The 288,358-nt window shown below is 37.1% G+C and overlaps 1 protein-coding gene, 1 long non-coding RNA gene, 1 other non-coding gene and 1 pseudogene across 13 annotated transcripts in view; all 4 read left to right on the forward strand.

Annotated features, from left to right (window-relative positions):
- Positions 1-2,005: 2,005 nt before the first annotated feature.
- Positions 2,006-4,458, forward strand: LOC116567832 (annotated as a pseudogene).
- Positions 4,459-23,816: 19,358 nt separating this feature from the next.
- LOC116568325 lies at positions 23,817-23,923 on the forward strand. The gene has a single exon (XR_004276549.1). It is a non-coding gene; the product is annotated as a U6 spliceosomal RNA (small nuclear RNA).
- A 30,646-nt stretch (positions 23,924-54,569) lies between these two features.
- Positions 54,570-202,136, forward strand: TTLL7 (tubulin tyrosine ligase like 7). Of its 11 annotated transcripts, XM_032361723.1 has the most exons (23): positions 54,579-54,673; positions 66,945-67,028; positions 69,532-69,625; positions 105,296-105,491; positions 105,698-105,829; positions 110,354-110,475; positions 111,309-111,376; positions 115,805-115,963; positions 120,303-120,519; positions 125,393-125,557; positions 130,019-130,177; positions 135,300-135,394; positions 137,888-138,035; positions 138,121-138,194; positions 139,211-139,346; positions 146,436-146,522; positions 151,051-151,249; positions 154,766-154,971; positions 155,968-156,102; positions 158,076-158,156; positions 171,863-172,023; positions 186,762-186,935; positions 197,386-202,136. In XM_032361723.1, the coding sequence occupies exons 4-23, from the start codon at positions 105,467-105,469 to the stop codon at positions 197,504-197,506; spliced, it is 2,664 nt and encodes an 887-aa protein (XP_032217614.1). In that variant the 5' UTR covers positions 54,579-54,673; positions 66,945-67,028; positions 69,532-69,625; positions 105,296-105,466; the 3' UTR covers positions 197,507-202,136. The 11 variants fall into 11 exon arrangements, 10 of the variants coding, with proteins under 10 accessions (XP_032217613.1, XP_032217617.1, XP_032217619.1 ...); XR_004289915.1 differs by lacking the exons at positions 66,945-67,028; positions 69,532-69,625; positions 197,386-202,136 and adding exons at positions 187,027-187,144; positions 187,552-188,130 and having other exon boundaries at positions 54,570-54,673; XM_032361724.1 differs by lacking the exon at positions 66,945-67,028.
- Positions 202,137-285,595: 83,459 nt separating this feature from the next.
- The window catches only part of LOC116567358, a 7,473-nt gene continuing 4,710 nt past the window's right edge, over positions 285,596-288,358 (forward strand). Inside the window, exons 1-2 of the long non-coding RNA XR_004276199.1 lie at positions 285,596-285,846; positions 287,141-287,215. This is a non-coding gene — a long non-coding RNA (uncharacterized LOC116567358). The remainder of the gene's footprint in view (positions 285,847-287,140; positions 287,216-288,358) is intronic.

Below are 288,358 nucleotides of genomic sequence, written 5' to 3' on the forward strand. Positions count from 1 at the left end.
ATCTCTTGCTGTGCCTGTTTATAAATTAAACTATATCATAGGTAGTGTGCATGCATAAGAAAAAACATTGTATATATGAGATTTGGAACTATCTGTGGTTTTAGGCATTGACTGGGGTTCTTGGAATATATCCCCCACAGATAAGTGGGGAGGGACTACTGTATTGTTTTGAGGGTTTCCATTAAATCCAGCTAATATAAAAATAACAGAGAAAAAAAGGGTTTGGACTAGATAGGTTTTGTGTCAGCATGTACCAATGTTGCAACAATGTCACATCTTTCCAGTCATGTTTTATGCTATAGATGTGACATTTGCCCTACATACATGGAAAATTCACTAAATAGCATTAAGCCACATATATACCAAATTAAAGACAACTTTTTGGTATATTTTATTCTGGAGGGAATATTTCTAGAATCCTGGACTATTCATACTGTCCTCATTGGGGTGAGTTTTTATTTTTATTTATTTATTTTTTTAAAGATTTTATTTATTTATTTGACAGATAGAGATCACAAGTAGGCAGAGAGGCAGGCAGAGAGAGAGAAGGAAGCAGGCTCCCTGCTGAGCAGAGAGCCCGATGCGGGGCTCGATCCCAGGACCCCGAGATCATGACCTGAGCCGAAGGCAGCGGCTTAACCACTGAGCCACCCAGGCGCCCCTGGGGTGAGTTTTTAAATGTATGCCTTTTTATAGACCAGTTTTAATAATACAAGAGTGGTTATAGGCATAATTTGTCCCTTTTCTTGACATGATTTTGAGTTCTAGGCCTCTAATAGGGCAGCTGAATAAATCATTAATTTGCAAAGGATACTGTTGACAACTATTACAGAGTTACATACATCATAACTACATTCTGGAAAATCAATAAGTAAAATATTCAACTTTACAAAATTTGTCCCTTTCTCAATTTAACTTTATCATTGGTTAAGAAAGTACATTAGTTATTAATTTAAAAATTATCAACAATTAGAAATATCTTCTTATTCTTTTTTCCTTGTACTATTTGTTATATTAGCTTACACTGCTTCTCTGATTCAAGGAAGATTATACTTTAGGAATATAGTTTCATAATTTTCAGTTAGTTAACATTCACAGTCATTTAGTTGTCATTATATACAAGTTGCCTTTTCATTATTAGAGAAGAGTTCTCTATAGGAAACCATTGTTTATGTAACACATAGTTTCAAGAATTTGAAACATATGTTTCAAGAATTTTTTTTTTTTACATTCCAGAAGGGACAGAAATGTCATTAACTGTTCAGTTATTCTTGAAATGATTAGCAGTAACATGGGGCAATTGCTGTCCTTTGCCACAAATGACTTTGCTATAACCTAGACAAGTACAAAGATAGAACTATTTCTATAGGAAAGCAGACACAGTAAGAAGTGGGTCATTACAGAGAAAAAACTTTGAGTCCTTTTCCATATGATATTTTATCTGAGAATCTGCAGCACTTTGTAGCAGGGAAAATTATATTTCATTTTGGAAATAATTAGTCTTACATTTTCTTAGGCTTGGTAAAAATATTTTCACATTTTTTATCAGATCCTCAAAACACACCTACATAAGCTAGACATATTAGCCCCATTTGACAAATCAGTGATGTAAAAACATTTTCACATTTTTTTTATCTGATCCTCAAAACAAACCTACATAAACTAGACATATTAGCCCCATTTGACAAATGAGTAAAACAAAAGTTCAAAGTAGTAAAGTAACTTGGGCAAGATCAGTCAAATGGTAAGTGGAAGAATGCTAGGTTTTGTGTCCTTTTCTGAGAGACAAATGTAATCTCAATCCACATTAAGATCTAGATTTTACAATTTACAGATGAGAAAATTTACAGATCCCCAATTTACAGATGAGAAAAATAAGGCCCTAGATTTAGGAGCCTTAGCCCTTTTCTTCTTAGAGATATCTCTTTACCTGGGAATGAGAAAATGGGGAAAAACTAGAAAATTGTTATTTCAGTTTATTTTTTAGTTTTTAAGTATATTATTAACTTGATTTCCAAGACTTTTTAAAGCAAAACACCCTCAAAAATAATGTATATCAGATATATTTGTTTTTCCTTTATAATCACGAGGACGGATAAGGTAAAGTTGGTAATTGTTGAAGAATATAACCAGATCATTTGTTTTTATACTGTATTTTATACCACATAAGTGCAAGTAAAAACTTACTTAACCATCATAAGATTATAATTTTTTGAATAATATTAGTAACCCACATAGTCTGATATTTCATTATTGTACAGTATTGTATGTCCTAAACCAAATGATACCACACTAAATATCAGGCAAAGGGCAGAATAATACTTCCGAAATGAGGAAGTAATTTTATAGTTAATAAGTTACAAATATGTTGTGATAATTGTTCACGTCGTTGTAGTACAGTACGAAGTTTTCTTCTTGAGCTGAATTCTAATCCCTTTGAGAACAAATTTATTACCTAAATTTCGATATTTCTCTCTGCGTTTTTTTTTTTTTTTTTACAGACGAGGAGACTAAAATAGTTGATAACCTGCTCAAAGTCAACAAAAATGAGCTAGTAACAGTAGAATTGTAGCTTATCTCTTGTGTAAGGACTAGAATACAAACTAAAAGTGGTTTAAGAAGAAAATACTTGGAGAGGAGAACAAAACCAGCTTTTTTTGCTTTCTTAATATGTAATACACTATTTCAGAAAAGGTATGATTATTTTGCATATTCTGGTTATACTAGTGTGTTTCAACAAAACTATGGCTCAATTTCTGCTATTTCAGTTTTGTGTTATGCATTTTGGGACTATACCTATAGATAAAAAATAATGCCTAAATTACAAAACATTTGTTTCTTTATGAAATCACGAACTGGTGGGGCAAGAGCTTTCAGGAAATCTCAGCTTTTACAATTTAAGCCCATCTTTGACTAAGGTGAATCTGGCCCACTGAAATAAAACTGTATTCATAGTATTGGCAGTAACAAACTAGAGTGGTGTATGATGAAGTAGAAAGGGTTTGAGTTTTGTAGTCAGAAAAATCTGGATTCATGTTCTGTTATAGTCACCATCTTTCACCTTCACACGCTATCCTTACTTCCCTTGTTCTTTGTTTCCCAAAGTATGAAGTTACATGGATTAAATTAATCTATTAGAAAGTACTAGGATAATTTTTGTCATAAAATAAAGTCACTGTAATCCTGTGCTCACCCTGCAATAACAATGTTTTCTTGTACTTATGTTTCAACAGTAATGTTTAAATGTTTAAACAGTATATGGAAAGCATGATAAGAATATACAGATGAATAAAATCAAGTATTTGTGTAAGGCAAAATGGACATGTAAATAATTATTTAAAATAAGATAAGTTAACTTTGGAGTAATCAGAACTTCTTCCAGATGTGCATCTCTCCTGGTTTTATGGAGTTTCCTCATAGCATGGCCCCCAAATGGCAGTCTTCAGTCCTACCTCAAAGGAAGAAACCAAGATTGCCTCCTGCCCCCTAGCCAGAGGCGATGTCAACCTCTCAGCACTTGCCAGGGGAGAAAAAGAAACAGCAAGAAGCAACTGAACATATTAATGAAATGCAAAATGAAATAAACAGACTTAATGAACAAGCCACTGAGGTGATTTTGAAAGTAGAAAAGAAATGTAACAACTCTGCCAGCCATTTTCCAGAAGAGGTTGGAATTTATTGCCAAAATCCTGAATCTTTGGGTAATAACATATGTCAGCCATCCACAAGTGTCTGCACTGCTTGGAGTATTAAATCAGGTTACAGAATAGATCTTAATTTTGATGAAAACCCTTACTTTGAAAATAAAGTTCTCCCCCAAAGAATTTCATCTGAATAAGAGTAGTGATCCATCATCAAAGTCCACTGAAATCAAATGGAAATCTGGAAAGGATCTGACAAAACATTCAAGTCAAACGCAGAATAAAATCAGCAGGAAGAGACAGCATGAGGAACCAGAGAGCTCCACCTGATTTACTGACCATTCTGAGGCAGGTGCAGATGAGATAGGAGTGGTCATCAAAGATGGTATTTGGCCATTTCATTATAGTACTACTTGGTTCTTCATATGGTTGATGAAAAGGGGGAAGGAAGAAATAAAATGATTGGAAGATATTGAAGAAGGAGATGAGGATAAAGATGAGGAAGATGATGATGAGGGGATAAAAGGAGGAGGATGCAGGAGAAGATGACTTAATGGAACACTGTTGGATTCCAACCTTCCTTTGTTAATTTTCTCCAATCCCTGGGATCAAGTTGCAGTGTTTTTCCCCTCCCTCTGGTGCTCATTCACCCTGCTTTCTGAAGTCTCTTTTCTCTCCTTTTATACCATGGTTCTCAACTTATTCAGGGGGAATATAATGGGAGAAGAATCTCTACCCCCTTCTGTTCCAAATTCATTTTTATTTCTCCTTGTCTCAACAAAAACTTTATGGAATCAACACCACTGTGCTCTGTGGGGAAAAAAGAAAAACCTTCTGCTCCCTTAGCTATGCTGAAAGCTGGAAGGTACTAGGCCCCTGTGTAGTAGTGCATAGAATTCTAGCCTTTTCCCTATATTGTGCTCAGAGATTACACTGTCTCTTTATGTGGATTTGTGCAATTAACATTTACCAACATGTACCTGTCTACTTTCTCTTGTTTAAAAAAAGGAAAAGAAACTTTAAAAAATGAGGTTATCAAAGGTCAGCAAAGCGTGGGTTTGAGATGTTTGGGTGGGTTAAATGGATATTTTGACAACATGGCTTCTCCTTTGTCATGTTTAATTGTGATGTTTAATGGATATCCTTGCAGTTTAAGATGACACTTTTTTTTTTGAAAGATTTTATTTATTTATTTGACAGAGATCACAACCAGGCAGAGAGAGGGAGAAGCAGGCTCCCCGCTGAGCAGGGAGCCCGACGTGGGGCTCAATCCCAGGACCCTGAGACCATGACCTGAGCTGAAGGCAGAGCCCCAACCCACTGAGCCACCCAGGTGCCCCAGGATGACACTTTTAAAATAAAACTCTCCTAATAATGAGCTAGACAGGCTCGCTGTACATGACAGATTTATATCCTTCCAGCTTAGCTACTTAAAGAACAATGACTTCTCTTTTCCAACCTCATATTTATAAATGTTATAATTATTATGTTGTGTATTACATATGATTATACTAATATAACAATGGGGCACCTGGGTGGCTCAGTCTGTTAAGCATCCAACTCTTAATTTCAGCCCAGGTCATGATCTCAGGTTTGTAGATCAAGTCCCACATTGGACTCCACGTTTAGTGTGGAGTCAGCTTGAGAATCTTTCTCTTCCTCTCAACTCCCTCCCTCTGCTCACTTGTTATCTCTGTCTCTCTCTAAAATTAATAAAAAGTGTAACAGTATAATCATAATAAATATTGCATTATAAATGATTATACATATTGGTTCTGTATAATCACATAACCATTTCTGTGAAGGGCGGAGGCAGAGTACCATGACTGACATGGAATGAGAGAAGTGTAGTTTTCTCGAAGAAATTGTCATATAGGATAGGTAAAAGCAACAGATATCTAATATAGTAAAAATTAGAAAGACTGCTCCTAATCAATTTTCCATCCTGGGGGACTGGATAACAGAATCAGGAATGAAGAACATAAACCAGCTTTTAAATTAATGAGAGGTATATGACTTGGGTCCTACTGAGTTTGAGTTAGTAGTGTGATATCTAAATGCGGATGATGAATAGCAGGCAAATGTAGAGTTAGATCAATACAGGAGTTGTGAATTCAGTATAAAGATAAGAGTCAAAGCCACAGCTTTGACTGAAATCTCATTGAAAATGTAAAGAATAAAAAGCATCTAAGAATGGACAATTACGGAACAGAAAAGAGAGGAGAGTTCTAAAAGGAACCTCAGGTGGTAGGAGCCTGGAATGGTCAGACAAGCTGAGAGAAACAGGAAATGTAGTCATAGAGGTCAAAGAATGAGAGAGTATCAATTTGATTGCATGCTAGAAGTTATCTAATATAAGCAAAATACTGGGAGAATATATAGATGCTTGTAGGAAGGAAAAGAAAGCTGAAGAACTGGGCTTGGCATCCTCAGGAGCCAGGCAGCTCCAATGATTTGAAATATTTGTTGCTGATTGACACTTTTGCCGTAATAGCCAATGGAACAACAAGATATGTATTGTCGTCAATCTTGTTCTTTTCCCACAATTCAGTTTCCAACGAGAGAATTCAGTTGGCCTATCTTAGGTTAAGTTTTTGCTTCTTACCCAGGATAAGGCATATGATTAGCAATCCTGGGATTCATCAGTGGGGAAGCAGGAATTTCCCAGTACCAAAAAAGGATGGACTAGAAGTTGACCCCTCAGTAAAACAACAATGTTCATTACAGAGGTTTTATTTAGTGGTGTTAGTAAAACGTAAGTATTTCTCCTCAGTGGTACTATAAAGGACTACTACTCCCCCACCCAAAATGTGATGGATTTTACATAAAATCATAGAAGTTTTCAGTTAAATAAATGAGTAATACTCTCTTACCTGATGTGGTAGGCAGGATAAGCCCCTCCCAAAGATATCCAAGTCTTAAATTACCAGATTCTGTGAATATGTTACCTTGGTTGATAAAAGGAAATTAAGATTGCAGATTGAGTTGTTTGCTAATTCTCTGACCTTAAAATAGGGAGATTCTCCTGCACTATCCTGTGGGCCCAGTGTTGTCACAAGGGTCCTTAAAAGTGGAAGAGGGAAACAAAAGAGTTTAGAGTGATGTGATGTGAGATCTCTACATCATTGCTGACATTAAAGATGGAAGAAGGGAGCCATGAGCCAAGCAATGTAGGCAGCCTCAAGAAGTTAGAAAGGTCAAAGAAACAGATTCTCTCTGAGGGTCTTCAGAAAGGAACACAACAGTGCTGATACCTTGGTTTTAACCCAATGAGATCCTGGTCTGATTTCTGATGTACTGAAGTGTAAAGATAATTTTAAAAACCACCAAGATAATGGTAATTTGTGTCAGCAGCAGTAAAAAAACTAATATACCTCACCCTATTTTAAAAAGTAAAGAGAGGTTAAGTGAATTGCTAAATTGTCCGAGGCAAAACCAGGACTGAAACCCAAACTCTAGACTCTCAAGAAGTTCTCTACACTTCACACAGGTGTGTTAGAAATTCTTTACATAGGGTGCCTGGGTGGCTTAGTTGTCAAGCGTCTGTCTTCGGCTCAGGTCATGACCCCAGGGTCCTAGGATCCAGCCCCATATCAGGCTCCCTGCTCAGCAGGAAGCCTGCTTCTCTCTCCCACTCCCCCTGCTCATGTTCCTGCTCTTGCTGTTTCTCTCTCTGTCAAATAAAGAAAGAAAAAAGAAAGAAAGAAATTCTCTACATTTAAAGTCATTATTTGGAAACACTGATTTCCTAGAAGTAGGATAAAGAAGGAAAAGGCACTTTAATTTTCTTCTAAACTATTCTGTTAAATAACTATTGAGTATCCAATTAAATAGAAAAGTTAAATATGAACTTTTAGTTTTTGTGATCTGGAGATTGAAGGGGTTATTTGAATATATGTGGAATATGGCAGAACCTGGTAGAAAATATTTAAGGTGATTTTTCAACTTCTTTGTTTCTTTTCCATCTGGCAAGTACTTTTTTCTCAATATTAATTTCCAAATGTCTTGGTTTATGTTATATACTACTTATAATCATAATTATTTTTTAAGAAGCTATGAATCTTGCTGCATAAAAGGTACAGAGTTTTTATATGGTAACTTCAGGGTTAGGAGTGGCTAGAGAGAGCTGAATTGCTCAGTCTGGAATTCAAAATTCCAGAGTAATCCAAGGAAGAGAGATGGGAAGGGAACAGTTAGCACGAAGTCTGGGGACTGGGGTTTTTTATATGGAGTGGTAAAGATAATGGCAGCTAAAGGTCTAACATGTGATTCCAAGTTGTGTCCTACATAGCACTTGAGGTAGCGCCCAGATCTTCAACTACATTTTTGCTACATGCAACAGCTTTATATTTGTGATTGCTCTAAAGGAAATGATGAAGTATAAAGGACCATTTTTGTCTTTGCCTTGAAATTATGACAAAGAAGTAAATAACCATAGATGATATAGAACAGGGAACAAAAATTGCTCAGGAACAGATAATCAGAACCAGAGGAGTCTGTGAAAATATAAGCGCATCAGAAATGTGTATAGAATCAGAAGGAGGACTACATGCTAAAATGCATGTAGGGGCACCTGGGTGGCTCAGTTTGTTGAGCATCCTACTCTTGATTTCAGCTCAGGCCATGACCTCAGAGTTATGGGACTGAACCAAGCCAGGCCCCACACTTGGTGGGGAGTCTTCTTGACTCCCCCTGCACTCACTCATATTCTCTCTCTCTCTCTCTCTCTCTCAAATAAATAAATAAATCTAGGAAATAAAATAAAATGCATGTAATAGGGATTTGAATCAACTTTTTGTATGGAGTTAAGAAGCTGGATGTACTACAAAATCACCACTACCACCATTACCAAGAGTTGTAATTGTAAATAAAAGTTCACTATGTATATACCAGACTCTGCATTTAACCTTTTAAATATACCACTTCATGTAACTCACATAGCAGTCCTATAAAGTGGGAACTGTTACAGTCCCATTTCACAAGATGATTTTGAGTCATAAAGAGGTTAAATAACTGGCCCAAGATGTTACCCCTAGGAAATAAAGAACTAGATATACTTCATTTGAACCCAGATCAGTCTCATTGCAGAACTTTTAATCAGTAAAACCAGCATTTCCAAAAGTCTAGAGTAGACCATCTGTGTGAATATGATTGGGGAGTGCTTGTTTTTAAAATGCAGGTTTCTGGGTCCCATTCAAATCTGTTATATCAGAATTTTTTTGTGTGTAAGTTCTAATTAATCACCTCTTAACAAAATAGGAACCTTAGTGTGTGTAATCCTTATGTTTAAGTGTGATCCTTGGGCACACGTAAGTTTGAGAACCACTACCTTGTTGTGTTTCATTCAAAACCAAATCAACAGTCTCAACACAAGTTTGGTCAGGCAACTCTTAAGAATACTTAGGTTAGCACTAGACTTCCAGGATTGGCACTGAAAACTTATCTAGTATATTCACTCTTTGCTATCTATGTATATACACGTACAGTATAGGAATCAGTAAGGAAAGAGAGGTGGAAAACGAGTAATTATTGAGTCTTGCTTTGGGGATATAGTATTCAAAGCACTTAGGTTAACTCGTTTAATTTCAAATAATTATTCAAGCTAACTACCCTGACTTACAGATAATATAGAGCTCCAAGTCTTTAGATTTCTTTTTTTTGTAAATAATTGCATTAGCCTTTTAACCAGTCTCCTCCCTGTCATCTCTCTCCTATACTTTCTATTAAACATTCAAAAAATGTGAAATAGAGCATACCTAACAAAGACTGTGCAAAATATAAATGTACAAATTCAATGGTAGTAATAAACCAAAATCCATGTACCCATATCAAGCCCAGAAACAGAATACTACCATATCTCAGATACATCCTATGAGACCTTCTCATTCATTGTCCCTATCCAAAGATAAACAGTACTTGAATTGATCATTCTCTTGCTTTCCTGTATGTTTAGTGTGGGACTTTTGTTTTTGTTTTTATTTTGCTACCTAAGCATATAGCTCTTAAAATACACTCTTCAGTTTTCCCTGCTTTTGAAATTTATAAGAATTTGTAAGAATTCTTCTGTAACTTGCTTCTTTCACTCAACATTGTTTTTAAGTTATAATCATGTGGATATACTATAGTTCATTCATTTTACATGTTTATGAGTATACTGTTGCATGAATACACCATAAATTATATACCCTTTATACTGTTAATGGATATTGAGACTTTTTATATAATTTTTAAACAATGTTGCAATAAGTATTATTGTTTATAAATACACATTCAACAGTTTATTTAGGCATATAGCCAAGAGTGGAATTATGGGGAGGTAGAATTTAAGTGTGTTCAATTTTCCTGGAAATAGCAAACTGTTTTCAAAAGTGGTTATACCAATTTATATCCAATTCCTATTACTCCACATCCTCACATACATTTAATTTTAACTTTTCCATTTTAACCCATCTGGAAAGTACTTTTACCTTCCATACTGAAGAAATTAAATATAATTTCATGTATTTGAGAGTCATGTATGCATCCTCATCTGTGAAATTTCTATTCATTACTTTAACCTGCTTTTCTTTTGAGTTGTCCCCTATTTTCTTACTGATTTTTAGGGGATTTACTGAATCCCAATCATTTGTAATCCATACTGTGGCAAATTATCTTGTCTCCATTCATGGTTTGTGTTTTTATTTTCTTTATGATATTTTTAATGTATTTAAATTTTTCTAAGCTTTACTGAAGAAAATTTAACATAATAAACTGCACACATTTAAATGTACAAGCGTTTTTCAAAATAAAATGCACATAAACACATACCCATGAGGCCATCACTACAATCATATCCATATCCATCATCTTTAAAAGTTTCACCATGCCCCTATATAATCTTTCCTTTATACCTCTCCTTGCCCATCTATTTCCAGGAAATGACTTATCTGCTTTCTGTCATTATAGATTAATTTGCATGTTATAACATTTTATGTCATGTCCTCATGCAATGTGTACAATTTTTTGTTGTGACTTCTTTCACTTAGTGTAATAATTTTTAGATTAATTCGTGTTATTTCATGTATCAACAGTTGATTTTTATTGCTGGGTAGTATTCTATTTACGGCTGTGCTTTTACCTATTGATCAATCTCTAGGTTTCCAATTTTTTACTAATTCAATAAGGCTCATATGAATATTTGCTTACAAGTCCTCATATAGACATATATTTTGATTTCTCTTGGGCAAATACATAGGAGTACAATGGCTGGATTATATGGGACATACATGTTTAACTTTTAAAGAAACTGCCAAATTATTTCCTTAAGATATTTTACCATTTTACATTCCCAACAGCATTGTACAAAGGTTTCAGTTCCTCCACATTAGCACTTTAGTAAAGCAGTCTTTTAAATTTCAGACATTCTAACAAAGTACATCATCTTGCTGTGGTTGTAATTTACATTTACCTAATGACTGCTGATTCTGACTACTTCTTCCTGCGCTTATTTTTCATCCATGAATCTTTTTTGGCAAAACATCTGTTCAAATTTTATACCTATTTGTTACTGGGTTTTTTTTCTCTTTGTTTTTTTTTGTTTGTTTGTTTGTTTGTTTGTTTTGCATTTCTGGGAGTTCTTTATATATTTTGAATACAAGTCTTTAATCAGATATGTTTTTATAAATATATTCCTTCAGCTTGTAGTTTGTCTTTTCATTCTATTAAGTGTCTTTCAAATAAAAGTTATTAATAAGTTTATTAATCCTTTTTTTATCATGCTTTTGTGTCATATCTAAAATTTGCCTAAACCTGAGTCACAAATTCCAAGCTCTGCTGAATTCTCCAAACATTTAAGAAAGAAAGAATGCCAGTTCTGCAGAAAATTGAAGAGGAGAGCAAACTTCTCAACTCACTCTGATACCAAAACCACACAAAGATACTTCAAGAAAAGAAAACTACAGAACAGTATCAATCATGAACACATATGTAAAAATTATAAGTGAGATTTTAACAAACCAAATCCAACAATATATAGAAGGGATAATGTATCATGGCCAAGTAGGGCTTACCCTAAAAATGTAAAATTGTCTTAACATTTGAAAATCAATGTAATACACATTAGCAGAGGAAAAAAAAAAAAACCCACAATCATCTCAGTAGATGCAGAAAATCATTTGACAAAATCCAGCTTCCATTCCTAATTTGGAAAAAACAACAATAGCAACAATAACAACAAAAAAGAAACCACCCCCAAACCTCTCAGCAAACTAGGACAGGGAATTTCTTCAAATGGATAAAATGACCTCTACAAAAATCCTACAGCTAATATTCTCAGTGGTGAAAGAGCAAATGTTTTTTTTCTAAGGTTGTTAGAAACATGATGTGGATGGCTGCTCTCACCACTTCTATTTAGCATTTTACTAGGCTCCTATCCAGTGCAATTAGGCAAGAAAAATAATAAAATCTCTCCAGATTGGAAAGAAAGAAATAATATTTTATTTGCAGAAGACTGTCCATGTAGAAAATATGGTGGAATTTATTAAAAACCTTTTAGAACCAATAAATGAGTTTAGCAAGGTTGCTTGATACCAGGTCACTATTTTAAAATCAATTGTATTTTTATATTTTAGTAATAAGCAATTAGAAATTTGAAATTTTAAAAATCAAGTTTAAATATCATCAACAAATATGGAATAAATAGGAATAAGTCTGACAAAAGATGTGCAAGACCTATAAACTGAAACCTATAAAGCTTTGCTGCAAGAGGTTAAAGAAGAACTAAATAAATGGAGAGAAACACCTTGTTCATGAATCAGAAGACTCTATTTAAGACGTTAGTTCCCCCAATACTCATCTGTCGATTCAGTCCAATCCCAAGCAAAATTACAGCAGTCTTTTTTTACAAAATTGGCAAGCTGATTATGAAATTCATATGGACTGCAAAATACTTAGAATAGTTAAAACAACTTTGTAAAAGAACCAAGTTGGGAAACTTACACTACCTGACTTAAAGATTTATTATAAAATTATAGAGTAGTAGGGTTCTCCAGAAAAGCAAAACTATTAGGACATGTAGAGTTAAATATAAGAGATTTAATATAGAAATTGATTCACACAGTGCTAGAGGCTGAGAAGTCTCACAATAACTAACTGTAAGCTGGAGAACAAGGAAAGATGGTGGTATAATTCAGTCTGAGTGACAACCTGCGCAGTGAGGGAGCTGATGGTATAACTTCAGTTTGAGACTGAAGGCCTGGGGGAGCAGGCTGCACAGCTGATATAAGTCCCAGAATACAAAGCCCCAGAACAGGAGCTCTTGTCATCTGTGGGCAGGATAAAATGGATGTCCCAGCTCAAGAAAAGAGAATTCAACCTTCTTCTGTCTTTTTGTTCAATCTGGGCCATTAACAGATTGGATAATGCCCACCCACATTGGTGAGGGTGGATATTCTTTACTTGGCGTACCGATTATATGCAAATCTGTTCTAGCAACACTCTCACAAATACTCAGAAATTGTCTTTCCAGCTAGCTAGGCATCCCTTAGCTCAGTAAAGTTGAAACATGAAATTAAGCATAGGTACAGTAATCAACAGAATGTGCTGTTGGCATAAAGACAGACAAGAGATCAATGGAACAGAATAGAGAATCTGGAAATAGACTAATACATATATTTTCAATTGATTCTTGACAAAGGTGTAATAAGGTTAAGTTACACTTTCAGTGCAGAAAGATAGTCTTTAAACAAATGGTTCCACAACAATTAGATATCCATATTTTAAAAACTTTAATCCATATGTCACACAATAAAGAAAAATTAACTCTTTCTATATATAAATGTAAAACCTAAAACTTTAAGAGAGTTTCTAGTTAGATTTTGCTATTAATTTCTAATAGCTGTTGCATAGTTGTTAAAGTAAATTCTTTGCATTATCTCACTCTTTGAATTTGTGTATACTTACTTTATGGGCAGATATGTGGTCAAATTCTGTACATGCTTCAAGCCTGCATGAAAAGAAATCTTCCAGTAATAAGTAAGACAGTCTGCTCCATGGCAGTATGTCCTACTGTCAACCCTGAGCTATTGAGCTCTCTCATTTTTAGATTCCTCATTGCTTTAGTGAAGAATGTGTCCTCTGGGTTCATCCATGAAATGAAGGCAGGTGGTGGGTTCTCCAGTCTCACTTTAAATATCTATTCAAAATTTTAATATCTGGATCTTTCTAAGTTTCTCTTTAATACTGTTCCAAAGCATTTCTATTATCTCCACCTCATTTATGTAGACATCATCATGTTCAAGTTTCCAATGCTGTCTAAAACCATATTGGGACTGGCTCCAGGCACCCTTGCCAGAATGTTGAATCACAAGGCAGGGGAGGATGTTCCCTATGTCACTAGAACTTTCCCTATCCAGTCTTATATTTCCTTACCTTCACTACCCACCAGTCTACTCCCACAGGTATTCCTTTAGTTCCTGCCAAGTACTTCTTAGGTGGAACTTGAAATTCCTTTCATGTATAAGGTGCAGTCAACTCTTGTTATTTGAGGTAGTTATTTTCTATAAAGTCACTGAGCCATTACTTGTAGGATAAATACATGGTTATATTTCTACTAGTTTGGAGTCACAACACTTCCCTACACTGGTCAACACACGCCTTGCTTTATATATGTTTCTGTTTTTAAAACCTTATTGAATATGTAATATCTGTTGTGGCACCTGGGTGGCTCAGTTGGTTAAGCATCTGCCTTAAGCTCAAGAAATGATCCTGAGCTTAAGGCAGGGATGGAGCCCTGGATCAGGATCCCGGCTCAGTGGGGAGACTGTTCTCCCTATCTTTCTGCCTGCCTCTCTGCCTACTTCTGCTTTCTCTCTCTCTCTCTCTCTCTCCCTCTCTCTGTCAAATACATAAAATCTTTTAAAAATACATAATGTCAATTAATTATCATTGAACTCACAACCAGTAGCACTATAAATCACAACTAAATGAAGATAATCTAACATATATATTTACTCTATAAGACATCATAGCTTTCTTGCACTTGGAAACACTAGGCAGCATTTCAGAACTACTCCGGGGAAACATTTTAAACAGAAAAATCACCAACAAGAAACACAAAAATGTGGAAAACACAGTACTAAATAGGCTGGAAAAAGAATACTTGTTTACAGTATAAGCCCTGAAACAAGAAGGTAGAACACGGTCTTGTCTGACTTCAGCTGGGTGTGTGTGCAGCAAGCAGCTCGGATTTTTTGCATCTATGCATATGGTGTCAAATGACCATGAAACTGTTGTGAGTATTGATTTTGGACTACAAATAAATTTTAGTGAGTAGGCAAATTCACAAATATGGAGTTCAAGAATAGTCACAATCAACTGTATTTTCTCCTCAAGGAGAGACAACATCTTTCTGTTCAAGAAGGTAGATCTTGATGCTGACACACATTATCTTTGAGGCACATGTGTCAGATGAGGTTCTTGCAAGATTTTTAGCTAAGAGGGACTGTTCTCTTCTAACACACAGTGGGCGTCTGCTCTGCCATTCGGAGTATTCTGGTGGTATTAGTTTCAGCTTGCCAATGAGTTTTAGGATCCCATCCTTTTCCTATTAGGGCCTTGTTGACATCGGAGACCTGGAAAGCCTGGGAATTCCGTATTTATCATAGCACTGATACTCTTATAAACAAACGGATCTTGAGTCTAATTTTCATAGAGCTTGGAGAAGGTAAGGATCACTTTAAACAATATTATTAAGTCACAAATGTAGTAGTTGGATGGCCTGAGTTTGTCTTTTTCTTCTACAGGCTTCTAAAAGAGTTAACAAGAGCTTAGAACAGCTCCACAGTTCTTATGACTACCATTGTTCCCGTACTTTTCAAATGCCATATCCATCCTTTAATCCAATGCTCTATTTTTTTACCTTGACCCATCCCAGTCCTAATCCACCACCACAAAAAAATGGGAGAATAGCCAGCAAAATTCTAAAAGCAAAAAGTAAAGAGAGAGCTAACTTTATTTATCAGGTGTTAAAATATATTTTAAAGCCAAGGTGAAATGACATCAGCATTATAGTGACATAAGACCACTACAGTTGTTTCTGTCCTCTCCCTTACAATGAAGGGAACAACATTAATTTCCTTTGACCTGCATCATGGCCAATTGTTGGGTTATTTAATTTGTCAATTTTATGGCAGTGGCATAATTTGACCTTTAGAAAATGTTGATACCACTTAAAATCATTTTCTCCTTTATCTCTCTTAGTGAGGTTTCTAGATATCTATCCTCCTGTTCCTGTATGTGGAAGGTGTGTTGGACTGGAGAGTGGAATTAGTAGAAGATTTGAAGTCCTTATTATTTTGAAGTGCAGAGATGGTGACAGCTTCTGAGGCTCTGCTTGGGTCTTGCTTGACCCTGTGGGGCTGGGGGTACAATGGGGACAGCAAAATCTGAGAGCCTGGTAGCTCTCCCCCTGTTAAGAAGGTGGTGAGAGGGATTCTCTTTAGTTGTCAGTGTGGGGTGGGGGTGGGGGGAGAATGTGTTATTAAGTGCGAGGAAACTGTAATATACCTTACAGAAAAATATGTGTGTTAGATAAGCTTCATTCAGGCATGAGTTATAATGCTATTGGCTGTGGGTTTAATGTGTTATTCCCCCATCCCCAAAAACAAATATTCAGCACCCATCTATGAATAAGAGTGACTGTGTGGGAGCTGTGTGATCCAGCACCACAGCTCTGGGCCAAGGACACCAGGAGGAGTCTCATCCACCCATGAATCAGGTAATACAGGCAGATGGACCTTGATTCTGGCTAGGGATAGTGAAGTGGTGCATTAAATAGCTCCAGCCCTTCTTTTTTTTTATTATGAAAATACAAAGTATTATTTGTTTTAGGGGTACAAGTCTGTGAATCATCAGCCTTAAACAATTCACAGCACTCACCATAGCACATACCGTCCTCAACATCCATCACCCAGTCACCCTATCCATCCCACCCTCCTTCCCTCCAGCAACCCTGGAGGGTTTGTTTCCTGAGATTAAGAGTCTCTTATGGCTTATCTCCCTCTCTGGTCCCATCTTTTTTCCATTTTTCCCCTCTTCTCCCCATGACCCCCCACCCTGCCTCTCAAATTCCTCATATCAGAGAGATCATACGCTAGTTGTCTTTCTCTGATTGACTTATTTCGCTTAGCATAATTCCCTCTAGTTCCATCCACATTATCGAAATGACAAGATTTTGGTTTTTGACGGCTGTATAGTATTTCATTGTATATACATACACACCACATCTTTATCCATTCATCTGTTGATGAACATCTAGGCTCTTTCATAGTTTGGCTATTGTGGATATTGCTGCTATAAACATTCAGGTGCACATGTCCCTTCAGATCACTACATTTGTATCCTTAGGGTAAATACCCAGTAGTGTGATTGTTGGGTCATAGGGTAGCTCTATTTTCAACTTTCTGAGGAACCTCCATTCTGTTTTCCAGAGTGGCTGCACCAGTTCCATCCCTTCTTGACCCCAAACCTGGAGACCCTGGAGAACACAGTCTTAGAAAATCACCTTTGGATGAGAGACCCTTTGCTGAAGTCTAGGTTTCCAAAAGAGAAATTCTAGCACTCTGTTAGAGAAGAGGAATGTGAGTTTTGAGTTTGGGTGCATTGGCGTGAATAAGAAGAATAGTTTGATTTTACCCAAATAACTCCTCCCTCAAAGCGGCACAGTTTAGGGCTAGGAGAGCTTTTCCTAGGCCCACGATGAGTGAGTAAGCACCCAGCTTTCCCAGCTGTGTGGACGCTGCCAAAGATAGTCATTTTTCTCTCACCCCATTTAGAGAACTAAATGCTAGAGGGTGGGAAAAGTCTGGGGAAGAGATACACATGACTCAGAGGGCATTAAAGGGACCCTGGGTCCTATTAACTGCATTATGAACTCTATCAAGAAGCCTACTCACTCTATCAAGAAGCCTACTCATACAGTGCTGAGAAAACCCCATCTGTGGATACCCCTAATTGGCCCATGGGCAGGGCACCCCCAGCATCTTATGTGACTCACCCACACAGCCTCTCTAATCTGGCCAAAACCCTGTGCATGGTTCTGAAGACAGTAGGAAAGGTAGAGGATGGGTAGTAAACATACAGAGAAAGCAGGCCCAAATCTGCAGGCCAGTGAGAGACCACAAATTTGAGATGTGTCACCACCTTTGGGAAAACAAGAGGTGATGGGCACTGGACCTGGTGTGTTGCAGAATTGAAAGAAGGCATACAAGCTTAAGAATTCTACCCCAAGAAGGAGCAAGATGCATGGAGCAGATGTATTAGCAGGTTTGAGAGAACCTCAGAATCTCTAGCAAGGCTAAAGGACAGTACTTCTCACCCAAAGGCATTTATTAAAGACTGGAGGAGTTGACACTACTTCAAATGAGAAAATAGCAACACAAAACTCTAAAGAACATTAAAAAAAAATCAAGAAAACTTGATTTCTTGATTGAATGACTGAAGGATCACAATATCTTCCAGTAAATAGACCCAAAGACATGCAGATCCATAATTTACCCAATAAAGAATTCAAATTAACTTTTTAAAAGGAACTCAATGAGCCACAAGAAAACACAGAAAAATACTTCAATGAAGTCAGGAAAACAACACCTGAACAAAACTAGAAGTTTAATGACTAGATATAAATTATTTTAAAAAAACAAACAAATTCTGGAGCTGAAGAATTCAATGAAGGAAGGAAAAAAATGCAATAGAGAGCACCAATAGCAGATTTGATCAAACAGAAGAATCATTGAAATTGAAAACAAGAACGTTGAAATTATCCAGAGGAAGACAAAGAAAAAAGAATGAGGAGGAATGAAGAAAGCCTACTTGAACTACAGGGTACCATTGAAAAGACCAGTTTGCAAGTCATTGGAGTTCCAGAAGGAGAAGAGAAAAAGGGGGGAAGAAAGTTTATTTAAACAAATGATGGCTAAGAACTTCCCAAATCTGTAGAGAAATTTGGGTAGCCAAGCTCATGAAGGTCATTCAACAACAACATTATAGGTCATTCAACAATATCAACTTAAAGAAACTCTCTCCAAGACACATTATTAAAAAATATCAAAAATCAAGGACAAAAAGAGAATCTTAAAAGCAGCTGCAGGGAAAAAGGCTTATAACTTACAAAGGAGTCCCCACAAGCCTACCAGTGAATGTCTCAGCAGAAAAATTACAGGCCAGGAGAGAGTGGGATAATATATTCAAAGTGCTGAAAGGAAAAAAAAAAAAAAGAAAAAGAAAAAGAAAAGAAAAATAAACCCTGTCAACCAAGAATATTTTACTTGGCAAAGCTAGCCTTCAGAAATAAAGGCAAGATAAAGATTTTCCCAGGCAGACAAAACCTGTGGGAATTCACTACCACTAAACCTATCTTATGAGAAATGCTGAAAGCAGGTCTTCAAGCTGAAAAGAAAGGATGCTAGTTAGTACATGTGAAAATATACAAAACAGTGATAAAAGTAAGAACATATATATGGTCAAATTCAGGGTACTCAAACACTATAATATGATGGTATATTAACTTCCCCAGTATAGGATAAAAGGACAAAAGTACTAAAAAATTATGGATATAATAATTCTTTAATGATTACATAATATAAAGAGGTAATTTCTGACATCAGAAACAGAAAAGAGGGAGTAGAGTTTTTGTATGTAATCAAGGTTAAGTTGTTATTAGTGTAAAATAGACATACCTATAAGATGTTTTATGTAAGCCTCATGCTAACTGCAAAACAAAAACCTAGAGTAGATTCACAAAAGATAAAGAGAAGAGAATCAGAACATACTATTATGGAAAAACCATCAAATCACAAAGGAAAGCAGCAAGAGAAGAAGAAAGCAATAAAGGAACTACAAAAGGGCCAATAAGTTCTTACCTATCAATAATTATTTCATATGTAGATGGGTTGAATTCTCCAATGAAAAGGTGTACAGTGACTGAATGGAAAAGCAAAACAAAACAAGATCCAACTCTATGCTTCCTACAAGATTCATTCCAGTTTTAAGGGCAAACAAAAGCTCAAAGCAAAAGGACTGTAAAAGATAGAACATGCAAATGGAAAAAAAAAAACCCACAGGAAAACTATATTTTTATTAGAAAAACATAGACTTTAAGCTAAAAATGATAACTAGAGATAAAGGTTATTATATAATGATAAAGGGGTTAATTTATTTTAAAAAATCCTAAATATATGTGTACCCAAAGAATAAATGGAACAAGATGGGATCGGGAGGGAGACAAATCAGAAGAGACTCTTAATCTCACAAAACAAACTGAGGGTTGTTGGGGGGAGGGGGGAGGGAGACAGTGGCAGGGTTATGGACATTGGGGAAGGTATGTGCTAAGTGAGTGCTGTGAAGTATGTAAATCTGGCTATTCACAGACCTGTACCCCTGGGGCTAATAATACATTATATGTTAATTAAAAATTTAAAAAAATACGTGTACCCAACATGAGGACACCTAAATATATTAAGCAAATACTAACAGACCTGAAGGGAGAAATAAACAACAATATTATAAAGTTAGGGTATTTCAATACCCCATTTTTAACAATAGATAGATCATTTAGACAGAAAATCAACAAGGAAATATTGGAGTTGAACCATACATTAGAACAAAGGGGCCTAACAGACATTTACAGAACAACACTCCATCCAACAGCAGCAGAATACACATTCTTCTCAAGCACATATGGAACAGTATCCAGGATAGATGATTCATCTAAGAAGAGTGATCCGTACTAAGTACCTTTTCTGGTTATAATAGTATAAAACTAGAAGTCAATAATAGGATTTGCTGATGTAGTGATTGTGTCATGTTGGAGGAGGAATGGGATCAAGTAAGATACATAATTTTTTAGCCAGAACAAAGAATTTAGTAAGAATTCAAAGAATAAAATTTGACATTAATTAAGGTAAGAGAAGTGAGGAAGCACGTTTGGTGAGGGTTGAGAGTGGAAATCAAGAGTTTGGGTTTGAACCCATTCAGATTTAGAGATGACCATTAGACATTCAAGTATCAGTGTCAAAGAGACAACCAGATATATGAACCTCCAGCCTAGGTGAGAAGTTAGAGATATAATTGCCCCTTGTGTACAAGTATCTTAGCATTACACCTCTAAGAACCTGGCATAAGTTCTCTGAAACACTTGTCCAGAGACATTTAAAGTGACATTTCAGGGCATGCTGTCTCCAAAATTAGCATCTCACTCTCAAACTCTATCACCAGACCCAAGTCAATTCCTTCTCCCTCCGTCTCTCTCCTCATCCCTGTCCTTCCATCGCTCCTCCCTTGCCCTTCCCTCTCTTCCCCTCCTCTCCCCCCTCCCCTCCCCTCCCCGTCCTCTCCTCTCCTCTCTCTTTTCTTTTCTTTTCTCTCATTTTCTGTTCTCTTTTACTTTCTTCCTTCACCATCTGCTATACTGCTTAGAAAATTAAAAGAAGTTTTGGGTCCTGTTTTCTGATTGCTCAGGAAGAGGCAACCATTGGCCCTAATGGCTGCAGTCCTGCCTTTCGCATTGACCAGTACTTCCTCAAGGGGCCAGGATCAGAGTTAGCATGACATTAACAAGCAGAATAGGGACAAGAAAAGGCAAAGAGTAAATTTTTTAGAGCCATATAAATCCATCAGAGACCTACACCTAACCTCTGATAATATTTGTCCAGTGAAACTACTAAAAATAAATTCTCATGCCAGTAGTATTCCACTGATTTCTCTTTTAATACTTTTATTGTGATTCAGTTAAAACTTTCTTTTGATACATAACAGAATGTTTATAGATATTACTAATAAGAAATAAGGTGTCATAAGAAAATTGATATTATAGTTAACTACAAGTTTGCTTCACATTTCCAATAAGATTGTTTAAGCAGTCTTTCCTTATGGTCTGAATCATTGGCTAGATCAAATTCTTATTTATCACTTTAGTTAAGAATTTAAATCACTTTTTTCCCAAAAATGTCTACTTCTACTTAAGCCAGGCCACTGCAGTAAAAACAAGACATTTATAAGCGTATTATATCACTCCCTTGTGTAATTACCTCTAGTCTTCTCTCACTGATGATAAAACAAACTCCAAACTCTATAGCTTCATTTCAGCTGCACAAGAATGTTAAAGAGTCTTTGTTGTGCCACAGAAAAGATTCAGGAATGATATTCTGAAATGGCTGGAGATATGATTAGATAAGAGGGTTTTGGAGGGTACCTTCCTTGGGTGAACAACATGAAGGAACATTCATAAGCAGACCTATCTGGGACTGGAGTGCAGAACATGGGCTAGAATACAAAAGAAAATAAGTTGGGTGGGTTTAAATTCTAGAGAGCCTATAAGGCTTTTATTCAAAATTTTAATTGGATTGGACTAGTATTTGGAGACCATTTTATAGCATCTGTAAAACAGGAGTAGATGATAAACTTTTTCCTTTAAGAATATGATTCATACTAAAATTTGCAAGTTAGTTTTGTCTGGACAGTGTACTGTCTTTAAGGCCTCTAATTTAGTAAAGTAAATCAGAAGGAAATATTTGTAGTTGATTTAATTGCATTTACCTTTTTCTTTTGATCAACATTGCAGTTATGATGAAAATAAGAAACCTCATAGTCTCAGTGAAGGAGCACACGTATTACAATAGTGGACAATCAGTATAATGTCTTTCCTGGACCCATGCCCTGGTGTCCTTTTAAAACAACATTTTCTTTGAAACTTAAAAATAAGAATAAAAATCAATTTCTCACCCTCAGGGTACATATGTGTGTGTTAGGAGATTTTGAGGACAATTACGAGGTTAAGAAAGTGTTTGGGATTTTTTGGCTTTAGTTAACCAAGATACTAGGTAAAGGTAACTAAGACAAGATGCATTTTAAGCTCTCATTGTGGTATTACATTGACTAACTTACAACAAATGCATACTCTTAAAGTCTTTGATATAATGATGAAAAATAGTTTCTGAATGGAAATAAATTTTTATGTACCTTGGGCTTAAAAACGTCAAGAATTCTCTTCAATTAAAAACATGCAATATTTATAAGGAAGAAGATCCTGAGGGGAAGTTTTGTGATCTGCTTGGGATTCTAGGTCTAATTTATTAATTCTAAATTAATTTTTTTCTAGTTTCAGAAAAAAATAAATTGACCAAGCCAATAAGTAACTTATGTCATTTATCTTGTTCTTCTAAAAATATCAAAATATTCAATTTATATCCTTAGAAAATAGAAGTGACACACATAATTGGGGAAAAGTAGGAAAATAATTTCTAAGCTTTAAGTAAGAAGATTTGAATAAATCTAAAATTCTTGATTTTTCTTTTGAAATATCAAAGCAAAGAAAAGTGCAACTATGCCAATGTATCTGGAATATTCTAATTCAGTTAAAGGAAAGCATTCTGTCTTTAGAAAGGGGACCTTTAAAAAAGGCATTATGTATAATTTTCTGAATACAGAATCAGTGACTGTACAAAACAGTTTACGAAATAAATAGAATGAAGGCTGATTCATGTATTTTTAATTCAGATATCCTCTTAAGATGATATTTTAGTACAACTGCATTTCTGGGGTTATAGACCAATGACAATGGGGTAGCACAAGGCCTATGTCCTGAAGAGACTTAATATTACCTGGAAGTCTAGATTAAGTATTCCATAAAAGTAAGTCTTTAAAAGCACACTGTCATGGGCTATGTCTAGTTTTGGAAGTTTCAGAAGTAATTCCAGTTTACTAAAAGGAGGACAGAAGAGAAAAATGTATAAAAGGTAGGACATAAGTATAGAGCTAGAACTTTGGAGACAAAGATATAAGCACTGCTTTCAAGGCCACTCCTTGTGCAGTTTTAGATGCTCTATATCTCTATTCCATCAACTTTTTAACCCTCATTTACCTCATCAGCAAAATGAAAGAAACTAGTGTCTATCTTATGGTATTGCTATGAACATTAAAATGGGTTAAATCATGTAAAGTCCTTAGCATGTCATATGATGCAAAGTAAATGCTAAATAAAAATGTTGGTTACCTTTTGCCAGCATTGTTAACACAGCTTCTGTATCATCAGAGTTCATTCAGAGAAGAAACACAACTCACGAGCCATGCAGGATAAGGGATTTATTATATGGGATGGACTTTACACAGATGTAGAAGAAACTAGTCAAGAAGTCTGTGTCAGTGCTCGCTTCGGCAGCACATATACTAAAATTGGAACGATACAGAGAAGATTAGCATGGCCCCTGTGCAAGGATGACACGCAAATTCGTGAAGCGTTCCATATTTAAAAAAAAAAAAAAAAAAGAAGAAGTCTGTGTCAGACTGTATGGCCTTTGCACCTGGTTGAGGGGCCTAATGCCACTGGTTAACTCAACTGGTTAACTCTGGTGGTAGCTCAAGAGAGCCAGAAGAGGACTGGGGGAGAGCAAGGACAGACTAGATCTTGCAATGATGAATGGAACCCATGAGAACAAACTGGATTCCATGAGGACAACTTGAACCTCAATGGTGTGAGTGACCTGCTGGAGAAGCTGATATTCTTTACCCTGGAGTTTCACATATACCTGGCCTAGGACACTAGAAGACATCTGAAGAGAGTGGGAAAAGCTGTATACCCTGATGGTATCCCACAGCATCAAGGTTAACTACAAGATTAACAAGTGTGAGCTGCTACACTGATGGCACCCTGCATCAAATTTTAGAACACAAAGATGGAAGCTTTAAAGATTTTCCACCATATAGATTTTGAGGAAATTTCTGTTGTGGCCAATCTTAACCTGAGACCACACAAAGAGAGGGCATTACAGGAGACATAGATCTACCATGGCTCAGCTAAAACAGTGAAAAGCCACTACAGTTTACCTCCTGTCAACTTAACATTTGTATATAATTCTTTAAACTACTAAGTTTATACTAAGTTGCCAAATAAAGATGATAAAATGAAACTTCCATCTAACATGTTGCAAATATTTCTTAAAGAATCCAAAATCATGCACACTCTTTCTCCGAAAAGGATAAAAATTTCCTGTTACATTTTGGATCATATATATATATTTTTTTTTCTAAATGATGGAACATATACAGTTTTGATGCCTATAACTTAAATTCTGAGATGCTAGGCTAACTATTTTTAATACATCTTACATTAGATAATCTGTTCAACTGGTCAGATAGTTGTAGCTGGTACCTAGAATTTCCTCCTTCTGCTACCTGTTTGCCCTCAGCACTAACTTGGTAGGTCATGGTTCCTTCTCTGGTGGGTGACTCAAACTTTCATTTCTGAAGGGTCTGGGTCATTAACAGTCCTGCCTATGTTGGGTTGTTGTGGTTTTCCATTGGCTTATTTTAAACAGCTTTGTTGACGTATAATTTACATACTAGTTTTTGTGTACAACTCAATGATTTTTAGTAAATGTACTGAGTTTTTGGGCCATCATCACAATTCAGTTTTAGAGCATTGTCATCATCCCAACAAGATCTCTCATGTCTCTTTGTAAACACTTCCCATTCCTACCCTCAGCCAGGAAACAATGAACCTACTTTCTGACTGCAGATTTGCCCTTTATGGACATTTCATATAAAGGAAATCAAACAATACGTGAACTTTTGCATTTGGATTCTTTTAAGTAGCATAATGTTTCTGAGGGTCATCTGTGTTGTAGTATGTATTGGTAGTTTTTTCTTTTGAGTTATATCAAAGAACATGGAAGTATTATGAGATGTTTCCAGTGATCTTTTATGTTCCAGACATATTCTTCTTTACCTCATTGTATAGTAGCAATGCAATGTTCTCTTGATAGAATCAATTATCCCAATAATACATTTAACTTTCTTTCTTACTTATTAATTCACAGGCATAACAAACTCCAAACAGGCAAGTAGCAATCTTAACTTCTAATTTAATCGAACTGCTGCTGTGTCTCCTGATGGAAATATGCTACCTTTGGGAACGAAGAACTCTAGACCAGCAGAGCCCAAACTCTAGATCAGCCTCCCAAAGTCATATAGGACACAGGAAGCAAAACTTTTCATAGAGTATCACAAAGGGAAGCACCTATGTATAAAGGGAAAATATTCAACAACAACAACGAAGAAACATGACTATATAGGTAGCCCACATTTGCCTTATCTGTTTGCATGCCATTGTAATCCGTGGTGGTGTGATGTTCACATGTCTGTATGGGCCTGAGAACTCTGAGCCTATGGAAAATGACTGTTCCCTCTACACAATAACATAGAGTCACAAGGCAAACAAAGATGTTATTTAAAATGTTGCGTATTTTTGGCATAAATTTTGATTTTTAAAATATTGCATTAAATATTATTAATCTTGATTACTAAGGTTTTTGACACTCATTTAAACTTTGTAACCTATATTAGTTCTTCACTCAATTCATCCTAATTCTGGCCCTGATTAGAGGTGATATGAATGTTCCCATTTCGGTCAATTTATTCCCAGACCTGTAAACTCTTGGAAATGGGAGAGCATCATACCGAGTTTGAACAAACACTGCATCCTAGGATACATAATGCCAGCCTTGTAAGGTGTTGTCATCTAGCTACTACTTTTAACTGAGTCTTCAAAAGGCTATTCTACCATCCTATCAAGCCAGCATGTACTTCAGGGTGATGGAGTACATGATGGGACCAGTGAATTCGTGTGTTTTGTTGTCATACTTCATTTTGCTATAAATTGAACTTCTTGGTGAGAAATGAGGTGTGGAATATAAGGATGATGAATAAGGCATTCTCTAAGTTCATAGATGGTGCACTGTAACACCATCTATGAACTTAGTAGGAGCAATGTAGTAGAAGCATTGTAAGCAAGGAAGACAAATCAAGCATCTTGAGTAAGTGTCTATTATAGTGAGAACAAAGTGCTCTTTCATAACCTAAATAAGCAATATAATCAGTCAGGAGGCTCTCTGATTTCCCTGGGGAATAGCCCAATATGGTTGGTAGGTTACTTAGCCAGCTCAGCCTTGGTAATTAGAAGTATGTGTTGCTAAGCAAATATATAACCTTTATTCCTGCTGCCTTGGACAGTTTGTCATGATTGTACTAGACATAGATGAGGTGGCTAGGGAAAGAGTTTGACTGATGCCTACAAAATTGGTCATCATGTCCACCTGCTTATTGAAAGCCTTTTCTATTGAGCCTGTTCTTTGATAAACATTTACTTGGGACACAAATATCTTCATTTCCAAAGACATCTATCCACATATCTCTTTTCCACACATCCTGTCACCAGTTTTCCAATTGTGTTCCTACCAATTTTCTCACCATCCAGTTAAATCATTAGCCCCTGCCCAAGGCTTATAGTAGATTTCCACCTCTGGTATTCCAGAAAAATTAACAACCAGATATACTGGTTAAAGTTCTGCCCACTGGCAGGACTTCCCTTCAAGGTCTCTCCAGAGTGGGGCTATAGTGTGTTGTATTAGCTCACAGTCCATTTTTGTGTAGTGTCAGCTTATCATGCAGAACCATATGTAAAATTAAACACTCCCCCCGTCCCCAAATCAACTGGCCATAGAGAACATCCCATAAGAAGGAGAAATTATAGGAATAGAAGCTAGGGCTCTCTGGGCTATTTGCTCCTCCAACTTACTTTATCTTCAGGGCCTTCTCAAGACCAATCTCGTATACATAACTTTTATTTTGACAGAGTTCTATTGTATACACCCAGCATTTATGATTTGGTGGGTTAGACAACACACAGTTCATGAAGACAGCTCTGGTTGCGTGTTACTTTATGGCCCATGGTAACTCAGAATTCCCTTTCTACTAGGGTCCAATAGAATTCAGGTGCTGTTTCTTGGAAGAAATGTAGTTATATTTTGAGAATGGCATAACTTTGCTCCAAAATCTGTAATGTCTGCACTGTAATTCATTTATAGATACCTGTCAAAGGTCTCATGCAACATCCTGTTTACTATGTATACTTTCAGCACCACCATGTAGCTGGGTTACATGACCCAAGTGGAAAAGCAGCTTGCATAACAGCCTGGCCTATTCCAGAACCTCCATTTCTTCTGCATCCCACTCAAAATTGACAACTTTTCTTTTTTATTTATTTATTTATTTATTTATTTATTTGACAGAGAGAGAACACAAGTAGGCCGAGAGGCAGGCAGAGAGAGAGGAGGAAGCAGGCTCCCTGCTGAGCAGAGAGCCCGATGCGGGACTCGATCCCAGGACTCTGGGATCATGACCTGAGCCGAAGGCAGCGGCTTAACCCACTGAGCCACCCAGGTGCCCTGACAACTTTTCTAATTACACAACAAATAGGTCAGAATAGCACACCGAAATGAGTATATGTTACCTCCAAAATCCAAAGAAGCCCACTAGTTGTTATGGTTTTTTTCTTTGTAGTAAGGGAGATGGATACAACAACTTGTCTTTCACCTTGGTTGAGGTGATTTAACATGTCCCTAGAAATTAGAAATTGGAACCCTAGAGATTCATTTAGTTGTCAGGCCTCTGAATTTTTGTGAATTTATTTACTACCACCTTTCATACATCTTACCAAAATGTCTAGAAGAGTTTCTCCCTTCTGCATACCAGGTCAACCATCATGATATCATCCATGAAATATAGCATAGTAATGTCCTACTCCAAGCAGAAGCCATTAAGGTCCCTAAAGACTTGATGTTGGCATGGGATAAAGAATTGCTATAATGAGGTAGGAACATGAAGGTATATTGCTGGCCCTCATAGCTGAAAATGAACTGTTTCTGGTAATTTTACTAATTGGTTTAGAGAATAAAAATATATGCTGTATCAATACTTTGCATTCAAGGTTCAGGGATATGTTGATTTGCACTAGCAACAGAACTTCATATGAAACAGGCAACTGCAATTGACATTAACCTCTGATTGCGTTGTTGACAGCCTTTGACTGCCATTCTTCAGGGTTCATCTATCTTCTGCATGGGTCCAATATTTTCCTCAGCCTATACGACAAATCTAAAATCCCTAGCCTTACATATAAGAAACACCTTGTGGTATTTTTCTCATTATCTTTTAAGAGTTTTAGGGTTTTTTTCTTTATTTAGTGAATTTACTCCATTTTGAATACATTTTTGCACTTGGGGTAGGTAAGCATATAATTTTTTCATGTGAGTAGCAATTTTTAGCAACATCTATTGAATAGTTCATCTCTTCACCAATAATTTCTCATTCTACCCTTGCCACATACCAAGATTCCACATATTCACGTATTTGTTTCTGAGTATTTCATTAAGTTCTACATGTCTGTTTCATATGTACGTATGTTTTATTGTTCCTGGAACCATTGGGAAGTCCATGGAGAAGGAATCATAAAGTTTTCCCCAGCTTTATTCTTTTTTTAAAAAAGATTTTATTTTTATTGTTTTAAAAGATTATTTATTTGACAGACAGGGATCACAAGTAGGCAGAGACACAGGCAGAGAGGAGGAAGCAGGCCCCCTGCCGAGCAGAGAGCCTGATGCGGGGCTAGATCCCAGGACCCTGAGATCATGACCTGAGCTGAAGGCATAGGATCAACCCACTGAGCCACCCAGGCGCCCCAAAAAGATTTTATTTTTAAGTAATCTCTATACCCAGTGTGGGAACTGAACTTACAACCCCAAAGTCAAGAGTCTCATTCTCTATCAACTGAGCCAGCCAGGCAACCCCTTCCCCAGCTTTATGTAGCTGTTTCAACTCTATTGTCAACCCTGCATGGTGCCTATGCCATGGATTTGCCTACCTATACAAACATTAAAATTCTAGGTCTCTGCTTTTAAGGACTATCTTCAGTCCTGATAAGCTATTATTTACCATTGCAACTTGAATTTCTGCTCATTTCTGGCACTTTGGATTTTCCTTTTCTTAAATTTGAGTTCACCAATAAGTTGAAAAAATGTTTTGTATTTTATGCAATGTTTCTATGTGTTTAAAGCAGGTACATAATATATCTTCCATGTCAGATCAATCCATCATATCTGCCACATTTCTATTATTTGGGAATTCTTTCTTTCCTTGAAATTATTTTCTTTGCCCCTAAATTCTCCACCTATTGGCTTTAATAGTCATTGCTTCAGGACAAAGTAGATAAAGTTCTACAACAAAGAAGTCTGTAGAAATATTAAGTAGCATTTTTAAAACACTCAACAGGCATCACAGTCTGAAACCAAGGAGATTTTGATTCTCAAGGGCTAGGACTTCAGAGGAAATTTGTTTGTTTTGATTTCTGAAAAGATCTAGTTTGGACCATCAAAACCAAAGACTCTAGGACTAGAGTGTAGATACGATAACAGATAAATTCTGAGTAAAGCAAAATGCAGAATATGACATCAGCTCCTCAGAAGCATAGAAAATAACTGTCAGACAAGTCAATATAGGGAGTCACTATAGCAGGAGGCCAGGAAACCCTGTAAGCAAAAGCTACAGATAGACCACCCAAAATGGGGAGGCCAGATGAAGATTCTCAAGGAACCATCAAGCATATGAGAGCCAGTGATGCCTGGGTTACTTATCCAGTCCTACTCACTCCCAGACATCAGATGACAAGCTACACCATCAACAGGTGAGGCAAGTAAGAATAAAAGGGCATCAAAAGAACCAAAAGTCCCGGGGGGTTAAAAATATATTATATGTTTATAAAAAATAAAAAATTAAAAAAAAAAAGAGAACCAAAAGTCCCCTCTTCCACTACAATGATAATAGCTAACATTTACTGAGCACTTATTAGGCTGTAGAACCTGTTCTAAGCGTTCACATGCTTTCTTTATTTTAATTCTAATAACCTATGAGACTGGTGGTGTGATTGTTACTACTGTAAAGATGAGGCAATGAAATTCAGAAAATTAAGGTTGCTAGAATTGATAGATTCAAGGTTTTATTTCCTTTGTATCCAGAACTACTGAAGGAAAAAAAAGTGAGAAGATAATAGTTGAAAAGGATGAAAAGCCAGATGGATGTTTGAGTTTGAAAATAACTCCATTTACATCCTGAAGAAAACTGACCTCAATAGTTAAGTTTTTCCAGAGAAACAGTACATGTATGTGCATGTCAGACTAATTAATTAATTAAGATATTTATTATAGGGAATTGGCTCACACAATTATGGAAAAGTGCCACGATCCTCATCTGCAAACTGGAAACACAGGGAAATTGGTGTTGTAGTTCCAAAAGTCTGAAAACCAGGAAAGCCATAATGTAAAACCCAGTTCGAAAGCAGAATACCAAGGTCCCAGCTCATACAGTCAGGTACAGAGAGTAATGTCTCTCATACTTTGCCTTTGTTCTGCTGAGGCCACCAACACATTATATGAACCTTGCCCACATTGGGGAGGGCAATCTGCTTTCCTCAGTCTACCAATTTAACTGTCAATATCATCTAGAAACACCCCTTCCTGCCTACCCAGAAATAACATTTTAACAACCAACTGACAGTCCCTTGGTCTAGTCAAGTTGATACATTAAATTAACAGAAGTTTATCCATAAAATTATCCATCATAAGTCCACCCCTTGTCAACATGGCAGGCATACACATCTCCTTAAATCATATTTAATTTCCCAATAAAGACAGCACAAGGTCATAATTTTACCTAACATGGTACAGCTATTCTGCATACAAGTGAAATGCACTAACCCTTTCCCCAGTAAAGAAGATAATGTCCTTAAGTAATGGTTACTCCTTTCCTTGATATCCCATAACGTAAATACAATGATACAAGATTAATAATACTTCATAATAAGTCAATACATCATATGTCACATAATAAAAGAATGAGAGAGGGAAGAAATCGAGACATTGGATATTATATGTATACACAAACATATTTATAACAAAATAAGGAGGAATACTCTTAACAAATCCACATTTTTTTAAAGCTGGTCACATGGTCATGGCTGGTATTTATAACTACCTTCTTCTATTAGCATTCTGTAGTCCCTTTGTCTTTAGAAAGCACCTCAGCTGATCTTGGTCCTCTACCTGATGGAGTGACCCAAATCTTCATTCTTAAAGTGTCTGAGCCATTAGTAGTCCTACCTGGATGGGATTATTATAGTTTTCTATTGACCATAAATCACAGAACATAGTAATACTAAAAGATATCCTAAGGGATCTCTTGTATTTCAGGCATACTTGTTCTTACCTCCACTGTGGAGTAGTAGTCCAATTTCTCCTTGGTAGTCAGGATCAATAACTCAGCCAACACAGTAACTCCCTTCTTTATTTGTTAATTTGAAGGCATGAAGGAGTCCAAAGTGGTTGCAAAACCATCATGATTTTCAGTTTAATAAAATTATTGTGTTTCCTGGTAGAAGAATTCTTCCCTTTGGAATTAAGACCTCTAAACATAAGGTTCTGGGAAAAAGAAGCAAAAATTTTGTCTAGTGGGGCATGAGGGGTCATATGAAGGTTCCTCTCCACTTCTATCCCTTGATTCCGGGATCCATAAATCCTCACTTTTGAAGAAATAGCACCATATACTGGACACTAATTCAGAGAATATACACCTTTTGGAGAGTCCTGATCCAGCCCTCCAAGTTATTGCCACCTAGCTAGTGTCATAACCAAGTTTTCAAAAGGCCCTTTCAGTGTCTGTCAAAGCTGCTGCTTCCAGATGGTGGGGATCATGATAAAACAAGCGAATTCCTTGAGCATGGGTCCATAGTCACACTTCTTTTGCTATGGAGTTCCTTAACCAGAAACAACACTGTGTGGAAAACCTTAACAGTAGACAAGGCATTCCATACAGATGGTACTTTTAGCAGAAGTGTTGAATGCAGGGAAGGTAAATCTGTATCCACACTAAGTGTCTATGTCAGTAAGAACAAAATGATAGAAGCAGTCCAGTGTAATCAACCTGCTACTAGATAGCTGAACGATCGCCCTGGGGAATGGTGTCTTATTGAGGGCCCCAGGTTAGTTTCTGATGCCAGTAGATTGGATACTCAGCCATGGTCATAGCCATGTAAGCCTTAGTGAGTGGAAGTCAGTGTTGTTGAACCCATGCATAACCTTCATCTCTGTCATCATGGCTACTTGATTCTTGAGCCCACTGGGTGACACAAGGGTTACTGGGGAAAGAGGCTGACTGAGAGCCACAGACATTTAGGTCTATGATCCATTTCGAGTTAACTTTCATGAAAGGTGTAAGTTCTGCCCAGATTTTTTTTTTTTTTTTTTTTTTTGCTTGTGGATATCCTGTCATACCAGTAGAATTAATATTTTTTAAAAAGGCAATATATTTAAGCTTTAAGAAGCAGAGCCAACAAGATTTGAAACGGGCAATGATGATGTTAGAGGCATCTAACCAAGTAGTAGAGCAGAGATGGACAGAAGCCTAGAGGAAAGCCAAATGAGCAACAAACAACAGGACCCTGCTGAGGAATGGGAAGGATCTGGGGCAAGACTTTTACTTGTTTTAGAGCAGTGATTGCTAAGGGATGTTGTCTTTGGCCATCTATTTTGTAATGTTTTATTTGAAACAGTACTTTTGTTATATTTATAACATCAGAGTTTTGAAAAATTAACATATAACACAAACCATACATTTTTATTGAATTTGCTATAAACTCTGGAGGCAGACAGACATGAATTTGAATACCAACTCTTCGCCCTTATTAGATGTGCCACTTTGGACAAGTTATTTAACCCTTTCTAGCCTCTTCTTACTCACATATAATATGTGGATAATAATAGTACCTAGTTCATAGAGTTGTGATAAGCATTAAATTAGATAATATATGTACAATGGTTAACACAACATCTGGTATATAATAAGTATGTTTGTGTACAACCATAAACACACAGTTATGAAGTTCAAGGGAGAAAAATTTAAATTTGACAATATCTCTTAGGAGAATTCTTACAGAAATATCAACATAACTATGATGCAGTGTGGTAAGTGGCTTAATAGAGATATCTAAGAGTGCTATAGGAAAAGAAAGGGAGAAAGTAATGTATAAGGAAATTGGGGAATGTTATAAAAACAAGATGATTTTTTAGTTCGAATTGAGGGAGAAATGCTTTTCTCTAAGGAGGACATGTTGAGGAAGATTATTTAGATAGAGAAACCAAAGGCAAAAATTCCTGAGGTTTAGCGCAAGCCATTGAAATGGTTTTGAGATATAATGCAAGTATTCTCAGCCATATCCAGTATTATGATTTTGTTCATATTTACAATTTGTTTTTTTCTGTTTTTTTTTCTAAACATCAATTTTACTTAAAATACTCTCTTCCCCCATTATATGATGCAATTGTCAAAAAAATTACAATGCAGAATCCAGAAAAAGAGAGATGCTCAGTTCTTTCTACACTGCATAAAGTATCAAAATCTATTCTCATTACTATAATTAGTTCTGAGTACACAACATTAAAAGGGACAATGCAAGGGTGCCTGGGTAGTGTAGTTAGTTAAGCATGTGACTCTTGGTTTTGGCTCAAATCCTAATCTCAGTGTCCTGAGATTGAGCCTTGCATCGGGCTCTGTGCTCAGCACAGAGTCTGTTTGAGATTCTCCCTCTGCCTCTTCTACTTGTGCTCTCTCTCAAATAAATAAATCCTAAAAAAAAAAAAAAGAGGAACAGTGCAAACTATAGTGCTTTCAGATGAAAGCAACCACTATAGTAATGAGAACGTTGAATTGTGATCTATGACAAACATTGGAATGATCCAGAAATAATTTGCCTAGAGGAGAGTAGGCAAAGAAAAGAGAGAGAAGCATATGATCACAGAGAGTAGAATTAGAACTACTGGCTATAGGAAGTTAAGGTCAAACTAAGTTCCACTAAATGTGAGGAAGAATTTTCTAACATGTAATACTCTATCAAATGATGTGAGCTTCTTTGGGAAGGAGTGAATTTCTCATCACTAGAATTGTTTAAGTAGAAGTCTGTCAGAGATACCAAATAGAATACTGGGAATTGTAGGGAATTGGGCCAAATGACAATAAGGTCCCTTTTTAAACCCAAGACTTTTGAGAGTAAATGTCTGCTCCCTTTTGAATTTTGAAGATCCATGCTAAGAGCCCTCTATGGTACATATGGAAGCCAGGTGAAGATGCTTAAATGATTATGAATGAGGATGTGTAAATAATCCACATAATCCACATGGTGGAGCAATGAAACAGGAAAATATAGAAGCTCCCACTGCAGTAGTCCACTTTTACTAGATATGGTAGAGCTACAAATAATCCCAAAATGTTGATGGCTTGCTACACAATGGTTTCTTTCTTACTCTCAGTACGTGTAAGCTGAAGACTGACTAAACTCTGGACCACATCTTCTACTCTCTTTAAAGTCCAGACTGAAAAAGAAGCCTGTATATAGACATTGCTGGAATTACAGAACCACAAGAAGGCCCTTACAACTTCTGCTTAAAGTTGGTGTCGCCATTTCTGCTCCATTTCATTGGTCACAGCAAGATATATGACTAAACTTGCCATTAAAAGGACGGGAAAGATGGCCCTGAAAGAGAGAAAATATTTTGACTACACTTAAACATACTATATAAAGTCCTATAGTCATGATTTGACATTTCACAATTCCACACAGTAAAATAAATATATTCTAGGGAGTAAGAAATGCATTTTTTTTATATAACATTTATTTTGAAGGTAACTTCTCCCACCAAAAAATAGAGTAACCTAAAAACTACTACCTACTTCAATGCAGAAAGACAAAATGAAACTCCCAGACATTTGTAGCAGGGATATTTGCAGAGTTGCAGGAAAAAAAGCATCTTCTTATATTTCATCATTTTCTACAAAGAAACTTATAGAAACATAAATATCTATGTTGACCTAATATAATTGATTAGACTTTGTCCTTTAAAAATAAAATTTGGGGGGCACCTGGGTGCCTCGGTCAATTAAGAAGCCAACTCTTGATTGATCTCGAGCTCCCAGTCATGGGATGGAGCACCATTTCAGGCTCTGTGCTTAGCATGGAGTCTACCTGAGGATTCTCTCTCTCTCTGCCTGCCCCCTCCTCACACACTCTCTCTCCCTTTCTAAAATAAATAAATAAATAAATAAATAAATAAATAAATCTTTAAAATATTTTTTGATAATTACTCATATAGATAGAGAATTATTCTCTATAATTCCATCACGTGAATTGCTTGGATGATAGGCATATGACCCTGTTTTATGTACGGACTGCTAGGCTGGGTAGAGAAGCTGGTGATGAAATTGGATCAAAATAAAAGAGATAAGAAGAGGGAAGATTTCTAAGGTTCTTATATCAAACTAAGTGTCTGGACTTCCTTTGGAGGCTATTGAGAGCTAATAAAGAGGCTTTATAAGCATGCAAGAGACAAGATCAGAACCACTCAGGCAATAATATGGAGGATGGATTGGAAATGGGACACAATTCAAGGCAGACTAAGTAATTATTAGAATTAGAGTAATGTTGGCTAGAAGTGAAAGGCCCTAAAACTAGGCCAGGGCCAGTAGTAATAGAAAAGTTGAAAGAAGTGGAAAAGTATCAGAGTTAAAAGACTAGGACTTGGTGACTGATTGGATGAGAAGGCTGAATGAGAAGGAGGACTGTGATGGTTGCCAAATTTGGGTCTTGGCACAGCTGGGCCAGTATAGTTAAATGATTTACAAATGCAGGCGTAAGTCCTAGTCTCTACTTCCTAAATTTGTGACCTCCTACAAGTTATTTTATTTTTGTTTAATCTTGTTGAGCCTCCATTTCCTCATCTGAGGATTGAGCTGATAGTAATACTCCCATCATAGGACTATTATGAGAAGTTATGCTCTGTTACTAATGCTAGCTTTCAGGATACTCCAAGGTACTTTAGAGATTTGTGGATGCATTAAGATAGACAAATATGTCATCCAGACTGCATTTTATTAATATTGTATTACCAGAATGGATAGGCAACATCGAGAATAGAGAATGAATGTGTCTAGTCTTGCTTTAAAATGGATATTCTGGGAAAAATGCTTATATAAGAAAGTTAAAAAACTCTTTCTTTTATCTCATCACTGTGTCTGTTCTGGTTTGGCTTATATATGTTTATCTTGGATGACTTTTATTCTCTCTTTTGTTCCTTTGTAGATGTCTTAGAGCTTGAGCCTTCACCCAGCTCCAGGTTCAGTAGATCAAGTACTCAGAATTAGTATCGATCTCCACACCCACAAGGGAGGAATGATAACAATTTGGGAATTAAGTGTTTTAATAAGAAAGGAAATTACATAAGAAGTAGGAGTAAAATTTTAAAATTCTGTATTAACTATGACTTTAAAACCCAATAATTTCATGGAGAATTGCAGAATACTTAAATACCCTTCATACCACCCTAATGCCTATTGCCCATCCCCCTGTTAAGCAGTAAGTGTGGCTATCAGTTTTGTTGTGATGATGATGATGATGATATGATGATGGATAGATGGCCAACCAAAGAATTGTCAAAGACTATTAAGATTTCTTGAGATACATTAAAAAATCGAAGAGGAAAAGTCTAACTGGAAAAATATGTTTGTATCCATTTACTCTAGAAACATAAAATGAGTGATATCTCTGATTAATATTTGTCCTTCAATATTCATTCTCCTCTTCCCTTCTTTAGTAATAGAACTTTTAGACTCAGCCAAAGACTGTACATCCCAATCTACTTTGCAACTGTGTTTGACCACATGACCATCTGGCTAACGACATATGCGTATAAGCGGCAAGTGCAACTTCCAGGTCACATTCTTAAAAAGAAGTTGCTGGTCCCTCACGTCTTTGTTCCTTTTCTCACAGGAATTGAGTGTTTCAGTTTTCTGAACTAGGACAAAAAAGATAGAAGAACCCCCAAGGACCTGAATGACCTTGAGCAAAGCCACTTATAGCCTACCTACTACCAGAATGATAAATACATGGGAGATCACTAATTTCTATTTTGTTTTAGCCATTATATTTTTTGTCTCTTCATTATTTATAGCAAATAAGCTTAATACATGAAATAAAATACATGGTACAATGCCAATCAACTGTAAAACAAAACAAAACAACAAAACCTCCCACATCTTTTAAAGACATACAAATGATAAAAATGTTTCATTTAAAGATGGTGTCGGTACTGGAAAATATTTCTTTATCCAAAAAAAAAAAAAAACCCAGAAAAACAAATAAAGATGGTGTTTAAAAATATTATTGTAATTAAGCATTCATTCCTTTGGTGCAGGAATCATCACACCTCTATAACATGCCTGCCTATTATTTGAATTATCAAATTTATTTGACTTTTGGAGGAATATATTATGAGTGAAAGTAGGGGGATTCTCAAGCGTGTTTTTAAGGGTGCATAGGTTTTATGAGTATTATGGCTCTCTTGACCCTCAGAAATCATATCGTGGAGCATTTGTTTTGGTATCTGCACCAACAGGACTTCATTTATTTGCCAGACAAGGCGGGGAGTCTTCTCCCATATTATGTATGCTGGATGTGTATGAAAGGCATAAAGCTATGTAACATAATGTGACGATGACCACAATGCTAAAGAAGCAGAGGAAAAAAATGTAAATCTAAAAAGAGAAAAGCATTTTTATGTTCACAAAGAAGTCCAAGTTTTTTTTTTTTTTAAAGATTATTTATTTATTTATTTGACAGAGAGAGACCACAAGTAGGCAGAGAGGCAGGCAGAGAGAGAGGAGGAGGCAGGCTCCCCACAGAGCAGAAAGCCCGATATGGGGCTCGATCCCAGGACCCTGAGATCATGACCTGAGCTGAAGGCAGAGGCTTTAACCCACTGAGCCACCCAGGCACCCAAGAAGTCCAAGTTTCTTTTGCTGCCTTACTGCCAACACTCCATCCCCGTTCCTGGTCTTCTCTGCACTCTCTTTGACAATGAATGTATTGAATACACCTGAGGATTCTGTCAGTATTATTCTGGTACATTTTTAATCTCCCAGGTTCTGTACATGGACACATGGTACTAAACCCCCTGAAACTCCACTGATCAGATTGCTTTTCCCTACAATTACAAAACCCCTGAATTTTTATTTCCATAAATGAAAAGCTGCCAGCTGAATTAAATGATACGTGGACTTCAAAAGATCACTAAACTAGAAGGCAGGCTCCTGGTTCCAGCTGTTATACATAACTAAGTGACTTTGGTCTAGTCATGTAATTGTTCTGGGTCCTAATTTTTAAATAACACAATTGATCATTTTCTAATGGCCATAATCTGTATTCTATATATATGGCTACTATAAGAGGGATTTTATTCATAGGGAGTCAAATTCTTTGTTTTAGCATATTCATCTCATGAGGAATACATATAGAAAAGAATTTGTTGCAAAGGGTGTGTGTATCATATGCTTCAATGTATTTTAAAGTGAAAACTCCAAGATTATGAGACTTTAAAAATATTCAGAATCTCTTATTGAGTGACTACTAAGTGCTTGGCCTGGAAGATAGAGTGAGGAGTAATACAGACTCGGTTCTACCCATACAGAGCTCAGAAGGCAGATAGCAAAAAAAAAAAAAAAAAAAAAAAAAAAAGTACTAAAATGCATGATGAGAAGTAGAGTAGGCTTTGGTTACCTACAATTAGGGGATTTAGGGTAGTCTGTGTAGAAGACAGTTTGGCACAAAGAAAGAGATGTCAATTTTGAGGGTGATTTTTAGGGAATAAATTACCATTTCTTTTGTGCAGAAGAAGAGTATAGAGGTTATGTAGTCCTAGGTTTGAATTCCAAACCTGCTATGTACTGTGTCATTTTGGGTAACCTCTTTAAACCAGTTTTCTTAACTGTAAGCTGGGGATGATAATTGTACCTCCCTCATAAGACTTTTAGCATGATTAGAGGAAATAATGCTGTGTCTAACACAATAATTATAGCAGCTATCATTATAATTGTTGTTTATGAATAGTATTGTGTCTTTGGAACTAGTCTAGCATTGATATGTCTTTCAGCTGTCTCCAGGAATCCTATAATTGGTAATATAGTCCTGAGTTGCACCAGAAATTTTCTTTTTTTTAGAAATTTTTAATTTGCAAATTGGCAAGCACTCTGTAGTGTATCTGAGACAGGGCTACGTAAAACTTTCCTGGGCTCTTATCCCACCCTTATCCCAAGGTGGGGGGTGGAGAGGGGAAGCAGGAAAGGAATGAGGAAAGAGCAAGGAGCAAGACCACTCAGGGATCTGCAGTATATGTCCCAGAGCCCAGTACAGTGAACCAATCATTGTTCCAGTGAGATGTGGACTTGAATTTGGCATGCAAGATATAAACCTGTGGTAGGTCATGACCTATTTAATTTCAGATAGTGATCAAAAACAGAGTTGGCAAAACAGCACAAACAAACAAAAAAAATGACAAGAACAACCCCATGTAACAAGAGAAAGCTCTATTTTTGAGCTCAATTTTAGCTATATAAGAGAAGGCTGTATTCCATACAAGTCAACCAGCAGCATACTCTCCTGAATGCTCTCATGCCAGACAATAAGCGTCTGCATATTTTCATCCCTTCTACATGACCCTTCTAGCTTCCTTGACAGCCTCCTCTTCATTACTCCAAACTGGGTTCAGTTGCCTGAAACTTCTATCTTTCTATCAGCCTCAGTTCATACAGCATAATATGACACAATATAAGATGATATGATATTATATGATATGACAATAACATACAGAAGAATACACTTAGTTTGGGAAGAGCTGTGATCTACTCCAAAATTAGTGTGTTGACATTTAAAATGATAAGGAGGTTGACAAGTTAGCACCTAACTCAGCATCTAAATGATTAAAAATTGACAATAGTTATTATTTACGCACATCAGTCCCTTCATTGGAAAAAGAATTAGGTAATTGCAATCTAAATTTTCTCAGTGTTTTAAGAATTCCTTTGGTAGCATCCTCCCCACAGAAGACCCCAAACACTTGACAGAGAACTCTTTAAATTAAAATAATAACAATAAATTTGAACTTATTGTAAAAATCAACAATAAAGTAACAACTAATGTGGTGATGAATTTTATTTTGCATTCAAACCAATATGAATAATAGCATCCTCCACTTGGGTACTTTCAGCTAATTTCTTTGTGAACTGCTAAGTAATACTGACACTTATATTATTAACATCTATCACTTTATAAATCTTTATAAAGCTTTCATCCAAAACCACCCTGGAGACCAGCACAATTTAATGATTCAGATTCCTGGCACTTCTTTGAACTTAAGTCAGAGCATGGGGTGGCATGGCCAGAACACTCAGAGGAACCTCCGTCTACAAGCACCACATTGCTTCAGTGACTTGTGAATGCAAGACAGAGAGAGGCCCTGGAAGGATGCACAGGAGTGCTTTTTAGACACAGCAGTCAAATCTTTTGGGGATTTAGGGCATCTCCTCTCACAAAAGATAAACATTCAATCTCACTTTAGATGTCTTACGGGCAAAAACTTTCCACATTCTTTTTCCCATATTAAAATATCATTAATTTCCCCATTAATAACTTCAATAAAAGGATGTCAAAGAGCAATTCATTAAGACTCAACTTGCATTAATTTGAGATATACATAGGAAAGGCAAAAATTAAAGTGGCTGCACAGAATTAGCAGAAAAGAAAACTGGAAAATATGGTAGAATTGGAGTAAGATTATCATTTCAAAGATGAATTTTTAAAAAATAACCCAAAGGGGGTGCCTGGGTGGCTCGGTGGGTTAGGGTCTCTGCCTTTGGCTTGGGTGGTGATCCCGGGGTCATGGGATCAAGCCCCACATCGGGCTTTCTGCTTGGCAGGGAGCCTGCTTCCTCCTCTCTCTCTGCCTGCCTCTCTGCCTGCTGTGATCTCTTTCTCTCTGTCAAATAAATAAATAAAAAATCTTAAGAAAAAAAAAAACGAAGAAAAAGAGAAACATGACAAAAGCTTCTAAAACTGAAAACCTTTCACCTTGAGATCTTCAATTATGCTACATGATGAAGATGGAAAGCTTTATTCTCCTAGTTAACACTTCCTGCAGCAAATGACAGCTAGCCTATTGTTTGTTTCTCAAAGTAAGAAGCCAGCCAGACATTAAGAAAAGCTAGGATTGGGAGGATTTTTGCCTTTTCTGAGCTAGTTTTTGTGTTTTGGTATTGTTACAGTAAAGCTCCTACTGTGGGGTGAAATGTAGACTGTTTTAATCAGTTATCTGGGATTTATCTTAATCACACGATGTAAGATGCAAACAAAGATGTTGTTATGAAGAAAGTTTATTTCCTTACACCACATACGAAAATAGACTCAAAATGGATGAAGGACCTCAATGTGAGACAGGAATCCATCAAAATCCTTGAGGAGAACATAAGCAGCAACCTCTTCGACCTCAGCCGCAGCAACTTCTTCCTAGGAACATCGCCAAAGGCAAGGGAAGCAAGGGCAAAAATGAACATTTGGGATTTCATCAAGATCAAAAGCTTTTGCACAGCAAAGGAAACAGTTAACAAAACCAAAAGACAACTGACAGAATGGGAGAAGATATTTGCAAACGACATATCAGATAAAGGGCTAGTATCCAAAATCTATAAAGAGCTTATCAAACTCAACACCCAAAGAACAAATAATCCCATCAAGAAATGGGCAGAGGACATGAACAGACATTTCTGCAAAGAAGACATCCAGATGGCCAACAGACACATGAAAAAGTGTTCCACATCACTCGGCATCAGGGAAATACAAATCAAAACCACAATGAGATACCACCTCATACCAGTCACAATGCTAAAATCAACAAGTCAGGAAATGACAGATGCTGGCGAGGATGCAGAGAAAGGGGAACCCTTTTACACTGTTGGTGGGAATGCAAGCTGATGCAGCCACTCTGAAAGCATGGAGGTTCCTCAAAAAGTTGAAAATAAAGATACTCTACAACCCAGCAATTGCACTACTGGGTATTTACCCTAAAGATACAAATGTAGTGATATGAAGGGGCACGTACACCCAAATGTTTATAGCAACAATGTCCATAATAGCCAAACTATGGAAAGAATCTAGATGTCCATCAACAGATGAATTGATAAAGAAGATGTGGTATATATATATATATATATGTATGTATACATATATATATATATATATATATATATATATATATATATATATGATGGAATACTATTCAGCCATCAAAAGAAATGAAATCTTGCCATTTGTGATGATGTGGATGGAACTAGAGGGTATTATGCTTGGCAAAATAAGTCAATCAGAGAAAGACAATTATCATATGTTCTCCCTGATTTGAGGAAGTAGAGAGGTAACATGAGGGGTTTGGGGGTAGGAAAAGAATAAATGCAACAAGATGGGATCGGGAGGGAGACAAACCATAAGAGACTCTTAATCTCACAAAACAAACTACGGGTTGCGGGGGGAGGGGTGTAGGGAGAGGGAGGTGGGGTTATGGACATTGGGGAAGGTATGTGTTATGGTGAGTGCTGTGAAGAGTGTAAACCTGGCGATTCACAGACCTGTACCCCTGGGGCTAATAATACATTATATGTTAATAAAAAATAATAAATAATAAAAAAGAAAGTTTATACCCACAGATCCTTGGAGGGAGAAGGCCAAGAACATCTTGCAAGACCACACAGGAATATCACAACAAGCCCAGAGGCAAAGGGAGAGAGGAAAATGTGGGCAAGAACCTTACTGTGGTTTCTGAGGGAAGGAACAGGGGAGGTGGGTAAGCAGGTTTATGATTTGCTAGTTTGAATAATTTCATTGGTCTTTGGGAGATAGGGGCTAGTCGTGTGGTACCCGGCCCTGGGGTTATTAGTAAAAGTGGCCCAGAGTTTGAGAGTTCATTGAGGAAGTGGTTGGGTATGTGGGCTCTGAATTGGTAGCTTCTACACGAAAGACATGCTAGCATCTTTCTAGTAATCTCTAGGAATTAGCTTTCCCTGGGAGGAATAGTCCTTCTGGGTTCAGCAAAGCCCCAGATGGCAAAGCATCAAAATAAGAAGCTAGACCACATGATTATTGCACAGAAATATGTCATACTTCATAACTGAGTCTGAAAAATATTCAGCCACAATTCATAATGAAAACAGAAAACTCTGAAAAACTTTAAAGTTTTCTCGTCAATACATAAAAGCCATAGTTCAATTTTAACTTCAAATTTACTTTCTTTACTGCCATTTGGAATAGCTCATGTTTAAGTGTAAATTTTGCAAAACATGGGGCGCCTGGGTGTTTCAATCAGTAAAGCATCTGCCTTCAGCTCAGGTCGCAGTCCTGGAGACCTGGGATAGAACCCCACGTGGGTCCCCCTGCTCAGCTCCCTGCTCTCACTCTCCCTCTGCCCCCTCCCAACCTGTGCACGCTCTCTCTCTCTCTCTCTCACTCAAATAAATAAACAAAATCTTTAAAATAATAAATTTTGTGATATTTTTTATTTCTTCTTTTCATATCTCATTTGCTACATTGACAGATTGTATAAATGGTATGACATTTGGCTAAATGCAAATTGTTTCAAAATTAACTACACTGTACCTTTTAAAAAAATACTGTAGGAACAGCAAGTGACATCTTTTCATACTAAATTATTTCACTTTGGCAAAAAAAAATTTAAATAGCTCAAAAATCTAATACAGGAGAAACAATATTATGACTTTTTATTTAAATAAAGCATATTTCCAGATCTTTAAAGTGACCAATCAAATATGGCTCAGTGATAACTGTCAGTCTGTCAGGATTATACAGTCCCTCATACAATAAGGTGTATCTAGGGATAATGGATCAGCCTCCTTTGTTGGGTCCTCCTCCTCTTCTTGACCTTTTAAGATCAGAATGCTGTTTGGGGGCCCTTTCTGTTCTTATGAATATCCATTCTCTTAATACTTTAGTCTAGACTCATGATTTTAAATCCCATCTATATGTTTTTAGCTCCCAATTTTATTTCTCAAGCCTAGATATCTTTCCCAAATTCCAAACTCATACATCCAACTTTCTATTTGACTGCTTCACGTGAATCTTTGATAAGTATCTCAAGCTTAACGTGTCTAAAATGGAACCCTTATTTCTCCCCCCAACCCCTGCCCTATGCCTCCAACAAACCTTCTTCTCCCATATGTTTCTACAGATCAGTTAATGTATGTCCATATTTCCAATTAGTTAGAATGAATAGGGCCTTCTTGACTCCTCTCTTTGTCTCATAACATATGTCCAACCCACAAGCAAATCCTTCTGGACAGCCCTGTCCAGCTTTCACAGCTCATTTCACAGCTCACTTTTTTCTGGTACAAGTTTGGGAACCTAAGTTTGTTTTAAATCTCACAGAGTTAAGTGGCATTTTAGTCTGTATTCATAGCTTCTCTGATAATATTTCTTCAGACATTTAGGAAGCTCTTTATTTCTCTGCTGAAATTCCTCATTGATTTTTGTGTTCTCTTTTACATTTGATCCTTTAATATAGTAATCATAATTATTTCAAAGATTGATAGTTCAACATCTGTGTTATTTCTGAGTCTTTCTGTTTTTTTTTTTTTTCTATCTCAGTAGGTTGTTTTCTCTTGCTTTTTAAAAATCTTGTAATTTTTTTATTGACTGCTGGACAGTAGAGACTAAAGTAAATGATATTTACTCCTGGATAGAGAAATACCTCTTCTTCTGTCAGACTTTTAGTGTGGGTCAATATAGTGAAAGGTCGAACTAGGTTTGGGTATTCTTTTTGCTTTTGTTTCCTTCAGTGTACCACAAGGTGCAAGTTCTTCTAACAGTTGAGCTACTACTCCTTGTGGCTTGGATGGGAGAGAGAGTGCTAAAGGATTTCTCTCACTGCTTCTGCTCCACTTTCAGGGTTTGATCTATACTCCCACACTTGCCCCTCCCCCAATGGTAGAATGCTGTTGCAGGAGAGATTCTCTGTTGTCCTGTTCCAAACTCATTTTCTGGTCAGTCTTATACAGCTAGGCCTTGGAGGCTGAGCTTTCTCAGTATGTCTACACGTCCTGCCCGTGGCAACCAAACTCTGCCTTATGTCTGGGGTTGGTCCAGTGGCAGCAGAACTTTGGTAAGATTCAAGATCCAAGATTGGTTTTTGGCCTCTCTTCCAGAAGCAGGTGATTTTCATTTCTATTCTTTCCTTAGATGCATTGACTTTTTGCCTATAACCCGTAAGCAAGAGGATTTTCTGCCTCTCCTCCCAGTGATTTAAACTTTTTGCTTCATGTAAGAGAAAACGGAAGAAAACAAGGCCTTGCGCTCATTTCTGAAGTCACTTATTATTTCTTTATACCTGCCTTAGTGATGTGGCTGTCTCAAATCTCCTTCCCTGCCACCAATCTTTTTGTGAATACCTTACAGAGGCCTATGGGAAAACTTGAGGGTGAGTGCAATCTCCAGTTTTCCCCTACACTGCTATAGGTCAAAAGGTTCATGTGTTCTAGCTCTCCCTGAAGGAGCTTGTGCCTCATTGGAACTCAGATTACTCAGTTGCTTTGTGATCTCAACATTCTGAACCTCAAGGAAAGTTATGTTCTTATTGATTAACTACTCTTCTTCTTTTCAGTTTTTAGTTTCAGTGTGATAATCTTTACAATTTCGTACATCCTAAGTGGAAGCTGTTTTTCATTTTTAATTATAGAAATTAATTCTGGATAATTTAAGCAGAAAATCTTGATATACTGACATATTGATACTGGAGAATCCAAAGCCACAAGTAAGGTAAAGAACCAAGCACAAATTAGATAAGAACTAGGGTAATCTAGTAGGGTAATCTACTGAAAGGAGGTAGAACAAGGACTTCTTAATTATCTTGTCAAGTTATCTTTATGGAAGAAATGAATTCCAACTATCCTAGGTATTTGTTATATGCAAGAAAATGTTCTTATTAGAATTATGGACAAATGACCACAAAATAAATGTTTGATGAATTAAATTATTCATTTTTGTTATGTATTCTGTTTTTGCTTGCTTCCATGTTCTTGGTCTTATTTATGAATATTTAGATAATAATGAGCATGTGAAATGCAAATCCACTTTGTTTTGGCAGTGAGTTATAAGGGAATAATAGGCAATAATATTAGGGAACCTATTTTTACTCACTGAAAATGCAAAATGATCATGAGGATTATTATAGGTTACTTTAAGAAAAAGAGAATAATAGACTTGGGAAGATAAATGTTACCTCTAGTATCAAAAATACTTTTTAAATTTGCATCATTAGATGAATTTCATTAATTATTCTCTATATCCTGAAAGCATTATGGGATCTATTAGTCTTGGCAGTGATTTAAGCCAAAAGGCAAGGTCAAAGGCAGTACAGAAATATATTTGATAGAATTATTTCTTGTGAGTCAGATTTTCATTCCTTGTACTTCTAAGGAAATTACTCTTCTTGGAATGTGAGAGTGAGCCAAAAGTTTTGCAAGTTTAATTTTGTATTATCTGCCTGGCAATAAGGAATTGGCCTGGTGATAAAATGTCAAATGTCTGGAATACTTGGGCCCACAAATGGATGGGATATATCAGCTTCTCTTAGTAAAGCAATAGAGCAGAACAATAAGGATGTGAGTTTAGGAATCAGAGAGCTAGATTTAGAATAACTGAACTTAAGTCCCACTTTGGCAATTTCTAGCTGTGTAACACTGAGGAACGTACTTAATACACTTAAAATATCAGTTTTTAAACCTATAAGATGGGAGTGATACGGTTTCCTCATGGGCTTTAAGTGAGGATTGTATGCAGTAAATGAAGTACTTAGTATAGTGTATTTTACTTATTTAACTAAAAATAACTCTCATTATAAAAAATCCATTATTATTAGTTCTCTTACCATAATAATCCACCAGGCTCATATCTTTTCCAGATGATTTAGGTTAAATTATTTACAATTTTTTCTGGAGATGAACTTGATGATCTGAAACTCTGTTATTAACAAATTGTCTTATTATAATTATCAACCAGAAATGTTATAGTCTCACCCTTAAAATAACCAGACATACAAATTACAATTATAAGAAAAAAGGTGTCTGTCATTGGATTATCAAACAGCCTTAAACCACATCCTTGATGGAATGAAGAAGTGGTGTTGCCCTGCGGAGGAAGGACCACTTTTCTTCTTCAAGACCTATCAGTCTTATATGGAAATCTTCCACAAGACTGAAGATCACTCTCTTTGCTTGGTAAGGTAAGGTAACTTTGTAGTCCTTCATATCCAATCATAAAATCATAGAGTCAATGTCAGTAGGGCAAATATTTGAAAGTTTTTATTTCTTATATGCCTCGTTGGTGATTTATTTTGAATCATTCCTTCCTAAGTGAAAGAGAGGTAACATTATGGGTTACAAGCTAGAGAAGCTAGACTGCACTCCTTGGACTGGTCTTCGACTTCTCCTTTGACTCTGGAAATGGTCCTGTGACTCAGTGTTTTTCTCCATCAAACTTTAATTACAAAATTGTTTCCTTAAACTTCAGTAGCTATGGGTAAAGTAGAGGCACCGTAACTATAACAATTAGTATTCTTGTTTGCTTTCTTTTTCCATCTTTTCCAGGTTCTTTCTTTCTTCATCTTCTCCTGAAGTACCTTTAATTCTACTCAGTGTGTTCCTCAGTTATTTCAGGGAGGGAAATGAGTCTGGACATAGTTGCCTCAGAACTTAGGACATCCAGTTACCATGAAGCATTTGCCATTTTCCTTCCCCTCTGCTTGAACTTGTAAGACATCAGACTCTCTTGCTGTCTTTGGTGGTGTTCCTCTCTAATTTGCTGGTATTGCTGATCCCTGTGATAAGTTAGTGTCCTCAAAATGGGCCCAGATGAAATTAGGAAAACAAACAAGTAGCAATAGCCCCCAAATTAAACAAAAAGATTCCCACCCCTCTCTGTCAGGGCGGTCCCAGATATTAATGTTTTGTGCCGTCGATGTCTTACTGGGTTTCCAATAAAACAGGCTTTAGTTTTTCTTGAGCCCTCCTCTTCTCAGAACTCGAACTTGACAACTGGGCAAGATTAACAATGTGAAAGTAGGAAAGAGATGAAAAGAATTTTAAGTAAATACTAAAGGTGACTCTGGAAGAGTACATCAAAAAAATAAAAACCTAGAAGAAAAGAATATTTTCTTAGGAAAATATACATTATCACAAATGACCCAGAAACACTGAAAATTTAAGTAGACCAATTATTACAGAAGAGATGGAAAAGGTGATTAATGGTTTCCTATTGAAAAAAGCAGCAGGCAGATGGATTCACAGCTGAATTTTTAATCTGACCATTAAGGGATAGATAATTCCAATATTATTTAAACTATTGTGGGACTTAGGAAAAGATTGAAATTCTCCAATTCATTTTATGAACCCAGAATATCTCAATACCTAAACTAAAAAGGACTACAACAACAACAATGACAAAGTATGGGCCAATTTCATCTCTGACTATAAAAGCCACATGTTTAAATAATATATTAAAGAATATAATAGAGGAATGAAACAAGAGACTAATCCACTTGTGGCAAAACAGCCTCATAGGAGTGAAAAGGCAGTTCAATTCCAGGAAGTCTATCTACATATTGATTACATTAAAAATTAAAGAGGAAAAACACAACCATTATCAATAGGTGGTGAAATGCCATTAGATAAAGGTCAAGCAACCAGCGCCAAGAGAAATTTGGAGCAAAACGGGAACAGAAGGAAATTATTTATATAATAAATAAAAGCCCAACAACAACTCTTAAATGGTAAAAATTAAATATTTCACTTAAAATCAGGAATAAGGCAACACTATAATCACTTGTATTGATGATTCTAGCAAATGTAAATAACATAACAGGTATAAATAACAGAAAAAGAGATGAATTTCCAGATGCTATGTTACACCTGTTTTCTTAGGAGCCCAAGAGATTTTCATGAAAAAACAGTGAGAGAATTTGCTGTGTTGGATTAACAAAAAATAAATTACAGAAATAACCCATCTCTAGTTAAGCAAAATCTCATAGAAAAGTAAGTGGGAAGAATATTTCATTTGGAAGACAAATGTCAAAAAATAATTTGGTAAGAGAAGTGCAGAACATACATGAAAAGGTTATAAGAATATTCTTGGGAAATGCTAGATCTAATTACTCTTTTTTTCCTCTAAAGTAAAATACCATGTAATAATTGGAAAGAGCCCTGAGTCCCAAGTGTCCACATACAATAGTAATTGTGAATGAGTATAATCTTTAACTTGAAGATTTCTGAAGACTTTTCAGAATGATCAAAAGAATACTGAAAAAGGCAGTAAAAATTTAACAAATACATTTCTGTATAATAAAGGTGAATACTAGCCTTCCATTTCCTTTTCAACAAGTAATGGGGTTAGAGGGTTAAGTCTAGGAGACTGGAGGTTTGTGAGCCCCATGCTGCTGTGCTGTATGGTGTGGTCAAACTGGTCAAATAGTTGTACATTAGGATCACTTATGATGATTAATAAGAATATAGATTCCAACGTCTCATCCAAGAGTTCCTGGAATTAGAATCTGTAGCAAGAATTTAGAAATCATGGGCCAACTCTACCCTACAATGATCACTTCTTGTTTCAGGTTTTTTTTTCTGAGCACAGAAACCTGGAAAAGAGTACTCAATGTTTCCATTGGGAGGACTCTCATTTAAATCCTCTTTGGAATTGACTCATTTCCTTTTAAGGGAGAGTTGAAAATAGATTTTAAAAAACAGATTCAAAATAGATTTTCTATTGTAACAAAAATTGCAATGTACAACCTGCTTTCTGCCTAGCAGGAGGCAGTAAAGGTATGTGGAAAGTAATGTAATGTGTTGGTTTGGGTTTGAAACCCAGCTTGGCCACTTTCTAGCTGTGTTACCTTTGAGAAGTTAATTGTTGTAATTCTCAGTTTCTTCACCTATAAAATGAGGATAAGAATAGTACTTCACATAATAATAGTACTTGCCTCAGAAATATTATGAACTTTCTTACACTGATGGTGGGAATGCAAGTTGTTGCAGCCACTTTGAAGAACACTGTGGAGATTCCTCAAGAAATTAAAAATAGAGCTACCCTATGACCCTGCAATTTCACTACTGTGTATTTACCCCAAAGATACAGTTATAGTGAAAAGAAGGGCCATCTGTACCCCCATGTTCATAGCAGCAATGGCCACAGTAGCCAAACTGTGGAAAGAGCCAAGATGCCCTTCAACAGACAAGTGGATAAAGAAAATATGGTCCATATATACAATGGAGTATTATGCCTCCATCAGAAAGGATGAATACCCAACTTTTGTATCAACATGAACAGGACTGGAGGAGATTATGCCAAGTGAAATAAGTCAAGCAGAGAGTCAATTATCATGTTTTCATTTACTTGTGGTGCATAAGGAGTAACACGGAGGACATTGGGAGATGGAGAGAAGTGAGTTGGGGGAAATCAGAGGGGGAGACAAACCATGAGAGACTGTGGACTCTGAGAAACAACCTGAGGGTTTTGGAGGGGTGGGGATTGGGTGATTGGGTGAGCCTGGCGGTGGGTATTAAGGAGGGCACAGATTGCATGGAGCACTGGGTGTGGCGCATAAACAATGAATCTTGGAACATTGAAAAAAAAATTAAATTCAATTAAAAAAAGAAATACTATGGTTAAAAAAGTAATAGTTAAAAACAAACAGAAATAATGCTACTAAATATTCTCAACAAGAGTACCTTGGGATGTTAATGTCATACCTTGGCCTTAGTATGTGGCCAATACATAGTATTGTATTGTATTAATAGTATTGTATTAATATTCTTTATTTTTTTTAACAGCAATCCACAGTGAGAGGTACATTTTATTGATATCAGTACATATGTGTACTGAACGTAGGGCTTGAACTCATGATGCTGAGATCATGACCTGAGCTGAAATCAAGAGTCGAATGCTTAACTGACTGAGCCATCCAGACACCCCAGGTATTTAATACTCTTGAAGTTCACCATGGTGTGGCTCATACTGTAGTTTTATCAAAGGGATTACCTATTTTCTTTGTCTCTAGTTCTCTTATTCATTTCATTTAAAAAGTAATATTTGAGTGTCCCCAGGCCATGCTGGTTTTGTGAATACAAATAAATTCACCTTAATACTGTAGCCTAAATAAGGTTTAATAATCATCTAAGTTTAACAATCACCTTCCCCCACTAAACTCCCTCATTTGTGACAGGAAACCCTCATAGGGGTTTCCCGGGTGCTCTGGAACAATTCTACTAATGCTCTGGGCTCCTAGTCAAGTTATCTTGACTGTGTATTGGCTGCCAATGCCCTTTATAAAAATATACCTTCCCTGGCAGAGCCCTTCCTTATTGGTGGCAAGGCTGCACGGGGGTCATGGCAGACTGGGTGAGAGAATGGCCCTCTCCCCTAGCTCTGTGTCACTAGGGTCCAAAACAGTACTTCTTATACCTGAAATTGCACGAAGTCATTTGTGAAAATAATTCCTTAGTTTCTGACCCTAACTTCTTTCCCCAATGGGCTCAAAAGCATTTGAAGACTCTGTGGGAGAGGAGGGAATGCAGGCATCACATATCCCTTCATTCCTTTTGACAGTTTCTCAAGGCCACCAACACAAAATGTCCCCTTCCTTCTTCATTCAGAAACATACCCTCCAAGAAGTTCAACTTATACAGACAGATGGCGGGAAATGTCATGGGTAACCAGCTTCTAAATCACAGTTTGGTCTTAGGTAAACCACCTGAGACCTTTTCCTTCCTTCACATATCCCTATCAGTCAGAGAGAGAATACTAATTCAAAATGCATCTTGTCTACTGCAATTCTGTTCCTTTTTTTGTCTCCTTTGAAAGTGAAACTGCATATGGGGAGAAAAATCACATATTTCTGAGTCTGAGGGCATCCCAGCCCTGAGTCACAGATGCCTAGCCTCACTAGGGATCTAGAACTCTAGCTCCTCAGCAACATGGCACTCTGGGGATTTCTGTTTTGCTGGTACTGATGTGTGAACAATTACAATAACAGTTAACATAGTAACAATGGCACAATATGGGGTAACCATTAAATTTTATTCCTTATTTCTCAAAAAGTTTCCTTAACATGATGTGAGGGTTATTAATGGCCTATTTCTTTAAATCCTGGTAAAGTATATGAGGACCCATGACATTAAGTCCATTTAAAAACTCTTGCTCCTTTTTGGGAAGAATAATAGCACAAAGCTTAATGTAGAATAATAGTTTAAGGGTAGTATAATGCACAATATAGTATAAATGATGATGTAAAAATGATTGATAAAAAGGTAGTGAATTCCTCTTAACCCTCATGTGATGCTAACCATGAGGTTTTTTTTTTTTAATTAAAAAAAATTAACCTCATGTTTCCAGGTTAATTCTGGGTGCAATACAGCCCCCTTTTTCAGATCCCTACTTCTAACCTCAGGGTGACATGCACCTTAGATATTTAAATGTCCTTTTCTCCACCATGAAACCTAGTTTTCATAAAGGGAGGATAAATAAACTCACATTCAAGGGCCAATCTTGGATATGGTAAGGGTTAGTGTATGTTTCCCGGAGCATTCTAGCAGAAAGACACTAGTTAAAAACTCCAGATTGCAATGTTTGTTCTGCCACTCATTAACTATGAGACGTGAACCCAGCACAACAAACTTTCTGACCCAAGTCTATTTTAAAAATAGCAATGATGTCACCAGTTTTACAGGAGTTTTTAGAATAAATGAAGGATTAAAACTGGAAACACTCAGTGTGGTCCATAGCAGTGCTCAATTATGTTAAAAAAAATTATGTTAACTCAAAAAAGGACAAAACCTTAATTCAGAGTAAATGGTTTTTAATTAAAAAGAAATCCTTAATTCAGAGTAAATGGTTTTTAACAGTGGAAGGGCTTTTAACAGGTATTTGGAGGGTCTTTACCCCCGCACCTTTAAATTATATTTTAAAGGTAGTTGTCTTCTTTTTTTTTCTTTCTATAAGGAAAACTATCCACTTGTCTCCACCTTCATCATGGTCTGAAATGAACCTGCTTGAGCCTGGGTGTGAAAGGGGCAGGGACCACGTGAGTGCTTTCACAAAAGTGTAAGGGATGTCGTGGCAGGAACTTCTCTTTCCAGTTCTATAAAAGTTCATTTCATATAAGGGTATGATTTCCTCCTCACTCCCAAGACACTAATCTTTAAAATGGTGGAAAGTGAACCTGAAGTATTTTTGAATTTGTTGAATCTTTTATAGAACTGTTAAAAGGGTTTCCTAAATGTACATTTTCCAACTGTAGTGGTTCAACATTTGTGGAGCAGTAACTCTGTGATTCAAGACTGCCCCTTACTTTCCTGTATCTACCAAGCACCTATTGGATGGGGGGGGGCTCATTTAATTTTATTTTCTACCTCTCAGGCTGGGCTTAGATACCTTTTAATTCTTTGGTCCACAAAGATGCTTAAGTAAAAGATCCAAGGAGCCCCTTCAAGGACCCAGATGTCCCTCTCTGTTTTGTGGCCAGACGTCTAGAGTAAGATATGCCCCAGAAACCTGCGCCATAGGGCCCCACTCTGGAGCAGGAGGTGGCACGAAGGCAGGGCTGGGCCAGCGCCCTTTCGCATCTCCCCAGTTGGGGACACCGCCCAGGCGCACCCGTTGCTAGGTCCTCTGTTGGCCGCGGTCTAAAGGAGTCCTGAGCGGAACCAAGGCGGGCCCGGAGGGGGGTGCCCGGAAAAGAGAAGGGGTTGTTGTGTTCAGTCAACAGTCAGGGAGAACGGCTGCTCCTCTGTTGGTCGCTTCTGCCCCCAAGCCCTCCCGGCGCTGCTGGGAGGCGGAGGATGCCCCTCGTTCTTGGTTCCTCCCAACCGTCGCCGGTCCCCGGCGCCCTCCACGTCCGCCCCGCTCCGCACGTCGCGCACCCCCGGTCGCAGCCCGCGAATGGTCTGGCCCGTCGGTAGCCGCCACCCCCTTCGGCAGCGACAGCTGCTCCAGCTGCTCCGGGTGGAGCGCCGGAGCCCCGAGCCGTGGCTGCTTCGGGCGGCGGGCGGGCGGAGCGGAGCACCGGACCACCAGCGCAGGCTGCGGGGCCCGGGGGGCAACCGCCCGCGGGAAACCGGGAAGCGGAGGGGCCGCGGAGGGACCGCCTGCAGCGGGGGGTGACGACCGGGGCTGGGCTTTCCTCACCCCGGTGAGTACCTGCTGCCCCGATCCTCCCCGACCCCCTTTCACTGCCCCCACCGCCCGGAGGTCTTGGCCCCCACCAGGGACGGGCACAGCCCTAGGGACACTGGCTCTCGCGGGAGCGGCGGAACCGGGAACTGCTACTGTTAGGACTAATGATTCAGCACCATTCGCGCCCTGAGAGGGATTTGGGCAGAATGGGGGAGGGTGTGTATGAGGGGGAGGGAGGGGGGGCGAGGTCAGTCGCTGTGCTGTCACCTCAGTGTCTAGGCTTCTGAGGTACCACCCGGGCGGGTGGGGTCGGGTCGGGTGAACAAGGAGGCTCCCTGCTGGCTTGTTCCGTAATTCCGTCTTTTTCCCAGAGCGTGGTACCAACCTCTGTGAGTGTGCCGTGCAATCTTTAAAGTGTGTCAGATTAGTGTCTTTTTCCCACAGGCGAGTGAAGTATGGGGCCCTTGTCTATACCTGTCAGTTTCTTTACTTCTTGCTCCCTTGGGTACCTAATTGAAGCCATCGTCCGCTCCGTTTTTGATTGCATAGCATTCCCCTGCTGATGTGTGAAACAGATGCGGCGTCCAAGTTGTCTTGTTCAGAGTGGGTTTGCTTGGTCTTGGCAGAGGAGGAGAAGATGTAAGGGAGGTAGGAAATAATACTTTCAGAGTCTGGACACTTACTTTTAGATGTATTATTTTATTAAATCATCACAACTACCCAGAACCAAAGGTGGAAAGTGAGGAGCCTGGAAGTTAAATTACATGCTCAAGGTCACAGAACAGGAATTTGAATACAAGTCTCCCTAACCCCAAAGCCCATGGATCTTCCTCTGTATTACAGAGCTGTGTGTCCCAAATGTAAGCGAACATATAGATATTAAACAAAATTAGATATTAAACAAAATTAGATATTAAACAAAATTAATTTTCCATAAGAGTGATCTCAAACAATTAGCAACAACCTGTAAACTTACTATATATGGAATTATTGTTCTTTTAGTAAGAAAGGGCTTTGAATTATGTGGGAAAAAAACCATTTTCTTAGAGAACATATGCCAAAAAATATCCAGACAACATTGCAAAGGAGAGCTAGGTCTAGCAGATGTTTAACGCGTTTTTGGCAGTGATATGTGATGAATGCTCAAATGTTGGAAAAATCAATTAGGAAAGTAAAATAAAACAAAACACCTGGAAGTGTTTTTCTTTTTTAAAACTTAATGGAAACATTTGCAAAAGAACAGTTATCTAGTTCATGAGGTGTGTGACTGAACTGTTTTTGTGGGGTGTGTCATCCCCTGATAGGGTGACTGATAAACTCAGACTGATAATGTTATTTGATTCATTTCTACTGTGATTTTGCATAGTAGGTGATAACTCTATTTTACAGACTAAGTAACTGAAATAAAAGGTTCAAGATCACATGGCTAGTAAGTGGTGGAATCTGGACATTTACTTACAAAAATATGTGATTTGTAGCAAAACGTAGTTCTGATACAGGGAAACTGCATTGATTTGTTTTTGCTCTGCCCTTCAGAGTCTATAATTGTATTGACCTGTATACTCCTTCTGAAAAAATAATGGAGGCTGGGTTTTTCTTTGTCTGTTGTTTGGCCATTGGATTTGCTTTCATTTATGATTTATATATTCTCCCTTAAGATGTGAAACTCTTCTTGATGTCTCCGGAGGCAGGTTGCTATAGTACAAATGCTCATTATCTCCAAGTACTGGAAGAGTACTTGATGGCAGATAGGAACGTAATCATCTTAGTCTGTCATTTCTAAAGTATTGAACTATTTACATTGAAGAATTATTAATGAGGATATCGAGAGACTAAAGCCCATTGCCTAAATAAGGCCATAAAACGGAGGTAGAAATTTATATATGTTGTTCACACAAGGCTGTAAGAGTAGTAGTATCATGTGATGACTCAAATTTGATTTCTTGGAGGTCATTTCTTTTTGTTGATTATGTGGTTGTTGACTATATCCTGAACCTCAGTGAGGCATCTTGCAGTCCAATCTGTTTAACTATAAGGAGGATGGCAGACTTGGTATGAGTAAATAAGCAAAACTACGATCTCACTGCTATTTAAAAAAAAAAAAGAAAGAAAGAAAGAAAGTGCATGTCCTAGTGATGGTCAGCAGGAACATTTTTCTTTTTTTAAATTTTCTCAGGGTCCTGGGATCAAGTCCCGCATCGGGCTCTCTGCTCAGCAGGGAGCCTGCTTCCCTTCCTCTCTCTCTGCCTGCCTCTCCATCTGCTTGTGATTTCTCTCTGTCAAATAAATAAATAAATAAAATCTTAAAAAATTTATTTATTTATTTATTTGACAGAGAGAGAGAGATCACAAGTAAGGAGAGAGGCAGGCATAGAAAAAAGAGAAAGCAGGCTCCCTGCTGAGCAGAGAGCTGGATGTGAGCCTTGATCCCAGGACCCTGAGACCATGACCTGATCTGAAGGCAGAGGCTTAACCCACTGAGCCACCCAGGCACCCCAGTAGGAACATTTTAAAGCAGAGGCAACACATTTTATTTAGAAGACATTACCAAGTCTGAATATAATACCAACCTGACTTTAGCACTGCATCTTTTCTCACTCTTCTCTCTCTCTTTCTATATAATGTGTGTATTTGTTGAGTGATTACTGTCTGCAGACCTTTCAAACTCTTGACTTCGAGGAACTTAAAGTCTAGCTGGGGAGGTATTTACTTACACATGAATAAATAACAAAATAATTAGAATTGGCCTAATACCAGGGAAAGGTGGTGCTATAAGTGCTATATGAACCCCCAAAGAAGGAGAAATCATAGAGGCTGATTTCATAAGAGAATCAGAAACTCTTCATGGATGGAAGTGAATTAAATTACTCTGCCAGATGGGAAGGATTTGCACAGGAAAGACAAAGCCAGACAAGGAAATTCAGCTAAGTGCTCATATACTGTTTGAATGCACAGTGACAAATCGTGAAGAACCTTGCATATCAGGCACTGAACTCTGCTCCGCTCTGGTAGTCATAGATAGGGAACTAGCAGTGTAGGTTACTTAGCAGGCCAAGTTTCTCTTTGGCTGGTCTTGCTCACATTCTCCATATTCCTTGTTCCAACTGCCCTTCCAGAAAATGCTTTAGTTCCTGGGTGCTAATATGAAGAGGATTCATTGTCAACTGAACCCAGAAAGAGTTTTCTACACAAGTAACATTTTTCCTTTTTCAAAGAAACTTGCCCTTTTAAAAGTGTTCCCTTTCCATTTTAGAATTATGAACAATTTACAAACTATAAGAATATAAAAAGGAAAAAAGATCACCATACTTGTACTAAAGATAGGCACTATTAATATTTTGATATGGTTTTGATATTTTCTTCCACTCTTTTCTGTGCATGGTTTTAATCATGATATTTATATATAACTTTTACAAATATTTTTACTTTAAATTTTATAACATTAAATTTTACTTACTTACAACTGGAAAGTAAACTTTTAAAATATCTACGTATTTTTCCATTAGGTAGATGTACGATATTTCTTAACCATTTCTCAGCGTTGCTACATTTTTGATGATAATAACTAACACTGTGGTGAACGTCTTTGTTCATAAACTTTTTTCTATATTTTAGAAGTTGGTTTCTTACTACAGAGCCTCAGAAATGAAATTTCTGGGTTAAAATATGAAATCTTAGTTCAATTTTTTTTTAAAAATTGAGGTATAATTGACATATAACATCAGTTTCAGGTGTAACATAATGATTTGATACTTACATGTATTGCAGACGATCACCACACTAAGTCTAATAAATATCCATCACACAGTTACAGTTATTTTTTTCTTACGATGTGTAGTTTGACCATTTTATGCAACTTTTGAAACTCCACTAGATTCTGTATGTTCTTTGGATATCACAAATTATAAGATACTGGCATATTGTTAATTAACTAACACTCCTATTTGTGGGTCCTCAGATTATACTTTTTCAGGCACTCTCCTCTTTTGATTAGAAAAACTATTTTAGTCATGGCTACTGGGCAAAACAGATGAAAGGGATTAAGAGGTACAGACTTCCAGTTATAAAATAAATAAGCCATGCAGATGAAAAGGACAACATAGAGAATATAGTCCGTAATATTATAATGACTTTGTATGGTGACAGATGATATCTCTACTTATTTGGTGCAGTGGTGAGCATTGCATAATGTATAGCATTGTCAAATCACTTTGTTTTATACCCGAAACTAATGTAATATTGTCTGTCAACTGTACTTCAATTACAAAAAAAAATTCAGGAGCAGTGGGAGAAAGGCAGGCAGTTGGGGCCTGAGGAGAGAAGATACAAATGAAGTGGGAGAGCATGTTTGGTGAGTTGGCAAGAGTTTATAGTCAGTGAAGGGAATATATGATGGACTACCTTCTGGTTTTAGCATTGTCTTTGTGGGCCTCAATTTCCTTCCCTCCATCCTCCCTTCAAGTATCTACCCCCACCCTTATGTCTTTCAAACTTCAACTTCTTCTGTCCTCCTGTATCGGTATCCTGGCAATGTAAAGCACGTGAACTTACTCTTGCACTCTAAGTTTAGAGAATCCACGTAGGTGAGGGTGGGAATTTCAAACCTCCTTTCAGTTCTCAGCAGAAGCCCTGGTTACAAAGTACAAGAGAGTGTGGTGGACTTCGACGACTTCTGCCCGCTCTGCCTTGTACATTGCTAGAGACAGCCTCTGAGAACAGTGGCGTTTGGGAGACACAGAACATTCCCAGCATTTCCCCTGAGCATTCAGATGCTTCCTTCCCCTTGTTTCCAGTAACCCTCTACCTTCCCCTTGTTTCCAGTAATCCTCCACTAAAGGAAATTCCTTAGAAGGAGGAGAGAGATTATGCCTCCCTTACTCCCACAGTTGTGATCAGTGACACTACCTCCTTTGCTTTAGCTGGGTCTCTTATTCCTCTGAACAGTCTCTCACCTGTGCTTCCCCTGGTCCTACCCCCATCCTACTTGGAATATCAGAAGCCATTGAGGCAGGGAGGCCATTAAGAGTCACTGGGGACCATTGGAAGTAGAATCACTGGGATATGAACGCGCCTTGAGGGCACAAGTATGGAGCATATGCAGGTTTTTATAATGCACTGTTAGTTTTGGGAGACCTGAAAGGAAATGAAAACTGAAGCATCAACTTTACAAATCCAAAATAGTACCCCCCTTCTTCGGACCTGACAGATGATTTCTGGTGGAAGTTGGATATTGAGGGAGAATTTGTCCTGTGCGTAGTTGAGACTTGTTATTTAAAATAATTTCCTTAAGCTCTTAGAAAGTGGCAAATTTATTTCCATTCCTCTTAGGTATTATCTGTCAAAGTTGAACTGGGCTTAGCCAACAGTTTCCCTAGGGTTAACGTAAAGTAAAACAACTTAAATTTAAATATGCTTGCCTGTTTTTCTCCACTACCCTTATTTCTGTTAATTCCCATTTAACATTATTTGTTTACACACTCCCACCATAGTATACATAGTCGTTGACAAAGACAAAGTGTTGGGATTGTTTGGGCTCTGGGGTGGTGAGTGATAAAACAGTTTTACTCTTTTTTCCTTCACTTTTTGTTGCAAGTGGCTGATTGACCTATGTTCCTTTGACTCCTTTGAAGGTTTGGAATTAGGTGGTTAGGTGATCACTGGGTATTCTCTGAGGCTGACCCAGGTCTGAGAACTCCTTCCCTTTGAAATTGATGGTATTCTTGGTTCACTGGGTACATTGAACCATCCATGTTGTTGGATTTTTAAAAATTGTGTTGTGGCTCCTGAGTTTCCAAACTTCTATGTTATTTTGTTCTTCTGCTTAGCCATGTAAAATGGAACATTATGTTTGACAAAGGATTATTTCAAACATTTCTATCTCTTTTACCCACTACTTTGCAATGTCTGGCCTATGTCACATCTAATTCAGTAAGATGGCATTAGCTTATTTTTACACAAATTCTCCTTTCTTCTCCATTAGTGTATTTTTGTGAAATGGACTTTTTAAAGTAAATTGAACATTTGTAGATTTGGAAGATGGATCAGCAGTAATCCAGGCAACAGCTTCAAGATTATTTTGAGGCTTTTTGTTAGATTAGAATTTTAGAGTGCTTAAGTATACCTCTCTTTTAAGGTAGTACCATGTTTCTTTTGTAAGAGAAGTGATCTTACTTAAAACTTTTTGGTGTAAAATCTACTTTAATTGATGTGGTCCTAATACTCAGTTTGATGGGTTTTATGATATGGATGACCATATGTGTGGAGTATTAGAAGTTAGCAACTATGGATTTAATTTGAATCATTATGTTTAATGGGAAAATTTTCATGTGTAGTTTTGTCATTATTATTTAAACTATTTTTTCAAGGTACTTAATAAAATCTGTAACCATGTGTGATACTCATAGTGATTGCTTAAAAAATCAGGACAATAATTTTAGCACACAACTCAGTTTATATTTAGAATCAGTCAGTCTGCAGTTACCCAACAAATATATGCTAGCAAGCTACTTTATGGAGAGGAATGATAGAAATTGGACACTTTCTATAATCAGCTCAATTTACATGAAACCAGATGGGGGCATTTTTGTTTAGCTTTAGGTTTGATCACATGCAAGATGATAACATTTAGTTACTTAGTATGTCTCAATTTAGAATACTAAATATTGTTTCTTAATTTCAACAATAAAAAAATCAAGTGAGAAAGAGAGAAAAAGAGGTATGATTTGTATGTCCATAGTACAATTAAAAATTGATCTACGGGGCGCCTCGGTGGCTCAGTTGGTTAAAGCCTCTGCCTTTGGCTCAGCTCATGATCTCAGGGCCCTGGAGTCGAGCCCCGCATCGGGTTCTCTGCTCTGCAGGGAGCCTGCTTCCTCCTCTCTGCCTGCCTCTCTGCCAACCTGTGATCTCTTGTCTGTCAAATAAATAAATAAAATCTTAAAAAAAAATTGATTTACAGCTGCCCCTTTAGATACTAATTTTGATAATAGATGCTCATATTTACTATTATATATTAACAAAAGAATGACTTTTATTCATTTAATTAATAGTTTTAATAGTTTTACTTCTTTTAGGATATTTGAGGTAAAAATAATTTGTCAAATTCATTGAACATTCATTCATTCATTCATTTTTTCACCCCCTTATATTTTTTAAGTAGGCTCCATATTCTGTGTGGAGCCCAATGCAGGGTTTGAACTCATGACACTGAGATCCAGACCTGAGCTGAGATCAAGAGTTGGCAGCTTAACCGACTAAGCCACCCAGGTGTCCCCACTGAATACTTTTTAAAATCTCTGACATCTACATTTAGTCCACATCAGCATACCCCTAGGTCAACACACACATTTCAACCCATTATTTTTTGAAAATCAAAACAAGTTATTTCTGCAACTTGTTATAAGAATTAAAGGAAAGTAGACATCTTAAATATTAAGGAAAGTTTGAAAGAGGGGTGATCATGGGGCACCTGGGTGGCTCAGTGGGTTAAGCCTCTGCCTTCAGCTTAGGTCATGATCTCAGGGTCCTGGGATCGAGCCCCTCATTGGGCTCTCTGCTCAGCAGGGAGCCTGCTTCCTCCTCCCTCTTTGCCTGCCTCTCTGCCTACTTGTGATCTCTGTCTGTCAAATAAATAAATAAAATCTTTAAAAAAAAAAAAAGAGGGGTGATCAGTGCTTCTTAAAAATAAGGTGGACTGTAAGTGTGTGGAAAAGCTTTTTCACTTGTCGAAAATCAGTGCCAAATGAGTATTTCAGGAAGAAAGAAAAGTTTACTGCTCCATATGTGAGGGGGTTGTCATTTCAGAATAGGAGGCATTTTCTCTTTTTTAAAAATTTATCTTGGGCATAGAATATGTGATAGCTATTTTCATCCTCAACTAAGGAATTAAACGTTAAATGTGTACCTCATTGGTTATAGTATAGCATATTTATTTCAATAATGTACTTAAGAGTATATCTGTGAATTTTGTTTTTAGAATCTATAAGGAACCAGAATAAATATAAATATGAAGTAAGATCCTAAAGTGTAGCTCCTTTTATTTTTTTTTAAAGATTTTATTTATTTGTCAGAGAGAGAGAGAGAGAGAGCGCAAGCACAAGCAGAGGAAACAGGGCGAGTGGCAGACAGAAGGAGAAACAGGCTCCTGACTGAGCAAGGAGCCTGATGAAGGACTGGATACCAGGACCCTGGGATTAGGACTGGAGCCGAAGGCAGCAGCTTAACTGACTGAGCCACACAGGCATCCCTAAAGTGTAGCTTCTATTGGGAATAAAATTAAGCAAATAGACTTAGCAATATCCATGTTTATATATATATTTAGATCTCTAGATAAAATTACCTAATGATCCAGTAGTTTTCCTCCCTTTGATATAACCGAGCATATTATGGTATTATGAAATTGATTATCATGCTTTCCAGAAGAAAAAGGTAATAATTTTTTCTTTCAGAGTAAAATGAAAATATTGTGACTTATGTATTTTTCTGGGTGATTTCTGACATTTTTTAGGGATTCCACAAATGCAGCTTTTTCTTCCACTTAATATTTAGTATTTTTTTTTAAAGATTTTATTTATTTATTTGACAGACAGAGATCACAAGTAGGCAGAGAGGCAGGCTGAAAGAGAGAGAGGAAGAAGCAGGCTCCCTGCTGAGCAGAGAGCCCAATGTGGGACTCGATCCCAGGACCCTGGGATCATGACCTGAGCCGAAGGCAGAGGCCCAACCCACTGAGCCACCCAGGCACCCTATTTAGTATTATTTTTATATAGTTTTTATGGTTATAAAAAACACATGACATAAAATTTACCGTGTTAACCATTTTTAAGTACAGTTGGTAGTGCTAAATATAATTACATTGTTGTGAAACAGATCTTCAGAACTTTCTCATCTTAAAAATCTAAAATTTTATACTCATTTAACAACCTTCATTTCCTCTCCCCAAGTCCCTGGTTTTTATGAATTTTTTTTCTTTTTTTTATGAATTTTAGTACTTCTAGGTACATCATATAAATGAAATCATACAGTATTTGTCTTTTTGTGATTGATTTATTTCGCTTAATGTAATGCCTTAAGGTTCATCCATTTTGTAGTATATGTGAGGATCGCCCTCTTTTATTTTATTTTATTTTTTTATTTTTTATTTTTTTAAAAGATTTTATTTATTTATTCGACAGAGATCACAGGTAGGCAGAGAGGCAGGCAGAGAGAGAGAGAGGGGAAGCAGGCTCCCTGCTGAACAGAGATTGCTGATGCGGGGCTCTATCCCAGGACTCTGAGACTATGACCTGAGCCGAAGGCAGAGGCTTAACCCACTGAGCCACCCAGGTGCCCCTCCCCTCTCTTTTAAAGCTTAATAATGTTCCATTGTATATGTAGACCACATTTTGTTTATACATTCATCTGTCAGTGGACAGTTGGGGTTGCTTTCACCTTTTTGTCACTGAAGATAGTGCTGCTATGAACATAATTGTGCAAATATCTCCCTGAGGCCCTGCTTTCAATTCTTTTAGATGTATACCCAGAAGTAGATTACTGGATCACAGGGTTGTTCTATTTTTAAATTTTTGGAAAACTTTCATACTGTTTTCCATAGCAGTTGCACTATTTTACATTCCCAACAGTGTGTAAGGATTCTAATTTTTCCACACACACACCAGCACTGGTTATTGATTAATTAATTGATTAATTGTTCTATTGCAGTCATCCTAATGGGTATGAGGTGGATATCTCATTGTGATTTTGATTTGCTTTGCTCTAATGATTAGTGCTATTGATCATCTTTTCATGTGCCTGTCAGCTGTTTGTATATCATCTTTGGAGAAATGTCTACTTAGGTTCTTTCTCCATTTTTTAAAAATTTGGTTATTGGATTTTTGTTTATTTGTTTTTGAGTTGTTGGAGTTCTTTCTATATTCTGGATATTAACTCCTTATCAGATATATGATTTTCTCCTACTCCATAGTTTGCCTTTGAACACTATTGATTGTGTCCTTTGATGTACAAAAATATTTGTTTACTATAGTCCCATTTTTCTTTTTTTGCTTTTGTTGCCTATGTAGCATTGATTACTTTTAGCATTTTAAAATTGTATTCACAGAATTGTTCCAAGTTGCTGTTTACTAATTCTTTCCTACCTTATTCTTTAAAGCAAACATGATTATTTTTGAGATTATGGAATTATGATGACTAGTGTAATTATTCAACAAATTAAACTGAATTTTTAAAGAATTTTTTTTTTGAGGAGTCACTTTTTAAAATGTCCAATGTGAGAATTTAGTTGCTTTAATTTAAGCATATGTTAATAGGAATTGTGTTAAACCTGTACAACAATTTAGAGAGACTTGACTTATTTACTATGTTCATTCTTCCAATCTGTAAACATGGAATGTCTTCAGGATTTAGGTCTTCTTTGATTTTTTTAATTAGCAATTTATAATTTTCATTATACAGATATTACCCATGTTTTGTTAGAATTTTTTTTTTTAAAGATCTTACCCATTTATTTGTCAGGAGAAAGAGAGTAAGAGAGAACATGGGTGAGCACAAGTAGGGGACCAGCAGGCAGAGGGAAAAGCAGTCTTCCTGCTGAGCAAGAAGCCTAGATGCCTAACTCTGTTCCAGGCCCCTGGGATCAGGACCTGAGCCAAAGACAGATGCTTAATCAACTGAGCCACCCAGGAGTCCCTTTGTTAGAATAGCCTAATTATTTCATTTTGTTTGAAGTAACTGTAAATGACATTCATTTTAACTTGTTTCCATTTGTTTGTTGTCAATACATAAAAATGCAGTTGGTTTCCATGTATTGATTTTGTATCCTGAAACCTTACTGAAGGCACATTCTGGATCTAGGATTGTAGATCATTTGAGAATTTTTTTTTTTTCTTTATCACCTGCAAACCAAGACTCTTTCTTTCTTTTCAGTCTGTTAAAATTAAAGTACATCTTTAATTGTTTTTCTTGCCTTATTGCATGTGCTAGAAAATCTAGTATTGCCAAATAAGAATGGTGAGAGTGGACATCCCCGCCTTGTTCCTGATCTTAAAGGAAAATTATTTGGTATTTTACTGTTGAGCATGATGTTGACTGTAGGATTTTTGTAGATGTTCTTTATTAGGTTGAGAAGATTCCCCTTCTGATTCTCGTGTACTGATACTTTTTATCCTGAATGAAAGTTGAATTACATCAGATTTATTTTTGCATTAATTGATGTGAACGTATGACTTTTTCCTTATCCTCTTGATATGGTGGAGTACACGGATTAATTTTTGAATATTGAATTAACCTTGCACACATGGATTAAATCCTTTTTGGTCATATAAACACATCACACACACACACACACACACACACAGTGTTGCATTTGATTTGCTAAAATTTTATTAAAGGTTTTTGCATTTAAGTTCATGAGGGATAATAGTTGTAGTTTCCTTTCTGTTGTGCTTTCTTTATTTGGGTCTGCTTATTAGAATACTACCAGCCTCATGTGCTACTAAGAAACTACAATTCATTGAATTTGGGTGTTGTTTTAAATCCAAATATCCACAATTACCTGAGCAGGCTATTAAAATACTTCTTTTTCCACTACATATCTCTGTGCAGCCAAATTTTTCATGTACTTCCAACAAAAACAACTTCTCAGAATATATGCAGAAGTGGATATGAGAATCTGCTCTATGAAGCAAGATGTTAAAGAGATTTTAAAAAGTACAAAGCACTTGGGGCACCTGGGTGGCTCAGTCTTTGAGTGTCTGCCTTTAGCTCAGGTCATGATCCTCGGATTGAGCCCCACATTGGGCTCCCTGCTCAACTGGAAGCCTGCTTCTCCCACTCTCTCTGCCTCTGCTTGTGTTCTCTCTCTCTCTTGCTGTGTCTGTCTCTGTCAAATAAAAAAAATAAAATCTTAAAAAAAATAAAAGTACAAAGCACCACTTCTTTCTTTCTTTCTTTCTTTTTTTTTTTTAAACATATAGTTATTTAAAAATAAAATGTTTCTTGGGGCTCCTGGGTGGCTCAGTGAGGTAAGCCTCTGCCTTCGGCTCCTGTCATGGTTTCAGGGTCTTGGAATTGAGCCCTGCATTGGGTTCTCTGCTCAGCAGGGAGCCTGCTTCCTCCTCTCTCTCTGCCTGCCTCTCTGCCTGCTTGTGATCTCTGTCAAATAAATAAATAAAATCTTTTAAAAAATGTTTTTATTGATACACAAATGGTTTTCAACATATATCAATTTTAGTTTCTAGTAGGGTAAATATTAGTAGATATAACCTACAAAAACTAAAAGTCAAAATTTACAGAGTGTGAAGAGTTCCAGTACCAACAGAATTAGACTCACTACCAAGACAACCAAGACAAGGAGAAAAGTAAAGCCAAAGGCATGGGTATGTGCCTCTCCCACTGGCATTGGTTTTACCAAGTTGTTCCATGTGTTTGTTTTCCTTTTTCTCTACTAAGACTTATAACTAAAGATGCTTTTTCCTCCACAATGACTCACCAGTATGTATTCCTTTCCCCAAGGGTAAATATGATAAAAAGACCAATAGAACCTTACAATGTAATCTTTATGAAACGAAATCCCTCAAAATTATCTGCATTCTAACTTTAATAAATCCACATATAGAATTATAATGTTAATTCTGTGATTGCTTATGCAAGGAAGAAGTAATTTAAAGTGTTTTGTCAAGAATTGACTCAAAGATAGTATAGGAGATATTTGAATTATTGTCTTTGATTTTGATTATTATAAATGGTTTTTCATTTGTACTTTTCCCCTAGTACTTTATTGAATATAATTTATTTATTGTATAATGTATAATTTGGAGAGTTTTTGCAAAATAGCATTTGAAGATACATAGTTCATAATAGGATGAACGTATGAGATTTTTGAATCTGAGAATATCAATGAAGAATAAAATAAGATGAAAGGAACTAGGAGAAACATTAGCTCATAAAATCCATGTTTGAAATCCTGTATGTGTATTAGAGCTGGGCACACACTTAATTTTGAGTTTTCTAATTTCCAGGCAAAGAGGAAAACATGAAAAATGTGATGATTGAAAAGCTCATCCATGAGAAAAACAAACCAGTTGCCCAAGAGGAACAAAGCTGTTCCTGTCTTGAATCCAGAATGAATTTTTTCCTATAGTTTCCTTAAAAGTGGATTCAGTATAGTGTAATACAGTTTCCTCAACACTCTTACACCTAAAGTTAGCAGGATTCATTGGGCCATTTTTCATAATGTCCTTCATCTAGGCCCATGATGTGGCTTTGTGTCTTTGGGGGGAAATAACCTCTTGAGATCTGATTATTTTCTTCTTTAACCTGATAATAACATCTATCTTGGTAAAGATTGTATGTGCTCAATAAATAACTATTCTTTTTCTTAAAGCAGTTCTGTTAGGGTGGCTGTGGTGTGGGCCCGGCACGTAGTCTCTGATAAGCTGGCTTCATTCAGGAATGGACATTATAGTGTCTCAAAGAATGAAAGTTCTGCATATCTTTTAGGAATTCCTTCACGCATATTATTTTGAGGGGCAATGCATTTGAGGCTTTATTCCCTCAAATTAATTTGTTTTCAGTCAAGTAAAGAATCCCATGATTTGAGAGTCTGCTGTGTTGAATGACGGGGTCTTATCAAATTTCTGTTACCTAACTAGAAGGCTGTTGCAGATCTGCACTAAAGGAATTACCCTAGGCTAGTTTTAAAACTTCCTCCAAAGTCAGTTTTGCACCACAGAAGTGGGTGATGGAAGTCCCAAACTTATGATGCAGAATGTGGCTTCAAATGCTTATTTAAGGTGGCACTGTCTTCTTTACAATTAAAAGACATGGAACTACCACTTCCACCTTTCTTGTAGAGAAACATAATTTTTTTTTCTTCAGACCAAATTATTTTTTCTACAGTGTTTTTAAAACCATCAGTCAAGTCTCTATAGAGGGAGGCTATCTGGGAGGCCCCAGATTGTTGGGGTCTGGTAAATTCTCACTTAGTAAAAGTTGAATTAGGCCCTAGATTTTTTTGAACAGAGCAATAAAATTAATTTGTAGTAATTTTGCAAACATTCCGGAAGGTTCATTTTCTTCCTTAGTAGTCTTTTAAAGTCAACTATCAAAACAACGTAAATCAGTGTTTGATTTTTTAAAATCTTTTGAGTCCTTATTAGAGTAGAATTTTCTTTCAGTAGTAATCCCTTGAGAATGCCTTAAGCAAGTCCTACAGTTCCTATCCATTTTCCACATCATTAAAAGCCATCTGGGGTGACTCATGAGGACTAACTCAGATTTCACTGGTTGTCTGCAGTGGCTAGAGCACACTCCCTTCTCTCTGCTTCAGTGAAAAGCCCAGATCTTTCTTGTCCAAACTAATTTAGTAGGTTCAGAGTCAAGGTCAGTTAGGTACTTTTAATATGTGTTGAACTAATGAATGAATTAGGATCAAGTTTATATCCTAGCCCCCTTAACTATTTTGAAATTATAGGCAACTAATTTGATAATAATATAGCCAAATGTCTTTCACATGAGAAATTTCCATTTTTATCACTGCCAGATTAGAATGTCCAGGTTTTAATAAAGGCTCATTTGTTTATAATATATACATAATATAATTCTACTAATTATATAATTATTAGATATTAATAATTACTAATACATAGTATTATATGTTAAATAAAATAAATTTTAGTTCTCATTTACTTCGCCTTCTACAAATATGAAAACACCTCTTGCTTTATTGGAATGCTTTCTGGTATACTTTTGATTTAAACCGATCCTTAAAAAATGAGTTATAAAATGAATTAGAAAAGCTAATTATAAAAATATTGAAAGATTAAAGATTAGATTTATACCACCTACTTATTAATATTGCTTTCATGATTGGATTTGTAGTTTCTCATAGGAAAGCTGTTTGATTTTTGGCAAAGAGCATTTCTTCTCTATGATCTATAAGATCTCCAGTATACCATTTTAAAGAGTGATTAAGGTGAGCAACCTTTCCTTTCTTTTCTTTTTTCTCATTTCTTTTCTTCTTTTCCTTTCGCTTTCTTTTCCTCTTTTCTCCTTCCTTCCTTCCTTCCTTCCTTCACTTACCTGTCTCATTTGAGTTTCGGATATGGTTCTGGTTTAGGGTCCCTTGGTTGGGTTGCATTCTTTAATTTGTAGATTCTTAGCTGAGGAGTCAGCTAAATGGAATGGAAAGCTGAGAAAGGAGAGCTGCTTTGGTTCATATAGGCCTCCTGGGCACATTTGTAACTCAATCTCCCTTTCTGACTGGTGTCTGCATCATTTTTTATCCTGATGGCCCACTTAAGCAGTTGCCTCAGACTTCGTAATAGATAAAGGGTTATTTTAACTCTATGATGTTTAGATATGTAGTTGGTAGGTGAGATAAATAGTATATAAAATCTAATGCACTGAAATGAAGAAAATAAATTCATTGTTTTGTTATAGGCTACCTAGAGCGAGTTACATTTAAAGTTAGAACTTGAATATTTAGTGTAGTATAGGTGAAATAGTCACATATAGGTGAAAATAGTCACACCTTGTTTCACACTACGGAAAACAAGCTTTCCTTGTTAAGGAAAACAAACAATTCATTGTTTTGTTATAGGCTATCTAGAGGGAGTTATGTTTAAAGTGTGAACTTAAGTATTTATCATAGTATAGGTGAAATAGTCACATAACTCTTTTTATTGGAATTAGATGACTGAGGAAAACATTGTTGTATCGTAAAAACATGCCTAAGTTGTCCAGTCTTGGGACCATGGTATGGCTTTGGAAATTATTAATTGTACCTTCCCCTACCTCTTTTTCTGGTCCCAAAGTACCACATTTGAGTTAAGATTCAAATGTAGCAAGTTTTTAGTAATGTCTACATAGAGTCCTTCTGTCTGTGCTCCAAGAGGAAATACTTGGCTTGTTACCAGTTCTTTACCCTCTTTGGGCATCACCAGAGCTGTGGATGCTGCAGCCTGTTTCTTCCTAAGATGAATCAGCGATGCTGCCTACCAGTCAGCTCCAACCATGGCTGGCTGTTGACTCTAATAGATGGGCCCATAATGTTATGTGAAGCTGCATGATGTAGAAGGTCATAGAACCATTTAATTGGGGCCAAAAATTTGAAACAAAGAAATGGTATGTGGTTTTCTTTTTCACATTTTAAGATTGCATAAATTTGTAACTATAAAATTTAAAGGTTAACTTTTCAGAAAGACTGGCAGTTTTCAGACTTTGCAGAAAGACTGAATTTTTCACGTAGATTACTGAAATAGATTTTATGGAGCATGCTCTCTGGCTTTCTTCCAATTTTAATTTTCATTTCTGTCCTATTATAACTTTAACTTTCTTCTAATGTTAAATAAATTTTAGTTCTAGTTTATATAAATTTATATGGTTTTTTTCTGTAGCTACTTGGAACTTACTAGATATAGTGGATGATATCTGTTAAGTCTTAATTATTCAGATTATTATGATAATATTTGACTTTTGGCTGGCCAGGAATATAAGATAGTAAACTCATATGTTTTTATATTTGTATATTTATACTTATATATGTGTATATATAATATTTATTTTAAAGTAGCTTCTTGAATGATTAAATAGTCCCAACATTTCAAAGACTTAAAATACCTTTATTTAAATGAATATAGATGATGAAAACTTTGATGGGATTAAGAATTTAAGATCAAGAGAATAGATTTTTTTTTGGTTCTTTTGGATTTGCATTTTAGCAAATTTTTTTTCCAGTTATCATTCATAAAATGGAAACATATCACAACTTATTTAGCACATTTTATTTGGTAAGTACTCAATAAATTTATTTAATTTAATAGCGAGTGTAGCAATAGGAATCGGAGAAGGTGATTTAATATTAGAATAAGATAAGAGAGTAGGTTGGTAAAAAAAAAAAAAAAAGAGTAGGCTGGTAAAAGCAATGTAAACCAAACCAATAGCCCTAATTTTAAAGTTTGTCTTCTTTCTTGTTTGATATAGGCTTTGGCAGAGAAAACTATCATCTAGACTAGGTGTGGATAAGCCAGATGTTAAAGTAACTCTAGTGCTAATTTGTGATTATTCAGGAAGATAGAAGATGTGATTCATTCTTAATTTATATTTTGTATCATCAGAATTTCATGAATAAAATAATAGAGACTTGCTGTCCCTAATTGTTAAAAAAACAAAACAAAACCCAAAACTAAGCTGTGCGATGTATCAGGCTCTTGTTTTTTCATATTTCTGAGAATGAGAGACACCGCTCTTTTTTTTTTTATTTTTATTTTTTTAAACTTTTTATTTTTTATTTTTTATTTGACAGAGAGACAGCACAAGTAGGCAGAGAGGCAGGCAGAGAGAAAGAGAGGAGGAAGCAGTCTCCCTGCTGAGCAGAGAACCCGATGCGGGACTCGATCCCAGGACCCTGAGATCATGACCCGAGCCAAAGGCAGCGGCTTAACCCACTGAGCCACCAGGCACCCGACACTGCTCTTTTTAAATCAAATACTTTAAAAATATAATACAGTGTGGTTGATATTGTTAACAGTAGTTAACAACAGTTAATTCTGCCTAGGAGATAGAAGAAAAGGAGGGGACAACTAAGCTGTGGTTTGAATGCTGGGTAACAAATGAAGACATTCTAGAATTAAACATAAGTGTACAAAATTCACAAGATGAATAACAAGGGTACCTGGCTGGTTCAGTCATGGAGCATGTGGCTCTTGATCTAGGGCTTATGAGTTTGAGCCCCACATTGGGTGAGAGATTACTTAAAAATAAAAAAAAAAAATGAATAGTGTTTTCAGGATTGTCTTTTTATCCTATGATTTTATCCCAACTAGAATAACTTTTAAACATTTGGCTGCAACTCATGGTGAGAAATATGATTTACTACTTGCCATATTACACATTACACACACACACACAAACACACACACACACACATACATACACACACTCATATACACACACAGAAATAAAAGTTTCAAGACTCAGTACTTACAGTTAATACTTTTTCTATTACATGCAATATAGTTTGGCACTGTTTCATTTTTATCTATTCTATTATTTAATTAAAAAATGCTATTGAATCTCACTGAATTGATTTCATGACCTTCTGTGGGTCAAGGTTTGTTTTTGAAAGCAAAACAAAAACAAAATCCTGTACCAGAGTTCAGAATTCATAAGGAGACCCCTTTAATACCACTGTGCAGATTTGCAAAACAACTAGTTGATTTTTTTTCTCAGCAGAATTTGAAGATTGTAAGAAACAGACTGATGGCCTTAGGATATTTACAACTCAGAAGGCAACATAGTATAGTGCGAAGGTTTTGAGAGTTGAACAGATCTAGGTCTTTGGCAAGTTACTGTATCTCTCTGAGTCTCAGTTTCCTGTTTTGTAAAATAGAAGTAATAATACAGTCTCTGAGGACCATGGAGACCAAGAAAAATCAAGGGAATCCCACCTCAGGTTTAGCCTTAGCATAGGTACAGCCATCTTAGCTCCGGCAGCCATCTCAGACCCGTGTGCCCAAGGGCTGAACTTTCCACTACTTTACTTTAGTTCCAGGAAGCCCCATCCTACTTTAGTTCTAAGGACCCCCACCCTATTTTAGTTCCAGGAAGCCCCACCCTGCTTTGGTTCTGGAGCCCCCCACCCTGCTTTAGTAACAGGAACCCATAAATACCCATGCCTTAACTAAGCTCAGGGTCCAAGTCCCTACTCACTGTGTAGGGTATACTTGGACCCAAGCTTAAGCTTGTCGAATAAACCCTCCTGTGACTGCATCGGTGTTGGCTCCTTGGTGGTCTCTCGGACGCGAAAACTCGGGCACAACAAGGACTAAATAAAATAACATATCTATTTAAACAGCAGTTCTCACACTTGGCTGTATATTTAAATCACATGCAAGCATTAACAAGTTTTTGTGCCCAGGCTGCATTCCAAACCAATTAAATTGGACTGTTTGGGGCTGGGACCCATCCATCAGTATTTTTTTTTTTTTTCTTTTGAGACTTAATGTTTCCTGAATAGCAACTCTCCATATGCCCTTTCCTTCATGTCTTAGCAGCTACCATTTCACCTGTGTTTCCATTTGTTTGGCTTTTTTAAATACCTCATAAAGATGGTATGATGCAATGTTTGTCCTTAGGTGACTGGTTTATTTCACCTAACATAATGTTCTCAGAGTTCATTTGTATTGTCATATATGAGCAAGACTTCTTTCTTTTTTAAAGCTGAATAATATTCCATCTATATGTATACACCACATTCTTTTATCCACTCATTCATCCACTGATGGACCTTTAGGTTGTTTCCACATCTTGGCTTTTGTGAATCATGCTGCAGTGAACATGGGAGTGCAAATACCTCTTTGTTGTAACCCTGATTTATTATATAACTTGGATTTAACTTATTTTAGATATATACTCAGAAGTGGGACTGCTGGGTCATAGGGTAGTTCTCTTTAACTTTCTGAGGATTCTCCATACTGTTTTTCACAGTGGTTGTACCATTGTATATACCAATGACATCATGCAAGAATTCCAACTTTTCTTCATCCTCACCAACAGCGGCTGTCTTTTGTTTCTGTTTTTTATAATAGCCATTTCAGTAGGTATGAGGTGATAATCTCTTTGTGGCTTTCATTTTCATGTCCTAATAATTAGTGATGTAGAACATCTTTTCATACACCTGTTAGCCATTTGCTTGTCTTCCTTGGAGAAATGTCTATTCAAGTCCTTTGCTTGCTTGCTTATTTATTTATTTATATTTAAATTTTAGTGTACCTACACTGTATTGGTTTCTGAAGTAGAATTCAGTGATTCATCACACCACCCAGTGCTCATGACAACAAGTGCCCTTTTTATTTATTTTTGCTATTGAGTTGAAGGAGTTTCTTATATATTTGGATATTAGCCCATTTTAGATACGTGGTTTGCAAATATTTTCTCTCATTCTGTAGGTTGTCTTTCCACTTTCTTAAAATTAATTTTAATTTTAATAAATTTTTAAATTTAAATTTTAAATTTAAATTAATTGTTCCATTCTATAAACATGAGATGTCTTTCCATTTATTTGTCTATTTTAACTTCTTTCATCAATGTTTTGTAGTTTGCAGTCTTTCACATCCTTACTTAAGTTTATTCCTAAGTATTTTATAGGCATTGATATTTTTTAAAGCTCCTCTGGTACAGTCTATGTTGAAATGCCTAATCATAAAGGCTGTAGTGCAATGTGTGGATCTTGTAGTGCAAGGTGTTTGGATCATGTCTGGTTTCCTTGGTTAATAATATCAACATTTATGATTTCTTTATAAAGATTTTATTCATTTATTTGACAGAGAGAGAGAGACAGCAAGAGAGGAAACACAAGCAGGGGAAGTGGGAGAGGGAGAAGCAGGCTTCCCACTGAGCATGGAGCCTGATGCAGGACTTGATCCCAGGACCCTGATGTTTAATGACTGAGCCACCCAGGAACCCCAACAATTATGATTTTAAATCACTAACTTTTTTGTGGCGCTTACTGTGTTTTAGGCAATGTGATCAACACTTTTCATATCATACAGAAAACACTGTGCTTTGTTTTTGTTACTATTCTGTCAAATAATAAAATACCATATGGCTAACATAAAAAGGGAGAGCACTTGCTTATTAGGGAGGAAATGGCTACTTTTATCATCAGGAGCTCAGTTACCCAGGTAATTATTTCAATGAGTTATGGAGTTAGCTTTCATTGAACTGCCTCAATAATATAGACTGAATACTTTAAAGTCATTTTAAATTACAGTATAAACTTTACATAATGACTTGCAGGGCAGGTATAATAGATTAATTTGTTACAGATAAATACCTCCAATATGTAACAATCCTAATTTTAGCAGAAGTATATTGATACTATGTAGTAGATGATATCTGATATATATTTTCTAGATTTCCCAAAGGAGTGAGTGTTAACCTATAAATGCTTCTTCCATGTTATCATTCACTTGACACCAAAATCCGTTAGGCTTAATGTCATGATGACAAGAACATTTTTCATGTTTGTTAACAAGGTCTCTATTTTCCATTTTATGAAGTAGGTATATTTAGGAATCTGCTGGTATGTTTCTTGTTATTGTTTTGATTTTGGTCTTAGAAAGTATACTTATTATATTTATTTTACAATGTAATTTTCTATAGTAACTGGTTTAAAAAGAACATCTAAATTACTGATTTATTTCAAATATATAATTTACTCGTCTTCTTTGCATTTAAATAAATTTCCTCATTCTTTTTTTTTTTTTAAAGATTTTCTTTATTTATTTGACAGAGATCAGAAGTAGGCAGAGAGGTATGCAGAGACTTTAACCCACTGAGCCACCCAGGCGCCCCTAAAATTTACTCATTCTTGTTTGCTTCTTGTTTTTCAATAAGCCTTTATAATGGTGACTAAGAAAGCATTTTTTTAAAAACTGTACTTGTAAACCACCTCCCCCAAAAAGGAAGCATTCTTTTTTCATGGGTGTATGTGTTTTTTATGTTTTGCACATCTTCAAATAACAACAAACCATGTCTTCTGTCCAGTAAATAGATTTATTTATTTATTTAAAAGATTTTATTTATTTATTTGACAGAGAGACATCACAAGTAGGCTGAGAGGCAGACAGAGAGAGAGGGGGAAGCAGGCTCCCTGCTGAGCAGAGAGCTTGATGCGGGGCTCCATCCTAGAACCCTGGGATCATGACCTGAGCTGAAGGCAAAGGCTTTAACCCATTGAGCCTCCCAGGGGCCCCAGTAAATAGATTTGTAAATTGCTAAATCAACTTTGCTTAGATGAAATATATGCTCATCTTATTGGCCTAATTTTTTCCTTTGTGCATTTTCTTTTGCCCTATTATTAAATTAATAATAAATTTTACTGTTTAATAATATTTAATTTATTATTTATATAATAAATTAAATTTGTGGGATGCCTATAGCCTTAAACTTAAATGAGTTAATAGATGTCAAGTTCTTAGAGTAGTGCCTGGTGCTTATTAAGCATTTAGTACATGTTATTCATGGTCCAGTGCCAGTGACTTACAAAAATGCTAACACAAAAGTGTACTATGGTAGATCCAAATATTTGCAAAGGAAATTAAAGAACTTAAGTTTTGTGACTAAGAATAAAAGTTGCTATTCCTGCTTGTCAGTGCACTTGAAAATGAAACGCTTGGTAAACCAATAGGCATTATATACTCAAAGTTAAAATTAGGTATTTAATGTTGAAGTGTCTGATTCTGGGAGGGGAAATTAATTTTTTGAGACTTTACAAATAATTTAGTTTAAAAAGCTTTGCTATTAAGAATATTAAGAAAATTGGGAGTGCCTGGGTGGCTCAGTGGGTTAAGCCTCTGCCTTAGGCTTGGGTCATGGTCTTGGGGTCCTGGGATCGAGCCTGCATTGGGCTCTGCTGAGCAGAGAGCCTGGTCCCCCCTCCCCCTCCTGCCTTGCTGCCTACTTGTGATTTCTATCTGTCAAATAAACAAATAAAATCTTAAAAAAAAAAGAGTATTAAGAAAATTGAAGAATTTTAAGCCTAAAGAAGTGCTTAATCCTTTACATTGTTAGCCTTTGTAGACACAAGATTAAATTCACTCAAAAGCAATAGAACAGTTTGGGGGTAAAATATTAATAGAGAGTGAAAGAACATTTTCTGAATGTAGGTCTTGAATGAAGGATTGTTTCTAAGGCATTAGAATATGGTAAAATCCAAACTAGGAATAATTGACTTGGATTGGATTCTAGAATTTGTGAGAAGTAGCTAAACCATTGAGTTGAGTTTTACAAAGACTGACATGTGTTGTCAATGTGATTATCTGCCTTGTCGTCTTTTTCTGCTGTCATCATTCTCAAAATCTCCTTTGACATTGTGGAACTGTAAGGATCTCTTGTGATTGAAAATTGAAATATAGAATGTGTCACACAGATAGGTTTTTAGGACAGCGTTGTTAGAGGCCATGTGATTTACTTAGGATTAATGACTAAGCATATTGCGAGGAGGTTAATGAAATCTTACTTTCTTTCCCATGTGACTGAAAAAGCTGGCTGGATTTTGCTGGGAAGGATAAACTTTCAATCCTTCCCTCCCATCTTCTTCCTTTCACTTTCCTTCCTTACTCTTTTTCTTTCTTCTTCCTTCCTTCTCCTTATAAAAAATTAACTGTATCCTTTGAAAAACTTTTTCATATAAATATAGTATTTTTTTTAAAGATTTTATTTATTTATTTGACAGACAGAGATCACAAGTAGGCAGAGAGGCAGGCAGAGAGAGAGGAGGAAGCAGGCTCCCTGCTGAGCAGAGAGCCCGATGCGAGGCTCAATCCCAGGACCCCGAGATCATGACCTGAGCTGAAGGCAGAGGCTTTAACCCACTGAGCCACCCAGGTGCCCCATAAATATAGTATTTTATACACTTTTCCCCCATTCCCTTTTACTATGAGTTTGAGATATGTTAAAATGATCCTGGAAAAGTATAAGCCAGGGCATTGTTGGTCATTACCATACAACTACGTATTGTTTAAGGTGCTGTGCTATGTCTTCCCATCACCTTTATTGATTTCTAAAATGAAAATAGTGCTTGTAGAGAATTTACCCTGGAGAGCAGTCATGGTAGGAGATATTTGGTGAATCTGAGTGTGGATTGCATTATAGGGATAAAATTGGGGCCTGGTGTGAGGAAGTAGAGGGATCAAGTTTTTAAAAAAGCAATGAACTTGGCGTTGGATCTGTGTTCTAGGTATAGCTGATACCTTGTATGGCATTGAGCAAGTTAACTTCTTAAATATGAACTTCTTCATTTGTTACATGAAAAAAATAAATAGTCCTATTAAACTGGTCTTATAGTACTGTGAAGGGCAAAGAGAGTAAGAGAATGAATGCCTGAGTAAAACTGTTCTTTGCACATAAATGGAAGGATATGAGTCTTACCACTTACAGCAGTGTAATTTCATCTATTCATATGCAAAATGAGGACGACAATAGTACTAGTCTCAAAGTGTTTTTTAAGTATTATATGAGATAATCTACATAAAGCATTTAACATAGTGCTTGGCACAGAGCAAGTATTCATTCATTCATTCATTTACTCAACAAATATTTACTGAGTGTTAGTCATGTCCCAGGTGCTCTTCTCGGTTCTCGGAATACACCTGTGAGCAAAATCAATCCAAGTCCCTGTTCTTTGCAAGTTTTTAGGCCAATGAGATAGAATTAATTAAAAATAAATATATAATTGTTACAGTAAGTGCTATGAAAGAAAGGTACGTGAGGCTGTGAGAGTAATGTCAGGAAAGGTGGGCTCTAACTAGGCAAAGGCCAGGGACAGATCGGGGTTGGATTCTGTCAGAAAGAATATCATTATAAAGTCTACGTAGTGGGTCTATGCAGTGGGTGGTTATGACACAGAGAGTGACAGAGAAAGTAGCTGAGAATCGGGCTGGAAAGATAAGCAGACTGGTAGACAATATCTGTTAGGGGTTCCATCAGGGAAGCAGAATCACTAAGAGTGATATGGAAAAGACATTTATGATAGGAATGAGAAGTTTATAGAGGGCTTGTATCTTCTATCTGGTGGTGGGTCAGCAGGGTTAGCAGTTAGAAGGGACAACTGAGATGAACTAGATCCCACTAGGATAAATTGGAGCCTGTAGGAATGAAACTAGAGCCTATGCCTGACTCTTACCCCCTCCAGTCTTGACGGTGGGGGTGACCTCCAGAAATAGCTGATGTTCTTTGCCAAGAGCTTCACATATGCCTGGTCCAGGGAAGCTGGATGTGTTAGGATTCAGAAACCTGAAGATCTGGCAAGGAGCTGGAGTAACTGCAAGCTCAGTGGCTTCCTATCTCAACAGGGGAGCAAACAGATCATTGTCAAAATGTACAAGCAAACAGCGCATGGTGCCTTATACTGACCTTCAGAGCACAATGTCTGTTGCTTTACTTGTGCCTTCAAAATTGCATGCAGATTTCTTTTTGGCTAAATAACCTGGAACTAATTTCTAGGAAATATTGTTAGCTTAGTTAAATTGACTAGTACCAAGGGCTTTTTTTTGAAAGGTCTTTCTTGGTCATGAGTGGACTTTTGAATTTTATCAGATGAGAATTGAAAAGCTATCAAAGGAGTTTAAGCCAGCTAGGGTAGTTGGGGGAAGGAGATGGGAGAGTAACACAACTGATTTGTGATTAGATTTGCATTTTTTTAAATTGAAGTGTAGTTGACACAGTCTTAGATTAGTTTCAGGTATACAATACAGTGATTTGACAACTTTATATATTATGCTGTTCTCACAAGTGTATGTCACTATACAATGCTATTACGTTACTATTGATTATATTCCTTATGCTATATCTTTCATCCCCATGACCTACTCAGTCCATAACTGGAAGCCTGTATCTCCCACTTCCTTTCACCCCTTTTTTGCTCACCTCCGTCCCCTCCCCTGTGGCAACCACTATTTGTTCACTGTATTTATGGGTCTGTTTCTACTTTGTTCATTTGTTTTGTTTTTTAGATACCACACATAAGTGAAATCATATGGTGTTTGTCTTTCTCTGTCTGACTTATTTCACTTTGCTCAGTACTTTCTAGCTCCATCCATACTGTTGCAAATGGCAAGATTTCATTCTTTTTTTATGGCTGAGTAATATTTGATTGTGCACTCATGCACACACACAAACACACACACACACATTTTTTGAATCTATATGTGGAAAGCGGATTGCAGGGGACTAAGTGTGGGTATCAGTACCTCTATTAGGAACCGAGTGTGGTACAAGTGAGAGATTGATGGCAGCTAGGAGTAGATGTGGAGGTTAAGGGAATGGTAACAAGTAGATGGATTCCAGAGATACTCAGAGGATAAAGAAAATAGGATAGAGATGGAATTACTAGGAGTTGAAAAGAGGAAGGTGCCAAGATCATGAGTTTGGTTTGGATATTTTGGGTTTGTGGTGGCACTGAGAGTATCCAGGTGTAAGTGTTCAGTAAGCAGTATGATATTAACATTAGTCATGGTTATAGTTGTAGATGTATAAGTAGTAGTTGTTAGTATTACAGTTGACTTGGTTTCTGGGAGCCTGACATCATTTCTTATTTTTTATTGGTACTCAGTGCACTGCTCATTTCCTAGCATAGAATAGGACTAATTAAAAAAAAATAATAATTTATTTATTTTAGAGAGGGTTAGGGGTGGAGAGGTAGAGGGAGAGAGAGTCTTAAGCAGACTCGGCACTGATCTTGGAACCCAGTATAGGGCTTCATCTGATGACCCTGAGATCATGACCTGAGCCGAAACCAAGAGTCAGATGCTTAACTGACTGGGCCACCTGGGTGCCCCAGGACTAATTTTTTTTATATCCCTCCTTTGCTCATCCAATGCATATTGGCATAATCACACATTTTCTACTCTTTTCTGAGGGGTAACCTTTTGACTTCTGTTAATTCTCTTTTCTTGACTCCTAGAGGACACTCATTGAGGGGTCCGTAAACTTTTCTGTGCGTGGTCAGATGGTTTCTATTATAACTATTCAATCCTGCCTTTTTAGGGCAAAAACAGTCTTAGACTGGGGGTGTCTGTGTTCCACTAAATCTTTATTTATAAAATAAGTAGTGGGCTGGATTTGGTGTGTACACTGTAGTTGGACCCTTGTGCGTAACCCATTAGGCATTTTGTTTCTCTTATATTTTTAATTATCTTTAATATACTGGCTCTGAAACATTTTTTACTATCATATTCCTCTTCACCAAAACAACAACAACAAAATAAAGAAAACCCAAATCTTTCCTTTAGATCTTCTTTCCATTAAACTTCATGCCATCTTCCCCCACCTCCCCCCGTTACTTTTTGAAGGTCATCTCTTCCTCCTATCTAGCAAACTAGTAGTAATCTTTTTCTGTGGCTGTCTGCAAAATAATCACAATTCCACTTTCCTAATGAAATGACTACTTCTTAGTCTTTTTCTTTTTGGATCTTTCCTCCTTTACTTGTATCTTTGTGGAAGTCTTGTTCTCCCTTGAATTCTGTGACCCTGGAGTCTCCTGCTATTTCTGATGGTTATATATTACTACCTTTTTAAAAAATGAAGCGCTCTCTCTCTCTCTCTCTCTGTCTCTCTCTCTCTCTCTCTCTCACACACACACACACACACACACACACACACAATGTAACATATAGAATAAACTGCATACATCTTAAGGGTACAGCTTGATGGATTTTTAAGTATGTATACATTTTTGTAAACATCACCTAGGTCAAGATATAGAACATTTCCAGAACCCCAAAATGTTCCTTTATGACTGTTCTCACTTAGTGATCCCTGATCCTGCCTAGCAGTGACCTTTATTTTGACTTCTATCACTTTAAATTAGTTTTTCCTGTCGTGTACTTCTAGTATAGTTAACAAACAGTGTTATATTAGTTTCAGGCATACAATACAGTGATTCAACAATTCTATAGATTACTCAGTGCTCATCACAGTAGGTGTACTCTTAATCCCCATGACCTATTTCACCCTTCCCCCCACCCACTTCCCCTCTGGTAACCATCAGTTTGTTTTCTGTAGCTATGGCTCTGTTTCTTGGCTTGTCTCTTTCTCTCTTTTTTCCTTTGCTCATTTTTTCTATTTCTTAAATTTCATATATAAGTGAACTCATCTGGTATTTTTCTTTCTCTGATTGAGTTATTTTACTTAGCATAATAACTCTCTAGCTCATGCATGTCACTGCAAATGGCAAGCTTTCATTCTATTTTTATGGCTGAATAATATTCCATTGCATATATATACCCCATCTTCTTTATCCATCCATCTGTTGATAGATACGTGGGCTATTTCCATAATTTGGCTATTGTAAACATTGCTGCAGTAAACAGAGGTGTATGTATCCCTTTGAATTAGTGTTTTTGTGTTTTTTGGGTAAATGTGGAGTAGCACAATAGAGGGTAGTCCTACTTTTAACTTTCTGAGGAACTGTTTTCCACGTTGGTATAGTGGTTTGCATTCCCACCAACAGGGCAGAAAGGTTCCTTTTTCTCCACATCTCACTGACACTTGTTTCTTGTGTTTTTTATTTTAGCCATTCCGATGAGTGCGAGGTGATATCTCATTGTAGTTTTGATTTGCGTTTCCCTGATGATAAGTGATATTGAACAACTTTTTGTGCGTCTTTTTTGGGTGTTTTCTTTGAAGAAATGTCTCTTCATGTCTCCTGCCCATTTTTAAATTGGATTATTTGTTTTTTGGTGTGTTGATTTGTTTAAATTCTTTATATGTTTTGGATACTTTTTGTTGGATATGTCATTTGCAGTGTCTTCTCCCATTAAGTAGGCTGCCTTTTAATTTTATTGATTATTTCCTTTGCTGTGCAGAAGCTTTTTATTTTTGATGTAGTCCCAGTAGTTTATTTTTGCTTATATTTCCCATGCCTTCGGAGGCATATTTAGAAAAATATTGCTACGGCTGATGTTAGAGAAATCACTGCCTATGCTCTCTCCTAGGATTTTTATGTTTTCAGGTCTCACATTTAGATCTTTAATCCATTTTGAATTTATTTATGTATATAGTGTAAGAAAGTGGTCCAGTTTTAGTTTTTTCCATTCTTGAACCACATCTAAATGAAATAATACAGAATATATGGACACATTCTTCTGTACCCAGCTTTCTTCATTCATTAGTATACTGTTAGGAGTTCATGTTGTAAATAGCTGTAGTTCATTCTTTTGTATTGTTGTATAGTTCCATCATATGAATATACTGTAGTTTATGTATTCATATTACATTTTGTTAATATTTGGGTTGTTTCAGGTTTGGACTATTATTACTAAAGCTGATATTAACAGTCTTGTCTAGGTCTTTTGGTAGACATATGCCCTTATTGGGATTGTTGACATTTTGAGATAGAAAATAACACTAACTGTGAAATGTGAGGGAAAAGCCTTGGCAATAGGATCTGGAATTCTAAGGAGAGTTAGGAACTAGAGGTTCAGCTGGTCTAAATTCCTTCTTTCCATCTCTTCTTTTGTCCTTCACTTACTATTTTTAGGATGTCTAGGACTATTGATGGGTTTTTACAGGGCAGAGGGACTAGAATGGGGAGTTCATTATTGGACATGGCAGAGGCCTCAAAACCTTAACAAGGGAGAACCAGGGATTGTGTTGCCAAGAGCTAGAAGATAAGAATGAGTGGGCTGTAAGATGGTAGGGCCTAGAAGATGCATTCAGGGATGGGATACTGAGCCGAGAGTCCAGCCAACTCCAGGCAATGCAGTAGAGCTGACAGACAATTAAGGTTCTAGCAGTGGGCCACTGAGGGGTATCCTGTGGATGTGAGCCACATATGACCATTCTCCATCAACTCCATCAAAGTTGCACACACACGCAAACCCAATCCAAGTAAATACAGAAACCTGCTATGCAAATACAACAAACAATATAAATTATAGTATATTTGCTATGCAATATCAGATCTTCTTCACCACTCCCCTAAACCAGATTGTCATTCTTAAATCCCCCATATGGAAACTGGATACCAGACCTTGCTAAGAACCAGTGCTAATATTTTAACTTGTTTTTACATGATAGGCCATGGTGGATGGTCTGTTGGTTGAATTTAAAGGCCATGTGTGGAACGGATCCATCAGGTAAAAGATGATTGAAGTCTTGGGGATGAATAATGTAATTTAGGGATAGTTGTTTGAGTTTACGCCCTCAGTGCCTTGCCCATATCCCTGGCACCTTACCACCTCGTTATGCTCTTCCTACTTACAGTTGCCTGCCAATGTCCGCATTTCTTTCCCTAGGGCTTAACAGGACTTCTCTGGGGGCCATGAGGCTAGGAACCCCTTCCCTGTACAGGCCTCCTTCCCCCAGCTCTCATTCTCACTCCCCCAGGAGGGCTGTAAATGCCATGAAATGAATATGCACTGTACCCCGACTGTGGCCCTCAACCAGTGATTGACTCCTCTTTGGGTTAACTCTGAAGCAGGTATATTTTACACTGGTCTCGGAGTGCTGTAGGGAATTAAACTCCAGCTTCCCGGAGTGTAGCTGGCTTTGTAACTTACACTATATTGGCTGCCTTCTCTTCTCTGTCTCACTTCCCTGCTCCCCTTTCAGTGTTTCTTGCACATCTCCAAATAAACTATTTGTACTTGAATCCTAATTTTAGAATCTGTTTCTGGGGAACTCAAACCAAGGTCTTTTGTATAATACCCACAAATAAAGGCAGGTAAGGGAAGAACTGCAGACTATTTATTTATTTATTTTTGATTAACAATTACTTTAACTTCCGACTGCTGCCTGGAGTTTCTATGTAGGCATGCTGTTGATAATCTCAAACCTGACATGGCCAAACTGAACTCAGTACTTAAAAAACAGTTACTCCCACTCTTATTAGGAAAAAAAAAAGATTTCTAGGATTTTACTTTCCATTTGTCTCTAAAAGGATTTTTTTTTGAAAACATTTTATTTATTTATTTGACAGAGAGAGAGAGAGAGATCACAAGTAGGCAGAGAGAGGTAGGCAGAGAGAGGGGGGGAAGCAGGCTCCCTGCTGAGCAGAGAGCCCGATGTGGGGCTCGATCCCAAGACCCTGAGATCATGACCTGAGCTGAAGGCTTCAACCCACTGAACCACCCAGGCACCCCTCTAAAAGGAAAATTTTTAAAATGAATTTAGTATGTACTGTATGTTCCTAATTTTTCTGATTTGGGGTGTGAATAGCACTTCAAAACAAATATAAATGATACCGTAACTTCACTGCTAGCTATTTTTACTTGATGATCTGATCTTGGCTTGAATTCCTGGAATCAAGTAATGATTTACTCTAGAAGTGTTAACCTCTAGAAGGTTGTTTAGTAAATATTCCATGTGCCAAAATAAATGCAAAATGTAATTCATACTTGTCTACTACTTAGGAATCAGTCTCTTTTGGAATTAGCCCATTTTATAGATCTATTTTAAGAGATTTTTATTAATACTGTATAGAAAAATTTATCCTGACAAATGGATTTGTAATCAAGTATTTCCATATCTTTGCTTTAAAATATTCTGAACTTTCACAAAACAAATGGAATGTGACATGTAAAGCAAATAGATGATGAATATAATATCCCAGCTGAGGTATATTTATTTAGGTTTAGTGAATTAAAATGGACTTTCTACAATTTTATCACTCATTCATTAATGAGAAAATAAATGATATTATACAATTTATTGTGAATCATTTATATTCTTTCTCAAATAATTATATGCCTCCCACATGAGTAAAAATTCTTCATAGCCAGTTTAAAAGATTTTAATTTATTTATTTGACAGAGAGAGATCACAAGTAGGCAGAGAGGGAGGCAGAGTGAGAGAGGGATGGGGAAGCGGGCTCCCCACTGAGCGGAGATCCCAATGCGGGTCTCGATCCTAGGACCTCAAAGGCACAGGCTTTAAGCCACTGAGCCACCCAGGCACCCCTTCATAGCCTGTTTAAATGATCATACAATAACCCATTGTTTGGCTGTATCATAATTTACTAAATTTCTTTATTGGATACATTTAAGTTGTTTTCAGTTACAGCTGTAAATAATGTCTTGATGTACATCCCTGTTCACTAATATGCCTCAACATTTTGGGTGATTTCATTAGGATGGATTTTCCTAGAAATGGAATTATGAAGTCAGGAGCTTAAATGCATACATAATTTAGATTTTTGCTCTATTTTTAATTGCTTCCTAGAATATGTTCTTTAGTGAGTGAAAAAAATTATAAGCTACCTTAAAATGAGTGAATTAATAACATGCTGGTTTGAGTTTGGTTTCAGTTATTGGGATTTTAATTTATTATGTTTAGTTTTCTAATGTTAATAGTACTAAAGTCATGGATTATTCTTAAAGTGATAACTTATGTACACAAAGCAATATGTTTAATTTTTGTTGTATGAGATATTACTTATAAATAACATTTCAAATTTATTGATGTAACATTGATTGGAGTCAGTATTATCTAGAGAGTAAACTGGGAAATTTAACCATTATCTGTCATAACCAGCTTGTTCTAGTGTATTTGCATCCTCTCTGGAAACCTAAATATTTTATTTACCAGATTACTTTATTACTTCATGGTCATTTTACTAACCGTATACCTGAGTAAAGTAATGTAACCAAGAAAGCACTAACATTGAATATCATCAAATGGATGTTCTTGACAAATTTCTAAGAATATACATGTTTGCTTTCAGATAATAATTGTAAACAATAAAAAGGAATAGAATTTTTTGCAACAATTGTTTAAAATTATTTAATTCAAGACATTTATGGAGTGCCTATGATGCTCAGAAGGTATTTGTGAATTCAAGGGAAAATTGCTCTTGTGTATAAATTTTTCTCAACATAGACTTTATATTGAAATAAACATCTGTTAATCTTTAACTCATTCTTGTCAGTAAGAAGAATAAATTATATAAAAATAAATTATAAAATTGAAGCATCAGCAGGGAGAACTTCTTTAATGTTTATTATTAACTTTACATCTTTAATGTTTATTATGAATATTCCTCACTGCAACTTACCGCCTCTTTGGGTGAAGGAAAATTCCATTTCCCAGCCTTATAGATTGAGATTAGGAAGTCAGTGTTCTCATTTTTCTTTGACAGCAAAAGATGGGACTTCTGTTGGGGGGATAACCTTTCTCAGCCTAGGCTGAGAAAAATAACTGTGTTCCCTAGCCTCAGTGTTAGAAGAGGCCAAAAGAAGTGGTAATTTTCCAGTCCAGTATCCTACTGACTTTTATTAGTGTTTGTAATAAAACCTGTTCTGCTTGGAGCTCAGCTCCTTTATAGTCTCATCTACCTAGAACCCAGTTGAGAGTTAAAAAGTAGATATAACTGTTGCCTGCAAAGCAGAAGTGGAGTGATGTCTTCATTGAAAACATGAATTTAGGTATAATCTGTTTGCCTTTGAATCTCATACTAAAATTCTTATCCCTGTAGTGGGTGGGTGAGGAGTAGAGGTGATGAGTAAGGAGAGCAGAGAAACTGGCAGGCAACTTCCTTGGGGATTAGGTGTGATAGAGGGGTAGGTACCCAGGATTGTGCTATTTTTCTGGTGCAATCATGTTGGCCAGGGTCACAACCACATGCAACCATGATAGTGGCTTTCTCTGATTTTTGCCATAGAGCTTGCTTTCCTTTTTGACAGAGCCTGTAGGCATGGTGCATTCCCACTCTTTGCTCCAAATCAGGTAAGTTCCCTGAAGCAGCAAAACTGCTGCCTTTCATGCTTTGCCCAGCCCAGGTAGAACAGCTGTGCAGATGGAAGTGGAGGGGGCTTTGGTATGGGGACGGCTCCAAGCTCAAATGCCACTTCCTCTGTTCTTACCCCAAGTTCAGTAGTTCTTGTTGAATAAAGCTTTCTTGTAAGCCTTTGGGCTTTTTCTAGGCTCCTGAAAAGAGCTGGGACAATTTTGTGCCATTTTATCATTGTTTTTGGAGAGAGGAATTGCTGAACTCCTCACTCTACTGTTTTGGAAGTTCTGCATTCTGGGTCCAATTTTTATTTTTATTTTTATTTATTTTTTAAATTTCTTTTCAGTGTTCCAGAATTCATTGTTTATGCACCACACCCAGTGCTCCATGCAATACAAGCCCTCTATAATACCCACCACCAGGTTAACCCAACCTCCCACCCCCCGGCACTCCAAAACCCTCAGGTTGTTTTTCAGAGTCCACAGTCTCTCATGGTTTGTCTCCCTCTCCAGTTTCCCCCAACTCTCTTCTCCTCTCCATCTCCCCAGGTCCTCCGTGTTATTCCTTATGCTCCACAAATAAGCGAAACCATATGATAATTGACTCTCTCTGCTTGACTTACTTCACTCAGCATAATCTCTTCCAGTCCTGTCCATGTTGCTACAAAAGTTGGGTATTCATCCTTTCTGATGGAGGCATAATACTCCATAGTGTATATGGACCACATCTTCCTTATCCATTCATCCATCGAAGGGCATCTTGGTTCTTTCCACAGTTTGGCGATGGTGGCCTTTGCTGCTATGAACATTGGAGTACAGATTTCCCTTCTTTTCACTACATCTGTATCTGTATCTGGGTCCAATTTTAATTGGAATGTTGGAAGTTATATTTTGAATGAGACCTGAGTAGAAAAACATTCTAGATCATGAATGCTCTAAATTATATTTTTTTGTGGTCAAAGATTATAGAATTTTAGAGCTAGAGGAGGTCTTAATTCCATTTTCTCTTTTTTTCAGATTAATAATTGGAAACATGAGTGCCTTGTGCAGTTATGACACAGATTGTTGGTGTCAGAACTGGGTTTGGAAATGGATCATTCACAAGGCAGTCATTGCTTCCTCTTTCTCCGTGAGGGACAGGTACTGACATCCTTTCTCTGCAGGCTCAACTCTTTGCCCCTGAGCTAATCCTGCCCAAATCAAAGAGTACAGGAAGATCCTCAGCCCTGCTGTTGAGTGAGGTCTTGTATGAGTTGTGCTGCCTTGAACTACAAGCTCAGGGTTGGGGCCCAGCAATCATATTTAAGCTCTCCAGGAGATTCTGGTACACATTTAATTTTGAGAACTGCTAGCATAGAGTAAAAGCCTACAGTGTCTTTGAAGTTGTCATTAGTTCTACACACTAGAAATTCCGATAGTCAATAGACTATTTTTCATCACAGTTAAGATTATGTTCATTGTAAGACACATTGTTCTTTTATTTACTTGGGGAAAAAACGCCTCTGCAATTTCAATTATGGAATAGCTCTTTCTTAGTATAATTATATCATGTTGGAAGAGCCTTTTGAAAGGTAAATTTTAAAAATGTCATTACTTTATGCATACAAAAAAGGAAAATGTAAGTAAAATAAATTGATCAAAGCATTCCTTAAACTTCTTCCAATTCAAAGACAGATACTTCAATGTCTCCTTCCTTCATTGTGCGTGTTCTTCCAGACATCATCATCCTCTGTGTCATGGAAAGTTGGTGTTGCAACATTTCATAAAAGAGTGTTCCATTATTATTATACATCTGAGTTTTTCTCTCAGCGCCTGGCATGGATTCGGCTAATTTTGATGTATAGGCACAGGCCTATGATAGCCGCTCAGGACTGCCACCTGGCTGTCCGTGATGATAAGGTTCATCACAATTTCAGATGTTTTTAAATTTTTAAGAAACCAAACAGTATAGCTGAGAATCAAAGAATACGGTGGTAATTATGGAGTAGTCTTTTAACTACTCATTTCCTCACTTGTATTTTAGAGATAAATCTCATAAATCATTCTTTAGACAGTTGTATGATTCATTCTTTTTATAATAATGTACCATCTATTGTTTAGGCCTTGGTTATATTTAGGCTGGTATATAATTTTCTCCAGAAACTTCTTGCCTTAAAGAGTATTTCAAAATAGATTTTTAGTCTCATGAAATGTAGCTGACCCCATAGAAAAATGAATATATCAGGCTTCCCTAGAGAAATAGAACCAGTAATACACACATGCACACACACGTAAAGAGAGGTAGGAACAGATGGAAATGGGGTGAGAGACAGAGAGAGAAGAAATGAGTATGAATTGGGTTATTTGATTATGGAGGTTGACAGGTCCAAAATGTGCAGCGTAGGTTGTCAAGCTGGGACCCAGGGAAGAGCTGATGTTGCAGCTCAAGTCCAAAGGTAGTCAAAGGCTGGGGCGCCTGGGTGGCTCAGTGGGTTAAGCTTCTGCCTTCAGCTTAGGTCATAGTCTCAGGGTCCTGGGATTGAGGCCCACATAGGGCTCTCTGCTTAGCAGGGAGCCTGCTTCCCCCTCTCGCTCTGCCTGCCTCTCTGCCTACTTGTGATCTCTTTCTGTGTGTCAAATAAATAAATAAAATCTTAAAAAAAAAAAAAAAAAAAAGGATAGTCAAAGGCTGAATTTCCTCTTTTCTTGGGGGACCTCCGTGTGCTTTCTCTTAAGGCCTTCAGGTAATTGAATGAGGCCCACCCACATTTTGAAGATGTGTAGAGCTGTGGAGAATGCTGCATATATGCCCTGCCCAGAAGGTTATATTATAGCCGTTTAAAGAAGATATTCAAATGAATGCTTATTAAAGACAATAGCAGAAAGCAATAATGTAGATAGAGACAGTATTTAAAATTGCATATCAAGTATATAATGTTATTGCTTTTTTTTTCTTTTTCATATCATTTATGAAAGCGAACCTGTTTTTTTTTTTCAATAGATTGATTGGGAAAATAAAAATGAAGCTTTTAAAAATAATCTGGTAGTATAAAATCTAGTAATGTAACAGTCACCAAAGCCAGTTCAAGATAGAAGTAGACGAAAATTCTGCAATACGTTGATTAAAGTTGTTCTAAATAATGCACCTTTTTTTTTTTTTTCTAGTCAGGCTTGTATACATGGATAATTTTGAATACTAGGCAAGATTTAAAAATAGCTAACCCAATCTAATGAGGCATAACTGAAAATCAGCTTTGTTGATTTAGTATAATATTTAACTTATGACACTGAGACACATGTTATAGATGTTATATATGTTTACATATGTAATTTATAGATATTTTGGGTCAACTTTCATTCTTGAGTATATTTATATTGATATAGTTGTATATCATATATGTTTTGGATGAATTCTTTTCTTTTGGGTAGTTTGGGATTTACTAATTAACTTTGCTAGAAGAAAATGTAGATAGTGAAAGCCGGGCACAATTTTTTTTTTCCCTCACAAGAGCACCTTATGAAATGATTAGCATTAAAAAATGTTTATTGCCTTAATTAGAAATGTAATGAAATAATGAAGGGATAAGTACACTTTTAAACAGATATTTGATAGTGTTTACTTATTCCATCTATAAAGGAAATGGAGAGGCCAAGAAAGAAAGAACAATTAGAAAATAAATTCATACTATTTGAGAGTATAGCATCTGTAGATATATATTACTGCTCTCTGGTTAACTTCAGGTACTGCTTCTGTTCTGTGTTCCATTATTGTTCATTAGAATAAAGGACAAAAATAGTTCTTTCCTTTGCATTTCCATAAAAGGACTAGTTTCACATTAACGATTACAGCTCCAGATAGATGGTGTTTTTAAATGCCTGGAATGACTTTCGGGAAATATTCGTATTTTAAAATAAGCTAAACTTACTGAAACGTAGTTAAGTTTAATTAGTTTTCTTAATAGTGGGCCTGTTAGATAAAGGCTATTAGTATTTTATTTCTCTACAAAGATTGGCCTTATAAATTTATTTTGCACCTAGAAACAAAATAATTGTATTATTCTTTCCTCCCTTAAGATCTAACTGTTTTACACATCTTAGTTTGGCTGATGGAGACAGGCAGAGCATTATATGAACTCAGCCTGTGCATTTTCTTTTTTCTGTATGGGTTTTCTGAACCTTGACTGCATGACTCTCAGACCATGGCATAATTTTACTGGGATTTAATTTCATTTATAGGGATTTGAAAGCTGTGACAAATTTACCTGATTCTAGAAGTAATACCATTGAAAATTTCTTATCTTAAACTCAAAACCTCCTAACAAATAGTATTCCTCTGATACGGCAGCTCTGCTGTTTAGCTCCTATATTTCAGACTCTGCGTTTGAGATTGAGGAATATGTAAATTGAAAGACATTTTTAAAGCTGCTGCCTGGGAGCCAGTTGTCTCATGGAGGAAACGTAAATGAAGCCTCCTTTTATTTCATTTGAGTTGTGGCATTTTGTGCAAGGACATTTGAGGTAATTCTCTTTATTGAAAAAACAGAATTAAAAATGGAACCTAAATTCATTATTATTTGTATTGGTTAGTAACTTGGTTGAAGCAAAAAAGAAATTTTTTAGTTTCTGTTGCTGGAAAGTTTGGGAACGCGTTATCTATCTTTCTCTCTGCCTTCTTTATATGGCTCCATCCTTAGGTTCTGTGTAGGCACGAGATGGGGACCAGCAATGCAGGTAGGTACCATCTCAGATTCAAATCTGGCTCAAAAGAGAAGCTATATACTTTAAGAATCTGGAAATGAGTTCTGGGCTTGACTCTTGCTGGTCTCAGTTGGATCCTGTGTTTGTCTCTGAACCAGTTCCATGGCCAGGAAGATGGGATTCCACAGTTATTTTAGATCTAAGTCATTTGTCCAGCTTTGGAGCCAGGATTGGCATCAACTCCATCTAAAGCACATAGATTGAAGGGGAATAGTACTTTACCAGTGGATATCCAGATTACTGTTCACAGGAGATAGCTGAGTGTGGGCTGTGGCAAAAGTGATATGTCCAAAGGCACTGTGCTCAAGACTGCACATTTAGGCTGATATTTCTTTTTCAGAAACCAAAACAATAATTTGTATTGACATAGCGTGTCCATTACAAGGTGCATTTAGATGGGGAGAACAGAAACTTAAAATAATAATGGCTTAACAAGATGGCGGTTTACTTTCTCTGGATGTAGGCAGTCCAAGACTGATGTAGCATTTCCAAGATGAAACCAAGTTTCTTTGAATTGCTGCAGTTCCTGCAGTTGCATTTATGTTCCAGGGTGGAAGCGGGGGGAAGCAAGTAAATGAGTGTCTACCAACTGTCGACCTTCCTACTCAACAACTTAGACTTTTCTCTCATTAACTAGGAATTGGTCACATGACCATATACACTTGTAAGGAAGTCTGGGAAATGTGGTTATTGATACTGGCACAAATGCCACCCTTAACAACCCAGTAAGTATTTTGTTAGTATGGAAGAACTAGTGGATGGCTATTAGGCAGGTAGCTAGTGGTTTTTCAACATGTGTTATTAACTGATATGGATGACATAGGAGGCTTATTTAACCGCCCAATGAATTTTATATATATAAGATTTAAAACTATTTTAGAAGTAGATAGAAATATAGATAATAAAACTAATCATACCCTAAAACTGGTAACAAGGTGTGCAGTGAATTGGTGTCAAATAAGAGAGTCAAAGTAAGAGTTAACAATGGTTCTGACTGGGGCACCTGGGTGACTCAGTCAGTTAAACTTTTGCCTTCAGCTCAGGTCATGATGTGAGGGTCCTGGGATTGAGCCTAGGGTTGGGCTCCCTGCTCAGCTGGGAGTCTGCTTCTCTCCCTTTCTTTCTCTGTTCCCCCCCACCCCCCACCCTGCTCATTCATTCTTTCTCTCTCTCACACACAAATAAGTAAAAAAAACCTTACACAACAAGAGATGATTCTAATTTATCTGCCTATTGAATGTTTGGCTGTAGTGATGTCCTCTGCCAAGATAAGGAACATAAGAGGAAGTGCCAGGTTTTCAGGGGAAGTTAAAGAGTTAAGTTTTGGACATTTAAAACTATAAATGTTGGTATCAGATGACATTCGGGTGATGTCATTTGTTCACCAGCTAAGCAGCTGCACATTTTGATATCTATTGTGCATTTTCTGGCACAGAACAGAGAACTGAATATTTTAGAAATTTTCTGCTTCTCTTAGTCCCTCTCTTTTACCTTGTGATCTAGGTTCCTGAAAGTTAGCGAGAGCTGCATCTCCAGGACCACAGTTCCAACTCCATAGCTTAGAACAAGAGAAGTCTTGGTGTAGTCAAGCACAGGTTGGGGTTTTGAGGATGTGAGGCTCAACTGTATTAGACCGGTATTGTTCTCTGCAGGACAAGGGATGAGAGGAGGCAAATGGATTCACAGAAGTGAGTGAGATATGCAAAACTTAACTGATAACATTACGTGTTATTCCTAAGGAGCAAGTGAGACTTTTTTTTTAGGCTATTGAGAATTAGATAGAACTGCAGGATTATATTCTAAAGGAAATAAACCCGTAATGGCTTTTGACTCTACTTAAGCATTTTATGAAATCACCTTGTCTTTTGTCCCTTTATTAACTGAATTATGGATGTTAATCTTTTTGAAATTTATTTAGTTCAACATTTACTGAATAAGCCCTTTTCATAATTCTAAGTACTGAAAATAAAACAGCAATTAATAAGGGAAGAGTGACTTCAAGGTATGCTGTACTATCAATACCTATTTATTAGTTTTTTTTTTTCATGTCATACTAGGCTAAATTTCCAAGATAAGACATTCCACAAAGCTTAGTGGATGGTTTTTTGTGGATGCTGCAATTTAACCAAAAACATTAAACAAATAAGAAGCAGGCGAAATTTGGAAAACAAGCAGTATGTTAGAGGAAGCTACTGTTGATCAAAGTCAATTTTAATTGTAACTAGAATGAATAAATAGTTCTTCTGTTTATTCTTATATAATGTCACACTTGGCCTCTTTCAGGTTTTTGGAAGTGGTTGATCAAATGTTTTTTTCAGGTCTAAAACACTACAGATCTAGCCTTTGGGAATATACCCACTCTGAGAAAGGGATACAAAAGTTTCTATGTTCAGGGAGTAAGTAGCTTCTCTGAAAACCTTTTTAATTTGTACACACAATGAGTGGTGCCAATGTATTATTGTTAGGACTGTTGTTTGGGTGATGTCATTTGTTCACCAGTCAGGCAGCTGGGCATTTTGAAAATCTATTGTAATTTCTTGGCAGAGAGCACAGAAATGGGAGCCATTGGCTTTGGAATGGACCTTTCTGTGTTTAATTAAAACTATTTTATATATAAAAGTAGAGGTTTTCCTTATCTACAGTCAGTCACTAATTCTGTTGTGTTATTTTCTATTTTTTTTTTTTCTGTCTGTCCTTTCCTGCAAATATAAAACTGATACCATCTTACCCCTCAAAGTGACTCTTCTTTCTGCAGGCATTCTCTTGATGAATGATACCATCTTCTACCCAGTTCCTCTAAACCAGAAATCTGCAAGTCTTCTGAGATTACTTTTCATTTATTGATCACCAACTTCTGTTCAGGTTCTATAGTAACAGTATTCTTTGGCCCTGTGTCTTTTGCTTCTATCTGTGCGCAGGCTCGTACCATCTCTCTTCTGGACTTTTGTAACCCCCTCTTAGGACCCTGTCTCCATTCTTGCCCCTCCCCCATCCAGTGCTCATGATTACTGTCAGCGTAATCTATTAAAAAGAAAATTGGATTGTGTTACTCCTCTTTAAGTCTGTCAGTGACTCCGCATTACTGGTGAGTCAGGATCAGACCTAAGTTTCCAACAGTGTGACTTAGAACACAGTTTTTCCAAGGAAACATGATGGTTCGAACAAAAGAATCTTGGCTATTTTATTTTTACCTAGTATTTCAGAAAGCTAAACCATGATGAGGGTACATTCATTCTTTACGTTAGGGATGACATCTTTGGTGCTCTTTCTCTGTAGGACAGGACTGGCTATCCCATCCTCTCCTTTCCACTCAAGAGGTGTCAGAGTTGATGTTTATCATCTGCATGTCATTCTTTACACTTTTATTTCATATGTATTAATTCCTAACTGATCTCTCTCTCTCTCTCTCTCTCAGAGTATACCATTTGTTATTATTTTATCTAATTTTTTTAACTTTCTATTAATAATATACTAATGTTTGTATTCCTCAGCTTTTTTCATGTGCCTTACTTGTGTGATTCATCATGTAGTTCTGGTTCATTTATTTTTACTTGTGTAGTACTTTCATTGTATGTGTGCACCAACAATATACACAATGTTGTTGTCCATCTGCAGCCTCCCCCAACTTTTCATTTCTAAAAAGGTCAAGTTACTCTGCTCTTGGCTCAGTGGTTTGGAGGAGAGGGTATATTATTAATCTTTGTGGTTGCTGTTAATCCTCCTCATATGTTTAATGATTTTTGGTAGATTATCTTTAAAACAAATGTCTTGGTTGGTCAGCATTGGCAGCTAGTTTGGGCTCAAATAAGGAGTGTAAACTGTTTTTCTAGATTAACAAAACCTCACCTCACTTAGCAGGGCTTACTCCAGTAGTAAATGAGGTCCTTTGTAGCAAGTATCTTCCTTTCTCACTGCTCAGAGTCCTGCTTGGAAAATATTTTCTCCTGCATTTCTAGCTTGGCCAGGGGATTTCTAAGTCATCCATGTGGTTCTACTTTAGAAGACCAATGAGGAGGGAATGGACTCCAGCAGACTCCAGCAGTAGTGTCCTCCATTTTCTTGGAGTTTGCCTTTAGCCTACATCAGAATCACCTGCAGGGCTTGTCAGTTTTTGGGTCCTGCCCCCAGAATTTCATTAAAAAATTCTGGAGTTGAGCCCAAGAATGTGCATGTCTAATAAGTTACCAGGTGGTGCTGACACTGCTTGCTGTTCCTGAACCATATTTTGAAAACCACGGCTCTAGGTCAACATTTCCTAATCTTTTATTTTGTTTTATTTATTTATTTATTTTTTACTCATGGGGCCTTTTAACATTAATATGTAATTTTACATCACTTATTTGAATTTTAAAATCCTTTTTATAATTTTGTAATTGTCACATGTTATACAGAAAGACTTGAAGTTAAAAATATTATGTCAGCCCAGTATTAAACATTGTGTTCATCTAGAGCCTTGCTCCTCTAAGTGTGAGCTATGGACCAGCATACCTGGGGACTTGTTAGTAAAGTAGACTTACAGGTGCCACCCTAGAACTAATGAATCAGAATCTGAGCTTCAACAGTATTCTTAGATGATTGGCATGCACATTAACTTTGAGAAGCTCCTGGTCTAGAGCTCACATTAAATCCAATCCTGATAATATGAAATAAGAAACATTTTGGATATTAATGTTTGAACATTGGCACATGTTTCACTTGCTTTCATTTTCTTATACTTAAGAAAAAGCACTATCTCTTTGAAAATAAAAATAGCATATCAAATTTGGTTTGGGGACTAAGTGCTGAAATTTAATGATGTGTTGCAGCGCAACAATAGACAAAATTGTGTTCATGACCTGATGTCTGGAAGCATTACCTTCTTTATGCACAAAAAAATAACTGCCTCATTTTGATAATTTTCATGAAGTAGTAGATTTCTGACTGCAATTTGCAATAACTTCTTTCCAGTAATACACCATATGTGTGGAGAGTGTTTTTTCCCCAAAGCTTAATTTGATACAATTTTTGCTATATCTATTATTTTTCAATTATTTTGAAGTAATAGTAGGAACATCTTTCATCAGATAATTACAGTTTAGAAATGCAGAGAGGATTATTTCGAGGCAGATTTGCAGAATTATTATTTTAAAATTTTCTTATACGTTGTGTTTCAAAGTCATTGTTCATTTTGCATTTCTTCTTTAGACAGCTATCTATGTGGATAATAATAACAGGGCATATTTTAGGGTTGTGAAGATCAGAGTTTTATTTATTTATTCATTTATTTAATTTTTGAAGATTTTATTTGTTTATTTATTTGACACAGAGAGAGAGAGAGAGCAAAAGGGGGATACAAGCAGAGGGAAGTGGGAGAGGAGGAAGCAGGTTTCCTATTACATCAGGGAGCAGGGAGCCCAGTGTGGGGCTTGATTCACGATCCTGGGGTCATGACCTGAGCTGAAGGCAGACACTTAACCCACTGAGCCACGCAGGTGCCCCAGAAGATCAGTTTTACATGTAAAAACCTAGACAAGTGCCTGGGCACATAGCGTGTTTTACATTAAGTGACTGCATCAATCCCATCCTTCTCCTTTTCTTCCTTGTGTTCTTCCTTTTCCTCATCAGTGTTATTACAGTTCATAGCGGCCAAGGGTAGAGATGTTTAATTATCCATTGTATAAAGTCAAGGGGCAGACTTGGCTCAGTACAAGTCTCAGCTCCCCCCCACCCTTTCTTCCGTCAGAGGAGAATGCTATAAAGTGGAGCTATGGAGAACTAGAAAATAGAGTCCAGGCGTAGGTGGCAAATTTAAAATAGGGAGTAATTAATTGGCTGGAGTCTGTGATGGTTAATGGTTGTTAGTGTTACTTACTATCTTTCATTCCTTATGGGAGGGGCAAAGAGAGAGGGAAGGAGAGAATCTTAAGCAGGTTCTTTGCCCTGCGTGGAGCCCAACACAGGGCTCAGTCCCATGACCCTGAGATCATGACCTGAGCCTAAAATCAAGCATCAGTGTTTCAACCAACTGAGCCACCCAAGCGCCTCCTGGCTTTTATTCTGATTGACCATATGGTATGACTGTACTCCCGAACTCTGGTTGGTAGAGGTCATGTGACTTATTTAGGTCATTGACTTGTGAGTAGAAATTTTGTGTGTTATTAGTTGCCTATATGAGATCCTCCAAAACTCTTTCCCTCTGGTGCAGTGGCTGGTTTTAAGATGATTGCTGCTGTAACAGCTTGGGTTCCTGTGTGACTGTGAAATGCTGAGCACCCCTGTTGGTCTCTGTTGGATATGTAGTGTGATTAAGAAATAGACTGTAGTTATTTTTAGCTCCTGAGATTTGGGGGATGCTTTTGCCATGAAGTGTAGCCTGTCCTAATACAGATTCTTCTTGATGGGTTTTGAGAACTGAAAAGCCATACAATAGGGCAGTAAGTATGGAAGGGGGATGGAAGTAATTTAGATGCCAAAAACTATGATGCTGGGAGACAAGAACCAAAGAGAGTCAGCAGTGTGTGAAAATCTAATGACAGTAATGGGGACACAAAGTACACGGCAAAGTTGGGGTCTCCCTGCCCCTCCTATCTCCCTGTCCGTCAGAAGAGTGATACGCTGTCAAGAGTACATACAACTAGTTATATATACTGTGAAACATGTTTATTCTCCTTGTCAGTGTGAAAATAGTAATTTAAAAATCAGTATAGAAAATGATACTTAGGAACACCAGTTCCCAAGGAATTTAGGATTTAGGAAAAAGAACCATATTGGGGGTGTTCAATACTCAGAGTGTTCAATACTCAGAAATGATGTTTCCCCATTCCCTCCCCATCACACATGTTCACATCCTCACATGCTTTCATGCACATATGTACACATATATATCTGGTTTTTTTCCATTTTATTTTATTTCTTTTTAGTGTTCCAGGATAAATCTTTTTTTTTTTTTTTTTTAATCAACTCCACTTGAGACAAGTCATTACCCTCCTTGAAATATCACCTTCCCAATGAGGACTATCTGGATTCAGCATTTAAAACTGTTCCTTCATAAAAAAAAAAAAAAAAAAAAAATTAATTTTAATACTATTTTGTTAAATGAACATGCAGAATAAAATGCCAAAATCTCAAAAAAAAAAAAAAACTGTTCCTTCCAACTCTTCTCCTTCCTTTTCCCCTACACTCCTGATCTTCTGACCAGTTGTGCTGACTCTCCCTATAGTACTTAGCATTTTCTATAGTTTACTTAATATGTTTACTGTTATTGTTTCTCTCTCCCACACTAGAATGCAAGCACCACGAAGAAAGAAAATTGTTATCTGTTAGTGTTCACTGAGAACAGATACTGCTACATGAGAGTATTTGTTGAATTGTAGTACCTTCATGAAGGAAAAAAACAGGAAGATAGTCTGAATATCGATAGCTGCCTGGTGTTCAAAGAAGAGAGATTAATAATTCTGATGCAACTTTGTGATCTCAACTACATTTTAAACCACAGCCTGATTCTCTTGCTCTCATTCCCTAGCTTTTAAAATAGCTCCAGGCAAGCAGAATTAAGCTTCTTTGTAAAATCTTCAATATATCATATTTAAAGACTGAATTTTGGAGTTAACATACAAAGTGGAAAATGTCATGGAATTTAGAGACAAGCCTCTTCATTGTCACCTGTTAGGTGTGACTTTGGGCAAGTTACTTAGCCATGAAGTCTAAGTTTTTCCTATATGTAAAATTAGAATAAAACATACTGGGGCATTTACTGGGTGAGGTAAGTACACACAAAGTTGTGTGACAATGCTTAATACACAGTAGGTACTGGTTTATATCTATTTCTTTCTTCTTCCCTCCCCTCACCATAAAAACAACTTTTATTAAATTTTTTTAATGTTATTTTATGTATTTTCAACTTAACCTAATTTTGGTTTCCACTGATCTTCAATGAAGATTGTTTTAGTAATCCATGGTAAGCTAAAATTTCACCAGTATGTATGAAGAACCCATTTTATATAGCATTCACTAGGGTGTGTATTTCTGGGGATTTTTGGGAAGATCTGAGTTTCTCTTGTGTAATTTACACAAAAGATGTTTTGTGTTCATGTTGTTGTTTCAAAAATACCACCAATGCTATCTTCATTGGTTGACATTTTATTTTATTTTTATTTTTTAAATTTAATTTTATTTTTTCAGTGTTTTAAGATTCATTGTTTATGTACCACACTGAGTGCTGAATGTAATAGGTGCCCTCCTAAATACCCACCACTGGGAAAATCAATTTATTCCTTTTGCACTGTGAGATTGAATGTAGTACCTTGTGCTTAGTGGGGAGTCTGCTTCTCTCCCTCTCCCTCTGCTCCACCTACCCCAGCTCATGTGCACACAGGCTCTCTCAAATAAATAAATTCTTAAGAAAAATAAATGAAATACAAAGTTTGATGGGCTTTGTTATAAACATGTTAATGTTGTAACACAATTTATCACATATATTTTACTTCTTAAATAGGTAATACATGCACAGAATACTAAAAGTTGTACATGAAAGTAAGTCTCTGTTAACTCTGCCCCCAGCCACAGCAGACCACCACTACTCAATGCATATATTCCACATTTTCTTCTGTTATTTTACCCAAATCTAAACTTTTAGATACTTTGCCTTTTCACTTAAAGATGTGAAAGTAATCTTTGTAAATGATATGTATTTGCTTCTCAGAACTCCATGACCAACTCTCTTTACTCCCAAGCAGTAACATGAATACCTGCTTATTTAGCATTATGTCAGGCAATATTCTAAGCTCTAGTGGACAAGATAGAAGAAAACCACTTGTCTTTGAGAGTTTACCTTCCTAATTCATGGTTGGTGATATGATGGCCTCTGTGATAGGATGGAAGAGGGAGAAATGAATTTCTTCAAACATAATCAGAGGAAGCTTTAAGAGAAAAGTGGAAATTTATCTGGATTTTAAGTGGTTGTAATTCAATGTGAAGAACTGGGAAGAAAGAGCACTCCAACACAAATGCATTGGAGTTACAGTTTTTTTGTTTTAAAAGTGTCATGTATCTATTGTTTCTCATGGTAACACTTGAGCTTCTACATTTGAGGTTTCCATTTGCTTAACATTTTGGGAAATTGATTCCTTTTGGAAATGACTTCTTTATTTGTAAAATAAAATTGCTTATTTGTCTTAGAAATCAGTTTCTGTGTCTGTTAGCCATTTGTATGTCTCCTTTTAAGAAGTGTCTGTTCATGTTTTCTGCCCATTTTTTGACTTGATTAATTGGTTTTTGGGTGGTGAGTTTGAGAAGTTCTTTATAGATCTTGGATATCAGTCTTTTGTAGTGTCATTTGCAGATATCATCATTAGCTATTAGGGATATTCAAATTAAAACCATATTGAGATACCACCTTATACCAGTTAGAATGGCAAAAATTGACAAGGCAAGAAACAAGTGTTGGGGAGGTTGTGGAGAAAAGGGAACCCTCTTAAACTGTTAGTGGAAATGAAGGTGGTGCTGCTACGTAGAAAAACAGTGTGGAAGTTCCTCAAAAAGTTAAAAATAGAGCTACCTGATGACTCAGTAATTGCACTATTAGATATTTACCCCAAGATACAGATATAGTGAAAAGAAGGGCCATTGCACCCCAGTGTTCATAGCGGCAATGTTCACAATAGCCAAAGTGTGAAAAGAGCTGAAATGCCCTTTGGCAGATGAATGGGTAAAGAAGATGTGGTCCATATATACAATGGAATATTACTCAGACATCAAAAATGATGAATACCCAACTTTTGCATCAACATGGATGAGACTGGAGGGGAATATGCTAAGTGAATTAAGTCAAGCAGAGAAAATCAGTTGTCATATGGTTTCAGTTATTTGTGGAACATAAGGAATAGCATGGAGGACATTAGGAGAAGGAAGGGGAAAATGAAGGGGGAAATCAGAATGAGAGACAAACTGTGAGAGACTCTGGACTCCAGGAAACTAAGTGAGGGTTTTAGAAGGGACGGGAGTGTGGGAATGGGTGAGCCTGGTGATCGGTATTAAGGAGGGCACAGATTGCATGGAGCACTGGGTGTTATACACGAACATGAATCATGGAACAGTACATCAAAAACTAATGATGTACTGTATGGTGACTAACATAACACAATAATAAAATAAAATAAAATAAAAGAGAAACCAATTCCTGCTGATTTTCTAATTCTTTTTTTTTTCCTCTCAGTTTGTTTACTTCAACTAGAAATGGGGATTTTAATGGATGATTTTTACCTAAATACTTGGCCTTTTTTTTTTTTAACATAGGTTCAAAGGTTTTTTTTTTTCTTTGTTTTACTTTTTTTTTTGATGTATGTTATAACTATTATTTGATTCAGTGTCACTATATACTTGGAGCAGAGGTTGTCAGTCTTGGCTGCATTATATAGTTATGTGGAAAGCTTAAAACATGCTGATAGTTGGGCCCCACCAGGGGCTGGGGTATGGCTTGGTTACTAGGATTTTCAAAAGTTCCTCAGGTGATTCTACTTTGCAGCCGAGCTTAAGAAACCCTTGGCTAAAGTATTTCGGTGGTAACTGAACCATGCTGGGTGCTTCTGAAAAGTAGGTAACCGTGGCTCATTTGAGTGGTGTGATCAGTCTGTCGTCTCACTTCTCTCACTAAGAAGAAAGTGAAATGATTAGAATTGGACGGTAGAATGAAGTTCTTGAGTTTGAGAAGCACTCTTACTGCTATTCACCAAAACATAAATGCAATTAAATAGGGCACATATGTGATGAGACTAAATTTAAGGCCTTTAAATTCTTGTGTGGTAGGGGAAGAGATAACAGTTCTTGTTCTGAGCTTGTTCTAATCAGAGTATTTGGCTCATTATTTAAGTCAGAAATTAACAAACCTGTTTTTAGAGCCTGTAACAATTACTAATTTATTGTCAGTATAGTTAGGCAGACATTGTCTCACACTCTTGTTGACTTTGTCACCTACTTTCAATGTAATACGTACTCTGTTACCATAAGAGGATCTTTGTTTACTCCAGTAACAAGATGTTGGACAAGGACTTATAAACCCAAATAGTTACCTCCCTGAGGTATCAGAGAGCTTCCAGAAAGAAATCACACTGAACTTTAGATCACTCCTTTCTTTTACTCTGAAAAGTAATCAGTCTATTTCCAGCTTGGAATTGCGAGCTTAAATCAAGCTAGGTGTGTTTATTGTGATTTCTCTGTTTGGTTTGAAGTATTGTGATTTCCCTCAATATGTCCATATTTTGCAGCTTGTAGTACAGTTGGGTTGTGAAAATTTTTTTAACGTCTATATAGCATATTAGCACAGTGTCTGTAAATAGTGGGGCTTTGTGACAGAATGGGGCTCAAAGCCTAGGTTTTCTATTTATAAATTGTTACCTTGATTTATTTAACTTTATTTAGACTTAATTTCCATATCTGGAAAATTGCAGAAATGGTATTTAAATTCCAGGTTTGTTAATAAGGTAAGATATTTTAGATTCCTAACAGTGCTACCCACAGTTGGTCTGTAATAAATATTTCCTAGCTTTCAGATTGAATTAGTCTAGGTAATTATTCTACTAAAAATGGTACCTGAGAACAAATCAAGATCTAAATTTTCTTTAATAATGAATCTTATTATTAATAATGACTATCGGATGTGACGTATATGAGTCACATCTTATGTAGTTGAATTTCTGATAAACCTAATAATCTCCTGGTAAATGTATTGATACCATACCTTTGTTTATCATGATAACTTTTATAATTTTTCATTGTGTTTAGAGACATTTCCCAGAACTCAACAATTCTTACATTGTGAAGGGAGAAATTAGGAAATTGCTAGTATAGACTGAGCAGTATAGTCTAGTCAGGGCATGAATACCTGGGTTCTACGAACACAGTGAAAATACAGGTGTCATATATGCCATGCTGAGGTGTAGCCAGATCAAATTTGTTCATTAAAAAATGTTTACAGCATTTCTCTATGTGCCCGAATAAGCTCACTGTAATAACGACTCCTCTTGTTTTCTGCCTTTCCAAAATTGTTTCCATTTTTTAAGCCACAATTCAAATGTGGTCTACTTTATAAAGTCGTCCCCTTCCTCCCTGTCAGCCACTGCCCCCGTCCCTAATGAGAAATCCCTTTTCTCTGTATGCTCTTGCTATGTGATCTCTGTCCTGGTACTTACTTCACTGTTTCATATGAAAAGTATTGCTGTACCAACCTTTCAGACATTGGGTTGAAGGTTGTGTGGAGTCCTAATTAAGGGCACTGAGTTTGACATCGGAGAGATGTTAATTTTGTCACTTTTATGGTAAAGATTTGTCCTTTCTGAGGCCAGTTAACTGTAAGATAGGGATAAAAGTTCTACCTCATAGTTTTGTTGAAAGATTAAGTGGCTTAAGTGATCCATGACAGCAAGCGTTCAATAGTTGGTAGTGAATATGGTTATCGTTATTGTTGGTGTATGGTATGTTATTTATCGTGTGTAAATATATGACTTAAATAAAATTCTCCTACTCTGTGCACTTTTTAGGACAGGAAGCCATCACTTGGCATTTTGCACAAGGTTTAATGAATTAACAAATATTTGTTGATTGAATATGTACATTAACTTTCACCTTTACTTAACTTTTAAAAAGAACAGAAACATTTTATAAAAATTGTTTTCTAAATGACTTTGTTTTAAAATCCCTACAGGTAACTTCTCATCCCATAACTTCAGTGTCCTGAAATCTGAGGATTCCACAAAGATAATATGATAGGAACTTTCAGTGATCTGGAGCCATATCCTACTTAGACTAATGCAGGCCTTCCAGATATCCTGAGAGCTTGGTACAACAGCACACACTGCAACAGGCACAGGCAATAATGCCATCTTTGCCTCAAGAAAGAGGTAAGCAGATTGACATAATTGTATTATTATAGATCATCACTGAGAATTTTTTCTAAGAATTAAAAATTAATTGAGGTCTCTTAATGAATCAGAATTTTTAGTTTTACCTTTTTTTTTTTTTTTGGTGGGAGGGGGGCATCTGTGTTCTCTGCTATGAAATTTTTGTTGTTTTAGTGATACTTGATTGGTTTACATTTCTTTTAAAGTTATTCAGGGACCCTCTCCCCTGGATCTGAATACAGAATTGCCTTACCAAAGCACAATGAAAAGGAAAGTCAGAAAAAAGAAAAAGAAGGGAACCATTACAGCAAATGTTGCTGGGACAAAGTTTGAAATTGGTAGGTCTCCTCAGAATCATGAGATTTTCATCACTGTTGGAAAGACTGGTTTGATGTTGAAAACAATGTTGAAATTCAGGGAGATACCATTTGTGCAATTCATTTTTAAATGCCTTCTATAAAATGTCCTTTTTTATGAGATATTTAACATGTTAATAAACAAAAAGAACATCAATATAAACTAAAGGCTTTAGCTATTAATGGGATGGTATTATATATGTGATTTTGATTAATATTTAATTTTTAAATCAAGTATGAAGTAAACATTACACAGATTAAAATGTTAGATGTAAAATTAAAAATTACAAACTTTGAGATTTTTATTAAACAATGACTGACTTCAGGAATAGAGGAACAACACATTTTTCTCTGTGTTTTAAATAAAATTCTTCTGATGATGCTGTTGCTTTTTATTAATGAAGTTCCAGTTTTTATGTATAAGCAGTATCTGTGGTATAGAGAGTAGATAAGAAGAATAGTTGTCTTAAATTATGATACACTTGCCCAGCATTGCAGAACTCTTTTTTTTTTTTAATATTTTATTTATTTGACAGAGAGAGGCACAGCAAGAGAAGGAATACGAGCAGGAGGAGTAGGAGATGGGGAAGCAAGGTCCTCTCAGAGCAGGGGGCTGGATGCCGGATCCCAGAACCCTGGGATCACCACCTGAGCCAAAGGCAGATAGATGCTTAACTACTGAGCCACCCAGGCACCCCCAGCCTTGCAGAACTCTTAACAAATACCAGAGATACTCAACTAATCTTCCTCGTAGCCATTTTGCGTTGAGAGAGTTAAGGAAAATCAAATTATGCTAATTATTCTTACTCTTATCCATCTTTGAGAGTCTCATTTTCAATTATAGTAATTTGCCAAAATTCTTGAGTGATCAGTGGGAATATTTCATTGGAATTGAGGTGCTCTGATACTCTGTTCCAATAAGTGGTCCTCAGAGGCAGGGACTTGAAGCAAGTTAGCATGGGAAATTGAAAGATTCAGGGTTTATTTGCAGCATGTTTTCTAGAAACAAGAGTAAGGTGACCATTGTTAAAGTGATTGATGGGTGGTGTTATCCTATTATTTACTTTAAGGTTTTGGTGGGGTTCGTAAGGAACCTTGATCTACAGGAGAGTGTTTCAATTCAGTTCTCTCTCACTTTCCCAGGAAGTCCTCCCAGGGCTGAAGTTGTCTTAGCATCCTTTTTTTAAAATTAAAAAAAAAATTATTTTATTGTGCTATGTAAGTCACCATACAACACATCATTAGTTTTTGATATAGTGTTCCGAGATTCGTTGTTTATGTATAACACCCAGTTCTCCATGCAATACATGTCCTCCTTAATACCCACTACCAGTTTTCTTATACTGATTCCTACCTCCTTGCTGTGCTATGGTGTTTAACAGAATTCCTGGCTCATCCTCAGATGTTTAACAGAATTCCTGGCTCAGTCCTTGGATCAGGGACTGTTTGGAGAATACAGAGCTAAGTATAGGGAAGGGAAAGAGGGAATTGGCCATGTGTCAAGGAGAAAGAAGCTACCTTGCTTTTTCCCTTATTTAAGCAAGTTTATGCAACACCTTCTTATAATTTAATTACTGCTCTCTTGGCATTTTGAATTATATAATGGAAATACACTTAAGCCATAATCAGAACACCTGTGTTTTTGCTCTGGTGTTGCCTGTTTCCTCATGTAGAATACTTTGCTATAGCTTTAATAGTAATATTTTTATAGCCATTGACCAAACATTTCCATACGCATTACCTCATTTAATCTTCCAAATAACCCTGTAAAATAGTCTGCATTACTCCCTTCCTCCCCTTCCCCTGCATTTTTTCTACACTCTAATAGTGAGGTGAATTTGAAGTGGCTAATAGCATTAAGAAGATAAACACGGGAAAATAAAGACAGTAAACTAAGATGAATCTTGTGGCTGGTAAGAGTACAAAATACATACTGCAAGACTCTCTATAGTTCGAGATGGACATGGATTTGACTCAGAGCTTCCTAGCAACCAAAGCAAATACTAAAACATACTCAGTTATAGACTACACAGTGCCCAGAAGATAAAATCATTGGTTATTCGAAGGACATATGACTTCTGTATTCCTGAGTCTTGGGAGAAATTTCTCTTTTAGTTTCTTATGAAGACATATGGAGTAATGAAGTACTTTCTCTCACTGGTTCTATAATTATTACATTATGAAATTCCACATTATTTTTTATACATCCTCTATAGAAAGTTGAATAAACAAGTCCAGTGAGAGTTAGCAACTTACCCAAGTTCACACAGATGACAAAAGTGGAACTTGAACCTAAATTCATTTGTTTCCAAATTCAGTTTTCTTTTTACTATATCATATTGCCTAAGTAAAATGTGAATTGAAATTTAAATTGAGAAACACAAATGTATCTTCTATATCTAAGATTCAGAGAGTTGCATGGATTCCTATTTTTAAAACTCCTGAACAGCCTCTGAAAACTCTATGGATCAAGGGAAAAGATCATAGGACAAATTATGAGGAATACATTTTTGGTAATTTTTATTTAATGGGGACAAGAAGGATTGGAGAGGGGGTTATGTAATATATAAAGGGAAATGTGAGGAAATGGTTCATATGGTTATCTCTGTTTTACCAATGGAGTGTTTGGTTTGGTAGAAATTCAGTGTAGAGATAATTATATTTTACTCCCTTTTAAAAAGAGAGCTCCTAAAATACCAGCATTTCAAGGCATGGAGGTAGGCTTTAGCTGTCAACAAATTTCTATTTGGAACTGATGAGTTAAAGGGATTTCTTTTCCATGCAGTGGAGGATGATATCCTTAAAAGATTCCAATTGATTTCTAAAATTTCAGTTCAAATAAAAATTTGATTGAATGGCTTACCTGAGAAAAGAGACTTTATAATAACCTAGCATTGTGTTTTTCTTTGAAGTTCAACTTTGTCAGCTCTCCAAGCTTTGAAATTTCTTAATAAAAGAGATTTATGTATGACTGGCCTTACAGATTTGGTTTGTGAATCTAAGGAAATAATGGATCTTTTCCACTATTGTTATGTAACCTGCGTGTTCCCAGCCTCACTGGTTCATGTGTACATTCATCATGTGTACATTCATGCGTGCATTTTAGTAGGTCATTATACTCCCTCCCTCTGTAACTGCCGCCAGTTCCATCTCTCTCTAAGGTCTTCTCAGTTATCTCTGAACAGCCCCAAACAATGTATCTCCTGTACCCAGGAACAGGTCTGCTTGTGAGCAGCTATTCTGGCCTCATTATTTTTTTACTGCTTATGAGTGAGTTAAAGCAGTCTCCCAGGCTGGGTGGCTGCGGCCCTTGCCCTCCCTGTGAGCCCTCAGGTCAGCAAAGTTGCATGGTGGTCTGGGGCAAACAAGACAACGGCCCCTCCCCCAAGTCTTGCTTTGTACATTGTCACCTGCACCTTCAGAACAGCCCCAAGTTTTTCAGAGCCTTTCATGGAGAATGGTGGTTTCAGTTCATCCCTCTCCATCATCCCTCTCCAATCACTGTTCTCTTCTTTTATGTCTGTAGTCTAGGAACCATTGCATAAAAAGTCTTTTCTTTCTTCTCAGCCAAAAAGCAATCAAGAGTCTCTAGAACCTGAGACTGACAAGTGTCTGCTCATCAGTTTTGTACTTGAGCCAAGTGAATTCAGACAACTCATCGCCCTTTACCATTTCTCCTCATGCATAGGGTGTACAGTAAAGGAAAACATTTAAAAAGAAAACATTGAAGGGCTGCCATTTAGTTACACCTTTCTATTAAGTCTCAGAATTCTGTTGGGATCCAAAATTTATCCTGAATATTTTACTTATCTTTATTCTAAACTTGAAATTCATTGGAAGAAAAGTGTTAGTATGTTAATTTGGTATCCAGATCAGAGAGGAGCATATAAATAGTTTGTACTGAAAAACAAGCTTTCCTCTGAGCATAAATTTTTTCAGTCGGATAAAGGTGTTAGGAGCAGATAGGAGGGCCAGTTTCCAGATCTCTATGGTGAATTCTGCTTCATTATTTCATATCCTGAGTCAACACAGCTGACTTGGTTTTAATTGCTAAAAATAATTTGAACTGGGGAGGTGGAAAGTATAGGATAGGTCTAATGATCAGGAACTATTTTTACCTTTTCTCTTTTAGCCCAAGGTCAAAAAAAAAAAAAAAGCCATGTATTCCATTTTCCTGATAGAGGTGTTATCTCAGCTGTGTATATGTTTTCACTGTGCCATGAATAATCACTGAACTTTTTAGCAGAGTTGTGTACCTGCTAAAACTCTGATGGTTGAAACCAAGGATTTTGAGTGCAACCTAAAAACAGTTCTCAGTTACTGTGAGTATAATTTGGCCCTAGATAAACTGTTGTAGCTAAAAATAAGGGAATGCTATAACTAACTAATGGATATTTTGCAAACGAAATACTGTGAAATAAAATTTACATATATCAAACTTGTTTCCATAATGAATATATTTCAATAGTATTTTAATTTTCATTTAACTTAATCATTTACTTGCAGTTCGTTTAGTCATAGATGAAATGGGATTTATGAAAACTCCAGATGAGGATGAAACAAGTAACCTTATATGGTGTGATTCTGCGGTTCAGCAGGAGAAGATTGCAGAGCTGCAAAATTACCAGGTGGGGATTAATCATGACCGGTTATTGGTTTTAGGAGAGTTCTATGAATTCCATCATAATTTTACTCAGATAGGATTCTTAATGTGTGGATATATTAAGTTTAATTTCTAACTTACCTAAATAGCCTGTTTTGTTGCTGTCCAGTAGTACTGACTCTTTGCATAAAAGCCCGAGTTCCTTCCAATCTTTTAACCTCTTTCCATCTTTAAGGAAGAATTAATAGGAGAAAACGCTCCCTACACAGGTGCTTTGCATTACTCTTAAAGACGAGTGACGTGGAAAAATTGCACAGAGAAATCAGGAAGTGGAAATACCTTGTAATGTCTGCCATGTGGGCTTCATTCTTTTACTTGTAGAATGTCAAGCAAACATATTAAAAAGTAGACATCAAACTAAAAAGCCAAATACACAGAATTTTAGGCAATCAACATTTTGTATAGTTTGTCAGTATAGAGTGTAATATAAAATTGGTTATAGGAAGCTAACAAGGCCATTCTTGCCAATATTTCTACAATGCTTATCTGTATGAATATAGTAAACTTAGAATACTAGAAGTAGACATTGAATGACCAGTTATTTAACAGGGAAGATTGTAACATTTATATCTCTGTAAACATGGTTTTTTGATTTCTTAAAAAAATTTGCAATTTTCTTTTTTGCTTATTGTAGATTCTTTAATTCTATAAAGTCATTATAGTCATTTTAAATATTTTACATTAATAGTCAGTTTTCTAAGAACATTAAACTCAGGATGGATGTAACGTTATTGTAGTATAAATGAATGTATTTATTAAGTCTGTGGGAATATTAATGTTTACCTTTTTATTTTCCAGAGGATCAACCATTTTCCAGGAATGGGGGAGATCTGTAGAAAGGATTTCTTAGCAAGAAATATGACCAAGTAATCTTCATTTTCTTGTAATAGAGAAGACCTTTTCAAAGTTTGTTTTGAATGTTATAGTGCATCTTTCACTAGGTTACATTGATTTGAAATGGTATTTTGATGGAAGAGATAGAATTTTAAAGCTAGCAGATCTTAGAAGTTTCCTGGTTCTTCCTTCATTTTGTAGAGGAGGTAACTGAGAAACAGAGAAATGAGTATCTTGCACAAGTAAAACAGTGAATAGCGGAGCTGGAGCAGAGTCCTGGTCTCCAGAACCTGACTCTTTTCACTGCAGTTTAGCAACATAATACACTGTGTGTGTGTTCATATCATGCTTATTGAGCATCTATGTTTTATTGAGCATCTAATGTGTGCCAGACACGAGAGTAGGTGCATTTGTGCACACACATACACACAGGCATATGTGTATGTCCCTACCCAGGTCTCTGAGGTAAATATATATATACTTATCTCTGAGACCACTATTTGGAGTAACAATTCTACTGTTATGGGAAAAACTGTTCACAAGTTCTCAAGCATTATACCAAATGAACTGCAGAATTTTTATGCAATTTATATTTTTGTGGATTAGGGTTTTTTTTTTTTTTAGTTTAAGGAAGTTGAGTGATAATTTAAGAAAATTTCTGAAAAAGAAAACTCAAGGGATGCCTGGGTGGCTCAGTTGGTTAAGCAGCTGCCTTCGGCTCAGGTCATGATCCCAGCGTCCTGGGATCGAGTCCCACATCGGGCTCCTTGCTCGGCAGAGAGTCTGCTTCTCCCTCTGCCTCTGCCTGCCATTCTGTCTGCCTGTGTTCACGCTCTCTTTCTCTCTCTGACAAATAAATAAAAAAAAAATCTTAAAAAAAAAAAAAAAAAGAAAACTCAAACAGAGAAAGGTTAGGAAACTTGGTATATAACTAAATATTTATATGCATCATGTGAAAGTTCATACACTCACCCAACAAATATTTTTTGTGTGTCTGTTATAGACTAGAGACTGCTAACAGGTAAACAAGATGAATAAGGCCTAGTCCCTGCCTAGAACTCAATTTTTAGTAAGGGAGAAAGAGTGATGAACATGAATACAGTTTGATGGTGCCACAGGGGAGAGTCAGTGTATGGCAGTGACAAATATGATGACGGAGGTTATTTCCAGGAGGGTTTGGATGGTTTTCTGGGGAATTCAAATGCAAAATGGGTATTGAAAAGTGTATAGGAGTTCACCCTTTGAGAAGAAGGCAAGGAGACTGTAGGCAAAGACGACAGTGGGAGGAACTATATGGAAACTTAAACCAACATGATAGGTTTGGGGGAACTTCTAAGTAGTTCCCGTGGTTTTATAGGGTGTTGGGAGGCTAACTGTGATGCTGCTGCAGGTCAATGCAAAGGCCAGGCTGCATTCACCATGTTACTAGGTTTTATTCAATCATTTCATCATTGATTCTTTAATCTCTTTAACTACTTAGCAAACATTTCTGTTTATCCTGAGTAAAATGAGAACTTTTTTAATGGCTTTGAGTAGAGAAATGAAATGTTTTCCATACTCTTGGTGGTCCTGTAGATCATGGATTCAAAGAAGGGGGAGAAAGGAGGGAGGAAGCCCCCAAGGAGGTAGTGATCGTCAACATCTGATAAACCAAAGGAGAGGTAGTGGGAATGGGGGAGAGATAATGCATCTGGAAAATAGGGAAAAGAAAGAATTGACAGGACTGGAAAGCTGCTGAGATGGGCGAATCAAAGGGGAGGAGGAGAGCAGTGTTCGAGGTGACTGCTAGGCTTCTGGGTTAGGAAACATGTCAGTGGGGGCAATTTACTAACACACGGATTATAGCAAGAACAGACTTCAGAGGAAAGGGAATTCTCTCTGCAAATTTTTAGACATGTGTTTCATTGAAGTCATTTACTTTCCTCTAACATTTATTAAATATCTGTTATACGCTGGGCAATGTCCTAGCCTTTGGGCATATCAGGTGATCAAAATCAGACTTGTGGATTTTACAACTTTGGGTTGTAACTGTGATAAGTGCAATGAAGTAGAGTTACATAGTAGTCAATTAATGGATAGTGAAGGACTTCTGGCGGAGGGAGACATTGGAGAGTTTCCCCGAGGATATGATGTGGAAGCTTAAATATGAATGCTGAGAGGAGTTTATTGGTGAAAATGATAGAGAACAGTTTTCTGGGCAGGAAAAAATGTATGGTCTGAGGTCATGTGGTGGGAGAAAGCAGGAATAGTCAGGATACTGAAATAAAGTCAAGTGTAGCTGGAGCACAGAGACATTGATGGGAAGGAGTGATTAGCTGAAGGGTGATGGTTAGGATTATAGTCCTTATCCTAAATTCCATCGGAGAGGAGGACTGGGGGTGAAGCTGGTAGAATGACAGATTCGCATTTTGAAAAGATCATTCTACCTGCTTTGTAGAGAACAAGAGGGTTAACTGTAGACCCATTAGTAGCTATTACACATAGGCAATTTCTTATTTTTCTAAGATCCTTGGAATTTTCCTTAAGGAAAAAAGAACCTTCTATTAGATGGAAAGTAATGACCTACTTATATAAAAATCAAATTAATTAAATTACATTCTTAATATCATTTTAGTAAATCCATGACAGCTATGAGCAGAAATTATTCCATATTTCCAAATTCCTAAATAAGATTGCATGTCTGTTTTGAAGCTATATATTTTTACACCAAATGATTTGTGCTAGATTGCTAAATGGAATGAAGTTTTCTCTTGAATATATGTGTGCTTGGATTTTTTCCAAGTATGTATGTATGTGAAAGAATGGTATCATTCATAAGTACTCCACATGGTTAGTTTAAAATATATTCTTTTAATTAAAACTTTAAATTGATCTAATTTCATATCACTGTTAAAAATATAATAAATACATTTAAAGGTATTAGACACAAAAACAAGGACATCAGCACTGTTCCTGTGTTTCCTTTAGCTTTGTGTATATGTGTATACATGTGTTTTCCAAACCAGTCAGTGTTAGCCTATCTTGTATTGAGATTATTTAGTTTATTGGCTTATTCTGGATTTCACAGATACAGTTGGTAATTATTTCCCTTTTCATGGTGGAAATATAACTTTCTTATAGGGTTTTCTTGAAAGAGCACTTGAACTATGAAAACCATAGGAACCTAAGCTGTGGAAGGCCATGTGGCTTCCATATGCCACACCCTAGTTTCAGAATGTCGGCCCGACCTCTCTGCATCCCATGTACTGTGGTTTCATTTTAGATTTTATCAGTCTCATCTGGGGACAATATCTCCTTATCTATAAGAGACTTGCTTACATTTATTAAAAGGAGCTTTTTTTTGAAATAATCAGATTTTCTTTAATAGATAATATTTGAAAATATTTCTTCTAATTTTTTCATTTTTATTGGGAATCAATATGTACAAAATGGTCAATATTGGGATTAATCAAAAGTAAGCATTTTATACCTAGTTTTAACCTTAAATTATGTATCAAATAGGCAGCCTGATTAGTAGTAAATATAAAAATATCAAGACATACATTGTAGCCATAAAACCACATGTAGAGACATATGTAGTTCATGTTAAAACAAAATGAAACAAAATTTCGATTATGGACATTGGGGAGGGTATGTGCTTTGGTGAGTGCTGTGAAGTGTGTAAACCTGGTGATTCACAGACCTGTACCCCTGGGGATAAAAATATATGTTTATAAAAAATAAAAAATTAAAAAAAAAAACCAAAATGAAACAAAATTTCTAGTATACTCAGAGGTTCACATGGTTTTTTCAGAAAAGTAGTTAAACTTCAAAAATAGTGTAGGAAAAAATGATCAAAACTGCTCCTTATGGGTGCCTCAGAGGACTCAAAGTTATCTTCAAAGATGCAACACGAATGGCACCTGGTGGTGAACTATTTCCTGCTACCCACCCTCTCATCCCAGGGGCAGAGTTAATGACTATTTCCTCATTACCTTGCCATGTATGTCTTTATTGCACTTACCACATTGTATTTGTTAGCTTATTTGTAAATTCCTTAGGGTAGAGAATATTAATTTATCTTAATATCCCTAGTGCCTAGCATATAGTGTATACTCGAATATAGTACACTGTAGCATATAGTGTATACTAGCATATAGTGTATACCTAGTGCCTTATCCCATATTAATTTATGTTAATATCCCTAGTGCCTAGCATATAGTGTATACTTGAATGATCTACCAATATATGAATTGGTACACAGTACAGAGAATCTTGTCCTTTTCTTTTACTGATGTATCCCCAGTGTCCAGAATAATGCCTAGCACATAGTAGGTGCTTTATAGACATATGTGGAATGAATCAGTAAATGAAGAAATCATGGGAATTTAAATCCTTGCAATAAATGTCAGTAGCACAGAGGAAGAAAATTTAGAAAAGTATGAATAGAAATTACTTGTCATATTATCTCTAATTTACAGAATGATCAAGTCCCGGCCTCTGGATTATACCTTTGTTCCTCGAACATGGATCTTCCCTGCTGAATATACCCAATTCCAGAACTACATGAAAGAATTGAAGAAAAAAAGAAAGCAGAAAACTTTTATAGTAAAACCAGCCAATGGTGCAATGGGTCATGGGTAGGTATTTTTCACCCAGAACATGTAAAAGTTTAAAAAAAAAAATTAGGGGAAAAGAATAAATGTGAGCATTCACTCATGGTTGAATATGAAAAAATAATAAAATAGGTTTCTTTTGCTTTTTTGGAACTAAATATTTATTGAGCTATTTTTTCCTGTCCCACAGACTTCAGTTCTTCAATTTAAAGATTAAATCAGTTGAAAGACTTTTATAGGAGACAACAAAATAGAGAAAAAAGATGTTTCCAATTTTTTTCTTAAACATAAAATTTGTATTTATAATAATTTTAGAGTAACCTTGGAGGATAAAATTCATTTGATAGTAGAGCCAAATTGACTTGGAGAAAAAAATAGTAAGATAGTTACTCTTTCAATAGCCAGACATTTAAAGCAAAAATAATTATATCCTCTTTGCTTTACAAATAAGTTTTTTTCTTTATTGAGAGATGGTGATTAAATTAATGAATAAAACACATTTTAAGCTAAGGTACCATGAAGTAGACGTGTTAGCTGAACATAGATTACACAACTTAATATTCCTGTGTCCTTTTGCTGCAATGTACTTTTTCAGAGAAAATATGGCTGAGGCTGCTTTAATTTTTTTTATTTTTAAAGATTTTACTTACATATTTGTCATAGAGAGAGAGAGCACACAAGTCGGGGAAGCAGCAGGCTCCCCATTGAGCTGGGTCCAGATGCAGGACTTGATCCCAGGACCCTAGGATCATGACCTGAGCTGAAGGCAGACGCTTAACTGAGCCACCCAGATGTCCCGAGGCTGCTTTTAATAAAAACACATATATGTTATTTTAATCTTTTGATTTATCATTTTATCATTGCATATTGTCCTTGTCTCTTACAACAAATTTTCTCTTTAAGTCTATTTTGTGTAATACTAGTATACCACTCCAGTTCTCTGTTATTACTTTTGGCATGGAGTATCTTTTCTATTTGTTCACTTTCAAGTTATTTGTATCTTTGAATCTGAAGTGAATCTCTTGTAGACAGTGTGTGATTGGACCATTTTTTAAAAAATACATTCTGCCAATGCTAGTCTTAGTTGAGAGTTAATCCATTTGTAATTATTGATAAGGAAAGACTAATTTCAGCCATTTTGCTATTTGTTTTCTGTGTCTTAATATAGTTTTCATTCCTCAATTCTGCCTTTTCTACTCTCTTTTATATTAAATATTTTATTGTGTGCTATTTTAATTTTCTTGTCATTTCTTTTACTATATATTTGTGAGTTTAAAATTTTTAAAATTATTTTAATTATTTTTTTTCAGGAATAGCATTTTTTGACTCACTTACATACAATACCCAGTGCTCATCATACATGTGTGCTGTCCTTAGTACCATCACCCATTTAGCTCATTCCCCGCCCACTTCCCTCCATCAACCCTCAGTTTGTCCTCTATTTTTAAGAGCCTCTTATGGTTTGCCTCCCCCTCTTTCCTTCTCTCTTTTTTCCCCCTTCCCACATGTTTATCTATTTTGTTTCCTAAATTCCCCATATGAGTGAAATCTTATGGTATTTGTCTATCCCTGACTGCCTTACTTCGCTTAGCATAATGCACTCTACCTCCATTCACATTGCTATAAATGGCAAGATTTCATTCTTTTTGATGGCTGAGTATTATTCCATTGCACATATACACACTACATCTATATCCATTCATCAGGTGGTGGACACTTGGGCTCTTTTCATAGTTGGATATTGTTGATATTGCTGCTATAAATACCAGGTTGCATGTACCCCCTTTGAATCTGCTTTGGAGTTTTTTTTTAAATGGTTTCCCTGGGATTATAATTAATACCTCAATTTATAACAATCTTGTTTAGATTAATATCAACTTAGTTTCAGTAGTAAAACAAAAACAAAAGAGCCTCTCATTTTGCTTCTATATAGCTCTGTCCCTCTTTATATTATTATTGTTACAAATTACATTTTCATTGTGTGCCATCAACATAGATTTATAACTACTGTTTAATGCAGTTGTATTTTACGTAAAATAGGAAAAAAGAATTACAAGTCTAAAATATTAATAGTGACTTTCGTATTTACTTATGTAGTGACCTTTACCAGGTGTTTTTTATTTATTTGTGTGGATTTGAGTTACTGCCTAGTGTCTTTTCATTTCAGTCAGAAGAATTCTTTTCAACATTTCTTATAGGCCAACTATATTATTAACAAGCTATCAGTTTTTATCTGGGAATATCTTAATTTCTTCTTCAATTTTGAATACTTTTTGCTAGATATAGAATTATTGGTTAACAAGTTATTTTATTTTATTCTATTTTTTCCTCTTTCTGTCAACACTTCGAATATATCATCTTACTGCCTGTAGTCTCCATTGTTTCTGTTGAGAAATCAGCTATTTATCTTCTTGAGGATTGATAGAGTGTGATAAGTAGCGTTAGTCTTGCTTTGAAGATTCTGTCTTGGCTTTTGACAGTTTTATTATAATATGTCTTAGTGTGGATGTCTTTGAATTTATCCTACTTGGAGTTAATTGGGTTCTTTGGATATGTAGTTAATGTTTTTCATCAATTTGGGAAGTTTGCAGCCATTAATTCTTTAAATATTCTTTCTGTCCCTTTCTCTCTCTCTGCTTCTTTTGAGATTCCTATTATGTATATGTTGATATTCTTGATGGTGTCCCATAGAACTCTTAACCTCTGTTCATTTTTCTTCATTCTTTTTTCTTTCTGTTCCTCAGACCTAGTCAGTCTCAATTGATCTACCTTCAAGTTCATTAATTTTTTTTTCTGGCTTCCTGTATCTTATGTTTGCCTTGCTAATGAATTTTTTTTTGTTTCAGTTATTGTTATTTTTTTAACTCCAGAATTTCAGTTTGGTTCCCTCCACTCTTCCTTAAAAAACAAAAACAAAAACAAAAACAAAAAAAACAAAAAATCCCAAAACAAACAAACAAAAATTTCTATCTCTATTGACATTCTCTATTTGGTGAGATATTCTTCTCGTGGTTTCCTTCAGTTCTCTCCATATGGATTTCTTTAACCCTTTGAACAGATTTAAAACAGTTGATCTAAATAATTGATTGTCTAGTAAGCCCAATGTCTTTCTATTAATTGGTAACTTTCCTGTGTATGGGCCATACTTTAATTTTCTTTGCATGACTCATAGTTTTTTGTTGGAAATCAGACATTTTGAATGTTATAATGTAGCAACGCTGGAAATCGGATTCTCCCCCCGAAAGGTTTTTTGTTGCTGCTTGTTATGGTTGCTCTTTATTTGTTTATTTATCTTTCTGAAATAATTTTGTGAAGTCTGTATTTTTTGTTGTGTGTAGAACTGAAGTTCCTGTTCTTTTGGGTGGGTGCTTAGCTTGTAAGTCAACAGATGTCTCCTCAAACACTTGCAACCAAAAAAACAAAACAAAACAAAATGAAATAAACCAAGAAAACCTCCCCCAAACCTAAACTCCCAGTCCTTGCAGAAGGGATGTATATGTTTGTTGGAATATGCCTTCAGCATTCAAGTAGGCAGTTTAAAACTCTGCCCTGGTCTTCATTTCATGCTTGTGCAGAGCCTGATTGTTAACCAGAGGTAAGAGCTTAGGGCCTTTCAAGTTTTTCCTGAGCATGCACTTGACTGTGGGCATGCACATGGTGTTCTAGATTCCTATGCCTGAGCTTTTCAAAGCTTTTATTCCCCAAATATTCTCATACTTTAGTTTTTCTTTCCAATATTTTTAGTTAGTATATTGTTTTCTCCAACATTTATTGGTTGTCATAGGCAGCAGGAACTAATGCATTTGTCTTCAAATGTTTTCAACAATGCCCCCTGCCCTCCCCCCGCCTCCAGTCCCCCACAAGTAGCTGCCTCAACTGCATTAGGAGAGTTCCTAATTAGGCAAGATAAAAGTGGTCCTTGAGTTCCTTCAGGGAGCCATCAGACAGGTAAAACAACAGTAAAAAGAGAAATAAAACTACTACAAGAATAAGGTCTATTCTGCTCCCTCCAGAACCAGAACCTGTACTGGGAACATGGGCTGTTGTTCAAGCCTGTGGATGAGTTGAGGTTGGGGAATGGGCCAGAGTAAGTTAAAATGCCATAAAGCTCATTTTATATAGATTCAGCTTTTTTTTTTTTTTTTAATTAAGTGCTCTTTGGTTGTTATAAGCTTTTGGTCAGTTTCTAGTTTTCCAAAAATGTTGATTCTGACTATCTTTTGGCTGTTTATTGCTTTTGTGGAGGGCCAGACTCTGGGATTCCCTACTCCACCATTTTCCTCTTGAGTATGACCTGGAATTTTGTAAATATCTTGACCCCATATCAAATTAGTCTTTTAATTCTTTTTTTTTTTAAACTTAGAATTTCTTTGATAAGAAATGGTGATAAACTTCCATCTCAGGATCATTTGATTGTTCAAGAATACATTGAAAAACCTTTTCTAATGGAAGGTTACAAGTTTGATTTACGAATTTATATTCTGGTGACATCATGTGATCCGCTGAAAATATTTCTCTACCATGATGGACTTGTGCGAATGGGAACAGAGAAATACATTCCACCTAATGAGTCTAATTTGGTAAGTGATACCAGACAGAATCAATGGTTTTATTCATTTGTTCAACTTATACTTCTTAGCGTATGAACTGTATGTAAAGATTCTAAGAATCAAAGTATCCCTTATCAGGTTTTTATAGTTAGGAATTGTGTACATAAACAAGACTTCTTCTCATTTATAGACAGCTTTGTGAAAATTAGAAAGATAAAAAGGTGTCTTCTCCAGCAGGCTAATTAGGAGAGGGCCCTCCCTTTGGGTGCTGTCTGCAAGCACAAGGCTGGATTTCAAAGCACATGTGTATGTAGTGGCCTTGCATAGAAATGACATGTACACATGTATATACAATAACCCTATATAGAAATGGATTTCAAAACACATGTGTGGATGTTTTGGCCCTGGATAGAAATGATTTATTTAGAAATATAAATAGAAATAACATCTCATTGAGAAGTACAGACAGAGTATCATGGAGTTGAGTAGAAGGATAGTTTATGTTTAGCTTTTCATGGAGGAAGTGGTATTTGAGCAAGCTTTATATTACAGGTAAGGGTTTAACAAGTAGGATGTGGGAGAAAGTACATGAAACAAAGAAAGTGAGAGTTATCAGAAAGTAGAGTTATTAACTTGTCACTTTGTACAAAAGAAAAGATGGTAGATTTACACTGACCAAATGTAAATTAGAGACATAAACTGGTAGTGTCAGTGTGCATTTTAAAATCTATTAAATGGAGCTTTCTATAGATATTTTTCCATTAAGATTTCCTTTGTATAGGCATAGCACATTGATGGAAGTCAAAACAGCAGTTTATGGTTTATGAAGGTCCAACTGTAATTTATTATCATAATTTATCATGAAAGTCACAAATTTTATTATCCATACTTAAAAGTTTAGTTAACCTCTACCCTATTTTTGGACCTACTAATTATAGTAAAAATTATAATTATCATTTCCCATTTTGTCAAAAGCCTGGTTATTGTTCTCCTCCGATGTTATGCACACAATTAACTGCACTGAAAGTCATATTTTAAAAATTACATAATGACTGATCATAAACGTTGCTGTGTTCAGTTAATGAAAAATGTTGTAAACCTGGCAAAGGAAGAATAAGAGAACTGTAAATTTTTCACTGGAAAGGAAGATAAAGCAAAGAATCATCTCTTTAAAGGTCATAAGGTGTGAATATATTCAATCACCAAGTAATATTTGCACTCTACTGCATTCTAGGCATTGTGCTGGTTTTGGAAAAACAGTGACCAAGACAGATACAGTGCTTGACCTCTCAAAAGCAACAGTCTAGTGGGGAGGCAGAAAATAAAATAAGCAATTATAATACCTGATGGTAAGTGTAATGGTCTATGACACTGAGGGTGCTAAGGCAGTGCATAGCAAGGGCACTAACGCAGCTGGAGAGAAAGTTTAGAGAGGGAGATTGTTAAGTGAAATATGAATAATGAAGGGCTAGCCAAGTTGGGGGCAGGGTGGGGTGGGGTGGAAGTTCGTAGAGAAAAATGGCCCAGAGGTATGGTGTGTGTGGGGAAAGCACTCATGTTCAGCATGTCTAAATACAGACCGTGATGGGGTGGGTGTTCAGAGATGAGGATGAAGAGCCTACAGAACAGATCTTTCAGGGCTTTTTAGGCCATGTCCAGGATTTTGGAATTTAACCTAAGAAGAAGGGAAGCATTGAAAAATTTTAAAGAAGGAAAGAAGGAGTGAGATTTTTATCTTAAAAAGTGACTTGGTCTATCTGTGGGGGATCTGAGAGATGGATGTAGAGGTAGATGGATGGGAGAGGTGAGGGTACGGGAGAAGCTGTTTTCCAGTCTAACCACCTGTGAGGGGGAAGATGGCCTTATCTGAAGTAGTAGCAGAAGGACTATACTAACAGTAAGAATATAGATTTAAGATATATTTATGGTAATGTGGATAACATTGATGTACTGACAGGTTAGATTTGTAGAACAGGAGGAAAAGGGAGAGAGAAATTAAGGATAAAACTCAAGCATTGTGGCATGGGTCAATTGGATGGATGATGTATGATTCACCGTGGTAGGAAATATAGGGGCTATTAAAGGTCTTGCCGGAAGCCAGAGTGTTTGGTTTGACATGCCTGCACAACCTCCAAATGGATCTAGGCTATAAGCATTTAGATGTATAGCATAAATGTAGAGTTCAGAAGAGAGAACCAAGCTATAGGCCTAATTTGAGACTTGTCAGCTCTTAGCTTATAATTAAAATAATTGGTGTGAATAATACATTGTAAGGTACATAGTCATGTTTTGAGAAAAAAGAGTAATAAGAACTTGTAAGCTCATTTAGGTAATAAAGTGATTTATTTTAATATCTTAAATTATGTCTATGTGATTTGCTTAAATACACTAGATTAGGAAATCATAAAGAAAGTATGGTAGTCAGGAAATGTAACCTCAAGGTCTCACTTTGCCAATTGCTTTTGATCATGTAATCTTGTGGCTTTGGTTCACATGTAAAAAGAATGATCTTCTCCTATATAAGTGTCAGTGTTCCTAATAGGTCTCTAAAATTTAAAAGTTCACCTTTTTTTAACTCCATGATCAAATTCCTAGATTAAGATATGAAAGAGTAAAAAATATATATATATAGAATTTTAAGTTTTATGTAAAGTGAGATCCCAATTATGTAAAATGTAAGCTTAAGAAAAAAAGCCTGGAAAAAATAAATCAATGCGTTTTTAAAATAGCATGTATTTTGTGAAGAGCTGTGTGTATTTCTAAAAATTAAATATTGGTAAACTGCATATAAGGAGATCATAAGACAGAGAATTTCAGGCATTGAAATATAATAACCATTTATTTTTGCTACCAATGTAACATTTGGCTGGTTCTTGAAAAGTTTTGTATATCCCAATTCACTGTATTGAGCCTACATGCTAAAAAATGGGGTGGAGAATAGTTTTATCCTTTTCATTCCTTGCAAGTTACTATTTGGTTTATAGCTGTCTTCACTGCTTATGGCCAATGTCCAACTGGCAATGAACTACTTAGAAGGGGATTTTTGTTGAGGTGGATATGAAACTAGAATTTCCAATCCTACTTACAAAGATACTGTTCTTTTTTTTTTTTTTTTTAAAGATTTTATTTATTTATTTAAGAGAGGGAGAGCATGAGAGGAGAGAGGTCAGCAGGAGAAGCAAACTCCTTAACGAGCAGGGAGCCTGGTGTGGGACTTGATCCCGAGACTCCAGGATCATGACCTGAGCCAAAGGCAGTCACTTAACCAACTGAGCCACCCAGGTGCCCCAAAGATCCTGTTTTAAGAAAAATGCACAGTTCCATTTTTTACTCACTTTTTCACTAGGATAGCTAGAATTTTTATTACTGCTGTTATTATTTATTTCAAGAAATTCTTGCCAAATAGAGAACCCCTCAAGAATTATTTTCCAACTTTTTAAAATTGAAAAATGATTTATATTTTGGCAACTAGGAAATTCTATAGTTCGATTAATTTCCTTTTTCTTCAGGTCAAACACAGTTAGATAAGCATAAGATTTATGCTCTTTCTTTTAAATATCACTTAATTTAAAGCTTTTTCCTAAGTTTCATTAGGGCTATCTTGTTTATCTATGTATCCACAGTGCCCAGAACCAGTTCCTACAGATAGTAAGTAGGTGCTCCATAAATACTGTTTAATGAATGAAAAAATAAATTCTTTTTTTTTTAAATTTACAGATTTTTGTTTATTTGACAGAGAGAAAGACAGCGAGGGAGGGAATATGAGCAGGGGGAGTGGGAGAGGGAGAAGCAGGATTCCTGCTGAGCCGGAAGCCCAATGTGGGGCTCAATCCCAGGACCCTGGGATCAGGACCTGAGCCACCCAGGTGCCCCAGAATGAAAAAATAAATTCTTAATTAGTGATGGGCATTTGGGTTAGTAAACAACATGTAGCTCAAATGATCACTTCTGCACACTTGTTTCAAAGATTATATACTGTAGACCTAAGTAACTGCAGTGAAAATAAAATATGATACAAATATACTTGGTTATTAACAAGCCTAAATAATAATCATGTAAACGAAGTATATATTCATTGTGATGCAACATTGCTCTCTAAAGTAACTCCTGGGAATAGGCTCATGAAGGTAGAAGATACAGATTTGATGAATGTTTATACTAGATTGATAAGGAATCATTAGATATGTATTAGTTGACAATTACGAAAGGATTAAAATTTTGGATTCTTTTTCAAGTTATTTGAGGATAACGGTAACAACAAATATAAAAGTGTAACGAGGCTAAGGCATAACAGCTCCAGTAAGGAGTACTGTTAATTTAATGTTAATCATTTAGGCTCTGTACAGCCTTGTGTGCTGCTTCTGTTTGCTGATTCAAAGTGCGCTCTGTCTCGTGAATGAGTTCCGGTGGCCTCCTAGTTCCTATGCAAGGCAGAGGTTGTGTTTGGTAGTCCTGTCTTTTGATTCATGCTACTTACTTGAGATTTCATTTTTTATTTTTCTTTGAAAAAACACAGAATGCTCTCTTAGAAAATTCTCTTCCCAAAACAAATATAGGTGAGAACTATCAGTAAAAACATTAAAAACAAATTAACAAAAACAACCTTTTTCTTGCTTAGCAGTGTGTAATTTCAGTTTCATATAATTATTTTAATGCTTTTAATGGTAGATATATTTTGATTAATATGTAAAGTAACTTTGTAGATGACTACATTTGTAATCCTTTTATTAGAAATGTGCCATTGTATTTAATTTAAAAATTATCTAAATCATCATGAAATTGTTGATCTGTATATTTTAAAACTTTAAAATTGTCTTTCATCTTTGGTTGCTTTATGGTCTGTGAAACCTCACAGTTATAGAGTTTCATAGCTGATGACAACTTTGGTTCTTACTTGTTACAGACCCAGTTATACATGCATCTAACAAACTACTCTGTGAACAAGCACAATGAGCGTTTTGAAAGGGATGAGACGGAAAACAAAGGCAGCAAACGTTCCATCAAGTGGTTTACAGAATTCCTACAAGCAAATCAACATGATGTTGCTAAGTTTTGGAGTGATATTTCAGTAAGATTATACCATTTTCACAATTATAACTGTCTTTCTTCAGATTAATTTAAAGGATCATCAGCATTTTATTCTTTAAAAAAATTTTTTTTAAGATTTTATTTATTTATTTGACAGAGATCACAAGTAGGCAGAAAGGCAGGCAGAGAGAGAGAGAGGAGGAAGCAGGCTCCCTGCTAAGCCAAGATCCTGATGCGGGGCTTGATCTCAGGACCCTGGGATCATGACCTGAGCCGAAGGCAGAGTCTTTAACCCACTGAGCCACCCAGGCACCCCATCATCAGCATTTTAAGTAAAGAACAGATTACATTAGATTGGGCAGATAAACTATTTTCATGAGGGAAGTGAGAATTGTGACAGACCTTGATAAATGCTATTTCTATTGCTAAGGATTGGAGAGAGGGAGTTTTAGGTGCAAATAAAAGCATAAGTAAAGGTATAGATGTATGAAAATAGTGGTAAGTGGCCCAGGTTGACACATATGGTATTTTGGGAATTTTGTGGGGATTTATGGCTGAAAGGACATGTGGAGGCAAAATTTTAGGTCTGAAAATCAAGGCTTAACTTGATAGGCAGTAAGGATTCATTCCTTCCAGATTTTAAGGGAGGAGAGTAGTAAGGCCAATGACTGTGAATTTAAAAGGTAAATCTGAATATTGGTATAGTACAGACCAAGAGTAGGTAGAGGAAGGCACCTAGAGATAGTTTAAGTGAAAAGAATTAAGTGAAATTAACCACAGTAGAAGAGGGGACAGTGAGGTCAGCATTGACATTAACTGAATGTCCAAAATCAAGGAGAAGTAGTCAGACATTCCTTTGCAGTTTTAAGGAGGAATAATAGGGAGAATGGGCGTGGCGTTATCTGAAATAGAGTAGAAAGGAATTTATTTTGAGACAATCAAGAGTTTAGTTTTATAGGTGAGGGAAAAGAGTTCTCTTCATTACTTTCATTCAGTCATTCCGTAAACACTTAATGAACCCATAAGACACGCTCGTTTCTGGCTGATAATCTGAAGATTTATGAGATACAGCTCCAATCCTCAAAAAACTTGGGAGTTTGGTAGGAAAGACCCACATAGACGTTGTTAATAAAGTGTAATTTAACACATACAACAACAGAGCTATGCACTGGATTCTGTGGGAATGTAGAGGAAGACCAGATAGTAGCTTTCTATGGGTGGGCATTGGAGAAGGGCTTTCTGGAGGCACTGACACCTGCACTAAACTGTTAAAAGGTCATGAGGCTCTGATAATGAGTTCCAGTAGAGACTTGTTGAACTTAAAATGTTTTCTCAGGTAGAAAGATCAAGCAGGCAGTTCAAAGTGTAGGTTTGGGGTGTGATTGATACTTAAAGCCATGGCAGTGGGTGGCATTGCAAATGGTAATAAAGAGAATAAAGGAGACAGATCTGAGAAGATAACCTCCGTGAAACTGACCCTTTATTAATCCCAGCAGAGGTATCACAATGGTATTCAAAGTTAGAAAGGACTTAATATGAGAGGGCTATGCAGTATGGTTTAGCTTGCCTTTGGGGACAAATACTATATAATTTAAATAAATCTATAATGGAAAATGGACATGAAAGTTCATAGTTAATTTGGTTCTCTTAAGAAAATCAGAAAAATCAGCATCATTGTATTTTTTTGTTGTTTTGTTGTTTGATATTTTTTACACTGTATTTTCTGTATCACAAAACATAAATCCAGAGACCCTTGGGTGTTAGACAAGTAAAAAGAAGTGAAATGGTCTGCAAAGAAGTAAATAGGGTGTTTACCATGGTGATTTGAAAAGCACAAGACATCTGAAGGGTGTGGACACTACTCAGCACCAGCCTTTTGGTGCTACATGGTATTCTGGGCCCAGTGTGACTCATTCTTCTAATTTGCCAGTGAAAACTTTTAAGTCTCTTGATTTGTAAATATTGGCAACACATTCAAAACTTTTTAGAAATTCAGCATAAATGTTTGTCCACTGAATTTTGTAAGAAGCCCACCAACTTGTTAACTTTCTATTCTATCTTCCTGATAACCTAAATACATCCAAACAAGAATTTTGAGTACAATAATGCTGTGTTTATTTATCTACTTATTTATTCTACCAATGTCAATTTTACAGAAATTCAAAAAAAATTTTAATAATAATAGTTTATTATCATAAATATCATAGATATCTGTTTAAGATGAGTTAATGAAATAATATAAAAACAGGAGGAGGTAAAGAGAGTGTCAATCAGTAAATTTTTTTTTTTAAAGATTTTATTTATTTATTTGACAGATAGAGATCACAAGTAGGCAGAGAGGCAGGTGGGGGGATGGGGAAGCAGGCTCCCTGCTGAGCAGAGAGCCCAATGCGGGGCTCGATCTCAGGACCCTGAGATCATGACCTGAGCCGAAGGCAGAGGCTTTAACCCACTGAGCCACCCAGGTGCCCCCAATCAGTAAATTTTTATCTTAATGTTATAGTTTGCAAATTTCATGAATTTAACTTAGGACTTTTTTCCCTAATGACCTTTTTTTTAGGGGGGTACTTTCTCTAAAAAGTGACTGTGTATGAAAACTGACATACAGTAATACCTCATATGTAGCACAGAGATATATACTTTTGTGCAGGTCAAGAATGAATAAGAAATCACTAGACAATCAAGCCACAGAAATTAAACCATTGTAATCATTCATAAAACCATCCTTACTGAATGCTTTTTATATATTTACATATATGTACAAATCTACAAATCATATTTCAAAGCAAGGCCGCTATGTTGGAAATTCTCAAAAGCATTAGTGGAATTTGATTCATGTTTGGTTATGTTACTCCTGATTTTCACATATATCTGCAGTCTTGCCTTTGCATTCCTTACAAATGTGTGTTTTATGTAGAAAAAACACAGATTTGTAATTCAGGGTTTATTACTATTCACTCTCCCCACCCTGTGTGAGTTGTTTCAGCAGATACTTATTAGCCAAGATTTTAACTTTTTTCCCTTTATTCTCCAGTGACTTCACTAATATATCCAAAGACTTACATGAAGTGGTTTTTTGGCTTTCGTCTTTATATCCTTTAGTGTTACTGTTAATTTTTTATTTTGATGAAAATTTTGTAAAACAACCTCTCATGCCATCTCTGATACTTACCCCAATTATGATCTGGATTGGGGTTCTGGGTAACAGCAAACTTAATTTCTGTCTCTCATTTTTTTTCTCTCATACAGTGAAAATTGCTGCCACCAGGTAGTAGAATGTTTGTTTCTGACCTGACACAGGAGGTGGGGTTTGGGAGGAATGATAGAATAACTATAATAATAGTAGTAGTTCACACTTATTGAAGGTTTACTCTGTTCCAGGCACTATGCTGAGAGTTTTACATGGAGTCTCATTCTGTCCTTATATCAGTCTTTTGCAGTAGGTATTACTACTACTTCCCCTTTATCTTGGGGAAAGTGAGACTCACAAAGTTAAAGCAACGTAACTGAGGTTGTACATCTAGCAAGAAGCAAAGCCAAGAATAAACCCAGAAAGCCTGATTTTAGAGCTAAGTTCTTAACTGCCTTGCTAAATTGCCTATACCTGTAGAGAGGGACTTAAAAAGACATATATTCTAAGCCAAAAACCCCTGCAAGACAGCTTTTCCGCAATCCGTAACTTCTTCTTAAACTTCAGGAAACCAACTTTTTGTTTTATGAGCATTCATAACTCACTCTAGTAGTGTTGTGTGTCCTCGTAGAAAGTGTTGGTAGCTATTGCTGTAATCGGCGGGGCTCTCTTCTCAGGGAAACCTTAGGAACTGCAAAATCACCACCACATAAAGGAGCCCACCACTCCTAGATTCTGTCCCACCTTTCCAGCTTTTGTCGAAGTGGAAGTTCTATGCTGTCTGTGAAATAGTTTATCCTCCTTGTAGTTTTTCTTCCCTGCCACTCCTAAACCCTTCTGCATGGTTTCTGAGAAGGCTAACGTATGATCTTAGCCTTATTTATTTAACAGATAGAAGCCACATTTATCCACTTTTTTACTTATTCATAACTATTTTGAGCATCTCCTAAATGGCAGGCACTAACATAGGCACAAGGCCATGGCTCTCAACAAAAAAAGGAAAAGATGTGCTGATTCTGTACTGTGCGAAGTGGTGCAACAAGGGATGACAGCGGCTACTGTCGACTCCAGCATCGGGGAAGTCTCTCTGAATATCAAGGCCGGGCATGGGACTATCAAGAGGGGTGTTCCAGAAAGAGGAACCCGTTATGGCCAGGTGCCCTGAGCAGGCAAGCCTGCGCAGGGTGTACTGAGCAGGGCAGGGGGGGCATGAAGTGGAATCAGAGCAGTGGCCGGGGCCACATGGCATAGAGCTTTGGGAACTTGACCAGGGCGCTGTTTGTAGGTCCAGGCCTTATTTTCAGATATGCAAACTTTTCTGTAAGACATTTTCACCTTTTTTTTTTTTTCTTTTAATCACTATACGTGCAGGAGTTGGTTGTAAAGACTTTGATTGTAGCAGAGCCTCATGTCCTGCATGCGTATCGAATGTGCAGACCCGGTCAACCTCCAGGAAGTGAAAGTGTCTGTTTCGAAGTCCTGGGATTCGATATTTTGTTGGACAGAAAACTGAAGCCATGGCTTCTGGAGGTAAGGCATTTCTTTTAAGAAGAAAGGGAAGTTACTACTGTCCTTGTGCATGCAAACAAATGTTTTTTAAATGTGTACTTGGCACAGCTGGCTCATTAACTGGGCAGAAAGAGGCTTGAATGGAGCATGTGGGAGGAAGAGAACGAAATTTCGGAGAATAAAACAGATCCAGGAATGGGCCAGTATGTGCTTGATACTACTTTTCCTAAACGAATGTCGAGTGAATTTCTAGGCCAGGAATTTTGAATATATGCATGGATCTGCTTTTACTGATTTGTTATCTACTTTCTCCACTATTTTCCCAGCCTCACGGCCTCTACCATTTCATGACTTCTGGGTGTTGTCTTTCCTCTGTGTGGGTGGCTGGGCTCCAGGACCACAGCCATTCAAATTCTCCAAGAAGAGAGAGGCTCCATTGGTTCATGAATCAGTATTCAGTACCTCATACCCCAGCTGGCATGGATTCTCCCTTAAGGCCATATAATACGCCTGGGGCTCCACTCATACCCAGCCTGTTAACTGTGTTCCTTTGGGTTTGCTGCCAGTCCCTGCTATGGTCAGAGTCATCATTACTATTCTCCTATTAAAGGTCACTTAATATTAGGAAAAGATGAGATGATATAAGGGAAAAATAAGAATAGTCTCTGTTTAAGATTTTTGTATATTTCCTTCCAGTCATATTTATGTTACATAAAAAAAAAAACAAACAAAAAAAACCAAACTTAGAAGTTACGTAGGTACTAACCCATTCAGCAACTGCTTCTCAGACCCCAGATCTGGAGTCACAGAGTGCATGGGCACAGAATACTGTGCTTAGGAAACTTTACCAGGAAAACAGCACATACCTAACACCAGTGTTGATTAGATTAGTTACACTGTGGGACATACTGCTGTAGAAGGCACAGTCACCAAGAACCTTTCATTTTAAGCTGATCATCTCTTTTTTTTTTGGTAATGATTTTGAAGTTGGAAGTTCCATCTGTAACTTGAAAAAGCAAATTGAATGAGTGATAGATAATCAAGGGATTCAAAGTATATCTTCAAGAAAGAGCACTTTCCCAGCTTGAGGGCATACGGGGTGTGTGTGTGTGTGTGTGTATGTGTGTGTATGTGTGTGTGTGTTCATTCTCCTATGTTCCAGGAATGTATCTTATGTTTCCAATCAACTATAGGTGTCAGATGTTCAAATTTTGCTCTTGCCTGGGTCCTCAAAATAAGATAAATGTGAGGAATTTTGCTTGTCTTTTTGCTTCCTTCATTACACATATATGAAAGCACTTGGCTTTGCATCTTACTAGGGCCTGACATTCTCTTCCTTAGGTTTCCTACTTTGTCTGCAATTTTCCTTTCCTGTTCTTAACTATAGATCCATTTTTCCTGCTCCTGCTGCTTGTCCGTTGTCTTTGGTGGGGTGGGGAAGACGTGACGGCATGTGCATGAAGTGGAACTGAAAGTGTATCGGGGAATAATGACTGCAGATGATTAGTTGACCTGGTTTTAAAAGCATTTGTCTGATGAGCTTTGGTATGAGTTTGGCATATCAGAATTGACTGAATGGTTGAATTTTGTATTTTTTTAAAGGCTCAAAACACCATCTTTTGCATTAATGTTTCTTCATACTTTATTCTCTTCCTCATGTCCAGATCAATAACCATTAAAAAACTCGACAATAATCAAGAGCTAAATAACATTATTTGCATTAACATATTTTCATTTTTGATTCATTTCTTCATTTCCAGATCAGTCAGAACCATTACAGAAACTTCACAGTAACCAACAGCTATGGATAATGAAAGATTTGTTATATTAAAATAATTAAAGGAATCTTATTTAGATCTTGCTTCTTTGTGTTTTCTCCCAGCTGCAATTGTAGTGGTTCTAACATATGTTGTTAAAAACCTTTTGGCACCATCAAGTGGAATAAGATAGAAGGTGCATCTGAGAATATGATAACTTTTAGTTAACTGGAATAATTGCAGGTAATGATTCATAGTGGCAAAATTGCAGAGTTTTCAAGCACAGAAACATTTTTGGGGGGGAAATACGGAAATTGGGGAGGATAGGAATAACCTGTTGATACTTTAATTACCCATGAATTAATTTCAACAAGTCCTTGTGTCAGGGCATGGTGATCCAAGAAGACAGAATACTTACTCTGGTCTAGTGGGGACTCAGATATGTGTCTTTTTTTTTTTTTTTTAAAGATTTTATTTATTTATTTGACAGAGATCACAAGTAGACAGGGAGGCAGGCAGAGAGAGAGAGAGGGAAGCAGGTTCCCTGCTGAGCAGAGAGCCCGATTAGGGACTCAATCCCAGGACCCTGAGATCATGACCTGAGCCAAAGGCAGCGGTTTAACCCACTGAACCACCCAGGCACCCTCAGATATGTGTCTTACAATAATAGTTATGAGTGAAAGTAGGGAACAGGGTACCAGCACAAACAATAGAGTGATTAATCTCTCTGTGTACATGTGTTTATTTGACAGTTAAGAAAATCTTTGCAGAGGAGGGAACATCTGAGCAGCGTGCCTAGGGCTGTGGAAGATGCAGTGGGGACTAGGGGTTAGGAAAAATGGGGGTGCGATGGGGATAAGTTACTGGGCCAAGACAACAACGGTAATTTTGGAACATAGAATCTATTATGGATACTTTGATATATGCATAAAATGATTTTGCTTGTTTTGATAATAAAATTATGATTTGTTTGGCTAATAATACTTATTATCTTAATTTTATTTCCAATAGTGTTCATTTTTGCATGCATTTACAAGCTACTGAACTTTAAGACTCTAACATCTGCTGAGCCTTTTTGTTCTAGAATTGGGGTAGGAAATGAGAACCAAAGAAGCCATCAACATCACAGAATAGATTTTTTTTTTAAAGACTTATTTATTTGCGTGTGAGAGAGGCAGTGGGGAGGGGCATAGGAGGTAGGAGAGAGACTCTCTCGATGCTGGGCTCCATCTCATGACCCTGAGATAACAACCTGAGCCAAAACCAAGAGCTGAACACTTAACCCATTGTGCTACCCAGGCTCCCCAGAGTAGAATTTTGACTGAATGGAACCTTAATTTTCAGAATTTCTTCTGTCTTTATTTTTTACTTTACCTTTATCATAAAACTTTTGAAAAATCCAAAATGTGAATTGAAAAAAATTTTTTTCTACCTTTTCACATATTAGTTTACTTTGTGTGGGTACATTTCTCTGTGGACCAATTTCTTTTCTATGGTAGTTGAGGGAATATCCTGACATAGGTAACAGAGGGCCTGAGGTTACTTCCATCCTGGAGGACAGATATGTCTGGTTGAATTCCAGATGGAAATTTTGAAATGGAACACCTAAGGAATTCTATAAAGATAGATAACATTTCAGTGACCCATGCATATTGGTAACATGCATATTATTTTTGTTCCTAAATGTCTGGTTCTATTTATAATCCTGTCCTGTGTAGCAGCAGAACTATTGTTAGTTGTATAACAAATTGCAGAGATTTGAATCAGAATAGAATAGTACAGAAAATATTTTATTTTAAAAAATTTTTTCATATAAAAGATACTACTGTATCCTTTCTTCACACTTGTAAGTGGAAATACTTAGAGTTTCGAAGTAACAGATTAATAAACTCCCTTTCTTAAATTTTGCCTGAAGTAAGTGGATGTTCTTACAGTTACCATGCTGTTCCCTTCTCCTTGAGACCACATCACATGGACAGAAATATGTCCATCACCTTCTAAATCAGAGATCAGCAAACCATAATATAGTTTGGCACATCACTATAAATGGAATACCATGGTCAAAATGATGACATGAAAGATTTTCATGATATATTTTTAAAAACTTGGATTATAGAATAATATTATTAGTATAGGTAAGTATTTGGAAGATAAAATAAAAATTATAAATACCTATGCATAACAAAACTTTATCATTTATCAAATGGTTAGCAATACACCATTTATCAGATGGATTATAGTCTACTGGGTAATGGGATTACAGGTGATCTTTTTGTTGTCTGTTTGGCTTCTACATACATACATCGACTTTTTTATATTTCTTAGAGCTGCCAGTTGTGAAATGCATACTGTTAGTTATTTTGTCTTTTATGGAATAGAATTGTATAAGAAAACCCTCTTCTATGACTAATGGTGTCATATTTTTTTGAGATAGGCTATGAGGTTTGGTGGTGGTCATGAAGCTAAGCTGTAGCTTTGAACTCAGCAGTGTTCTAGCCAACTGAATTAATTAAGTAACTTTCTTAAACACTTGCCATTCTAGTTATGTTTTCATAGCAAAAAAGACAAAGACAAAAATTCCTGCTCTTGAGGTGGTAGTGTATTTTAGTATATTGTAAAATGGATTTCAGGGTATATGCAGTTACTGTTACTTCCTATTTTTCATCTTAATGAAATACTGGAAATGATGTTGAAAAGAACACCCACAAATGGCTTGGTTATTCCCATGAGTCCTTACACAGTTAGAGAAACTCATAGAGGTTAATCTGCAGTTATATTTAATGGTATCTTCTGAGTTATATAGTCAGTGGAAATGAAAATTGATGATTTATTGTTTGATCCAGGTAGAAAGAAAATAATTTCTTTTTTAGGCAGCAATAGGTGAAATCATCCAGAAGATCTGAAGCAGTGCAAAGAGGACACTGAGAGTTTCTATATGCTAAATAAATATATTTAATTATTACTGTATTGGTAACATGCATATTGTTTTTGTTACATCATTATTATTATTGCTAATACTGGTATTCTAAAATTTTGTCAGGATGAGTCACTTTTAACTTCCCTAAACTTAAAACCTAGAGTGCATGAGGTGTTGGGTTGGAGAAGGTGGAGAGGGAGAGGGCACAAATGCTTGCCGAAGATCCTGAGCTAAGGCAGTAGGGGGAGGGAGGCCATGAGAGCAGTCAATTCCTTGAAACTCTTTGACCTAGGGTGGTGGGGAAGGAAGATTCGGCAGTAGTAACTGGACCATCTACCATGCAGATCCTTGAGATTTATTGTAGAGTCTTTCTACTGGTTTGGGATCTTACATAGTTTAACAAATATGTTTTGAATATTAATTAGCCACCAACATTTGGCTATTCTCATCTTTTCTTTGTAAATTTCAGATTAATCGTGCTCCAAGCTTTGGAACTGATCAGAAAATAGACTATGATGTAAAAAGGGGAGTGCTGCTAAATGCTCTAAAGCTGCTAAACATAAGGTAAAGTGTTTCCTCCATCTTTTGGAAGGTTTTCACCACCTTTGACATAGAACAATCACTTGTACATGAGATTGGCTTGTGATTTTTTCTTATTTTATATTTTGAATTTCTTGATTCCATTCTTCAAACCCATTTAGTGTTTTCTTTTTAAATATCTTTTCCTCTCTACAAACTGCTTTTTCTTCTCTCTATATCATGTTCTGAATCTTCAGTAAATAGGTTAAATTACAGTGTTAATAATTATTCAGTATAGAGTGTAAGGTTGTATTGGAGAATACCTGAGGGAAGTCTCTACATTATCTTCCTCACCTCACAAGAAGAAATTAAAGCAGAGTTCATTCAGGAAGTTAAAAAAGTAACAACCCTCAAACACATGGATTTCCTACCTTTCTGTTCATATACCACATTTTCTTTATCATTCTTTTATTGAGGAACATTTAGTTTGCTTCTCTGTCTTGACTATTGTGAATAATGCTGTAATGAACACGGGAGTGCAGGTATCTCTCTGCAGCCCAATTTCCACTCCTTTGGATATGTACTTGGAAGGGGGATTGCTGCACCAACAGAATATTATTAGGTTGTTTGCAGTGTAAATGATCATGGATCTCAAATATTAAAAATGTTATATTGTAGGAAAGCTTTTGGCTCAGTATGAAAGAAATTTGTTAGAAGTTTAATTAACTGCTTAATGAAGTTGTGAGGTGTTTACCATTGTAAGTGTTCAAATAGTGTTTAGGGTGTTGGATTAAAGGAACTCTGAGGTCATTTAAGCCCAGGGATTTTATTATTTCAATTGATTCTAATCATCATTTAAAGAACACTAAAGGAGTTGTGGGATGCTTCCAAGCAATTTATTTATTTTAAATGTTTCCAAGAATTTAGCAGATACCTGCTTAAAAAATAGCTTTCTATGGAAAGCATTATTAAAAAAAGAGATCAATGCATGAATTTGCTTTTCTGTTTTTTTTTTTTTGATAGGTAAATTTGTTAAGAAATTTTCATATGGCCCCTTTTTTGCTTGATCAAAGAATGATTCACCTCAATTTAACTGAAATTTCAATTATCCTAAAAGAAATGAATAGAGGAGATATAGAAAGTGAAATTTTTGTTTATTTAGCTTACACAAGTGCATCAAATATTTTGGATTATTCAAACAGTATACCTATACTTCCTTTTACATTTACTATTATTATATAAGTAAACCTTATTATTTTGTTTTTGTTTTTGTTTTTTGCATGTCTTTGCCAACCAGTTCAGGACATAATCTATGGGTGTTTTTGTCTTCATAAAAGTGAGATATACAGGGCACCTGGGTGGCTCAGTGGGTTAAGCTGCTGCCTTTGGCTCAGGTCATGATCTCAGGGTCCTGGGATCGAGTCCTGCATCGGGCTCTCTGCTCAGCAGGGAGCCTGCTTCCTCCTCTCTCTCTGCCTGCCTCTCTGCCTACTTGTGATCTCTCTCTGTCAAATAAATAAATAAAAATCTAAAAAAAAAAAAGTGAGATATACATAGTTCAAACAGTGAGAAATTTCTAGACTTAAAAATAAAGGAAAATTAGAATTCGTTTTCCTTATTTTTCTTAGTGTTGTTCCACTTAAAGAATTTAGTACAATTCTTAACACTTTCAGCATATGCTAATGAAGTTTACATTATAGATGTGCCTTTTCTCTCCATCCGGATGGAGTCTTCGTGGGCATAAATGTGTTAGACTTGTCTTTCAAGTCTGCACAATTTTTAAAAAATATTTTATTTATTTGACAGAGAGAAAACATAACTAGGCAGAGAGGCAGGCAGAGAGAGAGGAGGAAGCAGGCTCCCCGTGGAGCAGAGAGCTCAATGCAGATGCAGGGCTCCATCCCAGGACCTTGAGATCATGACCAGAGCCAAAGGCAGAGGCCCCAACCCACTGAGCCACCCAGGCGCCCCTAAGTCTGCACAATTCTTTTTTTTTTTTTTTTTTTTTTTTAAAGATTTTTATTTATTTGTTATATATAGAGAGAGAGATACAGAGTGCAAGCACAGGCAGACAGAGTGGCAGGCTAGAGGCAGAGGGAGAAGCAGGCTCCCTGCCGAGCAAGGAGCCCGATGTGGGACTCGATCCCAGGACGCTGGGATCATGACCTGAGCCGAAGGCAGCCGCTTAACCAACTGAGCCACCCAGGCGTCCCAGTCTGCACAATTCTTAACACAATGTTTTACTTAGAGTGTGGCTCCATGTATACCTGAAAGCTCATTTTGTAAGGATATATGCTTTTAATCTCAAGAAAATCCCAAAGAATGTAGATTGCTCAGAGTATTCCATCACACCTACTGGGAATACAGAACCTCAGTTTAATATAAGGAGACCCATAGATGATGGATGATTAGATGAATATGACAGACGTGGATATATATAAACATTGATTCATAGCCCCACTGTGTCTCCTCTTCTGCTCATTCTCCTCATAGGGATAAGATCAGGACTTACTTGAACTCCTGTGTTTTAAATTTCAGGACCAGTGATAAAAGGAGAAACTTGGCCAAACAAAAAGCTGAGGCTCAAAGGAGACTATATGGTCAAAATTCAATAAAAAGGCTCTTACCAGGGTCCTCAGACTGGGAACAGCAGAGACATCAGTTAGAGAGGCGGAAAGAAGAGTTGGTATGAAAATTTTTAGAATATATCCACAATTTGAATTGCATAATTCATTGGTCAGATTTTATTTGTCAAATTTCTTCATTTCTAGAAAGAGAGACTCGCTCAATTACGAAAGCAGATTTTAAAAGAAGAACATGAAAATCGGCATATGGGGAATTATAGGTAATTGTGCCTCTGTTTTCTTATAGATTGAAAAAGTAAAGTGTCAAAAGAACTGTTCTACATTTTTAACCTTTTATACTTATTTTGAGCACTATTTGTTTCATTCCTGCTAGCCCGCTTCATGGGTGGTTGTATGAGATCTTTTAAATCTGATACTATTCTGTGACCTTATTTACTTATAATGTAGTATTTCAGGTTTTAGGTCTCATAGTTTTCTTTCTGTCAGTTCAGAGTGGTTGCTCTATTTTGTTTAAACTCGCATATTCAGGAACCAGACAAATAATGAAAATGTTTAAAGGAGGCAGGTATGAGATAATACAGAGGGGTGGACTGTGTTGAACTGAAACACCTTCATGGTATCCTCTGACAAGATAAAAGAGGACACCCCTTCTGAATTCCTTGTGTTCTTGGACAGAGTGCTGCCCTTCCCAAGCTTGACATTAACTTAATGTCATTAAGGATTAGGAGAACTTGGGGCCACAGAGCTTCTCACACTCTTAGTAAAACATTCTTTTCTGCCTTAACACCATCAACAACAACTCTGAGAACACATCCTTCTCGTTCTACCCCTACCTTCTTCTCTTCTTCAGAGAGGCACATTCCATCATCCCAAAAGAGAATATCAAGATGAATGCCCACATTCTTGTATATGTCAGTAAGCACACTGTAATCGCATATTTCCAGATTATTCCTCATCACCTGCTCTCTCCCATGAAGATCCATATTTCTTCAATATGCCTAATTGCAATTCTTCTCCAACCACTGCTCCACAACCAAACCCTTTTACTGTGCTTTCTGGGGCTTCATTGTTTAATGACCATTCTCTAGATAAACTTTGTGTAAATAACTGCTGAAAATTTGTGTGAATTTCTTATAGCTGCATTCATCTTTATTTCTAGCACCTAGTGAAGCAACTGGTAGAGAGTAGGTGGTCAAGGACTATCTGTATAATTGAACTTAGCTATTGCACTACAGTAGCTTCTTTTAAACAAACTGGTTTGTCTGATTTATTGTAGACGAATTTATCCTCCCGAAGATAAAACTCTGCTTGAAAAGTATGAGAATTTGTTGGCTGTTGCATTTCAGACCTTCCTTTCAGGGAGAGCAGCTTCATTCCAGCGGGAGCTGAATAATCCTTTGAAAAGGATGAAGGTAAGGGAATGAGTGCTTATAAAGACAGAAGTGAATGAAGCCAAATAATGTGTTTTTAAAAGCAATCCACCTTAGAGCCACTTGTAAAAACATTTGTTTTAAGGTGCACTTTCCTTCTATTTTAGCAGTTGCTAGCATTTCATAACCAACCAAGTGATTTCATAAGTAAGCTAACGGGACAAATTATGCAGTAGAGAATGTTGGTGTTATGTTGTAATATCAGTTTATTATAGTAAACACGTCTTCTTACAGAGGTGTCTATAGATACCTGAATTAAAAAAAAAAAATCCATTGAATTAACCTAGTGTTTTGTGATGCTCTCGTTATTTGGATTGTAACTAACTTCTTTATGCAGTATTTTTTCCCCTGATACACTGCATAGACTTGGTATATGAGAAGTAATTAAAACACACACACACACACACACACACACACACACACACACACACAGTAATCTCTTTTTCAAAATATCTATCAGTTATCTTTTGTTGCCATAGTAAACCACTTATTTGCTCATATTCTGTAATCTTGGCTGAGCTCAGCTGAGTAGTTCTTCAGTTTGGCTTGCTTGGAGTGAATCATAGTTGCATTTATTTAGAAGCTCAAGGATTAGAAATCCAGGAAAGCCTCACATGTCTGGTGCCTCAGTTAAGATAGCTGGAATGTCTGAGGAGCTGGCTTGATGTTTCTTTCTCTTTACATGATTTCTTTGCTAGGTAGCCAGATCTCATTTCTTTGCTAGGTAGCTTGGAGTTTCAAAAGGAAGCATTTCAAGAGGACATCCACAGTGTGCAAGTGCTCATTAAGCCTCTGCTTGCTAAAATCTCACTGGACAAATAAGCTTGTGTGGACTCATTAAAATGCACTTTTTATTACTGGACATTTCACTACAGTGAAATGAAAACCCATTTCTTGGCTACTCTATTATATTGAGTCATTAAAAATGATAAAATTTATTATTCATAGATTTTGCTATGGTCTTTTCACTCAAATTCTGCAACAAGGTACAGAGCCACTTTCAAGCTGGCTACACCTGAGACAGGAGCTGAAGGAATAATGTGGACCTCAATGTTCTTTTCCTCCAAAAGTCTTTGTTTTGACATACACATTTCCACCAGTAGAATTATATTCTGTGGCCCTTTGTTTTTCTTAATTAAGACAGTAGGAGACCTTTGTTCATTTTCTGTCACCTGTTCTGTACTGGTCTCTCCTGTGATTACCGTGTCTGTTCATCTTCTCATTCCTCTGCTCTGCTCCCCTACCCCCACTTTTTCTGCTAGAAAACCTTGGAATTTGGAAGCAGATCAATGTACATTCAAATTCCAGCTCCCCCATGTGTAAATTATGTAACCTTAGACTAAACTATTTGATCAGTACTTTGCTCATCACTAATATAGTAGTATTAAAACTATAACAGGCTTGTGGTTAAAATAAAATGGAGGTTAATTAAAATAGTCTGTTTAAAGTACTTGTCACATAATGGGCTTCAAATCCAAATTCCCTTCTTCCTTGTCTTCTTCAAAATCTAGTTTAAATGTCACCAGTTTGCTTGCCCTATCCCATTGGTTTATGAGCCTCTTCTCACACAAACATTACACTATCTTCAGTATTGTTGCTTTTGGACTTTGTAGGTCCTTAATGCCTCCATTTACATTTTAGAATCAGCTTGATTTTAAATTTTGATTAATTTTTTATTACAAAGTAGCTGCTAGGATTTTAATTGGCACTGTATTAATATTAATATTAATTAATACTAATCTATATTAATAATAATATTAACCGTACTGAGGAATTAATAGTACTGAGTCTTCTGATCCACTAATATGGCATATCTCTCCATGTACTTGAGTCCGTTACTCAACTGTGTTTATAGCTTTTGGTGTATAGTTTTTGCACATCTTTAATTAAATTTATTCTTAAGTATTTGTTGTTTTTGCTGCTGTTGCCAATAAATATAATTTAAAAAATTTTTCATTTAAAAATGTTTTCACATTGTAACATCTGATTTTTTTTATCTTGTCCTTGTATCTAGCAATTTTATATATTATATTTTTATTAATTGCCATCCTAAATTAATTTCTGGTTTCTATTTGGTTATTTAGAAGTTTTTTGTTTAATTTCTATACACTGAAATTTTCTTGCTTTATTTTTGTTAAAAATTTCTAATTTATTTCATTGTATTAGAAAACATTCTGATTTTAATATTGTAAAATGAATTGATACTTTCTTCAAGTCAATAGAGTACGTATTCTTGTGAATGTTCCAAGTGTATGTGAAAATAATAGGCTACTACAGGTGCTACTTATAGAGTTTTATACATGTCAAAAGTAAATTTGGCTGTTAGTGTTGTTCAAATATCCTAAATCCTTTCCAAATTTTTTTTTTCCTACTTGTTCTAGCAATTCCTGAAAAAGATTGTTAAAACTACCAACTGTGACTACAGTTGACTACAAAGCTTACGTTGTGTGACTAATGTGGATAACTAGTTTCTTTGTTATGGTTACTCTTTGGTTGATATATCATTCTATCTTTTTATCAACTTATCTGTGTTCTTATATTTAAAATATCTCTGGTAAAAACCAGGCAGTTGGGTCATATTTGCTTTAAAATTCAGTTTGACACTATCTGTCTCTTAGTCATTTCACACATTTACTAGTATAGTTGGGTTTATGTCTTCCCTCTTGCTCTTTGTTCTCTATTCCATATGTTCATTATTTTTTTCGTTGCTCCCTGTATTCTTTTGGAAAAATCAATTATTTTTTATGATACTATTTTATCTTCTCTTTTGGCTTTTAGTTATATTGTAGCATACCTCCGACTTTGTGCTGTTAACATATATTTTACTTTTACTTATGTTACGAACCTCAGAATACATTGTTAGTATTGTCTAAGCAAGCAGTGGTCTTTAATAGTTTTCTAACTAACATTTCCTATTTACTCACAGACATACCCTTTCTCATGTTCTTCCATCCTGTCCTGCAGATTCATGCTTCTAACAAGGATTGTCTTTCTTCAGTTTCAGAAACTTTCTTTAGTACTTTATATTCCTTGTAGCAGAAGTGTGGTATTGATTAGTTTTCTCTCTATCTTGTGTTTTGGTAAGAAATTGTTTTTCATTTTGTCTTCTTTAAGTGAAATTTAATTGGATCTAGAATTCTATCTTGACAGGCTCTTTTGTTTGTTTGTTTCAGCACTGTTATAGATGTCACTTATTTGTCCGCTGGTTCCTATTGTTTCTACTCATAATTCAAACATATTATTTTTATCTTCCTTCTAAATGTAATGTGTCCTTTCCCCTGGATGATTCCACACCCTCCCCCACTACTAGCATTTTGACTTTGATGTGCTCATGTGTGGTTTTCTTTGTATTAATCCAGCTTGTAGTTTTCTCAATTTCTTGAGGCTCTGGGTTGATGTATTCCATTGGTTTTGGAAAGTTCTCCTCCGTTACTTCTTCAGATATTGTTGCTATGTTATTTTGTATTTGTCTCTTATGAAACTCTAATGACACCTATATTAGGTGATTGGACAGCATCCCATGTATCTTGTTTACTCTGTTCTGTTTTTCTTTTATCTTTTTGTGTGCTTCAGTTTGGATAATTTACACTGAGACATCTTTGCTGTGCCCAGTCTGCTGCAAGCATATCCAGTCACTTCTTAATTTTTGATTATATTTTTCAACTCAAGAATGTTCATTTGTTTCTTTAAAATCTCATTTCTCTGTTGAAATTCTGCATCTTCCATTCATTTTGTCCATTTTTAATCAATTTTCTTTAATATGTATGTAGTAGTAATTTTAAAATCCTTATTTGTTAATTTTAACATCCGGATCACTTAAGGACCTGCTCTTTAAAATGATTTTTCCTTTATATCATGGGTCACATTTTCCTGTTATTTTGGATATCCTACAGTTTTTATTTGTTTGGCAGTGTCTATAAAAGAATCATAAAAACTGAACTGATACTATTTTTTCCAAAAAAAGGTATATCTTCCTTCTTTCAGGGTGCTAAGGTAAGGGGCTAATCATTTTGAGCCAAAGAGAAGTTGAACAAAAGCAAAAATCAACAAAATGGAGCTACATCAAACTTAAAAGCTTCTGCAGAGCAAGAGAAATAATCAACAGCACGAAAATGTAACCTGCAGAATAGGAGAAACATCTCATAAATCATATATATGATAAGGAATTAATATCCAAAACATTTAAAGAACTCATGGAACTATATACCCACAACAACAAAAAAGAATCTAAAAAATAGGCAGAGAAGCTAAATGGACATTTTTTTTTCCAAAGAAGTCATCTAAATGTCCAATAGGTACATGAGAAAATGGTCAACATCACTAATCATCAGGGAAATACAAATCAAAACCACAATGAAGTATCATTTCATACCTGTTAGAATGGTGTCATCAAGAAAACAAGAGATAGCAAGTGTTGGTGAGGATGTGGGGAAAAGGGATACTGCATACTATTGGTGGGATTATAAATTGGTTCATCCACTATGGAAAGCAATATGAAGTTCCTCAAAAAGTTAAAAGTAGATTTAACATATGATCCAGCAATTCCACCTCTGGGTTATACCTAAAGGGAATGAAAACAGGATATCAGAGCAATAAATTCACTCCCATGTTTATTGCAACATTTTTCGCAGTAGCCAAGTCTTGGAAATAATTTTCCAAGTGCCTGTCAGTGGATGAATGGATAAAGATGATGTGGTATATATGTACAATGGAATGTTTGCAGCCATGAGGAAGAAGTAAGTCCTGCCATTGTGACAACATTAGTGGACCTTGAGAACATTATGTTAATTAAGTCAGACAAAAAAGACAAATACTATAGGGTTTCACTTACATGTGGAATCCAAAAAAGCTAAACTCAAAAACAGTGAAATGGTGTTTACCAGGGTTCAGAGGTGGGGAAATAAGAGAGAGATTATTTAAGGATACAGTCTTGCAACTAGTAGTAAATAAGTCCTAGAGATCTAATGCACGGTATAGTGAATATAGACAATATTGTCTTCTAAGCATCAAACTTGCTAAGAGAACAGATATTTATTATTCCAATTACAAAAGAGAAATGATAATTATGTGACATGATGGAGAAGCTATTAACTACAATGACAATCATATGAAATATATAAATGTGTATTTACACAATATTATATGTCAAATTAATTTCTATCAAAAAAAGAGAAAAGTTAAACTTGGTCCAGGCTGGGTTGTAGTAGTTTTAGTTTACCATCTTGTTTCAAGGGTGTCAAGGATGAAATTCTTTTTTATTAACATATAATGTATTATTAGCCCTGGGGTACAGTTTTGTGAATAGCTAGGTTTACACACTTCACAGCACTCACCACAGCACATACCCTCCCCAATGTCCATAACCCCACCACTCTCTCCCTACCCCTTTGCCCCCTCCCCCCGCAACCCTCAGTTTGTTTTGTGAGATGAAGAGTCTCTTATGGTTTGTCTCCCTCCCGATCCCATCTTGTTTCATTTATTTTTTTCCTACCCACCAAACCCCCCATGTTGCTTCTCAACTTCCTCATATCAGGGAGATCATATGAGAGTTGTCTTTCTCTGCTTGACTTATTTCGTTAAGCATAATACCCTTTATTTCCATCCACGTCGTCAAAATGGCAAGATATCATTTTCAAGGATGAAATTTATTCAGTGTTTGTTATGGACCTCATTTTCTATTGGTATCTAAAAACTGTTTAAGACTGGCTTTCATATGCCTATATCCTCCTATTCCACTACATGCTCACTATAATTGCTGTCAGAGAGACCCAGGAGGTCAAGAGAACAAGCTCTGTGGGGCGGTTCTAGATGTTACGCTAGCTCACATGACCATTGAAAACTCTCCTTTTTATCCCAGCCTTTTATAGACGTGGTCTCTGCCCATCTGTGTGCAGACTTGACAAATGATTCCAAAGTAGAAAATGGCTACTTGTCTCTGCTTGCCTAGAACTTTTCCCCGCTCTGGTATTTAGTTTATTTTACCTTACGTTTTATCCACAGCTTTCTGATGTCTTAAAAACTATGATTGTTTAGTTTATCTTTTTCTAGCTGCTATAATGAAAGTATTATCTGTTATGATCTTCTTTCTCCTAAGCAGAAGCAGAACTCTGAGTTTCTTTTTAACTATCTTGTGTTGCTGTTATGGGAATTCGTTGTAAGATTATTGTTTAATCAAAACATTATAGCAAAGGTATTTTGGTATTTTAATACCTAAGCTTTATCGGATTGGGATGAAGAGTAACTTATTTTTATAGATTTCCATTGCACAGTGAGATTTCTAGTTTCTTCAAAAACCTTTTTATAGGAGACACTGAAACATGTCATAAATATACAAATGGAGATGTGATATTTTTATAGATTGAATAAATAACTCAAGGAGCCTCTTTCAGTGTAGCTGTTATACTCCTATCACTTTGGTTTGCTCAAGATTTATTTCAGTATATGTTTTTATAAATTTGCCCCTTGACTTCGCAATGATTCTGGAAGAGCAAGTATTATACCCATAGAATGAAAATCTTTTACAAAGTTCTAAATATACTCTTGCACAATAGTTAAAATTTTGAAACAGTTACCTTAAATTGTACCCATTTACTAAATACTAACATTAGATTGTTCTAAATGAAACTATTAGGCCAATCATCAATTTTCTTCTGAAGTTGTAATATTACTTTGCACTAATTAATATAGAGATGATTGATGAAATTGTGCTCTGGAAAACTAGAGTGAACTGTTAGAAATTTTAATGTTCAATATGCTCAATATGAATGATCAATAGGCTAATTTATTGAAGTATTGTACTCTAAGATTTTAATAGTGTACTGTAATGTAAAGACATATTTGTTTATGATGTTAATGCATGATAGATTTCAGTTATGTATTGTTTATATTGCCAGATTTCCATGAAGGTTTCCTCAAGAGATTTTCCATGATTCTTTATTTTTTCATTTGATTTAAGCAATCTTCCTTAAATAGTTCTAGGACACGTTGTTGTACAATATTTTATGGACATTAATGACCTTGCAAAGATTGTAGAGTCCATTAATGATCACAATTTTAATATTTTTTTTTAAGGAAGAAGATATTTTAGATCTTCTGGAACAGTGTGAAATTGATGATGAAAAATTGATGGGCAAAACTGCCAAGCCTCGAGGGCCAAAGGTGCAGTACCTCTACATTCTTTACTATCAAAGTAGATGCTACTAAGTACAGTTGATTTTACCTTCATTGTTCTTACCATTGTTCCTGATGCCATTTTCAAGGAACTGTATGGACCAGTGCAGTTAGAGTTAGGGAGATATACTCAAGAGAAGTATTGTTAGTTTTCCTCAATTTTTATTTTTATTTTTATTTTTTTAAATTTTATTTATTTATTTGACAGGGAGAGAGAGGGTGAGCATAAGTAGGCAGAGTGGCAGGCAGAGGGAGAGGGAGAAATAGGCTCCCTGCTGAGCAGAGAGGCAGAAAGCCCCATGTGGGGCTCAATCACAGAACTCTGGGATCATGACCTGAGCCAAAGGCAGATGCTTAATTGACTGAGCCCACCCAGGCGCTCCAAGTTTCCTTAATTTTTTAATTCTTTCCCTAAGGCTAGGAAAGACCCTATGAGTTAGGGCCAAGAGGGACTTAAAACTAGTACCCTTATTCTATACTCAGTATTACATTTTTCTCCTATCTTTAGACTTAACAATTTCCAGAGATGTGTAGCATTATAGGTAAGGCAAATTATCACTCTGGATATCCTCATGGGGAGCCCCACTTACTGTTGAAATTGTGTTAGTTAAAATAGGTATGGTTTCTAGGAATAAACAGGAAGCTATCATGCAAGCAAAAATGGACATGTGTTTGCCTTACCTTCATTCTCTTTGTAGTCATGATCTACATGGTCCTTTTTTATATGTCAAAGGCCTTGCTAGTAGAGTTGGAAAGTGTTGAATTTGTAAAATCTAGGAAACTTTTTAATTCAGTTGTCATTATTATTGTTGCTGTTGTTCTAGTTTACGTTTCAGCAATACAGAGCTATCACCATGTCCTCATACACATCATCATGCTCTGTCATGCTTTCATGCTTTTTCCAAGCCTCAGGAATGCCTTCCTATTAAAAAAAAAAAATCCATTCATTGCTTGATTACAGATTCCCTTCCTATCCAGCTGAAACGTTGCTGCCATTGTGAAATCTTCCCTCATTCCCCTAGTTAGATCTTCCTTCTTCTGCTTTTTCTCTTGTGCTACAAAGAACACTTTTAGTGAGTTGTGACAATTGTGTGCATGTTTGGTTTAGAATGAACTTGTAAATGCTTTGAGGGTAGGAAGTATGTTGTTATCTCTAGCACCTAGCATAGTGTTTGATACTTAGAAGGTTATCAAAAGCCATTAATTAAGTTTGTTGAATGTGTCCACAATGACCTCATTGGCTAGTGGAAGAACAGGTAGGTGAACCAAAGTCCAGGCTGTATTGTGGCAAGTGCTTTAATAAAGGGAGTGGAAAGTTCTATAATTACATAGAGAAGCAAAGGACTGGTAGACTGGGTAGCCTTGCACAGGAAGTGACATTGGAATTGGGTCTTAAAAAATGAGTAGTGCTCTAAACATTAAGGACAAGGGGAAGGATATTCAGTTTAGAGGGAATATTTAAGGCAAAGACATAGAGGTGTGACATTGCATAGAGTATTAGAGAAATAAGAAAGTATTTGGTATCACTCAAATGGAAGATTCCTGGGGAGTAAAATAGTAGAAGATGAACCTGGTGAAAAATATGTTTCTGGTAGAGATCAGAGACCTTGGATGTCAGGTACCCTTCTTCTGAAATATGTGCTTTATACTGAAGAATTGTGACTGATGCTGTTGATAATGCCTCTAATATATTTTAGAGTATCTTTAAAAGTGAATAGGTTCTAAGCTTTGTGTATTAATCATTGCAACTCCGCAAACCAGTTGTGAGACAACTTGTGGGCACAGAATTGAGGCAGAATGACAAATGCAAAGGCCCTGAGACCATCTATCATACTCTCGTTTGCTTCATTAAATAATACCTAGCATCCACATAAAAAAATAAGCTCCTGGAAGGCAGAATTCACATTGTATATTTTTTTCAACCCCTCTTATTCTAGGCAACTAGTAGAAGATAACTGTATTTGTTGAAATGAAATGAATTGGCTAGTTTCTGTAGGTTTTAATGCCAGTAATATTTCAGAATGGTCAAAAGTTGCATAATCAGTCTGAAGCAAAAACATGTTATAACTTTTAACTTTATGTATGGTGAGGGTCTGGGGTGAGCCAAACTTCAAAGCAGCCTTTCATTTTAGAGGGATGCTATCACATGGTAAACATTAATTTTGTATGTTTATGGTAGAAGAATAAATGAAGATATAGTGAAGGTTAAATGAAACTTGTACTAGGAGAATTAATTTTTCACTTATTTGAGAAACTAAGAAATATTAATTAGCTCTTTAAATAATAAATATCACATAAAGTATTAGCTGTGAGCATTGTTCTTTTTTTTTCAGTTGAGTGATTACTAATCTTTATGCTATTTATATATTTTTATGTGTGGCCCAGTTCATAATACAATAGGACATAAAAATAAGTAGTATGATGTGTATTCTAACTCAATGCCAATTTACAAATTCCATTTTGCAATTAAGGTACTGTTTGAACTTCAGACCACTATCACTTCTTATTAGTTATTGTCTGAACAGTGTGTTGGTCAAAAAGTCCCAAATGCATATGACACAAAGGTTCAGCTATCATTTCCCCTAGTGATTCATTATAGGATCAAATAACTCATTATGTAGTCAAGCTCTTTGAGAAACCTGAAAGCTGTTTGCCTACCTGAAGGAGGACACTACCAGCAAGCCTGGTTGTGCCATTGTCTCTCTGGGGGCCTGCGAGACTTCTGAAGAAACAAGCTTCCTCTAGAATTCATATTCCCCAAGACTATCAAAATGTTCCATGATTGTGTACTAGTCAGTGTTTTTTAATGCATATCTCTTTGAACATTGTTAGTGTTCAGGCAAATATTGGACTATTAAAAGAAAAACACTTTCAAATACAAGTTGGTACCATAGTGTATTAAATTACTTTCCCTACTTTGGTTATTTTTCCACCGTTTGCAAAGGCGGAAACTTTAAGAGGATCATGCTTTGGCTTACTGTGTCTTCCAGGCACTTTATGACATGCTATTTCTCTCTTTATCTTTCATTCTACACTGACACATGAGAAGATATACCTTATTTCAGTGACGTCCCATGGTAACCAAGGCTTTCCTTATTGTGTATGCTAGCATCAAAGCATTTTTATTAAACAGAGAACAAGAATCTACTGTATAGCTACAGGAACCTTTCCCAGCAGGAGCAAGAGGCATATAGTTTGTATAATAAATAGTCTCTTAAAATGACTAAGTCGTAAAAATGTCTTGTTCTTGGTTGCGTACATTCTTTCTGAAGTGAAGCTGTCCTACTTCCCTTATCTTTTTAATTCCCTCACCTGGCATCCTTGGAAACACAGTGTTTGGGAGGTTTAGAGACAAGTAATTCTAATAGAAATACTGGAACATAATAGCAGGGAATTTTGAAGCATTACAGTTTTACCCTTCTACGTGGTATCTATCCTCCAAAAACTCTTGCCATACTGATTTTTACATGATACCACTTTTTTGGGTAGCATGGACAATGAAAAGCAGTGTTGCTCCATTATGGCCAAACCTACATGTCAGATTCAGAAATCCTGCAAGCTGTTCAGAACCCATTTGGAAAAGTAGACAATTAACTAAAAATTTTGATTTGTAAAAACATCCAGAGCTAATTAGACATGTAAGGAATATCTTGCTTTGTGTTATACATTATGTGAGTGGATAGGCTTATAGGCTCTGTTTTATGATGTGGCCTTACTATACTTACAGTAATTTATCTTATTTTATCTACAGTGATTTTTTAAAAAGATTTTATTTAGATTTTATTTATTTATGAGCGAGAGAGAGAGGGAGAACAAGCAGGGGGAGGGGAGGAGGGAGAAGCAGACTCCCTGCTGAGCAGGGAGCCCAGCAGGGCTCCATCCCAGGACCCCAGGATCATGACCTGAGTGGATGGCAGATGCTTAACCGACTGAGCCACCCAGGTGCCCCTTTACTTGCAGTGGTTTAACTGGCTTTTCTTACTCTTTCTGCCTTTCTTCCCCCCGCCCTTTCTTCTCTCCCTCAAAAGCAACACACACACATATGCACACACACTCACACACACACACAACACACAAACGAGCATTTACTGAGTGGCTCTGAACATCAATGATACAACAAAAGTACAGCTCTGAGTTTTGATGAGTAGTGAGTAATCTCTCTGTATGGAATGAAGAAAAGCTGATTATGTTTCTGATTTTCATATTTTCATTTTCATCTCAAATACTTTATTTTGCTATTTGTGGGTACTCTGATAATTTCTTCACATCACACAGCATTTTCCTCTTCACGACTGAGCTCTGTACCATTCAAGAGGGAACATTTTGCAGAAACAGAAGCCTCAAAGAAGAGCACAGTAGGCTAATGGCATGCGGTAGCTGTCATGCTTTGGGTGGGTCTCAGGCTTTGGTGAAAAGCAGCCAGTGTAAGCAGGAAATTAAAAATAGTAACTGATCATGCTCATAGTTCATTAGCAGTGCTCTGAATTCTAACAGGACACATTTCCCTCTGGTTCAGCCTCTGTCCTCCATGCCTGAGAGCTCTGAGGTAATGAAAAGACAGAAATACTACAGCAGTGACAGCAGTTACGACAGTAGCAGCAGTGCTTCGGAATCTGAGGACAATGAGAAAGAAGAGTACCAAAATAAGAACAGAGGAAAGCAAGTCACGTATAACTTTAAACAGTCCAACAACTACAAATTAATTCAACAGTCCAGTAAGTTCATTTCTTCTAGTTTTGTTGTTATATGAAGAATTACGGAACAGCAGTTACTGAACTCAATAAAAGACCTTGGGCCAAATGGACCCTTGTCCTGTGTGAGGGGACCTGGACTCCACTTCACTTCATTCCCTAATCCTGACCTGGGCACACCACATAGTCCCTTCCAGAGGCTGCAGAGGGAAAAGAAACAGGTTGAATGAAGGATCTCTGAGAGCCCTTTCTTCTCTATTTCATAGTTTTTGTTGTGTCCCGGATTGTTGCATGAATTTTGTGAAACGGGCCTCATGGCAGCTGATCTGTAGGCTGCATTCTCTTTTAAGACTGTTATGTTCCCTCGCTCCATTCTCCACCCCCACCCCTGTGCTTTCCCTCCCTTTTGGTCCCCAGTTTTATTTTATATGTTCACCTCTTTTTAAAAATGTGTGTATCTCTCTAGGTACTTGACTTGAACATCTCTGTGAGCCATGCAATTGTGAAATAGTTGAAGTTTTGTTCCTTCCCGTTTTCATCAGGGCTGAACACTTAAGTCAGGGCTCTGGGATACCTACAGCAAGTATTCTGGACAGTAACCAAACAGCTGCTCTGTTGGCTTCCTTTTCCCCTTCCTCTTTTCTCTTTCCTCCTTTCTTTTCACATCCTCTCCCTCTCTTCCATTTGGTCATTCATTCCTTCTTTGATTTCAGATGTGTTCACAATTCTTTCATCTGCAAATGTCCAGTGTGGTACTGCTGTTTTCTCAGGCTCACTTGGATCCCCCTTCCCCATTCTGCCTCCAAGGCAGGGCTTTTCTTAACTCCCATCTCTCCTGTCTCCGCCTCGTCCTCCATTGTCCCAGGGCTCCAAGAAAGGGACCAGTTCAGTCAGGCAGTAAATGCAGCTGTGAGCCTTCTTTGATCTCCAGCAGTGGCTTATTTAATGTGTCAGTTCTCTGGAAATGAGTGTGTTTTAAACGTGGCCTTCCATACTTATGGCAAAATGCCAGGAGGAATACAGCACAAACAGATGAAGATTTTAAAATATCTCTAACCAAAATTATCATGAAGATTTTTAATGGTCTTTTCCTTTTCCTTTACTTTCTTTTACTGAATTATTTTATAAAGATACATGGTAGTGTTCCTGTCTTTGAGAGTTCATGTGTTTGGAGGAGAAATAACATATTATGTTCCATTTCATTTATTTACTCATTTAAGATGTCTATTGAGCACCTGTCCTAGAGTGGCAAGCTATTTTATCAATTACTTCCTTTTTTTCTTAAAGATGCCTTACGTGCTTTCAGTGTATGTCTGAAAGTAAGGCTCTGTTTCTGTTTTGGAAGCTAACGTTGTCTTGTCCAGATCTTACCCTTTGTTTAATCCCTCGTTTAAGGTGGGCATCCCTAAGACTGTGAGCCAACCGTGGATGAGGGTGGGGTTGCGGAAATGTGGCCAAGATTCCTAAAGCTCTGAGAGTGTTCTCTTTTCTCAGGCTAAAAATAAATTGAGATCAGAAAAATAGTGTACTAAAAGTGTTTTTGAGTGTGAATTCACATTTTAAAGCTAGCTTAATTCAGTTATATGTATTTTTCCTTTTTAGTTATATATTATTTTTTATAGTCATTAGGAATTACCATAAAGGTTTCCATTTGTTTTATATTCTCTCTTTAGTATTACACTAAAGAATACCATAGCCACAAACCCTCCTTGAGTTTTCTTTCCGAAGTGATGCTAATGATGGAGGGCAGAATCCAGATTATGTGTAACATACTCTGGTGTAGAGATAACTTAGGAAATTTACATTTGCTGTAATTTCAAAGATACATTTTGGGTTGATATAAGGTGTTCATACATAAAACTATATGAAATAGTTTTCTCACATAACTTATATATGCAAGTTACAACCATTTTTTGCTAATCTACCTAAATATTATTGCTGTATCTAGTGATTTAATTATTCTCTCTGAATTTCCTGTGTATGCAAGGAAAAAAAAATGGGAATCTGTGGTGATTCAAGAGAAAGGATATTTTCCTTCTGCACCTGTGATCAGATTGTACATTCCAAACTACCACTTTAAGCCCTCAAAAAGAGCAGAACCAAGGTGTACATAGTAGTACATGCTTTTGTATATTTTCCTAGTAGAAGACTGACTAGTGATATGTTCCTCACACAGCCCTTTTCTAGAAGCATGGTCCTTTTAAAAAAATTGGATGTGACCTTTAGGTTCAGAAGAAAGTTAATAATTGGAACAAATGGAAGTTGTTTTTTTTTTTTTAACATCTTCTATAGCTTTAATGAGTGCATTTTTTATATTCACCAGAACCCAAACGGTTTTAGATTATCACTGACTCAAAATATCCTATAGAAATACATCCTTAAATATATGGAGCATGTAAGAGAAATGTTTGGGTATTCAACTTGCTTCATGTGAGTTTTATTATATTATTTAATTACTGAAGATTGATGTAGTCCCTGAGCAGAGGGAGAATATAGAACAGAGGGAATTTATAAAATATGAGCTAAAAAATATATAACTTTTGATGATATTGAGGGATATTCTATTTCCCCATGTCAGGAGTCAAAATTTACCTGGAACACTTGGTTCTCTTTTTTAAATGGTATTCATTGGGAAAGATATTCTTTGGTTTTCCCTAGTTTGTTCTGATAACAACCCTCTAGATCCAGACATTTTTTCCTTGACTTAAATCTTCTACTGTGGGAATTTAAATCTAGGTTTTTTTTTTTTCTCCTCTCCTGTGAATAATAAGACTACTTGTCTACTACTACTTTTGTAATAACCAACTATATGTTTAAACTCCATTAGGATGATCTTAATGTTTTTCTTCTGTTTTATGGGTTTTTTTTCCTTTTGTGCCCTAAATTCTGTAACATGCTATTCTGGCCACTCTCTAGACTCCTTTCTATCCCCCTCTATGAGTCTTGCTATAAAATATTCTATTTTATAGAATCTATACACAAATTCTAATAAATGACCAGTCTAATGCAAAGAGAGTAGGTGGCATCATGCTTTAGAAAGTGGAAGGACACTGACGTTATATAGGTCAGGACTTAAACCTGAGTCTGGCCACTTTCTTGTCATGTGACTTGAGAAAGTTCTGAGTCTCCAGGCGATGCAGATTCCTACTTCAGAGGGTTTCTGTGAAGGTTAAGATTAAAGTGTAGTACCTAGCAAGATGCCTGGCTTATAGAAAGTGCTCATGAATGTTAGTTTTCCTTTCTTCTGGTTTTTTTAAGTCATGTTTCAAGAACAGAACTGGTTAGAAAAATCATTCTTATTGTAGCCATTCTTAATATATCATAGGGGTTCTGCACCAATTTTACTGTTTAAATTGTAATACATCCCTAAATATAAGGTGTATGTCCATTAACTTAAGCTTATATTGTCATGATGATGACTATGCTTTTAAATTTATTGCTGTTTTGCCACCATGTGGTCTAATCGTTAGTTTAACTCCAATACAGTGGGAAACGTTACTAACTCTGCTGCTGTACTACCCCTCTGCTCCATTATCCTAGGCTCCATTAGGCGTTCAGTCAGTTGCCCTCGGTCCATCTCTTCTCAATCACCTTCCAGCGCAGACAGCCGCCCCTTTTCTGCTCAACAAATGACACCAGCATCCCGGCCAACTTCAGGGTCTCGGTCACATTCTTTAAACCGTGCCTCCTCCTACATGAGGCACGTGCCTCACACTAATGATGCCAGCTTTCCTAACTCTCAGATGGTAAGTCATCCATTCGGTCCCCTGAGATCACAGGAAGCACTACACTCAGGATTTAGGTGGCAAAGGGACCGGCTGGGAGTAAGACAGATTGAATTCTGGATCCTTGCTACAATTCAGCTCATGGTCTAGTGGAATTTGGGTTTTCCATCTCTCTTAACCTATAACTTAAAAAGCAGACTCCCCTATTTCATAGAATTGGGGATGGACACTGAGAATGGCATTTTATTTTCCATTTGCTAATGGTGTCGGATAATTTTGTTGAATTTCACCTGTGCAAGTATATCATTTTGCAGTGTACTGTGCAGTACAGCTGTAAATTTGGGGGAATTTGTTGGAGGGTAAATTTTCCTTAATGGACTTTTGATTAACAGGTTAGAAACCAAACCATTGATAAATTATCCTTAGAGCACTGAAGTATTAATATTGTTGATAATGTTTTCTTGATATTTAAAGTAACATATAGCATTCTCTCCTTAGCATGAATCCCAGAGATTTGTGTTGAAGAAGTCAGCGAATTTATTTTGCAACCAGTCTTACTTGTGGATGCTCAAATAGATATCTCCTTGTACCTACACATAGGCCAGGAACTTATTTAATTTGTTTATTTAATGTGGATCATGTTCCCAAAGAGAAGAGTTTAGAAAATATAAATGAATTAATTTTACTTGGTAATAATCAATAATTATTTTCTCTAATCAAGAATTGCCTATGGTATATATAACAAATGAACTGACCAGGAAATCTTTTTAAAACACTTATATTTTTATTTTATTTTGAGCTACATAAACTATAACTCTGTGGAAGTGCCAAAAACACTCTTGGGAAATCATATCCATTTAATCCTAAGAATAAATGTAAAAGAAATTATTTTCTTTTTCACTGTTTTTTTTTTTTTAAATTAAAAGTGCATCATTTTTACCTAGAAATATCTTTCAGATTATAGTGGCACAATGAAATAAGACCCCCTCCAAATATCTGTATTCTTTCAAATTTAAGAGTGAGTCTTTGCGGCAACTGAGAACAAAGGAACAAGAAGACGATCTAACAAGTCAGACCTTATTTGTCCTCAAGGACATGAAGATCCGGTTTCCAGGAAAATCAGATGCAGAATCATTACTTCTGATAGAAGATGTGAGTATTTGACATATACAAAATTTCAAGGAGCTCACTTTTTTTGTTATTCTTAAAATATTAAAATTTATTTCCTGATGGTGTTATTCTCAATGACATGGTAAGCTTAACTGATGTTCTTTTCAACCTCAACAAACTTTAGAAAATGCAGGGGTTATTTTAATTATTATGATCCATGAGCAGTGAGATCACGTAATCAGTAATGCAAAATATTTTTTAGTGTCTAGTCCTATTTTAATGATGCAATTGCTTCATCAAGCGAGTCTAATTACTGTTAAATAATTACTGCTCTTAATGATGAAAGAAATATCAACATTAAGCCTCTTTCTGTAAAGATTTAGAAGGATCTAACATGGAATGAGTTGTAATGAAAAAAATAGAGCCCTGGGTATAAAATATCAAGAATATTTGAATGTGACACCATGAATGGTTTTTGTCAAATTGTCAAATGGCTTAAATTGGGTGTGTTTTTCTTGTTATAAACACATTTGCACCACCCAGTGGAACATTCTAAAATGACACAGTCCTAAAAATTCACATTAAAGTCAATGACTTATTCCTATTTTAGAAAGAAGGTCAAGTTATTCAGATATTTCAGGTGAAAGAGCATTCCTTCAAAGATTGGTTTCCTTTAGAAACATCAGTCTCAAATTGACATTCCTAGGTAATCCCTCAGTAACAGAAGATTGTTTTCTGGTTTCCCTGTTTTGTTTAGTTTTGGTTGGGATTTTGGTTTTTGGTTTGTAGTTTTTGGGGTGTTTTTGTTTTTGTTTTTTTGGGAGTTTTTTTTTGGTTTGTTTTTGTTGTTGCTGTTTTTGTTCCAGAGGAGAAGGCACCATCTAGTGGCCAGTTGGAAGATAAGATCCAGAATGATGCACTTGGTGCTTTTCACATTTTATCATTACTTTAGACCTAGCTGAAGCAACTGTCTTTCTGAAACAAAACAAACAATCCCTCCCCAACAAATAATAATAAAAATTTAACTTTCTTAATTTAAAAAAATTAATAGTGACAATTTCTACTTTGTAATCATGACATAATTATAAGCAAAATCCCCAAATATTGTACATTATTTTGTTATATGAATATTTAAAAAACTGAAAATGGCATCTTACTTACAAACAAGCTGATATTTGTTACATCAAGGAAAAAGGAGAAAAAACAAACACTAGTTATAAAGCATTCTGTAGGTGTGTTTTTATTTGCATATTACCTTAATCAAGTTCTCTTCTAGGTAAAGACAAAAATTTTGTACCATTTTATTCATATTTCTTAGAGATATTAGTTATACACCAACCTTTTAAATCAGGTAGAAGAAAGATTAGATAGTCAGAGAGTAGAACTAATATTTGTGGCTGATGTGATTGTTTTATAAAGAATATCGGCTTACATAATTAATAAAATATAGTGGATAATTATATAAGACATTAGATTGTTTACTATGTATTTACTACGTGCAGAAAATATTTTAATGTTTGCTACTGAATATATATTGCTGGAGTATATATTCAGAATTTTTGCAGATTTTTACTAGTAAAAACCCAATAAAAATGAAACAAATGAATAATAGAATCCTAATTACATATAAGCTACCTTCTGATGTATTGTTCAATAATCTGTTATTATATAGGGTGATGTGGTAAATATAGCTCTTGGAATTAAAATGGGAAATCTGTGTTTTGGGCTTCTTCCCAGTCCTATGTACCTGAAGACATTTGACTTCCCTTTATTAGAGACTGTGTACTTTTTGTAGCAAGAAGAGGAAACTTTGGATTCTGATGGTTTCTTTACTTTAACTTAAAAATCTTTGCACATGTCTTTATGAAAGTAGACATTCTTTATTTCAAGTAATATTACAGTGCTTCTGTTTCACAAATTAATTAGTAAAGTTCATTTCAACTCATTCATTTACTCTTCGTTACTTTTGAGGAAAATTTTAAACTAAATTTCTTAATGTTTCTCCCCCAAAACAGATCATTGATAACTGGAAATATCATAAAACAAAAGTGGCTTCATATTGGCTTATAAAATTGGACTCTGTAAAACAACGGAAAGTGAGTAGTGCCAAAAAAATAGATTTGCCCTTTGGGGTTATGTATTAAGATCATTAAATCATATTCATAATCAAACTATGTTCATGTTCATTTATTTACTCATTTCTTCACCAAATATTTATTACACAGCTACTGTGTTTCAGGTACTGTTCTAGGTTCTAAGGATAAACAAAATGAATTTAAGAAAAGTCCCATCATCTCATAGATCTTATATTTTAGTTAAGGTGTTTGATAATAAACAATGTGTAATAGAATGTAGGGTAGTTTTAAGTTCCATGAAGAAAAATAAGTGACGGTGAAAAACAGCTAGAAGGTAACCTTAGAGCAGAGACATAAGTGGGCTAGTGCTGTGCAGATACCTGCAAGTACGAGGTATCAGGAGGAGGGAAGAGCAGTTACCAAGGCCCTGAGTCACAGGTCAGCTGGATGTGTGCACGAGGCACAGAAGGCATCATTTCGTTCCCTTTGGATAGGATAGTTGGCCTGTGGCAGTGAAGAGTGAAGTGGTAGTGAACACTGAAGTGGGATGCGTGGGCCGGGTCAGATCCCAGCTTCAGAGGCTCTATGAACACCGTGGCTTTTTTTCCAAGTGATGGGAGGTCACTGGAAAATTTTGAGCAGAAGAGTTACATAGTCTGGTTTATAGTTTATTTATAGTTTATAAGGATCATGAGAGCTTAGAGAATAGAAGTGGGGGAGAGGGAATGTGGCAGCATAGAAGCAGAGACCAACTAGAAGGTATTTAGTTAGAGTGATGGAGGCAAGAGCTAATGGTTGATTGGCTGGGGGGAGTAACTGAATGGGCGGATGCTGTTGAAGAGCAGGGGTTTCCTGCTATTATTACTGTTGTTTCATTTCACTTTGATTTTGGTTTTGGATGTACTAAGGCTGACATATTGATTAGGCATCCAGTTGAAGGTATTGACTGTGTAGTTGATATATGAGTTTTCGAGTTCAGAGCTAAGGCTGTGTATGGAGATACAAAATTTAGGGGTCAACCAGGATAGTTAAACTGGTAGGACTAGATGAGATTACCTCCAGAGTGAGTGTGGTCAGGAAAGAGAAGAGTTTTAGGAGCTGAGCCCTTCGTCACATCTACCTGTAGAAACCAGAGACAGGTGTGTGTGTGTGTGTGTGTGTGTGTGTGTGTTGGGGGAATGGAGTTAACCTAAGGGGATCAAGAAGGAACAGCCTGTGTGGCATGAAAAACCATGAGAACTGGGTGTCCCTGAAGCCAAGCTAGGAAATTATTTTAAGGACAGAGTGATCAGCTGAGTCGGATGTGGCTGATCGGGGCTGTATGGTGAGCAGGAAGACCTGACTGCTGTTTTTGGCAATAAGAAGTTATCAGTTACCTCATCATAACAGTTAGGGGAATGGTAGGGAGTACACTTGAGTGAAGTTAGTTTCAAGGGATGAAAGGCACAGAGGAAAAAAACACAGCACAGGCCCTTTTTCGAGTTTTGCTGTAGAGAGAATAGGGAAAATATGGTAGCTGGAGAGCGATGTGGGTTAATGACAAGGTTTTGTTTTGTTTTGTTTTTAAAGATGAAGATATTTGCAGTTGTTTGTGTGCTGATGAAAATGATGTAGAAGACAGGAATGGCACAGAAAATAGAGGTGATAGAAAACCCTTGTGTAAGTAAGCTGGGATGGTTTGCCCTAACCAGGAGCATTTGTTCTAGTAGGAGCAGGCAGAGTCTGGTATCATGGAGGGAAGATGTAAAGGTTTTCTTCTGCTGGGGAGGGGTTTTAGAGATTGAAGGAGATAGCAAAATGTATGTGATGGTTTTCTTGGACAGTAGGAGAGGGGAGTGGCCAGCAAGCCTGCCTAGCCCATCAAATGCACTGCAATATTATTTGTGGGGAGGTATATTATATTAGTAGCTTTAATTAAGTTGTATTCCTTCAGGAATGCAAGCTATCATTTCCTCTTCCAAGATTTATTGCTAATAAGCTGAAAGTTGACACTGATCAAGTGATGACTTTTAAATTATATACTTTCATTTGAGTGAACTGAATTCACAATTTAGCATTAACACATTGAACAAATAATTACTTGGTGTTCTGACACGTGCCAAATACTGGGCTGCTGTTAAGGAAGCTATAGCAAAGCTGGTACAGAGGTAGACTGAAAACATGTTATAAGCCCTGAATACATGTTTGCCAAGTCACTGACTGTGGCCTTGATTGATTAAAATAAGGACTTCTTACTAGAATTGGAACCCTAAATTTCCTCAAGTCTATATACCTTTTGTAATCTATAAGATGGAAGACTGTAGGTTAAGTTGCTAATTAAAATGAAAAAGTCCAGAAGCAGATGAAAGAATTTATTATTTAAAAGCAGTATAGAAAAGATAATTACCCCCCCCCCCCCATGATACTAAAGCAATTGGCTACCTATTTGTAAGAAAATTAGGTTGGAGCCTTATCTCTCACCATATGCAAAAATACATTCTAGATAGATTATAGCTTTATTTGTAAAAAGAGAAACTATCAAAAGCTTAAAAGAAAAGGGTATGTTTGTAACCTTACAATGGGGGAACCACTTCTTAAGAAAGACCTCAAACACAGAAAATTTAAAGAAAATATTGATAGCTTTGATTACGTGAAAATTTTGAAACAAATTAAAAAGCAGAAGCTGTGAGGAGAATGGGGTGAGGGGTATTGAGGAAGATAGAGATTTGCAGCACATAAAACCCAAAGTAACACCAATAAAACAAAACCTCCTATAAATCAACCAGCAAAAGACAAACTACCCTATAAATATTAATAAATAAAATGGCAAAGTACATAAAAAGGCCATGAAAAGACAATTTATGGATCTTCAAATAGCCAATTAACATATAAATAGATACTTGGCCTCACTAATGATGAAGGAAAAGCAAGTAAAAACCATCATATTGGCAAAAATTAATAAGACAGATAATATCAGTGATGGAAATAGTATGCATAGAAGAGCCCTTGCTATACTATTAGAAGGAGAATACTACACTGGTACAACAGGAACAGTGATATGCAGTATCTATTAAAATGACAAATGTTCATAACCTTATGACTCAGCAAAACTACTTTCAGCGTTCTATCCTACAGAATAATTGTGTGAGTATAGCAAAGATTGACGTCCATGAGCATTCGTTGCCATGGTCTTTGTGAAAGTAAAACATTTGAAGCAGCCTAAATGTCTTATCAGTAGATTTATGTTTAAGTAAATTATAGTGCATTCACACTACTTAATTGCATTACATTGAATACGCTGCTGAAATCATAGATCTTAACCTAAGAGGTAGAACAGGACCATGACTTACAAAATATGAAACATACATACATTAGTAAAATTAGCCAAACTTTACTAATTATGACTGAAGGATATAGTCCGTAAGCCCAGGAGGCCATGAGCCCATCAGCTCTCAGGTGTCCCTTTTCAAATGCCCAGAGGCATTCTGGGTTCAGGGTGATAAGTACCAACTTTGTATGGATCACCTTAGTACAGAGGGAGACTTCCAGATTTGCGTGGCCTTCATTTTCCTTCTCCATGAGTCACCCATGTAGTCTTTGTGACTAATTTCCATTCTCTAGCCAGCTGAGATGAAAAGGTGGATTGACTATGTTGTCTGATAGAACTCTCTGCAAAGATGGCAATATTCTTTATTCGTGATGTCCAGTACAGTGGTCACTAGATACATGTAGCCATTGATTGAGCATTTGAAATGTGGCTATTGTGATTGAGGAATTAAACTTTTAATTTTAATTAATTTAAATTTAAAGAGCCAAATGTGTCTAGAGGCTACTGTAGTTGATAGAACCTTCTCATTTATCTCTTTGCTAGAAAATTTTATTAGAGGGTTTGCAAGAATGTCCAGTAAGGTCATCATTGTCCTGGGCATCTCAAAGAAGCGATGCCTCTGTCAACTTGTTCCCTTTTGTATACCAGCCAAAAAGGATATCGAGATAGCAAATTAAATGAACACATCATGTTGTACAATAATATATATTGTCCCATTTTAAATGACTTATGTGCATGTACTATTTTAAACTATTTTATTAAAATACTATTTTATTAAATACTACTTATTAAAATAAGTATTTTATTTTATATATATTTATATTTTACAAATATAATTTATTTTATACATATTTACAGATAAAAGATTATTTTATATATAAAATAAACTATTTTATTAAAAAATTAAAAATGACTTATGTGTATGTACTTCAAAGTTTTTTTCTTTAAAAAATTTTTACAAACCAGGTACCAAGTTGTTAAGATGATGTTTTTCTCAAGGGTAGGTAGAGGTACTGAGCCAGGGGAACAAAAGCGGTGACATTTGGTGTCATTATTGTTTTTGTGTATTTCTCCGTATTTTTTTCAAGCTAAAATATGTCTTTTTAAAAATGACAGAATGACAGGGAGACACAGGCATTCCTCTGAGGGCTGTCTGGACTACCCTGTCCCCCACAATCAGATATTAATTTTCTTTATTCTAAGTCCTTATGGCACTTTTACTCATTGTACTTACACGATCTGCCTTGAGAGGTTTTTGTACTGATTTTTTTCCACTTCTCTAAAAGCCAGGGGCTTGTCTTACTTTGTAGTCACCTGCAGGAGGATTTCTATAAACATTTATTAGGTTGATTCAGTTCTAGACTCTTAGGAACTCTGTCGATGGCAGGCTAGCTTCTTTCTGCTTCCGTTTTTCTTCACTAGTGATGTGTGTTTATTTGAACAGCATCAGCAAATTAAGACACTGTTATTCTGCTTTTTTTTTTAGTATATATTCTGCTTTTTAAATGTGGTTTGAGGAGGTCTGATAAACATGGCATGGGATGATCAGATGATGTGTGTGCATAGTAATATTTGTGAATTGGAAGAAACTATTTCATGTTTTAGGATTGTTATGCTCAATTTGGTTTATAAATTTTAAGTGAAATTAAACAGTTGCTTATAAATTTACTTGCAAGTACTTTTGCCAGTATCTGCTTCTCCCTTACTGATTTACTCTATGAGTATTTGGAAGGAGTTATGTTTGTGTAATCCTTTCCTCCGCATCTCCATCTCCGTGTTTATCCAAACTGTTTTGTTACAGAAGCGGAGAAAGCATCAGTGTGGGGGGCATGCTGCTTAGTACAGCTTATATACGTAGTTACCTTTTCTTTGAGCCCTTTTGTTGGTACTTTCAGCATAAACCAAAAGTACTATTTATCTTCCATCCTTGTAAAAAGTAGTAAGACATCCCATCTTCAAAACAAATCTTGTTAAAGTCCCATAGTTTAGACTACCTAAGCAATTATAGTAAAACTTCTACATAGGTAATTTAATAGACGGTTCTATTTTTGGCAGAAGAATTTGTAGCTTGAATTTTGACTCTAAGCAGTAAGGGCTGATTTTAATAGAGCAAATTCATCCTGTCAAGTTGACCACTTTCATGGATGCCCTGAAAGATGGTTCAGGAATGGTAGGCTAGGCTGTGATGAGAAAGGGAAAGCCCAGAATTTACATACTTGCAACCCATTTGTGGCAATTCTCTTATTGTGGTCATGATCGCTATGTTTCCCTTTCTTCCCTCAAACATTTTATTCTTTAAGACCCTTTTCTAAAATGGACTGTAAGTGCTCAGATACGTGGTAGAAGGTGAGACACTCCTAGGAAAAGAAACAGAAGGCAGCTTTCAGCAGCAATCATACTGTGATGGCATTTCTCCCCCTACTTAAGCAAGGGTCATTGAAGAGCTCTCACCCATGAGTAATTACTTGAATAATAAGGAAATGAATTTCTGGAAAACTTTTCCTTTCTGTAAAATTAACCCTGCCAAGTTTATAGGTTCTTTCACTCATGCTCACAAAAGGAAGCATAACAAATACACTCATCATGAATGCAAATTATTAGGCCAGCCAGTAGTATAGAGGTCTTGAGCTCTGACATAAAGAGAGAGTTTTTAATTGGGATTTTTTTAAAACATTTTGTTCACTTAATCAGTAGCATTAGAATGAATTAAGTGAAATACTTAAAATTTAGCTTAGATAAATATAGAGATATATGGTGAAAATAATCATTGAGACAAAGTTAAATATGTTTGTCTGATATCTTTATATCTATGTATATATAAAATGTTATTTATCAATATTTTTTCCTCTACCTCTTCCCAATCTTGTTTATTTCCGATGAAATGAGAGGTAAAGTGAGATCAGAGAATGAGTGACTGAAATATTTTTTTCTTGTGACATGAGAGCCAGTATAATAATGAGTTGAAAAGTGCATTGAAAAAGATTTTAAAAGCTAAAAATGTTATATGTTAATATTACATAGTGGAAAGAGGTACTAGACTTGAAGTCACATCGATTTGGGTTCACTACTGCCTCTGCCCTTTACTCGGGGCAGGTGACTTCTCAGAACTTCTCTGAGATTTGTAACATTAAGTATTGGAGGGTTTTTGTGATGTGACACTTCATAGGGAGGGTGCTCTGGCCTTGGAGGGTATGAAATGCAGGCTGATGTAGAGTATGTAGAAATGAGGTGTAAAAAAATTGTCTGCTGGGTTGTAATATATTAGCCATTTATTTGCCTATCTGTTTGAAACCTGTGCTGTTACTTACTATAAAGCCAAAACACTGCATCCAAGAGAACAAAAAGAAACCTAGAATGTGGGTCACCGTAGTATGTAGAATTAGATATTATAAAAAAATTACCTGTTTAGAAGACCAGAGATTTAACTACTTTACATTTAGATGTGGGTTAATCAGATCTATCCTTCTTAGGGCCGGGATGATAGTAATCATTGGAAGCTGTGTCAGCTTGGTCTCCTGGGGAGCAGAGATAAGATAGAATTGGAAGTGAAAGAGATTTATAAGAGAAAACACCTCCAAAAAATAAAAGAGAGAGTTCAAGTAGGTAGGAAGAACCTTCAGATTGCTATTTGCACCTGACATTGGTGAAGGGAGCTCTGGAGGGTTGGGGAAGAAAAACCTAAACTAGTGAAGTTCTCTGATGGGGAGCCAGAACAAAGGTTGCCTGTAGAGGAACCTTGCTAGATGAAAATGACCCTTCTATGGTTCTCCCATCCATACTCAATCCTTTGGTTGGGAGCAGAGGAGAGCATAAGCTTGAATGTGGCAGTGGCTCCTGAATGGGGAAGCTGTCAGTTAACTGTGCTCTTGAAAGCAGGGTGAGTCCAATGGCATCCCACAAAGGCTGTATGTAATATGATTTAAGTTGACAAACACTTATTGGTTGCCATTTTGTATAAGAACTATGCTAAGCACATTGGAGATTTGGGGAGTTGTTCACTCATTCATTTAGTTACTTGCTCATTCTAACATGCATTCAACAATATTGATTGGGGGACCACCATGTCCCAAGCACTATTCTAGGTGCAGAATGCCTAAAACTCTCATTGAAATATTTTTTCCATTTATGGGCCATTGTTGAAATAACTATCTCCCTTTTTCTGTTCCAGAATCAAAGCATTTGCTGGTTGCTCATTAAAATGTTATAAAACTCTAAGATTAGAACCCACAAACACAAACTCTTTCACGTGCCTTATTTCAGATTTTCCTTAATGGATGTAAACTTTAAAGGTCAAGGATGAGGGAATTAAATACTGAAAGGAATCCTCACCAGGTGAAAATGGAAACAGCTAATCTTATTTAACATCATGTTGCGGTAACTCCACACAGTTGCATAATTTAGCTTTCTGCCAAGAATGCAGCTGGTTTATATAATTTTTTTTTTTTTTTTTTTTTTTTTTAAAGATTTTATTTATTTATTTGAGAGAGAGACAGTGAGAGAGAGCATGAGCGAGGAGAAGGTCAGAGGGAGAAGCAGACTCCCCATGGAGCTGGGAGCCCGATGCGGGACTCGATCCCGGGACTCCAGGATCATGACCTGAGCTGAAAGCAGTCGTCCAACCAACTGAGCCACCCAGGCGCCCCAGCTGGTTTATATAATTTATAAGGAATATATGTTAAGTATGAAAATATTGCAGTGTTGGTGCGCTGTGAAGAATGCCAGATTTGCTGAAAAGCTTATTCTCTGATGTGATATCTAGGCATAAACTAAGATTGGAGGATGAAGAGAAATATATAGTGATAGTAAGCTTATACTATATTTGTATTTATGCGGGGATTCTATAAGATCTTTGTTGATTAAGTGTTTCTTCTCTAAATAGCAATTTCTTTTTAATACCCAGTGTAGTTGCTTCTGCATGCGTTTTGATGTTATTATTTTCCATCTCTTTTTCATTTGGGCTGACATCGATGCTGTACAGAGTGGTTCATTTTGCATCAGCAGAAATGCCTTTACCCTATAGCCATGGCTACTGCATGCACCATTAGTACAGCATGTAGTGATTTTAATGTTATTTCTAAACCTCCCTCACCTCATGCCATTATTTTAATTTAGAACCAACTGTTCAGCCATATGGGGCAGTTTGTCACTCAACATCTGTATGTTCTTGTAAAATATGAATCTGTGTACTTCATGCCTTCAAATGTGCTATATTTCATATGGAAAAGACAAATCTTTCCATTTTATTAATGTTTCATTGAATGAATCTCCCATTTATTTTTTTCCCTGGGAGAGCTTAATGTTGGATCAGGATGCTTTTAAAAGTCACAATGTCAGGAAAGGATACCTGTATTCTACAACTTAGCCTCACTTGAGTCCACAGATAAACACAAAGGGCACCTTGCTGGCCATTTGTTTTCATGTTTTGCAAATTAGTCATCTTCTGTCCTTTTTGTTCTAAGCCCAAATCACCCAGTTATCCAAAATAGTATTACACATGAGCTAGCATGAGTTTACCTCTTTCCAGTCTGATTTCTTGCCTGTCTGCTCTCTGTATTGCTAAAATTATTCAGTGGATGTTTTGTTAAAGGTGCAGTTAGTGTCTCCCCATCTGTATAGCCTTTTAAGCAGATTAGACCCTTTGCCCTGGCCCTGATGGAGGGGGTGCCTGGGCAGTCTTCTCTGTACACTATGACACCACCCATTTTCCCAAGTGTTACTTGACTAGAGGCAAATCTGAATCCAAGAAGTGACAATTTGATTCTTTTCTAGGATTTGTTGTTGACACCTGGTTAGATCGAAGTAATTGTGAAGTAATTTTGAGTTGCTGGGTAGTGCTTAGGAGGAAAGATCTCTCTAAACTGCTGTCCACTTACCAGCTGTGCAGTCTTGGCAAAATTACTTATCTGCTCCATTCCTGAGCATTCTCATCCATAAAATGAGACTCCAAAATGTCCTCAAAACAAACAAACAAAATTTTTCATAACCATTAGGCAACACAACCTAACTTACCTGAATTCCATTGGCGACAATGACCTGACAGGAAGTTATGTATTATTTTTGTCTTGTCTCCTGGTTTGCATGTTCACATATTTTCCTGCAGCAATAGTAATGTGTATGATTATGGAATCTAGCCTCAAGATGTTTTGAAAAGGGACCGTGGACCAATTTGTGTCTACCTTATGTTTTTGTTTTGAGGACTAAATGAATTGCTATACGTAAAAGTGTTTAGAACAATTCCTGGTCCACAGCAAGGTCCATAGTAAGCCCTCAATAAGTGTTAGCTTTGATTTTTACCTTGTCTGCATAGATTTCACTTTGCTTCGAAGAATAGTTTCACTAAGATAAACACCTGCTGAGCCTCGGGGATGTGGTAAGGTGTTTTTTTTTTTGTTTTTTTTTTTTTACCCCAAGATGAGCATAATGCTTCTCTTTATATGGATAATGGTCTATATTAATTAAACAGGAAATTAAAATAAAGCAAGCTAATTATTAATAGGGGAAGAATGGGGGATGAAGAGATCATAGGTCAGTGGCAGGTAAAGGTCTCCCTGTATACATTCACCAGGTGAATAGGTAAGGGGAGACTGTCCCAAGCAGAGGCAGGAGTGTATGTGAATGCTCAGAGTGGAGATGAGGGACTCAGGTTCTTGTACTCTTGGTTTGTATGCCCACGTGCCCTCCAAATTATAGGTCTCTCTAACACATTCCTTTCTCCAGAACCAGGTGCCTCCTTTAAAACTGAAGGCAAAGAGAAGCAAAGGAGAATATATGTTCCCCATAAGCGGCTCAGGAAAAACAGGGGCAAGTTCCTGGGTTGCCTAGATCATACGAGTCTCATGATTCTGAGAAACCACTCAGCAGAGATGCTCGTGTTGCCAGAGGCCAAGAATATTTTATTCATCTCTCCATGTTGGAGGAAATATCAGGAGTAGAGCAGAAACATTCTTCACCCCTAACTCCCTGGCCACTTTCAGAAGTTGCTTTTTGTCATGTGTGTGTGAGAACATTAGACCATCATGGTTTTAAAATATCCTCTAAAGTGAGAATAAAGCACGTACAGAGTAGTGGCCAAGACGTGTCCACGAAGCAATGTACTAGTTCGGTGCTTCGTATAGAGCAGGCAGACCATACATGTTAGCCGCCCTTCTTTTTGGTTTTTATGCATCACATGTATTTTACCATAAAATGTATTCAAAAAGAAATAAGTAATCTATAACCTCAAAGCTATAAAGCTGAATAATTATTTAATAATAGAGTATGAAAGGGGCACCTGGGTGGCTCAGTCCTTTGAGTGACAGACTCTTGATTTTGGCTCAGGTCATGAAATGGAGCCCTGGGGCTCTGCCGTCAGGGGGGAGTCTGCTCTTCTCCTTCTCCCTCTGTCCTTTTCCCCTCTGTAAAATAAATTAACAAATTTTAAAAAAAAATAGTAGAATATGAAATTAATGTAAATATGGCTACTTTTTAAATTTTTTTCCTGCATTACAACTTTTGGCCTGTTATTACTCACATAGAAAGTAGGAAGGAGGGGCGCCTGGGTGGCTAGGTGGGTTAAGCCCCTGCCTTCGGCTCAGGTCATGATCTCAGGGTCCTAGGATCAAGCCCTGCATCAGGCTCTCTGCTCAGCGGGAAGCCTACTTCTTCCTCTCTCTCTCTGCCTGCCTCTCTCTGCCTACTTGTGATCTCTGTATTTCAAAAAAAAAAAAAAAAAAAAAAAAAAAATTCAAAAAAACAAAAAACCCCAAAACAAAATCTTTAAAGAAAGTAGGAAGGAAAATAGAGAAATGACTTAAATGTATCATTTACTGCTAGTGTGGACACTTCCACCACATCAGTCATGGGTACTGCTTTCCACCTTAAGAAAATATAGAGATAAACTAATAGATTAAATGTAAATTGTAAAAAATATAAAGGTATGCATTCATGCCCAATGGACATAGCAGTATTCTTGTGAGTAATTCATAGTAAAGTTTAAAAAATAAATCCTTCTTAAACATTTGTTATCTGTAGTAACAAGCTTTTCCCAAGCGACTTTATTGCAGATTGCATTCTCTCTCCTTATTCTCCGCCCCCTCATCTGACATGCCCCTGACCTGCTGTGGTGGTTGTAGCAACTGTTCCCACTTCATGGGGAAGGAAGCGGGAATGGGAAGGGAAAGCCAGAGGCTGCTCATGCCATTCCTCATGAGAAGCTGAAGTTGACATTCTTCTCAAAATAAAGTATTTTGAAATCTTTTTACTGAATTGACTTGACAGATGTTTATTCTACGTGTGCCTTATCAGAAATAAGAAGTATCACTTTTTAAACTGTGGCTGTTTTAAAGAGAGACAAATTAAATAATTCTTTTATCTGCTTCCAATTCTTTATACATTTGTGCCAATTAAGAGAAGAGAAATCCATCCTCCTTCAGCCCTTACATTTGCAAGCTTCTTACTCTCCTCACGACTCACTCACATATTTATAGGCAGTTCCTTCAATCAGATACTTAAAACAAGAAGCAAACACCTGGGGTGCCTGGCTCAGTCAGTAGAGCGTGCAACTTTCAGGGCTGTGAGTTCAAGCCCCATGTTGGATGTAGAGATTACTTAAGGAAAAAAAAAAAAGTGAAAATCTACTTTGGTGAACTGAAATTTGAACAACTATATTTGTTGGTGCTTTTTTAAAAAAAGAGTTTTCATTGGAAATACTTGCATTGTATAAATATTAAATACACATAAATTGGACAAAGTCACTTTTTGGGTTTAGGATTCTTTTTTAGAACCTCTAGGATTTCAGTTGTTCAGAATTAGTTTAGTCATAGTCCTTATTTCATGATACTCTCTCATCATTGGTAAGTCTTTGGCCTGCTTTCATTTAGTGTTTTTAAGGTTAGTTTTATCATTGGTGACCCCAACATCCAAAACAAAAGCTATCTTCTGGCAATGACATATTATTATCTTCTTATCCTATTATTATCTTAATATTATTATTATTATCTTTATTCATCTAACCAAATGGGTCTCCTCCATCTCCCTGGATCCTCCCTGTATCTCAGGTAGCCATTTTCTTAAATTCAGGATTCACTAGTCCTTTCTATTTTTATAAATTCTTATTATGTCTATGTTTATTCTCCATATGGAATTTAAATTTAGTTGTTTTTACTTCTATTAAAATACTATATATACTATAATCTCGGGTTTACATTTTTAAAAGTTTAATATTATGTTACTAGGATATAATTATAATCTTAGGTTTGCATTTTTAAAAAGTTTAATATTATGTTACTAGGATACTCTGTGTTTTGTGCATTGTATTTCATTCATCTTGATTTCTATATAATAGTTTAAGGTAATGAGTGTACCAGTGTATTTGTTCACTCTCCCACTGAAGGACAATTGGGTTCTTCCCAGGTGTTTGCAATTATGAACAGCTGTTAGAACATTCTTGTACATGAGTCTTGTTTTTAACCCCTGAGAGAGTTTCTCTTAGGAATAAAATTGCTGGGTTATAGGGTATATGAATTATTAACTTTGGGAGATAATGCCAAGCTATTTTTGAGCAACTGTACCAATTGGTACTCCCACCAATAATGTCTAAGAAACCCTGAATAACCCTAGCTCTCCAACACTTGGTATTGTCAGACTTTTAATTTTTGTCTGTTAAATGGACATGAAGTGATATCTTATTATAGTTTTAATATTTATTATATATATTGGGCAAATTTATTTCCTCTTCTGTAAAACTCCAGTCCATGTTTTTTGTCCGTTTTCTTCCCCCTACGTTGTGAGTGCTTGTGTTAGCAATTTGTTAGGCATTCATTATGTATTTCTGATATTAATCTTTTGTTAGAGGTATGTTTTAAATATATTTTCCAAGTTTGTAACTTGATCTTTTATTTTCCTTAAGGTATCTTTTGGTGTCCAGAAGTTCTTAACTTTAGTATAATCAATTTATTAATATTTTATGGTCTGTAAATTTTTTTATGACTTAAAATAATCTTTTTCTAACCTAAAAATGAAAAGATATTCACCAATAGTGAGTTTTCAGTAATATATTAAATGATTTATTTTTTAAGCCTAAGGTTCTAATCCCTCTAGAGTTGATTTTTGTTAGTTGAGTGAGGATTCAACTTTACTTTCTTAGTAAAACTTGCTATTTTTCAGTCTCCATTTATTGATTCAATTTAGATTTAACTGAGGTTTAAATTTTAAACTTAATGTCTTCTTATACCAATGGTCTGACTTGCCACCTACATCATACACTAGAGTTTCACAAATGCATGGATCCATTTCTGGGATTTTTACTCTGTGCTGTTGTTCAGTGAATGAGTGTGTATAAGTGTGTGTATGAATTTGTCTTTGAATTATATATATTCATCTTCGAATTTTAGACACACACTTACATGCTTAGATTTTGAAATAACTTTGTTTTTTCCACTAGGTTTTGGACATAGTAAAAACAAGTATTCGTACAATTCTTCCACGTATCTGGAAAGTACCTGATGTTGAGGAAGTAAGTTTATATAGGATTTTCAACCGGGTTTTTAATCGCCTACTCTGGAGTCATGGCCAAGGACTGTGGAACTGTTTCTGTGATTCAGGGTAAGTTCTAAGTTACCTTTTATTATTGTTAACTTTTAACATTTTACTATTTAGTTATATAGGAAGCCCAATAAAATGGTTGAATTTCTATAATGATGTTAAAATATGGAATTTTTTTTTACTGCATTTAGTTTTGTATTTGGCTATAATTTATAGCAGACTGATTTAGATGAGATCATGAATATGAACACAATACCTAACTAATTTGAATTCAATGGAAAGAAGGTAGTCTTTAATTTTGTTTTATTTAAATTCAATTAATTTACATATAGTATGTTATTAGTTTCAGAGGTAGAGGTTAGTGATTCATTAGGTGCATGTTAACACACAGTACTCATTACATCAAGTACCCTCCTTAATGGCCATCACCCAGTTACCCCATCTCACCACCCCATCCCCTCCAGCAAACTTCAGTTTAATTTCCCATCATTATTTTTTCTCCCTCTCTGATTTCATCTTCTTTTATTTTTCCCTCCCTTCCCCTATGATCCTCTGTTTTGTTTCTTAAATTCTACATATGAGTGAAACCATATGATAATTTTCTTTCTCTGATTGACTTATTTCACTTAGCATAATACTCTCTAGTTTCATCCTCATCATTGCAAATGGCAAGATTTTAATTTTTAATGGCTGCATAATATTCCATATATATATATATATATATATATATATGAATAAAGAAAAAAGAAGAATATGTGTGTGTGTGTATATACACATATGTATGTATATATATATACCACATTTCTTTAGTCATTCACCTGTTGATTGATATCTGTGCTCTTTCTATAGTTTGGCTATTGTGGACATTGCTGCTATAAACATTAAGGGTGTAGGTGCCCCTTCAGGTCACTACATTTGTATCTTTAGGATAAATCCCTAATAGTGCAATTTCTGGGTTGTTGGGTAACTCTATTTTTAACTTTTTGAGAAATCTCTATGCTGTTTTTCAGAGTCTCTGTACCTGCTTGCATGCCCACCAGCAGTGTAAAAGGGGTCCCCTTTCTCCACATCTCACCATTTCTTGTTTCCTGACTTGTTCATTTTAGCCATTCTGACCATTGTGAGGTGGTATCTCATTATGGTTTTGGTTTGTATTTTCCTGATGCTGAGTGATATTGAGCATTTATTCATGTGTCTGTTGACCATCTGTCTGTCTGACATGTTTGGAGAAATGTCTATTTGTGTCCTCTGCCCATTTCTTGACTAGATTCCTTGTTCTTTGGGTGTTGAGTTTGATAAGTTCTTTCTAGACTTTGGATACCAGCCCTTTATCTGATATGTCATTTGAAAATATCTTCTCCCATTCTCTTGGTTGTCTTTTAGTTTTATTGGCTGTTTCCTTTGCTATGCAAAAGATTTTTATCTTGATGAAGTCCCAATATTTCATTTTTGCTTTTGTTTCCCTTGCTTTTGGAAACCTGTCTAGCAAGAAGTTGCTATGGCCAAGGTCAGAGATGTTGCTGGCCATATTCTCCTCAAGGATTTTGATGGATTCCTGTCTCACATTTAGGTCTTTCATCCATTTTGAGTTTATTTTTATGTTTGGTGTAAGAAAGTGGTTCAGTTTCATTTTCCTACACGTGGATGTCCAATTTTCCCAACACTGTTTGTTGAAAAGACTGTCTTTTTTCCAGTGGACATTCTTTCCTGCTTTGTCAAAGATTATATAAACATAGAGTTGAGGGTTCATTTCTCGGTTCTCTATTCTGTTACTTTAATTTATTTGTCTGTTTTTATGCCAGTATACCATGCTATCTTGATGATTCCAATTTTGTGATAGAGCTTAAAGCCCAGAATTGTGATGCCATAGCTTTGATTTTCTCTTTCAACATTCCTTTGGCTATTCGGGGTCTTTTCTGGTTCTGTACAAATTTTAGGATTATTTGTTTCAGCTCTGTGAAAAATGTTGATGGTATTTTGATATGGATTGCATTGAATGTATAGATTACTTTATAGACATTTTCACAATATTTGTTCTTCCAATCTGTGAGCATGGGAGTTTTTCCATTTCTTTATGTCTTCCTCAATTCTTTCATAAGTGTTCTCTAGCTTTTGGGTAACAGATCATTTACCTCTTTGGTTAGGTTTATTTCTAGGTATCTTATGGTATTTGGTGCCATTGTAAATGGGATTATTTCCTTAATTTCTTTTTCTTCTGTTCCCTTGTTAGTGTATAGGAATGCAACTGATTTCTGTGCATTGATTTTATGTCTTATAACTTTGATAAATTCCTGATGAGTTCTAGCAAATTTGGGGTTGAAGTCTTTTGTGTTTCCTATGAAGATTATCATGTCATCTGTGAAGAGTGAAAGTTTGAGTTCTTTGCCAATTTGGATGCTGATTTATTTCTTTTTCTTTGATTGCTTAGGCTAGGATTTCTAGTACTATGTTGAACAACATTGGTGAAAGTGGACATCCCTCTTGGGTTCCTGACCTTAGGGGAATAGTTCTGTTTCCTATTGAGAATGATATTCGCTGTGGGCTTTTCATATATGGCTTCTATGATATTGAGGTATGTTCCCTCTATCCCTATACTGTGAAGAGTTTTAAGTCAAGAAAGGATGCTGTGTTTTGTCAAATAGTTTTTCTGCCTCTATTGAGAGGATGATATGGTTCTTGTCCTTTCTTTTATTAATGTAGGATATCAAATTGATTGAACCATCCTTGCAGCCCAGGAATAAATCTCATTTGGTTGTGGTGAAAAACCTTTTAAGGCACTGTTGCATCCTATTGACTAGTATCTTGGTGAGAATTTTGGCATCCATGTTCGTCAGGGACATTGATCTGTAATTCTCCTTTTTGGTAGGTTTGGTCTGGTTTGGGGATCAAAGTAATTCTGGTCACATAGAAGGAGTTTGGAAGTTTTCCTTCTGTTTCTGTTTTTTGCAACAGCTTCAGAAGAATACATATTAATTCTTTAAATGTTTGGTAGAATTTCCTTGGGAAGCCATCCAGCTCTGGACTCTTGTTTTTTGGGAGATTTTTGATTACTGCTTCAGTTTCCTTAGTGGTTATGGGTCTGTTCCGTTTTTCTATTTCTTCCTGGTTCAATTTTGGTACTTCATATGTTCTAGGAATGTATCTATTTCTTCAACATTGCCCATTTGTTCACATATAGTTGATGTAATATATTTGTATAATTGTAATTCTTCAGTGTTGTGATCTCTCCTCTTTCATTTGTAATTTTACTAATTTAGATCCTTTCTCTTTTCTCTTTGTTAAGTCTGGCTAGGGGTTTATTGTTTTTATTAATTCTTTCAAAGAACTTGCTCCTAGTTTCATTGATCTGTTCTACTGTTCTTTTACTATTTTTTTATTTTAATTGGTTTCTGCTATTTAATTGGTTTCTGTTCTAATATTTATTATTTCTCTTCTGTTGCTGGGTTTAGCCTTTATTTGCTGTGCTTTTTTATGGCTCCTTTAGTTATAAGATTAACTTGTATATTTGAGCCTTTTCTTGTTCTTGAGAAAAGCCTGTATTGCTATATACTGCCTTTCTAGGACCACCTTTGCTGCATCCAAAAGGTTCTGAAATTTTGTGTTTTAATTTTCATTTGCTTCCATGAATTTTTAAAAATTTTCTTTAATTTTCTGGTTGATTCATTTATTCTTTAGTAGGATGCTCTTTAACCTCCATGTATTTGTGTTCCTTCCGAATTTTCTCTTGTGAATGAGTTCCAAATTTTAAAGCATCATGGTCTGAGAATATGCAGGGAATATCCTCATCTTTTAGTACCAGTTGATACCTGATTTGTGAGCCAGTATGTGATCTATTCTGGAGAATGTTCCATGTGCACTCAAGAAGAATGTATATTCTTTTTTTTTTTTTTTTAATTTTTTATTTTTTATAAACATGTATTTTTATCCCCAGGGGTACAGGTCTGTGAATCAGCACTCACCAAAGCACATACCCTCCCCAATGTCCATAACCCCACCCCGCCTTCTCCCAACCTCCCTCCCCCCAGCAACCCTCAGTTTGTTTTGTAAGATTAAGAGTCATTTATGGTTTGTCTCCCTCCCAATCCCATCTTGTTTCATTGATTCTTCTCCTACCCACTTAAGCCCCCATGTTGCATCACCACTTCCTCATATCAGGGAGATCATATGATAGTTGTCTTTCTCTGCTTGACTTATATACACAATGGAATACTATGCAGCCATCAAAAGAAATGAAATCTTGCCATTTGCGACAACATGGATGGAACTAGAGCGTATCATGCTTAGCGAATAAGTCAGGAAGAATGTATATTCTGTTGTTTTAGGATGCAATGTTCTGAATATATCTGTGAAGTCCAGTGTGTGTCATTCAAAGCCCTTGTTTCATTGTTGATCTTCTGCTTAGATGATCTGTCCATTGCTGTTAGTGGAGTGTTAAAGTCCCCTACTACTATTGTATTACTATCAGTGTGTATCTTTAATTTTGTTATTAGTTAATTGGCTGCTCCCAAGTTAGGGGCATAAATATTTATAATTGTTAGATCTCATTGTTGGATAGACCCTTTAATTATAATATAGTGTCCCTCTTCATTTCTTATTACAGTCTTTGGTTTAAAATCTAATTTGTCTGATATAAGGATTGCTACCCTAGCTTTCTTTTGATGTCCATTAGCATGATAAATAGGTATCCCCACCCCCTTTCAATCTTTGGGTCTAAAATGAGTCTCCTGTAGACAGCCTATTGATGGGTCTTTTTTTAAAAAAATCCAATCTGATATCCATTGTCTTTCAATTGGAGCTTTTAGTCCATTTCCATCCAGAGGGATTATTGAAAGATATAAATTTTGTGCCACTGTCTTATCTTTAAAGTCACTGTTTCTATAGGTTGTCTCTGTTCCTTTCTGATCTTTGTTACTTTTATACTCTCTCTTCACTCAAATGATCCCCTTTAATATTTCTTGCAGGGTTGGTTCAGTGATCACACATTCCATTCTGAATAACAATCTTTTTGGATAAAGTATTCTTGATTGCATATTTTCTCATTTAGCACCTTGTCCTTTCTGGCCTTCCAGGTCTCTGTGGGTAGGTCTGTTGCCTGGTTTATGTTTCTACATTTGCAGGTTAAGGACCCTTTATATCAAGCTGCTTTCAGGATTTTCTCTTTATCTCTGAAATTTTCAAGCCCCACTAGTATATGTTGGGGTGTTGACCTATTTTTATTGATTTTGATGGGGGTTTTCTGTGCCTCCTGGATTTGAATACCTGTTTCCTTCCCCAGATTAGGGAAATTTTTAGCTTTAATTTGGTCAAATAAACCTGCCCCCCTCATCTTCTGGCACCCCTATTATTCAAGTATTATTGAGCTTTATGGTATCACTGATTTCTCAAATTCTCCCCTCATGATCCAGTAGTTTTTTTTTCTCTTTTTCTCAGCTTCATTACTTCCCATCATTTTGTCTTCTAAACTACTGGCCTTCTCTTCTGCCTCATTTACCCAGGAGTTAGAGCCTCCATTTTTTTTTTTTTAATTGCATTTCAGTAATAGCATTTTTAATTTTGGCCCAATCAGATTTTAGTTCTTTTATTTCTGTAGTAAGGGATTCTCTAGTGTCTTTTATGTTTGTTTTTTTTTTTTTTTCAAGGGCAGCTAGTATCTTTATAGTTGTTCTGGATTTTAGTTCCAACATCTTACTTATATCCATATTGATTAAATCTATGGCAGAATGCTACCTCTGGTACTTTCTTTTACTGTGATTTCTCCTTCTAGTCATTTTGTCCAGAAAAGAAAGGTGGAAAGAAAAAGGGGGAAAAAAAACCCCACAGCAAAAACAGCAATAATAATATCAACAACAACATTTTCAGGAAGTGATTCTGCTGCATGCTGTGTACACTCTGCTTTGTGTTTTGACTGCTCTTTCCCCTGGTCCTTCCTCTACATAGTTCCTCCTTGCTTGTAGTGGGAAGTGTTTGTTCCTTTAAGTAGGTATGCTTTGACTTGTTTGTGAAGTTAAACTGGGAGCTGATGTTCTTTAATCAGTAGACTTAGTATGGGGAGGGTGATTTGTGTTGGTCTTCTGAGGGAGAGGCCTTCTGTTCTCATTAACAAACTGACTTGCTCTCCTAAAGATGTTCCTGCCAGTTGAGAAGGGTGGGGTTTAGTGTAGGGGACTCCAACCTCCACTAGAGGTGCTGTGTTTCTCTCTGGCATCTGACTGTGCTGGTGGGTGGGAGGAGGAATGGATGGTGTCAGAGGTAGAATATGACATCACCTTACTCTTGTCTCCGGGGAGGAGGACTCCCAGAAGCTCCTGCTCAGCTGTCTGTCTTGCTCTGTCAGTCCCAGCAAAGGGGTCGATTGGCACGCACACAGAGGTTTAAGACTATTGTGGTTCACACCAAAAAGTTAAGAGGTTTTCTGCCCTCTGTGTGCTCCTCTGATGGTGCTGCTAAGGTCCACTCAATGGCTCCCAGCTGTCCCCTGGTCTCTGGAGAGGACAAATATGCTCCTCCAAATGCCCTCGAGGACAGGGAGCACTCTTTCCCTGAGTAACACAGAGACCTACTCATCATGGCTTACTGTGAGGTTATAAACCGCTGCAATCTGTCCAACCATCTCCCTCTTCCTGACTGCTCCTCCAACTGGGCTTTCCCCTCTTCTGGCTGCGGGGCTTCCCTATCCCCCAGTACAGGGCTCTGAAAACTTGCCTCTGCCAAATTCTCTGGCTCCAGCTCTGGAGGTTGTTTCCATATTCTTCCGATCCTTTTCCTAGTTGTTAAAAATATGAAAGTTGATCTAATGGTATTCAAAGGACAAGGCAAGTTCAGGGTCCCCCTACTACTCCACCATCTTGGAACTCTCCCCCCACCTCAGTGCCAAGGTAGTCTTAGTGAAAAATCTAAATTACAAATCAGTAACTTTAAGTTTCTTCTGCTCTTGTCTTCATGTAACAGACTTCCAAAATATGGCACACTTGTGCTCCTCACCAGAGTTTCAGTCCTGCCAAAGCTGTTGTAACTCATTTTCATATTAGCCTTAAGATGTCTAAAACCAGACATTCTGAACCTCCCTTTCATTCAGAAACAGCTTCTTTTCTGGCCTTCTCTTAATCCTGTTGTTATCCTCCCTGTTACTCGGGTTTGCTCTCTCATGGGCATCTGCATATGTCTTCTCCTTCCCAGTCTTTATTCAGTGGTTTGTTGAATCCTGTTGGTTTTCCGTCACATTCCCACTGTGGCTACTTTACATTCTTTTTCATTGTTCTTAGCAATTATCCAGTACTTACTACTGTGTTAGATACTTTTGGAGAGACAAAGTTGATTTTGACACAGATCCTGCTGTCAAGACTCTTAAAAATGGTAATTGCTAAAGCTATTCTATTTACTATGTGCCAGGCTTTGCTCTAAAAACTTTATGTGTATTGAGTGATCTAATCTTTATAACAACACTTTGAAGCAAGTTCTATGATTTATCTCCATTTCGTAGATAAGGAAACTAAGGCATAGATAGGCACTAAGGACTTAGTGCAACTGGGATTTGGACTTGGGGAGCCTGGCCCCAGAGTTTATGGTCTGAACCAGTAAGTTCTGCTGCTTCTAGTAGATAAAATAAAATATATATAAAAGTAATGCTTATGAAAGAGACCTAGATAAAGTATTATAGGATTTCAGATAGGAGGAACCTTTTGGTAGAAGGGCTAGGTAAAATTAATAGATTTCTAGACATTTTTGTCTCCGGCTTTTTGTTTCCTGTATCTATCCTACTGTCAGGGTCATTTCCTAAAATCTCTAGTGATTTCCCTCATTTATCATTAAAGTTTAGACTTCTTATCTAGAGACACAACACTTTCTAACATGCTGGTGCTTTCTTATTTCTCTAATTTTCCCTCTCATTACTCTTTTACTTGAAGTTTGTTCCAGAAAAAGAAACTCATTATTTTTCAAATAATTTTAAAATTTATTCTTTTCTTGATCTGAGGTTTTGATATCATTGAGTAACTGATGGGTCTGCCTTCTACAACCCCAAACCTCCAATCCTTCCTGTATTATTTAAATCCAATATAAACACCCAGGATGTGTCCCCCTTTTTGGTAAAATCTTAGACTATCACAGTCTGAAGTGATCTCCAGTGTCCTCCATTTAAACATTCTAATCATCTAATACTGATTAATTCATACCATTTTCAGACTTATTCTCACCACTATCATGTTCCTCAATAGCCACTTAAAAACAGAAAGAATTTATAATTCTGTTCTGCTCTGGCTTGTGGTAAAATCTGAGAATAATCTTGGCTATAAATTATTTCTATAGAGATTTAAGTGGAACATTTGAACTATATTCCATGGCCTATTAGTTGGTTTTCTGTAGAAGTTCTCTCAATCTGGACTTATAATTGGAATTTTGTTTCTGCTTGTTGATCCACTGTGGTTGTGATGTGGAATTGTTGGGGTTCAGAGTCAATGGCCAAGAAAGAATGCTTGAGAATACTTGTGGAAATGTTGGGGTTCAGAGTTAATGGCCTAGAAAGAATACTTGAGGGCAGAAAGACTGCCCTGGTATTGTGAGGAACTATTTGGGAACAAATATTGTGGAGTTGGGGGAGGTAAAGATCAGGTAAGCTTCCTGATTTTCGTATGCTAAAGGATTTTCACATGCTAAAGAAGACACACAGAAATCTGGAGACCTAGCTACCATCAAGCTAAGGTTGTTTTTCCCTCTATCAGAGCATTAACAGTAAGACAGTTGGGAGTTCCTGGAGGAAGGTTATACTCTGCTCACCTCAAATATTTGTCATTGGGCTGCACGTTATAAGGAACTTTATCTATACTTACATCTGCCTTTGTTTTCCACATCAGTTAGAATGCTGTATATGAATCCTAACTATTCTTCAGCAGGAAAAGCGGTCAGATAGTCTGCTACTGAAATCAGTATTGGTGGTTTTGAATCCATGAGATAATCTCTAACTCCATACCCTAAAGATGCCCATAAAGTTGGGTTCTTCTTTTCCTCTGACATCTCTTCCGTGAACTGTATTGGTAATATATTCTAATTGATTCAGAATCATTTTTTTCTTCCTTGGCCAATACTCCCCTTAAATTTCCCTGGTGCTATCTATTACTATGAGTGTTGATAATGAGAGTTAATAGCATCTGACTTACTAAATGCCTGATACTATTTTACATATTATATAGTCTTTTGTTTTACTGTAGATCAAATGTTCTTTTTAAAAATTTTTTAAAATTTTTTATTGTGTTATGTTAGTCACCATACAGTAGTACATCATTAGTTTTTGATGTAGTGTTCCCATGGTTGTTTGCATATAACAGCCAGTGCTCCATGTAATCCATGCCCTCCTTAATATCCATCACCAGGCTTCTCATCTTCCCAACCCTCTCCTTTCTAAAACCATCCTTTTGTTTCCTGGAGTCCACAATCTCTCACGGTTTGTCTCCCCTTTTGATTTCCCCCCTTCATTTTCCCCTTCCTTCTCCTAATGTCCTCCATGCTATTCCTTATGTTCCACAAATAAGTGAAACCATATGATAATTGTCTTTCTCTGCTTGACTTAGTTCACTCAGCATCATCTCCTCCTGTCCCATCTATGTTGGTGCAAAAATTGGGTATTCATCCTACGTATTATATATTCTTACAATTACCACTTTAATATTTTGAGTATATTATTATTCTCATTGTACAGATGAGGAAATTAAAGCATAAAGAGAACATAAAATTTGCCCAAGTTCTTCTAGTGCCTAGATGAGCCAGGATCTAAACCCAGGTTTTCTGAGTCAAGAGCCGAAGCCCTTAACTGTGTTGTATTCACTCCCCTCAAAGCAGCATTCCCAGTGGTTGACAGTGTTACTTGATTTATCATATTTTTGAAAGATTTTATTTATTTGAGAGAGAATGGGAGAGAGCATGAGAGGGGAGAAGGTCAGAGGGAGAAGCAGATTCCCCATGGAGCTGGGAGCCTGATGTGGGATCCGATCCCAGGACTCTGGGATCATGACCTGAGCTGAAGGCAGTTGCTTAACCAACTGAGCCATCCAGGCACCCTGGCTTGCTTGATTTAAGTATTAGCCAGATCCCCAGCCCCATTGCATCTGGGCAAATAAGAGCAGGAGTAGCTTTGAGTCCAATTTGACCACTCTCCATCCATTTCTTTAAAACCTTGGTGGTCTGTAGAGATGAGTTTAACCCTGGATTTTATTTTGTAACCTTACAAATGGGTTTCTTAGGCTTCCTTAATTTAACTAGATCACAGAGCATTGTGTATGTTTTGATTCCCAGTTTGGACTCAAGAGTAGTTCTAATAATCCTTTGAATCATGTCTAATTGATGAATATTCATTTAACCTTTGGCCTAGCAGCCTAGTAGTCAAGGTAAAAATCTACTCTTAACTCACTTCTAAAGGAATGATTTTATTTATTTATTTAATTTATTATGTTCAGTTAACCACTGTATAGTACATCATTAGTTTTTGATGTAGTGTCCAATGATTCATTAGTTGCATATAACACCCAGTGCTCATCATAACACGTGCCCTTCTTAATTCCCTTTATCCAGTTATCCCATCCTCCAACCCTTCCCTCTGAAACCCTCAGTTTGTTTCCTGGTCCATAGTCTCTCATGGTTCATCTCCCTCTTTGATTTCTCCCCTTTCTGTTTTCCCTCCCTTTCCCTATGGTCCTCTGTGCTATTGCTTATGTTCCACATACAAGTGAAACCATATGATAATTGTCTTTCTCTGATTGACTTATTTCACTCAGCTTAATCCCCTTTAGTTCCATCCATGTCAATGCAAATGGTGGGTATTCATCTTTTCTGATGGCTGAATAATATTCCATTGTATATATGAACCACATCTTCTTTATCCATTCATCTTCTGAAGGGCATCTCGGCTCCTTCCACAGTTTAGCTATTGTGGACATTGTACTATGAATATTTGGGCACATGTGCCCCTTCTTTTCACTACATATGTATCTTTTAAAGGAATGATTTTAGTAAAAGGCATAACTGTCTTTCACAGTTAGGTATAAAATCTTGGAAAAGTGTAATCCAAATAACTCGGCCACCTTGATTCTTGCCTCTGCCTATCAACACCCCAATAATAAAACAAAATAAATTAACCACTTCCTGTCAACATCCAGAAACATCAAAGAATATTGTAGATCTCTGTGGTAGTTTTTCCCTAGAGTTGGTCCAAGGGTTTTACTGACACATAACATAGAAGACATCTTTATCTCTCTTTCTTGTTCTTCCAGACCACTGAAGCCCATGCTCAGTGACCCTTGTTATCACATGGAAACTTTTCTTGTTATCACATTCTGAATGTATTCTCTACAGGAGAATAGCTCTTGGAATTTTCATGAATAAAATTATCTGCCATGTTTTACTGGGGTATAGGAAGTTTAGGTGCTATGGGATTCAAACTCAGGCCCGAGAACTAAGGAAATGTGGCCAAAGGATGTAACATTTCAGCTGAGTCTTGTAGGAAGAGGAAGAAGAATTTTCCAGGTAAAACAAAGAGTAGGAGGCAGTGGGTAAATGCGAGAGGAATGTGTTGTTTGGTAAAGTCCTCTCTCCACTCAAAACTATGATATGTAAACCCCAAAGAGAATCTTTTTGGACCCTTTAGCCAAAGGCATTTTCCAGTGGAAATTTCTCATTGAAAACTTTTTCATTTAGCATCTTTGGGCAAGAGGAAATGGTAAGGATTATTCTAAGCAGTCTACTTCTAGACTTACAATCCACTTAAAACCGTGTGCATCATACAGAGGAAAAATGACCTGAATCTTACGTTCTCATATCACTTTCAATTGGATACATTATTGTTAGTACTTTTCAGCTCGTTGCTGCTGTTTATCCAGTTGGTGTAGTCCAGTTTTTGTTTGTTTTGTTTTGCTTTGATTTTACTTTCCTTTCTCCTTTCTGCTACTTTGGTCCACTCAGTCATGCATTCGGACTTCTACCAGAGAAAGAGAAAGAAATGAATCAGTTTTACTTTTTAGGTAACTGCTTTCTTAAATGTTTTGATGAGAAAGTTGGTGAAAAATATTGGATTGCTGGACAATGAAAGGCTTTTCAAGTCTCTGGATTTCATTAATAACAACTCCCCTTTGTTGACAGAAGTATTTAGTATTCTGTATCTTATTGTTACATTACTAAAAAGTGTCATATAAAGTTCTTTCCTGTTAAACATCTCTGAGGATTAGGGAGGACCAAATGAACTTCTTAACCACTTAAGTTTTTTTTTTTTTTTTTTTCTGAATTCTGTTTTGTTTTGGAATTTAGATTCAGAAAGAAAGCAGATAAGATCTTGAGTTCTTTGATAAAGGCACTGCTATCGTAAATTATTTCTACATACTTTCACCTTCTTAAAAATCTTTATGTTAGGGGCGCCTGGGTGGCTCCCCAGTTGAGGGTGGCTCAGTGGGTTATAAAGCCTTTGCCTTCAGCTCAGTTCATGGTCTCAGGGTCCTGGGATCAAGCCCTGCATTGGGCTCTCTGCTCGGCAGGAAGCCTGCTTCCCTTCCTCTCTCTCTGCCTGCCTCTCTGCCTACTTGTGATCTCTCTCTGTCAAATAAATAAAATCTTAAAAATTGTTTTTGTGTTAATATTGAAAATTGAGATACTGTAGTGTTACAGAGGCATTGCACATTTATTCAGTTATGCCAGCTGGTGGATAGGAGGTGAGGGACGTAGTTCTAATACACTCAGTTTGAAGGATAGGTTTCCTTTGTGCACAAGAAGTTAACCTGATACCAAATGAAGCAAGACCTGTTCATTTTCTTTTTTTCTTTATAAGGAGTTCTGGTGTACTGACACTTAAATATGGATTAATAGAGTAGAATGTGGTCTTTGGCTAGGGGTGGGGAACATACACACCAAAAACTGGTAAAGGACTTTGGTCCATATGTTTATTTTAAGTATTTAAGGAAGAATGAGAGAATGAGAAGCCAAAGCTGATCAGATTATAACTAACATAGTATTCAGAATGTTACATCAAATTAAACTATGATAGAAGAAGCTCTTTTATCTTTCCTCCATTTTATTTGTTCTTTTCTTACCTCTATACTCCAAATCAGGAAAAGAAAAATTACCATGATGTGTGTAACTTGATAGTGGATCTAATCAAATGGCTCCAAAGGATCAAAATAAAAATATATCCAAATTAAGAGGAGAGGATGTAGCAATGCTCAGAATTTCAGTGGAGAGGAAAGTGCTAAGCAGACAGTCAAAACACAGGAGGTTTTCCTGTATGTATATGTATTTATATGAAATTTTTATTTCTCTGGGCCTAAACATATAGGGTTTTAAAATTAGGATATACTAATTATAAACACATTCCCTAATTAATTGGTATTCTCCAATATTTTTCTTGATCAAATTAAGTTGATTATACATATACACATGTATAGATGTATATGGATATATGCAAACACATATGTATTATAGCCAGTTTTTCTTATATTTAGTATTAAAATTTATTTTTAGAGTTAATTTAACTAGCATATTCCTGTTTCTTGAATGGAAATAACTTTTTTAAAATAATAAAAACAGTATTATCTTTAGTTCCAAACATCTCAGAATATGGAAGAAAATTTATTCCTTTCAGTCTACTCATTTGAATCCAATTCCTTTTAAGAATACCTGTCATTCACAGATGATATGCTATCTTTTTAGGACCATGTTTCTCCTGAAAAAACAAACAGTAACCTTTCTACTAAAAATACCTTTCTGTGTTTCTAAAACATTTAAAAAAATTCCAAAGGTATCAAATATCCATAGAAGATTGAAAATGGAGTCTTTGAATTTCCCATTGGGAAGTACATTTCTTCAGAAAAATATTTTTCTTAATATTTTTTTTTCTGAAAATCTACTCTTTTCTTTCTCTAAGGGTTAAGTGAATCAGTTTATGTAAAATGAGACTTGAACCATTACCAAGTATCAAACCAAACTTTCCCCTTTAGACTTGAAAAGTTTCTTTTACACTAAGGAAATAAGTCTCCTTCTCTCTCTTTTTCGTGGTTGGGGTGGTGAGGTGTTTCCTTATTTGGATCAGTATGGTAAATTTAGGAATTGTAAGTACATTATATGTATTTGTTTACCTGTGTGCATGCATACATGCACACACACACACTTGAAGTTTACCAAGATAGTTTGTACTACCACATGCTTTGGTATAAGCTGAGTGAACCTAAGGGGGAAGCGTATTACCTTTGTGATTATGGTCAGGCAGCACTGCTGAGATAACATGACTTCTAGAATACAGAACCTGTACACTAGGAATATCATGGACATAATTACACCGTGAAGTGTTTTGAGAGAAGTGGTCATAATCAAGGGATTCACTTAAATTCTCCTAATACAGAAAGAGCACAAGTGAAATTGAAGCAAATTTTAAACTCTACTGTGGGGTCATTACTAATGTTTTCTAGGAAACCTAAAGTTTTAGAACATCTGCCTTTTGAGAAATAAGCTCAGTATTTTACATATGCCTTAATATAGAGTAACTCATTTTTTTTTTCCAGAGGTGTTGAGAAATCGTCCTGATAGCTACCCACATTTGGCATCAGTAAAATCTTTAAAGATAAATAGTATATGAATTCTGTGTTGTGTTTTTTATTATAAAGATTAATTTTCAAATTTGTATTTGTTTTACACCTTTCAACCATTTGTAATCAATTCAAATGTCTGAGTCCATTTCTACTTTTCCTTACTGGTTTGTTGCTAGGTAAGTGATAAAGCTGGTTGTCATTTTTAACAGCCACATGAGGTCATGTCTGTTTCCATGCCAACAGATCCTCTTGGGAGAGTATTTTCAGTAAAAGCCCAGAGGTGGTGACTCCTTTGCAGCTCCAATGTTGCCAGCGCCTGGTTGAACTTTGTAAACAGTGCCTGCTAGTGGTTTACAAATATGCAACTGACTCAAGAGGATCAGTCTCAGGCATTGGTACTGATTGGGGTAATTCCAGGTACTTGTTTACATTTCTACACCCTGTGAGTTTTATATAAAGTAATGCCACAGTGCAGTTTGAAATTGAAAGTCTCTTTTTGTTTATATAGCTATAGAAAAAGCTAAAGACCGAAAATTCATACATGCTCTTATCTACAAAAGACTTTTAATTTGCACCAGTCTTTACTTTTAAAGGACCGAACAAGGACAGCAACCACAAACCTGAAGGTGACAGAAATAACCTACTTGAACATAAGATTATTTGGCTTATATAATTTTGCTTTCAAATACCAAGGAAAAACATCCAAACAGAAACTTGACTGTTTCCACCAATAGGGAGATTTCAAATCTATCCTTCAGCCTGATAAGTTGAGAAGATGCCTTTAGTTTAATCTTTACTCGCTTCATCATGACACACATCTATGGGAGCTGAATTTCATTAAGTTCCATTTAAAAATTGAATTTTAATAAATACGGTCATTAAAATAGGTAGTTTAACAAATCATGAGAAATAATATTGTGTTTAAGCTGCAAAAAATACACAGATTGAAAAAACAGTACATTTTACCATTTCTCTGTATAATCCATAGTGCCCATTAGAATTAAAGATGAACATGTGACTTTATTTTTAACAGGTATAAGTTACAGTACTACTCTGGATAGAAGAGAATGAACTATGACTTTGAAAAACTAAGTGATAGTCAAATGATGATAGCATTCAACTAACAGTTGAATAAGTGATGAGGAAAATGAAACACCATAGCCGGGATTGTCTTTTGAAACACCTAGAAATTGATCTGTTTATTAAAGAGATCATAGAAAATACTTAATAAAGATAACTTTTTAAAAAGTGACTGCAACAGCAGAATGGCTTGGAGTATATTTCACAAAAAGTGTTGAAAGATATACTTTTAATCTTTGTTTGTCTTGGATTCTGACATTATACTTTGTCATACCTTTAACTCATTTTAACTCTCCCCCTGTAAATCATTCAGCAGTGATCACAACAATGAGAGAGGTAAAACTAGCCATTAGTATTTGAGATATGTAAATATCAAAACAATATTCTACAGTTTAATGATTTGGCTGAAGCAAATTATTGAAATAAAACATTATTTTCATTAATATTTTTGTATGATTTAAAAGAATGGTGGTCATCATTAAGACATTACAACATATAAATGAAGAGGCTTCACTTTAAGGAGTGATGATCAGGAAAATCTTAAGTTCCAGTCTAGGAAGGATGGTTTCAAACTCTTTTTTTTTTTTTTAAAGATTTTATTTATTTATTTGACAGAGAGAAATCACAAGTAGATGGAGAGGCAGGCAGAGAGAGAGAGAGAGAAGCAGGCTCCCTGCTGAGCAGAGAGCCCGATGTGGGACTCGATCCCAGGACCCTGAGACCATGATCTGAGCCAAAGGCAGCAGCTTTAACCCACTGAGCCACCCAGGCACCCGGTTTCAAACTCTTTAATGTCACTCTTGCAATTATAGATTTTGTAACACATTTTCTATTGAGGGTTCTTATAACTTTAGTGGGTAGGCAAAATAGAATGAGGTCACTCTGAACGAGAAGTTATACCTTACAATTGTGTCAGGCCTTTTTATTTTCTTCCCTTTCTGGTGGTCAGTAGAGATATTCCTATTCTGGAATCTTGAGTTCTGAAATACTCAGTATAACCCCAATATGACGATTATAAGCATTGTGGGGGAAGAGGGGTTAGTAAAACATACCCTTTACTCCTGCCCAAGTTCAGAACCATTTGAGAGAGAGAGAAATGTAGGAATCAGACAGACAATCATCAGAATGTAGCTTCATTACTGAGTAAAGCTGCACTGAGGGACTGTGGTGTAGATTTGAGCCAAGTGAGTTCTCTAAAATTGAGTTCTAGAATTAAGTGTATTAATCCAGTGATGGGCAGATCTAGATCAACCCAAACCTTCCACTAACAGTACCCCATAAAGTCTAGTTCTGTTAGTGTTGGCTAGTGAGCGAGTAAGGATGCCTCCTTTTTGCAGATAGGCTGATCCAACAAGAGAAAGGGACTGAGCCAGGCATACCTGCTTCCTTCTTTTAAACCTGAAAATCAGATAACTCACTTCTGGTAAAAGGCCAGAAATTTGGTGGAAATTCTTCTACTTGAAACACAAGGAGGAGAGAGAAATAAACACATGCTCCTCATACCTAGCTATTAAAACCCAAGTTGATGTCACATCAATTTAAAAACATGTGAAAACTGGCCATATTTTCTTCCCTTATCAATAAGGAACCTATAGCTTTTTACTTTACATGTAGAAATCACTTAATTTGATATTTCTTAATAGATAATTTTTTTAATGAAGTATACCTAATAAAGTATAAATTAATATTTATAAATTAATATATATGCCTAATATAAATAATATATGATGTATACCTAAACACTTTATGAGGAGATACATATTTAGGTAATTTATCTGTAAAATTTAAAGAGAAGAAAATAGAGATAACATCAGTCAGGTTTATGGACCATATTTATCTTAATGAAAGATCTGCATGTTCTTTCAAAAGAGACTTTAAAGTGTGCATGTCACCCATTCCATGGAACAAAGTAGCCTTGAATCTTTAAGTCTTATAAAAATAACAACTTAATAGGCATACCAAGTGGAAAGCCATTTCTCAGAGGTCGACTCCTAACTAAGCAAATAGAACTGATATATAAACTCAGATATCTATCTCCAGGAAACTAAAGTTCTTGGGACCAGCTCAATATTTTACTGTATCTACACTTACTTGGGAAGCTTTGGGATCTCCAAATACTTTCTATCATCAACATCTCTGTGTTTCTATATTTCATGAACTTCCATGTAAGCTCATTTCATAAGGGGTGTTATGGTTAAAAATATTTTTAAAACCACTGAGTTCAGACTTGTGCCTTTGGTAACAGAGCACTAGGTTTTTGGACAAATTCTCCCTTTAATAACAACTAGAAAAGCTAGACAAAGTACGAAAACCTTGCTTGAAGACATTGGAGAGGTAACCAGGTACTTGATGAGTGCTTGTTAGTACTGAGTAACACTTTTGATAGACTCATGGGCCTAATGGAAAAAGTAGGAGTTCAAGGCCTGCCAAAGGTGGGAATGTTGGTGAACATCCTAGATTCCTAGGGGTAACTGTGTTCCCAATGTTTTGCAAAGCAAAAGTTAACAGAATTACAAGGAAAAATAGACAAATCTACAACCATAGATGGAGATTTTGAGATTGATTGATCTATCTATCTATAGGCATGTTTTTTCTACATTTGTATGTATATTTCAACATATATAGTATTTTTTTTAAAAAATTAAAGATATAGACCATGTTAACAATGTAACTAACAGACCTAACTATCATATATAGAAGTCAATCCAATAATCTCAGAATATGAAACACCAAGTACACCAGGAACTATTACAAAAGTCAATCATAAAGTCCAATAATAAAGCACATTTCAACAAGTTTCAGAAGACTTAAATCATACAGAGGTTTTTTTTTTTTTTTTTCCTGATCCCATGCCATTAAGCTAGAAAACAAAGGCAAAAATTAAAATTGAAATATCCATACTTTGGAAGTATAAAAAAATTACTTTTAATTACCTCGTGAATCAAAGAAATCATAATGGACATACGAAAGTATTTTGAACTGGATGATAACACACAAAAAATTGTAATATGTAGACAAATAATTATTATAGGCATATTTATAGACTTATATGAACACATTAGGCAAGTGGAAAGGCAAAAATTAAATGACATCAGCAATGATTTTGAAAAGTGACAAAATGATTAAAATAAACCCAAAGAATGTAGAGAAAGGGAATAAAAATGACAGCAGAAATTAATAATATAATGAAACAAATAGCATAAAGAAGATGAACATGGCCAAAATATGTCTTTGGAAAGACCAATATGAAAGGAAAGAGTTAACATCAAGAACAAAGATCGAGACATCACTACAGATCCTATAAGCATTGAAAATTTTATAAGAAAATATGAACAATTTCATGCTGATTTGGTAATTTAGATTAACAAATTCCTGGAAAAACACGTATTACCAAAAATGACAAAATTTCTTTTTTTCTTAAATGACAAAATTTCTTGTTAGAAAGTCCTATATAAAAAATAGTAAATAGTCTTAACTATTGAAGAAATTGGATCAGTAATTAAAATCCCTTTTGCAAAGATAATTCCAGATTCACAGGTCTTCACTATCCAATTCTATTAAACCCATCCAGAGAACAGAAAAGGAGGGGACATTCTGCACCTTGTTTAATGAAACTCCCATACCATTGATTCTAAAACCTAACCAAAACATTATGTCAAAGGATAGTGAAAGTTCAGTGTTACTCCTGAGCATAGATGCAAAAGTCTTAAATAAAATGCCAGCAAAATGAACTCAGGAACTTTAAATTGGATAATGTATCCATGACCAACTTCTGTTTATTGCGTCAATTTAAGGGTGAAAAAAAAAAGTGATCAATGTGATTTTAATAGAATAAAAGATCATTTCAAAGATACAGCCAAATCATTTGATAGAATTCAGTATATATGATTTTTAAAAAATGTGTAGCAAGCTAGAAACAAAAGGGAAATTCCTTAATCTAATGAAGAATAACTACAAAACTTATAAAAAAACTTACATAAGGATGAAATGTTGAAGGCTTTCCTTCTCAGATGAGGAATAAGACAAGATTGCCTTTTATTATAACTTCTATTTAACATTGTAGTAGAGGTCCTAGTTGGTTCAAGAAGTCAAGCAAAAGAAATAAAAAGCACCAAACTGAAACTCTTTACTAATGGATATGATTCTGTTTGTAGACATCAAAATAAATCTACAGATAAATTATTAAGTAAATTTAACAAGTTTAATTAAATCAAAGTAAAGATAAGAAAATTGATTGTATTTTTCCAATATCAGCAACAAACAGCATGAATATGAAATTTTAGGTATGATATTTTCAGTTGTATCAAAGAATAATTAATACTTAGTAATAAATGTAACAAAAATGTACAAGACTTTTATTTAGCAAAATGTAAAAAATGGGAAGATATACCTTATTCATAATAGGATTGATATAATCAAATGTCAGCTCGTAAACAGTTCTAAACATTTCTAAATTCAATGTAGTCATAATATAAATCTCAACAAATTTTTAGGAGGAGGCAGTCTTTGACCAAAGCTTGTTTTAACATTTATACAGAAAAGCAAAGGACCAAGAATAGATAAGACACTCTTGAAATAGAAAAACATAACAGTAAGATTTATTAACTATAGTGTACTAAGACTTATAATAAATTAAAGTAATTTAAGACAGTGTAATATTGTCAAAAGTATAGACAGACCATGAAACCATTCAGAAAAGTCATAAGTAGATCCAGGCATATATAAAGACTTAACTTATGAGAAAAAGAGGTACATATGATTTATGACAAGTGCGAAAAAGAAATTTATATTTAAAAATTTATTTTTTAAAAATAAAAAATTTATTTTAAAAAACCTGGTGATTCACAGACCTGTACCCCTGGGGATAAAGATATATGTTTATAAAAAATAAAAAATTAATTAAAAAAAATAAAAAAAAAGGAAAAAAAAACAGAGACAGTTGGGTTTCTAAATAATAATTAAAAAAAAGAAACTTGATTTTACCAAAACCATATGCAAAAAAAAAAATAAGTCTACACAAATGTGAAAGGCAAAACTAAAGATTACAGAAGATAATACAGGGCAATATTTTCATGACTTAGAGGTAAGCAAATAAAAAATAGGGCCAAAAAGTGCAGATCATACATGAGAAGATGAATTTTACTATAATAAAATTAAAAATATATATTCATCAGAAGACCCCATTAAGAGGGTGAAAAAGCAAGCCAATGAACGGAAGAAGGCATGTGCAATTCATATAACCTATATAAGATTCTTAGATCATAAAAGAAGTCCTACTAACTTCTAGGGGGAAAAACCAAACAGTCTATGAGAAAATGGGGAAGATATTGGGAAGAAAGGAAGGGCTCTGTAATACTCTAATACTGGGCTCTGGGGTGTTAGGAATATTCAGTTATTTAACCTGATAGCAGTTACACAAGTAATTACTTTATAATATTCATTAAGCTGGACATTTATGTTTTATGCACTTTCAAATGTGTGCTATATTTTACAATTGAGTTAAATACATGATACCAATATAGCCCCAGGCTATGATAGCTTGAAACATATATTTCAGAACAAGGATTGTCTTGCTTTGGGAGGCTGATGTTCATAACACATAAGTTATATTTCACACTTGTGCACTATTTCATTGGATCTATACTCTGTGAGCCAAGCATGGGAGAAACTACAGGACTCTTTCCACAGATGAGAAAACTGAAAACTGAGGCCTGAAGAGGTTAAATGACTTCTCCAAACCCACATTACTAGCTATGCTGCACAGAGGTAGGACTTGAAACTAGAACTTCCCCCAACCCCTTGCCCAAATCAAAGTTAAAACAATGGAATGATCCACACTCACTGGGATGGCTATTATCCCCCAAATGCAAAATAATAAGTGTTGGTAAGGATATTGAGAAGTTGGAATCCTTATGCCCTGCTTTCACTATCTCAGAATGTGGAATGAAGTGGCTGCTATGGAAAAGTTTGCTAGTGCCTCAAGAGTTAAATATAGAATTGCCGTATGACCCAGCAATTTCACTCCTGGATATATACCCAAAAGAACTGAAAACAAGGGCTCAAACAGATGCTTGTACAACAGTGTTTATAGCAACATTATTCACAATAATAGCCAAAAGGTGGAAACCACTCAGGTGTCCACCAACAGATGAATGGATAAACACAATGTAATATAGACATACAATGGAATAGTGTTCAGTCTATATAGAAGAATGAAATGGATGAACCTTGAAAGCAGGGTAATTAAGTGAGCCAGACACAAAAGGATAAATATGATTCCACTATATATGAGGTAGCTAGAGTAGACAAATTCATAGAGACAGAAAATAGAATAGAGTTTACCAGGGAATGGGGAGGGGGGAAATGGGGATTTGGTGTTCAATGGACAAGGAGTTTCTGTTTGGGATGAAAAAGTTCTGAACTAGGTTGTGGTGATGGTTAAACAGCATTTTAAATGTACTTAATGCACTGAATTGTACACTTAAAGATGAAAAACTAGTAAGTTTCATGATTATACACACACACACACACACACACTATATATATATATATATATATATATATATATATATATATATATATATATACCACAGTAGAAAAAAATTTTAAACACAGGATAAATATTATGATGAACTTTATTTACCTTTGTTCCCCAAACCAGGAAGCTGAGTTTATTTGGGGGGGGTAATCAGGGGTCCTGATCTTACTCCAGGAAAATCTCAAAAGGTGGGTGTAGCTTAAGTTTTCAAGGCTAATTCCCTACTGGTCTTGAAATGTTTATGTTCTAGAAATCCCCATGGTCAGCAGTAAGTCGGTACATGACAGATCAATTCTACATCAAGTAGGAACTGGGCAAATGCATGTTTTATGTCTGTGTGATGGATGTTTGAGGTTGTGTACACATAGCCTCAGTGATGAGGAGTGAGGATGCATGTGTGAAGCAAACAGAGTAATCTGAGGTATTTCTCCTTGGTACTTACAAGTTAGCTATTTTTATACATCAGAAGTAAGACGGAACAAAGGTAAAGCTGTAAACTTTTCACATTTTTTGGTCCTTTAACACAGACTCTTTAGATATAGATAGTCTATAAATGCACTTCTCAAAGATATTCTTCTTGCTAAAAACAATCAAATTGTATTTTAATTTCATTGCAAAGAACATTTCCAAAAATAATCTTTGATGTTCAGCTAGTATGGGATCTCCCAAGAGATAGTAATGGAGATATTTAAGGCAAATAATCCATTCTGTTTCCCTGTAATGCTTTAAAATATCCCACAGCACTTGCTTTAGGGAAACAAAATGTTTCCTCCAATGTGATTTCATATGCTTTTTTTTTTTTTAAGCTCATACTGAACTCTTTTTCTTACGAAAGTTACATTTTAGTTTTTTTCTGCTTCTTTTAAAAACTTTAGGTTTGTGGATGTATAACCTTCTATTTTCTAGGTTATTTTATACTTTGTAGTTTGTATCCATTAGTTTTAAAACTAATATTCATACAGAGAAACGACAATAGAGTATAGTTGCTGGGAGCACTGATTCTGGAGTTGGTGCACAACACTGATTCTGGAGTTGGAGTCCAAGTTCTGCTATTTACTAGATATGTAACTGTGGGCAAGACTTTGACCCCTGTATGCTTCAGTGTATTCATCTATAAAATGAAGCATACAATAATATCTACTATATAGAATTGTTATGAGAAGTAAATGATTTAATATTTGTAAAGCAATTAGGATAGTGCTGAGCACATAGAAAACACTAAGTATTACATAGTGTTAAATAAAATAGTATAGGTTAGCTGTAACCCTAGACTTTATACTTTTATTTTTCCTCTGTGGACTGGAGATCTTTAACTCAAAAGGATATGTCAATATTACTGTAATGTCAGTAGTAACTCTTGCTTGGAAATTGTTCAAACGGAAGTTGGTTTAAGTTGTTGTTTGCTCTGATAATTATCAGTATAATCAGAATGCACTTTCAATAGAAGGTAGAATAACTTTCAACTAATGAAAAGTAGTGGGTTTTATTCAAACACCTTATTTTCTTTTGTACCTTTGCCTTAGATAGGATGGGAGCTTTTTCATGACAGAAGATACAGATTAATCATCATGACTCCACTAGCTCTTGACATAATAATTAATCCATATAAATTACCCAAGTGATATTAAGAAAATAATTTATATAATCTGTGATGTGAGAAATCAGTTGTTTCATTATTCATCACCCATTGTGCAATTTTGATTTAATTTGGTTTGTTGTGTATTATTTTACTGCTCTATTAACTTAATGATTTGAGCAATTATTTATAGTTTGTGATACTAGGTAATAGATTTAGAAGATATTATTAGATAATTCATGATAAAATGTTTATGGATGTTATGGAGAATTCTTCCATTTTAATCTGATTGCTGTATCCAGCTTGATCATAATGAGTTCATATTCTTCTACAAAATTCATATAACCCAACTATAAATGTAACTTTCCATTGGCATGGAGGCATAGTAGTTATCAACATTATTTAATGTAGAATAGGTAGCTAATAGTACTCTTGGCCCCCAGTTTCATTGTGTATCTAAGGAAGTATGAATACTGTTGCTGGAAGATTCTAATGTAAAGTGAAAAAAATAAATGAGTTGATTGTCTACCATTGTTCATTTTTTCAAAAATTTCACATCTCCTTCTATTGCTAATTGCTACTCCTGGTTTTGGAAATTCCTCATAGATGTCTTTGTCCTGACTTCATAGCATGTGCATCTTGTCATTACCAGGGTTTATACTTTTAATAGTCATGTTTACTTGCATTTGCTCATGTGGATTTCCTTGTGGATTTCCATTTTTTTCTCTAGATGTATAGATTGGAGTGGCTTAATGCTAATAAAAGTTTTCACAGAGAGAAACAAATTATACAGGTGCACATTCTTATTTATAATTTCTTATTCTCAAATCTCTAAAAACTAAAAAGAAAGGAAGAGTAACCTTTTTATTGGCAAATCTGACCTGACCTGAATTGACATGAAGTTATTTATTGTTTTCATCCTGTTTATTGTAAGTATTCATACATTTCACTACAGAAATATTAATGGTTTGACTTCAGGATGCTGCTCCAAGGCCTCAATGGAGATATTATATATAGTATATACACTCTGTATCATTTTAAAATCTGGAAAATTCATGTATTCTGAAATACATTTGTCTGCAAGGATTGCATGTAACCTGTAATTATGATTATTTTTGGTGTTCTATTATCCTAAGAACAATGAGGTCTAGGAATATAAATTTTATAATTATGAATTTTTGTTTTTTTCTCTTAGATTACCTATAGTCATAATATGTTAATGAAATATTATCAAATTGTAATTAATGGTTCCAACATCCTTGAAACAAACAATTATTGGTAATGTGGCCATCCAAATTCTCGTATCACATGTTTTTAAGAAATATTTGACTAGTTTCATATATTATTTATAGAGATTAATGATGAATTTCAAATTAACATGAGCCACGGAAATAGTTTCCTAGCATGTGAGTATAATGGCTCTTTCGGGGTTGTCTTGAGATACTAAGATCATATGTTGCAACTATATTCAGCTTTTTAAGTGAGGCTTTTATGATCATCTTCTACCTTCCCACCTGAGCTTGGGAGAGAACATTTTTTTGATGTAGAATGCATTGTTATTATAGTATTGTTTCTCACGTAGCATATATAAATTATTAACCACAGAACACTTTAGTGAGAGATGTTAATATTAACTTTTTTGTAAAGTATAATTTTTTAACTGTCATTTGTAGGTATTTATTACCAGGAAGTACACAATTCTTCATGAGAACACCAACCTACACCTTGAAATACAGTTCACCTGGAATGACTCGCTCCAATGTTTTGTTTACATCCCGATATGGCCATTTGTGAAACAAAAGGAAGATTGCCATGGATCATGCATAATTGCAATTCATTTTTTCCCTCCAATTTAAACATGCAAAGAAAGTGACCATTAAGTGCTGTTTTATGTATATATGACATATATGTGTGAATATATACATGTGCACTAAAATAACATATATTTATTATAATATATGAAAGAAGAATTAGCAGAAAACTGGATATAAGACTTAACCTTTCTGGAAATGTAATAAACCATGTTAAATTGTTTACACAAATATGTGAATGTCTAGAATTTGCTAGGTTTATAATTAATACCTTCCTACTAGAAATGTTATTTTTGCTGCAGAGTATATAAAACAGAATTGATCCCATTTCAGTGTTAAATTATTTTCTAGATAACACTTCTTTTGACTTGAAAAAGCATTAATAGTATAAAACCTTATTAATTCTCTTATATATAGTAGCCATTTAAAATGAAAAACAAAGCTAGAAGCCTGGTGTTGCTTGATGATAGAATTAAATATAAAACGGGTTTATCATTACTGTAGCACACTACAAAGTACTATAAAAATTTCAACCTGATTTTCCCAATTTTTTTATTCCTCTATGTGGAAATTTAGCTACTTGTGATAATGTACATTTTCAGTAAGGCTTTAGTAAGGCCATGCAGTGACCTAAAATGGAAGACAATCCAGTGGGTTAAAATTTAAAAAATGTAAACAAACTTTTATTTTCTACTTTTCATTGGGAGTCACATAAAGGAACAGAAAATGATGCTGATGACAGAATCTTTCCATCTGACTTTTGTATCTCATACCACTCACTTTTATTTGGGAAGTATATCTCCAATGGGTATGTATGCTTAAATACAGTTTCTTCTGTTCTTTGGAAGTAGAAGAGTTGACATTTCAAACTCATTTTGGTGTTATAGGATAATGTGTCACACTTATTTTATAAGTCTCTTAATGAGAAACCAACCAACTTACATTATGAAGTCTAATATAGAGCTTCACATTGCAGCATAGAAAATAATCTAATTGTTGCAAATAGAAGATTCTGGTTACTAGACATTATTAGTCATGGATGTACCCTTGAGAATTTTCTAAAATCAAAATAGAGGATGGAGTTTTCTGTCTGAAGTTCTTATGCTACATTTCATAGCAATTTACTTCCTCTTCTTGCTTATAGTTTCAAAAACAATGAGTGAGGGAGTGAGGTGAGGTTTCAGTTTTCCACAAAAATATAAATAGCACTATCATTGAATGGAAATCCTTAGAAATTACAATATGCATCTTTTGGAAGCTTGTTTAAACTCCTCCCAACAGTCTTACTTTCTCACAGATACTAATTACTGACAAAATTTAGGAGTGTTTTACCTTTTAGTATCCTAGAAACTATTCCCAGTAAATCAAGAAATGGCCCCCAAACAGGAAAACTGAGAGAAGCAAACTGTCCTAGTTTAATTTGCAAAAAGGATAATTGGCAACCTAAAGTTGTAAGTTAGATCTATTTCGGTTTTAAAGCCATATTCTGAGGCTGTGATAGGCTAAAATAGGTTTTTCCTTAAATTATCACTACTTGACTGTTTATGATTACCTAACATCCATATTCCAGTAGATACTTTTCCTTGCTAAATGCATCCCAAAGAAGAATTTGTTATTGTCTTTGAGGAAAAAGAGGATAAGGATGTCAGAATAAAGGAAATTACAGTATAGCTTGGAGTATTTGTGACTCCATTTTGTGAATTCTTAGATATATTACAGATTTCTTAGAATAAATAATGCAAAAATTGGGATATTACAAAATCACTGTAAGAGTGATAAGCAAGTAGGTCTTTTCATGAAGTATTTTTAATAATTTTTCTTTTAAATTCATGATTTGTCCATGATTGAAACATAATTTTCAAGTGTCTGGTATGAGGTATCTATCCAGTTTGTTGGTCACTCACTTGCATTAACTTAAAACGGCTATTTAGTGTGCTAGAGTGGGTGCTTTGTGACTTCTGTCTTTAATGATAAAAGAGCGAAGTTTTTATTTAAAACAAGAAGAATGCTCAACATGGGGATGTACCCTCTTCCCTTAGAAAACACACACACACATACACACACACACACACACACACACTATTTAAGAACCTTTGAAAAAAAAAGTTAAAATGTGTGAAACTACCCAACTCATTAATGAACAAATTTCATTTCTCTAGCTACTTAGATCTGGGTTTTTTTGAGCACTAGAATTTTCTTGCTCACATTTGCATATTTATACTGATCTGGTTTGATGTGATTACGTTGTGAATAAAAGCCATGTGCTCATTATTTATATATACTACCTGGTTTGCTGTGGATTATGGTTGCCATAGTGCTTATTCCCTAATGAGAAACTAAGAAGAGAAAATTCAGTAGTAAACCATGAAAATCTCTGGAGGCCATAGAAATGTTTTAGAGGTATAAAATATTCCTCAGTTTTTATTATAAATTTTTTATTCTTAAGGTGAAAACATATCAGTATAAGTGATAGTACGGGTCTGATTTTCTCTCTTCCAGGAGAGAAAGTAACTTTATTTGAAAAACTTCAGAAGTTATTCAATATTACCAGGAGTTTTTAATAGGGAATTTGGTTTACTTAAAATGAAAGTTATAATCATTCTGTTATTAAAAAAAAGAGTCCCTACTCATTCTGTAAATCTAAGATTAGAATGCTTCCCAGAACTATATATGATTGCAATGATTTCCAAAATTATATAAAAAGCAACCTTTGTTTTAAACCTCATCTATGAACATGGTATGAGATGGCAGATTTGTTTTCACTTTAATTATCCAGCCTTGTAATTAGTTACCATTTGCTTTATGTAATCTGTTGAGGGAACTATTATGATTCATATTATGTTTATTTTTACTAGCAACACATTTTATTTTACTAGCATTTTATTTACCTTGCTTGTATAAAAATGAAGTTATAACAGGATCAGATATGGAAATAACCTCTGCCAGATGTGAAGGTTTATACAGATTTTTTTGATATTTCTAAATACACGAAAATTGCCTACTAATTCCTCCTCCCTAAAACTAAAATGAACCAAACTCAGACAAACAAACAAAAAACCCAACTTTCTTTTCACGTAGTATTTACAAACAACTAGATGATGGAGGCTTCTAGACATCAAGGACTTCATTCTAATTTTCTTTTTAATTTGGAAAGCATATGATTATAAAATTTTGTTATCTAACTTGAAATTTCACATTTTAGTATAAATTAATCCAATGCTTTCATCTTTATCATATCAAAGCCATTCTATGTAAAAAATCTTTTTAAATCTAAACATAGACATATTTGACCTTTTCAAATATACCAAAAAAGTTGATAGTTGCATAAAGTCTATTATTTCTAGGTTTTTGCAAAGCACTGATTCATTCTTAAATGTGTTCTCTTTAAAAAATAATAGCAAATACCTCGAGAAGAGTGACAGAAAATACCTTCCTTTTCTGTTCTGTAATGCTAGTTTACATTTCGAGTCTTAGTTTACTGGCTCTAAGGTTCAGCAATAAAAAGTGTAACTTCAGTTGTGTTGCTGTGGTCTAATGATTTTTAAAAATTGGTTTTTCTCTTTAAATTGAGAAACTTATGTTTCCAGGTTCTGAATTAGTTATCTAAATATTTTGGGTATATATTATTTACAAATAAATAAAAAAATTAGAAATATGTTCATTATCAAAATTGTATTCCTTATGCTGCTTTTTCTTTCTTCCTTTTTTCCTTCAACACCACCTCTTCTTCCTCCTATAACCTTTGAAGTTTTGACCTTTGATGGACAAAGTCCAGAAAGGATAAATCCTGCCTTTTAAATATTGGTTTTCCTTGCATTTTATGGTGGTGTATTTTTACTTCAGCAAAAATTAAACTTAGGTAAAATGTGTTATTGGATCAAGTTCAGTTTGTCTGCTGAGACTTTAAAGAATCAAGTTTCTGTACCTAAAAAACATTGTCTAGACTCTTTGAACCAAGATACATGGCTACAAATAACAGTCTTGCAAACCAAAAGTAGTATATTAAAACTTATGGCACTCCTTGAGATTGCCACCCTTTTGGTGATTTTTCGCTTTGTCGTAAGTAGGTATATGGTATATTGAAGAAAAACTATTCAGGTAACATATTTTGTATTAACTGGGCTGTATTATCTATGAAGGGCTACATAAAACTTTTATTTTATCCCCACCACTAACTTGAAAACTATTGGTAAAGTCATTGCTCAATAGACTAATATTTTTTCAATTAGTAAGAGGACTTACCTTGCAAAAATAATCAGATAATGCTGATATTTTTCTTTCAAAGGTTAACAATGGTAGTTCTTGGTCCTGACTTGGTTCGTGTAGTTACCACTGTACATGCTACAATATCAACTATTAATAGATTTGTTGAAGATTCTGGGTTTCAAGATTAGCTTGAAAGCAATACATTTGCTACCATGAATCATGACTCAAATTATCCCCATGTGTTTACTACCTGTATATGAATGCAAATGTTGTTACAGAAAATATGCTTGAAATGTCAACACTATGTGCAATTAATATTGCATTGTCATGCTTCAGCATGTGATATCTGTATGGTGAAGTTATTTCAATTACTATAATAAAAAATGTTTAACATAAGAAAGCAACAACATGTCATCAAATGGTTATTTCTGTCTTACACACACACAGAGACACACAGACACACACACACACACTTTTTAGTAGAGGGGTCTGGCTTTAATTAAGCTTTCAGGTGATGAAATATGTTTTCACAGTTATTTTCTTCTGCTGTACAGACAGCAATAGCACTATGAGGGATAACTTTTACTGCTATTAAAGTCAGGTCGAGTAAACAAAATTGGTGTCAATTTTTCTCCTAGTTAGCTGAAAGGCAGACCCTTTTAGAATTTAGAAATGACACTTTTATATCTCTCTAGTATCATTGATTATAACAACAATATTATTAATCTGAATAGAATTATGTCAGCATCTTAGTTATGAGTTTTATTTTTCCTAGGAATTTATAGCTTTATCATCATTAAAACAACATACTAAGCCTCAATAAGAAGCATATCCTTGTCTCATTGGTATTCATACTATTGTCCTTTAAGATGTTTATATAGAAAGAAGTGACAATATTCTTCCTTTAAAGAAAGGAAATACTTTGGTTAAAAATCTTGCTATGCATTAATAATATTAATGCCATGTATGACTTAGTTTTTGGATTGATAACCACATGGTATAATATTGACTTTTAAAAATATAATTTTTAAATTTGTCATTATTTTTATAAGGTTAAAATATTCTATGAATGCTTTAATTTTTTGACTTTTTTTTTTCAGTGACATAAAGATGAGACCAGTGTGGATAGTTTGATATCTCCCTATTTTATAGGATAATTTGTAAGATTTATATAGATATATATACATATGTATATATTCCATTCAATTAAATAACTGGAAATCTTTTTATATTAAAAAATAAATAATCCTTTAAAAAAAAATCATCCTGAAGTAATTTCAAGTGTACAAAACATCATATAGTGCCTTAAATCAAAATTAACACCTGCTTGTTTGCAGAGAGGAAGATAGTAGATCTTTAAGTTAGTTTGGCGAAAGTTATCACTTACTGATTATTCATGTATGAATAGAACATGGTGACAACAATGTCTAGCCCCATGATCAGGTAGATTTGTAAAACATCAGGTGTAAAAACTGCGATGTGTTTCTCTACTTTTAGGAGTCTTTAGTATCTTAAGTACTTTAGTATCTCTGAGTCTTCAGTAGCTTAAGATCCAGAGGGAGTTTTCAGCAAGAGGTTAGAACGTACATCAGTTTCTAAACTAATTTCACTATGGTACCTTTAATTGAAATGCATCTCTGAGGACTAGTCTTCCAGTGACCAAACTTTGGAAAACAACAAACTAAACCAATTCATTTATTGATAAAGTAATCAAGGTATTTATTTAATCATTTATCAAATATACACTGGAAGCATAATTGTGAATACTGACAAATATAGTGCAGGAGTTTACTTGCACTTGTCAATTGAGAATTTGGCCATTTCCAGGGGAATATTTGAACCAGGGTTTCAAGAGGGCTGGTTTGTATCCTTAGGGTAAATACCCAATAGTGCAATTGCTGGGTCATAGGGCAGTTCTATTTTCAACATTTTGAGGAACCTCCATGCTGTTTTCCAGAGTGGCTGCACCAGCTTGCATTCCCACCAACAGTGTAGGAGGGTTCCCCTTTCTCCGCATCCTCGCCAGCATCTGTCATTTCCTGACTTGTTTATTTTAGCCATTCTGACTGGTGTGAGGTGATATCTCATTGTGGTTTTGATTTGTATTTCCCTGATGCCGAGTGATATGGAGCACTTTTTCATGTGTCTGTTGGCCATCTGGATGTCTTCTTTGCAGAAATGTCTGTTCATGTCCTCTGCCCATTTCTTGATTGGATTATTTGTTCTTTGGGTGTTGAGTTTGCTAAGTTCTTTATAGATTCTGGACACTAGTCCTTTATCTGATATGTCATTTGCAAATATCTTCTCCCATTCTGTCAGTTGTCTTTTGATTTTGTTAACTGTTTCCTTTGCTGTGCAAAAGCTTTTGATCTTGATGAAATCCCAATAGTTCATTTTTGCCCTTGCTTCCCTTGCCTTTTGCGTTGTTCCTAGGAAGATGTTGCTGCGGCTGAGGTCGAAGAGGTTGCTGCCTGTGTTCTCCTCAAGGATTTTGATGGATTCCTTTTGCACATTGAGGTCCTTCATCCATTTTGAGTCTATTTTTGTGTGTGGTGTAAGGAAATGGTCCAATTTCATTTTTCTGCATGTGGCTGTCCAATTTTCCCAGCACCATTTATTGAAGAGGCTGTCTTTTTGCCATTGGACATTCTTTCCTGCTTTGTCGAAGATTAGTTGACCATAGAGTTGAGGGTCTATTTCTGGGCTCTCTATTCTGTTCCATTGATCTATGTGTCTGTTTTTGTGCCAGTACCATGCTGTCTTGATGACGACAGCTTTGTAATAGAGCTTGAAGTCCGGAATTGTGATGCCACCAACGTTGGCTTTCTTTTTCAATATCCCTTTGGCTATTCGAGGTCTTTTCTGGTTCCATATAAATTTTAGCATTATTTGTTCCATTTCTTTGAAAAAGATGGATGGTACTTTGATAGGAATTGCATTAAATGTGTAGATTGCTTTAGGTAGCATAGACATTTTCACAATATTTATTCTTCCAATCCAGGAGCATGGAACATTTTTCCATTTCTTTGTGTCTTCCTCAATTTCTTTCATGAGTACTTTATAGTTTTCTGAGTATAGATTCTGTGTCTCTTTGGTTAGGTTTATTCCTAGGTATCTTATGGTTTTGGGTGCAATTGTAAATGGGATTGACTCCTTAATTTCTCTTTCTTCTGTCTTGTTGTTGGTGTAGAGAAATGCAACTGATTTCTGTGCATTGATTTTATATCCTGACACTTTACTGAATTCCTGTATAAGTTCTAGCAGTTTTGGAGTGGAGTCTTTTGGGTTTTCCACATATAGTATCATATCATCTGCGAAGAGTGATAATTTGACTTCTTCTTTGCCGATTTGGATGCCTTTAATTTCCTTTTGTTGTCTGATTGCTGAGGCTAGGACCTCTAGTACTATGTTGAATAGCAGTGGTGATAATGGACATCCCTGCCGTGTTCCTGACCTTAGCGGAAAAGCTTTCAGTTTTTCTCCATTGAGAATGATATTTGCGGTGGGTTTTTCATAGATGGCTTTGATGATATTGAGGTATGCGCCCTCTATCCCTACACTTTGAAGAGTTTTGATCAGGAAGGGATGCTGTACTTTGTCAAATGCTTTTTCAGCATCTATTGAGAGTATCATATGGTTCTTGTTCTTTCTTTTATTGATGTGTTGTATCACATTGACTGATTTGCGGATGTTGAACCAACCTTGATCCGAAGGGGCACATGCACCCGAATGTTTATAGCAGCAATGTCCACAATAGCCAAACTATGGAAAGAACCTAGATGTCCATCAACAGATGAATGGATCAAGAAGATGTGGTATATATACACAATGGAATACTATGCAGCCATCAAAAGAAATGAAATCTTGCCATTTGCGACAACATGGATGGAACTAGAGCGTATCATGCTTAGCGAAATAAGTCAAGCAGAGAAAGACAACTATCATATGATCTCCCTGATATGAGGAAGTGGTGATGCAACATGGGGGCTTAAGTGGGTAGGAGAAGAATAAATGAAACAAGATGGGATTGGGAGGGAGACAAACCATAAGTGACTTTTAATCTCACAAAACAAACTGAGGGTTGCTGGGGGGAGGGGGTTTGGGAGAAGGGGGTGGGATTATGGACATTGGGGAGGGTATGTGCTTTGGTGAGTGCTGTGAAGTGTGTAAACCTGGTGATTCACAGACCTGTACCCCTGGGGATAGAGTATTATGCCTCCATCAGAAAGGATGAATACCCAACTTTTGTAGCAACATGGACGGGACTGGAAGAGATTATGCTGAGTGAAATAAGTCAAGCAGAGAGAGTCAATTATCATATGGTTTCACTTATTTGTGGAGCATAACAAATAGCATGGAGGACATGGGGACTTAGAGTGGAGAAGGGAGTTGGGGGAAATTGGAAGGGGAGGTGAACCATGAGAGACTACAGACTCTGAAAAACAATCTGAGGGTTTTGAAGGGACGGGGGGTGGGAGGTTGGGGTACCAGGTGGTGGGTATTATAGAGGGCACGGATTGCATGGAGCACGGGGTGTGGTGCAAAAATAATGAATACTGTTATGCTGGAAATAAAAAAAAAAAATTAAAAAAAAAATAAAAAATAAATAAAAAAAAAAAAAAGAGGGCTGGTTTGACCCAGGAATAATAGTCCTACTTAAATTGCCTAAATGGTAAAAATGAGCTCTATTAGACATTTGCAACATAATGGTGATATGCAGAGTGATGTAAAATGTTTTAGATTGTGGTCAGAATGAGGTCCAAGCTCTTAGGAAAAGATATTAATGATTTATTGGGTCTAATATGATAAAAGTTTGTCTTTGATAAGAATCTATGGTCACCCATCAGGAGATAAAAGCTTTGTATAACACATAGTGTATCTAGAAGCCCTTAGCATTTGAAAGTATGTTTTTATTTTTTTTAAAGATTTTGTTTATTTATTTGACAGAGAGAGATCACAAGTAGACAGAGAGGCAAGGAGACAGAGAAGGAAGCAGGCTCCCCGCTGAGCAGAGAGCCCAATGCTGGGTTGTATCCCAGGATACAGATCATGACCTGAGCCAAAGGCAGAAGCTCAACCCACTGAGCCACCCAGGCACCCCCAAAGTATTTTCTTATACAAACAAAAAGTCCTGTTGGTTTACAACAAATTTCCTTCAAAGCTAGAATTTATTAAAAGTTTATTGTATTATTTATGAGAGAAAATTTATTGAGACAATTTTCACCCTATGTCTAGGTTTTCCTTAAGCAATATGTTAGACACTTTGGAAGCTTTAAGAAGTTTCATCTCAGTCCTGTTTTGTCCCATGTGAAATATTGCCCAATTAATCTCCCTTTTAAAAATGTAGTTCAGGGCGCCTGGGTGGCTCAGTGGGTTAAGCCGCTGCCTTCGGCTCAGGTCACGATCTCAGGGTCCTGGGATCGAGTCCCATATCGGGCTCTCTGCTCAGCAGAGAGCCTGCTTCCCTCTCTCTCTCTCTGCCTGCCTCTCTCTCCATCTACTTGTGATCTCTCTCTGTCAAATAAATAAATAAAATCTTTAAAAAAAAAAACTTTAAAAAAAAATGTAGTTCAGTATATCTACAGAGTTATATACTGAATGGTACTATTATGGCCTACATTGAACTATTGTATATAGTTATCAAAAACGTTGAAATTTTGACTTAGAAAGTAGTGTCTTGGTTATTGTGCAGAAATGACACCATTTTTATATCTTTTTAATAAGCCAGGCTTCAACATTTGATACAGTAATAAAAACACAGAGTAAGAAAAAGCAAATTTGGGGGGAGGGTATGTGCTATGGTGAGTGCTGTGAACTGATGAATCACAGACCTAGACCCTTGAAACAAATAATACATTATATGTTAATAAAAAAGAAAAAAAGCAAATTCCAATCTTGTCCTAAGAACAGGTATAAGCAGACATAAATCCTTTAACTACTAAGACACTGTTGTGACAAAAACCTGCAAGAATAATTCAAAACTATATAAATTTAGCAAATCTCTGTTTCATTATAGATAGGCTATTGCTAGTATTAGAATAAATAACTTTAAAAAGGTCAAGGAACATAATAAAAGCCACTTTTAAGCTTGCGGTATTCCGTTAGCAGTAAAAATGTATCTGCATGTTTGTAATATATCTGACTTAGGGAAAAATGAATGACATATCGTATATGAAAAATCTAGAGTATGTAAACCTTAATACAATCTAAGAAAATACCATTCAGCATATTACTTCATTTTCATTAAAATGATGAAAATGTGAATTCAGAAAATCACTTAGTCCTTAGGCTAAAAATAGGTAGATCATCAAAACCTAATATCATTTTCACTCAAATTGGTATTTATTCAGTAAATGTTCTATATTATAATGTGAAAAGTACAAAGAAAAACTCAAATTTAGGGAAAAAACTGAAGGGATTTTTAAAATAAGCAACTTCAGCTAATTCCATTATCTTTTTGATTCTTCCCGAACTGAAGCAATACACTTGTCATAAAACATTTAGCACAAATAAGGAATAAGTAGATTCCTCAGAAATTAGCTTAATTTTGTATTTTAGCCTCAGGTTTCTCAGCCAAAGATTACTTATAATTTGCTTTTGAATTCATTTCTCCTGACCATTTCTAAGTTTCTCCATTTCATCTCATTCAGTTCCACTTTTCCCATGTGAAGCATTGCCATATTGTTCTCATTTAAGAATAATAATCACTGCCCACTTTGGTTGTTTTAACTAAAACATTGAGTTCTTGTTGTAAGTGTATGGAAAGAGTAAAGGCAGATCCCACTTCTGCATTATTGTTTATACTTTTGGAGATCTATATATATCTATCTATAGATATATCTATCTATATAGATATAATCTATCTCTATATCTATCTCTATGTCTATCTCTATCTCTATATCTATCTCTCTCTCTCTCTTTTTTTTTTTTTTACCAGTTTGGCTCATAGTCCTAGTGTCTTATTTCTCTGGGTAGCAGGTGAATGGTTAAACTTCTCTAAATTATATGGTTGCTCAGAATCTCCTGAGACCATATGTCCTCGAAAACCATGAAAAGCCCACTTCTAGACCTGAAATATTCTAATATTGATCTTGCTTCTCCCTGTACATGCTAGAAATTTCCACAGCAGTTTTCAGATCTGACCTAGATAAGTAATTATTAAACGGGGAGTACAGATTTCTAAAAGACTCCATAGCATCATAACACCTTGCCAAGTAATTCCAAGGCTTTGGGGAAATGAAATGAAGTTCCTCACGAAGACTGGAGTCTCTACCATTTTTCTTAGTTTATTATTTTTAATCTGCTTTATTATTCACTTCTATGTCATAGAAAATACAGTAGAATGGGGAGCAGATGATATGAGTTCCAACCCTGGTTTTGCTGTGAACTACCTGGGTGGAAGAGTCTTCATTTCCTAAAAATAATAGTAACTCTGTCTGCAGGAGAGTTTTGTTGTGAGGAAAATAGGAAGCACTAGTTTCTGTTGCAAAGTATTGTAATTTCCCCACTGTATATAAAAAATGTCTCACAGATGATCCGAAGACTTTGCTTTGTGAGTCTCAGCCTGGTGGGGCATCCCTAGGCTTCAGGTTCTGCAAGAATGGGATGAAGGAAACTTGTTACCAGATGGTAATCATCTTCATTTATTCAATAAAAACCTTTGGTGGAGCCAGTAAATTCACTCTCAAAATCACAAAGTAAGTTATTTACACAGCCAAGAATTTTAGACAAAACAAAACCCAAACTCCTAGATTTTGTTATTCCCGGTAAAGTAAGATGCAAATGAAAAGAGTGACCTTGGATGCCAGATGACCTGGGTCTCATTGACTCTGGGCCCCAGTTTCTTCCTGGTAGAGTAAGGGTTTCTCCATAGGGTTGAGGGAATTAATTGGGATATCCCATGTAGAGTTGTGAGCCTGGCACAGGCCTCCCAATAGATATTTGTTGTTATTTTTATTTCCACATGAATTTCTCTACTGTCTTCAGAAAAACACAATTCTGTTGATGTATTTTAAGATTTAAGGGCTCATAAAGCCAGTCTGGTATTCTGGATCATGCTCCAAGTTCTCCCATCACACCTTTTCTTTCTTTCTTTCTTTCTTTCTTTTTTTTTTTTTAAGTCTCCTCCTCCTCCTCCTCCTCCTCCTCCCCCCCTCCTCTTCTCCCTCCCCCTCCCCCTCCTCCTCCTTCTTCTTAGATTTTATTTATTTATTTGACAGAGAGAGAGAGCACAAGTAAGCAGAGAAGCAGGCAGAGGGAGAAGGGGAAGCAGGCTTCCTGCTGAGCAGAGAGCCCGATGTGGGGCTCGATCCCAGGACCCTGAGACCATGACCTGAGCCCAAGGCAGAGCCTCAACCCACTGAGCCACTCAGGTGCCCCCCATCACATGTTTTCTAACCTTGCCCTCCACCTTGTTCTTCCTCTTATAGCATGTCAGTTTTGGACAAGGGCACAATGTAGTTGCTCAGTTCCTAAAAGTTCCCCTAACCATTGGATCTCTGAGGAAACAGTGAATTGAAGGGGGATTTGAACAATCTTTAAGGAATAGTCATACTTGTTTTTAGGAAAGGTAGGTATAAACATTATAGAATTACCACACACATGCCTCTTCTGAAACAAGAAGGTGTAGAGCAAAATAATAAATGAGAGAGATTTATTGACTAGTTCTGGTTTTGTTCAGCAGGGCGTGATGAGTGTTAACACCACAAACAGCAATAGGTCTCCTACTGGCCGGCCACCGCTGAACTGAGCTCTGGATATGAAGAGCTCACATTCTGGGTGGGAAGGTACATCATCACTCACTACCAGATAATATGAGGGGTCTGTGGGAGGATAGCGGAAATTATGAGTATGCTGTATGGGAGACCTGGGGCCAGCGTCATAAGGGTGCATTTGAGCTGGGTCTTAGTATGTGAGCAGGATTTCAACATATGGGATTAAAAAGGGGGGGGGGGTGACAAACACAGGCACCGGAGGTGACACCCAGGGACATCTGAGGTGAGATGGCCTGACTCACTCAGGGAACAGAGGGACTCAGCATGCCTGAACGTGGGTTAGGGTGTTGATGGAAAGAGAGAGGTAGATTGGTGCCAAATCACAAAATCCTTAGATACCACTCTAACTGTTTGGATTTTACCCTTTACACGGTGGAATCCATGACCATTTTTTAAATATCAAATAATGAGGAGTTAGGGTCTGCATGTCATGGGGTTGTCTTGTGGAGAGGGATAAAGATGGGCCTTGGGGGCAAGGAACTAGGGCACTGTGACTGGAGTGTAGGTGGGTTAGGACGATGGCCTCAACTTTGGTAGGATGGCCATAATCCAGACTTAAGAAAAATTTCTGAGGAATAACCCTTACAACTTTCTGGTGTATTTTGTATGAAGAATGAAGAAGAGCAACTGAGGAACTGTCCAAACATGTTTTTGTTGTTGTGAAAAAACTTTACTTAGTGTAAAAAATGATTGTGTGTTTAATATGCAGGCTGAAGTTGTTCCTTTCAACCTGCTTGCCTTGGCTATGGCATGTAATTTCCTTTTGACAGACATGTATTGAGTATCAGCTCTGTGTCAGGGGCTCTGCTAAATACCAGAGAAACAAATTATTATTAATAAGATAACATCCTCACTTTCCATGAGCTCAGATTCTAGTACAGGAAAAATTAATCTAAACCATGACAATGAAATGTAATAAGGATAAATAACAGAGTTATATGTAAGGGATTGTATAAAATATTCCACTGCTGTTAGCTCAGAGCATTCTACGTAATATGAGGGCCCTAACTTGGGCTCCCGATGGAATGGCCCTTATAGGCATGAGTTATAATGAGTAATACAGAAAGCAGAATTGATGATGAATATTCTAGACTATCAAGAGACAAGAAACAGCTCAAGATAAATTTTGTCTTCAGAAAGGACTCTTGGACTTTCTACAGTTTTATCTTGAATCCAAATGATGAGAGGTATGTAGTAGAGAGCTAAGAGGATTCAGGAGATGAAGGGCAGAATTTGAATCTCAGCCCCATCGCTTCCTACCAGTCTGCTCTTGGGTACGTTTTTTATACCCTGTTCCTCATTCTCATCTATAAAATGGGGATAATAGTGATAGTAGCCATAAAGTGGTTATGAAGATTGATTTGTGCATTCCTGAGACTTCAAGGAGATGAAGTCTTCTTTTCATTTTTTATGATAAAAAACCTTCAAAATAACTGTACCAGAAGTGAGGTTTTTTTTTTTTTTTTTTTTTTTTTTTTTTTTTTTTTTTTTTTTTTTAGATTTTATTTATTTGAGAGAGAGAGAGAGAATGAGAGAGAGAGCATGAGAAGGAGGAGGGTCAGAGGGAGAAGCAGACTCCCTGCTGAGCAGGGAGCCCGATATGGGACTTGATCCCGGGACTCCAGGATCATGACCTGAGCCAAAGACAGTTGCTTAACCAACTGAGCCACCCAGGCGCCCCCAGAAGTGAGGTTTTTATTTTGTTAAATAAATACCTTACTGATTCGGCGCAGTTTTTTAAAAAGTCATCTTGGGGCGCCTGGGTGGCTCAGTGGGTTAAAGCCTCTGCTTTTGACTCAGGTCATGATCCCAGCGTTTGGGATCAAGACCCACATCGGGCTCTCTGCTCGGTAGGGAGCCTGCTTTCTCCTCTCTCTGCTTGCCTCTCTGACTACTTGTGATTTCTGTCTCTGTCAAAAATAAATAAATAAATACAATCTTTAAAAAAAAAGTCATCTTCATATTACATGGTTTCGCAATAGATCCTGATGATATATTGTATTTAAAACTGGTTTTCAGGGGTGCCTGGGTGACTCAGTGGGTTAAAGCCTCTGCCTTCAGCTTGGGTCATGATCCCAGGGTCCTGGGATCGAGCCCCACATCGGGCTCTCTGCTCAGTGGGGAGCCTGCTTCCTCCTCTCTCTCTGCCTCCTTGTGATCTCTGTCTGTCAAATAAATAAAATCTTAAAAAAAAAAACTGGTTTTCATATATCTTCAATTGGATGACTTGTAACATTGAAAACTGCACTCCCATTGATTGTTCTTTGCAGTGTGATAGCTTGCTCTTTCTATGCTACCAGTATGATGATCTTCCTGTCCTTCTGTCAATAATACTAGAAACAATCTTACATCACTAGATATATTTCCATTCCGAGTTTTAATGATAAAGAGAGGAGTCTTGCTGCTTTAACGATTAAATCTTCTCAAACATCTTTTCATCTCAAATATGCTTCCATTATTGGTTTTCATCATGAAAAAATACATGGAAAGATTAATTTAAATGGCACTATTTTTGCCCTCAATGTCTGGTACTGTTTATCAACTGTTCAGCTGTGCTGTCACTGTTAGTGACGTTGGTCGAGCCATTTAACTGAACTATTGCTCAATTAGTCTCTTTCCATTATTTATATGTAATTAATTAATTAATATTATATTCTTTCCAATAAAATAATAACCTCGAGGTATAACATCTTCAAGTGGGTCCAGGGGGCAGGCAGAACTGGCATAATAATCAATCAGACCGTCCCTTGATCATCCTCCCCGCACAGTGAGCTGAGCCTCATACAGTTGTGGGCTGCTAGGCCCTACGTGAAGAGCTCATTTCAGTGCCTTTGACATATGTGAGCAGCAGAAGGCTCTCATACTGTTGAAGTTTGGTTTTCCTGTCTTGTAGAGAGGACGCCCTGTTCTGAGGTTTAAACAGACGAACAGTAGTTTCTTGAGTTTATTTCTCTAAATGTACGAGTAAGCCTTCCAAGGGAAAGGAAGACTGAAAAATCTGAGTCTTGCTTCCCGAAGGTGAGGGTCACCCAGGGAGCACACAAAGGCCTTGGCTTATGGAGCATCATTGTCAAGGTCTTTGTCAAACTTTGGCTTGCATCTTTTATGCCTTCGTTTATTCCTTGGAACATCCACTTTATTCAGTCTCATATTAAAAATACAAAAGCATACAAAATACTCTCTCACTTTGGTTGAGTGTGGCATTTGGATAAATTAAAAATTACCCAAAGGTTACCCAGCTCTGTTTGACTGTTGTAGAGATCTGTTTAAAAATATGATTGGAGTGTTTCTCTGAAAGGACTCTTGATTTGGAGGAAAGGATATGATGAAATAGTCATTGTAAATTGTTTCTATTGTGACAACAAAGTGCTATTTATCATTGGATTTCTTTGTATCTTTTTTTAAAAAAAGATTTTACTTATTTATTTGACAGACAGAGATCACAAGTAGGTAGAGAGGCAGAAGGAGGGGGAAGAAAGAGAGGGGAGAGAGGGAGAGGGGGAAGCAGGCTCCCTGCCGAGCAGAGAGACCGATGATGTTGATGAGGGGTTTGATTCCAAGACCCCAGGATCCTGACCTGAGCCGAAGGCCGAGGTTTTAACCCACTGAGGCACCCAGGTGCCCCTATCATTGGATTTCTAAGTGGGTTAAAGAGGGGGAAAGATGCCCTTTTGTTTCAAGATACCACAGTAAATTTGATAGTATCTGCACTTATACAATGGTTAACATGTAACAATTTCTGAGAGGTCCTTTATCGAGTATTCACATTCACTGCAATTAGGAAAATTTGCTAATTCGATTATCAATTGTCATTGATCAAAGGCAAAGGATTTTTTTGGCATGTTTTTTCAGTTTTGGCATTTCTAGTGGTATGCTGGTATATGTTTAACCGTGAGACCCCCAAACACACACACGCAACACACACACACACACACACACACACACAACTCTAATTTCTAGTGTTTACCAATTTCTGTAATGTAAACACTCCTGCCATGACAGATTTCAACTATCAGCACTACGTCACTAACCATGCAACCGGGAAGTGAGGAGAACAATCAGGTCTTATAAGGTGATACCATTTGACTCCAGTAAACCATGGGTTCTGATTCTAAAATTGGTCATCACCCAAGTGGTGGTGGTGGTGGTTTTAAACATTTAAACCTTCTGCCACTACTTGTGTCTATCAACTAAATTTTCTTTTCAAATGGGCTGTGGTTTGTTTTTTCCAACATTAAATCAGTAGAGCACTTACAACACTGAAATTTTTTTTGCTTCTTCCAGTGAATCGGGTTTCCACACTCACATAGCATTTCTCATGAAGTTTGTACCTTCTGATTCATTCTCTTTGCTACTTTATCACAAAAGGAAATTTCCTAGGAGTCCATAAATGAAAACATTTGAGTGTGTGCTCTAACTGGCTTTTTAATTCATGTCAATTTAGAAACTTAGAATTATTTAACATAGTTCTAGCTGTTCTAAGGTTAGCAATTAGCACTTTAATTTGTGCAAATGGCACTGAAAATCCTGTATCAAAACAGACTGTTTCTCTTAAAAAGAAAACCTTAAAAAAGTTTAAAATATCAGTGGCAATCAATTTGAACAGTACTACTTTTTCACCAAGAGAGAGCAACATAAGCACACTTTACAGAAATACACTTCCATGGTCATTTTACGCGTGAGTGGTGGCCTCATGTCCCTGCTTTATTTAGGAAACTGTTACTTTACCTGCTCCTGAACTTTGTGACAAGGAGCAGTGACTAGTTAGGCAAATCGCAATTGATGGTGAGTTCTGTAAGGATGATAATTTTATTTTCAGGTGTATCTTTATGCACAATGTGTTTCTTCTTTATGATTTCACTCACCATGCATGTGTATGAATTTCTGAATATTGGCATTGTTTTTCCTGTCAGAAATGGTTTTCAGCAGGATCTGTTTTCTCCAGAAGGTACAATGAAGTTAGGTAAAACTGCAAGAATTTTAAATGCACGAGTGGTGGATTTTTAATTTTCCTGTTGTTTTATCATAATCAAGGTGCATAACATCTAACTTTAAGAAAACTGGTGTGTCTGGAAATTGTTTTTTGGAAGAGTTTAGTGATATAAAATGTACTCAATGCCCCAAATACAAACAGCTGACATTTGACCATTAAGCAGAAGTGTGAAGATTTCACCAATAAAGTATGTACTTTCAAAGAATTAATTATGATTAACTTTAAAATTTTTGCTGGATCTGTGGCTTAAAAATCTTAAGTCTTTTGGGGACACTATTTCCTCTCAAGGTTTTCATACTTCAGTAAAACATGGTGTCTTTGGGTTGCAGTAACTGAATATTAAACTTGTATTGCTTCCGTATAACAGCAGGAATACCTGCAAAACATATCAGTTAAAACTCGATAAGGCCAAATCTTAAAAATGCCAGTGACAAATGATTTATTATACTTATTAAATTCATGTTTTATGGATCTTTAGATACCTTTCAACCTCTGGGGGGTCATTTACCAGGCTGAGGGCAGAAAAAGAAAAAAAGAAACAACAGAAAAACCCCAAAGTCATGGCTACAAATAAATGTATTAATTCTGTGCTTTTAAGAAAGTTGTTTTCATGTGCTTTTAAATTCAGGAAAATTTTTAAACATTAAAATACACCGAAGGCATTTATTTTTTAAAAGTTTATTTTTAGAAGTCTTTATAGGAAGAACCTTGTGGATTTAAAAAATTCCATGTAAATATTTGCATGGTTGCTGTAGCTTAGTCTGAGGAATATTGACAGGCATAAGCTAGGAATGTTAATGCCACAAGGAGGCGTTGCCTTGTGTCTGTATACCCTTGAGGTCTGGTGTTGCTCTTGTCCTTTCATACTTAGTTTTTAAAAAACAAAACAAAACAAAAAGCCAGTAATTATATCTAAGACCCTGGGTCTAATTCCATACTTGGCATGGTTACCTCAGAATATAATGAATTTTATGTATTCGGTGAACCACCTTTTCTTTTCTTTTCTTTTCTTTTCTTTTTTTTTTTTTTTAAAGATTTTTATTTATTTTATTTATTTGACAGAGAGATAGAGAGAAAGCCCAAGTAGGCAGAGCAGCAGGCAGAGGGAGAGAGAGAAGCAGGCTCCCTGTGGAGCAGGGAGCCCCATAGGGGGCTTGATCCCAAGACCCCAGGACCATGACCTAAGCCGAAGGCCGCACTTAACCTAACTGACTGAACCACCAAGGTGCTCCATCCACCCACTTTTTCTAAAGCATCCCTAGATCATATATATATATATATATATATATATATATATATATATATATATATATATATATATATTATAGTTGCAAAATAACTATATAACTTGAAAAGTCACAATTTTATAACTATGATTATAATTTAGGAATTATTCTACACATTTAAAAATATTTTACTTCAGAGTTCCTTTACACAGAAAGCTCTCCAAAAGAATTTAAACTATAAATTAGATGAATGAAATCCTGACCTACGGACTTTAAAAAACCCTCCATCAAGGAAGCAAGTGATCACACATGCCATATACTAAGCACATACTATGTTTCAGGCTCTCTTGTAAGAACTAATATCCAGTGGTAAATTATCTCTGCCAGTAAAAGAACATTCCACTCAAAGGGCCTGGAATGGAATAGGATAGTGTGTTGAAGGAACAGAGAAAGGCCAGTAGCGGGCGTGTAATGTGTCAGGAGGACGGTACAGATGAGGATAGAGGGAAGGGGCTATTGACACAGGGCTTCCTAGGTCATGGTGGGGACCTTGATTTTAAGTTCCGTGGGAAGCCACTGGAAGTTTTAAGCAGAGAGGTGATGTGCTGTTATGCCTTTTAAGAAAGGTCATGCCTACTCCTGTGTGGAAAACAGACTGTGATGCGGCAAGAGTGACTATGCGGCCAGTTGGAAGATGATTAACATTCTTGGGGCAAGGGGCGGTGGTGGTTTTAGTTAGGGTGGGAGAGCAGAGGGGAAGACTGGAGCGAGTTGAAATATATTTGGGATGAGGAGCAGATGGAACTGCTCATGTTGGGAGTCAGTAAAGGGAAAGAATCAGGATGTTTTTGTACCTTTTTCACTCAAACATCTGAGTGTATGATGCTGTGCTTTTTTCACACGGGGAGGGATATGTTGGTGAGGGCTAGGGAATATGGAATTCAGCTCAGGACCCTTTTATTGTGAAATTCAAGCAGAGGTGCTGAGAAGATGGTTATATATAAAAACAGGTACTATTATCCTGTTTTCAGATGAGAAAAATGAGGCATAGGGAGGTTAAGCAGCTAGCCCAGGGTCACCAGCTTCGTTTAGTCAGTGGAGCTGGGATCTGAATCCAGAAAGCCTGGCTCCAGAGTCTACACTTCTGTCATTCTGACACACAGAGTCAGAGATACTTACAATGGTGGTACCGGAATGAGCTCATTGCGGAAGAGAAGTTCAATGGAGAGTAGAAAGACACACAGCCATGTCTGTGTGCTCTTCCGTTAGAGGTGGTGAAGGAGAGAAGAAGGGAGACTGAGAACGAGCAGCCACTGGGCTCCAAGGACAACCAGGGATATGACGGATCATAGACGTCATGAGGAAAGGTTAGTTCACGGAGATGAAAGTTCCACAGATGTGGAGTAAGGTGAGGAGAGAGGTGCATTGGTCAACATGGGGCTGTTTGTGATCATCACAAGAACAGTTTCAGCAGAGCAAAACTCAAATTAGGTTGAACATACTGTGGGAAACACAATCACGGACACAGCATTGAGAAGGTGTCTCATGTTGTTATGTCATGTTATCTGTGTCGACGTGGACAGTGACTCGCATCCTGTTCTGAGGCAGTAGTATGGCGAACATGGACTCGAGTCAGATAGACCTGAGCATTCGTTCTCAATCTAACATAATCCCCCCATCTTAGGCCTTTTACAGAACCTCTCCGAGCCTCTTTTTTATCTGTAACATTTGTTTGAGGCAATTCTTAGAAGAAGTGGTTGTTCACCTCCTTGCTTTTCCTTTTGTAAAATGTTTTCCTGTTACGTGAAATCTGTTGAAATCTCTACCTGCCCCTAACATCCTCATTAGTAACCTCCCTGGTCCTTTATATTGAGGCTAATAGAGGTCTTTCTAAAGTTGCATTAAAACTTTCAGAGAGAGATTAAAACTCTCTCTAAAGTTGCATTAAAACATTATATGCTCTTCCTATTAATTGTGTGTTAATTAATGCAAGGTTCCTCTCTTTGTGTTTTGTATCTCAAAACTCCTATCCGATTGTGTGGCACAGAGTACGTATTCCAGAAACCTCTAAGCATTCCTTAGGTCCAGCTGTGTGAGTTGATCAGGAGGCCTGCACAGACCAGGGTGGGGAGGAGAGCTTCAGCAATGTTGGAGCACAGGGGGCCTCGAGGTAGCCTTGCAAGCGGTGCCATCCACTTCCACTTTAAACTCCAAATGCAGACAGGTGACACGACCCAGAAAGAAGGCAGCTGTCAGAACAAAGGATGGAAGGTCCCCACAGAGAGAACTCAGACCTGTGTGCAGCCTCAGAGAAACAGGGAGCTGCAGCTTTCTGCAGCCGGGAGTTCACAAACAGACTGGAGGTGAACTTTCCAGGAGAGACCAGCTGTGATAGAGTCACTGCGTACTTTGAGCTAAGGCTAAGGCTTAATGATGAAGAGTCCCAAAATAAGAATGAATGACGTGAATAATTTGATTTTAGCATGTTGGGAGTTTCAGAAACCAGGGGGCAATTAATATACTTGTAAAACTTGATTTCCTTTTGTACCAGGGAGTTAATTATATAGGGACATGAAGTAAAGTAAAACAGTGATTGAACTGGGTTTGTTCATATGTTATTCTCTAGGTATTACAGAATTTTTATTTTTGTTCATAACCCATCCATTTCCTGATTTCTTTTCAAAGATATTTCTTATTGCTCTCAAATTAAATCGCTTTATCCTGGCTCACCTACTATGAAGATGAAAGAAATCGGGTCAAGCCTAATGAAACTCATAGACTAGGACTTTTGCTATCAGACAATAAGTAGAAATGAGAAAGGAATGTAATCATCCCTCTATTATTTATGGGTTTTTATTATTATCATTGAATTTCATAGGTACCTGTTTTGGATAAACTCTAAACATATAGATATATTCATATACACACACACACACTCATATATACATAAACATATAAAAACCTCGAATCTGTCAGCTAGGAAGATAGGGAATGTGTTTTTCTGTCAAGTTCTACTGACAGGTAGAAGGAGAAATCATACAAGGGCTACATAAGTAATAAAGAAAAAATCAAAATGTAAAAATTAAAATTTAAGATCAGGGAAACACAAAAATTTAACAAACCTAGCAAATAAAATGCACCTTCATCTAACTCATCCAGGAAAATAGAATCAATACAAGGATGTTTGAGGTGGAGAGAGACAAAGAGCCAGAAAAAGAAATAGACCTCTGACATTCACATGGAGAGCCACAAAGTAGGGGAGGGAGAATCAGATTTCCCCTGAAACATAGCAACATAGGTATGAATGCAAAGTTTCAAATGCACGCCTCATTTATCTAGGTAAGTTGAATAAAAAGAAGAAGAGAATACCATATAAATACACCAAATAAAAGGGATTATGAACTTCCTAAAGGCAAGGGTGGTTTCCCATTTATTTGTGTTCTTAGCTTCTAACACACCAAAGTAGGTTCTTTGTAAGAGCTTGTTAAAATGTTGAAAAAGCAGAAAACAATTTTATCAAGTACCATCTCATAGCCTACAAAGTACCTTGCAACTTTAGTCGTGAATAGACTATGTAAACTCTAGTCACTTCTCCAAGGACTGGAAGAAATTAATTGAAGGCTGAAGGATTTTCACCTATGTTTCAGCCTGTTCTTGTGGAAAGTGATGGAAGGTAGGAGTTGTGACTTGGAATTGTTGAGGTCTGCATTGATAGGTTCTGAAATGGTCAGTACAAATTCATTTCAAAAGTCCTTCTGGGAAATTTCTCTAAGGCTGAATGGCATATATACTTGTGATTATCCAGAGAAATGTGGAATGATGCAATATCAGTGTTTTCTAGGACCTGGTAAATTTTCATTATTTAGGAACAAATAATCCTAAAATTTATATGAACCAGAAAAGACCTCGAATAGCCAGAGGAATATTGAAAAAGAAAGCCAAAGTTGGTGGCCTCACAATTCCAGACTTCAAGCTCTATTACAAAGCTGTTATCATCAAGACAGTATGGTACTGGCACAAAAACAGACACATAGATCAATGGAACAGAATAGAAAGCCCAGAAATAGACCCTCAGCACTATGGTCAACTAATCTTTGACAAAGCGGGAAGGAATGTTCAATGGAAAAAAGTCTCTTCAACAAATGGTGTTGGGAAAATTGGACAGCCACATGCAGAAAAATGAAACTGAATCATTTCCTTACACCACACATGAAAATAGACTCAAAATGGATGAAGGACCTCAATGTGCGAAAGGAATCCATCAAAATCCTTGAGGAGAACACAGGCAGCAACCTCTTCGACCTCAGCCACAGAAACTTCTTCCTAGGAACATCGCCAAAGGCAAGGGAAGCAAGGGCAAAAATGAACTATTAGGACTTCATCAAGATCAAAAGCTTCTGCACAGCAAAGATAACAGTTAACAAAACCAGAAGATAACTGACAGAATGGGAGAAGATATTTGCAAATGGCATATCAGATGAAGGGCTAGTGTCCAAAATCTATAAAGAATTTATCAAACTCAACACCCAAAGAACAAATAATCCAATCAAGAAGTGGGCAGAGGACATGAACAGACATTTCTGCAAAGAAGACATCCAGATGGCCAATAGACACATGAAGAAGTGTCCATGTCACTCAGCATCAGGGAAATACAAATCAAAACCACAATGAGATACCACCTCAAACCAGTCAGAATGACTAAAATTAACAAGTCAGGAAATGACAGGTGCTGGCGAGGATGTGGAGAAAGGGGAACCCTCCTACACTGTTGGTGGGAATGCAAGCTGGTGCAACCACTCTGGAAAACAGCATGGAGGTTCCTCAAAAAGTTGAAAATAGAGCTACCCTATGACCCAGCGATTGCACTACTGGTATTTATTCTAAAGATACAAATGTAGTGATTCGAAGGGGCATGTGCACCCGAATGTTTATAGCAGCAATATCCACAATAGCCAAACTATGGAAAGAACCTAGATGTCCATCAACAGATGAATGGATAAAGAAGATGTGGTATATATATATATATAATGGAATACTATGCAGCCATCAAAAGAAATGAAATCTTGCCATTTGCGACGACGTGGATGGAACTAGAGGGTATCATGCTTAGCGAAATAAGTCAATCAGAGAAAGACAACTATCATATGATCTCCTTGATATGAGGAAGTAGAGATGCAATGTGGGGGGCTTGGGGGGGTAGGAAGGGAATACTGAAACAAGATGGGATCGGGAGGGAAACAAACCATAAGAGACTCTTAATCTCACAAAACAAACTGAGGGTTGCTAGGGGTAGAGGGGTAGGGAAAGGGTTGTTGGGTTATGGACATTGGGGAAGGTATGTGCTATGGTGAGTGCTGTGAAGTGTGTAAACCTGGTCATTCACAGACATGTACCCCTGGGGCTAATAATACATTATATGTTAATTAAAAAATTAAATAATTAAAAAAATTTTGGTATTTAATTTGGAAAACCAAGTATTACCAAATCCAGTATACAGTGTCTCTTACTACCTATCTTGATTCAACTTTGGACCTCATCACAAATTTACCACTTCTACATAGTGACCTTTTCTTGGTTTTCTTTTGATAAGGCAAGAAACCTATTTGATGCCACTTATAGCTTCTAGAAAAGACTGTAGTATTCTTATTATACTATTCTTAATATATGAGACAAGGAAGAACTTGGTCTGAAGCCTAGCTCCCCAGGTGGTGAAAGGGGTTATGACAGCTGATGTGAAACACCTGTAGTACTAGGAAGGAAACTTGCCTTATTCTGCTTTTTCCAAATTGACAGATTATTTTTGTTGTTGTTATGCTTTTTTGCTAGGTAAGCCATGGTTTACAGTTTTAAGGTGTACTTAGACCTTATCCTAAGAGAAACAACATATAACCAGTGTTTCCGCACGGGAGGTGGCGGCTGCTAGGGGTTTTGGTGACAGTAATCCCTCAGTATGATCCACATGTAGAATGGGGGGGGGGGCTGAGGGCCTCTCCTTCTACTGGGATACTATGGTTTGAAGACTCCAGGACATTGTTGGAACTTTGAAGTGTCCTGAGCTACTCCCAGGGCCAGTGGGAGGGTGTAAATTATCTAGGAAGGATGGTTCAGGGTGGGGCTCTTCAGACAGAAACGATCAGCAGGTGATAAATACACGGCCGTGCAGAGAAAGTTCCCGGATGGTAATGGGAGAAGAGCTCGTGGAATTTCTCAGTGGAAGTGAAGTGCTGTGGCCCATTGGATGCTCTTAGAATAGACATAGGACAATGAGAGGCTTCTCTATGCCTCTCTGGTGCTTGTAAAATACGGCTTTTGACCCGACTAAGGCTGGGCAGTTTCTGGGTGCACTGTTTCTCCTGCAGGCTCAGGCCCTCGTCCTGGGCCTCAATGACCCCCCTCCCACCCATCACATCCTCCTCCTCCAGCGCTCTGAATCCTTAGCTCCTCTGGAGTGCTATAACCTGGCTCTATTTTGGTCTTTCTAATGAATGTTTAGGGCATAAACTTTATGCCCAGAGTTTCTTCAGTACTTTTCCTCCTTATCCTTGCCCAATTCCCCAAACCATGCTTTTGAGGTAAAATTTTTTTTTCTTTTTTCTTTCTTTCTTTCTTTCTTTTTTTTTTTTTTGAAAAATAGCCTGGTGCTTGCAAGAAACTTCACACTTTTGTCTCTGCTATCAGTTTCACAAATCTACTTTAAAATTTAAAAACTGAGCATTGACTGTTTCTTTTTTTTCCCTTTTCATTCCTGTTAAAACAAGGCCTATCTCCCAGAGACAAAGAAGGCTATTCATTATTGAGTGATGGGTTCATCAGGATTTTGTGGCGCCACCTGTGCAGGGAGAGGGGCCAGCATTAAGGCAAGCCTCTGCTCCCATCATCTGGTGTCATGCAAATATGCATTTTCCATAGAGCAAGTGCTTGGAGTCACCGGGCTCCAGCTGCTTTGGGGGGACTTTCGTGTGTGTGTGTGTGTGTGTGTGTGTGTGTGTATGTGTGTGTGTAATAAGAAGATAGGTGGAGAGGGCCCACATCAGTGCATAAAGGACTTGTACTAACCACAAACAGACCCTGCAAAAAAGATAACATGAACATACAGATGGTATATAAGTAGGAACAGTCAACATCAGACTATAATCAGTATCACCTAAGTGAAAATGTTTTGTTCCTTTTTTTACACACTCCTCGTTTTGCTCCGACTCCAGCAAAGCCAGAGTTCAGTGATGGAGGAGATGAAGGGAGAGGAGAGAGATGATGCCCAATTTCTCTTCAACAGGAGCCTGGTGTTGGATTGGGCCAGAGCTTGTGTTGCGGGAGGGGGGGAGCCGTGAATGAGATGTGAGATGAAAGTCTTAAATTTAACAGAGTCTTCTACTACCTTGAAGTGAGTCATAATTACTGACATGAGACTGATTTTTTGTTGTTATTGCCAAAAATGGCCAGAAAGCTACTGGAGTTGCCCAAAATTTCATTAAGGTATGGGAAAGGGGAATCTGACACGTGGAAAGGCAGTGGTAGGAGGAAAATACAGCTGCTTCCTGTTTGTACTCCTTACGCACAGCCCTTTTCAATAAACTGGTTACACATCTATTGATCCTATGTAGTCCTACGGTGACTAATAGCAAGCCACACTGCATCTCAATAGCCTGAGAGCTAAAAGACAGAGAACTGGAGAATAGTACGCAGAGCATGGAGATGTTCTGATTTCCCAGCCTGAGGAGAGGGATGAATGAGCTGATTCCTGTGGCTCCGAGTTTGTGTCTGGAACCCAGAGTTCCCTCCCCTTCCTGAAGCCCCAGGCTGAATTTGTCAAGATTCTCCTTTTAACCTCTTTCTCCTCCTATGTTTTCTGATTTTTGTGGACAAGATCATCATCCCCATCACCTAAACTTGACTTTGCCTTTGACATGTCCCTTAGCTTTACCACTCACGTTTAACAAGCAACGAACCGGCCGAGTAGCCCTCCCTTATCTGTGGTTTTGCTTTTCCTGGTTTCCGTTACCCGCCATCCTGAAACAGATGATCCTGAAGACTCATCTGAAGGTCAGTAGCCTAACGCTATGTCACGGTGCCCACGTCACTTCCCTCCCTGCTCACTTCATCTCGTAGACATTTTATTATCTCACGTCATCACGGGAAGGGCGAGTACCATACAATACAACGTTTTCAGAGAGAGACCACATTCATATGCATTCTAATACAGTATATTGTTAGCAGTGCTCTTTTTAGTATTTGTCATTGCTGTTAATCTCTTACTGAGCATAATTTATAAATTTAAGCTCACAGCTGGACAAGATGTGCTTTTTGGTTTTGTTTGGGCCCTCGTGGTTTAGAGAGCAATAAACAGGGCACCGTTCTGATGCGGTGAGATGTGTACGCTAGTGGGGATATGGTCAAGGCACGAGGAAGTTTGGTGAAGGGCACAGCTAACTGTTTAACAGAATGGAGACAACTTGTTAAGGGGGACTTTGAACTGGTTCTTTAAAGGTAAAATACAGGTAGGTGAAAAGCAAGGGGGAAGGAAATATTATCCAGGAAGGAGCCACCAAGCAGAGGTGGACCATGTCCAAAGGCAGGAAGACAACAACACCTGCAAGTAGTTCTTACAGCTGGCAGTAGGGAGTGGGGTGCAAGATGACAGGAGATGGGGCTAAAGGGAGGCCCTTTAACACGACTTTAACATAGACACTTTAGATAATCTCTTTAGAATAAATTCCAGGAGCAAAAGGCTAAATGACATTTGGATCTCTACCAGAAAAGAATGGGGGCACAGAGCATTCCAACAGAAGCTGAATGGGCCCTGGAGTGGCAGTGGTGAGCACACGTTTGTGCGAGAAGCAGATAAAGCAGGAAAGGTAGGCTGGGCCAGCTTTCGACTAACCTCGGAAGCCATGTCCTGTGTAAGAGGCAATGTGGAGCCATACGTGGTTTTGAAGTGGGCTGGTGAGGAGCGTACATCCATTTTAGAAACATGATTCTAGCGATAATGAGAAGTGAGGCAGCAGGCTCTTGTGCTTCTCCAGGTGGTAGGTACATAAGAGGTAGGGCTGTGGGAGTGGGTGTGACCTGAGGAGACAGTTGAATGAGAGACAACTGAAAGTAGCCAAGGTTCCACTAGCCACTGGCTGAATTTCCAAATGACCTATGGATAGTTATAGCTACATAGATTGAAAGGCTGTATGCCAGACCCCCTCGGTCAGAATCTCCTTGATGATTAACCAAGCGTGAACCGTAGAGCTAACTGGTCTGGCTTTACCTTCTCTCCTGTTTCCTTTCACATGCAGCTGTGATCCATTAACCGTTTAGGGGGCAGTGGTAACGACGACGAACTACCCCACTATCCTTCACGCTCCCCTGCGTATCTTCTTTGCCCCGTTCCCTGTGCCACCACCTTCTCCTAGAATGATCTGTTTCCTTCTTTCCTGCTGACCCAATTCCTACACACCCTTGGGGGACCACCGCAACTGAAATCTCTCATGTAAAGTTTTCCACATCTCTTCTCCTTCCTCACAGGACCCTGCCCTGCCTCCCCCAGTCAAGGAGATGGTAGTCCTGTCCAGCGCTGGGCTTTTCCTCAAACTCCAGAATAACTTACCTATCATTTACTTACCATCACATTCTACCTTGTATAAGGTTGCATATGCATAGACCTTATCTCTTCTATCCGGCTATAGACTCCTTAGGAAAGGAATTATGTCTGGCATATAGTAGGTCCTCAGTAGATAATAAGTAGATCAGGACTTTATCAACTCACAATTAAAGAACGTTATGAGTTTCCTTCTTAATGGGGGAAGATGCAGGAACTTTAAAGATACAAAGCATGATCTTTTAATTAAGTCTTCAAGTTTGACCAATATATTTGTACAATTTTGCACAACTGAGGAATATATTTTCAGACATTAAGGTCTGAATATATCAGTGCTGTTCGTTCCTTTATTTTAAGTGGGGGTTAATTCTCTTTCAGAGGGAAACTATAATCCTTTCATGTTACAATTCACAAAATGGAGTCCCATAATTCTGTTCTAAATGGGAGGGAAAACCCTAGAAATATAAATGTTCCCAGGTAACCGCCTCCATGTTACTGTGACGTGTTAGAGCTCTCCAGGGAGCCCACAGTAGATAGCTTTGCTGTTTTCCAGCAGGTATCTTTATTTTTTCCCCTGAATACTAAGTTGCTTGCTTACGGTTTACTAGAATGCTAAATTATCTCTAGCAAATTATAAGCAACATGGATGAATAGACATGTAGTATTTCATTTTTGCCTCATTATGCCTTAGATTTGGGATCTCCAGTTTTGTAAATGATAGTTACGATATATCACTCCATCCTTACACGCACGGCGCTCACACTTGAACGCGTCCTGCTTCTCCTCCCATATGGAACAGTGTCAATCATGATATACAGCCGTTGTTAAGATACAACTTGTATCTACAGAACATAACCCATAAGTATTTGTTACAGAATAATGTATAAGATTGTAGGAAAACACAGGAGAATTAATCTTGACTTAAAAAAAAAAAAAAGCAAGCCAACGAATGAAATTCCAAAAACCTTTGGTGTATTTTTAGGTAGAAGTCTATAGTAAATACTCCCTTTTCTCCAGGCTGCAGGTTCCCCTCATAACTCCTGTTACTCCCTGTGGGACTGAGGTGTTCGCCATCATCTTCCTGTACCTCAGTTTCTTCATTTGTAAATAAGACTCAGAGTTGACAGCACTTTGTAAGGAGCAACAAATAAAAATGCCTTGAAAGAGCTTTGTGAGTCTACAGTCCTCTGTAAACGCTTAATGATAATAATATACAGTAGGGCATCTTCCCTTGAAAACAGCAGGAGTGTTTCCTTACATAATGACCTGACAGATGGGTTATGGTATCTAATCCCCTTAAACCCCCAAAGCTCTTTGATAGTGGATGTTGTAAAAGGCCAGATTAGAGCACACGCTGCTCTTTTATTGAGCCCTTTCTTTCAGTATCTATGCCATATTCAATTGCTTCCTTCTCTAAGTACCGTTACGTGTTAACCTACTACCTGCAGGAACAATTAGGAGCAAAAATAGAGACTAAAGGACAGCGCACTCCAGTAGGAAAAATTAGTTAATGCTTGTTGTCCCCAATATTAAAAATCCACTTTGGCCTTTACATGTGGCTTTTATCGAAGCTTCTTGCCCTCCTAATTCCTGACTATTAATCTCAAACTGTGGGTATTTGTCGATGTGGAGTGCAGGCTTTGTGTATGTGTGTGTGTGCGCATGAGAGAGAGAGAGAGGGAGGGAGAGAGGGAGAGTCCTGTCTGTGGTGAGAATGGAGTGTTGATGTTAATTCTAAACCAGCCAGGCTTGCAGAAATCGCAGGCAGTTAAGGATATGTGCAGCATTTATGGAAGTCGGAGTTTGTAATCTGATCAGAATGAGAAAAGCACGATTAGCAGTTGTTCTCCTGTAACCTTCATTCAGCTCTTGAATGTGGATTGGACCAAGAAGCTTTTTACATGTCCCCGTGTTGCGGTGCTTGTCTTTTGCGAACAGCTATTGAAGTTATCAGTTTCTAAAGCCTTTGTCGCCATCCGTTAACCCATATTCATCAGCCTTCATTAGTTAACAAAGTTTGCTTTCTTTGCATGCTGGAAGAAAGATAACGTTGTTGTGAAATCTCACCCAGGGTGTGTGATCTGTGTTATCACAGAAGAGAGAAAGGAACAGCAACAGGAGTTTGACAACTGAATATAACTGCAATAAACATTTAAGTGTGATAACTCTTTCAGTTTGGGATGCTTACAGAAACCAGGATGGTTGTTCACAGCCCTTTCTGAAAAGTCCCTCCACTCAGACACTGGATCCTCCCCCCATTTCTCCTCAGAAATATCACTTCTACATTTGTGGCCCCTCCCCCTGCATCTTCATATACGCCCTCTTTTCCAAATCATGGCGCAAAAATTCTGGAACATCTCCCAACTTTATAAAAATAACCTTATCTTTTTTTAAAAAATGATTTTATATATTTATTTGAGAGCGAGAAAGAGAATGCACACAAGTGGGGAGGAGGGGCAGAGGGAGACAGATACCCTGCTGAGTGGGGAGACCGACACACGGTTCAATCCCAGGACCCTGAGATCGTGACCTGAGCTGAAGTCAGGCACTTAACTGAACGAACCACCCAGGCATCCCCAAAGAACCTTATTTTGATTCCACATTTCCTTCCTGTGCATTTTTTTCTGAAACTCTTTAAAGCAGTACTTCCCTAGAGAGTTCTTCCTCCTTGTCACCTGCACTCTTTTCCCATTCTCTCTCTCTCATTTGCTCTCTCTGCTTCTCTCCTTTTCTAGCTCTCTCCATCTCTCATTGAGACGGATCTGAATGTTCCCCATCCCCATAGGCAGTCAGTGTTCTGATTTTTCATGCTTAGATTTGTTCTGCCTGTTTCTGAATTTCGTATAAATGGAATAATAAAGTATGTGTTTAGGTTTTGTGCCCAACATAATGTTTTTGAGATTCATCCAGGTGGTGCTTGAATCAATAGTGCATTCTTTTTGTTCTTGCTCAATAGTAACCCATCGTATGGCTATGCCCTGGTTGTATTATTTTGTTTGCTTGCACTCTATCCTTTTGTTGATGGATATTTGCATTGTTTCCATTTTTTGGCTATTATGAATAAGGCAACTATGAATATTCTTGTGCAAATATGTTTGTTGGCATATGTCTTTATTTCCCTTGGGTAAATATCTAGGAGAGGAACTGCTAGGTAATTGGGTAGGTATTTGTTTAACTGTAGAGGAAACTGCTAATTTTGAGCGGTTGTAGTATTTTTATACTTCTGCCAGAAGGGGATGAGAGCCCCAGTCGCTGCACATTCTCACGAACATATGATGGTGTCAGTATTTTAATGTTGGCCAATCCAGTGTGTGTGAGGTGGTAGGACATTTTCCTTTAAATTTGCGCTTCTCTGATGAGCACCTTTCATGTGCTTATTAGCCATTTACATATCTCTTTATAAATTGTCCAAATCTTTTCTCCATTTTTAAAAATGGGGCTGTTTTTCTTTATATTATTGATTATAGTATCTGTTTGCAAATCTTCTGTTAGATGCATATAGTAAAAACTTTTACATACTGCAAGATGATGATGTTCTTTTATATTTTCTTCTCCAAGTTTTATGGATGTAACTTTTCTAGTTAGGTCTATAATCTATCAGAAACTTTTGTACTGAGTGAAATAGAGGCTGAAGTTTATTTATTTTTCCATAAGTATATCCTACTGTTCCAGTACCACTTGTCGAAAAGTCTTTTTTTTTTTTTTTCCTCCCCATTGAATCGTCTTTGACTTCAGTCAAAAATCTCTTGATCATCTTCACAAATCTTTTTCATAGATTTTTTTTTTTTTTTGGTCTATCTTTACACTAATGCCACATACATATCACCTAATTACCGTAGCTTTTTAATGAAATCTTAAAAATTCAGCTTTATTTTGCCTTCTTTCTTTTTTGATGTTGTTTGCTGTTTTAAACCCCTTTACATTAGAATAGAAATTTGAGGATATGTATGTCAATTTTAATAAAATTCTCCCAAGGTTTTGATTGGGATTACATTGAATCTATACATCAATTTAAGTAAAGTTAAAATCTTAATATTAATGAGTCTTCTACTGTCTAAATATGGTTTATTCATCCATTTGTTGAGGATTTCTTTTTTTTTTTTTAAAGATTTTATTTATTTATTTGACAGAGAGATCACAAGTAGGCAGAGAGGTAGGCAGAGAGAGAGGGGGAAGCAGGCTCTCACCGAGCAGAGAGCCCCATGCGGGGCTTGATCTCAGGACTCTGAGATCATGACCTGAGCCGAAGGCAGAGGCTTTAACCCACTGAGCCACCCAGGTGCCCCTGTTGAGGATTTCTTTAATATTTGTCAGAATAATTTGAATTTCCAATATACATGCCTCAGTTGTTTTTTGTTATTTATGTTGCTAAGCATTATAAATTTTGGTACTTTTTAAATGGAGAACTCTTACTTTCTAATCTTTTGCTAAAAACTCTTACTTTCTAATTTTTTACTACCAGGATATAGACATCTAATTGCATTTATTATCTTGCATCCTAATTTTATAGGGTATACTCTTTATCCTTCACATTTCTGCCTGGAATGAGAACCCTTGAGAGTTTTACCTTTCTTACTTAATATGGCTCCTCATTTCTTGCATTTAATTGATTTGTGGTTGTTTCTATCCTCAGTATTTTAATTGGTTTTATAATACTGTGATTTTATAGTTCATCTGATTTACCTTGTTTTGGTTGGTAGAATGAGAATGATGGGGCCACCTGGGGGCTCAGTGGGTTAAGCCTCTGCCTTCGGCTCAGGTCATGATCTCAGGATCCTGGGATCGAGTCCTGCATCGGGCTCTCTGCTCACCAGGGAGCCTGCTTCCCCTCCCCCCCAGCCCCGCCTGCATCTCTGCCTACTTGTGATCTCTGTCTGTCAAATAAATAAATAAAATCTTAAAAAAAAAATGAGAATGATGGTCTCTTGCAACTTTCTATATCTAACCTAGGAGTAGAATGACCCTAATACAGTTTTCAGTTCTGTAGGATCTGGAGTGGTAGCTCCTCTTACTCGTTTGTTTTTCTGTCTTGATTTCTTGTTCAGGATACTAGAACTTTATCAATTATTTTAGTTTTTCAAACAACCATCTTTTGATTTGTTAACTTTCTGTTTTTTGTTTTCTATTTTATTTATTTCTGCTCTGATATTTACTATTTCCTTCCCTCTACTTGCTTTGGCTTTCATTTGCACTTTCTTTTCTAGCTTCATAAGATAGAAGTTTAGATCACATTTTTACAACTTTTTCTTTCTAATATATGTATTAGAACCTATAAATTTCCCTATTATTTGCATTATACAAATTTTGATGTGTTGATTCTTTGTTGATTCTTTGTAAATGAAATATTTAATTAAAATCTATTTTAATCAAACTAAAACTGGTTTATTTTTGGCTCATGAGTTATTTAAGAATATTCTGGCATTTTGTATCTCTCTTTTTGTTATTGATTTCTGCTTCTATTGTGCTCAGATAATATATTCTATAAAATTTTAGTCTGTAGTTATGAACTTTTTAAAAAATGTCAGTTAGGTCAGCTTGGTTATTCAAATCTTCATTATCCTGACAAGTATTTTTGTTTCATTATTCCATCAATTCCTAAGTGAGGGATATTAAAAGGACCAACTGTGATCATGGATTTGTCTACTTATCCTTTTAATTTGGTTAATTTTTTTTCATGTGTTTTGAACTTTATTAAGATTGTTATATATGTGTTGGAGGACAAGATCAGTAGAGTGAGAAAGCAACCAACACAATGGGAGAAAATATTTGCAATTCATATACCTGATAAGGGATTAACATCCAGAATATATAAGGAACACCTACAGCTCATAATAAAATCAAACAACGAAAAATGGATAAAGGACTTGAATAAAAACATCTCTCCAAGGAAGACACAGATGGTCAATAAGCACATGAAAAGATGATCAACAATCCTAACCTTTAGAGAAATATAAATCAAAAGCACAATGAGATAAAACTTCATATCCATTAAGGACAGTGGTTACAAAAGAGAGGAAGGAAGGAAGGAAGGAAGGAAGGAAGGAAGGAAGGAAGGAGAAATAAGTGTTGATGAGGAGAAATTGGAACCTCTATGCATACCTGGTAGAAATGTAGAGTGGTGTAGCTACTGTGGAAAATGGTATGGCTATTCCTCAAATAATTATAGAATTACACATGATCCAACATTTCCATTTCTGGATATATGCCTAAAACAATTGTCATCAGATAATTAAACAGATATTTGTACTCATGTGTTCATAGCAGTGTTATTTATAATAGCCAAAAAGTGGAAGCAACCCAAATGTCTATTGACAGATAGACATTTGTGTACATACAATGGAATGGTACTCAGCTTTAAAAGGAAATGAAATTTTGATGCATGCCATAAAATGAATGAAATCTGAAGATATTTTCCTAAGTGAAATAAATGAGACACAAAAGGAAAAATACTGAATGATTCACCTTATATGAGGTGTCTAGAGTAATCAACATCATAGGGACAGAAAGTAAAATGGTGGTTACTGGGGGCAGAGTGGTGGTAGTCGTGAAATTAGAAGTTATTGTTTAATGTGTATAAATTATTTAGTTTGGGGAAATGAAAAAGTTCTTGAGATGAATGATGGTCCTGGTTGTATAACAATGTGAATGTACTCAATGCCACTGAACTGTATATCTTAAAGTGGTTAAATAGCAAATTTTATCTTATATACATTTTATCACAATAAAAAATGATTGTTATGTCTTCCTGATGAATCTACCCTTTTAATATTATAAAATGTCCTTCTCTATATATTGATAATCCTTCTTGTCTTAAAGTCTCTTTTCTGACATTAGTATACCTATACTAGGTTTCTTACGGTTACTGATTATATGTATTTTTTTTGCCATCCTGTTACTTTTAATCTTACTGAATCATTTTATTTAAAGATTCTTATACACAGCTGTTTCTTACAGATAGCACATAGTTGAGTCTTGCTTTTAAACCAGACTGACAATTCTGATTTTTAATTGGTTTAGACCATATGTATTTAATGTAATTATTGATATGGTTGGATTACATCTTCCATCTTGCTATTTATTCTATTTGTTCCATCTGTTTACTTTTAATCTTTTTCCTGTATTCCTTTTCTACTTTCAGTATTCCATTTTATTTTACTCACTTCCTTACTTCACTCACTCTACTTTATCCACTACAGCAAGCAAACCAAACAGTCCCACATCAAGGCTTTATTTTATTTTATCTGCCTATTAAGTTATACCCCCAGAAATCCTTATAACCCATTCCCTCACTGCCACTCTGCTCACATGTGACCTTGAGAGGCTTTCCTTCATCACCTTTATTTGTTCTCTCTCTTACATAACCTTATTTTTCATTACAGCACTTTCACCACCTGATGTTATATTTATACTTGTTTGCTGATTTTTTTTCTCCTCAGACTAGAATGTAGGCTCCAAAGAACAGAACTTTGTCCTTGTTTTGTTCATAAATGTATCATCAGCTTAGAAGAGGATCTGGCAAATAGAAGGCTCCCAGAAATATTTTTGGAATAAGTGAATTCAAAGAACATGGATACGTTATTGAAAGAAGGTTATTTAATCACAATTAAAAGAAAGTGGACTCAACCTATACTAATCAACCAGATTAAAACACAAACTTTATTTAATTGTTAAGGACTGATGGCATAATATTTAAAGAAAAGAAAAAACAAATACTCTGTAACCCCTTGTTTTTGTTCGTTGTTTGTGAAGGAAACTAATCTTGAAACTAAATATTACAGAAATGAAATTATACAGGGAAAACAGAGCCAAGGAGACCAATTTTGAGAAAACCAAGATATTCTACATGATATTGAGTCTCCTAGCACAGAAGGTTATACTTTAAATGTCATTTTTCCCATGACATGTTAGGAACCCAAGGGTTCATGGAACATGTTAGGAACCCAGAGATTTGGTGAATGGGAGTTAAGGAAACTAAGCAGAATACACAAAAACTGGGGTGCCTGCGTGGCTCAGTTGTTTAAGCATCTGCCTTCTGCTCCAGTCATGATTCCAACATCCTGGGATGGAGCCCCTCATCAGACTCCCTGTTCAGCAGGGAGTCTGCTTCTCCTTCTCTCTCTGCACTCTTTCTGCTCATTCTCTCATCCTCTCTCTCAAATAAATAAATAAAATCTATAAAAAAATACACAAGAACTTACAGAAGAGCTACTCCTTTTTTATTATTAAGTTTTTCATGTTAATTCCTATATAGTTAACATACAGTGTACTATTAGTTTGAGGTGTACAATACAGTGATTCAACAATTCTATACATTACTTCACATTCATCATAATAAATGTACACTTTAATTGCATCCCCTATTTCATCCACTCCCCTCTACCCACCTCCCCTCTGGTAACTATCAGTTTATTCTCATAGCTAAGAGTCTGTTTCTTGGTCTGTCTCTCTCTCTCTCTCTCCCTCTTTGCTCATTTGTTTCTTAATTCTACATATGAGTGAAATTGTACGGTATTTGTCTTTCTTAGACTGACATATTTCACTTAGCTTTAGTCTCTAGCTCTATCCAAGTTGTTGCAAATCATTAGATACCATTATTTTTTTTTTTTTTTTTAAAGATTTTATTTATTTGCCAGAGAGAAATCACAAGTAGATGGAGAGGCAGGCAGAGAGAGAGAGAGAGGGAAGCAAGCTCCCTGCTGAGCAGAGAGCCCGATGTGGGACTCGATCCCAGGACCCTGAGATCATGACCTGAGCCGAAGGCAGCGGCTTAACCCACTGAGCCACCCAGGCGCCCGATACCATTATTTTTTGTAGCTGAATAATACTCCACTGTACATATATATCACATCTTCTTTCTATTCATTGGATGGACACTTGGGCAGCTTCCATAATTTGGAATTATAAATAATTCTGCAGTAATCTTAGGGTGCATGTTTTCCTTGGAGTTAGTGTTTTTGTATTTTTTTGGTAAATATCCAGTAGCACAGATACTGGATCATAGGGTACTTCTATTTTTAACTTTTTGAAGAACCAAGTCACTTTGATTTAGAGAACAAAATGATGAGTATGTCTGAAGACATTGACAAGCTGAAGGGATAAGCAGAACCTAAGAAGACAAATTTTTAAGGGAGTTAACAGTAAGGTCATGTATGTGGGTCCAAATAAAAAGTCAACAAACTACAATGATACAGTGTCAGGGAAAGAGGGAGGAAACTAACTTGGCAACAACTTCTGTTAAAAAAATGATTTGGGAGGCACCTGGGTGGCTCAGTGGGTTAAAGCCTCTGCCTTCAGCTCGGTCATGTTCCCAGGGTCCTGGGATTGAGCCCCACATTGGCCTCTCTGCTCGGCGGGGAGCCTGCTTCCTCCTCTCTCTCTGTGCCTGACTCTCCGTCTACTTGTGATCTCTGTCTGTCAAATAAATAAATAAAATTAAAAAAAAATGATTTGGAGAGCTTAGCCAATGGACCATGTATGATATGACCAAACATAAGCTAATGTGATCTTTGTTTGCAAAAATGGGTACATTGTCTGAATGAATCAAATATCTAAAACTTAAAGAATAACTTGAAGAGCATCAGAGAAAGACAACCTGGAAGATAAAGGGACTTAAACCTTGGCATGAGAGGAAAGGTTAGAAACGCTGAAAATCACAGGCCTTGAGATAGTTTGAGAGTGGAGGAGGACATGTAGGACAAAGTAGTTGCCTTTATGTATCTGAAAGTTGTTGAGGAAAAGAGAGAAGAATCATTAACCTTTTTACTCCAAGAATTAAAATTTGTGCTAATGAACATAAATCTACAGTTTAGTACACCTTGAGTCAATAAAAGGAAGAACTTTCTAGTCCTCAGCATAGTCTGAAGGTGGAATAGGATGTATCAGAGTCACCTAGAGAGGTTGCCTAAATACACAGATTCCTAAGCCCACCTGAGAATTCCTTCCAGGCCTGGAAGGCTAGGAGTTGTATTGTTTTTAAACTTTGATACTTTTGATATAAAACCAAGTTTGGAAACCATCAGGTCAAACAATCTTTTTCAGATATGATATGTAGTAGGATACCAATAATTGATGGGGAGGTCAAGATGGAGTTAGACTGGATTTTCTATAAAGTCTCTTCATTCCCAACTCATAAAGTGGCATTTGTCTTTGTGAATTCACTTTGGCTCAGGCCATGGCCCTGACCCTTGCAGGGTCTTAAGAACTTAAATTGGTCTTTGTCTCACATGTCCTGAGTCCTGTTAGAAAAATTCAGGACAAAATTAAATGCTGGTCAAGAAATGAGGAGAAAACCCACAGACTTTGAGAAAATATTTGCAAAAGACCCATCTGATAAAGGACTGTTATCCAAAATATGTAAAGGTGTCTTAGAAAGCAAGTAACTGGATTAACAAATGGGCCAAAGACTGTAATGGAAGCCTCACCAAAGAAGATATTCAAATTGCTAATAAGCATATGAATAGATGCTCCACATCTTAGGTCATCAAGGAAATGCACATTAAAATGAGAGACAAGGTGCCTGGGTGGCTCAGTGTGTTGAAGCCTCTGCCTTTGGCTCAGGTCATGGTCCTGGGATTAAGCCTATTATATATTATATATATAATATATATATTATATAATTATTATATTATATATAATATAATTATTATACTAATATATATTATATATAATACTCATATATATAATATAAGTATATATTATATATATAATATAATAATTATATAATATATATAATTAATATATCCCAATATATTGGGTGATTATCATGTGTCTGTATCATAGGTTAATCAGTTGTAACAAAGGCATCACTCTATCAAGTGATGCAGATAATACAGGAGGCTATGTATATGTGGGGGTGGTAGGTATACGGGAAATCTCTATACCTTCCTCTCAATTGTTTTGTGAACCTAAAACATCTCAAAAACAAAACAAAACAAAACAAAACAAAACAAAAAAACCCAATGCCAGGGTGTCTAGGTGGCTCTATTGGTTAAACACCTGGCCTTAGATTTCAGCTCAGGTCATGATCTCAGGGTTGTGGGATTGAGCCTCGAGTCAGGATCTACACTGAGCAGTGAGTCTGCTTGAGATTCTCTCCCTCTGCCCACCCCACCGACCTTGTGCACGCTTTCTCTCTCTAAATAAGTAAATAAATAGATAAATAAAATCTTAACAAAAGCCAATGTCTCTAAAAGCTGAAAAGAGTTAAAAGTTATCTACCCTATATAAGTTTATCAAATCTATGTGTCATTATTTAGCAATATTTCTCAACACAATGTTAAAATTCACCAGTATTATTGATACACTGTATTGGACAAGATAAAATGAATAAATATAATTGCAGTTTCTTTAGGGTCAAGCTGGGTCAGATTAATTTTTTTTCTCTTGCAGAAGTATTTGTCTGGGAAACCAGTTGAGCTAGATCTAGTCTCACTAATGATTTTTTCCTACCACCTAATTGTCATGTAATTGATCTGTGTTTATTAGAGGATGTATGAGGTAATGTCAAGTTGAGAATATTTACATAAGAACTATAATACTTATGAAATCTGGGCTCTCCTCACGTGACTATAGGATAAATTCTCACTTTTACCAAAACAATTAGAGTTAGAATATGAAGAATCAATTTACAAATGATTACTCCCTTGGATATAGATAATCTAGCTGCAAGTTTAGGCTAATGTTCAAGTAACATCTACTTGAGATGCTATGTTTTTAGTAACAAATATTCATGCACATAAACCCATGGATACAGATTTAATCAGATAAGAGATTCACAATGAAGAGGACAAAATATGAGATACTAGTGACAGTATGACAAATAAGAAGTCAAACAGTTCAAGACAGAACTGAGATATTTGTCTTCACCCCTTAGTTATTAGTTGTGTGATCTTGGGCAAACTGCTTAATCTGAGTTCCACTTTGTCCATAGAATGGGATAAAAAATAATATTTCTGTCATATATTGTATCAAAAGAATGACAGTGACATTACCTTAATGAAGATTCAAGATTGTTCCTTTGAGTAGAAGCGTTTTTGCTACCTCATTTGATGTCTCTCTACTAAAGTGTCTACTGGATGCAACAGGATGTCAAACTGAAATGTTTCTGTGCCTCAGATATGCAGCTAAATCCCCTAAAAGGAGAACAGCAGGTGTCCCATTCTAAAGGCAGCTTCCCAAATCCTTGCAGAACCTACTTAAAAAATGGCCAAACCAGCTCTGCTATATCTTCTCCATTTTATAAAGGCATCAAAAAGAATAATCAGAGAAATTGTCTGCTTAGTGCGTATTACATTCTTGGAGCATCTACCTCCTCCACCCACCAAATCAAGTGAGGGGAGATATAAGAGAACCTCTTAAATTTGTAAGGGGGACTTTAATTTAAAAAAGGGGGAGACTGGCTTCTTTTCTACAAGTGGGCACCTGCATATAAAGTGGATTCGCTGAGTTGAAAAAAGGGTAAAGGGGCTGGTGAGAAATGGGAATGGAATATTGTCAGGAAGACAGGGAATGGAAATACTGCCCACAGTGACACTACTGTTTTTCCTAGTAGGGGTCTATGAGTTTCTTTTGGACCTTTAGGACCCTGGGAGGTAGCTGGTCTCGTACCATGTGGCCAGGATGCTGACCAAGTGCCAGATGAAGGGACACCAGAAGCAGGGAGGTGCAGATAAAGAGAGGAGACTGGAAGAAATCAAGTCAGAGAGTATCTCCCTTATAAGAAGTATGCAACAGGACTGAGCCCTTTAGGGTTCAGATTGCTAAGTATACAATTTATACTAGCTTTCTATGGGATTCATATCTGCACCCCCAACAGGATCACAATAAAAGGTCGGGAAACAATCATCTCTGGTTTAGCACCCACCTGTGAAATTACTGGAACCCTACTTCCTCCAAATCCTTCCTATGGATGAAAGAAGTACCCTGAGGTCTCTTATCAAGTCTTTTGATACAGGTGACACCTACATGTCTGACCTTGTTATTTCTGCTCAGCTGCTCAGCAATGGCTTGGAGACTCCCAGGTGTCTGTGGTGTTCTCTTCTGCTATTTTCAAGTAGCTTGGTTCCGGTTGTTGTTTGGTCCTGCTCCAGTGGAAGCAGGAAGCATGGAAGGGGGAAAACACTCCTCTTCTCTCCCTTGCTTTGTTCATTTCTCATATCTGACAGCTTGCCTATTCCATGTGATGCAATATTTTTTATATGCATTTTCCTTTGAAGATAATTAGTGTCACCAAACCAAGAGATATTCGAAGTCACTCATCCCTTGTGACTACCCATAAGCTGCCCGCTCCCCCCACCCCAATTATGTCCCTTGGTCAAGTGTTAGGACTTCCACTTTTTCCTCTTCAGTTGGCTTCTTTCTCCTGTTGGACCATCAACATCATCTTATTCATCCCTTCACAGTGTCTATTCAGGTGCCCTGCTTGGGCCTGTGGGAAGCCTCACTTCTAGACAGAGCAAGGGTCTTAGCCCTGGAAGTCATGTGTCAGCCCCAGAATTTCTATGGCTTTCCCGACTCCTTGAGTTTCTTGCAAATAAGATCTGACTGGTCTTCCTTACCAGCCTCTGGGACAATCAAACCCCACTGGATTTTTACAGTAGTATATATTCAGTTGAAAACTTGGTTTTGGTAACCCTTTATAGGGCAAACAGTTCTTGCACATGATGCTAATGGGGGAAAAGATCTGAAGAAGAGGGTGTGTGTTCACAGCATTTCAAAAAAAATTGCCTCTGTTTATTTTCTCTGATGAATCATATCTTCATAATCCAGCATTACCATAAGAGCAGTCTTAAGGCTTTGCTTTCAGAAGCGCCAGTAGCTGCAGGTGATTGCTAACAACCATACCCGTTATGTTGCAATATAATGAATAGTAACAGAGCTTAATAAAAGGGAAAGGGCCAAGCAAAAATTTGTGACAAGAACAGGGAAATGGAGCATTTAACAGGATTTGTTTTCAAGCTGTTATTCGGCAGATTTAAATAAATCCTCTTAAGTGCTTCAAATTTTGAGCCCTAAGTGTGCCTTAGTTGGTTTAAGACTTTTTTTTTTTTTTTTTTTTTGAATTTGGTACATGGGACCATCCCAGTTGCTGGGTGTGAGGAAGTCTCTCAGGCTCATGGAATGTTATGCTTCCCCACTAATTATACTACTTAAAAAGCTGTCTCCAGTTCTTGGGGCTTTTAAAGACAATGACAGTATTTTCAGGATTCAACCATTCTGAGATCAAAGTCCACATCCTGGGTCAGGCTCATTTGGGCAGATATTTCAGTGCTTAACAATCATAGATGCACTTCTCAACTATAAATTTCAGTTTCCTGTCATAGAAACCCCAAGAGTATATCTGTCAAAATGGAATATTTAGATTAATTGGGGCTTTGCAATGGCATCTGGCCCAGGAGGACCTCGTCACCCTGGGTGGATTGTGGACTGTCCTTTGGAAGACCTCCAAGCACAAAGGTTCCAAAACCTTCTTCAGTTAGTCTCATCCTTTAAATGTCCTGTGCATTCGAGGGCTTCCTTTCCTAATTTAATTTCCCCCCTTCTAATGAAGATCAAGGACAGCTGGTCCATATCTGTATATAATTCCTTTATTCATGATAAAAAATGATTAAAAAATGAAATCCTGATTTCTTTATTTGAAATATTCCTTAATTAATGAAAACAAATGAAATCCCAGTTTCTTATAAGTTCAGTAAAAATCGCTACTTATTGAGACCATAGGGAACACGTTGTTTTGAAAAATGTCATTTGCCACTAAATCAAATTTCAAGTCTGATTGTAATATTTATTGAGCAGAGCAGTTTTCTTACAGGAAGACTGTCTTTATGGAAATTTAGGTAATTGGATGTGAACCATGGGGTAGTTTTCAGAAGAGTGGTTTTCCCTTATTTTCCAAGGAGTCCTCAGAGACCTTAGATGACACTGTTCCCTATAGTCATCCCTAGAATCCCAAATTAACCCAACAACATACACGGTATGGTCCTGGTCATTTTATTAATGCTTTTAACTGGTCAAGGCTGACCTGTGAGAATTAATTAAAATAACAGTAGTGTTCTGAAACACCAGTTAAGAGAACAGCCAAATTATGTCTAACATTCCTAAACTATCTCATATTTTAATGATTTTGTAGTTTTAAACATGGATAAGGTATTTAAAAGTCAACTTTTGCTTTACAATAAGTAGATGTTCACAGCTGTGCCAACTGGCTTTCTTCATACTTCTTAATTTATGACCATTCAATGAGAATAAGTTATTTCATATCTAGAGAAATTTTAATAAAAGCCTTCAGCATTTATGTCCTTTCCTCCAATGTTTAACAGATGACAGTGTATCACTCTGGATTCTTAAAGAGACAACTTGCTTTAAGCAGTATGAAAAACACAAACTTAATGTAAAACACTAAAGTATATTTCTTGGCCAGAGGCTGAAGACAGAAAAAGACGACAACCATGTAAATGGAGGATTCATGTCCTTTTACAGAAATTTCCTGCATCTAACAATGCAAGCGAAAGCAGTGACATAAATAATTGAGTGGTTCTTACATGTTGATTGTGGTGTTAAGCTCTTTACAATATTTCATGACCCTAAGAGATAGTTATTACCTTCTCTACTTATGGCTCTACTAAATAACTGAACTTCCAGAGCATGAGTGATTTGACCAAGGTCATTCATTTAAGAAGTGGCTGAGCTAAGATTTGAACCCAAGGTATCTGACTCCAAAGGCATACTTCTAAGCCATCTGATGGCACTTCATTTTCGACTAGAGAACTCTATCAGTAATTCACTCCTTCAGGTCTTTAAAGGTTTTCCATTTTAAAACCACAAAGTCATATGCAAGCAGTTTAAAGGATGTTGAGCTCAGCCATCCTGAATGTCAAGACCTTGTCTTTCCTGGGAGATTTAGTCTGGTCACCAGTGTTTCAGAGACACGTATTAGTTGCAGCAATTATATTTCTCCATTAGCAGAATTCAGGGAACAATACCTTATGCTAAAGCTGTTTTTTTTTTTTTTTTAATTGCTTAGAAGGAGACTGACTTTTCCACTTATTAAAAAAAAAGCTGGGGGAGGAGTCAAGATGGCGGAGAAGTAGCAGGCTGAGACTACTTCAGCTACCAGGAGATCAGCTAGATAGCTTATCTAAAGATTGCAAACACCTGAAAATCCATCGACAGATCGAAGAGAAGAAAAACAGCAATTCTGGAAACAGAAAAACAACCACTTTCTGAAAGGTAGGACCGGCGGAGAAGTGAATCCAAAGCGACGGGAAGATAGACCCCGGGGGGAGGGGCCGGCTCCCGAGAGCGGCAGAGCACGGCGCACAAAAAATCAGGACTTTTAAAAGTCTGTTCCACTGAGGGACATCGCTCCAGAGGCTAAACCGGGGCAAAGCCCACACGGGGTCAGCGTGGCCTCAGGTCCCGCAGGGTCACAGAAGGATCGGGGGTGTCTGAGTGTCGCAGAGCTTGCGGGTATGGAACGGGAAAGCCGGCTACAGAGACAGAGCCGACAGTAAGATCACAGCTCGGGGTTACCTTGAATCGGTCGCAGGCTCGGTGAACTCGGAGCGCGGCCAGAGGTCAGGCAGACGGGAGTTACTGGGCGCTGTTATCTGAGGGCGCACTGAGGTTGGGGCCCTGGGCTCTCGATAAGGGCGGTGCAATTCCACCTGGGGCAAAGACACTTGAGAATCACTACAACAGGCCCCTCCCCCAGAAGATCAACAAGAAATCCAGCTGAGACCAAGTTCACCTACCAAGGAGTGCGGTTTCAATACCAAGGAGAGCAGCAAAATTCCAGAGGAGGAGAAAGCAAAGCACGGAACTCATGGCTTTTTCCCTGTGATTTTTTTTAGTCTTGCAGTTAATTTAATTTTTTTCTTTTGCATTTTTTGTTTTTTTTCTCGCCTTCTGGTTAAATTTTTTTTTAACTTTTACCTTTTTCTTTTTTAACGTTTTTTAACTAGTTTATCTAATATATATATTTTTTCTTTTTTATATTTTTCATATTTGTTTTCTTTTTTTTTTAATTCTTTTCTTTTCTTTTTTTTTCTTTTTTCTTTTTTTTTTCTTTCTTCCTTTTGAACCTCTTTTTATCCCCTTTCTCCCCCCTCACGATTTGGGATCTCTTCTAATTTGGTTAAAGCATATTTTCCTGGGGTTATTGCCACCCTTTTAGTATTTTACTTGCTCCTTCATATACTCTTATCTGGACAAAATGACAAGACGGAAAAATTCAAAACAAAAAAAAGAACAAGAGGCAGTACCGAAGGCTAGGGACCTAATCAATACAGACATTGGTAATATGTCAGATCTAGAGTTCAGAATGACAATTCTCAAGGTTCTAGCCGGGCTCAAAAAAGGCATGGAAGATATTAGAGAAACCCTCTCGAGAGATATAAAAGCCCTTTCTGGAGAAATAAAAGAACTGAAATCTAACCAAGTTGAAATCAAAAAAGCTATTAATGAGGTGCAATCAAAAATGGAGGCTCTCACTGCTAGGATAAATGAGGCAGAAGAAAGAATTAGTGATATAGAAGACCAAATGACAGAGAATAAAGAAGCTGAGCAAAAGAGGGACAAACAGCTACTGGACCACGAGGGGAGAATTCGAGAGATAAGTGACACCATAAGAGAAACAACATTAGAATAATTGGGATTCCAGAAGAAGAAGAAAGAGAGAGGGGAGCAGAAGGTATACTGGAGAGAATTATTGGGGAGAATTTCCCCAACATGGCAAAGGGAACGAGCATCAAAATTCAGGAGGTTCAGAGAACGCCCCTCAAAATCAATAAGAATAGGCCCACACCCCGTCACCTAATAGTAAAATTTACAAGTCTCAGTGACAAAGAGAAAATCCTGAAAGCAGCCCGGGAAAAGAAGTCTGTAACATACAATGGTAAAAATATTAGATTGGCAGCTGACTTATCCACAGAGACGTGGCAGGCCAGAAAGAGCTGGCATGATATTTTCAGAGCACTAAACGAGAAAAACATGCAGCCAAGAATACTATATCCAGCTAGGCTATCATTGAAAATAGAAGGAGAGATTAAAAGCTTCCAGGACAAACAAAAACTGAAAGAATTTGCAAACACCAAACCAGCTCTACAGGAAATATTGAAAGGGGTCCTCTAAGCAAAGAGAGAGCCTACAAGTGGTAGATCAGAAAGGAACAGAGACCATATACAGTAACAGTCACCTTACAGGCAATACAATGGCACTAAATTCATAACTCTCAATAGTTATCCTGAATGTTAATGGGCTAAATGCCCCTGTCAAAAGACACAGGGTATCAGAATGGATAAAAAAACAAAACCCATCTATATGTTGCCTCCAAGAAACTCATTTTAAGCCCGAAGACACCTCCATATTTAAAGTGAGGGGGTGGAAAAGAATCTACCATGCTAATGGACATCAGAAGAAAGCAGGAGTGGCAATCCTTACATCAGATCAATTAGATTTTAAGCCAAAGACTATAATAAGAGATGAGGAAGGACACTATATCATACTCAAAGGGTCTGTCCAACAAGAAGATTTAACAATTTTAAATATCTATGCCCCCAACCGGGAGCAGCCAACTATATAAACCAATTAATAACAAAATCAGAGAAACACATAAACAATAATACAATAATAGTAGGGGACTTTAACACTCCCCTCACTGAAATGGACAGATCATCCAAGCAAAAGATCAGCAAGGAAATAAAGGCCTTAAACGACACACTGGACCAGATGGACATCACAGATATATTCAGAACATTTCATCCGAAAGCAACAAAATACACATTCTTCTCTAGTGCACATGGAACATTCTCCAGAATAGATCACATCCTCGGTCCTAAATCAGGACTCAACCAGTATCAAAAGATTGGGATCATTCCCTGCATATTTTCAGACCACAGTGCTCTAAAGCTAGAACTCAACCACAAAAGGAAGTTTGGAAAGAACCCAAATACATGGAGACTAAACAGCATCCTTCTAAAGAATGAATGGGTCAACCGGGAAATTAAAGAAGAATTGAAAAAAATCATGGAAACAAATGATAATGAAAATACAATGGTTCAAAATCTGTGGGACACAACAAAGGCAGTCCTGAGAGGAAAATATATAGCGGTACAAGCCTTTCTCAAGCAACAAGAAAGGGCTCAGGTACACAACCTAACCCTACACCTAAAGGAGCTGGAGAAAGAACAAGAAAGAAACCCTAAGCCCAGCAGGAGAAGAGAAATCATAAAGATCAGAGCAGAAATCAATGAAATAGAAACCAAAAAAACAATAGAACAAATCAATGAAACTAGGAGCTGGTTCTTTGAAAGAATTAATAAAATTGATAAACCCCTGGCCTGACTTATCAAAAAGAAAAGAGAAAGGACCCAAATAAATAAAATCATGAATGAAAGAGGAGAGATCACAACTAACACCAAAGAAATACAAACTATTATAAGAACATACTATGAGCAACTCTACGCCAATAAATTTGACAATCTGGAAGAAATGGATGCATTCCTAGAAACATATAAACTACCACAACTGAACCAGGAAGAAATAGAAAGCCTGAACAGACCCATAACCAGTAAGGAGATTGAAACAGTCATTAAAAATCTCCAAACAAACAAAAGCCCAGGGCCAGACGGCTTCCCGGGGCAATTCTACCAAACATTTAAAGAAGAACTAATTCCTATTCTCCTGAAACTGTTCCAAAAAATAGAAATGGAAGGAAAACTTCCAAACTCATTTTATGAGGCCAGCATCACCTTGATCCCAAAACCAGACAAGGATCCCATAAAAAAAGAGAGCTATAGACCAATATCCTTGATGAACACAGATGCGAAAATACTCAACAAAATACTAGCCAATAGGATTCAACAGTACATTAAAAGAATTATTCACCACGACCAAGTGGGATTTATTCCAGGGCTGCAAGGTTGGTTCAACATCTGCAAATCAGTCAGTGTGATACAACACATCAATAAAAGAAAGAACAAGAACCATATGATACTCTCAATAGATGCTGAAAAAGCATTTGACAAAGTACAGCATCCCTTCCTGGTCAAAACTCTTCAAAGTGTAGGGATAGAGGGCACATACCTCAATATCATCAAAGCCATCTATGAAAAACCCACCGCAAATATCATTCTCAATGGAGAAAAACTGAAAGCTTTTCCGCTAAGGTCAGGAACACGGCAGGGATGTCCATTATCGCCACTGCTATTCAACATAGTACTAGAGGTCCTAGCCTCAGCAATCAGACAACAAAAGGAAATTAAAGGCATCCAAATCGGCAAAGAAGAAGTCAAATTATCACTCTTCGCAGATGATATGATACTATATGTGGAAAACCCAAAAGACTCCACTCCAAAACTGCTAGAACTTGTACAGGAATTCAGTAAAGTGTCAGGATATAAAATCAATGCACAGAAATCAGTTGCATTTCTCTACACCAACAGCAAGACAGAAGAAAGAGAAATTAAGGAGTCAATCCCATTTACAATTGCACCCAAAACCATAAGATACCTAGGAATAAACCTAACCAAAGAGGCACAGAATCTATACTCAGAAAACTATAAAGTACTCATGAAAGAAACTGAGGAAGACACAAAGAAATGGAAAAATGTTCCATGCTCTTGGATTGGAAGAATAAATATTGTGAAAATGTCTATGCTACCTAAAGCAATCTACACATTTAATGCAATTCCTATCGAAGTACCATCCATCTTTTTCAAAGAAATGGAACAAATAATGCTAAAATTTATATGGAACCAGAAAAGACCTCGAATAGCCAAAGGGATATTGAAAAAGAAAGCCAACGTTGGTGGCATCACAATTCCGGACTTCAAGCTCTATTACAAAGCTGTCATCATCAAGACAACATGGTACTGGCACAAAAACAGACACATAGATCAATGGAACAGAATAGAGAGCCCAGAAATAGACCCTCAACTCTACAGTCAACTAATCTTCGACAAAGCAGGAATGTCCAATGGAAAAAAGACAGCCTCTTCAATAAATGGTGCTGGGAAAATTGGACAGCCACATGCAGAAAAATGAAATTGGACCATTTCCTTACACCACACACAAAAATAGACTCAAAATGGATGAAGGACCTCAATGTGCGAAAGGAATCCATCAAAATCCTTGAGGAGAACACAGGCAGCAACCTCTTCGACCTCAGCCGCAGCAACATCTTCCTAGGAACAACGCCAAAGGCAAGGGAAGCAAGGGCAAAAATGAACTATTGGGATTTCATCAAGATCAAAAGCTTTTGCACAGCAAAGGAAACAGTTAACAAAATCAAAAGACTACTGACAGAATGGGAGAAGATATTTGCAAACGACATATCAGATAAAGGACTAGTGTCCAGAATCTATAAAGAACTTACCAAACTCAACACCCAAAGAACAAATAATCCAATCAAGAAATGGGCAGAGGACATGAACAGACATTTCTGCAAAGAAGACATCCAGATGGCCAACAGACACATGAAAAAGTGCTCCATATCACTCGGCATCAGGGAAATACAAATCAAAACCACAATGAGATATCACCTCACACCAGTCAGAATGGCTAAAATCAACAAGTCAGGAAATGACGGATGCTGGTGAGGATGCGGAGAAAGGGGAACCCTCCTACACTGTTGGTGGGAATGCAAGCTGGTGCAGCCACTCTGGAAAACAGCATGGAGGTTCCTCAAAATGTTGAAAATAGAACTGCCCTATGACCCAGCAATTGCACTACTAGGTATTTACCCTAAAGATACAAACGTAGTGATCCGAAGGGGCACGTGCACCCGAATGTTTATAGCAGCAATGTCCACAATAACCAAACTATGGAAAGAACCTAGATGTCCATCAACAGATGAATGGATCAAGAAGATGTGGTATATATACACAATGGAATACTATGCAGCCATCAAAAGAAATGAAATCTTGCCATTTGCGACAACATGGATGGAACTAGAGTGTATCATGCTTAGCGAAATAAGTCAAGCAGAGAAAGACAACTATCATATGATCTCCCTGATATGAGGAAGTGGTGATGCAACATGGGGGCTTAAGTGGGTAGGAGAAGAATAAATGAAACAAGATGGGATTGGGAGGGAGACAAACCATAAGTGACTCTTAATCTCACAAAACAATCTGAGGGTTGCTGGGGGGAGGGGGTTTGGGAGAAGAGGGTGGGATTATGGACATTGGGGAGGGTATGTGCTTTGGTGAGTGCTGTGAAGTGTGTAAACCTGGTGATTCACAGACCTGTACCCCTGGGGATAAAAATATATGTTTATAAAAAATTAAAAAATTATTAAAAAAAAAAAAAGCTAATGGGGCGCCTGGGTGGCTCAGTGGGTTAAGCCACTGCCTTTGGCTCAGGTCATGATCTCAGAGTCCTGGGATCGAGCCCCGCATCGGGCTCTCTGCTCAGCAGGGAGCCTGCTTCCTCCTCTCTCTCTGCCTGCCTCTCTGCCTGCTTGTGATCTCTATCTGTCAAATAAATAAATAAAATATTTAAAAAAAAAAAAAAGTTAAGCCTTTCCCTAATTTTTGGGGGATTGCCCACACCCAGTCTATCTCCTACTGACCTTTGCTCATTAACAGCATATCTTTTTATCCCAGAGGGACTGCTCCTTGTTTAAACAACTCGAATGGGGATGATGACCGAAGAGCATCTCACATAACACCAGTCTGCTAGGAAATGTCTTGTAGATGGGGGTACTTAAATATATTGCCTATTTAAGGATTTTGACCATTTCTCTTTCATTTTCTGTTTGATTTTTTTGTGACCAAAAAACACTCAAGTCGTAGGATTCGTATCAACTGTAACCTAGTTCTAGAACCATTTTCAGCTTATCCTATCTATAGTTTGCTAACCTGAAAGTTCTCTGGCTCTTTCTAAATAATGCAATCCAAACAAAAATAGATCAGTGAGAAGTTACTTTATAATATCCGTTAGTACCATTATTAGAGATTCTCTATATTGAAAACCACCCTCATTATTTATAAAATTTGAGGATTTCAAAATCCAGTATATTATACAATCAGGCTTACCTATAATTTCAATTAATATTGAATTCTTTAAATAAGACCCTGTAGTCTTTCCTAAATTTTGAAGTTCAACTTACAAATATGGTTGTTGTTAAAAATACAAACTTTTTAGTAACTAAGAACCATAACTTTAAGGAATTAATTATGTGTCCGATTGACTTAACAAACTACGATCTCTTTAAACAATCAGTCTCATTTACAAGCGTGGGCATTTTAAATTGCAGCTATAAATGTAACATATTCAGTTTTCTTTTTAAGCACTTTAGGTACTTGACCAGACAAGACAAGTTTATATCTCTAATGAGCAAAACTGTCTTCCAGTCTAATAAATTATTAAACATATAAATTTAGTAAATCTAATTCTCTTAAACAGTCTTATTCTGTTTACAAACTTAGTCAAAAATCTTACACCTTCAACTTGAATCACAAGTCAATTACATATTCTAAATTGAAATCACAAGGCTAATCTGTCAGAATCTCTATTACACCAATTCTAAATCATTACAAACACTTTAAATACTGAATATACACAGATTGTCCTGATGATTAAAAACCTATTCTTGAACTAGACACTAAAGTATTAATACTTCATCATCTGTATAATTAATACTCAACCATCCTGGATTTGGAAAGACACTTATGAAAGTTTTTTCATCTCAGATGTGGAATCTGAGGCTTTGCATGTTCAGGGTTATTCTTTTGATCTCGAATATGGACACCTGGAGCCCTTTTTAGTAGTTGTTATGAAAACGAAGACTCTAAGTTATATCCTTTAGATGAGGTTTGTGTAGCAACTCCTATCTTCTGGGTTCAAGATACGTTTTTACCTAATTGCTTCAGCTAATTTGGTTAGGTGCCAGTCTCTGCCCCCAACCAAGATATAATGAACTGCCAACAGTTTGCTCTTTATTTTCTAAATTTCCTGATTAAATTCTGGATCTTTTTCATATTCTCTTTGCCCCTCAGGGCCATAGCACTTACAGATATTTTAATGACATCTAATTGTATTCTGCATATTTCTCATACCTGTCTGATTCTCCATATAACTACAAAGACATACTAATGACAGATACATATTTGGGGGAAATATATTACAAATTGGAAACTAATTTTAGTAAATTCTTGATCAAAGATAAATGGTGAAGATCACAGAAAACTGTTTTACTCTTCCCGAGTCTCGATTAATAAATTAGTTTTTCTTTCCAATTAGTTTGTGAGTCAAACTTTAAAAATCAGATATCTTCTAAGAGGCTTTTTCAGATATACCAAAAGTAAAGTAGATAAATTGGATTTCATCAAAATTAAAAACTTTTGTTCATCAAAGGACACTATCAGGAAAGTGAAAATACAACCTGCAGAGTGGAAGAAAATATTTATAAATCATGTATAATAAGGGCTTAGTATCCAGAATACACAAAGACCTCTCTCAAGCCCACAACAAAATGACAAAAACCCAATTAAAAATTAGCACAGGACTTGAATAGATATTTCTCCAAGGATGATATACAAATGTCCAACAAGCACATAAAAAGACACTCAATATCATTAACATTAGAGAAATAAAAATCAAAACCACAATGAATTACCACTTCCTACCCACTAAGATGGCTGCAGTTTTTTTTTTTTAATTATTAACATATAATGTATTATTTGTTTCAGGGGCACAGGTCTGAGATTCATCAGTCTTACAAAATTTACAGTGCCCACTATAGCACATACCCTCCCTAATGTCCATCACCCAGCCACCTAACCCTCCCATCCCTCTCCATCCAGCAGCCCTCAGTTTGTTTCCTGAGATTAGAAGTCTCTTATGGTTTGTCTCCCTCTCTGGTTTCATCCAGTTTCATTTTCTCCTCTCTTACCCATGAGCCTCTACCTTGTTTCTCAAATTCCACATAACAGTGAGATCATATGATAATCGTCTTACTCTGATTGACTAATTTTGCTTAGCATAATAACCTCTTATTCCATCCATGTCATTGTAAACGGCAAGATTTCATTTTTGATGGCTGCATAATATTCCACTGTAGATATATACTCCCTCTTCTTTATCCATTCATCTGTTGATTGACATCTAGGCTCTTTCTATAGTTTGGCTATTGTGGACATTGCTGCTATAAACATTGGGGTGCATGTGAGGATGGCTACAATTTCTTAAAAAAATATAGAAAATGTTATGTTGATTAGGGTGTGGAGAAATTGAACAGTGGCATGTTGCTAGTGGGAATATAAAATGGTGCAGTCACCATGGGGAACAGTTTGGTAGTTCTCAAAACATAACTGAAAACAGGTATTTTTAAAAACCCAGCTTATACATGAATGTTCATGACTGCACTATTCACAATCTCCGAAAGATGGAAACTCAAAAGTCCATTTACTAATGAATGGATAAATAAACCATGGTAAATTCATACAATAGAATGTTATTTTCTCATTAAAAGGATCCATGCTATAATATGGACAAACTTTGAAAACATTATGCCAAGCAAAAGAAGCTAGGCACAGAGGTGACACATGGCATGATTCTGTTTATATGAAATATCTTAAATGGATAAATCCATTGAGACAGAAAACAGAGGATTGGTTTTTAAGGGCTCAGAGGACATAGGGGATGGGAAATGACTACTATTTATTAACTATAAGATGTCCATTAGGGCTGCGAAAATGTTTCGGAAGTAGGTTGCACAACATTTTGAATATATCAAATGCCATCGAATTGCACATATTAAAATAATTAATTCTATGTTATATGCATTTTACCTCAATTTAAAAAGTTCAAAAATACAAAAAAGGCTTTTTCAACAAAGTCTCATCTTTTTTTTTCTTCTCTACTAAGGATGATATTAAGAACCAGATTATTACTTGCACTCTGTCTCCTAACTTCTCTAGTGAAATTTTGCCACAAATATGGAGGTTCTCTCATCTGTGTAAGGGGTGAGCAATGTTCTACAGAAATAATTGCTCCCAGCTTTATAGGAGCAACATGACCTAACCTACTCTTATAAGTGAAATGATTGAGAGTGATGACATCAATTATGACTATTCTTTCTCATTTGGGCTGCCAAACTTTACCGACAACAAGACACATACTTACTCAGGACTCAGATCAATAAAATTTTCAAAATATTTCCTATGCGACCCTCTCCCACTTTTTTGTTTAAGATATGTATTATCTTCTGCAAATGAAATGGCTCAATTCTTGTGATATCATGCCCTAGAAATACTTATATTCAAAACTCATAACACACTGAATCCTTAGAACAAGCTTATTAGATAGGAAGTATTACTACCCTCCTTTTATAAGGAGAATGAGGGACAAAGAGATGAAGTGACTTGGTCAATATATTTAGCTGCTACGTGGTGAGCTAGCATTCAAATCCAGTCCTGCTTCAAACTCCAGGTTTTAAACTAACGCTTTTCTATTCTACCTCCTAGAATCACTTATCAAACCTATGATGTTCTAGGTGAAGGAAAATATAGCCAGGGTAGTTTGTGCTCACCAAACACCCATGTGCTTTTCTATATTTTCCAGCCTGTTTTGCAGTTGAGTTGAGATCACATGACTAAGCCTGGTCTATTCACTTAGAGTAGAAATGGTATGTGTCACTTCTAATCTAAAGCAGTTGAGAACAAGAGTGAGTTCTCCATGCTCTTTCTTGCCCATCTGAAAGGCTGGAAAGGAAGAACTTTGAGCTGTTGGAGATGCAAGGTGAAAGCAGCTTGGAGGACCCAGGATACTGTTAAAGGAAAGTGTCTCTCTCCCCTATCCTTGAAAAGGCTACCAGACCGACATCAGACTTAGACATGAGTGAGAAATCAACCTTTAGTATGTTAAGCCATGAGTTATTTTTTACCAAAACATATCCTAGTCTCTTTTGACTAGTACAGGATTATCATTGATAAATGACATAAAAAGTCTTGACTCATGGCGCTGGGTTTTTGCAAGGGCCTCCCGGCCTCTTCTTAGTAATTGTTATGGTTTAAGTTGTGTCTCCATCCCCAAAATTGTGTGTGAAGTCCAAAGCCCAAATACCTCCAAATGTGGCTTTTTTTTTTTTTTTCCCCAAATAGAGTCACTACAGATTTAACTAGTTAAGATGAAGTCATTAGTGTGGGCTTTAATCCAATATAACTGGTACCATTACAAAAGGAAGAAATTTGGACACAGAGGCACTCACGCAGGAAGAACCTGGCGGTTTGGAATGGAATGGAATCCAACCCGGCCCTTTCCACTGGCAGAAGGCACCCTGCCGATACATTTTTCTGTCTTCCAGCCTCCAGAACTGTCAGACAGCAAGTTCCTGTTGTTTTAAGCCACCCAGGCTGTGGCTTTCTCCTGGGGCAGCTCTAGCAAAGGAAGCAAAGGAAGATGGATACGCCCTCTCCACATGGGCGGGTGGGCACCCCACCCTCGGAGCTCTGCGGCCTGAGTAGCGCATGGCACTGTGCATGGGCAGCTTTCTTTCCTGGCTAAGTCCATTAAGAACTACCATGAGCCTGTTAAGAATCTTTTGGGAGACTGGATAAAACTGCTCAAATGAAGTAATAATTCCTCTGTTTTAAAACAAAAGCCCTTTAAAAGCAAACATGGAAAGGATTACAGGGTGAACAAAGATGTTCAAACAATGATAGGAAGTGTATTAAAAATACACGGTAGGGACAGAACTGGAGACCAAGCAAGGCAATTCGAAGGTCTGAAATTGAAATATTTCACTAATAAATTCTTTACCCTGTGACAAAGGGGAGCCTGGAACGGGAGAGCTCACTAACCTCTGGGAGCTTGTTCAGACACGGATAACAAATTCAATCTTCCTGGACCAGGCAGAGGTCGAGCCCAAAATGGAATCCTTTTTTTCTTTTTCCCGTTCGCCTGGGGATTCTAGCTACTCTCCTGACTGAGCTACTCTCTCTGCATCGTAAGTGAGATACCTGGGGCTGGTAGGGAAGAAGGACGTCTTCCTCATCTTGGCAGCCTGAGCTTGCAAAAGGAACAGGCTTCAGATTCCAGCCTTACAAGGGGAATATTCTGGTGCAAACAGCGGCCTTGTAACAAGTCCATACAACACAGGAAAGACCCTGCCATGTAGATCTGAACCTAAACATTGCACAAAGAACAATTTTTCTTTGAACAAAAACTAAGAAGATGGTTAACAATCACCCCCAGGTAACCCCAAGCGATATGCCTTGAATCTGAACTGAGCAATTTAGGCTCCTGTGCAATTTGCAATCTTCCGTGTTTTCCTCTCACATACCCTGAGTAGACGCGGATTAACCACTACGAAATGTGATTGGTCTTGATATTTATTTATGTAGATGGATTTTATTGCCTCAACAGAGGGTTTGGAAAAGTGGTTTTGCTTTGGTCGTCTACCCCTCAGGGTCCCTGGCTATGCCTTTCTTCAGATACCCTCCAGCGAGGCTTGTTTAGTGAAAGTTGTAAGGAGGTAAGATATTGATTGCCAACGGATATCACAAACCAATAACCCTGGCTAGGCAGGGCCTCTCAGGAGCAAAGGAGTTATAACTGTGGGCTGGGACTGTGAGGGGGAGGGAAATTGTTTAAACAGCACTTCCGTTTCCACTCGGATAGCACAAGACAGCTGTGCCGTTTTCCCGCCATGCACTTCCTTGGGCTGAGGGAGGAAGATCCGAAAAATGGAAAGAAGTCATTGCCTTTATGTCGGCATACCAGGCCACTGAGCCCAGGATATAGACGCCAAAATAGAAATCCTGTAGTCAATCAGCAACTATTTAATGAGCACATCTGTTCAATTCAGTTCGGTTATTTGTTGAGCTCTCATTTTGTGCAAAGCCGCGACAGGGGCTGTAGAGATGTAAACTTGAAGCAAATAGAGTCTCAACCTTCAGAAGTTCATGAAGATGAAAAAAATGGACATGCAGGTAACTAATGCAAGGCCTATTGCGATGGGTACCCTAACCTAATCCAATTTCATTAAGCAAATATTCATTCATTTTCTACAAGGAGTGTGGAAAGACAGTAAAATTAAAATTCGGGATCACATCATGGAGAAGGTGGGGTTTTTGCAGGGCCTGAAGGGTTGTTCCTCGGCTGACCCTGCACTTGATCCCAGGTGGAAGAAATGTGCAGAGACTAAGCTGGAGAGAGCAGGACCTTGGAGGAGTGATGCAGTGGGGAGGATGGAACCCGGGATGCACGTGGGCAGAAGGGTCGTGAGCAAGGGGGCTGGGCTGGGACATATATCAGAGGGGATTTCGAAGAGTGATAACACGTAGAGCTCAGCTTTGAAATAGTAGCCTGTCATTTATATGATTTGAGGGGCCCTCTTTAGGAAAAAGAAGAGAAACTTGTGAATGTAAACTTACATATATAACTTAGAAATTATTTAGAATTAAAAAAAAAACCTCACCAAATTATTGGAATCTTGAAGATTCAGGTTTCCATCCCCTGCGATTTTTTTTTTTTTTTTTGAAACAACAATGCCTACATCAAAATGCACATGACTGAAAAGTTCCCTCCCTCCCCACTAGGACACTCCTAGCATGTCCAAGACTCTCATGAACCTGTTCTAGCAATGGGTCCAAAGGAGTCAACCTCTTTAGTTTCACAGTAAATCCATCTGTGCAGAAGTCTCAAATTTTGCTGATTTCTTACCAGTAAAAATTTTGAGCATGTTTCCCAACCAACTGCGGCAAAGGCAATGGAGAGGCATGATTAATCCTCTCCAGGTAAGGCTCTTATCTCAGAGGGGATACTTATGATTAGCAGCATCTTTCCCTCAGCTTGAAACATGGGGTTTAAGAGGGAACCAGCAGTTCCCTGAAGGAACGGAAGTGGGTGATGTTTGTGCTACCCAAATAGTATTTAAGGTCTAGACAACAGAGGTTCGGTTGGAACAAAGAGACTGGAAGGGGGAAAGTCTTCAGGTAGGAGCCCCGTTAATTAGGTCTGAAAGAATAATGTCTTGGATGAAGCTCTTGACCGTGGAAAAAGCCACTAAGGAACAGAAGGGATTAAGAACACCTGGACATTGCTGTGTTCACCACCATTTTTATATCTGTAACAGCTCAGCCAAGAGCTGAATGTGAGCCAGTCTTTAGCACACATTGGGCTGTTTGGAGTTTTATTTTGTATCTATTCAGTAACCTCAGAATGGGCCCCGGATGCTAGCTGTGACTTTTTTCCAACTCTGTTAAGTGTTTGCCCACTTACCAATTCTCAGGGTAGAGCTCCTTTCCTTTTTCTTTCTCTTTCAGTGGGGTCAACGCACCTATTGTCCCTGCACATCGAGGTGGCGGAAAACTAGTGCCCTGATTTCTCAAAATGATCTCCTAGGACAATCTTATTCTCTCTTTGCAATAGTCACATTATTATTTTTTTGAATACCAGTCTCTGGTCCCCCGGTAAGTAACAGTCAGGTCAGCTTCCATAGGTAATGGCTCCCACTCAGGCCATAAAGCTTTGATATACTTAAACTAGTCTTTCACCAAAAGTTAGCAGTAAACAACTGGCCTATAAAGCTTTCGAAGAGGCAAGAGAACACCCGCTCTGTTGCTATAATTATGACTTCTCTCCTCGTGATGACCCTTGAGGAATGTAGTTAAAAAGCAGACATCCCACCTTTCTATTTTTCTCCATCTGTTTATTTTGCACAGTAAATTGCCAGCCCTGTGTTTGACGTAGGGGTAAAACACTACTGGGCCTCTTCTCTGGAACTCCTGAGAATGCAGCAAAGCACATACCCTTTAATTCCAACATCATCAAGAATTTACTTCCCACAGACTACATTCCGTCTTTTTCCCCCTCTCACGTGGCTGTTGGTATTTGGAGTAGTTTCAAGTTGTTTGAGAATGTGCTTGCATCAACAGAACCAGCAATTTATTTCTGCACACAGGGCAGAGACAGAGAAATGGGAATTCTGGCGAAGTTAACCGGGAAGCCTACCTGTGGCAGAATTGTTCTTCTGGTCCGGGACGTGGTTACTTGAAGTGTACTTAATGAGGCATCATGTCCTAACAACGGAGGCCAAGAGACGAGTTTCCTAGCATCATTTTGTGTGGGCCAGAACCTTCCCAGCTGAGGGCATGGAGCTTTTCTCATCACTTGAGGCCCAGTTTGGCAGTATCAGTTAAGCAGTTGTGCCTCTGAATGGCATTGAGTGGGGCAAGTTCCTTCCTCAGGGGAATTTAGAAAATGGAATAATTGATTGTGCTCAGGCACTCAGAGATTGTTGAGATGCTAATTAATTCACACATCTGCAACCATCAGTTCAGTTTTATTCAACAAATATTGAGGTTTTTTTTTTATCCTCTGTACCAAAGACCAGCATTGTGGGCTGAATACCAGAAGCCGAAGGAAGTACAGTCTTAGTCCTCTCTCAGTGCCGTCTGTGGGAGGAGGAACTGCTTACAGATTATGTGAAGGACGTGTGGCAAACTCCCTGATAGCCTTGGGCATGGAAAAGGGGAATTCAGGATCAGGGGTGCCTGCCCCAGTCTACAGAGGGCCGGGAGAGGTCAGGAAGGCCTCAGGGCAGGAGTGGCTGCTGGAACTGGATCTTTGAAAGGAAGTGGGGTTTAGGGAAACAAGGAAGGCAAAGACTGGGAGGCATGAAACAGCATGGAGTCCCAAGCAGCCTGAATTGCTAGTGATTAGAGAGTGGGATAAAGAATGAAGCAGGGACACCTGCCTTCTGGCTCAGGTCATGATCCCAGGGTCTTGGGACCCAGTCCTCCATCAAGCTTCTTGCTCTGCAGGAAACATGCTTCTTCCTCTGCCCACCCCTCCCCCTGCTGGTGCTCTGTCTCTCTGTCTCTCTCTCTTACAAATAGATAAAATTAAAAAAAAAAAAAAAAAAAAGAATGGAACAGAAGAGGGTAGTAAAGTAAACAGAGACACGTGGTTGCCACACAAGAAGGGTGAAGTGGTCCGCCATAGGTGGTGGTTGGGGTGGGGGATTCAACTTGAGGCGAGTGCCTAATACGGTTTAGTTTGTGTTTAGCAGCTTGGGTGGAATGGATTTGAGAAGAAAGACTGAGGGAGAGGACGAGTGACACTGCAGTAGTCCAGAAGAGAGCTGATTGGGATGTGGGGAAGCGGCAGGAGAGGACAGGAAGCTCAGGGGAGAGTCTAGGCTAGAGACGGAAACACGGGGTCATTAGCATGTAGGCTGGGGTTAAGACCAGATTAAGCACACACATGGAATGTGTGCGGTAGAATGAGAAGCTAAATTCATTCCCTGGGGCATGCAGTGTCTTTGCATAGACAGAGGAAGGGAATGCCAATGAAGGAGACACTGGGTGAGAAGAAGAATGAGAATCAGCAAAGCATGGCATGACAGAAGTCAGGTGAGTGGAGCTGGTGATGTTGTCACAGTGATGCTGAATCTTCACATCTGGCATGGTTCTGCTAAAGCTGGGAGAAATGTAGTAATTCGACTCATATTCACCGAGTACCAATCACATGTCATGCACGTGATTGTTTACAGTATTTTTAACTTGTAGCTTTCCTAGATCAACTTGCCAATGACTAGGAAAATATAAACTACCAAATTAGTTTGTTAGTTTCCACTTGGTCAAGTATTTCTCTGCTCTTTTGTTTTGCCTCATTGTTGTTTTGCTTTTCCTTCCACTTCCGCCTTACAATTTTTTTATACAATGCAAAAGAGGGCAGAGACTTCCACCTGAGCATGGCATTCAGAAGGGCGATGGCAGAGATGTTGACAGCTTGTAGAATAAATGTGATAGAATGAGAAAAGCTTTTGTTTTTGTCCATTCCTCAAAGTGAGCGGGCTGGGAAGAGATGTGAGCATTCCTCACCGTTAAACGCAACGATGGCTGTTTATTAGCGAGCTCTTCTCTCTCTGTGTGTGCGTCTCGTTCCCGTAACGGTCAGCGTAGACGTGTCCTATTCTTTCCATGTTGGTATGTGCACACCTATGCTTAATACCTGCTGACCTGACCTGAGGGGCTGAGACCCAACATACTTAGCCCACCTGTTGCGTCAGACGAGTGAACTTTGTTTCTGGTAATCGTCTCCTAATATGACAGGGAAGAACTGAGCTGTATATGGGCAGTTAGGGATGTTTGATGAATTCAGTAGTTGGATTTTATCCCTTGGCATGTCCAAGCTGCTCTTGACAGTCAAAGAGTCATCACTGGTGTGTTGATGATGAGACCAGTCCTTCTTTTGTCAACAGACTTTTGCTGAGCACCTTGTTAGGCTCACACCTGGAGCTGGGGTAACAAAGACAGATTAGCTTTACCTACAGCCTTTGAACTATTCATCGTCCAGTAAGGTAATTCATACATGTCAGAGTTCTCTGTCAACTCTTAAGTTCCTTCCCTGTCCCACCTGGCTCTTTCTGTCTTGTACCTCCCGATGTGCAGATAAAAGCGAGTGGCAAGATGGTTCACGTGAAAAGCACAGCATCTGTTTAGGCGGATGCTGGTCTCTGCCATGGTATCCTTGTTTTGGGGACTGATTTCAGCTCCCTTCAGACTTCCTTTTCTAGCACGGCTCCTGGCTCTGTTCTCTGAGTTGGCGGGCCCCAAACTGTCACGGATGAGACATTCTCGGCTTCTGTCGTGGCCTCGCAGGACCCTCCGCTGGGAGAAGTGAGTGGGAAGATTCATATTCCTGCACAAACATTAACATCAGTAATCGTACATCATATGCCAATATCACCGCATTTGAGCACTTGTAATTTCATGATGACCAATATCTTATTAATTAGTAAAAGACTTGTTTAATGTAATATTCTCAGCAATATGCCCCGTTCTCCTTCTAGCTAAGTGTTTATGTATATGGATTTGTTTTTATGGTAAAAAATCTTATAATTACATTCTTTTCATACTCTCAAAATACCATTTGGCTTAAAGAACTGATGTTTTCTCTGGTAGCTTCCACATGGCATCTGCTCAAACTACCCTTCAAATTACTGCATTAATTTGCTAAATGTTTATCTCTTTGCACTTGCCTTGTGGAAACCGATCTTTTACTAGTTCCCTTTCCCCTAAATCAGCAAAACCTCAGCCTGTTCCATCTGGCGTTATCATTGTTTTCCACTTGGCAATATGGTGTAGTGGTTATGAGCATTGGCATTAGCGTCCATAAGGCCTGTGTTTGAGTCCTAGTTCTAGAACCTTCTAGACATGTGCTCATGAACAATTTACTTCAACTCTCTTTGCTAGGCTTCTATATGTAAAACAGTAAACTAATGTTCACCTTCTTATATGGTTCTTGTAATGTGAGGAGCACAGTGTCTAGTCCAGAATAAATGTTCAGTAAAATCTTTTTTTTTTTTTCCTGGTTATGTTAAAATTTTCTTGGCATAGCGATAAGCACACAGGCATTGAAGCTGGATGCACTTGTTTGAACTATGTCACAGAAAGGCAAACCAGTTGCCTTTTTTGAGCCTCAGTTTCCTCTTCCATTAGATAGAAATAGCTATACTTTACAGTGATATCATGTTTTTACAAAAATTGGGATAAAATATATAAAAAATAAATTTGACATGCTGAAGTGATAAATATGGCATGTCAAATATTGTCACAGTTTTCTGCTATGACTCAATTCCCACATCTAAAACATTCCTCCTTGTCATCAATCACCATAATCTATGAGACTATTAGTACCAAAGAAGGTTTTAGTACATGTAAAAAATATGGTCTCCTTGACTGGTGTTATGTGCTGTTTACTGATCATGGATTCCTTTTCTAGTTACTTCTACCTATTTACATGTGTAAATGTTTTGATAGAAAGTATTTCATCTCTTAGTACCCTAGAGAGCTTCTGCTATCTCAGCTGCTTACGTTAAAGCACTGCCGGATGTGAGTCAATGCACACACGCATTCATTTATTCAGCCATATTTGTTGTGCATCTACTATGTCTTAGGCTCTGCTCTAAGTGTTGGCAATAATCAGTAAACCAAACAAACTTTTTAAAATAAAAATATTTTATTTATTCATTTGCGAGAAAGAGAGAGAGAGAGGGAGAGCATGGCCAGGAGCAGGGAGGGGCAAAGGGAGAGGGAGAGAGAATCTGAAGCAGATTCCACACTGAGCACAGAGATGGGCACGGGGCTGGATCCGACAAACCTGAGATCAGGACCTGAGCCAAAACCAAGATTTGGATGCTTGCAGCCACCTAGGCACTCTCAAACATGTCTCTCTCTATGAAACTTATATTCCAGTGAGGGAAGACAGACAAAAACACCAAAAAACAATAAACAATTACAAAAGTAAATTATATGGACTGTTAGCAGTTATATTGATAAGTTTTATGAAAGAAAAGAGTAAGGCAGATTGGGGATCAGGAGTCTGAGGTGAAGATGCAATTTTAACTAGGTGGTTAGCAGTGACCTCATTGAGAAGATGACATTTAGACAAACATTTAAGGTAAAAGTTACTCAGAAGCAATTTGAAGAGCGTACTATAATTTTTCCGAGTAAAACCTCAGCACTTTTTTTTTTTTTTAAGATTTTATTTATTTATTTTTGAGAGAGATAGAACCAACAAGGGAAGAGGGAGAGAAACACACTCTGCACTGAATGCAGAGCCCAACTTGAGCCTCCATCCTGGGACTCTGAGATCATGACCCAAGCCAAAATCAACAGTCAGATATTTAATGGGGACTGAGCCACCCAGGTGCCTAAAACCTCAGTAATTTGGATCCTTCCATGAACCCTGTTCTGTCCTTGCCTTACTTGGACATCATCGTAGCCCCCTTGCCTCCTTCTGGTCTCCTTCCTCCCAGCGCTGGTTCTAATTGGCAGTCCTACACTGCCATGGTGATGTTCCAAAGGATATTTGATATTTTCCACAAGTAATATTCCCAAACCATATATCGAACTGTGTAACCTTCCTCCTCAAAAGATCCAGTTGCTCTCTATCTCACTTTGGGGCCACACTTCATCTACTCTGGGCCTACAGCTCTTTATATTTCTTTGCCTTTGCCATTATTCCTATCAGAAATACTTTTTCCTACATCTCATGCTTATTAGAAATTGTACTCATCTTTCAAGTCCCAGCTCTAAATGCTGTCTTGTTTCTGGAGCCTTCTTATGCCTTCCAAGTGAAGTCTGTTGTTTCACGCATTTCTCTATTTCCTATGCCCTGAATGCTATATGGTTAGTGGGTTAGATGGCTGCCTTCTCTTGAAATTGTCAATTCTACAGAAGATGGTTCTTACTTACTGTGGGATCTTCTCAGTGAGTGCACTGCTTGGTCCACTGGAGACAACGCTGCTTTCTTGAATTAATCAAATTGGACAAAACACCTACCAACTTTGATCCCCAATTTCCTCGACTTAAAATAGGTTAATAACACATTTACATGAGGAATAAATAAGGATTAAATAAGATGGCATGAGATACTGTCTCATTATTTGAATGCTTCTTGTGATGGTTGGCATGTAACCTGCCTCCAATAAATATTCTATGATTCTGGTTTTGTTTTCTAGATTGTCTTTTAGTAATAACAGGGTTCCATCACCTACCTTTATACTACTTTTCATTGCATAATGGTGTCATAATTGTTCCCATTCTTTCTTTTTTGATTTTTAGAGGAAATTACTCCTTTAGTTTTTTTGTTTCTAGATGACTTTCATATGTCCCCTCTTTAAAAAAATGAATAGCTTTTACTTTTTTAAAGCAGCGTTGGGTTCATGGAAAAATTGTGTGGAAAGTACAGAGAGTTCCTATATACTCCTGATACACACAACCTCTCCCACTCCCAATATCGTGCACCAGAGTAGTATAGTTGACGAATCTACAATGACACACCAGGATCACCCAAAGTCCACAGTTGACTTTAGGGTTCACTTTCGGTGTTGTACTTTCTGTGGAATTCAGACGAATGCATTATAACATCATACAAAAGAATTTCCTTGCCCTAAAACTCCTCTGCATTCTGCCTGATCATGCCACCCTCCTCCTTAATCCCTGGCAACCACTGATTGATCTTTTCACTGTCTTCACTGTTTTACCTTTTCCACAGTGTTTGGTAATGGGAATGGTACAGTATGTAGACTTTCTAGATTGGCTTCTTTCATTTAGCAGTGTGCATTTAAGATTCTTCCATATCTTTTCATGGCTTAATAGCTCATTTCTTTTTAGCACAATAAGTTTTAATATAATACATTTCTAAAAAATACTGTCTTGACCCAGGTTTGAGGCCATGGTTGGAGAGACCATTCTATTCCCATTATTGAACAGTCGATTAAATCCACATCCCCTGTCATCTCACTTATTAGGCTCTCACACTCTGGACCAGGTACCAGACAACCACAGATAGCCCCTATGTCCTAGAGCCAGCTGAAATTATTAAAACACAGTAGTATGTATGTAGGTTAAAGGGTATTGACTACTAAAATTACTATTGTCACTTATCAGATGTTAATCAATGAACCAATCAATCAATCAAATATTTATTAGGCACTTAATATTTTTCTCATACTGCAGGAAATAAATAAGGAAGTAAAAAGATGGTCACTACTTCCAAGGTATTTATAGCATATTTTGAGAGATAATTTGAATAAAAATGCAGTGCTGGCTTTGTGGTACTGACTATAAGTGCAATAGAGATTCAGGCAATAGGAGTTCATCTGGATTACAGACTTTCAGAAAAGATTCATGGTTGGATGGCATAAGAGGTGATCTAGGCCTGGAAGGTCAAGTAACTTATGGACTGGTAGAAAAGAAGAAACGTGAAGCATCAAGTAGAACATCTTTTTATTAAGTGCCTCAAGCACTGTAAATAGTATTTATTACATTTATTATTACATGGCTAACTTCTCAAGATGGCAAAGCAAGGAGCTCCTGCAGAATAGTTGATTTGAAAGATCCAAAATACCCCAATCCCTGTATAAAAATATCATTCCCACTTCTATAGACTGAGTATCATTCATATGTTGAAATCCCGATTCCCATTGTGAACATATTAGGAAGCTTGGCCTTTGTGAGGTGGTTACGTCATGAGGCTAGAGACCTCCTGTGTGATATTAGTGTCCTTATAAAAGAGAGCCCAGAGAGCAACCTTGCCCCTTCTGCCATGTGAAGACACAGCAAGAAGACAGCCATCTATGAACCAGAAAGTGGAGTCTCAGCAGACACTGACTCTGCTTGCAACTTGGTCTTGAATTTTCAAGTCTCTAGAATTATGAGAAGTAAGTTTCTGTTTGTTTAAAAGCCACCCAATTTATGGTATTTTGTTATGGCAGCCCAAATGGGCTCATGGACCAAGACACCTACTATTTATCTACTCCTACTAAACCAAACTATTTCATTCATTTGGCTCTAGAAAACATTTCATTTTTAAGAGACATTAGTTGAAAGGAAAATGCTTCTAAGGAGCGAATAGATGGTTATAACTTAACTACATTCTTTTATGTAGTATTTAATTTATTTACTTGACAGGTACATATTGTGTCACTACTCTGTGTCAAATATTATGCTGGATTATGGGTATAAGAAATGAGTAGGCTATACTCCTTGCCTCAAGTAGGTCAGAGTCAGTGAGAAGAACAGACATGTGTACAAGTGATCATGACACAATGGCATTCATGCCAGTTTACACGTAAGAAAGGAGTAATGGGGGTTCTGGAGACCACGGAATAGTGTTAGGCTGGACCTGAGTATGGGAGTTGGTCATGTGGAAAGTTGGTCATTTTTTCCCCTTTGCTTCCCCTCCTGAACAATTCTCCACAAAGGTTTTAGGGAGGACTGAATCTACCAACCAGTTGTCTTTTTTTTTTTTTTTTTTTTTTTTAATGAGAGAGAGAGCAGAGGGGTGGGGCAGAGAAAGAGAATCTTTTTTTATTTTTTAATTAATTTATTTTTAAAAAGATTTTATTTATTTATTTGACAGACAGCGATCACAAGTAGACAGAGAGGCAGGCAGAGAGAGAGGGGGAAGCAGGACTCGATCCCAGGACTCCAAGATCATGACCTGAGTGGAAGGCAGAGGCTTTAACCCACTGAGCCACCCAGGTGCCCTGAAAGACAGAGAATTTTAAGCAGGCTCCCAGCATGGAGCCACAGGGAGCCCAACACAGGGCTTAATCTCATGACCCTGAGATCAGGACCTGAGCCGAAATCAAGAGTCAGATGCTTAACTGACTGAACCTCCCAGGCACCCACTACTACTTGTCTCCAGGAAGTGAGAGGAAGCCTCTGTGGTCCTTCCAAACAAGGAGAAAAAGTGTCCACACAGTGTCACAGCCCAGTTTGGGATGCTGGAGTCAAAGTGGGGCAAGCAGGGCTGCCTACAGAAGTGTCTCCATGTGATGTCAGAGTTCAAGCACAGGGGGAATGTATCTGCAGGAGAAGACTGCAGCAGCCACAGTAGAGATTGATTAGATAAGTAAATATATTCAGTATAATGTGAAGCAGATTTTTTACCACTGGAGAAGGGAATTCCACATATGGGATTGGGAAAATGAGATTGATCACTGTAGTGTTGTATTAGAATTAGGGGTTTTCAGTGTGAACTCATGATTTTCAATATGTGGAGAGAGATTCAGGAACAAATAGAAGAGTATGCCTTGTTTTCATTTGTTTATTTGTTTGTTTTGTTTTTGTTTTTGTTTTTGGTGTGTGTATCTATACTTCCCAAGCCTGTTAAGCCAAGGGTCACAGACCTACAGCAACAAGCACACCAAACATCCAGGTCTTTGTCTGATTCAATTGCTGGGCAGGGGAAGAACAAGATGAGTCGGCAAAATATTGTTTTTTGGAAGCGATGAGTTCAAAGAATGATGAGAACATGCCAAAAGGAAACAGGTTCCAGCCTGATGGGACTCTCACTGACCAATCGTGGGACAATGTGAGCATCAAAATGAATAACACTGGTAACAGATTATTTATAACCTTTTGAATAAACTAGAAATCTGTGTACTCGCGCTGATATATGTAACTGAATGAATACATTGAAAATTTGATGAGGGAATGGGACAACTATGTACGTTGACTCATTCCTCACAAAATACTTATTAATTACAAAAGGAAGAAAAAGCACTTTTCAGTGGAGAAGCCTGGCAGAAACCACTTTAGTTAAGTAATCAATGCTAACATCACGAGAAGGAAAAACCGAAATCATGTGCAGCCTGATTATATGCAATGAGACTCGCGGCATCATTTCTCTGATATTCTGGCCCAAAGTGTAAACACCTGACTATTACCAGACAAAGATAAAGGAAGTCCATTCTACAAATCTGCCCTGGAAACTTTGAAAGTGTCAAGGTCACAGAAGTCAAGGAAACACCCAGAAACCATTCCATGTTAAAAAAGGCAATAACAACTACATGTATTTAATGATTCCAACAGGACTCCTCTGCTGTAAAGTATGTTTTTGGGAAACTGAGGAAACTTAGATGGATATGTGGATTAGATGGTAGTAATGTATCAGTGTTGATTTCCTAATTTTGATGATTGTTTTTGATGATATAAGAGAAATATATTGAGAGCTTTAAAAATAATATGAGATCACGTGCACCCGAATGTTTATAACAGCAATGTCCACAATAGCCAAACTATGGAAAGAACCTAGATGTCCATCAACAGATGAATGGATCAAGAAGATGTGGTATATATACACAATGGAATACTATGCAGCCATCCAAAGAAATGAAATCTTGCCATTTGCGACAACATGGATGGAACTAGAGTGTATCATGCTTAGCGAAATAAGTCAAGCAGAGAAAGACAACTATCATATGATCTCCCTGATATGAGGAAGTGGTGATGCAACATGGGGGCTTAAGTGGGTAGGAGAAGAATAAATGAAACAAGATGGGATTGGGAGGGAGACAAACCATAAGTGACTCTTAATCTCACAAAACAATCTGAGGGTTGCTGGGGGGAGGGGGTTTGGGAGAAGGGGGTGGGATTATGGACATTGGGGAGGGTATGTGCTTTGGTGAGTGCTGTGAAGTGTGTAAACCTGGTGATTCACAGACCTGTACCCCTGGGGATAAAAATATATGTTTATAAAAATTAAAAAATTAAAAAAAAATAATAATATGAGAGACTTGTCTGTGTTTATAGGATGTATAAACTCAAGTACTTAGGGATTCAGGAGAATATGTTAGCCACTTATTCTCAAATGGTGTAGGGAAAACAGCTCTTTGTACTCTGTGTACAGCTTTTCTCCAACTCTGAGATTATTTAAAAAAAAAAGAGTTGGGGGAGAGAAGTGCCTATGGAGAGGCTGTACATGTTCTCAGCTACCATGTTAATGGGGGTTACTTGGATAGCCCATTGCAAACACATCTCTGGAAAATACAGCACAAATTTGCTCACAATGGCTTCATGTGCACAGCTGGGGTGGGAGTTCTGGCACTGTGGAGTCCAGGCCTGGCTTTGCCATTTAACATGGAATGTCTTTAGAGAAAGCACCTAATTTCTCTGGATGGCTCTTTCCTCATTTGTAAAATGAGGGGTTGATGTAGCTCTCTTTCAGCTCTCAACGTCAACACCCCGATTCCTGTTTTTTATGTACTATAGCTCACCACCAGCTCTGCGGTGGTCTTTGTTCCAAAGCTCTCTGTTCTCTGTATCTAGCTATCCCAGGGAGGTCTCTGACTAATGTGGGGCTGCCTGGTCTGGCAGTTTGGTCACCTTGGCCTGATTTTATTCTCCTCAGGCAGGAGAATTAGTGTCTCTGACATGCGGAACTCTAGGAAGGGAGCACACCCTGGTCTAATAGCACAGAGATGGCCTTCGAGATAAATCGATGCTCTCTTCTGGCGTGAATAATTCCAGCAGCGTGACTCGAGGCTCAATTGGGAACTGGCCACAGAGAACATTTCCTTGGAGGGCCTCCAAATATCAATTCTGGAGATGCTGGTGGAGCCAGAAGGTCGCGAGCCAGAGAAGCAACACTGGTCCATGAAGGGATTCTCATCTCCCCACACTCAGGCCTGTCTGAGTTTCAGAACTCACGAGGAAGCTTTAGCAACCTCTGTCCACGCACATGCCAACCACACATAAAAATCAGTCATTTCAGTTGACAGTTTGCCAAAGGAAATTAATATGCCGTAGTGTTCTGAGAATGCTCTCTACTTAATAATAACCAGACTTAAGAGAATGAGAACAAGATGTAAGACTACTGAAAAATAAAGGGCAATAAATGGTACTTCCTATTTTTTCTTATCGTGTAAATTTCCAAATTCCAAAGGCAGAAGATTTTATATACAATTTTACTGGGGGTCTTTCTGGTGGGTATTTGTTGTTAAGAATTAGTGATATAGGAGCACCTGGGTGGCTCAATGGGTTAAGCCTCTGCCTTCGGCTCAGGTCATGATCTCAGGGTCCTGGGATCAAGCCCCGCATCCGGCTCTCTGCTCAGCAGGGAGCCTGCTTCCCTGCCTCTCTCTGTCTGCCTCTCTGCCTACTTGTGATCTCTGTCTATCAAATAAATAAATAAAATCTGAAAAAAGAAAAAAAAGAATTAGTATGTATGTGCATCTGGGTGGCTCAGTGGGTTGGGCTTCTGCCTTCGACTTGGGTTGTGGTCTTGGGGTCCTGGGTTTGGGCCCCGCATCAGGGTCTCTGCTCAGCGGGGAGTCTGCTTCTCCCTCTCCCTCTGCCTGCTGCTCTGCCTGCTTGTGATTTCTCTCTCTGTCAAATGAATGAATAAAATATTAAAAAAAAAAAGAATTAGTGATGTGTCAGGGGGGACTTGGTTTCTTTAGCATTAATACCAACAGAATTTAGAAATTTCTTGGCCAAATTACCCCAGTGCCTGGCACAAAATTGATGCTCAATAAACCTTTTTTGAACGAAGGCATAAAAGAAAGCATTAACCAATGATGCTGATGTTCATGGAGGTGGACTCAGCCCGCTGACTATGTTTTAAAAACATTTTGCAATTCGCGTTCTCCATGGGAATTCCAAAGCAGATAGAGATTTAATAAGAATTGGTTAAAACTAACAATGAATGTTTCCTGCATGAAAGGGAGAGCTTGATGTGAGAGATCTTTTTCTATTAGCTGGAATTCTGTTTGCCTTTTTATTTACTGGGCTCCAGGTAAAAGAATTTTGGGGGTATTTCCTCCTCCAGACCCCACCCCTGTCATCCAGCAAGTAAGGGCACCATAAATTAAATGATGCTTCTTTATGTGTGCATTGAGATTTCTTGAGTTCAGCTCAGTCCTGCCACGAGGAAGATGGCTTTTTTTTTTAATAAAGCTTGGGTGATGAATAGCCCAGGATTTATTTTTACATTTATTTAGGACAATCTTCTCACTGTCACTGTGCCAATGCCATCAGTATAACTAGATGTTGCATAAAAAAGCACACGCTTTGGGGAAAAAGAAAAAAGCCTGAGCTTAAATGTCTGCTCTGTCATTCACCAATTGCATGACCTTGGACTGGCTATTGAACATATCTGAGCCTCATTTTCTTCACAGGGGTGTTGTGCCAGTTAAACAAGATCATATTCGTACAGTGCCCAGCACCTAGTAGGCCTGCAGTGTTAATTTCCTCCTAGTTAATTTCCTGCAGGCCCACTTTGCTTCCCATCACCCTGGCTTTCTTGTTTCATGCCTATCCTTCCCTGTTCCCCTTTTCTCCTGGCTCTAACCTGAGGCCAATAAATAATCACCAGCTTACTCCACAGCTGGACCATTCCTGTGTTATTCCATCAGGGTCTCCTTCTCCAACTCACAGGGGAGGTTAAGAGTTTGGAATTCCCAGAGGTGCCCTGGGTCACCTTATGCCAGAACAGAAGTCTGTTACTTTGTACTATAATGGCTTCAGGAGAAACATGTAAACTTCCTGGGGCACCTGGGTGGCTCAGTTGGTTAAGCATCTGCTTTTGCCTCAGGTTATGATCTTGGGGTCCTGGGACAGAGTGCTGTGTTGGGCTCCCTGCCCAGCAGGGAGGCGGCTTCTTCCCCTTCCTCAGTCCCTCCCCCTGGCTTGTATGCATGCATGCTCTCTCTCAAATAAACAAATTTTAAAAATCTTAAAAAAAAATGTACATTTTTAAAGTTCATATTTATGACATAAGTTCACATTCCCGCTCAGTTCACACACACCCACCTTAAGGTTTCCCCCAGGGGCAGGTTTGAATTGCCTTGGCTTGGTTTCTGTGTGTGCCGAGGGTGGAGACACCAGCAGTCAGTGCTGCTGACGTTTAGTACCACGGTCACCTCCAAACCACTAAGTGGCTGTCGCCTAGCATTAGTATCATTATATATGACTGTCTGTTTAGTTATTTATTATTATTGTTTTTTGCTGAAGTATAGTTGGCACACAGTGTTGCATCAGGTGTACAGCCCAGTGATTGGACACATCTATACATTATGTTATGTTCACGGCAAGTTATTATGGTCTATTTCTGAAACAGCAGTCAGAGTGCAGGGATTCTTTAAAATTTGTCAGATAATAAGTATTGCCCAGCTCGGTGTCGTCCAGGGGCTTCCCCTCTTACCTAGAATAGAAGTCAGTGCCTTACATGGCCTAGGTGCCCCCAAGGGACCTGGCTCTGCCCACTCTGTAATTCATTTCCTCATTTTCTTGCTTAGTCACTGTGTTCCAACCCCATGGGCCTCTCTCCGGCTTTCCCATTACACAGAGCTCAGGTCCCAACTTAAGACTTTCCCTCTCCTTGCTTCCCACGCCTGGATGCCCATCTCCCCACATAGCCAGGACATTCCAGTCTCTGCTTAAATATCACCTCTTCAAGGAGGAATTCTCCCACTACCCTGTTTATATTAAGGCCAGCTAATGAGCACTACCACTTTCTGTCCCTTAATCAGCTTACTTTTTCGATACATACAAACATGTATTTGTTATTTGTTCAAAGCTTGTCTTTTGCTCTGGAGTGGAGGATCGCTGGAATGCAGGGATTTTATTTCTTTCCCTGCAGTAGCTCCAGAGCCTAGAATAGTGTCAGGCCTAGAGAAGGCCCTCAGTAAATGTTTGGTGATTGAATGAAAAGACATATTCATTTAGGATTAGGCCTGATATGTTCTGTGGTTTGGTTAGAGATGCACTGCGGAAATGCATTTGCTCTAAAGACATCAAGATACTACATCTTCTATAGCAAGAACAAAAACAACAACAATGTAATAGTTTCAATTTATTGAGCATTGTGATGCCTTGCTTACTAGGAATCTACAAATTGTTTGTGAACATTCATGAGCTTATAATTTTATCACTTTGGTCTATGGAAAAATGTGCAATAGTTTATTATAAGGTTATTACAAAGAGAGTGTACATCTTTAAACTATTATACTAAGATAGTGCCTCATGAAAATTATGCTCTCAATTACTGATGTCCACAGAATGTTGTATCACAGAAGGGCCTCCTACAATTTCGGTCTTTTTCCCTGGTACGTATCCCACCAGTCTGCACTGATACCTTCTTCGCCCCATCTCCTGCTGAACAAATTTAGACAAAGCATCTGGGAGCATAAGTTCGGGTTCCCAAACTTGAGTGGTAGAACGGGACAGGTCTGGCTCAAACGTATATGGCCTTGATAGGTTACTTAGTCTCTATGCCTCAGCTTCTTTATCCCTTAAAAGGGGAGAAAAATAATACCAATATCAGGTATGTAGTATGTGATGAGTAAATGAAATAATAAATAATGTGATTAGCATAAAGTCATTCTTTAACAACTGTTAAATTTTTTTTTAAAAAGGGACCTAAGTATTTCAAATTAGGAAAGTCAGTTCTTATTCCCCCCGCCAAAGTTCTTTTCTAACATGAGACAAAGAAATGCTTTTCCCTAGGATATGTATTTGTTCTTTAAAATATTTTATTTATTTATTTGACGGAGAGAGAGCACAGGCAGGGGGAGCCGCAGTCAGAGGGAGAGGGAGAAGCAGACTCCCTGCCCAGCATGGAGCCAGACCTGGGGCTCCATCCTAGGACCTTGGAACCATGACCTGAGCTGAAGGCAGATGCTTAACCAACTGAGCCACCCAGGCACCCCTAGGATGTATGTTTAAAAATCATACGAATCTGTAGAAATTCATACAAATTTGCCAATATGCAAATGTAAGATGGTGGCAGATCTCTGTTCTATAAAATGCTTTTTAATTCTAAGGTACACTCTGTTCTATAAAATGCTTTTTAATTCTAATGTACACTTGTCCTCACAGCTTTGACTACAGCCAGCTGCATGACCCTAGCACCTCAGGTCTCAACCATCGGGCGGAGTGAGTGACTTCAGAATTTGTTTTTGTAAGCCATTTTTCCTGATTTTCCCCTCTTGTTTGTTTTATCTTTGTTTTTATTTTTATTTTTAGCACAATTTGTGCTAGTTACCCATAGGAAACCTGTTTCTCCCCTCTGACTGGTGTGGTGGAAGTAGTTCCAGGAGCAGTCCTAAGGAATGGCTGCTTTGCCTGTGCATGGGGTCAGTGGGAGAGCTCACTGGGAATGGATTCAGCCCAGGGCCTTTTGTGTCACTCAGAGGGAGATACTAGCAGTTCATGTCCTTTTCAACCACATGTGAAAACATGCATTACTGATCTCACCTAGGTACTAGGCCAATTACATTAGTATGCTCTTTATTTAGGATTGGCTTTTGTTTGGAGGAAGAAATATATATTGTTTCAAATTGTTACACACACATACGCGCACACACACACATACGAATGCCCACTCACATTCACACACACACACACACACACACACACACACACACACACTTGAGGCTAAAGAAGACGCTGAGAGAATAAAAAAGCAAGATAATCCAAGGACATAGCCACAAAATGATCTCGAGTCAACTTTTTGAGGCAAAAATTGCTCCGTAACAAAACCTGGTCTCTCCAGGGGATATTTTATAGTCCTAGAGGAGATGTTAGTGCAGAGGTCGGCAGAAGCCCAGGTGTATGTGTGTGTGGTTGCTGGGGCATTAGGATAAAGCGAGGACAGAGCAGTTATCACTCCAACAGAAATATTTTCCTATTTCTTACATATCCTCCCACTCACAATAAAATACACATCTCCAAATTACACATCAGCTGTTTTCAGTGTTTGAGACCGAATGCCTAGCTGTGATATATTTTTTTTCCCCAGCAGGAAACTAGGAAATGAGTCATAAAACATGAATACTGCCTTAAAATAACTTAGGATACGGTGATCCCAAGATGAACTGAAGTTGAGCACCAGAGGGAAGGAAGCTATGGCTCCACAGGAGAAATTTCGCTAAAGAGGACTCGCCCTTTTCCACAGAGGGTTTGGGGTCTGGCTTCTTGATGCTGGGTGGGCTGTGTCATGCTGAGTCGGAATCCTGGCTGCTTCACACATCTGTGGAGTGTTCCTCTTCTCAGAAGCAGAAAGAACTGTAGAAGGGAGGCAAGCTCTTTTTCTAAACCACAGGAGTCTCACACATCAGCAGGGCCTGTCATAAAGGGTTTTCAGGATTCCACCAAGCTTGAACTTGACCAAATTTAGGACTTCACTAACTTGCACACGCAAGAACGTAGGTGCAGCCTGGCTGACGTACTGAGTGGTGGTGACATGCGTAGGTCTGGGAGCTGGACAGATGGAGGCTGGAGTCCTGCCTTTGCCTTTGATTAGCTGTATTCTTGGACAACTTATTTACTTCCAGGTTGTTTTCTCTTCGGTAAAACTGAGACAATGAAATTATAAAGTAGTTTTGAGGATTAAATGAGGTAATAAATGCACAATAGTCCATGGTTAAAATAAAGTCACACTCCCTTTCAGAAACTAACCCTTGGCCAGTATCTTAACGATTGCAGGAAGGCCAGTTTTCCATTGAATCCTCTTTCCCCAAGTTATTTCTGGGAATACTGGAAAAAAAAAATACAAATCCTGCAAATTAAGGTGATAGTTATTTCTCTGAGAGATGTCTGCTCCAGGTACTCCTTAAAACCCCATGCCATTGCATACCTCACTTTTCTGGACTTGAATCAGCTAGAAGGAAACCTCAGCTAGCCCATGTAGTACAAAAAGGTGTCCCCTCTGATAGGGTCATGGCCTCTAGGAGAAGATTAGTCCTTTGGATGCATGAGAAAAGAGTGTCCTCTCTTTTTTTTTTTTTTTTAATAAAGATTTTATTTATTTATTTTGACAGAGAGAGAGATCACAAGTAGGCAGAGAGGCAGACAGAGAGAGAGAGACGAAGAAGCAGGCTCCCTGCTGAGCAGAGAGCCTGACGTGGGGCTCGATCCCAGGACCCTGAGATCATGACCTGAGCCGAAGGCAGAGGCTTTAACCCACTAAGGCACCCAGGCGCCCCAAGAGTGTCCTTTTTATCCAAATGCACTCAGCTCCATCTCAGGATTCATGGTTTGTATTTCAGGGGGTACAGGTTGGATTTCAAACTCCATCACTCTTATTCTGCCAGATATTTTCGGGCAATTAAAAAAAAAAAAAACCCAATACACCCATGATAAACAGGATAGTCCCTTGCTACATGTAATGGAAAAATCCTGAAGTAATACTGGCTTAAACAAAATAATAGTTTACTTCCTTCTCATGCAAATGAAGTGGGTTTTCTAGGACTGATTTGACCACGTGTTAGTGTCAAGAGGTTCCTGTTTTTCTGTTCTGCTGTCTTCAGCATATGGCTTCTATCATTGGGGCCATCTGATGGCTCATGATAGCCATGGAGCTCATGCTATTTTATCCAAATTCTAAGTAGTAGGAAGGAGGAGGGATGGAGTGGGCATGCCCCTGTGCTTATAAGGATCATTTTGCATAAATCAAATTGACCAAGAAATAATCATATGACACACGTGCCTGAAAAGGAACAGAAATGTTATCTTATTAGCTGGGTACATGGTTATATGGTGATCCTATTATTAAGGAAGAGGGGAAAAGGGATCTTGGAAGTTGGCAACTAGTAATTTCTCAGACGGTTTTTCTGGCTCCCAGTTCTACTTTGCTCCAAACATGGACGCAGTCACTCCCTTACCATTACCCCATCTCCCTGCTCAAAACTGCTTGAGTCTTACTTGATGAAGTCTAATTGAGCACAGAGAAGAATAAGAAAATAATAGTACAGAGAGCCTTCAGCTTGCTTTAGATGACCCATTGAAGTGGTTCATTAAGTGGTGACCCATTAAGTGGTTCTAGAGTAGGATTTCTTGTGTCCAAACACTGGCTGTATAATAATTCGTAGCTGGAAACATTCAGTAGCTTTTTCCAAAGCTTTCTGCGATTCTAGTTGCCCAATCTGCAAAAAAATAGGGTTGATGTGAATTAACATTCTAAAGGGTACAAGAGCAGACAGGCCATGACATGCTTTGGGCTGTTAGTTTCTTGTAGATACCATTCATAAGAATGTTGGTATATCCTTCAATTCTGCAGTGATAGTTACGAAGCCCTTCTTAATGTCAAAAGACCATCCCTTCTGGGGCGCCTGGGTGGCTCAGATGGTTAAGCCTCTGCTTTGGGCTCAGGTCATGATCCCAGGGTCCTGGGATCAAGTCCTGTATGGTGCTCCCCACTCAGTGGGGAGCCTGCTTCTCCCTCTCCCTCTGCTGTGCCTTCTGCTTATGCTCTCTCTCTCTCTCTCTCTCTCTCTGTCAAAAAACAAAACAAAACAAAACAAAACAAAACAAAACATCACTTCTACTTGTTGATCTTTATCCTTGGTTTGCTCCATTGTATCCTTGACCAGCCAGAAAACTTACATTTGAACCATTGAGTATAATTCTCATTGAGAGTGTCTGTGGCATCCAAACTCCTTGTTCCTTGGCACCCCCAGCTCTGACGTATTATCCACAGGCAGTAAGTGGACTCTGGTGGATGGCCAATTAAATGTGTATGTTCTAAATTTTTTTATTGTGAGGAAAATATTTTAGAGAAAAACAAATATGAGTCAGTATTATGGCCAATAACATGAAGTAAGTTAGAAGTATATAGAAAAATCACACTATTTAAGAGAAAGTCTTCAATAAGTGTTCAGTGAAGACATAAAAGTGATGATATACTCTACTACCAATGGTAATTACTTTTGGGGCTTATAGGCTCTGACCCTCATTTGAAGATCTTTGCTTTGATCCCCACTGGCTTCCATGCAGGAGAGGTCACAGTGCTTTTCATATCAGACCCCCACCTGTCTCAGTCCTCAGCATGAGATCGGTGGGGATCCAAGGCCAGCATGTTGTTTCCCGGCTGACAATGGAAACTTTTATTTTCTTCAGGGCAGTTCCTAACCCCACCCAGACGTATGGTCTAAACTCTATTGTCCTGACAAGACAATCAAAAAGCTAAGAGTATATTGTTGAAAAAGTAGGCTTTTCCCAACTTAAGCAATGTTATGTGTGGGTTCTAAAATCCAGTCTAAATCTATATTTTGGAAATACATTTCTCAACAGCTGCCAAGATATAGCATAGTTAAAGCTCGATCTAGTTTATATTGTAGAAATAAACAAGACATTCACTATCTTAGTTTCATGATCATTAAAATTTATGGCAACATCCAGTTTTTTTCCTCCCAAAAAAGCTATGGATAGGAACTTGCTTTGCATTATTGATAGCACATTTTCCTGGTAATAATTTCAACCTTCTACTACCAAAAGGATGTTCCAAAGGTCTCTATCTGGAGAATGGAAAACTGTAAACCACTCCCAAATAATACTTCTATTGCTTAAAAAGAAAATAAAAATTCTTCCTTTACTGGAAACCTCACTACATATATACAGATCTAGCTTGTGGTTAACATGATAAGCACTAAAATAGTAGCTATGGTTCCTACATGCTTTTTTTTTCTAAAAGCTTTTTTTTTTCCTAAATAAAAACAAACAAAAAACTTTTCATGGCTTTGAATAAAGGGCTGATGCAAAATAAGTTCACAGTATTGTAATATCAACATAGTGGAAAAGAAGAGACCTATGTTAATTGCAAAAGACAGTACATTACTATGAGTTTCCTTGTAGCCAGAAGAAAGAAAGAAAATGTCAAGCTTTATAACTCAGACATGTCTAAGCACACTTACCCTTCACAGGAGCAATTTTTTCCTGGCAGTGCCTTCTAGAAAATATTTCTCCAATGGAATCTTTTATAAATGACACTGAAAGGTACAGTATTTAATGTCCTTGAAAACAGATTTACAAAATTTATACTAACAGGTTTCAGATGGCTATTTCTTGTAAGAACTGAGAAAATCTGAAGGCACAGAGCTTTCGTACAACTTAAGACAATTCTATAGGCAGCTAGGCTGATGCACTGGCCTGGACTGATGTATAGACACAAGAATGCCTCAGGGAGTAGACAGATGTGGGTTCTGTGCTTTAGGTTTGCTCCCCCAAATCTTCCCTCCTCTCCAAGTATGGTGGCCATTTGAGGATGAACTGTCTGTCGTGTGTATTATTTTCAGAGGGTGTGATAAAGACAAAAGGAATAATTGACAGAGTTGAATTTGACCTTTGGAGATGTCTTTATTTAAAAAAGTTTTCTGAGTGCATTGAGATACAGAGATAATGTTTATAATGAAATACAAGTTTATCTTTTCAAGTTTTTTTATTGTAAAAATACAATTAATACAATACAGAAAATTGGTTTAATCAAGAAAAACTTACTGACACTCTTATAACCCTAATATGATTACTGTGGTAATTTTTAAAGTATATCCATAAATTCTTTGATAATCCTCCTTTCAAAAGATATAAGCTAATCCCTCTCCCCTTATGTGAAGGCTAGACCTCGTGACTTGATTCTAACAAACAGAATGTGGTGGTTGTGATAATGTGGGGCTTCCAGGCCTTCATCATTGGACACATGTGGCTTCCTCCTTGCTCTTGAATCATTTGCTCTGGGGAAAGACAGCTGCCATTTTGAAAGGTCATTCAGGGAGCCCTATGGAGAGGCCCGCTTGGTAAGGAATTGACACTTCCTGCCAATAGACACAGAGGACCTGAGGCCGCCCACCAGCCATGTGATTGAATCCTCTTGGAAGCAAATCCTTGAATCTCAGTCAAGCTTTCATATGGCTGCAGTACTAGCTGACAGCTTGACTGTGATCTCATGAACCACTGTGTCACTGTGTGATTTGTATTTTTACTGTTTATTAGTGTCTTTTTGCATACAGAAGTTTTTAATTTTCATAAAGCCCAATTTGTTTATGTTTTCTTTTGTTATTTTCATCTTTGGTTATATTAAAAAAAAAATCATTGCAAGATCCAGTTCCATGAAGCTTTTAACCTTGTATTTTCTCCTAAGAATTTTATAAGTTTCAGGTCTTACATTTAAGTCATGGCCCATTTTGAGTTATTTTCTGTGTGTGGTACAATGTAAGGGTCTAACTTCATTCTTCTGCGGGTGGATAGCCAGTTTTTCCAGCACCATTTGTTGAAAAGACTGTCTTCTCACCATCGAATGGTTGTGGCACCCTTGTTGAACATCATTTTATTAAAGATTTTATTTTAGAGAGAGAGAGAGAGAACATGTGTGAGTTGGGGGAAGGGAGGAGGGAAAGAATTTCAAGCAGGCTCCCTGCTGGTCATGGGGCTCTATGTCATGACCCTGAGATCATGACCTGAGCCAAAATCAAGGGTTGGATGCTTAACCAACTAAGCCACCCAGGTTCCCCTGAACATCATTTGACCATATATGTGAGGATGCATTTCTGGACTGTTCTATTCCTTTGGTCTGCATGTATGTCTCCATGCTAGTACCATCCTATTTTGATTATTGTAGCTTTATGGTGAGTTTTGAAATCAGGAAGTGTGAGTTCTCTAGCTTTTTCCCTTCTAGGATGATGAGATACCATATGAATTTTAGGATGAATTTTCTATTTCTAAAAAAATACATCATTGGGATTTTGATAAGGATTACATTATGTCTGGAGACTGCTTTAAGTAGCCTCACCATCTTAACAATGTTAAGTCTTCCAATTCATAAACATGAGATAGCTTTCCATTTAACTGTCTTCTTTAATTTCTTTCAAAAATGTTTTATAGTTGTCATTGTACAAGTCTTTCACCTCCTTTGTTAATTCCTAAGTATTATTCTTTTTGATGCTATTGCAAATGAAATTATTTTCTTGATTTCATTTTCTAGATTGTGCATTGTTACTGTATAAAAATGCAATGTATCCTGCTTCTTTGCTTAATTTATATAATTAGTTCTAACAGGGTTTTTTTTGGTGTGGAATCTTTAATTTTCTATACATAAGATCAATAATCTGTGAAGAGAATCATTTTACTTCTTTTCCAATTTAGGTGTCTTTTACTTCTTTTTCTTGCCTAATTGCTCTGGCTAAGACTTCCAGTGCTATGTTGAATGGAAGCGATGAAAGCAGGCATCTTGCTTTGTTCCCAATCTAGTCTAGCTTCTAGTCTTACACCACTGGGTGTATTTGCTTTTTTTTTTTTTTTTTTAAATATATTGCTTTTATTATATTGAGGAAGTTTCTTTCTCTTACTGGTTTTCTGAATGCTTTTATCGTGAAAGGGTATTGGATTTTTGTATCAACTGAGATAATCATATTTTTTTCCTTCATTCTATTAATGTGGTGTTTTATATTGATCAGTGCTCCTATATTGAACAATCCTTGCAAGCCAGGAATAAATAAATTCCACTTGCTCTTGGTGTATAATCCTTTTAATATGTTGCTGAATTTCATTTGCTGATATTTTGTTGAGCATTTTTGCACCAATGTTGACCTACAGTTTTCTTTTCTTGTACCTTTGTCTGCCTTTGGTATTAAGGTAATGCTGGTCTTACAAAATATATTATGGAGAGGCCCCTCCACTTTAATTAAAAAAATATTTGAGAAAGCTGGTGTTAATTCTTTTTAAAATTATTGGTAGAATTCACCAGTGAAGTCACCAGTTCCAAGGGCTTTTTGTTGTTATTGTTGAGAGATTTTTGACTTTTGATTAAATCTCTCTACTAGCTAGAAGTCTATTCAGATTTTCTATTTGTTTTGTGGTTGAGTCTTGGGAGGTTTTGTGTTTCCAAGAACTTTACTATTTCATCTAGGTTATTCAATTTATTTGTATATAGTTGCTCAGCGTTCTGTCTTACCATCCTTCTCATTTCTGTAAAATAAGCAGAAATGTTCACATTTTCATTTTTGATTTTAATAATTTGAGTGTTCTTTTCTTGCTAGTTCATCTAGCTAAAGTTTTGTCAATTCTGTTGATCTTTTTGAAGAACCCACTTTTGGTGGTGTTAATTTTCTCTATTGGTTTTCTATTTAATTTATCTCTGTTGTAATCTTTATAATTTCCTTCCTTCCACTAGCTCTGGGTTTAGTTTGTTCTTCTTTTTCTTATTCCCTAAGTTGTAAAGTTAAGTTATAGATTTGAGATCTTTCATATCTTTTTTGTGTCTCTTCTTACATCTTTGTAGTAGTGGTCTGGCATAGTGGTCTGGCACACATCTTTGAGTGTGGACAGCTTCCAGTGGGGGAGTGGAGATCTCTGGTATTAATTTCAATTGAGTTTCATTCCACCAAAACTCACAAGTGTGCCAAGGCCCAGACAGTTGGGATGGTGATCCCAGACACCTGGGAATCAAGACACCTGAGTTCAAGTTTTGGTGCCGCTGCTTCCTAACTATGTGACCTTGAGCAAGGTTAATGCTCATTTTCCTCAGTTATAAATTTATGGGATAATACTCTTTACCTTATATGGGGTATAATGAGGATACACTAAAATAGCTTTTGTCACAGTACAAAGTAAAGATATAAGGATAGTTATTATTTCTAGAAATATGAGCTTCCGAGAAGTGGGGAACTATTCCTTTTCCATCCTTTAGTAAATGAGTTCCATAGCAGCTATGATTGTGCTTAAATTACGTATGTGGACCATGTATCTCTACCATCGAGCACATAATGGGCACTCAGCAAATTTCCACTGAATGGATGAACTAATTATTCTTACCTTGAATGGCAACTTGTGTGACCTTTGCCAAGTCATTCACCATCTGGATTTCTTAGCTCTGCCCCCAAGGAGTGCTCCACAGCCAGGATTCCCTTCAGGGGTCAGTTCTTTTCATAGCCAGAGCCAGTCACAGCACTGATGTTGGTCCTCATCATGGGAGAGGCCCCAGGATTTCCCTGGATGCTATCCCACTGGGAGGACTGAGAGCAAGTAGAAGAAGAACAAGCAAAAGGAGGCGGTGTTAGCTTGTCTCTGAATTTCTTCATCTGCTTCTTTTCATCTTTCTTGCTTCTGTAACACACACACACACATACACACACCCATCTGCTCTCCTCCACACAGAAAGACACGCATGCACCTCCCAAGTACCACTCTAGGGCTGGAGTCCAAAGTCTTCTCTTATCTGAAATTCACTGTGCACTTGCCCCTTGGCAGAGCTGGTGGACAGTTCAATGGGCTTCTCTAGGGCCCGTGCACACATGCACATAATTGCCACACCAGTAATACAGTTTTCCTTATTGTTATAACTGTTGGCAAAGGCAAAAGTCTGAGGAGACTGACTGCCTGAAAAGCTTCGTTATGCTGCAAGAATATATATTTTTTCAAATGCAAGAATTTTTTGGATGGAATTTCAACAGGTCCTTTTGTCAACTTCACTGTGGTCAACTTCATGGCACGGTTTTTTTTGAAGTCATCCCCTCTCCCCTCCCTAATGGGCCCTCAAACTCACGAAAACATTCAGGTCCATTGTTGAGTATCTGAATCTTTCTAAGTAACTAGCAGGTAGAATTACCAGGTAGTGGGCATGTTTGCTTGCAATCTGTCGGTCAGGACTGCAGTGGAGGTAGTTTTCATCTTGAGTGGCCTTGAAACCACATTTAATTTAAAGTGTCAACACAGAGTTTCTGTCTGTCTTTTATTCTCACACCCAGGTTGTGAGTTCTCTGTTTCGGATTCAGGCTCAAAGTAAGACAGATATTTGGAACATGTGAATTTCAAGGAAAAAAATTCCCCAGAAACCCAAAATATGTAAAAGCATTTAGGCGTCATCCCTCTATCCGCATGATTTGGCTAGGTTATATCAACTTACATATTCAAGCCAGATACACAGTGTCTGATAAATGCAAGAGGAACATTCGGCTTTTTTACTAAGCAGAGAAGTTACACTTTGACAACTGGGTTGGGGGCAGGGAGTTGTGCCGATGAGGGTCTTTTAATGCTCGCTAACACTTGCCTAGTGATCTCAGTGGCTGCTACCACTGCTAGGCTTCTTGTTTTTAACTCATATCCATTCTCGCTTAATTCCTTACTAAACTGCTTTCCAGTTCAAGACAGATTTGCCAAAGCAACAGAGCCTATATTGCATTCAGAACATGCCTAGATTTACAGAGCCCCGGTTCAGGAACACATTTTTCCATTCGCAGAATCTGGTCTTGGCTCGCTTAAAAGTTTTGCGACTGCTCTTGGGACCAGTCTTGGGGCAAGCTGCTGTGAGGTCCAGCTGATTGCTGCATTGTCATAAATGCCTGCCCTCTTCGAAGTCCCCTTGATTGGAGAAAATTATTCCATGTTTCATATTTAAAGACAGGATCACGTTTTCTTCCTTTCCTTCTTTCTTTTTTTTTCTTCTGACTCACATACAGAACCAAGATGTTGGGTTCCAGAAGCCCATATGCTAATTCACAGATGGCTTTTAGGAATGATTTTTTTTTTTTTTTTTGTCATTTGAATCATTTAGGTAATGTGGTTTATTTTCCAATACAGGATTAAAAAAAAAAAATTCTAAACAGACATCAGTGTCATATGGTTCTGAACGATTTCTTCAGGTACTGCAATCAATGTGGTGTAGTAATGTTAGTGAGTGAGACCTAAATTTTACTATGAAGTTTTTCTTGGACTTGCTTTAAGATTTCATCTAAAGTTGAATTTTAAAATGCTGCTGATACAACAGCCGGTATTCAGCATTCGATTTGAATTTGTATCTAGTCAAGATTTAATAGATTCTCTTCCTAGGAAAAAGAAAAACAAGTATGGGGGAGAAAAAAGAGTGATGTACTTGTAACCAGTACATTCCATTAACAATTTTAAACTTTAAGTAAGTATCATCACTTTTTTATTAGGGAGGAAATACAAGAGCGTGCAGAGAAAAGTGTTTTCACGTGGCTTGTCATAAGCATTCAATATCTATGTGGTTCTCATAGGTCATCATAGAAAGGACCAGACTTGAGGGGGGAGAACCCCCCCCCCCACAATACTGGCAACTTACCTCTATAACATTCAGATGATTAAAAACCCTATCTCCCCACCCCACCCCTCTTATTAAGCAGCCGTCAGTAAATACAAGGTGATCCCTATAATATTTGGTATCAAGAACAGAAAAAGTATTAGAAGCCTCACGGAGATATAAGTAAGCCTCATTGCCTAAGTCCCACTCTGATGGGGATTTCTGATAAATTCTGAGGCAGCCTGACAGATGTGTCATGATGTCTAATCCCTGTAAACACCCAGAGCTCTTGGAAAGTGGATGTTTTAAAAGAGCAAATTGGAAAACACGCTGTTTTTGTCCTGAGCTTTTTCCTTCAGGGTCCACCCTGCCCCCAGATCCCTCCTTCTGCAAAATGGTAGGAGATGGGCAAGATGTGAATCTAGACACTTAAACAGGAATAGGAGAACAGGCACCAGGTGGATTCTCTGCTGCCGAAATAAAAATATAAAGAGCATAGCCTACCCAAGCTTGCCTTTCCCCAACTGAAACCCCGCAGCTCTAGCATTTTCCTAAGAAGCCCTCCTTCCGCAGAACCGGACCACGGTCCCGTGCCTGTCTGCCGGAGTCAAGGAAATGCTCTCTGGATTGGAGTTGGGGAGGGCCAGAGAATCAAAGTGGGGATATTGTCATAACGAAAGGAAAAAGAGCTGCCCCCTAAAGCGCCTCCCAAACCTGCTCGATGCTTCTGAGTTCTGGCCCCCATTTCTGGATTGTATAAATCTGTTCTCAGAGCGCGGCGCGGCGCCAGGCTCCGTGGAGGCCAGGAGGTGCTCTCACGGCGCCCCGCGACACCCTTGGAATTGCTCACAGTTGTGAGGTCTGCGTCTCAGACATTTGGACAACTGCCATGGGGAAGGGAGGGAGGAAATTGGGCCAGTTTGCATTTTGTTACAGACCAGTCTTTTGGATGACAGAATTCTTTCCAATCAAAATGCCACGGATTACTCCCTGCTGTGAACTAATAGGGTGCTAATTAGCATATTTCATTTATTTACTTAACTGGGATAGAAACCATTGGGCACCTGGCCCACTTAGAATGGTTTCCTGGGGAAGCCATGAACCGCCGTTAAGTGCTACCTCAGTGCATTAAGGAAACCAGTTCACAGAAGCAAAATACCACCCTTCCTGCGCCCCCCCTTGTCTTTCTGTCCCTGGGGCGCCCCTCCCTCCTAACGCACACAGAGCATAGACTGGGGCTTGAGTCTAATCTGGTCTGACTTCACTAAGACTCTGGAACAAGCACTACAATCTCACGACCATTTCCAAAAGCTCATCTCGGTGGATGCTTTTTGGCAACCACACAGATCCCTGCGGACTCTCTCCTGCACCCATAATGACTCTTGAGCGTTCGCGGAATCTGAGGTCTCCCCTGATCTGTTTATCATTCCCTCGGATCGAGAGCTAAACTCACAAGCCAGTGAAGATGGCTGCTGGAGTCCAGGGCCCTCTCTGGACTATTACTTGTAAAATCTTAAAACACCTGTTCACCACGTTTTCTTCCTTACTTAGGAAGAACTCCCTTAATAGTTCTCCTGCTGCCCTAGCGTGCTTTTACATTCCATGTCTGCCAGTCTCCCTACTGGTCTATTTTCAGTTTATTCAGGGTCAAGCCATGAGCAATGTGAAATGAAAACAAAGCAGCCCAGACCCATGAAGCAAAGAGAGGTGGATCCCAATCTAGAATGACTCCAAAAAGCAATCTCACACAGTAGGAGCATCTCTCAGTAACTCGGTAGAAGTGAGTATGCATAAAACACATATATGGAAAGGTCTTGGGGTGTTTCTGCACAGACCTTTATTTACTAAGGACTCAGTTAATAGCCCTATGACCTGCCCTATTGTCCAGGCCTAAAAATCTTGGAGTTATGTTTCTTCTTTCCCTAATCAGTCTCTGAGTCTTGTCTTTTCTATTTCTGACTGCTTCTCAGCCATATCCCTTCTGCGTTTCCATTGCCACTGCCTTGTTCAGGTTTAGGTCACTGGTCACTTAGACACTTGCTACTCAAAACACGCTCCATAGACTGAAGCATCAGCCTCAGTGACACCCTCAGGACCAGGAAAAATCTGAATATGTGTTTCAACAAGCCCCCTAGGTGAGCTGTGCACACATCACCATTTAAGGATCACTTCGGTCCTGGGGACTGCTCTGCAGCATGCTTCTGCCACCCACTTCCTTCTGTCAACATCCTCTTACTCCTTTCCGATGATGCCACTCGTCTGCTTCAAATTTTTCCATACCTCACTTCTGTGTCAGGTTTTCTATACTCGCTCATGGTGGAAAATGTTTCCAGTTCATTCTAGATGACCCCAGTCACTTCATGTTTTTCTTAGTCATTTCACGTTGGAACTCAGTTGCTTGTGATTTTGCAGGCTTTACTGTTCACCTCACTTTTCCTGGCAGCAGGATTCCGAGGGAATGACACAGCTGATGGCATCACCTGGGAGGTAAGCGGCCGTTCAGGGGTGTCTGTCCCTGCTGGAGCAGGTCTTTGGACATGTTCATTGCTCCATGCTGAGCAGCCACATCCCCGTGTTTCTACACTGTTCCTGATTTTATGGACTTTATTGCTTTCTCTTGTGGTACTTCTCTGTGACAACCAAGGAGTCTCATTTGGGCCAGCTGGCTTTCTCTCTTTTTCAGTTAATTTATGAATCCATCTTGTGGGATTGGAAAGACTTCAGTGCTTTTTTTCATAGTTGAGAGAGATGCAGTGGGGCTGCCCAGATCCTCTGTAATCTAGATGCTTCCACAGCTGTCTCTATTATCCTCTAGCATTTGTGCCTGGGACCTGAGGCTTTTTGTATCTATCTCTCAGTTCTTCTCACTTCTTCTGCCACCCAAAGCAGGCTTACCAACTGGAATAGCAGATTTCTCCAAATGGTCAGTCTTTAGGGGACACTTTCTTCACTTTTCACCTATAATCAATTAATCAATCAATCAATCAATATTGATATTTTACCAGACACTTACAAAATGCTTTGTGGATCACGAAGCTCTTTAAAATTCCCCACCCCCTCCCTCAGGTAATTCAATTCACACAGGACCCCTGTGAGGTAGATAAGATAGATATCCCAGGGTATCATCCCCAGAGGGAGAAACCTTATTTCAGAAATAACTTTCCTGGAATCACCTGATACCTTAAAAGTAGAGGGAAAAATAACCTTGAGGACTTTTGCCTCTGGACCTACCAATATTCTTGGCAAAATACCATACAGAAAACTAATTTCTAGTTCTCCCGTTCAGCTCGCAAGGTTTTTATGCAGATCGCTTAGACTCTCTGCATCCCTGCCAATCACGTTGCAAAATGCTTATGAGAATGATACTTTCTGCCAGGTAATTATGATGTGCTGCGAGCCCCCTGGGAGAGAGAAAAACTGTAGGTAGCATTTGCATTTCTCAATTTCTCATATTTTGTCCAGAAATATCCTCCCACTTTATTTTTACACATTTTATTTCACCTCTTAGATATTAGGCAACCTGTCAGGAGAGGACTCTCTCCATGCTTTCTTTTACATCTTCCAAGTAGTTAGGGCAATATGGGGTAGGCAGTTGGTACCTAATGAATGCATATCAAATTAATAAATAAAGAGAATCATGCTCCTGTATTTGCTGAACCATATGAAAGGCTCTATAGCTCTGTGAAGTTTGTGATATATCTTGTTGCTTTATTCAAAAGTGTCTTAATTTTAATATCACAAGCTGTTTCTTAATTTAAACCACTGGCACTCAACTTCACAGTTCCAGCTGTATCATGCCAGAGGGTAACATCAAGTGCTCTTGTTGAGGACAACATCCTTCCAGATGAAACGACTGGTAAGTTTCATGTATTTATTACTTGTGCATATACTATTTACTTATTTATTATATGCAACAATGTATTATGCTCTCATTCGGGAGCTTCTTAGTTCTGTCCTTAACACATAACTTAATTAATCAATGAATTTACTTATTTCCTCACTGATTTACTTCAGTCTTTCCCAGAATGCTCTTTCTGGAAATCATACCTAATTTCTCCAGACCTGATTTGAAGTTTCTATCTCCATAAAGCTTAAAACCTTTTTTGTCGGTCTTAAAAAATGTGGCTCTGTATTTTAAAGAAAAATGACTATATTCTAACATTTATAAACATTTACTATTTTTCTAACCAGGTTTGTGTGCTTTTAAGATCAGAAATGGTATGTTGCTTCTTTTTGTGGCCTACAAAATACCATACATAATTGTCTACTAACTATTTGAATTTGGTTACCTGAAACAATAAGATATCCTAATTTTATTTTTGAATATGAGAAAGATTATTTCTTGCAGGAAATACGTTAACTATCAATTAATATTTCAATCTTATAGCCTACTTCTCCTTCTAAGATTTCATCCAAGTAACTGAACTCTCCAAAAACATCAGTGAATATGTTATTTGCAAGAAAATTATAGGAAGAAGGAAAAGAAGAGTCTCTGATTTTTTTTTTCCCTAGTGCCAGTGTGTTCTGGGCTTTAAGTGATAGAAAGAATTTATGCCTCACTCAAAGCTGTTGTTCACATATTAATACAATTATTTATATACCTTTCATTAATGTGTCAATGTCTGATATTCATTCTGCCCCTCTGAGAGTGTACCTACTTTCTAGAAAAAGAGTCCTGGGGATCTTATGAAGTGGTAAGACATAGCCTGACTGAAGCCCCAAGTCAAGAAAATGTTCCCTGTAGATAGAAAGCTACCCTTTAAACTAGACACTATCAGTTATGAAATATATAACCCTAATGAGTATACTTAAAAATTAGACATTTTCAGTGTTAGGAATTGAAAACAGGTGAAACTATCTTCTATGTATTATAGAAATAATGTCCTATTTGGCAAACAGGTACCTAATGAAACAGGGCAAACAGGATGCAAAATATTATAGCTATTGAGAGTACTGGACTAGCTCAAAGGTATAAATGGGCTGGAATTTTTCTGATTTA

This window comes from Mustela erminea, chromosome 10 (genome assembly GCF_009829155.1).
Source record: "Mustela erminea isolate mMusErm1 chromosome 10, mMusErm1.Pri, whole genome shotgun sequence".
NCBI lineage: Eukaryota > Metazoa > Chordata > Mammalia > Carnivora > Mustelidae > Mustela > Mustela erminea.

Coding starts and splice junctions, on each gene's coding strand:
- TTLL7 (XM_032361722.1), top strand. CDS start 105,467: ATGCCATCTTTGCCTCAAGAAAGAG. Junction 120,520..125,392: donor CACCTAATGAGTCTAATTTG/GTAAGTGATACC, acceptor TACTTGTTACAG/ACCCAGTTATACATGCATCT. Junction 130,178..135,299: donor TGAAGCCATGGCTTCTGGAG/GTAAGGCATTTC, acceptor TGTAAATTTCAG/ATTAATCGTGCTCCAAGCTT.